This window comes from Lepisma saccharinum, chromosome 10, assembly GCF_977018435.1.
Source record: "Lepisma saccharinum chromosome 10, izLepSacc3.1, whole genome shotgun sequence".
Taxonomy (NCBI): domain Eukaryota; kingdom Metazoa; phylum Arthropoda; class Insecta; order Zygentoma; family Lepismatidae; genus Lepisma; species Lepisma saccharinum.
This window is the reverse complement of record NC_139238.1, coordinates 77,365,575-77,625,500: the sequence shown is the minus strand read 5'-3', so window position 1 is coordinate 77,625,500 and position 259,926 is coordinate 77,365,575. Positions and strand designations below refer to the sequence as shown.

The 259,926-nt window shown below is 38.1% G+C and overlaps 4 protein-coding genes across 8 annotated transcripts; 2 read left to right on the top strand and 2 right to left on the bottom strand.

Annotated features, from left to right (window-relative positions):
- The first annotated feature begins 18,341 nt into the window (after positions 1-18,341).
- On the top strand, positions 18,342-55,700 carry LOC145994392 (dynein regulatory complex protein 9-like). Its single transcript, XM_083130510.1, has 7 exons — positions 18,342-18,361; positions 19,761-19,942; positions 24,554-24,640; positions 33,015-33,255; positions 38,354-38,560; positions 48,369-48,500; positions 55,016-55,700. Exons 2-7 carry the CDS (start codon positions 19,767-19,769, stop codon positions 55,223-55,225), a joined length of 1,053 nt encoding a protein of 350 aa, XP_082986636.1. The 5' UTR covers positions 18,342-18,361; positions 19,761-19,766; the 3' UTR covers positions 55,226-55,700.
- A 2,513-nt stretch (positions 55,701-58,213) lies between these two features.
- On the bottom strand, positions 58,214-80,585 carry Bcs1 (mitochondrial chaperone BCS1). 4 transcript variants are annotated; one of them, XM_083130506.1, is made up of 7 exons: positions 80,212-80,585; positions 73,051-73,477; positions 71,638-71,777; positions 65,657-65,851; positions 64,723-64,956; positions 59,889-60,006; positions 58,214-58,556 (listed from the first exon to the last, which is right to left on the bottom strand). In XM_083130506.1, the coding sequence occupies exons 2-7, from the start codon at positions 73,371-73,373 to the stop codon at positions 58,298-58,300; spliced, it is 1,269 nt and encodes a 422-aa protein (XP_082986632.1). In that variant the 5' UTR covers positions 73,374-73,477; positions 80,212-80,585; the 3' UTR covers positions 58,214-58,297. The 4 variants fall into 4 exon arrangements, with proteins under 4 accessions (XP_082986632.1, XP_082986633.1, XP_082986634.1 ...); XM_083130507.1 differs by having other exon boundaries at positions 80,340-80,585; XM_083130508.1 differs by lacking the exon at positions 80,212-80,585 and adding an exon at positions 78,825-78,873.
- Positions 80,586-81,576: 991 nt separating this feature from the next.
- LOC145993958 (uncharacterized) lies at positions 81,577-142,365 on the top strand. The gene is made up of 5 exons (XM_083129953.1): positions 81,577-82,710; positions 85,426-85,978; positions 90,485-90,652; positions 94,559-94,711; positions 125,651-142,365. The coding sequence occupies exons 1-5, from the start codon at positions 81,704-81,706 to the stop codon at positions 125,804-125,806; spliced, it is 2,037 nt and encodes a 678-aa protein (XP_082986079.1). The 5' UTR covers positions 81,577-81,703; the 3' UTR covers positions 125,807-142,365.
- On the bottom strand, positions 142,266-214,494 carry LOC145993957 (coiled-coil domain-containing protein 39-like). Of its 2 annotated transcripts, none has more exons than XM_083129952.1 (18): positions 214,472-214,494; positions 209,422-209,585; positions 205,983-206,102; positions 203,531-203,677; positions 199,128-199,286; positions 188,204-188,425; positions 181,903-182,094; positions 178,325-178,540; positions 174,921-175,136; positions 170,171-170,335; positions 168,719-168,973; positions 164,798-164,937; positions 160,945-161,020; positions 158,172-158,331; positions 153,218-153,324; positions 152,452-152,652; positions 145,973-146,282; positions 142,266-143,040 (listed from the first exon to the last, which is right to left on the bottom strand). In XM_083129952.1, the coding sequence occupies exons 2-18, from the start codon at positions 209,521-209,523 to the stop codon at positions 142,961-142,963; spliced, it is 2,868 nt and encodes a 955-aa protein (XP_082986078.1). In that variant the 5' UTR covers positions 209,524-209,585; positions 214,472-214,494; the 3' UTR covers positions 142,266-142,960. The 2 variants fall into 2 exon arrangements, with proteins under 2 accessions (XP_082986078.1, XP_082986077.1); XM_083129951.1 differs by having other exon boundaries at positions 214,346-214,477.
- Positions 214,495-259,926: the final 45,432 nt, after the last annotated feature.

The following is a 259,926-nucleotide window of genomic DNA, read 5'->3' as shown; positions in this document are numbered from 1 at the left end:
AGGTAGGGTATTGGGCAGAGCTTCCCCAGTAGAGTTTAATGAACTGTACCTCATCAAAGCATTATTATCATTGGCAGCTCTTCTAAATGTAATTCTTAAACCACACTTCCACATAATATCTTTGTAATCTGAGAAGAATCCTGGCAACAGGCGCATGGGGAACAGCACTGTGTGGCTTTTAGATATAATTTTATCACCAGCCTCAAATCCACCTATTTTGTAGTATGAGGACTCGGTCTTGGATAATTTTAGTGTGGCCAAAGCTGTAGAGGTAATGCCAGGGTAATCTACTCTGTTTATAACAACACCATGTTTTCTGATCTCAATTTCAGAGAACAGATGTGGCACAAAATTGTCTACCAATCTTATATTTAAATTTGCAGGATAATCTGTACCATCGAGCTTTACAACATCAAACTTGATGTATAGATCTGCTCTGTGGGGGTGTATAAAGCCATCTCCTACATCAAGATCAACCTCAATCTCTGTGTTGGGTTGATTTAAATTTGCAAAGGTCCTCCGGTTTGGGGGGAATGATTGTAGCTCATAACTCTCAATATTTTCCATTTTTTGTATGTATTTTTATTTAAATATTAATTTCTATGATTGCAGTTGTTGTGGCTCCAGCAAAATCAACTAATTCTTCTTTTTCATTAGTGACCATCAACTCAATGTTATCTATTCTATTATGGCACACAGGAAAATATAATGTTGGTGATGGAGTGTAGATGATCGGCTCCATGAATTCAGAGTTAGGTTTGAATGTTGCAATAATGCCAGTTTGTTTGTGAGTGCCTATGCCATTTGATTTGGTGATCATACCCTCGGCCACATTACAGTGAATATTCAGAGTTTCTATGGCTAAGAATTTAGGTATATTAATAGCAGTGTGTTTGATGGCTGGTTCAAGTTTTGTGTTGTTCTCAAAGCCTAACAGCTCTCCTATAGTACCCAGATCCACTGTTTCTGTAGCAGACACAATTTCCACTCTGTGAGTGACAGAATTTTGAGTTAATACTATACCTCTGGGTAACTGAGCATTTAAAGTAGACAGATTATACTGCCCTGGAGTGATGACAATTTTTTGATCACCAACTGCAATTGTGTTGTTGTGGTGTGTAATATTGGGAATCAAGTACATGCCATAAAATGCTCTGAGAGCTATTGTTTTGAGATACACTATATCATCATGTAATCTAAGTTTCAATATTGAATTTTGACTGGTGAGATGGAATACTCCCATGATGCTTCAGATACCACAGGGCCTTTTGAAAATCTTCAATTGATGGTTTATTTATTTGAGACAGATATCTAAGAACAGATAAACACAGATGTCCACAATTAACATCTTTGAAATTTTGAACACGGGCATTATTGTAATAAAGATTAGTTGATTTTAGATATTTTACTAAATTTTCAGGTGGAACACCTCCAAATGAATCAAACACAAATGCCTCATCTTTTAAATATTTAAGATAACAGATCCAGTGAGTGCCCTGATTCTTGTACTTATCCAAATTAACTATGCCACACTCTTTGTTGAGTGGTTGTTCTGGTAAAGAATCAGACATGTACACACCTCTAAAATTTTTGATGCCCAGTGGCTTGATTAAAGCTTCAATATCTTGGTTTGTAAGCGGCTCTTGTTTTTTTAAACTTATTCATGGCTCTCTTAAGACCTTTGCCTTGTTTTTCCATAGCCAGATTATGGCGCTTCAATTCATCTAATTCTGCCTTATTCTTCTTGGCATCTATTACTGTTTTTGCTATGGCAGCTGATCCCCCAGCCAAGCTCCCCACAGCCCCCAAAGCTGCTAAAATAGCTGGGATACTAAATATAAAGCCACCTACATGTGATTTTTTCATGGAATGCTGTAATTTTTTTAATTGAGGGGTACTAAGTAATAATTTCATACCATGGCCCTTGGCAAGACAAGAATTTTTTTTTCTTGCGCTGCTTTTTGGTTGAAAGACTATCAATAGTTTTAAGAGATTTAAGGCCTGCATAAGGTATCTGATACATAACACCCTTGGCCTTCATCCTAGGTTTATTATATATATATATTCTGGGTTTACATAGCTTAATTTAGAGGCTTACATTTATTTAATTTATCACAACCCCCACCCCAGTTTTTGTTTGGTGTTCATAGCTATGGTGGTCCCCAATGCTGCTATTTTTTCACTTAAAGAAGCATCTTTGCTTACAAATCTACCAAATGCAGCCTCTTCTAATTTCTTGTCTGCAACATGTCACCTATCAAGATCAGAATGTGTGTTGTATGCTATGTCATGGTCTCTACAAGCAGCATCTAGAGAATTAACACCAGGGTCACCTCTGTTTATTCTCTGGTCCAATTTTGTACCGGGACCTCAATACTGATAGCCTGGTATGTGTAGTTCAAATGGCAGCTTGTTTATGATGTCATTAACCAGCCCCCGACCCTCAGAGATATTCCAAAATTTGGAAGGTAGAGTATTAATAATTTTTATGAGATATCCAATGCCCTTAGTGTCATTCACTATAAAATTAGACAATTTGGTGCTTATCATGTCCATAATTCCAACTTTTTCATTGTAAAAATTGTGGTTCCCAGCATTTTCCTCCCCAGCTATGACCAGCAACCTATCTACAAGTTTCCTGACATCATCAACCCACACAAATTCTTTAGGCAGGGTGTTGTAATGTTTGATTCCACTATCTGTCTTGATCTGTGACCATATGGGCTTGATTAAGTTGTTGTATTTTGCTCCACTGCTAGACTTGACTCTTTTTTGTGTGGGATTATTGTTCTGGTATAGAGCATCTGATTTTATTAATATTTCTTTGTAGTGCTCATAATCTTGATCTGTATAGCTGCCAGGTCTCTTCCTAGTCATCAGTTCCCACAATCCAGGTGTGCCAGGGTACTTAACAAAACCACCTTTTTCTCCAAGATGAGATTCTGAATATACAATTAGATCATCTCCCATAAATGTTACTCTAAAATTGCCAATTCTATGTATGATGCTACCATCATGCTCTGTGTCAGCATATAAACCAAACACCTCATCTTTGTTGTCTTTAGGTGTGCTTAAATATTTTTGAGCAAGAAGACCCAATTCAATAGGATCCTGAGTAGCTTCAATTCTTCGAGGAGGAACAGGAATAGGTGTATGAATACTAGAAAGTGGGGTGATTGGATAATCTAATATGTTCCTAGCAGCTACAGATACAAGCTCTGTGATCAAATTTTGATTTTGCTCTGTAACAGTTCTGATATTTTTACCTAATTCACTAATAGCATCAATAATAGGCTGTTCTGTTTGCTTGTGATGTTCATAGATTCCTCGGTTCTCTGATTTCCATCCCTTAAATCTTTTTACAAGATAATCTCTTAATTTAAGATCATCAATGATTGGCCTTTTCATGGTTATTTATATATGTTTCAATGTCTAGAAAATTGTTGATTTTATTTCTGTATTTGCCACTATTGGGTTTCCTTGTCATATCAATTGTGACAAACCCATAGCTGTCCTGGTTCCAGCACCTACTGCAAAACTTGGAAAAATCATTGCAGCTCAAGTCCCCACCTACATATTCATCATGTATGTGTTTGAGGTTCGTATGATCTTGATGAAACACACATATAAAATTGCTGTTGTCTCGGATCAGCTGCTTCGGTATTTTAGAAAAAGTCTGTGCCAGGTAGAAGCAATCTATGTTTTTGTGCCGCCCCTGTGTAAAAAAATTTCTAACCTTGTTTTGATTATCCAGTATAATGTCATCAAACACAACAACAGAATTATCGAGACATTCATGGAGTGGCTTAACATCTGGTTCAAAAGTGTGGGATCAGCTGCTGATATTTTAATTGTTCCAAGCTCTTAGAGAAGACATACAAATGCCTGTTTTTCCAGTCTAACCAGTTGGGTGCCAATAAAAAATTATCAATGATTAGTGTAGTTTTACCACAAGTCGATGGTCCAACAATAAGACATCTAATATTATCAGGCAGCAGCTTGCCATTTCTCTTAATCTGCTGTTCAGGCTCTGGCAGTCTCTTTATAACATCCCAGGTGTTCATAGTATCACTTTGTCTGCCTCGATCCAGCTGTGTTCTGGGAGTCCTAGCCATTTCACCAGTATCTTGTTGCCTTTTCTGCGGATGATTTTTTCTATAAGATATGTGTCAGGCTGTTTAGTTTTGTTGAGTTCTTCTTCGAAGAACCTGCCTTTTAGAATTTCTCCTCGATGGTCTTTTATTATATATGTGTATTGGGTCCCAGGTTTAACTTGGACCACTGTAAATAATTCAGTGCTCCAGTTTCTGGTAAAGCCTCTTTTGAATAAGTGCTTATATTTGCTGATTCTTACTTGATCACCAACTTTGTATTTGGCTTTTCTTGTTGTTGGCTGGTATCTAGGATAATAAACAGTACTGATCAATTTTTGCTCATCAGATGAAGTTACCTCAGAGGGTTTCATGTTGATTGTAAAATGGACCGAGTTGTTATATCTATCTAAAAGTTCTGGTAGGATACTGAGGCATTTATAATTACCTTGAAGTGTAAATTGTTTATACATATGATTTTTTAGGGTTTTGTTGAATCTTTCAACAATAGAGGCCTTGAGATCACTGTAACTCGAGTAATGTTGTATTGACTGGCTTTTAATAAATTGTTGGAACACCGAATTATAGAATTCTTTGCCATTATCTGTTTGCAAATAGCGCGGTGATCTTCCACTCTGATTGATGATTGTCCTGAAGGCTTCTGTAACACATTTTCCAGTTTTGGATTTGAGTGGCACAGCCCAGGCATATTTTGAAAATGTATCTATGACAGTGAGTAAATACTTGTAGCCCTTGTTGATCTTGTCTAATTTTTTCAGCTGTCCACTTGCCATCTCAACCAAGTCACACTGCCATAAATCATCTATGCCTTTTGTAACCACTGGCAGTCTCTTATAATTATGCCTGGCTTGTCTGTGTAATTCATCAACAATAATTTGTCTAGACATAGTATGTAAACAAGAATATTGCAACTATAGGGTGTTCAGCAGCTGATACTACAGGATTTTCTAAATACAGTTTGTCTCCTATTTGTATATTAAATTCCAGAGAACCATCATCTTCAGCATAAGATGTCTCTAATGTATTGGGGTCTGTAAAATCCTCTAACTCTACACTGGAGATTTTTGCTTTGTTATCAGCATTTGTTATTGATAAGGTAGGGTAGTGGTGTGCCTGTGGTTGTAGCCAATATTTGATCTTGATTGGTCTAAGTGTGCCTCCAACAAAAAACTGGTAATAAAATTGTGCAGGGGACAGCATATATATTTTGCCACCTGGTGTAAATGGTGAATCATATTCTTTGTTGGGGATACTGTACAATTCAAGAATTACTGTATGTTTAGGATTCTCGATTAGGCCAGTTATTTCTTTTTCTGCTGTAAGCAATCTACTTGTTACAGATTCAAGGTGCTCATTGATAGTCCTAACAATCTCATCGTGGCCTGGCTTGATTCTTATGTCCACAGCAAGTTTCTTGTATTGTTGTACAATCTCTTGAAGCTGGGTGGCAAAAACAGACAGAGCATTTGCTTGGTTGGATTCCATGCTTCCTAGCTGTTGCTTGATGTTGGTTACAATTTGCTGTAGATTTTCAACAACTGCCAATTTTGAATTTTGAGCAGTAAGATCATGGACTTGTCTTCTGATATCCTCAAACAGGGCATGCAGTTCATTAATATGTTGATTAGTTGGTAGAGTGGCCACTGTCTGAGTAAGTTGTTTGATCTCTGTCTGGATATTCTTGATATCTTCTGATTTCAATATGCGATTCACAGCTCTCTTAATATTTTTAAGTTCCTGTGATGTAGGCAGATTTGCTACTGTATTTTGCAAAGATTCAAGTGCCAATTTCACATCATTTAATTCAGAAGCATAAGCCACACTACGCATAGCATCTTGGAGCAGGGTTATGTCTGCCTGAGTAGGTGTTGGTTGTTGTAAAATTTCAAGTTTTGTTTGGATATCATCGATCAAATGATGAAAATGAGATAGCTCAGATTCAGTGTTGAGGTTTTCAAGTTTGGTGATTTGTTACTGGACACTGACAAGGGTATCTACAATACCAGGCAGGCGAGATTCTAGAGTTTCTTGTACATTTGTCAGATCACTTTGCACTGCTGCTATTGTACCCTCAAGATGGCTTATGGTACTCTGAATTTTTCCAAAATCTTCATATGTTTCAAGTTGCAGCTTGATGTTGGCAACTCTACGAGTTATAGCACTCAAAGCATCAGAAGATGGCAAGTTGTTCATAAAATTTTCAAGTGTCTCAATTTTTTCTTTAACCTCAGCTATGGCATTGTTCAAGGGGTCCAGATTAGGTATCTGTAGTGATTGAATCTGTTCCTTTAGAGTGGAAATTACTAGATCAAAATCTTCTTGTGATTTTATGCTTTTGACAATTGTTTGGAGCTGTGTCTGGACATTATTAATCTGTTCTTCTAATTGTTGTTTCAATTGCTCAGAGTTGGTGGCCTGAGTCTTAAATTTGGCTTGAAGAGCTGCTACAGCTTCCTCTAAATTTTGAAAATTATCTAATGTAGCCAAGTCAGAATATTTTTTAAGCAGCAATTTGAGTTCTGAGTCAATTTTAAGAAGAGGGTTCATGCATTGTGATTGTAAATTTGTAATTTCTAGTTGAAGACTGGCATTGAGTGTGGTTTGTAAAGCTTGTAAATCACTTCTTAATTTTTTGACTCTGACATCAAGCATCAGAATCTCATCACTGTGATCTTCATGTCTTGTATGGCCAAATATATCATTAGGCATTTTGTTTTAGTGGTTATTTATTATAAAATATCTAATTCTTAATTCTATAAAAAAGGTATAAGCTTGTCATAGGATCCTGGGACCTCAATATATAAGCAGTCACCAGCAGAAACAGTATATACAGTGCCAGAAACCATGTTTGAGTGCTTAATTCTATAAATATTCCTCCCTACTGAAACCTTGACTTCACCCTCGGGGGTTGTAATAAATTGTAATTGACCACCTACAGGTAACTGGTAGTGATTTAAATTATTGTTAAATATGTATAATGTTTTCCCTGTTTTATCATCAACATCTGTAAGTATGCTGTTCAGATGAATAATTAACAAAGCACTTAGTTTAGATATCATAGATTGTATATCAGAAGAGAGTGCTGGTGTTGGCAGGTCCATAATAGCCTGTTTTTTGAACCCAAATAAGTTCATAGGCATGTTTATTTATTTCAAATCATGCTCTGTAATTGGGCATTGATGACCACTTTTCAAATCACAATGACCACATGGTAGAGTATGTATGCCACATGATAAAATGCATCTCTTATCATCATGTGGGTCCAGAGCCACTTTTCTTACAACATTTGTAGTCAACAAGTGATCCACACTCTGAATTCTGCATTCTGATGTTCTGATTAAACTCTGGGTTATGAGACAATTTTTGTAATCTTCAAATTCAAGCTCTTTGTCCACAGTTACTCTGCCGATGCCCTTGGCCTTTTTGGCAACAACACCACTACATGTTTCAAAGCTGTACATCTTGGCCCTTAACCCAGCAAATGCCACAATAACATCACCAAGTGTCTCATCTTTTAACTTGCCAGGCACCTTTTTGTTGTGGGGTTGAATCTTTGTATGTTCACTGGTATCAAAATATTCAAGCAATGCAGGCTGTGACATATCTTGATAAACATCTTCTGTCTGAATATCAAGAATAAAGCTATCTGTGTCCATGTACATCAGTTTTACACAATCACCATAAAAAGGCTTCAACACATCATAATAGAGCTCCAGCATGTGTAATTTGGCCAATTCTAATATCACAGCCCCTACATAAATAGGCTTATCAAACTTAATCTTTGTTTTTTTCATGTTGAATAGTGCCATATTTTCATCATAAATTCTTCTATAATTGGAAATTAGGCTTTGCAATCAATTTTTTGCTTCGGCTGGGGTCAGTAATTAATTTAACATCAACATGTTTTCTGACATTTTCTATGGTTTTGCCATACACTGAATTTACCATCAATTTAAACAAGGTCTTATCAAATTGGCTCATTGCAGATGTTCGAAGCTCTGTGTTTGTATCAATATATGGCTTCAACCATCTTGAGTGCCTGAACCTCAAAACTTTGCCAACTTTGGTCACTTGAACACCATGATTCATTAGGAACTGGAGGTTTTTGTAATATATGACATAATACTGTTTTGGCTCTAGAGTCATCATTAGCTTCTTCTGTTTAGAGCCAGGTGAACACTTAACCTCAGGAATTGGGGGCAGATCAGAAAATTTGTTGTGTAAATCATCAGGAATTGTCAGATCAACTTCTAAGAACAGGCCATAGTCACTGTCATCAAAATCCTGAAGATCTTCAATTTTGAAATCTTCAACCCACTCAAGCCCTGCATATGGCAGTTTATCCATCATAGCATAACCATACAGGCTGTTGGCATCCACATACAGTATATAATTTGATGGCAGTGCTGGATCATAATTGGGAATATACTTGTTATTTGCTCTGGCATATCTCTGAGAACATTGCACCATGCCTCCTCTTATACATTGTTCCATAAACAGATACATATCTTGATCTTGGATCAGATCCAATTGTATTTTAGTGTTCAAAAACATTGCAGACCATGCTAGGCGTGGAGCACTGTAGAAATACATTGGACCCAGAGTAGTGTAATTGATGATAATATAAACCCGAGAAATGATGAACCCCCCTCAGGCAGATTTGGCTACACTTAAAACTTGCTCAACATGCCCATATGAGCTTTTTGCTCAAGTGTGGTACTCCGTCTAATCCAAGATTTTTGTAAAAATGCCCTCGGGAAGTTCCTGTACAGAATAGTGAAAGCCTAGATATAAATATAACCCATAGATATTCTGTTGCCCACACTTGCAAGATGTCTGAAGATTATATTGTAAAATATATAAACAATCAGTATCTTGTCTACAGTATATATGAAACAAATGCAAAAGATTTTTCAGATAATTTTAATCACAGAACTGTTTGTTTTGAAGAGAACGAACCCATATGTCCCCACACAAATTATGCAAGTGAGCATCATAGATGCATTGAATACAAATCAACAACTTGTCAGCATCCTGGGGAATTATGTCACAGAGATAAGCCTTGTAGATTTCAAAATTGTTGTTAAAATTTCAAATAAAGGCGCAAAATGTTTTGTCAACAAGATTTTCTGACCTGAGCTAAGCACATCCCTGAGCAGTGATGGGATCCTCAGGTTCTGTGACAACATTGTGAGCCCCCCTGAAAATAAGACCAATCTGTTCAAGCTCAATACCCACAAATACAATCAGTTGCTCAGGTATGTATACTCTGAGGTTGGGTACTATGATGATTTTTATGTTATGACCCTTGTAGGAACAACAAAAATATATTTTGTAGAATTTCAGGACAAAGCACCTGATAATATCATCACATATGAATACATAGAGAATATAGGATATGCATTCATCAAAAATTCCAAGACCTCAGCAGAAAAATCTAATTATATGAGCTCTATCAACTATGTTGATTGTGTCTCTACAAAAATTATATACAATTCAGAATCTGTAAATGCCATTGTTTCATGCTACCTCCTTTTCAGAACAGCAAAAAATAACATCGAGAGGGTTCTTGCAGTTGAGTGCTTCATGCAACTTGACAGATTGGAATATATTAAATTGAAAAAATTACCCCATCTCATATACAATATTGTTTTGGATGAAACAAGTGACACTGTAATTGTTCACTGTGTAATATCTTTGATGGGCCTTGAATCACATAAAAACAGTTTCATCTCAAAATTTGCAACAATCATAAACAATGAGGCTGTATCGGAATGCATTGAGTAATGGGTTTTCATGATTCTGTTCCTTGCATATTCATGCCAGTGTGTAATTATTAAATATGCAGAATTTTTTTGACAGAAGAGCAATTTCAAAATACATCAAATCACAATCACTTATTGGGGATTTCAGGCTTAGGTTCTTGAATCTGTCCGAGCATGACCTGTTCTCTGTTGGGAATGAAACTGAAATGCAATAGGTGCTTTCAAGTGATTTTGCCTTTCACTACCTGTCCCTGAAATCCCTAATAAGATTTGAAATATCCATGTTCAATACATGAAAAAGAATTGTTGGATTTTTTGTGCATTATTCTGTAGAGTATTATTATTGGCATTGTGGATTTGCAATGTATGATGATTACTGGTACAACAATTGCAATGAGAATTGTTTTGTGTACAGAATGGACATAATTATGCCACAGAGTCTAAACTGGATCCACTATAATATCACCAACAGAATTTCTGTACCTTTACCCCTGAATCATATTGAATATGTCACCACAGATGAGGGCAATTTGTATCGACTTGAAGATTTTAAGCCAGGCATGAACAAATTTTCAAAATATACAAATTTCAGTGAGATTTTAATGTATATGTTTAGGCAAAAATTTAAAAATTGTGAGCATGAATGCATATGCCTGTCACTTGAAGCGCACAACATACAAAATACATGCCAATGTGACAGGGAATTGTTCACATTACCACTAAGCTTGTCATAATGCAGAATTTTTGACAGAAGGGGAATTTCAAAATACATAAAATCCGAATCACTTGTTCAAGATTTTAGGCTTAGGTTCCTGAACCTGTCCGAGTATAATTTGTTTGCAGTTCAGAATGAGACTGAAATGCACTGGGTTCTTAACAGTGACAAGAATTTTCAATACTTGTCACTGAATGATGTAAGCAAGTTTGAAAAATTTATGTACAACAAGTTTAAGAGAATTTTTGGATTGTTTGTGCATCACCACACTGGGAGTTATTATTATTTCTGCAGGTTGAAATTGTTGTGATGGGTATGAAGATTATGATTTAGAGCTCATGGCTGATCAGAGCTTAAATTTGGTGCATTTTAAATTTTTGAACAGAATAATTTCCAATCCCAATCTGTTTAATAGGAATATTGAATTTGTGACCACAGATGATGGGCACTTGTTCAGTGCAGATGATTTCTACCTGGATCTTGTTGGGTATATAAAGCACAAATGCCTGAATAAGCTTGTTCTGTATTTTCTGAGGCAAAAATTCAGAAATTGCAGCAGTAAGTGCCTTGCACTGTGCCTAGACAAAACCTCTTGGAATGAAACATGCAGGTGTGGAGAACAATTATCTAAGCTCCCAATAATACATACATAGTTGCTACAGTTCCAATTTTGCAATATTGTTCAGCAAACATGTATCCCGGGCAGTGTGATTTGGAAATAAATCGGGATTATCAGCAACAAAGGAACAATATTATTAAGCATAGTGTTGGGCATGCTCTTAAAAAATTACAGCATTGCATTTTTGAATGTGTCATTGTTTTAGAAGGATAACACACAGCACTTGTTGCAATGTTTTTTGAGAGAAGGAATTTGTCACAATATATACAATCGGAATCACTGTTGGAAAGGTTCAAGCTTGCATTTTCCGATTTATGTGAATATGATGTGTTTGCAGTTAGAAATGAGACAGAATTTAGGTGGGTGCTTGACAGTGACCATGAATTTGGATGCATACATCTGGGATTGTTGGGCAAGAAGGAAAAATACATATATCTGTTGCACAGGAGAATTGTTGGGCTGTTTGTAGGTTTTTATGATTGTTACAGAAAAAATTATTGGTTCACAACAAAATATTTTGAATCAATGTATTGTTTTCATATCCCATTTGACATATCTGAGAACTGGAAACATTTAAATTATGATACTTATTTGAAATCCTATGATGATTTTGAATTTGTAACCACAGATACAGGCTTGGTGTTTTCTGGTGCGGATTTTGTTAGAAGGGAAAAATATATCTCAGGGGTCATAAATGCAAATGAGATTATTCTGTATTTGCTGAGTTTGAAGATAAAATTTCATGATTTGAGATATTTTGAACCTTTAAACTGCAATTTTTTGCAATCTTCAAATCTCAACCTCAAATTCTGATCGGGAGGTACACAGAGCCATGTACAATTTCTGTTTATATCTACATGATTGCTCGCCACAATTGTGTAGGTGCACAATAGGATCAATGCTCATGTCATTTTTTGACAGAAGAGATGTTGCAAAATATATTAGATCTGAATCTCTTCTTCCTGATTTCAAAATTAGATTCTCAACACTCTCAGAGTATGATTTATTTTCAATCAATAATGAAACAGAGTTCCGCTGGGCCCTGAACAGCACACAAAAATTCAATTATCTAAACTTGAAATACATCACTGATTTTGAGTGCCACAAGTATAATTCTTGAAGGAGAATTGTGGGACAGTTTGTTGTTTTTTTATTATTATATTGATTTTTCCTATTATGGAGGATGGTTTTCAAATCATGCAAGTGTGGGAGATTCTATGATTTTAAGATTCTTCCCAATCAGAGCTCAAACTGGAAACATTTTAGATTTTTGATGATGCATCTGGATAGATTCCAAAAGGCAGAATTTGTTACAACAGATAGTGGAATGTTGTATAGTGGTGCAGATTTCAATCATCACCTGCAATATGTTGATGCATACAATTCTCAGATGTTGAACATGACTGAGATAATCATGTATCTTCTTCAGCAAAAATTTAAAAATTGCAGCATTGGGTGCTTTAATAGGATAATAAAATCATGGAATGTATTTACAGAGTGTGAGTGCGGGAAACCACTAAGCTGCATGCCTCTGCTGTTGAGATAGCCCAGCCTAACATGTAATATTGTTTGCAGGTTGATTCAAGATGCAAACATTTTTTGAAAAAAGGGATATTTCCAGATACATCAAATCCAAATCTCTTGTTCCTGAATTTAAATTGAGATTCTCAAAATTGTAAAGTGTATTGTGTGCTCCATGATGCTCACATAATTTGTGGAGAGGCATTTTATGGCCTGTTTCTGGTGCATAGGGTCTAGCTCCTGGTCTAGAAAATTACAAAATATGGCCTTGCAATCTAAATTATAGAGGGCAATCACACAAATATTTCCAATCAATTTTGTTTGGAAATGTTGATGACTGTGCAGAACAAGTATAAGTGAAATATTTCATGTTATATTTTCAATAGCATTTTGGGCATATTTTTGTGAGAATTCTGCTTTTATCTGGATTACAATTCTTTTGATGCTTAGCCCAATTGGGGCTGGATATATTTTTATTGCATTGATTACAATATTTTTGATTAGGCATTTTTTATTGTTGGTTTATTATATAAAATTTCTTGGGGTTCAAATCAAAATTCTATGCTTAATAAAAAAATATCAGTTGGGTTCAGCAGTGTGTTTTGTATATTTAGTGTGTGTGTGTATGTGTGTGAATATTTTTGGCTTTGGTATTTATATAAAATTTCTTGGGGTTCAAATCAAAACTCTATACTTAATAAAAAATACCAGTTGGGTTCAACAATGTGCTTTGTTTTGTGTGTGTGTGTGTGTGTGTGTGTGTGTGTGTGTGTGTGTGTGTGTGTGTGTGTGTGTGTGTGTGTGTGTGTGTGTGTGGGTGTGTAGGTGGGTGTGTGTGTGTATCTTGGCTTAGTTTTAAGTGTATCCAAAAAAATAACAAGAGGGGCATATTTTTAACAAATTTATGGACAACAATCTGACAGAAGTGCCTTTTGTAAGTGTGGACAAATCAATCTGAGGGGGCTCATCATTTCACAGGAACTTCCCGAGGGCATTTTTACAAAAATCTTGGATTAGACGGAGTACCACACTTGAGCAAAAAGCTCATATGGGCATGTTGAGCAAGTTTTAAGTGTAGCCAAATCTGCCTGAGGGGGGGGTTCATCATTTATCGCGCCAATAGTATATACTTTTATACTACTACCCAGCTTATAATTTTCCATCGATGATTTTCTAAATGCCTGAAGTATATCAGCTAAGAGAGTCACATCAAGTTTTAAATATGCCTTATGATAATCACCAAATGTCTGGCATTTTAAATTGTTCCACATCAACTGGGCATGGTGATAATCATCAGTAATTCCAGATGCCCTGAGTTTGCTGTAGAATGCTTCTTTTGGTGGCAGAGCACACTCATCAAATTTAGAAAAATCTGTAACATAGTTATATGGATATACACCCTTCCGCCTAATTAATTTCAGGTCCTGATTTGGAAACAAAGCACATGTGATTTTGAATTGATCATCAGATAATTGACTGGCCAGTGTAGCCAAGCTAGCGGACAGAATTCTGTAGGAATCAAGAAATCTTAAGTGAATGGGAGCACCATTAACTTTAATTATCTTGCTAATAGCAATATATTTCTCATTATTTTCTGCTAAAATATTTAAATTCTGCTTGTCAAACCCCTCGTACCTGATCAGATGATGAAAATCATAATTAGATGCACCATGGCAAAATATTGGGACAAATTTTGGTCTCTGGATCTTAATATTACAGCTATTACACAGGGCCATTTTCAATTTACCATCTGTATGACAATGGTGATGCACCTTGATATTTGTATCTGAAAATTCAGAATCACATACCGGGCATTTTTCTGCATTGTTGAAATCTTCAATCTGATCCTCTGTTAAAGGCATCATGGGTTTTGATTTTAATAAGACATTAGATGCTATGTCATGGCACTCATTTTCTATTCTATGTGCAAATTCTTTCATGGCATCTGGTCCCATGTATAAATATTCTTCACTAACAACACCATCCTGTACAACAACGTAATAAAAACTAGAAGGCTCATGTAACTGGTATGATGTAATTGAAGATTCATCAGGATCTGGGCTGCATAATGCAAGGGGTTTGAGGTTTGATTCAAAATCACAGACTATATATGCTGGGTGTTCCAACAAGGCTTCAAATTTTTTGAATTTGGCATTTTCACTTGGACTAGGCATCACCATATGAACAGGTTTATGGTTGCCACAGTAAATCAAACAAACCTATAATTCAATTTATACAAATCTGCTATATTTTTGTGTTTTTTAAAAAATATGGGGAGCACTGCAACAACATACCCTTACTCCTCAGCCACTCTCACAATACTAGCTGATATGTAATGCAAAATCTCTTTATATAGCCTAAGCACGGACCGCATTGAAAACATCTGAAACAATAAGCCAATCAGAATATACCACATATTTTTAACAAGCTTATGGACAACAACAACATGTAGCTTTTGTAAGTGTAGGCAAATCAATCTGAGGGGGGTCATACTTTCACGGGAAATTCCCGAGGGCATTTTTACAAAAATCTTGGGTTAGACAGAGTACCACACTTGAGCAATAAGCTCATATGCACATCTTGAGCTAGTTTTAAGTGTAGCCAAATCTGCCTGAAGGGGGCTCATACTTTCTCGGGTTTATAATATATACTTTTACACTACTCGAAGGTCTCTAAAGTAAATATTTCAGCAGTAACGGGCATTGGAGCATCATTTAAAAAAAAATAAAAAAAAAGGAAATAAGCTGCACAGATCGACTGAAAATCTAAGTTTTGAGTGACGATTTATTAGTGGCCGGACAAAGTTTCCTGTATGCGGTCCGAGAGTTTCGTGGGTTAAAAAAGGACTTTTAAGTCAACTGTTTCGGAAAAACACTCAAACACTAACTACCACAAAGGGGAAGCCATGAAGGCCGAAAATTTTATGAACGTCGAGAAGAGAAAGCAAGAAGATGTTGCATATGTAGAAATTTTAACGGAAAAAGCAAGCTGGACTATGACTCCAAAACCAGGGTCTCTGGCATATACCGTGCCATTCTTTGTTCTACTAAGTGAGCTACCGAGTCACCCTTGGCTTCGCTAGATCTTTTGCTGTCGCTGTAGAGCAATGGCACGGTATGCCTGGTGGAGTCAGCATTTTCCGCTAAAATTTCTGGATGGCACATCTCTTGTGTATGCGCAACCGTAAGATGTTGCCAGTTTAATTAACAAGCACAGAAAAAGGCGATAGAATAAAACTAAGGGACATTCCCACCGGTTGACAAGATATTTTTCTTCTGTGGTCAACACGAGATGTTGTTTGAAGGTGACAATGAGATTGACCCACCACGTTTCACACCGAAGCTACAAGCTATACGTGTCGCTTGAGGATTTCACAAATCGAACACAGGCTTGTGCAGCCTGTCGTGCTGCTACGGTATGAAAAGTTTCTGTTGATTGGGTCACTCATTGCAAACGACGTGTGTGTGCCTTCAGACTGAATTCTTCCTAAATCTTGAAGATCGAAGTCACAAGGATGGAAAATTAGGATTTTTGTCAAGGTTACGTTTCGAAGGCAGGCGACAACACCATAAAGGATCATATTCAAACCTGGAAGACACATTCGAATGGGCCCCTGTGGCTGAGTGGTTAGCACATCGCGCTGCGACGCCAAGGGTCCCGGGTTCGAATCCCGCTCGGGCATGGTTGTTTGTGAATGTCCATTCATCAATTTCATCACTCATCCCCATCTTCGCAAATTAACCAAGAGGCACAAAACGCGAAGTAAAATAAAATAAATCAAATCAAAATATTCGAATGGATTGTCCATTGCATAACAGCTTCGTGAAACGAACACATACATATACTGAGACCTTTTCGGCTAAAACACAACGTTCGTACATTGCAACAGAGGAGTCGAGTGATAAAAAATGTCCCGATATCACGTTCTAAAAAAAAACAAAAAACAGCACGTTAAACAGTGGCAGATTTAGGAGACAGTTGCTCTCCGCACTATGGCTTTTTAATGCTAACCTTTGTCTACCAAGAGAAAGTAAAATTTTCTTGCCCCCCCCCCCCCCCCCGTTTTAGAACTGAATCGCCACCATCGATCTTAAACCTTGCGATGTTCTATCTATACCCCTGTAAAAAAATATATGTTTAGCCCCCCCCCGAAAAGAATTTCTGGATACGTGCCTGCTCTGCTCAATCTGCTGCTATGCGCGATATTGCTCCAGAGATAAACGGGACAGAGTATAGATATCAACCTTTCTTCTACGTTACACTGTGGATCGTATTTTGCAGACTGATGGCCGTGTGCACGAACGAAGATCAAATTTTAATCTCGGATCGGGAAAGGATCACTGGAAAATTCCATTGCACGAAGACGGTTCAACACTTGATCGCGATCTAGGAACATCAAAACGAGTTCATCTTCTGAACGGCCATTCGCCACCGTTTTGGTGGCCGATCCTGGTTCACGATACTGACGCTTCGACTGCAGGCAGTTGTTTTTGAATATAAAAAGAGCGGAAAGTTATATCGAGGGTGTGCAAACACTAGAGATGTTGGATGTACAATGCTGATAATTCGAGAGTTGTGTAAAGTAAACTAAAAACTGCCAAAATAATAATAATAATTTGTGGTTCTGTGGTGCAAAGTCGAAATGTTTCTAAATACTGTACTTTCTATCCCAGAACACAAAACATGTGCAAGTGCAAGGTAAATTAGAACAGAGCAATGTTACGATATTGCTACATGCTGTTGCTACACGACATGACAATATAAATATATAAGAATTAAGAAATGAAAAATTCAAATACTTACCACAATACAGTAATAATAATAATAAAATATCTTTATTGAGCGGGCGAGTTTCAGCGTACGCTGTTCTCTCGCGAATGCATTTCGTAAGGCATTGAAGTCCCGTAGAAGAAGGTTCCATGCTTTCTCCTTATTCTTTTGTCTTATGCCGTCAGTTCTTTTTTAAGATTATTATTTCTTTACACCCTACTACATCCTTGTACTCGTCGACATGGTTGATCAGTACATTTCTCAAATTCAGATAAGTTTGCGGCCCGAATTACTTTCTTCTCCTACACGTTGATACTTTAACACATCACACTATTCGGTGGGGTTCTTGATTGTCATTTGTTTTAGCCAACCAATCAGGTATATCCTTACAAATTAATCTCGGATCATTTGAACGGAATCTCTTGAACGTCGTTTTTCGTTGGTGCAATGCAAATCTTTAAACCACGTTCATTTAGAGTGGATCAAAATTGATCCCGCTCATCTGAACTTCGAAATAATCGGCGTTGGTGCACTCGGCCATGACGAGGCTCCCCGTGAGCCTTGTTCTGTGATCTGCCCATGTGTGTTTGTGACTGTCCTTTCATCTATCTCATCTTAGCACAATTGATTTTCATCTTCGCGATTAGCCAAATGTGGAAGCAACTGCCCCCAACGTCTTCCTAATCATCGTCATGCAAATTGATCCGGATGTGGTGCCAAGTAGAAGCTAACTAATTTATGAAATGTCCATATACAATTTGTGTACTGGCAACATTGGCTCGTTGCTAGGTAGCGAGATGATCAAACAGCGGTAAATGTGGCTGATTTTGTTGAGGATGATGTTCATTATCTTGTTGGGGTAAATACTGAGAGGTAAACTTCTTAAAGTTAAAATGGAATTGGGGTACTATTATCGTATGGGTGAAACACCTACGAATCATATATTTCGGACTTCTTTACATTGCTAACGTGTTGCGGAACATTTCTTAAGGCGAAATAATGCATTTCTAACTAAGATAATGTTTATTTTCTCTATTTACGAGTACTTACTGTTACTTGTTGTTTCGAATCTGTAACACATTATGGCCGTCATAGCATACAGGTTTAGGGGGCGTTCTGAGAGTGTTTTGTCGATTTATGCAGTGGTGCAACCTCGTTCACCGGAAAATATCTACTTTCGTGCCCCTATTTGAAATTATGCTAGTACGTCGCATTTACGTGTAGAACTTGTAAAATAACCTTGCGATTTACCACGTTCATTGTCCGTACACAGCAATTCGGAACCATCTTTATTTCGCAATTCGGAACCATCTTTCTTTCGCAATTCGTTAATTTTCTTCCTTTACGCACAACACTCTTGCAACCTTGAATATTGACGTCAGACGAGGAATGCCTACTTGGTTAGGTTAGGCCTGTTAGGTTAGGTTCCATTAGCATAAATACAAAGAAAAAATAATATTTTCGCTAAGAGACGCGTTACATTTGTATTGCCTAACATGAAAAAGGTTTCTCCTGTGACGTCAGAACACAATGTTGCTAGAGTGTTGTGCGATAAGTGACACCCATTCGGGTCGGAACCATCTTTCTTTCGAAATTTGTTAATGCTCTTGCTTTACGCACAACCATCTTGCAACCTTGAATATTGACGTCAGACGAGGAATGCCTACGTGGTTAGGTTAGGCCTGTTGGGTTAGATTCCATTAGCATAGATACAAAGAAAAATTATTATTTTCTTTCGAAATTTGTTAATGCTCTTCCTTTACGCACAACACTCTTGCAACCTTGAATATTGACGTCAGACGAGGAATGTCTACGTGATTAGGTTAGGCCTGTTGGGTTAGGTTCCATTAGCATAGATACAAGAAAAAATATTATTTTCGCTAAGAGACGCGTTAGCTTGTATTGCCTAACATGAAAAAGATCTTTCGGTAACATTATAGTATAGGGGTGACGGATTTCTTCAAATTTACAGGAGAAAGTACTTACGGAAATAATTTACTGTAGCGTTGTGGAAGTTCGTGCATGTAGTTTTGATCCATTTTAATGCGAAGATATGTTGTTTTCTGCTGCCGGGGAACACGAAGTACATCTGCAAAATTTTGAGGGTATTGGTTATAATAACCCCAACATCCTACACGGTTACATAAGAGTTACATAAAATGTCCTGTTGTAAGAGAATCAACATTGTTCAGTATTTAATTTGCCTGTGCTTGTTTTAGAATAATCTTCCATTTTGTTTGTTTCAATATCTCTTCCAGATTATCATGGAATTGCCAACACGTGAATGGTCTTTTGTTGATGCTCATTGTAAATTTGGACCCTTGGAACGACCTGCCCTCATTGCAGTTATAGAAGATGCTTTGGATCAGGTCACCATAATGGGTAATGTACTTCCTGTACCAGAGACTGAGTTAAAAACTGATAAAACAGCAGAAGAAAGGTACCATTGCAGAATATATGAATTTTATTTTGTATTGTAGTGATATGGCTAAACAAACCTCTGGAATCAAAGTTTTGATCCACAGTTATGCCTATAGACATGACATTACAAATAGGCACCACATAAACTTTCAGCATGAATATTGGAAAAAAAAATGTGGTACCAGTTAGATATGCCGGAAACACATTTAACTCATTTATTTCCAAATACAATTCATTTCTACTTACCTCATATGCATAGCTGAACATTTTTCAACTTTGGATCACTTTTTTTCCCATGAAAAAAGCGTTATTTTTAACATTATAATTATTTATTGGTCGTTGCTAATTCGGCGGGCAAATCTTGACTCATGTCGTCTATCGTCAGCTGATGTGCAGTGTTTCCAAACTTATGAACCGATAAATGCCACACAAACTATTCACAAAAGGTTTTTAAGCTAAAATTGATCCACAAACCATTCACGGAAGGTTAGGTTAGGCAAACAGAAAATTGAATTGGTACGAAAAACCGCTCACGTCATCTTGTAAAACTACCGCGTGGTTGTTACACTAACACTTATTAACCGAAAAATGATTGTTTTTAATCCACAAACCATTCACGGAAGGTTAGGTTAGGCAAACAGAAAATTAAATTGGAAAAAAAATCCCGCTCCCACGTCATCTTGTAAAACTACCGCGTGGTTGCTACACTGACAGGGGGTTTGATTTGATTAATTTGATTCACGTAGTCGACTGTAATGGTGGCGCGAGCTATCGTGCAACGGAGATACATGAATGTCGAAAAATACCTTATTTACAGGCCGAATAACTTGCACAATTCGAAAAAAACACTTTCCCCAACTTCAGAAAGTCCACAAGAACTAAATTCCATAAGTACTTTCTCGTCTTTTCTCCTGTAAATTTCAAGAAATGTGTTTCCGGTTTATCTAATCGTTACCAAAAATGTAGTTTTTCATAAACAGTGGCTCTATTCGTAATGCTGTATTTCAACGCATCCTGTTTTTTTTGTTTTGTTTTGTTTTTCAGTCCAAAAATTGGTTTGTAACTTTTTATCACACAATTGCCACATCAGCGTGTTAGATAACAAAACCAATGATAGCGGCGTAGACTCTTCGGACACAGAAAATTAAATTTTGTTAATCCAAACTTTGCAACATTCTTTCAGACAGGGAAAAAATTTGCTAAACTGTCACAAAGAAATTATGTTGTGTTGTTTTGCACTATATTAAATTTTAACGTATATCCAAGAATATTCTCTGCATCCCAAGAAAGCATCCCACCAAAGACTGCTGGCATAATTTTTTTTAAACCTTTTCATAATGGTCGCACACTACTTTTTTGAAAAAAAAAATATTAAAATTACGATTATGCAGTGAAATACAGTAATTCACTGATATAATTTGCATTGTTATTGCATGTAAATAATGGAATGCAAGTCAAGTCAGTATCTTGGCAGGTTGTTATCTATGTCCTTGTAATAGGCAAATTTTACCCCCAATAATTAACACTCTGTACCAACTGATGCTATATTTCTACTGAAAAAAAGTGCATGTTCGTACTGATGTTAATTATTTAGTATTATATAACATTAATTGTGCATTGAAATACCATATCCATAGTTTTAATTACTGAAACAGATCTTTGTGCAGAATTTCTGGCAACACCTGCTTTTTATAGTGAATGGTGAACCAAACACTTTCTGTTGAAATTTAATTACTGATACTAGCCATTTTTCTTCTCTTATACTGGCATTTCTATCGAGTCTGAATGTAATGTAATGTTTCATAAGCAAATCGTTTAATATTTTAAGGCAAAATGGTAAGTGGATATAGCATAGGAGTTGCTCTGCATCTCTAAGATAAAATCATCAATTTTGAAAAGTGGTAACAAATGCACAAGCATTTACATGCATATTTCTGAACTGGAACACATCTGATGTGTGAGTAGCAGCTCCCCACAACGAGTAATATATTTATTGATATCACAAGATGAATGCCTTTCAAATACTTAAAGTTTGTGTACTTACTATAGGTGTCCTAGTTCCTTTAGACAGATAGTATATTTAATCACATGCAAAATTACCTACGGAATTCTTCTGGGGGTACATGATGAATCTGATTTTTCTTAGATTCAACCTATTTCCATGACAACATAGCAATTGTTAACAGGTTTTGTTGTCTTAAATAAAATATTAATGAATCAAGTTGTATCATTCCATTTTCTTTGCAAACACATATATTTATCACCTTCAGCAATGACTGTGAAAGATGCCAAAATCAATGTGAATAATATATTTATTGGCAAGTAATGCAGAATTGCTATTGTTCACACCGAAGTGACAAGTGAAGTGTGTCACATGTCATTTAAATATTTCACAAATTAAATGCAGGTTTGTTTGGCCTCATGCAACTACATTGGGAAACATTTGCTGTTGATTGGTTCATGCCCAAGTGACATATTCCGAGCAATGACCTCCATGGTAGAGTGGTTATCACAGCATTCTAAGATGCCAAAGGTCCCAGGTTTGAATCCCAGCCTGGAGATGTATGTTCTGTTAAATGTTGTGAATGCATTTAATTTGCATATTTCACCCACAACAATTATATTAGCATCTGTACCCTATATGCTTCACAGACAAATGAAGTCAAACTTCGCTACATTTTTAAAGCGTCAAACATATTTTCATTAATTTTTCATGTTCAGGTTATCAGCATTATTTTCAAGTCTTTTTACTTTGTTAGCAGACACCACAAAGTACTTCGTAATCCTATGAAATCAGTTCATTATGAATATTTTAATTCAATCTCATGTCTAGACTCTTACATTTTATGTCTGAAATGTCACATTCGTAACGCATTAGCTAAAATTGGCAGAAAAGCAACATTAAATTTAAAAAAATCAAACCAAACCAAGTGACATAAATATCACTTTCATGTGAAATCTTCCCAACTGCGGAACCCCAGTTTTATCATTTTACATCTTCCAGCTTCAGGAGCGGCACACCAGCTTCCGAGGAAAATCAGTTAGCACAGCACTCTGGGGGTCTTGGGTTTGATTCCTGGCCGGACATGGTTGTTTGTGAGTGCCCCTTCATCAATTTCATCATATCATCACTCATCCTCATCTTTTGATTAGCCCAGGTGGCAGAAATGTGAAGTAAAATAAACCAAAGCAATCAGTCAATCAATTCAGGAGCAGCTTAAAGTAAAATTCTCACCTGCGCCTGGTAGGTTTTGGTGCTCCCTACTTCCCATTTTCTTCCAATTGAAACATGACCATGTTATTATATATTTAAGGTTTTAATAGGGAAAAATAATAGACTTATTTTTTAAATATAAGGTATGCCCAAATGAAAAGGAGACTACTGTTATATGTAAAGAGTATTATATTACAGAATATTTTTATTAAATAATATGTGAATTACAATTAATGTATAACATGATACCTACACATAATTACCAATGATATTGATGCACTGATCCTAGCGCGTAGGAAGAGAGTGGATGGCTTCAGTGTAGAAACTCCTTGGTTGCTTACGGATCCAGTTTTCCATCAACGGTGTTCTGCCTTCCTTGTCACAGGTGAACCGTTGACATTTCAGTGATTGTTTTAAGGGCCGAAGATATGGGAGTCACATGGGGAAATATCGGGGCTGTATGGAGGATGTGTGAAGAATTTTCATTGAAATGTTCTCAGCAGGTCGAGGGTCTTCTTGGCCACATGTGGCCTAGCGTTGTCCTGGAACAGCACTATCCCCTTCGAGAGCTTACCTCTGCGCTTGTTTTTGCGCCTGTTTAAACCTCAGCAACGTGTTGCAGTACCGCCAGCCGATGAGTAGAGGTCCTTCATCCTGCAATAAATTTGTGAAGCATGCTCGCCTTCTGCGCGAAGAAATTGGATTACAGCTCTCTGCGCTGATCTGGAGGAATCCATAATGCACCCGTCCACGCAAAACCACTCTCGCCAACTGAGGAAACAGCTGGCGAAGCAATTTGCTACACCTGCAAACTGGGACAAACACCGTGCTATCTATCGGCAAACATGTTTACCTTCTTCGATTAGATACAACGCCGCTACAGCAAAGGTCTCCTTTTCATTTGGGCATACCTTATAACATAGTGGCATCAAAATAACAGTAATTTCTTAGCTTAAACTGCTACATGATTTTTGCAATATACTTATGATATGGAGCAGTAACTTCAATTTATTCTTGTCTACACAAATCCAACTCTTTTTAAAACAAATAGCCATGCTTATGTATTCAGAAATTAAAGTTTTGGTGGTACTCAAGGGGACGACTCAGTTTGGAGCCTCCGAAGACTGTGCTCCAGGCAGTTGCTCGGCGCTTAAGCTGCCCCTGTCCAGATTTATAAATTTTGCTTTTCTGGTAAACAAAAAGCTATAAGATTTTCAGAAATTATACATTCTCTTGCATTTGTTCCATGAATATCAATCTTTTCATCTTATGTCCCCAATGAGAAACTTATGTTTTAACTTGTCAATGTAAAAGGCATTAAAGATTGGCATGAGTTAACAGTTTTAATGCATGTCATGTATTAATGCCTAACTGGAAGTCAAGTTGTGCTAAAATGTTCATTTTATTTGTTTCCAGTTCAACATCTGTGTTATTTCATACAGATGGCGAAGGCACTGACATTGTTTCATGTTCTTTTGAAATGGATAAACTACAGAAAGACCGGTAAGTTCTACTTGAAAAACTTGTCTGTTAATTATTATAATCAAACTACCTATTCATCATCTACCCTCTCATCACAAGCACCACAGAATTGCAGAAAAGCGATGTAAAATCAAAATTATAATATCAATAACCTCATTCAATTGTCAACCTGTCAATTGGTTATGAGAGTAGAGCCCGGGACTTTATGTCCTATAAAACTATAAAACATGTATGTAATTATGTCATAAAAAAATTAAAAATATGTCACAAAAATGAAAAATTATCACAAAAATTGAAAAATATGTCAAAAAATGCAGAAATATTTCCAGGAAAGCCAAAAATATACACAACAGTACTTTCGAATTTATGATTGTATGAGAAGTCAGTATCTTCCAAGGAAGATCGACTAGGGTGGGGGTGGGGTATTAAATGAAGTAGGAATCCCTTTAACCGAAGAATGTAATGGGAAAATACTGAAAATATCGTGAGGTTTACTGCAATTATCCTAAGTTTCATTTACAATTATGTCAGATTTACACCTTTGTGGAAACTGTGTAATGGAGCCTTCTCGCATCACTACTTATGCAGACTTGTTTTCGTTCGCCTGCTCCAGAGATAATTTGAACAGAGTATACACATTGGTACGTGCGAGGCTCAAATGACAAGTGATCTTGAAACTTCTGTACTCGATTGTCGATAGAATAGAGGGCTGTAGTATACACCAAATGTTATTTTTCCTTTTGACATTGTTGTCAGAAGTGAGAGAAAAAAATAGGTAAAGAAATTAGAACAATTTAAACTTCTTTATGGTGATTCTGGTGCCCTCACAACAATGACAGAGAACATTTTTACTCAATAATGTTCGCACAGATATCAATTGTCGGCTTGATAAAAAAAGGGGGGTATTATTGTTTTGTACTAGTTGGTAAGAAGAGACAGAATCTGTTTTTTGAGTTCTTTGTCCGTAATTTCCTTATCCTGCCATCGATAATATAAACTATCCGTGGCTCTAAAGGTACAAAGAATAAATTATAAAATAACCGATTATACAGGGTGATTCTTTATGTAGTTTACAACTTCAATAAATTATAATTATTTATCGGAACCCCATACAGACGTGGTTTATATGTCATTATGCAGCAAAACACTTCACGTTTTGACTCTCGTAGTGTGTAGTTGCGGAGTTGATCACATGCGGCGCCACCGGTCTATCCCAGACAAGTGGATAGGTCATGGTGGACCAATTGCCTGGCCGCCACGGTCTCCAGATTACACTCCACTCGACTTTTTTTGTGGGGGTTTGTGAAAGATAGGGTGTACACCCCTCCCCTACCTCATAATCTTCATGAACTTCAAGATCGCATCACAAGAGCCATTGCTAATGTTACCCCTGAAATGTTGGTTAATGTTTGGCAGGAAATTGACATTCGTTGGGATGTGTCCAGATGACCAACGGTGCACACATTGAACAATAACAGATTTATAATAAAAAAACTTGAAATGTTTTGCTGCATAATGACATATAAACCAAGTCTGTATGTGGTTCCAATAAATAATTATAAATTATTGAAATTGTAAACTACATAAAGAATCACCCTGTATGCGAGGCAATTACAAAATTATACAGAAATATGTCTTATTACGAGAAAATTGAAGAAATATGTTGTAAAAATGCTGCATTGGTAAAATATGCCCTATCAAGTTCATCTATTTCGGCTGATTTTAATCAGATACGTAAAGATCTCACTCCCAGTATTCGATCCAATGTCAAATAAAAAATATATTATAACATAAAGTCCCAAAAATATGGTATAACATGAAGTCCCAGGCCCTAGTTATGAGTAAGCCTTTGTATGGCTTGCTAGTAATTGGACTCCTACGTCACTTTATATGCTGTATTTATTCTTGTAGAAATTTTAAAGCATTATATATTTGTTTATACTGTTTGCTTCTTTATATAATAATGAAGTCACAGGGAAAACTGGTACTATAACTCTGATCAAGTTTGTGTTTTTTTTAAAAAAAGAAACAAATAATACAGTTTTTAAAAAATTTAAACCTGTTTTAAATGTTATAGACATTTCTTTACAGAAGAACAAATAAAACATTCAAAACATAATGCCAGGAAGACTTATTTCCTAATAATAATGGTTGATAAGGAATATCTGAATCAACTGTTGTTTCTAGTTATAAAGTAAACACTTGGCTACTTCTTAAAATACCTATTTATGTTACTTGTAAATCTCGCAAGTGGCCTGTTCAAGAAGGTTCCACAGTTGCCAGACCCCATTCTATCCCCGTTGTAGCAACTCTGTTTTCTGAAATATCACATTTTATTGTGAATGTAACAATATACATTCACATTAACAATGTATGTTAAGTGCGGGACAAAACTGATTCATCCATATGCTATTCAATTATAAAAGTGTTTTAAACTCTTGTAAAAAAACATAGGTATGTGTTTTAAACATGCCAACCCTGGATCAAACCTGTGTTTGAACATTTTTCATGGAATGGTAACTGTAAAAAGTTACTTTTGAACTGTGTAACTGTAACTCGGTTATTTTTTGAGCTAATAAGTAACACAAACATTTATTTTTAACAATAATTTTGTTGTATATTTCACTATATTTAGGGTTACCAGATCGCTATGAGGGAAATGTAGGACATAATGTCCAAAAATGTAAGACTTTAAGTCAAAATGTAGGACACACAACATTCACAATAAATAATACACATTCCCAGAACATATTAAAAAGTAATTTAAGTTTCCAGTTTTCAAAAAAAAAAAAAAATTCTTAATGATCTTAAATGCAAATTTCCAAACTTGCAATCAATACTACATAATACACTTCTTACTACTTGATTTAACTGACACTTTTCAAACGAGCCGATTTTTACGAAATTTAGTCAAAATATATTTATTAGTTATGATAGACTGAACAGTCAAACTCTTTGAAATTATGCTGAACCCCAGTACTTTTTACAGACTTTTTGAAAATATTATTTCTCTCATGACTCCTTTGTGCTGATGGTAATGGTAATGAAAGTACTCCCTCATTATGAGGAGAAATTTCAAACGAATATTCAGCAATTACCATAACTTGAAATGGTCCCATAAATTTCTTCTAGGGTATCTTTTAGTTCAATAACTTCGTTCTCTATAACCCCTGCTTCACAATCAAAGCAATGAATAGAAATGGGAAACACCTTGTTCCATCAGCAATAAACCCCAAGGCAAGAAATTCCACTCACGCACTGAACAGTGACATCATCAGAATATGGCCCAGTGTTCTAGCAGAAACCTTTATTTTCTTTTTGGATAATGATTGAATCAAAATAAATTTCACTATTGAGTTTGGGAGTGCAGTCAATAGACCTGTAACTCTTTGTTCAACTGAAACACGCATTTTCCTAATTAATATTATGTAACGCCCAAAATGTAGGACATTTGTGATATTTTTCAAATTCCTCCCGGACGTCGGGCATAAGGCTAAAATGTAGGACATGTCCGAAAAAACCCGGACGTCTGGTAACCGTAACTACATTGAACACAATTATAGTTCACGAAAATGATTCTTTATCTTCATGTCTACATTTGTTACAAGCAAATGCTTAGCATGACATAATTTTTCAAGCATGAGGGTTTACTTCGAATTTTTTTCTCTATATTTCCATATCTAATATACTATAATTTAACGAAAACTAGGGTTAATTTTAAACAAAATACCACCAGTGCGCACTTCACACACATGAAATAAGTTCTAAAAGTTGTTCTGGAATAATGTAACTGTAAAAACAACTTAATTAATATTTGAAGCAAGCTAGTTTATATCCCACATTACTTTTAGGTTGTCATTATGTTTTTAGTCAACATAATTTCAATTATTACGCATTCTAAATAATAGTTAGGGCTGAGCCAATACTGATTCTGATGTATTGGTATCGAGAAGTATTGTTTGGGTTTTATTTAACAATACTGGTTGTTACTTCTCCAGCATTCTGGTATTTTGCAGAGTCTGGAAAAATGCTGCATGGCACTTTTGCAGGACCTAATTATCCTGGAAGTAATGCAAAATTTGAAGTTTCCGTTAATTTCGCCCCAATATTGAGAGAGAAACTGTATTTTGTGATTCATAACAGGTAGGGATGGGCAGAAATGAAAATTTAGCCGATGTAAAATTTACCCTACTGATAACTAGACCCCAGATTTTTATGTAATACGAGGGCAATTCGGAAAAAAACCTCCGTTTGGTTATCAATGACATACATTCGTAGATACAGAACTTGTATTATATACATTTGAAACTTAGAACATGACATTACTTTTCAACATAATCACCATTCAAATTGAGGCACTTGTCGTAACGTTTTACAAGGTTTGAAATTCCTTCTGCAAAAAAATCTGCTGCCTGGGAATGAAGCCACCTGCTAACAGCATTGTGAAGCACATTGTCATTGTCGAAGCGGTGCGATGCAAGCCACTGTTTCATGTGCCTGAAGAGGTGGTAGTCGCTCAGTGCCAAATCTGGGCTATAGGGAGGATGACCAAAAACATCCCAGTGGAACTGCTCCAAAAGTTCTTGAGTACGTCCAGCAGTGTGCGGGCGAGCGTTATCGTGAACCAACACCACACCGGAAGTCAGCATGCCCCGACGCTTGTTCTGGATGGCTCGTCTGAGTTGTCGTAATGTTTCACAGTAGACTTCTGAAGTGATGGTCGATCCACGCTCCATGAACTTCACTAACAGTACACCTTTCACATCCCAGAAGACTGTTGCCATAACCTTTCTGGCAGACAATGTTCGCCGAGCCTTTTTGGGTTTCTTTGGTGAGTGCGTATGTCCCCACTCCATTGATTGCTGTTTGGTTTCAGAGTTCACGTACGACACCCAGGTCTCATCGCCAGTCACAATTGTGTTAAGGAATTGTTCTCCTTCTTCGGCATAACGCGACAGAAAGTCCAAAGCAGAGCCCATTCTGGTTTTTTTGTGCTCCTCCGAAAGGAGTTTTGGAACCCAACGAGCACAGAACTTGTGGTACCCCAACTTTTCTGTCACCACCTCGTACAAAACAGTCCGAGAAAGTTGGGGAAAGCGCAGAGAAAGTTCCGATATCATGAACCGACGGGTTTCACGGACAGTTTTGTCAATTTCCTGCATGAGTTTGTTGCTGACTACAGATAGGCGCCCACTTCTTGCCGCATCGTGCACGTCGGTTCGTCCATCTTTAAACATGCGACACCATTCACGTACGACACTGTCACTCATCACGTTTGGTCCGTAAACATCACACAGTTCGCGATGAATCGCAGCCGCCGAAAGATTTTTCGCACACAGAAATCGAATTACGGCACGCACTTCACATTTGGCGGGCTTTGCTATTGGAACGTTCATTTTCAATTGTTGTAACGGACGAGTGAACTGCAACACAACCTTCTCCTTCCACTGCTCACTGTCTACTGGACTACTGCACATACTGCCACAGGACTGACGTCGCTCTTCCCGGACATTTCTCGCGCATGCGCAAACGGAGGTTTTTTCCGAATTGCCCTCGTATCAAAGTACAAAATATGTATCTAAATATCAAAAGGATATGTAGCTAAATATGTAGTATCAAAGAATATGTAATATTAATAACGATCGAGTATCCAAGCAATTTCAAGAATTCTGATAGATATTTATTTTATTTGAACATATTCAACATAATTTTAAGGACATAAGTTGTTCAAATTTAAACTCAAAAAAGCACAGCAACATGTACATATTTAAGAAACAATTTTGTCAACTTTGTTAATCACTTTTTACATCGCAAATTATTGTATAATATGTAAATATGTAAGATAGCTCTTCGTAACTTTTGAAACAAATTGTAAAGAGAAGCATGTACAGAAAGAACAATCGAATACAAATACGTAGCTACTTTTGTACTTTTTGCACAAGAGAACATATTGTGTTACTTGCTACGTACAGGAAAGTAGCTTTCTTGTCCACCGTCACCAAGTTTCTAGGTGCTTTGCCTGAACCTAAAAGCGAAACGAAAATATGCAAATCAGAAAGGGGTGGGGGGAACTCCAGCATCTTTCGATAAATAACAGTTCTACCTTCTTTTTTCTTTCATCAACCTATCTTTCGAGTTGGTAGTCAATTTTAGGTGACCGTAAGCACTAAGCATCTTATTGATTAGAAAATATGACATCACATGAGCTACAAAGTTTCTTCATCGTGTTTCAGAGATCGAAAAGATAGGAAAAAATACTGAAATATTTTGTTTTATGTAAAGTAAATTAGGAAATATGTAAAATACAGTAACCCCCCCGAGTTACGTAAGTAATGGTTCCATAAACCTTTACGTGACTTGAATTTCACGTAAGTCGAATTTGTAAATTGCTTAAGTGTAATTTTGTAAGAAACTGCAATATTTATTATTATCATATGTATGTATTGTACATGTATATTATTTACACAGTATTATTTTATAAATGAAACACAGCAGCATTTACTAGGATATAAACTATAAAAGTATGAAAAATATATAAAAGAATATAAAAACAAACTGACATCCATTGGAGTATGTCGTTACATACTGCAATGGATGTCAAAGACGCAAAAGCTGCAAACATGTTCATATGCGCTAGTAGTTGTAATTTTCGAGATTTATTACATAACTGTGAATTTGTGTAAGTCACGTAAGTTTGGGGGGGGGGGGTCACTGTATGTATGTAATGTGCTGGCAAATATGTAACATAAAACTTATGCATATTCATGTCAGTTATATAATTCGTTGACATTTTCCTGTTCAAGGTATGTATCTAGAAAGGAATAGAATATGTAATTACATACAAATACAGGCTATACTGATAACTAGGACTCGGAAGTTGAAGACCTATAAATTGCCAAAAAAAAAGACCTTTGAAAAGACCTAAAAATATTTTAAAAAAGGAGCTAAAATGGAAAAAAGGACATATAAATGTGATACAAATTAATTAATAACTTCAGTTTTAATTACAAATATTTATTGAATAAAAAATAAAAAAAATTCTGGTGGTATGGAACACACAGTGCGAAAAAACTGAAAGCTTCAAAGCAAGAGAAAGTTGCCACTTACAGTGCGACCTTCCAGACAAGTTACGGTTAAAGGACCTTGTACCGTACCTGCTTCAGTCGTCCAAAATGATTTTCTCTAGTTTCAGGGATGGTTCAAATATATTTATTTATTTATTTATTCTTATTTCTTTACTACAGACAGGATGTTTAAGAGGTGATGAACTGATGATGATTCGAATTGAGAATTGGCAGTAAAAACGTAGTCGAAAGAAGGAGAAGTTGCAAAAAAAAGCCGTTAAGACCTAAAAAAAAAGGCTAAAAAAGGACCAATAAGCCAAAAAAGGCAAAAAAGAACAAATAAAACCCACATTTTTCTGGCCTACAATGACCCAAAATGAACATATATTATGTTGGGCCTCGTCTTCGGACTCTAGGAAAAAAAAATAGGATTTTTCCTCAACTTCGAAGCCCTACTGATAACCAATATTCTACCTATCCGTAATAAAATTCCAATTGGTTCATTGACCTCCTTAATAAATGTGTGTTACCAGATGACTGCATGCAAAAGAAGCTGCACATTAAGACATTTAATTATTACAAAAGTACACAACGGATATTATATGTTTATGTTCATGAAAATTATAACAAAATGGCACAATATTGCACAAAATTGTAAGATATTTATAGATATATCAGATCGGTAAAATTACCAATGCACTGATATACCTATATCAGCCAATACCAATAGAGTACCGCCGGCCCCATGGTGGAGTGGTTAGCACATTGTTCTACAATGCCAGGGATCCCAGGTTCGAATCCCGGTCTGGACATATATGTTTGTAGGTGTCCATTCATCACTTATCCCCACCTTTGTAATTAGTCAAAAGTGGCACAAAAGCGAAGTAAAAGCAAATTAACGATAGAGTACCGATTAATCAGTCCTATCCCTAATAGCAGGTATTTTAATATTCTGGTGTAATTCTTGAATATTTTGAAGCATAGCTCTCGTAAATTGATGCTTATAATTTCAGTGCAATACTCACCCTATTTGGAACAACTATTAATTGTTACAGTTTTCAAGCATCGGTATCAGTGGGAATGGGTAAAAGTTTTAGTATCAATATGGGTTTCAAAGTGGTATCAGCTCAGCTCTAATAATAATTAATAATAATAATAATTCTGCAAAACTATGCTGACCATTAGCTACTCATGCAAATTAACTAATATTATTGTCCTCTTAAGATACACAGTTGAGATGCACAATTTTTATATCATGTTGACATTTTGGTGTGTTTTCCAATTGCCTTCCATGCACAGAAGGAAATAGCTTTACCTCTGTGTATTTTCAGGGCAATTTTGGAGTCGATCCTCTCAAAGTTATTGTCGGAAATGAAGATGAGAAATACTTATAAATCATTGATAGAGGCATTGCGTCAGGAGAGCGAGCAGTCTGTTGAAGAGGATGGATTTCTGAAGGAGGAAGACGATACTGGTACAAAAGTGAAGGAGCTGCGGGAACAACTGGCTGCGGAAATTGGACAAGGAGACGACGTCATTGAGCAAAGGAATGAGATGATAGCGCATATTAAGGTAGCACTCATGACCACACTCTTTTTAATATTTTTTTATTGTATGTGGATATTACTTGCATTGTAGAATTATTCCTGTAAGGAAGATTTCACACCAAAGCAACAAGCAACACGTGACACATGTTTGGTTGGGAATGAGCGAATCAGCAGCAACCTTTGGCGTGACAAGCCACACAAGCCTACATTTGATTGGTGAAATCCTCAAGCGACATATGTCACATAGCGGTTGTGAATTCTCCCTTATACTAGGTCTTTCAAATATGACAGAGACTGATTTTTTTTTTACCAAATCCTTTATTGTCAAATATTTATTTGCACATGTCACCCTTCAAAGTACTCCCCTCCAGAGTCCGTATATTTTTTTCCAACATTCTGGAAGCATCTTAATGCCTTTTTCATAAAAGTTTTTCAGTTGGCTGCGTATGCACTCCCAAACACTGTCGATGACGGCGTCGTTATCCGCAAACCGCATGTCTTCCAAGTCTGATTTAAGCCTTCCAAACAGGTAGAAATCACTTGGGGCCAAATCGGGACTGAATGGCGGGTGTAGCAGAAGGTCCCATTTCAATTTGCTGAGGATTGCCATAGTTGTTTTGGCTGTATGAGGCCGTGCATTGTCTTGAAGGAAGGCTACCTGCTTTCCACCTCTTTTCCACTTGGATCGGATCTTTTCTTTCACTTCTGTTGTCAGGAGTTCTGAGTAATAAGCTGCAGTGACTGTTTTGGCATCTGTAAGGAAGTCTACATGGATAACCTCCTGAGAGTTCCAAAAAAAGTTGCCATCACTTTTCGTACCGAACGGGTCTTCCGCACATTCTTTGCACTGGGAGAACTGGTATGCCGCCACTCACGTGATGATCATGCGGTTCATTATCCACGCCCTCTCTTCCCTCTCTGAAGTACTTACACCACTCAATCACATGGGTTCATGAGAGACACTCGTCCCCATATTGTTGTCTGAGTCTGCAAAATTTCAGGTGACTGGATGTTTTCTCCAATGAGAAATTTGATCACAGTGTGTTATTCTACACTCCGCAGCACCTTCTGTTCGCTCATCACTCTAGCAACACTCAGACACGACTGAGCAGGTTCTAACCTGCGCGGGAGGGAGGGTGGGGGTTGTGGCTCTATTCTCCCAAGGACGCACAACTGCTGCGCATGGCAGGTTGTTTGAAAAAAAAATCAGTCCCGGTCTTATTTGAATGACCTAGTAGTTTACAGTTGTTACAATCATTTAAATACATTTAGTGTACATTTAATGAACATAAAATGGGAAAGCCAGTGCCACATGTAGAATCCAAAGGCATATACACGTGTATAATATAATTTCTTCAGTGTTTGTTTTTTAATATCACTTTATAAACAGAGGCTAATCGAGACTGGGCCTGCAGTTAAAGTGGGTTGTGAACTACTATGTGCCTCCACCATTCGTCAAACTGGGGATCAATTGATTACCTTATACTTTAACGATGTTACCACTGTGCCATTGGGGAGGCCATGTAATTTGTTCCTGTTCAAAAGATCGTGTAGAGCAAACATCAAGAAAAATAGGGAGAAGATGGGATGAACATGATTTAGACATCACATTATGGAGGAGATACATACATATGATTTAAAAGAGTAACAGAACACACAGGTTTAAATGTGTGGGAGGCTTCGTTCATTCACATGAGAATGGCAATATGGACTCACTATTCAGTTCTCTTTTTCAAAAGTGGGGTAAGCCTCCACCTTTGAAATTTAATCCAACAGAAGAGATGAGTGAGTAAGATTTTGAATTGCCTGATGACTTTTGGGATCCATAATTGGAATTTGATGATCTTTCACAGTTAAGTTGTTAGGTTCAAACAATGTAATATTATTAACAAGATTCACTGAATAACTGCTTCTTTTTGTTTTGTTTTAAAGTTATCCCATTGTTATAACCGCAACATTTTTCAAAATAAAAATAAATGTCAGACGTGTGTTCTCCCGAAACTATACATCAAAATGTGTGTTCAAATGCTTGTAACAACCATAATTCACACTATTTCTCTCTTATTTTGAATTTCCAGTCTAATACAGGGTGATTCAAAATAATTGTGATTTTTATTTCACATGAATGTGCAAGGAAATCCAAAAAGTTTTATCACCTACAGAAGCAACACTGTTATTAAGGAAAGTAAATATGTATGCCTTTTGAGGTCCATGTGAAAATCAGTTTTCCTGTAAGTATTCCCTGACATTTGTAGTGCCGACCTCCATGGTGGAGTAGTTAGCACAGGGGTCCCAGGTTCGAAACAGGGATCCTTGTTATCCCATTTTAGGATATTCTAGTAAAAAGCACTGATCCCAGTCCTATCCGATGGATTTGGACTCTTGTAACGATGTCTGAAACATCGTCGTCCATGCACTCTTCGCGGTCTTTGGAAAGCCTTCAGAGAGGAATGGGATAGGATTTCCATGTCAGTTCTCCAACTTAGTTTGCTACAATGGAATCTCTGATTTAACCTCTTAACTGGGTATGACGTAATACTCCGTTCTGGCTCTACTGATTTATAATGGGCATGACGGGATACTACATTCTCATGTTCTTACTGCTGATATCTGTTGTGTATGACGAGATACTTCGTAAAATTACTTTCTTCTTTGTTTCACCAGATGGCTCTGACTTCCAGACTGTTGTAACCGTTAGAGCTGGCGGGAAGCAACGAACACAGCCCGACGTTCAGTTCTATCACGTATGCAATAATGGCTCAGGCAAATCGGAAGCGACGGCGTGTTTTTCCTGCTGAGGAAATCTGAGATATATTGGATTGTGACGATGAATCGGAAGAGTTTTCGGGTGAATCTAGTAATGATGGCTGGTGCAGTTCAGATAACGATTATTCCAGCAGTGAGGCGCATCCTGAAAGTGGGACAGACATTGAAGAAGAGGAAGAATTGGAACCTGCATCAAAGAGTTTCGTAAGTAACGGAGGAGTTAGACCAAAGTTTCCATTTGTTGCAGTAAGTGGTTTGCATGCTCAATTTGATGATGAAAAAGACGTTGTAGAGTACTTTGACACATTTATAGGCAGTGATATGTGTCAGTTGATTGCCGAGCAAACAAATACGTATGCGAGTCAGTTTTTGTTGGCGCATCCCAACTTGAAGGCTCGGTCTCGAGCATGAGACTGGGTTGATACAAATAAAGATGAAATAAGAACTCTGATTGGTTTGTTGCTATTGCAAGGAATTGTTCACAAACCAGAGAATGGCATGTATTTTTCTAAACGTGTTTCTATTATTACACCATACTTTCTAGAAATTATAAGTGAAAAGAGATTTCATTTGCTTCTGAAGTTCCTCCATTTTGCTGATAATTCTAAATTTGATCCCCCTATGCACAACAAAATGCTGTACAAGATTCATCCTATTCTTGACCATGTAAAGACAAAATTTTCATCTGTATACACTCCTGAACAAAACATATGTGTCGATGAATCGCTTCTTCTCTGGAAAGGGCGACTGGGATGGAAGCAATACATCCCTTCAAAAAGAAGTCGCTTTGGAATGAAAGTGTACAAGCTCTGTGAAAGCAACTCAGGATATGTGTGGAATTTCGTAGTGTACACTGGAAAGGACACTGATTATGGACAAAGACATCCTGGTGAACAAACTTCTTCACGAATTGTGTTGGAACTTGCCAATAACTTGCTTGACAAGGGATATTGCCTGTACCTGGACAACTGGTACACCAGTCCCAAACTAATTGATACATTATGTGCTCGAAACACTGATGTTGTTGGGACAATGAGAATCAACAGAAAGGAGTTCCCTCTGTCAGTGAGGAGTGCCAGATTGAAAAAAGGAGAAACAGAGGCAGCATTTCGAGGTAAACAGATGATCATGAAATGGAAAGACAAGCGGGATATTACACTGGTCAGCACATTTCATGATGACAGCATGGAAAATGTAACATCAAGAAAAGGAATTGTACAGAAACCATCTGTTGAACTTGATTATAACAAAAACATGGGAGGCGTAGATAAAAATGATGGTCAAATTGGCATCTACACAATGGCTAGAGAGCGTTTGAAGAAATATTATCAGAAGATGTTCCGCTATTTACTTGATCTTGTGTGCCTGAATGCCTTTATATTATACAAGAAAAATGGTGGACAATTGTGTAGGCTTGATTTTCTCATGGTATTAGCTGAAAACTTATCCTCATCTGGTGGGGTACAGAAGTCTGCCAGCAGGGGCCGTCCGTCTAGAAGTCCAGCACCAAGTCGACTCATGCGACGATGTTTTCCAGACACGCTGCCTGCAACTTCTAAAAAGTACCCTACAAGAAGATGTGTTGTATGTTGGAGCAATGGAAAAAGAAAGGAAACATCGTATTGGTGCCCTGACTGTGAAAAAGCTCTGTGCGTTGTGCCATGTTTTCGTGCATATCACACTGACAAAAGTTTAAAACTATGAACTATTTTAGGTGTAACTATTGTATTTGAAAGCATTGTAATTGTAAACATTGTAGTTGTAAACATTGTAACTTTATAATTGTAAACAATATATTTGTGAACATTTCATTTGAAATCTCGACATTGTAAAAACATAGATGATTTTAAACCGAACTAAATATAAACATTCCTTTTATAACCATTGCAATTGTAAACATTGTAATTGTAATCATTGTAGTTGTAAATCTCGCATATTGTAAAAAGTACAACAAGGACCAATAAAAGAATAAACAATACCTAAATGGTATGCCATGGAGCACAGAAATATTAACTAAAATATTGGTTTACGAAATTCATCAATTTATCAACAAAAAATTCCCAGGGCAGATTGGGCTTTCGACGAGGAAATTACCCAGTTAAGAGGTTAAGGCAATGCTGGTGATCTGATAGAACACAACCGGTAGTAGCGACATGGCATTTCATGAGGTCAGTACACCTTGAAAGTCATTCGGATATATACCAAACTACCTTCTGTGCATACCAGTCTCCGAAAGTTTGAATCTACTAAAGTATCAGCCAATGTAAGTGATTGATGCTTTCTGATACAAATATCTGCTTAACCATACTATTTAAATAAATATTGGATTAGTATCAGTGGATTTATTGTGGTTTCAGGATGAACTTCAAGATGCGAGACTGCATGGTGGATTGGAAATGAGGTACATAAAGAAGTGGGAAGCAGCACGTAACAAGCAGCACAATTACATGCTTCGTACGCAGGAGGAAACAACTGAAGAGAACCTAGCCAAGCTGCAGAATGACCTTGACTCTGAGCGGCGAGTAAATACTGAAATAGAAGCCTACCTTCGAAATGCAATAGCAGTAGGTATCTTTCTAACTTATCATACCTTAAAATAGGTTTGAAATGTATTTCTTTGCCATAATCCATAAGTGAGTAGCTAGTGTAACAAGGTACAATGCCAGATATTTAGATTTTAATCCTGACAATCTGAACTTGTTCCATCATCAGCTTCACCAGTTCATCGTATATATCATCATTGCCACAATTAACCCAAGAAGTGAAAAAGTGAGGTTATATTAGGGATGGACCGATATAACATTTTTGTCATTAGCAATAAACGACCAATATAAAATTTACTAATACCCAATGCTCGAAGTGAGGAGGCTTTCCCGATGGCGCAGTGGTAGCATTGTCACCTTGTAATCAAGTTGTCCCAGGTTCGATACCTGGTGGAGGCATATAGTGGTTCGGATCCCACTTTAAACTGTAGATCCAGTCCCGATTAGCCTTACTGTGCATAAAGTGGACTTAAAACACTAACTCAATCAAAGTGAGAGGGATTGGGTGGATACCATCCCCTCAGCTGTCTTATTGTCACAGCCGACCTCCATAGTGAAGTGAGTGTCCATCAATTCCATCATATCATCATTCATCCTCATTGTTGCAAAAAGTCAAAAGTTGCTGGAAAGTGACACTAAGTAACAAAAAGTCAAACGCAGTTGTCCCCATGTTTTGCTAACTAACTCTCCAGCCTTCTTAAACCTGAAGGTTTATGGCTGCAGCAACACAATCCTTCCATCTGTCCATATTCTGGGCAAGATCAATCCAATCTTTTCCATCGTTACCAATTTTCTTTAGGCCCGTCTCAACGTTATACCTCCATCTTCATCTTGGCCTTCCTCCAGGTGTCTTACCATCAGGTTTCCCAACAAGAATCCTGTAAATTCTTCTTTCCCAATGTTAAAACACAGGAGAATCCCTCTAGCTAACTAACTAACTAACTAACTCTCTAGCCTTCTTAAACCCGAAGGTTCATGGCTGCAGCAACACAGGCCTTCCATCTGTCCCTGTCTTGAGCAAGATCTAAATACTCTTTTCCATCCCTACAGATTTCCTTTAGGTCCATCTCAACGTTGTCCCTCCATCTTTGTCTTGGCCTTCCTACAGGTCTCTTACCATCAGGTTTCCCAACAAGAATCCTGTAAACTCCTCTTTCCTCTCCCATTCGTGCCACGTGGCCTGCCCACCTAAGTCTTATTGATTTAATCATTCTAATAATATCTGGACATGAATACAAATTATGTAGTTCTAAATTATGTAACCTTCTCCACTCACCTGACTCCTCATCCCTTTTAGGTCCAAATATTTTCCTAAGGATCTTATTTTCAAATACTCTCAATTTATGTTCCTCTTTCAATGCAAGGGACCAAGTTTCACACCCATATAATACTACAGGCAAAATTACTGTTTTGTATATTTTAACTTTTAGTTTCTTAGATATTAAATGAGAAGACAAAAGTTTATGAAGAGAGAAGTAACATGCATTTTCTGAATTAAGCCTACTTTTTATTTCCTCTTTAATATAATTTTAATTTGTTAATATTACTCCTAAGTATTTGAATTTGGAAACTGATTCAAACGAGTTGTTATCAATAATTAGATTTTGATTATTACCTAACACTTGGTTTCGGCCTGTAAGCATATATTTAGTTTTCTCTTTGTTAACTTCCAAACCTATCTCTTTAGCATTATTCTTAATTGTATTTATATCATCCCCTAATAAGTCTACATCATCTGCATATGCTAACAACTGAGTCACACCATTTAATTTTAGTCCTTCTTTAGTTTCTTTTACCTTCCTAACAGCATATTCTAAGGCAAAATTAAAGAGCAATGGAGATAATGCATCTCCTTGTTTTAACCCATCATGAATTGTAAATTTGTCAGACACATTAATACCCACACGAATTTTACTTTCTGTTTCACTGGTGCATACTTTTATCATACTAACAAGCTTCTTAGGTATTCCAAACTCGACTAATATATTATATAATTTCTCTCTTTTGACCGAATCATATGCTTTTTTGAAATCAATGAATAGCTGATGGACATTTTGATTATATTCCCAATTTTTTTTTAAAGTGTCTGTCTGATGTGAAAAATTTGATCTGTAGTTGATCTGTTACGTTTAAATCCACATTGATAATCACCTATAATTTCATTAGCATATGGGGTTAGTCTTGTTAAAAGAATGTTAGATAATATTTTATACAGGGTGATTCTATAGGTATAGTACAAACGAAAACCACAGATACCTCCCATGAAATAGAGACGAAAGTTCCCCTTCCACTTTGCCGAGAGATGCCTCCGTGAGGAGCTAGACAACGCCGAAAACGTGTGAAAATGAACTTAACACCTCTGTACAGCCAGTACCAGTGAAGATAGAAAGGCGGAACAAACGAAGTCAAAAGGAACACCAAAGTCGCCCATCCGAAAAACACTAGGTGGCAGCTGCGCAACGCATGCGCATGGGGTTCCGCAAAGGAAATAGGAGTGTCCCGCAAGACAAGTGAAGGGAAAGGGTAGCGACCGACAACGGTAGGGAGAAAAGAAGCTATGAAGCATGAAGTAACAATTGCACAGCGGGAAACAAACACCATGACTGAAGCAGTGCAGTCGAGAAAAGTAGTGCGGGGTTGCAGAACCACGGGAGGACGACGTAGGATGTAAAAACACACCGAGAATGCAAGCAAAGTGGTCCGTGACACTCGACAGGCAACAGACGCGTACATGGTTCGGGGCAGAAATGGCGGCGCTGGCGGTGCAGCGCAAGGGGAGTCCCCAAAACACAGTGGGGAGACACCGCAGCAAGAACAAAGCACGGTGCAACAAAAGAGAAAGAGGACCGGACGGGGAATGGTACCTGCCAAGGAGACAACAAATGCGGGACGAGGGATTCCCCATAGCAGCACCAAGGGGATGTCACACAGAGGTCGTGCGCCAGCAGGACAAACACAGCAACTACGGGCACAGGAGGTTATTGCTAATGAAAGGTGCACGTACAGATAGGACCATGTACCCCGTACTGACGTTGTAACAAACGTCGTGATGGGGCCCAATCAGCCTCTTAGAAATGAAGCCGGAGGCACATCGCTGGGTGGGAGCGGGCGAAAGGCTGCTGGAGTGTCGTACGGACCCCACCACTCCGTACGATGGACGACACTAATGGACGAGGTCGGAATGTTTCCATCCCGATCACGAGGTCCACCGTTCCCAGACCTGACGCGGCTGCTTGCTTCCGAGCGCAACCCCAGCCGAACAACTCGAGTCCCTCCTCGGCCACAGCCTTCCGCTCCGAAACCAAGTGTGGCCTCACACCACCGCAGCCGCACACTGCCGCGTGGGTGTGAGACTGGGCCGAGCAAGGCTGGACAGATAAACTGCGTGGGACAATCGTGTAATGAAGCTACGTGGGGGTATGCACGTCTGTTCAACTGCTGGGTTACCCCACATTGGTGTACACAAACACCACACGATCGTACGTAGTGCTCCCCGTCGGCTCGAGCAAGAGGGACGAAGTACGTGTTGTGGGTGAATGGGGCAAGAATGAAGGACGCTACATGTGTTCCACGATGACAAGGCCCCAGAGTACATGGCCCCACCTGACAGCAGTGGTCAGGTAGTGAAGAGCACAGGCACGGGTGGCTCAGGAACGTCAGCTGATTGTACCACAGCGCCGTGTGGACGTGTGGGCTGATTGAAAGTGCAGCGTCAGGGAGCGTGTCAGTGAAAGAGCCGGTGCAGTGGTGGTGTGCTTGACGTACGACAATTGAGTACGTTGTTTCGAAGCCATTGTGACCAGTGTGTGTGTGCCACCTGTGCACTGCAGTACAGTATTCCATAATTGGCACTATCCTCACCGTATTATGGAACGCTACATATTTGTAGAACTGAGGGACATGCATTTTGTCTACGGCCTTGCAGATGGCAATGGCCGAGCAGCTGCACGCCTTTATCGCGGACGGTATCCGGAGAGGCGACAACCCGACAGCAGGTTGTTTTCGAACGTGCACCGTACCCTTGGTGAATCGGGTGTGTTACGTGCAGGCCATCATGTCGGTCACCCAAGACATGTGCGCACCGCAGCGGTCGAGGAGGACGTACTTGCTCGGGTGGACGACACACCGTCCACTAGCACCCGTAGCATTGCACGTGCAGTGGGAGTATCACAGTCGACAGTGTGGCGTGTCCTTCATGATGATCTGCTGTATCCCTATCATCCACAGCGAGTCCACGCGTTGCAGGCTGGGGATTACCCACGACGTGTAGAATTCTGTCAACGACTGTTGCAGTTTTGTACAGACGATCCCCATTTTTTGCGCCATGTGCTTTTCACGGACGAGGCAACATTCACCAGTGAGGGCATCTTCAATTGCCGAAACAGCCATGTGTGGGATTATGAAAATCCACATGCAGCAGTCGAGGTGCACCATCAGACCCAGTTTGCAGTGAATATCTGGGCAGGTATCATTGATGAACAGATTATCGGTCCATACCTGCTGCCACCACGTTTAAATGGCCACCTCTATCGCACCTTTCTTGCATCAGTCCTTCCAGAGCTGCTAGAAGATGTACCCCTCAACGTGCGACATCGTATGTGGTTTCAATTGGATGGAGCACCTGCACATTTTGATGGCACAGTGCGAACCCTTTTGCACCATACCTACCCACAGCGCTGGATCGGCAGAGAGGGCCCCGTCCCCTGGCCCGCCCGTTCGCCTGACCTCACACCAATGGATTTCTTCTTGTAGGGCCATGTGAAAACACTCGTCTACGAGACCCCGGTGCCTGACAAGGAAACATTGGTAGCGCGGATACTTGCAGCATCGGCCGAGGTGTGTACCATGCCAGGGATTTTTGATAGGGTTTGCCAGAATTTCCTGCGACGCTGCAATGCCTGCATTGAATGTGGTGGTCGTCAATTTGAGCAACTTTTGTAACAACGTCAGTCCGGGGTACGACTACGTACTACGTACTATTCCTATCTGTAAGTGCACCTTTGCGTGGCAATAAACCTCCTGTGCCCGTAGTTGCTGTGTTTGTCCTGCTGGCGCACGACCTCTGTGTGACATCCCCTCGGTGCTGCTACGGGGAATCCCTCGTCCCGCATTTGTTGTCTCCTTGACAGGTACCATTCCCCATCCGGTCCTCTTTCTCTTTTGTTGAACCTTGCTTTGTTCTTGCTGCGGTGTCTCCCCACTGTGTTTGGGGACTCCCCACGCGCGCATGTGTTTGTTTCCAGCTGTGCAATTGTTACTTCATGCTTCATTGCTTCTTTTCTCCCTACCGCTGTCGATCGCTACCCTTTCCCTTCACTTGTCTTGCAGGACACATGCGCATGCGTTGCGCAGCTGCCACCTAGTGTTTTTCGGATGGGCGACTTTGGTGTTCCTTTTGACTTCGTTTGTTCTGCCTTTCTATCTTCACTGGTACTAACTGTACAGAGGTGTGAAGTTCATTTTCACACGTTTTCGGCGTTGTCTAGTTCCTCACGGAGGCATCTCTCGGCAAAGTGGAAGGGGAACTTTCGTCTCTATTTCATGGGAGGTATCTGTGGTTTTCGTTTGTACTATACCTTTAGAATCACCCTGTATGTTGTTGAGAGTAGAGAAATTCCACGGTAATTATTGCAGTTCATTTTATCACCTTTTTTAAACACAGGAACAATTATGGATTCTTTCCACTGTTGAGGGATTTCTTCTTTATTCCATATTAAACAAATTAATTTATGAATTTGACATATTAATGAATTCCCCCCATATTTAATTAACTCAGCTGGTATTAAATCAATGCCAGGTGCTTTGTTATTCTTTAGCTTTTTAATAGCATCTTTAACTTCAGTCAAGTTAGGTTCTGGAACTAAAGGTTCTGCTGTGTGTACTTCATTTACTTCTGATTTGTCTCCTACATGGACATTTAAAAGGTCATTAAAGTAGTTCTTCCATCTATTTCGAATATCGCTTGGGTCAGCAAGAAAATCACCGTCTTTATCTTTTATCAAGTTTACTTTAGGTTGCCACCCCTTTCTAAATTCATTTGCACCTTTATATAAATCTCTGATATTTTTGTTTTTGCTGTTTGTTTCAATTTCGTTAATTTTGCTTTTCAAGTAATATCTTTTTTTACTTCTAAACGTGCGGTTAACTTCTCACTTTATTCTATTATAATTGCTTAGATTTGTATCTTCAGAGTTACTTAACCACCTAAGTCTAGCCTGATTTCTTATTTCTATTAGATTATGACATTCATTATCAAACCATGACTTACTTTTTCTTGGTTTATGGTATCCTATACTTTCTTTAGCTGCTGATTCTATTGCATTATGTATGTGCTCCCAATTCTTATTTATGTCTCTTTAATTTATATTTTCATCATCATTTAAATCCTGCAAAACATCAAATCTATTTGACAGTTTAATTTGGTAATCTTTCTTAATTCTTTCATCAGCAAATTTTCCTGTATTAAATTTTAGAACTTTTAGATTTTGTTGCTTATGATTTATCACTGCGAGTCTTTCTCTTAATTTAGCAATTACTAAATAATGGTCACTGGCACAGTCAGCACCTCTATGTGTACGAACGTCAATTATACTAGTATGCCTTCTCTTATCAATGAGAATATGATCTATGTGATTATGGGTTTTACCATCTGGAGAAGACCAGGTATATTTATGGATATCTTTATGTTTAAAAGTGGTACTTTTCACAATTAAATTATTTGAGGTTGCAAAAGTAATCAATCTTATACCATTATCATTACTTAATTCATGAAGACTTTCTTTACCAATCGTGGGTTTAAATGTCTCTTCTTTGCCAATCTGTGCATTACAGTCACCTAACAGAATTTTCATATCATACTGAGAAAATTTATCAAAGACCTGTTCTAACTGCATAAAAATCATCTTTAGTATTATCATCTTTATTTTCCGTTCCCCTAGCTAACCCCAAGATAAACATCCCTCCCTCCCTGTCGTGTATGCACAGGCTAATATTCACACATGTTACACATACCTTTGCTTGAAACATAAAAGGACCACTATATAATATGAGATAATGACTTTATTGTCAAACTTCAGCTTCCCCCACCCACCAATTTTCACTTCGAGTACTGCTGATGCCAGCAACTGAAATTCTACTGATCCATTATGGAATTGCAAATGTTCCTTAAGAATATGAATGGTTCGTTCACTTTCTTATTTAATTGTAAATATGTGATTGCAATGGATTTTGTCTTTTAAAAAGAAACCACATATGTAGAAATTTATTTCAGGAAGCCATGACACATAAATTATATCTTTATAGTTATGAAAATACCAATAAAATAGGAGATTTTGCACTTAATTAAAGCTTTTGTGTTTTTTTTATACATGCATCAGATCCAATAAAAGATTATAACACCATTAAGCCTTGTTTCCATGATATAAAAAACTCAATATGCTGACCAAGGCAGTAATTTATTTTATTATAAAACATAAAATAAACGTAACGTTTCAACCTTCTATCAAGGTCTTCTTCAGACTCTGCACCAAGTACAAATGTAACAAGATACAAAAACAGGATGATATATATACACAAACATTGCTCCCCTCCAGACTATTAGAAAGTTGTTCTGGAACATTCTAGCAGGTGGCTTTCCCTTGTCAACTGTACTTTCACCTAAAAGGCTAAACATATTTACTTCCATAATAGAATGTGGTTGGACTCTTTATCTCACACTCTTTTTCCTTCATTCTTCTTCCTTCTTCTCTCCTCTTTCCTTCTTGTCCTTTCCACTCTTTCTAACACCTTCTTCCATTCTTTGTTTAACTTCAGTCCCCCATTCCAGTTCATTGTGTCTTCTTCACCTTTCTTCTCTATTTCCTTGGCCTCCTTCCATTTTCTCACTAGTATTCTTCCTAGATATATTGATGAAAAGGAAGAGAAGACAAGAAATTGAAACTGCTTGGCATCAGAAGAAGTGTGCAGCAGGGGTATTCTGACACAAAAGAAGTGATGTAAGTGAGGTGACAAAAATAAATTTTATAAAGAATATGGAGGACAGAATCAAGAAAATATGCACGACAGAATGTGAAAAAGAAGGCAAAATAAATAGCCTATGGAAACAGCTGGAAAAAAATGGCTATGAGAAGGAGGATAGACTGGACATAAACAGAAGAAAGAAGAAAAGTGGCAGGGGAGAATTGCAAGAGAAAGAAAAAGAGAGGAGGTTTGGAATAAGGAGTATGGGGAAAACCACAGAAAAAATATGCAAAGTGCTTAGGAAAGCGGGCATTAAACCTTACAGGAAGGGAGGGAGAAGCATCTTAAGAATAGTGAAGAATGCAAACAAGAAAAAGGAAAACAGAGAAGAGGAAGAGGAAGGGATTATCTACGAAGTGAAATGTAAAGAATGTCAGAGTGTGTACATAAGGAGAAACGAAAAAGATGCTGAAAGACAGGTTGAAACAACATAGGGATGATGTACGACTTAAGAGAGAGAGAGAAATGCGATATTTAAACACACGAGAGAAACAGGACATGACATAGAGTTGGATGAGGCTAAGCAAATAGGAAGGGAGAAGAGAGTACTAGTGAGAAAATGGAAGGAGGCCAAGGAAATAGAGAAGAAAGGTGAAGAAGACACAATGAACTGGAATGGAGGACTGAAGTTAAACAAAGAATGGAAGAAGGTGTTAGAAAGAGTGGAAAGGACAAGAGAGAAAGAGGAGAAAAGAAGGAAGAAGAATGAAGGAAAAAGAGCGTGAGATAAAGAGTCCAACCACATTCTATATGGAAGTCAATATGTTTAGCCTTTTAGGTGAAAGTACAGTTGACAAGGGAAAGCCACCTGCTAGAATGTTCCAGAACAACTTTCTAATAGTCTGGAGGAGAGCAATGTTTGTGTATATATATCGTCCTGTTTTTGTATCTTGTTACATTTGTACTTGGTGCAGAGTCTGAAGAAGACCTTGATAGAAGGTTGAAACGTTACGTTTAGTTTATGTTTTATAATAAAATAAATTACTGCCTTGGTCAGTATATTGAGTTTTTTCAATAAAAGCTATGTTTTCACTGGATAACAACAACTGGTCCATTGTCAATTGGCATTGTTAATTTCAAATTAGAGAATAACCAAAAACTTATTTTGATAGTTCATATGTGGAATAAAGTTTGATGAATTAGTATTTCAGTAGAATAACCAAAGTAAAGTGAGCTATATAGAAAAATATAGTGTAAAATGCAGGAACCATGTCGAAACTTAAAAATTTTGATATTCTGTCGCTTAATCCGAGAAATAAATGGTTCCATGTGGTTTTGAAATTCCAAAAATAGTATTTTTGTAAGAGTTCACATAATTTAAATTATAATCTCTAAAATAAGAAAAGGACAAATGACTAAAATTTCCTCATAACTTTCAAACATTTTTCTTGATTGGTGTGTAAAAGTTAATAAACAAATAGAATGACTATTAATTTCAGGATGATAACAGTATAAAATGTGAAAACAAAGAAAAACAATTGTACCAAATAGTTGCTTATCTGTTGGAAGCCTCCCAAGGATATAATAATAATAAACAAATTGGTAATAATATAATAGTTTTTATTAGTTTATATTAATAATAATCTCATTATTATTATTATTATTATTATCATTATTTTATATCAGTGGAACCCATTGGAAAATTTTCTAGTGAAGACTTGTGCATGTTATATGGACCAAAACAACAAATATGTGACAGTTAAGGTAAATTATTTCTTATCTTATAATAACAAGACAATTAGTCAGTGGGATATATTAAGTCATAACAAGCTTCAAGTATTTGATTACAAGCATTTTGGTTCTGTTGTAGGTATTAGAAGACAATGTACGAACATGGTTGATAAAATACGATGAAGATATTGAAAAAAAGGACCGTGAAGTTAATCTAATGAAAGCTACATTTCAAGCAACGCAGAAGAAACTGGAAGACCTCATTCAAGTGGTAAGTATTTGCGTGAGAGTGCAAATTAAATATTAGAGACAGAGTCACTTAATCATCTCATATTAACTCTCATCCAACAATGCATATTGCATTATCAACAAGCTTAGAAATTTTCAGGCCTCCCCAGTGACGCAATGGTAACAGTGTTGTCTTATAATCAAGGGGTCCCAGGTTCAATATCCAGTGGAGGCTGTAACGAACCTGGATCGTCACAAGTAAAGATGGATCCACCTCTAAGTTTATTAGCTTCTATAATAAATGTATAATCAACTTTTGTAACTGTTTAATGTTAATATTGGTAGTTCCAGATTTTCCCTCTCGCTTACGCTAGCATCACTGACCGTATATAAAGGCGAAGGCCTGGCTGGCAAGTTAGTTCTACTCCGCCCTCGGGCGATAGAAGGTGTGCTCTGTTACTGCGAGAGACCAAACACCTAAAGGAGAGAAGGTGCCATCCGCTTATGCGAGAGTCCGAGCACCGAGGAGAAGTTCTGCTCTGTCTTCGGGTGAGAGAAGGTGCTCTCCGCTAAGGCGAGAGACCAAGCATGCAACGTGCCACCACTCGTAACTCCAGGGTATGGAGATCCGAATTGGCAACACACCGCTCCTTGCTCCGGCTGGTCAGTTGGGAGCACCAGTTCTCACCCAGGGATCGGGATTAAGACTATCCACCCTTCCTCCAGGAAGGAAACCACCGAATTGCGACATGTGACAGTAAATAAAATTCCAAATACTTTATAATTAAAATGTCCAAAATCTTTAATCACGAATCGCACGCGTACATACTGATTCGCACAAGTTAAAAGTTATAATTTGTTGGGTCATGCACGCTCGCAGGCGGTGATAAGCAATTTATATAACACGAGAGTCCGCGCACTGCCTTCACAGTTAATAGCAAGACCTCAACTGCTACCTCAAGCGCGAGGCGCAGCATAACAGATTGTTCTACGTATCTTACAATGCTACAAACTCATAACATGAAATAACACAAGAAAAACTGATAATTTATATAACAGATCAATGTTAATTAGCGATAGTAAGCTAAAGTTTAGGTTGGCAACAATTAAAAATGCCAACGTGGAAGTTTTTACATCGACAAAAACACATAGCGTGGTTCCCCCACTCCTAACATAAACAGCCAATAGGAAAACGATATTTTATTGAAAACGAGGGAGAAATACTTTGCTATAATATTACAATATTAAACTATATAGAAATAACTAAACTGATTTTATCAAATAAATCATATTTGCCCTTGCACATAAAAAAAATGATTAAATAAAGATTTAGTTTATAATGAAGACAAATTACTTCAATCTTGTACATTGTTGAACAAAAATCGATATTAAGAAGAAATGTATTTAACTTGTGCTTGAAAAACAATGAAAACGTTGCATATATTATTTGGAATAATTATTAGCCTATAAATTCTGAATAAATGTTGCAAAAATACGCAAATAATATTATAACATAAGATAAAATGTAAATATATACATGAATTATAAAAACAATTAAGTATAAATAATTTAATCCAAGTTCTTAACTTGAAAGTATACGAATAAGATAATGCCAATATACAACTGAATCTGCCTAACATGGCGGTCGTTACAAGCACTATAGAGAAGTTAAACTTCACCTTCTGATGAAAGAGATAAAAGGCCCTTATAATATTTAGTTTCAGCTTAATCCCACCTAATAATGGGAAAGTATCTCGGTTGCTTTGTAAGAAACCGGTTGAAGTAAAAAATGTGTTTTTCCGTTTCCCTACTTGTATATATGTATAGGATAATTTTAGTAAGATTAATGAGTAAGCTTCTCAAGGTACTTATTACTGTTAACACTAGAAGCGCCAAGCCGGTCATTTCAAATTGCAGTTTCTGCATTGTACAGAAACCTTTTTCTTCGTGCGTTGAAATTTTGTGACTTTTCCTAAAATTTGCAGTACATTATTACTGCTATGCGTTATTTACAAAAAAATAATACTAATGGAAATATTTGTGTTTCTACCTAGAAGCGCCATTGCCGGTCATTTTGACCGCTAATGTATTTCAATGGAAAACCACTTCTCGATTGGAACGTTGCACTTACAGTTTCCACCCCTATTCTTCCTTCCTCTTTTGGACTCGCCCATATATGTTGGTGTATTGTCGAAGCTGATAAGAATGAGAAAGTGAAGACTCAGTTTCGTTTGAACACTGCAGTTTGTAAGCATGTTTTCTAGACAATGTGTCCTCAGTCCAGAGGAATATTTGAAAGTATTACAGAAGATTAGTAAAACTGAATCCGATGTCGAGGACCCAGATTTTACTGATGATGATATGGACTACATTCCTACAATGGATGTTGATGATGTAACTGATTCTGTGGATTCCGAAGACGATGAAGTATTGAATGAATCTTCAAATAATGAAGCAGGTGTTGTGCAATTACATCCTTTGTGTGTGTGTGTCTGTGTGAGTGTGCAAGCATACATGGATATAAGTGAATGTACTGTTCATGTTCGCGTGTATGATATTTGTGTGTGTGTACTGTGTGAGTGAGTGAGTGAGTGAGAGAGAGAGAGAGAGAGTGAGTGAGTGAGAGAGAGAGAGAGTGAGTGAGTGAGAGAGAGAGAGAGAGAGAGAGAGAGAAATATATCATCCAGATCTGAACGATTACAAACTGATAAATTTGCAATGTGCTCTGACATTTGGGACAAATTTATAGCTAATTGTAGGAGTTGCTACACTCCAGGGGAAAATCTGACAGTTGACGAACAATTGTTTCCTTCGAAAGCGAGGTGTAGATTTACACAGTACATGCCAAACAAACCAGACAAATTTGGTATAAAATTTTGGATGCTAGTGGACGTACATTCCAAATACATGTGCAATGCCTTTACATACCTTGGGAAAGATGAATCAAGGAATGATAATATTACTGTACCTGAAAATGTTGTATTGAGAATTACTTCACCTTATCTAAATGCGGGTAGAAATGTAACTTCTGACAATTATTTCACATCGCTAAAACTTGCTGAGAAGCTAAAGGAGAAGAAGACAAGCCTAATTGGCACTATGAAGAAAAATAGAAAGGAGATTCCTAATGAAATTGTGAACATTACAACACAAGTGTATGAAACATGTTTGCTAAAAAAGGGGGACATTACATTGTGTGCATACAACGCTAAACCAAACAAAAATGTTCTACTCCTAAGCTCCGTGCATTCAGATGTAGAAGTAGATTTGCAAAGCCAGAAGAAACTCCCAGAAACAATCAAGTATTTCAACAAAACTAAATGCGGTGTTGATGTTGTTGATCAAATGGCACGCAAATATTCAGTCCGTGCTTCATCACGTAGATGGCCGGTACATGTGTTTTACAATATCTTAGATCTGGCAGCAATAAATGCATGGGTAGTTTACAAGGCAGTCACGGGAAGGAACGTTATGAGACATAACTTTTTGATAGAATTAGCTGAGGAACTGAGAGAAGGACATTTGAATGCAAAACCCAATAAAATATTGTCAACATCAATATCACATACACGGAATGTAAGTGGCTCTGTTTCCAGAAAGAGGCGCCAATGCCAGGTGGCATTGTGCAATGAAAACAAAACAAGCGACATTTGTTCAATGTGCAACAAATATGTTTGTGGAAAATGTGTTTCTGGTGTAGAAAAGCAACTGAAATGCAAAAAATGTAATATGTGAAATTTCATGACGGAAACTTATTTCCTTGAAGAAAATGAATATTTATTGTTGTAATTAGTGCATGGAAAATAAAAATTGCTGGGTTTCATGATATTTTTGTTTTATTATTAATAAGATGATTATTGGCAATATCCATTTTGAGAAATGGTCAAATTTTAAATACCGGTCATTTTGACCGGAGGTGGCGCTTCTAGGGAGTAAAAAATCCTGGCGCTTCTAGTGTTAAACCTGGGTAGTTTTGTTTTTAAAACGTGTATATTTATTATTATTTTGTTAAGGAAATAAACTGGAATATAAACTTTCATCACCTGTTGTTCTGTTGAGGTAAAAGCTATTGGTCCCATTTCATCTGAAATCTTTGGAGAAGCACTTTTAACACCCGATCCCTGAGAACTATGGAGTCTCATCTCTCCGCTGAAGAGACAGTTAGCATTATGTGTAAATTTATGCACATTACGAAATGTTGTCGTTCTCTGCAACCCGCTCGCCGTGCTGGTGCATGTCTACGTCGACGATGGTGGAGTGGAGGCCATCCTAAGCAGAGGATGTTGCAAGGCACATAGTGATTTGGCTCCCACTTTAAACAATAGGTCAACAATTTTGCCATTTTGTTATTTTCCGTGTCAACATGAAAGCAGAAATTTTGCATTTATCAATTTGATTTTTTTTTCTTCTAGGAAACGTAAAAATTATTATCATGTACATTTAAGAAAAAGGTAGATGTATCATTTAGGTTAAGTAAATGTTGTCTACCATCTTCATTCAGAATTTAAAACACGGATTCTGTATGGGTAGTAATAAAATATCTTATGTTTAGTTCACATCATGTTAGTCTCCCATAAAAAAAATGCAACACTTTCTTAGCTCATGTAGGTTTAATCGTAAGGAGAGAAGCTAAAAAACTATTTATTCATAAATTTTGATTTTAAATTTGTCTTGAGAATAAGAAAACAACATACACTGCTCAAAAGGGGAAAAGTAAAGAACCCTAAAAGGCCAATCTAAAATTGCCACCCCTCCCACATGTCTGTCTGAAGATGTGATTATTTATTAATATTAATTCTCCTATAATTTATAGTTGGTTTGATTGATTTAGTTTATTTTACTTTGCTTTTCTGCCATTTTTGGCTAATCATGAAGATGGGGATGAGTGATGATATGAAATTGATGAAGGAACACTCCCAAAGTGTCTATGCCCATGCTGGGATTCGAACCTGGGACCCAGGCACCATGCTAACCATTCTGCAAAGGAGGCCAGCAATTTGTAGTTGGTATTATTTGTTCTAAAATACATGTCATTTTAGTTTGTGTGCCCAATCTTTGTTGTGATTCACAGCTGGTTGAAAGGGCATGAAACATGAATACAGTACAAATCAGTCGTAAATTATTATTATTTTTTTTTGTTGTTGTATTGAAAAGTAAGTGAAGGGAAATATCAGGATTGCATTATGATGAGGCAATTTTGTCACCCCCAAATGATTCATGTTGCATCATATGAAGAGTGCTACAATGAGCATTTTTCGCTCGAGCAGCAAATAGTTTGCATGGGCAATATTAGATGGCATGCAGAATTGATAAGTCTTACGCTCGAGCGAAAAACGCTTGATTGAGCGGAATACACTCGTACCCTATTAGTACATGTATTTCCGTTATTTGTCTATCGTAGTGGTTTCTCCAATATGGATCGTGAAGTAAAAGACGAAGTGAAATTGAAAAATAAGTGAACATAGTCATCATCTACATGTTAAAATGCAGGTTTGTATATCTTACCGAGATATGTGAAAATCAAATTGATGATTATGGGCTGAAACTACCAAGGCTGACATTTTATGTTTCTATGATTATTGTCACATTAAAAGGATGTTCTTTTGAATGCTATAACTGCATTTTATTATTTCGCAGAATATGATTATCCTTTTCGGTAAGTGAACAATGATGTACACGTATTTGTTGCACTGTGATACAATATTTGTAATTGCTTGGTCAGGTCTGTCAGCATGTGTATGTATTTTACATTTCAGTCTATAGATATTGCATACTTTCATACATATTGTATTTGAGCCTTACATAATAATAAACAGAATTATTATTTAGAATTGTCATTGCATAGAGTGGTTTCCTTCCATGTATGGGTTTTAGGTTGAATGTGCTGATTATTAGGCTCTGAAATACGGGACATTGTCGATCATTCCACTACGAGTTCGGTACGATCGAGTATTTTCGAGCGAAAGTGGTCCGTCCAATGCAGTACTCTAGTGTATACATAGTCCATGAAACATTTCAAATAGCTGGCTATATTTTTTTTTCAGTGAAACACACGCATATGCTCAAATGCTGACAAAAGGAAAGAGACACTCATCAAATTATGATTTTATATATTACAAATGTTCAGTGTGTCCACCTTTGGTCATAGAGTGCACATCTATCCTATAGTCCATTTCACTCCATACCCAACGTAGCACATCATCTGTGATCCTGCTTCATAGATCCTGTGGTTGGGGTGTTATGTTGACCCTTTCCTTCACATGTAGAAGTTACATTGGATCACAACAAGCGAATTCAAGAACACAAAATGCTTTCTCAGGCTGTCAATGCCATTTTGGACTTGTATGAATACGGCGCTGCTGGTGGCAACCAGCGGGACTACAACAGCAAATGGAATTACAAATCATAATTCGGTTAGTGCATCTTTCATTTTGTACGCATTTGAGCACATTTTTGTCTCGCTGTGAAAATACAGCTGTTTGTTTTGTTTCACGGACTTTGTGATCACCCTGTACATAATAAGAACAAGAGTCTCGGCATGTATTTTTTTTTCCCCAGTATGAAGAACACAAACAGGCAATTGAAGACTATAAAAACTTCCGAGAGCAGAAACGCTTGGAAAAGGAGTACAGGGACCGAATGAACGATACAGCTCTTAAGATCCAGTCGTGGTGGAGAGGAATGATGGTCCGTCACTACCTCGGTCCTTACAAAAACATCAAGAGTATGCTCAAGGCCAAGAAGGGGAAGAAAGGGAAAAAGAAGTAACTATAGAAGTATGTTTATTATGTATGCAAGTTTCGTGTTTCAAATTGCAACACTTTTCTTCATACTCTAATATGAATTGTAGTATAAAGCTTTAAAAACCAATTACTCAAATAACAAATGCACTTTAACGAAAGGTAAATTGTGTAAAAAAAAAAAAAAAGCGAGAGAGAGAGAGATCAGTTGTTCAGATGTATTATATACATAAGAAAAACTCAGTTTAGAAAATTCAAGGAGAAAGAAAGAAAGGTTAAAAAAAGTTAAACAGTAATATAGGTTAAGAACAAAAAGAAAACATGCATGTAGAAAAATTTATAGAAGTAAACACAGTGCCAGGAAAAGGCACTCACAGGAAGAAAAAGTGCACTGTACATATTTGTGGATAAATATGAAGATGTTTATGTAAATATTTTCTTCTGTGCTGGTAATTTGAAAATGATGCATATTTTTGTGTATTTATATAATGAATAAGGGGAAATCAAGAAGTCTTTCATAAATTATTGTTTTTATTTTTATTGATCACCTCCTTATATATAATATTTTCTATATTATTGAAGTTTACACAGATTAATAGAGAAATTGCTTATTCATTCCAAGGATGAAAATATCATTTTCCCCTGAAATTTTTGTTTCTGTAATTCTCACTCGTACTTAAAAGTTATTTATAGGGACCTTTCATCAGCTTTGACCTTCCTGAAAATTTTGTCTTGAAAACAAAATGTCGCCAGAAGAAATTGGAAAACCACTCGTATTTTTTAGTGGCCGCGTTGGCTCAGTCGGTAACGCGTCCGACTACCATGCTAAAGGTCCCGGGTTCGATCCCCGGCCGGTTCAAATCCGGGAACTTTTCTAACGATGGAAGCGACCCCGGCGCCCACCCAGCGTCGAATAACATGGGTACCTGGGGGGTAAAGGCGGTCAGGGGCGTGATGCTGATCACATCACCCCCACTCACGACCGGATCAAGAAAGTGTGGGGCGTTACCCCCACACCCCCTATACGCCTTCATGGCGTGGTGCTAAGCACAGGGGAACACTTTACTTTTTTTTTACTTTACTTTACTCGTATTTTTTATTTTTTTTTATTTTTGGCATTCAACAATAATTAAGGAAAACTTTACCTGTGCTGAACTGAAGCCCTTATTCACGCACGTGTGTGTCTGAACTAATTGATCTTGATTGCATTTATATCTGTAAAGTAGGCATATGGTACCTCAACGTCATGAAAGTTGTATTCCTGTATTTGTAATGACATAATCTTCTCTTGGTTCTTCTTCAGCATAGTCTTGCTTTCAACATAACCAGTTTAATGTTAACTGTGGGGAGGGGCTAATATGAAATTTTGGCCGATACCCATAAAGTACCGATATAAAATTTACTGATACTAATAACCAATATTCTACCAATGCAATATAAAATTCCAAATGATCCTTGGAGAACTTGAATAGTTGACCTTAATAAATCTTCCATTTCCAGGTGACTGCAGTGCAAAAGAAGTTGCATATTTACACACACACACTTTTTTTTAAAAAAAAAAAGTGGGGCATGGAGATTATCCATAAAAATTGTAACAAAATGGCAGAATTTTGCTCTAAATTATAAGATATTTATAGATATATCAGATCAGTAATTCTACCGATAAATCGATATGCCTATATCGGCCGATACTCATTAACCTGTCCCATTCCTAGTTAATAGGGGTATACAAATACCGCTGCAATCACAGCGCAGAACGGTTATTTTGACAAAATCCTGTTTTCCTGTTGGCTACTTTGGGGAGGAGGGATTGTAATGTTGTCACTTCTTGCTCAAATGGTAGGTCTAATTGGCTGTTGGGCCCGAAGTTCCTTCACAGGTAAACACGGCAACAGAGGGTCACTACCATAAAGGTGACTGCACCGGATATAAGGGCGGAGGGACTGTAAGTAGCATTCGAACAGAGTTTCAAACCAAGATATTTACAAAACTATGGCATGTGGATTGTGTGCTTAGAAAAATAACAAAATGGAAGTCTTATACTAAATTACAGGTCTCAGCTGTAGGGATACTAATTTTATCCCCAAAATTCAGGTTTTTATTTTAGCAGACTTTTCTGCTAAATATTCCTAAAATTATAACTTCATTCTGCTTTTAAATCCTTATTTTAATTTGTATGTCACATAGTCCACTCCCAGTTCATGATGGTGTCATATGTTGGATATGATTTATGAGGAAGTTATTTAACATCATTTCTTGTGTGACAAATACCGATATTACTACTCCTATGTGATGGCAGGTGCACATTGACCTCTGCCAGAACCATGCTCGGTAATGTAATTAAAATGTTTCCAGTGGGACATATAGTGATATTTCATGTAAAAATTTAGGAAAAAGTGCACGTTATGCATACACTCATAAATATAGTACATTTTATTACCTAAGTGAAGTTTCTTGTTTCAGTGTTGCACAATTGAATAGTTTTTCAGTAATACTTAAACTGCGTTTAATGCATCCATCATGAATAGTACATTTTATTCTTTAAGCCTAAAACACAAGTATGTTGGATTTTTGTTTCATTTTTCAAGTTCAAAATGTGTTGAAATTCATGAAAAAGGCCACTATTTGCATTATTTTGTGATTTCATGTTGAATGCATGAAAAATGTGTTTAGAACTTGTCACTGCACATTTTTTTTTTTGCAGTAATTTAGGTGGCAGAACAGCTCCAGGCTGAACCTCGCCTTTCAATAAAGAATAATTGAATTGAATTTTTTGGTGATATTGCTACTAAAATCAAGGTCCCTACTGATAAAAGTCTGATTCCTACGAAGACATTGTGTATTATCATCCATCCTCATAATCACGATTACCCCAAGAAGTAGAAAAGCAATATAAAACTAAAAATACAAAGAGAGAAAATGGCACTTATAGAGACTCTGAATACAGTGTTTGCATTAATATTAACAGTTATTCTGTAACAAGGATCTTCTACAAAAATGTAAATTTATACACGGAAAACATTTATTCATCCTCAATGAACATACTTGTACAAATTAAATATGCATATCACAATAGTATTTTCTACGCAGACACTTATTTCTACAATATTGCCCACATTGTACTAACATTATTTATAGCTTCCTTTTGGCAGTTTTTATGAAACAGGAAATAACCTTGCACTAATGCTGGACTTGCTTGTTGGTCATGCTCTAGCACTCCCTTTGCAAATGTCCTCGATTCCTCATGTGTTGCAGATGGATAGAAGCGTAGGAACATCTGTTGAAGTTGGTGTTGCGAACAGTGTCCAATAAATTCTTTAACATCAACCCTTCCCGGTCGGATTAAGGCAGGATCTAGCCTGTAAAGGAATAATAAAATAAAAACAGCATGTTAGTTTTAGGCATCTTTAGACCCCAAAGTTGACACAATGCTGAGAAATTAGTCCTTAGATAAAATTACTGATCGAAAGTTTGCAGCTCGGCAAGGGTTTTTACCACGAACCTTGATAAGTATTCAGTATAGAACCTGAATTATATATATATTTGCCTGCTTAATCAATTACATCCAAGTGGTCCTGGATTTCATCCCAAACATTGCACATGGTTTGGATACACTTTCAATTGTAGGCACAGACTCAATTAGCGTATCTGAGCATAACGTGAATTTCAAATATACTTTGCCAAAAATAAACTCTTCTGGGGCAGTGCAGTAAACGTGGTTTAAATATTGTACAAGTGTGTTTTTTGTGTTTCCAAATTGAATTGTTTTCAGATTATTTTCGAAGGGCCACTGCCTTTATTAACAGAGATTATGGTGTTGCGACGGAGACTTGAAGCAAACAGATAGGCAGTTCAGTCATGTGTGTGGTTCAGTGGCATACTCTTTCCCTCTAAGATGATTAAGGTGCACAAGATAGCAAAAAGACGTGATTTGTCACCAAGTGATATTGAAGTGGAATTGCATGCATTCAGAAGATTGTGCCCTCACAAATATATTTTTGTGTACCTGTGATTTTTTTTGCTCCATTGAAGTACCAGCAGCAAGTGCACAATTTTTGCCACATATCAGGCAATATGCAGGTATCGCTTTGAACCCTCATGTCCTGACGTTGCCTACGTAGGAGTTTTAAATTTTGTAAAAAATATGTTTGTTTTTTTACTTTCATCTTCTTCTACTTGATGAAGGAAACTTTGTTTTTTTACCACACACTGATAGCCTACTCTGTACTGAACAAAACAAGGTATAATTTGTAACCGTAGGTACAGACATAATTTTTTATATTAAACCTTGCAGAATTTTCTGCTGAAAACACACTAGGTGTTTGTGCAAACACTGGGAAAATCAGCATTGGCATTTAAAGGCCAATAACACTTCTTAAAAACAAGTTTTGCAGATTAGGGAGTACTTCATTTCAGTATATTAATTTGCCACTGCATCTTTCTTGCCTTGAAACATGGTATTTGATCTTTTAATTATATTTAAAAATTATAAACAAATAGAATCAATAGAGGGACTTAATTTTGTCTCATCTTATATTAAAGTAATACTTCAGCAAGGTTCATATTAATTCAGTCCCATAAACTTTTCTCTTTTTCTTTGAACTTCACCATTTCTTCTTTCCTTTTACTTTCCATTAAGGCTATTCTATATCCATACTATTTCCATTAGAACTAAAATGAATTGTGCTAACCTGTCAATATAATTAGTTGTCATGAAGACAATACGAGCTTCCGTAGACACTACACCATCAAGGCAATTTAATAAGCCACTGAACGTCACCCTATTCAATCCATCATAGGCAGCTTGAACTGTAATGAGAATAAAAGGTTTACATGGATCTGTGACTAAAAAAAATATTAAAAATGCTCATAATGCAGAAAATGGAAAATGTGAAGAGAAAAATTCATGCACCATTGTATACATTACCTATCAGGATTCGAACATCCATAACTATCAATATGATTAATTAATAAATTAATTAATTATACATCAGATCAGCGGCGGCTCAAGGGGTAGAGCCCCGTGCCATGGCACTACCCTCAGAAGAAATTCATACGTCGCCAAGTAAAGTTAAATGAATACATTGATAGTTTACAGACAAGGAGATTCGAATCTTGCAATCGGTCAAGCTGACGTGACGACCGCCCCAACCTCCTCACTGCATCGCCAGCTGTTTCGTTCGTACCCTCGCGAGGCAACGGTCCGAGCCGCTGAAGATCTGGCCTAACCAAGTTGACACACGTGCAGAGGGTTGAAGAAGTCTCAGCGAGGAACATTTCCACCATGAGCCGAGAACAAAGTGGCAGGGGGCGGGGTTAACCCATAAGAAACCGTGCCAGTCTTAGCCTGGCCTGGCGAGGGAACTTTCGCAGTGTTGACGCGACACAGTTTCCACCTTCCGAAAAAATCACTAAATACGACTGGTTTGTAACACCCGTTGGGGAAGTAATTTCTGCCTACTTTTGGAGAAACTAACCTAATATTTTTCCAAAGTTAAATGAACATTTTTGATAATAGATAGATGCACCAAGAGGGCCATCCAGACTTTTTTAAAAATATCCTATGATGATGCGAGTTTCCTTTGGCATTTCGACAATTTATTTTCATAACAAAGATATTTTCGACATCCAGTTAGAATACGTGTGCATGGGGGAGAAGAAGGTGATAGGATTTGTTTTTCCTTTCCTCTTGTAATTGTTATATTTTTTGGGAAGTTTCCTATAGTGTATAAAGAAAGGTTAGTGAGTGAAGATGAATCGGATTAGTACGTTATTACTTAAACACATGTTGTTTTCCACGTTACCAAACGAGGACAAACATCTTGGCTAGTGGCACAACCTCAAGGAGAGGGTGGGGGGGGGGCATTGCGGAGGTTTTTTTTTTCTATTTACTTGATCACGTTGGCACTACCCATCATAGTTGCCGCCGGCCGCCACTGCATCAGATAACAACATACATTCAAGAAAGCCCAAAACTACTTTTTTCATAAGTTTGATCAACTGAATCTATGAAATAATACTGCATGCAAATATTGATTTAATTACTAACATCAAGTAGAAAATAATTACATGATGCATAGTGGCCGCGGTGGCTCAGTCGGTAACGCGTCTGACTACCATGCTAAAGGTCCCGGGTTCGATCCCCGGCCGGTTCAAATCCGGGAACTTTTCTAACGGTGGAAGCGGCCCCGGCGCCTACCCAGCGTCGAATAACATGGGTACCTAGGGGAAACCCTGGGGGGTAAAGGTGGTCAGGGGCATGATGCTGATCACATCACCCCCCCTCACGACCGGATCAAGAAAGTGTGGGGTGTTACCCCCACACCCCCTATACGCCTTCATGGCATGGTGCTATGCACAGGGGAACACTTTACCTTTACCTTTATAATGGTGCTGCTTTCATAATAAGGAATAAATATACATATGGGCAATAGGTGTAACTAAGCTACAGGGATGAAAAATAACAATAACATAATTAGTAATTTTTATCATATTTTTGGGTTCCAATAAACAATCCTTATAGCAAAACTATAATAAATCATTAGTTTTCACATTGAGTGATGAGGTGGAAAATTGTGGACTTATAAAGTTTTTTTATTCTAAGCAAATCCTAACCTTCTTGGATTTAAGGCACTGCTGTTTCTTTGCACCGATTCTCGCAAATATTAAAACCAATTCACCATCCATCCTCACCATAAAATAACTACAATAGACTGATACGGGCATTGCCAGAAATTTTTGCAGAGAAATAACAATAATGATAACTAGGGAATGGATTTCTAGGTCCTACTTATTGTTTGCTATGTCCTAGACATATGCTATTTAGAGATCTTTACGTTTCATGTACACAGCACCCTTCTACTGAAATTCAATAGGATCTAAAAATGCCTAAATGAACTATAAATGCCTAAAAGCCCTATTTTGACTTGAAAAAACTCCTTTTAAATAATTCGCTTAACTTTAAAAATAACTTTTATTAAGAACGACCCTTAATTTCCACCACAAAGGTTTGAGACCCTTGAACGAATCCGAGCGGCAAAAGAAGCAATGCAACAGTAAGGAGTGTCAACGTCTGTGCAAATTTCCACCATCTTCCAGCTTGCAGCCCGAAATTGGAAACATGTGGAGTGAACTGACTGAATGAGGCATTCTCCATTGTCAAATGCTGTATTTCCCAGGTGATTAAAGGGATTGTAGCTGTATTATTAAAAAAGAAAAAAAATACAGGCTTTTTTGGGATGGAATCCTAGCTACAAAATCATTCAGTTGTTAAAACATCACAGGAATTATTCCCGGCCTCAGACAGTGCAAGAGCGTGGGAAGATTCCAAAATTACCTCAGTCTGATTGGCTGTTTCGAGTACCTGCTGTGACGAGTAGGAAAGGCAACCCTGCAAGTGACCAATCACATCGTCTGTTTCCCCCATTGACACAACAGTTAGGTGAAAGGGGAGGGTTTGTGCCAGAAACTATAACTGCCCTAGTGTAGAGGCTGTTCATCAAGGAGAGAAGACCACTGCGAACCTGCCTGTGGTTTGAGTTTGAGTTTTTTTAGCACACTTTATCTTAGATAGATTAATCGGAACTTGACCTACAGTCCGAACCACTATGTGCCTCCAATGGATATCAAACTTACGATCGCTTCGTTACAAGGTGACGGCCTTACCACTACGCCTCGGGGAGAACCAAACCTAGCTTGGGAATCAGGAGCAGTTTCGTTTATGAAGTTTGCACCAATAAACTCCAACCAATAACTTCATGTGACATAGAGCGAAGGTTCTCCATGGACCCTTCTGGGTTGTAACGATCACAATCACATTCAAAGTTAATGCGATTGTTACAATCCAGAAATGTTCGTGACTACCAGGAATGGATCCACGGGGAGGGTGATAGGGGCCCTCCCAACTATGCCAGGTTTTCGTATATGTTATTATGCCAAATATTTTTGAAGACTCCACTGTTCTGTCTTTCATCACCAAGTTTAATAGGCTCGAGAATATTTTTTAAAGTTTGATTTAACTTAGCTTTATGCTCAGATTGGGTAATCAGAACTGTGCCTACAGTTTAAATTTGATCCGAACCACTGTGCAATGTGCCTCAAAAGGGACTCAAACCCGAAACCCTTTGATAGAATAGGTTTTAGTTTCCTTTGTTGATTCACTTTACTCCTCATCGGATCGTTCGGTTTACCGTGGCAATGGAAGAAGTTATGACAACATACAATAATAACAATCTATTCCTGCCCTGAGCTCAATTTTTGCAATCTGAAGAACGTGGAAGTCAACTTGCTTCCTTTTTACAGTGCAACTATAGGTTAGAATTTATTCAGACTGGAATTCACCCCTCCCAACTTTAACTTCTGGATCCACCACTGGACTGTACAAGCACCTATACTCATGGACGACTGGAAGAACTTCACCACGGAGAACTTTGAAAAGCACATGCTGGAGAAGTACTTCAAATTATGATAAAGTTTTTACATTTGACAAATCGTACATTTATTTAAAATCAAAGAATAGTAATCATTGCACTAAAAATTGTAACTTTTGTGTACAAATTGCATCTAAAACCAGTTATTTCATAAAATTGTTATTAATTAATAATTATGCCTTTTAAATTTTTTATAAGCACCTAAGTCTTAAAATGGAGTTTATAAAGTCCTAAATCCCACTTTTTTAGCACCTAAAAATCCATTCCCTAATGATAACAGATGAGTGAATATTCAACACAACTGTTTTTCATTATATTTTTATATTGCATGCAGTTTGTGTACTGAAATGCATAGTTATTCTGTTCACTAACTTTTACACTCCTTGTTCGAGAAAAAGGTTTAAAAGTTATGGGGGGAAACTGTCAAACTATTTATTTTTTGTATTAAGTATTAGAGTATGAAAATACCATATTTGTCGGGTTATAAGATGCACTTTTTCCCTTTAAAAATAGGTCCGAAAAACAGGGTGTCTTATATGCCGATATTCAGTATTTCATTACCTCCATTTCTGGATTTTTTTTCTGTTCTGAGTTAGACGATTATTTTAAGAAGTGTGGCATTGCACTGGATGGTACAGAGGAACATTTGTTGTCTGAGAACTCAGATTCTGATTTAGAAGAGGTTTTCATAGCTCTTCATTTAGCTCTGGAGATGTATTAAATTAATAATATTAAAATGTATTCTTTCCTACTTAGATCAGGTAAGTTATTTGTATAAAGTAGACCTACTTATTAATTTATATTTGAAACACTGTAAATTATTTTAATAATCAGTGATGAAGCTTTTTCCCCAAAAATGTGTACAAAAAAGGTCAGCAAATAAGACATATCCTGGTTCCTGTATTTTACATTCAATTTTTTCAATCTAATGTAGTTTTGGCTATGGTTATTCTGTTAGAATTCTAACTAAATCATGTTATTAACAATAAACATAAGCTTTCTGATCTTTTGTAACTTTTAACTTTAAACAATTCCCGGGAGAGGTGACAGACTGGATCTTACCCCCCCATTCCTCCTGACACCCATGTATACTAACCCTTTGGGTTATCTTCCCTGCTGCAGAATGCCGCATCTATGTCTTCTAAGAGTATTATACTTTTTTGTGGTGCAACATTTAGGAGATGATTAAGCCTATCATCGGATAATCCACGTTCGCTTAGATTCATCACACATATTCCATACTCCAGCTCTCCAGCCAGGGCCGTAATGAAAGATGATTTCCCACAACCTGGTGGTCCATGCAAGAGGTAGCCTCTTCTGTAAGGAATACCTATAAATAATAACAACATATTATAGAGGGTGTCTGAAAAAAATGAGGAGAACCACAAGTTTTAAGTAGTCAGTATTTTGTTACAGATTATCTGTACAAATTTATTCACTTTATGGAATGTGGGATAAGGACTATTACAGCCCTGGCTAAATTGCGTAAAAACTGAAAAAGAGAAAACATCAGCACTGAGAAAAGTTTGATTAATTATCTGATTATTTTGATTAATATGTATTGTGGTTGAAAATTGTTAGGACTAGGGCTGATACCAGTGGTACTGGTATTGGTAAGTATCACTTGGATTTTATTAACGATAATGGCTGATTCTTCTGGTACTTTGATCGTTCACGGTGTCTGCAAAAATGCTGCATAATACTTTTGCAGTCTAGTTATCCAGGAAGTTATGCAAAATTTGAAGTTTTCATTGATTTGGTAATAATATTATGCGAAAGAAACTATTTTGTGATTACAAAACATGTATTTTTATATTCTCGTGTATTTTTTGAATATTTTAAAGCAAGACTCTGGAAAAATTGATGCTTACAATTGGAGTGGAATATTCATCCACTAATATTAAACAATATTTTGAACAACTTTTAATTGCTACAATTTTCAAGCATAGGTATCGATGACAATCTGTAAGACTATTAGGACAATTTAGCTAATTGCTATGGAAGCATATAAAATGGTGGAATATACGTACCTCTTTCGCTGTACCATCCAGGATTTCCGATGAATTCTTTAATATCTGCTATTAACCGCTCGGCAATCCCGGTATCCAGCACGACTGACTGAAGAGGCCGTCTCCGTCGGGGGTGTCCAAACTGCCTCCAGTCAGATCCAATCGCAGTGTACATAATGGTCTTGCCTTCCTGTTCCTTCATCGCCAATTGCCTGGCTAAACAAAACTGTGTCACTACTTTGATGCTTCATCCACTCTCGCACGTTAACAAACACAAAAGGTCTACTATCTTTGTGTACTTGTGACTTGTCCTCTACACAAATAGCAAATATTTATTTCATGTATCTTGTACATACGTTTATAAATTAATAAGACTCCCGGAGATCAAGAATGTTGTATTAATGCCAATGTTTTAAAAGTTGTTGATATAGATTTGTTTTTGTTTGGTATAATTGGTCTTTTGTTTTCAAAAATCCAACAGTTTGTAGCAGATTATTTAAAGTGAAACAATAAATATCAATGTGTTTTTAAATTCTTGCAACTTATATAATATTATGGAAAATCCAGTTTGCATATTGTATGAACTATATACTCAGTGTAATGGGACAGTCAGATTTGTCTTTATTTTTAAATATATTCTTCAGAACTTAAGTCATAATGGTTCATGTATCAGTACAAGTAATTGTGGATGTGATGATGCACAAATTATTTATTTATTTGATCTAAACATACCTTCTATTTCAGTTATGCTTTAGTAACCTTCTGTTCAGGGGTGGCTGAGGGGCCTCAGAGGTGTCAAACTGAGGGATCCTCCCTTTAGTTGCACCGTTCGGTTCAGACGTGTTATCTCGAGCTCCCGTGCTCAGTGAAGCGTGAAGTGTGCGAAGATGGGAAATTCCTTAGAGCAGTGGCGTTGTGCGATCGGTGCTTGGAATGCATCGGCCAGGAAGTTGCCAGTGACAAAAGTGGAAGCAAAAACTGTTCTCAATCTAAGCGGCTTGTTCTTCCTGGGATTGGTGATCATAATGACATTGATTATTTCGGGTGTGGAACAGAATCCCGGTCCATACACTACTGACGATATTATCCAAAAGTTGCAATCGATTGACGGAAAACTTGACAATATGGCTCGAACAACATCAAACGTCCAAGATGACGTAAGGTCGTTAACAATGGAACTACGAGAATTAAAGGTAGAAAACGCCATGTTAAAGGAAAAACTTCAGTTTTGTGAGTACAAATTAGACGATCTCGAAAACCGATCGAGGAGAGATAATTTGATATTTAGAGGGTTCAACGAAATGCAAGGTGAAACGTGGGAATGCTCGGAACGTCTAGTGCGGGATGCTTTGTGGGACCTATTGGAAATAGACACCGGTGATTTCGATATAGATAGAGCTCACAGGCTAGGGACTGGGTCTAAGAGACCAATAATAGTTAAATTTTCTAACTATAAACTCAAGCAGTCGATTCTTGCAAGGGCTCGCTTATTTAGAGGAACAGGAATTAGTGTGCATGAGGATTTTTCAAGGGGCGTGCGTGAAACCCGGAGGGAATTGGCAAACTATTTGCAACAGGCAAGAGAACAGAACCTATATGCAGTCATGAGGTTTGATAAGTTGGTGATAGAAGGCAGATCGTACACTTTAAGTTATTTGAGTGAAAATGGACTTCCTTGTGCAGCGTGTGACGTAATAAGTGAAAGTGTTGCCAATTCTCAAACTTCAAATCATTTAGTTAATGACAAGTGTGTCGTCTCTCCTAGTGCCGGTCGAGAAACTGAACATCTCCGCACCCAGCCCCTTCTCCCCGTTGAATCACCTACAGAACCAGCATCATCATCGTCACAGAACTTTGCTGATCAGCATCCACCCCCTTCCCCCAAAATAGCTCAAACCAAGAATAGGAAATCATACAGTGAAGCAACAAGGAAACTAGACGCACCACAATCAGCGATGCAGAACGGCGCCCGCAGGTATGCAGCAGGAATCGAGGACAGAAGAGTGTTCAATCCTCCCCCTCCCTCAACGAGTCACAATAACTTACCCCCGAGGCACAATAGAAGATTTCCATCCACCTACCAGGCTAGAGGTCAGCAAACCCGGTGACAAAAGAGATCTCACCAAAAATAACGGCCAAGTAAGTACAGGCAACTCCAAATGTATTTCAGAAGAACTTGACACTTCGTTGTTTCAATTATGTTACCAAAATGTTAGGGGTCTCCGAACCAAAACAAGAGAATTTTACACGAATGTCCTTTGTAATAACTTTAGTGCAATAATGATAACTGAAAGTTGGTTAGCAGATTCCCACGAGAATAGTGAACTTTTCGATGAAAGATATGTTGTATATAGGGGGGACCGAAGCAAAAAAGTGTCTGGTAAAACAATGGGTGGTGGTGTAATCATTGCAGTGAAATCAAATGTTAAGAGTGCATTAATAGATTCGCCGTGTTTACATCCGAATATAGACTGCATTTTGATTAAACTATGGTTAAACGGATTAGGAACTGTATATGTTTGCGTTGTGTACATAGCACCTGGTAGTAACAAAGACACATACACTTTATTCTTTAGGTTCATAGAAAAGCACTGTCAACCTGGTGATGCTAAACTCCTGATAGGTGGGGACTTTAATCTGACAGATATAACTGGTAGCAATTACAATCTAACTAGTTCATCAGCAACAACGTATTTCGATTTAAACAACTTTATTAATGTATATCAACTAAAAAGCTTGAACGACATTAAAAATAGCAATGGGAAAACACTCGATTTGTTTTTGATAAATGGGCAGGGAATAACAGTAACACGAAACACACAGCCGCTAGTTCCTGAAGACACACACCATCCCTCGCTGCTAGTAGATATTAATTATGTCAAAGAAACCCGCGACAAAACTCGTCATAAGCTACAGTACAACTTTAGTAAAGCCGACTTTCCATCAATCTATCACAAGCTGCTTAACACGAACTGGGATGTATTGAAAACAAAGAATGACGTTGATCAAGCTACAGACGTGTTTTATGAAATTATATATAAAATATTCGATGAATGTATCCCCTTAAAGAAAAGCCGCAAAAGACAATACCCGTGTTGGTTTACGAGCAGCATTATTAAAAATATAAATAGGAAACATTATCACCACAAGAAGTGGAAAAAACAGGCGGGAGACTTTCGATACCACTATAATAAATTTAGCGAATTTCGAACAATAGTGAGGAAAGAAATTATTGATGCATACAACAGTTATGTTGCCAATTCGGAAATAAATATTGCAAAAGATAGCACCCAGTTTTGGTCGTTTGTTACAAATAAACGCAGGAAAAGTAACAAAGATCCTGTACTTTTCAAAGATAAAGTGTTGTCAGACCGACTATCAGTAGTCGAAGCTTTTGCACAGCATTTTCAGTCGGTGTATAAAAAAGATCCCCCTAGATATGACATGAAAGTATTGCCTAACCATAAACAATATGAAACTTTGGATAATCTTAATATTACAGAGATACAAATTGAAGACGTAGAAAAAGCAATTAAAAACTTAAAACCTAAGAAATCAGCCGGACCGGACAAGATACCGCCCTATGTAGTTAAAGGTTGCAGTAATATATTGAAATACCCGTTATATCTCATTTTCAATTTAATTCTTGCAAAACACAAATTTCCTGAAAAATGGAAAGCCACGGCAATTTGTCCACTTCCCAAAAGCAATAACACTAATGACGTACAAAACTACCGACCAATAAGTATATTATCAGCCCCAGCAAAAATATTCGAAAAAATCATGCACCGTTACATATTTACCCACGTAAAACCTGTAATATCATCGTTTCAGCATGGCTTTGTACCACGTAGATCGGTGTTGACCAATCTCTCCGATATTACCAATTTTATTAGTTCAACATTGGACGAAGGAGGTCAGGTTGACGTAATATATACCGACTTTTGCAAAGCGTTCGACCTGGTTAACCACGATATTCTATTAAGTAAATTAGCATGCTTCAATATTTCTGAACCACTGCGTCAACTGTTCGCTTCCTATTTGCAGAACCGTAAGCAGTACGTAACGTATAAAGGCCACACATCCGACGAGATAAGAGTCACCTCAGGAGTACCTCAGGGGTCTAACCTTGGGCCACTTCTTTTCACATTACTTATTAACAATTTGCCGGATTCATTTGAAAACTCACACAAATTGCTGTTTGCAGATGACCTGAAATTTTACAGGAAAATAAGCAAACAAGATGACAGTGTGCAACTTCAAAATGATGTTACAAAGTTAGAAACGTGGACAAAAATCAATGATTTAACACTAAATATCAGTAAATGTCATTATGTAATATATACTCGAAAGAAAAACCCAGTTGAATTTCAGTATCAAATATACAACAATACTCTAGCAAGAAATTTTACAGTCAAGGATTTAGGGGTTATTTTTGATTCAAATCTTACTTTTAATAAACATGTAGAACAAATAATTAGTGGAGCGTTCAAGAACCTTGGGTTTATTCTTAGAATGGGGAGGGATTTCAAGAGTAGAGAGACACTAAAAGTTTTGTATTATTCACATGTAAGACCCAAACTCGAATATGCATCTGTTATATGGAATACAGACACAGCAAAGTACAGTGTAGCAATTGAAAGAGTCCAATCGAGATTCCTTAGATTTTTAAAATACAAATTTCAAAAAGTTTACCCCACATTTGAACACTACGACAACCTAATATATGAATGTCGGTTTACAAAGCTGTGTCACAGAAGAAGGTTGCATGAAATAGTATTCTTGTGGAAATTGTTAAATCACGAAATAGATGCTGAACATCTACTCTGCCTGATTAATTTTCGAATCCCGTCGTCGAAAACTAGACTAAAGAATGAAGTTTTTCTTATAAAGAAGGCTAGATCCGAAATTAAAAAGAAATCTCCATTGTGGAGAATGTGCACCAGTTACAATAACTTGCTAATCAAGAATAACACCATTGACATCTTTTCTATGAACCTAAGGGACTTCAGTAAAGCCAGTATTAACACAATGGCCTAAGCTTAAACACATACGTTCGTATTTAAATTGTGTGATAAAGTGTATATATATAAAAATATTTTTAATATTTATTTATATATATATATATATATATATATATATATATATATATAATTTCTATCTCTATATTACAGAAATATATGTAATTGTAATGACTATGTATCCTTCATATGGGCTCTGTAATTAGGTATGTACCTGTTGAGTTCAATAAATAAATAAATAAATAAATAAATAAATTTCTAATTATATAAACGTGGCTATTTATTTTAAAAGAATTGGATTTGTGTAGGCAAAAATTAATTGAAGTTACTGCTGCAAAACATAATAAGTATACTACAAAAGTACGAAGCACTGTAAGCTAAGAGATTACCATTATTTTGATATCATCATGTAGGTATTACATAAATATATCCCCACAGTAAACAGTACACTTAAGGTGTTTCATTAAGACAGTAAATACATAACATGGTAAGGTTTTTTTTTATTTCTTCTTTTTTAGGGTTGTTGCCCGACCCTGTGGCCGAGTTGTTAGCACATCGCGCTGCGATGCCAAGGGTCCCGGGTTCGAATCCCGGTCGGGCTTGGTTGTTTGTGAATGTCCATTCATCAATTTCATCATTTCATCACTCATCCCCATCTTCGCAAATTAGCCAAGAGGCACAAAACGCGAAGTAAAATAAACTAAATCAATCAATCAATCAATTTTTTAGGGTTGGTAGAAAGTATGGAGACCAGGTGAAAAGATAAGAGGAGGAACAGGATAGAAATTACGGTGTACCAAAAATTCACCTTGCTGCATCAAAATTTTAGCTTGAGCCACCCCTGCTTGTGTTAAGAATATATTTTAGTTTCAGAGAAATCACAGATATGCATCTTAAAAAGGTCAAAGCAGATGACCCTGAATAAAGTTTTATTCTAAATAGTGATGTGATACATCATTGAAAAACTTATTTAATACAAACCTTCTTCCAATATGGAATAAAACATTTCCTTGTTTCTTCCAAAAGCTGTTAATGTGACAGTCTCCCACGGGACTCCTGTGCTAAGATCTAGCGTATGCTGTTCCCTTGACCTCTCTACTCTAATCCACGAGCCATTGTAACTAGGGGGAAAATACGCTAAATGAATACATTTTCGTACATAATGCAATTAACGGGACAGTCACTGTGGAAAAAAGAATTTTACAGATGCAGAAAAACTAATACATTATAATGAAATCTGTAAAATTAGTTTCATAAGTAACAAATCATGATATCCTACATTCAATGTAGAAAATATAAAGCCTGTGGCATAGCACTCATCTCTGGTCTACACACAGCATTTTCACAGAGTATAAGTGAAGTATTTATCACCAATATTGTGTAAAATACATTTTGTGACTACATAACAGCTATTTTAATATTCTGTTGTAATTCTTGAATATTTTGTAGCAAAACTGTGGATGCTTATAATTGGAATGGAATATTCACTCAATAATATTAATAAATATTTTGAGTGATTTGTAACTCAATTTTCAAGCACCAGTATTGGTGGGAATTCGTACGAGTTTCACCATCAGTTATTAACATGTTAGGAAAAATTGCACCCAAAATGTGATAAAAATAACAAAAAAAATCACAAACTGCAGTCATGAACTTCAGAAATGCTGAATTTACTGAGCAATTCGATTTTTTTATTTAAATCCACTTTATGAACAGGGAGGCTAATTGCAACTGGACCTACAGTTTAAAGTGGGATCCAAACCATTGTGCAATGTGCATCCACTGGCAATCGAACTGGCATTAAAAGGCAATTACATTATCACTATGCCATCATAGGGAAGGTCTCACTGACCAATTTGAAAGAACTACTTGACTGACTGAAACTGATCATTTCACATTTTCTCACATTTCAAGTGTTTCATTTTTCTTGTATGTACGTATTGCTTGCATTATAGAATTATTTCTTTTGTAGGTTACAGTTCTTACAATCACACAAACACAATTTTCTACGTAACGTTTCGGAAAAACACACACTCCCATCATCAGACATTTATTCTTGTTTGATTCATGTTACAGTTGTAACATTGTAGTAAAAAAACAGTTGTACAATGAAAATTGTGTTTATGTGCTTGTAAGAACTTACACTAAAGTTGCTGAACAAAGCAGTTTTATTAAAAATCAAAAACACTTTACACATTATGTTTCTACCCTATATTCCTCAGACTGAGAACTAAGTTAAAAATCTAATGCCTTGGTCAGCAACTTTAGTGTATTTAATATGGAAACATAGTTTAATTATGTTCCCATTGTAAGAACTGTAAAGTACAAGAAAAACAATTCCAGTTTTTAATCTGGGACCCTCAAAAATGTAAATTCAAAGTTCAATAGACTAACTTGAAAAGATGAGTTCCAAGACTAGGAATAAAACTAAATCGGGTGGAAACACTTCCTGTAGCATGCTGTTGGTAGACTGTTTCCACACTCAGATGCTGAGTCTGCTGGGCCCCTTTCAATGTCATCCAATACAGAAGCCAGTAATAGCTCTTGTCCTTGCATGGCACCTCCAACGTCATCATGTAGTGGCGTCGAAACATGATCATCCCAAACTGAAAGCCTTTCCTCAGCAAGGCTGCTCCAGCACCCACGCCGAACAAACCGAAGCCTGCTCCGAAGTATGGATTGTCAGTCAACGTAGACAAATAGTCTGTCAACGTCATTTTGATTTATACTGAAGCTTTTCACACTATACTCGAAGAACACATCCGTGATTTGGAAAAAAGCTGTCCATATTCACGTTGCCAAGCCAAGTTTCACATAACAACTGTAATACAGAATATGAAGATTATACTTTACTGCATAAAACAATTAAGGTATTTTAACAAATCATGAAATTTTGGAAGCAGAGTCAAACATAAACAATCATCCTGCATCCTTCAGCATCAACATAATATTGGAGATGGAGGTCCACAATCGAAAAGTTTGTCCTTAAATGTGATGCACTGACATCATTCCTTTACATGCAGGGTTGTTAAAGGTTTAGAAATTGTAAATAATTTCAATTCCAGTCCGGGAGAGAAAATAATAAATGGCAGTGGCGGCTCATGGTTTGGAATGTTGGTGGTTGAAGTGAATGAAAAATATATACATTACAAACATTGGTCTATCGCAGGATTTGCAAAAATGCCTCATGACACTTTTGCGGAGTACAATTATCATGGACATTACACAAAATTTGAAGTTTCAATTTCAGGCTGCCAACAAAATTTGTGAAGTTAAATTTCCTGACTTTTCCTGAGCAGATTTAAAAAAAATTCCTGACTCACACACTATCCAATTTCTTACTTTTGCAAAATATTTTGTTTTATTTTACATGCAGCCTCCATCCTCCCCATAGCTGCCCAACTCTCACCTGAGTAGCAATTTTTTTATTACTTCATTACAATTCAAAATACAATAAAATTACATGAAAAAAGTTTTTACTAAAATATTTTGCAAAGGTACTGATTAAAATAACCCAAACTTACATTTTTTCCATCACGAACATGTTATATGAACAACTACAACACACTTATATGAATAAATTCTATGTATATATGCAATGAATATGAGACTATTACAAAAATTGAACAATATCACCAGAATGAAAACAGAAGTTTTAACAATGTCCACAGATGTTAATTTTGCAACTTCTGCAAAAGTTTGATTTTGTGAGAAAGTTCTTGCTCCATTTCAGATTTTTGTCTCAACTTCTTTTGATATCTTCCATTCATGACCTTCCTTTTTTTGGCAGAATTATTCTCTTCTGTTTTCTTAGTGTTACGCTCGTTCCAAATAATCTTCATATCGCCTCCGAGCAGATCTGGCATATGTAAGCATTTTCTGTGTGATAACAATTGCAAAGGAATCCATAGTTAGGGTGACCAGACGTCCTCTTTTATCCGGACATGTCCTCCTTTTTAGGTGTCTGTCCGGCGTCCGGGCGGATTTCTTAGAAATAGGTAAATGTCCTCCTTTTGGGGGGAGAGTATAGCATCGACCGTAGCAAATATGCTGCATAGAGAATGCTTCCACACATAAGGATCATCATATCACTTGGGGCACGTTAAGTATCCAACCAATGCTCACCTAGCATCTGGGAGCTGAAGAAGATCACTTTCCTGACTGTCATCAGTAGATAGGGGTGTGAGGGACATTTTTTTTTTTTTTGTAGGGACGGGATCTGGACTGGAAATTTTTCAAATCCCGACATTCGAGACGGGAGAAACTCGCAATTTCTCGGAAATTTTCGGGACGGATAATGTTTGAAATTTCCCAAAGTTCTGGAAATCTCGAATTCTACACGTCGTTTTCACCTTAAGTGATTGTTTTCGCATTTCTGGAATAAAAACTAACATTTTCCGAGAAGTTCCAGACATTTACAATTAACGACTTTTTAAAATGGCCATTCGGTATTTTCAGAGTGTTCGGGAACCCGAAAAGTCGGGAACTTCCAAATGGTTAATTCTTGATGTTTTTTTGATTGTCTCGACACTTCTCAGAAATTGTTAGCTTTTGTTTAAGAAATTTCAGAAAAAAACCTTAAGTGTAAAATTCGTGATTTCCCCAGCATCGGGAAATTTTTAACATTTCCCGTGCCGAAAATTTCCCAGCTTGATCGGAAAATTGTTGAATTTTCCCGTGCCGAAGGTCGGGATTTAAAAAAAATTCCCGTCCCAACCAAAAAATGTTCTGTCCCGCACACCCCTAGTCATTAGGTAGTATGTATTATTTGAACTTATATGAGACTTGCAAAACACATATAGTCTGAGCAGTTCTTTTTGATTGATTGATATGGTTTATTTTAATTCACTTTTCTGCCACTTTTGTCTAATCGCGAAGATGAGGATGATTGATGATATGATGATTTTGATGAAGGGATACTCACAAAGAACACACATGCCCAGTCTGGGATTCCAACTCGGGACCTCTGGCGTTCTGGCTAGGTGTGCTAACCATTCCGTCACAGATGTCGCCAGTTCAATTTCGAGTCATACATAGGCGTTAGAGAAACGTGTAGTGAGAATTTTGACTATTAAGTTTACTTTTATGAAATAACAAAGCGAAAGTGTAAATTCATCAATGATCTTGCAAGAAAATATCCAGTTTTTAACCCTCCCGTTGCCAAGTTTTTCGACACCTTTATTTTACCAAACCGGGTATTTTGACTACCCCAATACAATTTTGTGATTTAGTGTACTATTTGTTTTTAGATTCTGTTATTTTCAATGAATAGCTTGATTTAGATTTGAAATACAGTTTTTCAAATAATTAAAAGTATTTATACTGAACATAAACACCGTATGGTGACACTAGTGCAGCGTTGCAATGTATACGCACTCTAATTCAACTCAACAATAGTAACCTGAAACAATAGAGAACAATATGTTATTTGAACTAAACAATGGATGTATGAGAAAACTCAACAATGGAAAAATTAAATAATGAAGATGAATCAGAGACATATTTATAAAACCTTCATTTTTGACAAATATGAAGGTAAGACATTTCATACCAAGCAGGGTAGTCTCACTACCCCACCAATATATCCCGTCAATAATAACTATAAAAACAAAAAAAATGGGTCAGTCACGAGTGTAAATACAATTTCAATCAATTTAGGACAAAGTCATGAAACCACAAGTATGTATGTCTTCAGATAAAATTATTATTGGGAAAAATTATCCTGAGGTAGTCAGAATACCCCGCTTGGTAATGCGAAGGTTTTAAAGGATGGAAGAAACGAATATGAGGTAAATTGCAAGAGCGCTGTCAATTTCTCCTGCTGTTGAAAGAGTGATACAGGTAGAAATGTTCGTGGCACTAAAATCATATTTCTTGACCCAATCTAAACTATCTAAACTTTAAATTCGGTTTTGGAAATAAGTGAAAGCGAAGATTACTCTTACATTTGCTTTCACTTATGGGGATATCTAATACCCAAGAATTGGAAAAATATTAAAATTCTGTGCTTCAAAATACAGATATTCTTAGTTATGATTGTCATGTGTTAATTAGTAGATTAGGAGATTGCTTTCGTTGCTTAAAGGTAAGAAGAAATCATTGAAAAAATCATCAGAATTATATGTGAGCAAAGTGTTGGTAGTTTTTCTTTACATTGATTACATTTTGAGTAATGGCAAAATGAGTTGCCATTATTTTTTGGTGTCTTCTTTTTTATGACTTTGTCCTCCTTTTTCACCATGCACTGTCCTCTTTTTTGAATATATATGTCTGGTCACTCTATCCATAGTATTGTCAACAGAATCATGCACTCTCCTCAGTGCTATGATTGTATGTTCGCACTGGTTTTCAATAAGGGCAGACTTGTTGATTGAGAAACCACCCTGCATTGTAGCATTTCCGTGGGAAAATATCAGACTCAACTTTTTATCACTCTCCACAATGATGAGTATTTTTAGTTGTTTGGAAGAAGGGAAGCATAGAAATCATCGAGTCTGGCAATTCCTTGCTTGTCTTGTAGATATGTTTCAAAGCTTTGTGAAGAGTACGTTCTGACATCTTCACACAGTAGTGAGTACTCTTTTCTTGCATTTTCTGCGATGTCCTCTGGTACTCCGTTAGCTTCGAACAAACAGTGAAGGAGGCATTTGAACCTAGTTCAACCAACCTGTGATTGGTTTAATATTACAGAAGGATCATAGGGAAGACAATACTCTGACTACCTTATATCTCAAGGGACTTCTTTCCTTTAACTTCTAAACCGTAGTTCTCAAAAATGTCTGGCATTCCTTTCGGAATTGCAACAATTCAAGTTCAGTTGCCTGTACTTCCTTTAGGAACTGCTAAATTTTGGTGGCTGTAATTGTTTTGTTTTTTCGGTTAAGGAAGTGCAGACATCCTACAGTAATAATATTAACACAAGAATGGCAGGAGGGGTCAAAATGACCCCTACCTTTACTGTTTTTTTATAACTATCCTGTTTTCTTCTTATTTTTTCCTTGAAATTTTGTGACTTAGGGTATACTGGTGTAATTTGAGTATAAGTGCTATTTATTTTAATATATTTAATACTAAATTGAGTATCAATGCCAATTTCATATATATTATTTGTGACAGTATTTTGTATGATATGTGAAAAATTTGAGTTGGCAACACTGATATCTACATAAAAAAAATATAAACAAGATTCAGTCAACATTTTGATCAGCTGATTTACCATTTTTAACAGTTTGCAGTTCACAAAAAAGCAATCGAACAGCTCCCAAATTAAGGTAGGCTATGTGTACATTACATAATTCAGGAACATATTTTAAAGAAGTTTATTGATGTATCAAAAAGGGTTTTTAAATAGATTACAATGAAGTGATGTGGGGTAATTTGGGTGCAACAATTGGTTATCTGAAAACTAATCTCAATGTTCTTTTTTAGATCATGCCACGTACATGCATAAAGAATATTAGGAATAATAAAGCTTATTAGAATGTAATATCATAACAGGTTCATGTGTGGCTGTAAACTACCAAACTGAATGTGGACAGGTTGTAAAACAATACAGGGGGCAGGTCACAGCCAAAGATGCTCGGAGCAGAAATCGCTACTCTGTCCAGTTACTTACGAAATGTAAAGGAGAAGGTCACCTCTATGTCTTCCCAGAAAAATATCATATTGGGTGGGTGGATGAAGGACAAATCTGTCAAGTGTTTTCTGTCCCTGATTTTAATGGGAGGTATTTTAAATTTAACAAGCACTAATATTCTATTGTAGGCTACACGTTTTATCTATTTTTCATCTTTTCATTCATGTTATCTAATTTGATAAATAAATAATATTCTTCGCACGATAGTATATTCTTTCTTTCCTAGGTTACTTGCATTTACCTGTGGATGGGGTAATTTTGTTATATAATGTCTTCAAAGTAAGTTTAGAATGTATGCTTCATATTATACCCACTTTCCCCCGTCTCTGGGGAAAATTGGGTATACATAAACAAAGTATTACTATGGCAACAATAAAAGGTTAATTTTTATAAAAGTGACATTAAACCACTGGGGAAAGTCAGATTGCTAACATATACCAAGATCATTTAAAAAATTTATCATGGGTACTAACTAGAAGGCTTTAATTTTGAAAAATACGCTAAATTATATACCCACATTACCCCAACCTACCTTATCATAATTCTTTGTCCTCTTTAAGATGGTATATTGAAATCTACAAAATAAAATTTGTTTCTGTGAAATTTCATGTTATACCTCTAAAACAGCAGGAGGGGTCCGGTAAATGTTTACTATCCTTCGGACACCTATAACTTCTGAGTTTTGTCAATTTTTGACGTTTGTACTTACCTATCTGCTTTTGCGGATCATTTTTTAACGTGTATTCACGTTTTTTTGATCAATTTTTTTTTAAAAAAAGTGTTTTTGTAACTGAAGAGCGTACGTTTCCGCAACTGGTTTGTGGGGCTATGTGTCAATGGTTCGTGGGGCTATGCGAGAATGGTGTGTGGGGCTACGCATATTCTTTTCGAAACCAATTTTTAACTATTGTATCCTATTGTGACCCTACCTAACCTAACCTTACCGGAAATGGTTCATGGGGCTATGTGTCAATGGTTGAATTTCCGCTATGAAACATTCCCACATCACACAAAACACCTTCCAGATGTTAGACAATACTACTGGAACTTATTACGGTAAGTAGTTTCTTCTGTAGAAATGAAGAAATCTGTCCGAAGGATAGTAAACTAGTACCGAAACTACTTACCGTAATAAGTTCCTGTAGTATTGTCTAACATCTGGAAGGTGTTTCGTGTGATGTGGGAATGTTTCATAGCGGAAATTCAACCATTGACGCATAGCTCCACGAACCATTCATACATAGCCCCACGAACCATTTCCGGTAAGGTTAGGTTAGGTAGGGTCACAATAGGTTACAATAGTTAAAAATTGGTTTCGAAAAAAATATGCGTAGCCCCACACACCATTCTCGCATAGCCCCACACACTATTCTCGCATAGCCCCACGAACCATTGACACATAGCCCCACAAACCATTTGCGGAAACGTACGTTCTTCAGTTACAAAAACACTTTTTTTTAATTGATCAAAAAAACGTGAATACACGTTAAAAAATGATCCGCGAAGCAGATAGGTAAGTACAAATGTCAAAAATTGACGAAACTCATAAGTTATAGGTGTCCGAAGGATAGTAAACATTTACCAAAAAATTATATATTGAGTTTTTATTCTTATGATTAATAAGTAGAATCCATTAAACACTGGCGAGACCGCGTGACTTTTGACGCTCGCGCCATCTGTAGGTACATAATGGAAACAACGTCATAATGTTGTCATTTTACAGAAAATGCAAGTTCCTTATATAAAAAGTGATTATTTCTTGTTCTTCAGCATTCTATGGTGAAGTTTTCAGTTTCCGCGAAAGAAAATACCTCGAGGAACTTAGACAATGCTACAGAAAAATGAAGAAATCCGTTGACCGGAGATCGAACAGTTACCCTTATATTGTAGGTGCTTACTAAATTAATGGCATAACATACCTTCAAATATGGGCTGTATTTCAATTGCAAGAGTATATATTTTCATAAAATGCACTAAAAAATACATTAGTTATTAAAAATTACGTGTCTTTACTGCCGAGATTACTTATTCTACTGGGCTTCATTACATTGGAACTGCCAAGATGTAGGGTTTGTCTAAATTCAATGTTCTGTGATGTTCAGCCACATCCATAGGTTTCTCACTTATCGCACTACCTTACGTTCTGACGTGACGAGAAATGCCTATGTTGTTAGGTTAGGTTCTTAGCATTAATACACTGCAAATGTATCATTTATGTTAAGGAAATTAAACATCTCTAGCCTAACCTAACGATTTAGGCATTTTTAGCCTAACAATGAAAGTATTCTAGGTGACGTCAGAACGAAAGTGTGTTCCAGCGTTATGCGATAAGGGAGACCCGTGTTCCTTTTTAAATAATTAGACAATACAACTTGTCCCTATGAAGAAAAATCACGAATATAGCAACTACACAATTTTCATACCTACAGATTACATGTAATTTGCTCTTATTTAGAATTTATATTTATTGATACAAATTACTATCTGAATAAGAATAAAATATATATAGACAAGTTTATATACAAGTTTTCATTTGAACGTGAAGTATATAACCATGATAAAACATGTATACAAAAGGAAAAAAAATGACCGGTGTTGATGCAATTTATTAAGTAATTAGTAATAATCAATAAATGTGAATACTAAATAGGGAAGGGATACAAGGGAAGTGCGAGAAGTCGAGAACCCGAAAAGTGGGTGCCACGATGAGAAAAATTCCCGACTATTGGAAATGATTTCCCAACTTTTCAGGATCCCGAACGGTTGGGCGTCCGGGACAAACATTATTTTCGTCGTGGCTAAAAAAAAAATCTTCGTTTCCTGACTAAAAGAAATTTTCTAATGACTTCCCGACTTTTCTGGATCACGATCAGTTGGGAAATACCGAATGGTCATTTTAAAAAATTGTTAATTCTCGACGTTTTCTGCATTGCAAGTGTCTGGAACTTATCGAAAATTGTCGGGAAATGGCGAATCTCCAATTCCCCACCCAGCCCATCACTACTTGACAATTTGAGTTACACATGTTTCCTTTTTTGTACATAATATATACATCATCTTGTTCTTTGCCGAAACTAGAGAGTATGTGCAATTCGTGGAGTACGAACGTGAGTATATTCATTTATTTCAGGTTATGATGATATTCACATGTCTGTTCCTGTAATTTTTGTTTCAAATAAACATTTGTTACACTTTCAAATAAGTTAACAAACGTGTTTCTTTATCTATAAAACACGTGTCAGTGGGCGAGTGATGAAAACACGATGTACTCTGAGTATCGACCCCAAACCAGACCGTGTTGTGTGTGTTTGTTCGTTAGGTAACAATTTGCAACGTGGTGGTGACAATTTTATAATTTTGGTTATAGGTACATTCAAATATTACACTTGTTGCAGTGTATATTTATTGAGTATGGCAAATATCACAGAAAATGACGCAAGTAGAAAACCTGGCACGTCTGTATACGATAGAATTCTATCGCAATTTCCCAAGGATTATGATTTTTGTCTAGCCTATGGTTCAGCAGTTTTCAAGCAGCGTGATTCGGATATTAAGAAAAATATGATAGACCTAATATTTGCCGTCAGAGACCCAAGGAAATGGCACGAAGAGAACTTAAAACGGAATGAGAGTCATTATTCAGGTTTATTTCAACGGCTTGGAAGCCATGCTGTTGCAAAGGTGCAAGAAAATTGGGGAGCTAGGGTATATTTCAATACCTTAGTTCCGTTCGACCAAGGATTGATAAAATATGGTGTGGTTTCCAACAGTGCTCTCGTAACAGATCTTTTAGACTGGAATACTTTGTACTTAGCTGGTAGACTACACAAACCTGTGAAAGTTTTGCATGAAGTCTCTAATGCAGAGCTGAAGAGTGCATTGCAAATTAATCTTCACAGCGCTGTTCATGCGTCTCTCCTTATTCTTCCAGACACTTTTACAGAGGTTGAACTTTATCAGACTATTGCAGGACTGTCATACTCTGGTGATTTCAGAATGATATTTGGTGAAGATAAAAACAAGATAAGCAACATTGTGACTCCTCAAGTAGAAAACTTCAGGGAATTATATTCTCCCATTTTAAAAACACAAGAACAGTGGATTTCATTTATTCCTAATGGCGATTCTTGGCAAGATACGAGTCCAAATGCACGTTTATATCATTTAAGTCAGTTACCAAGAACACCACAGTTATGTTTATTTCATAACTGGAGAAAACGAAACATTCGACAGGATATAGAAGACACAAACAGAGCATTAGCCAATGATCCTGATTGTGGAGAAGAATTGGAAAAGTGCATTAAAAGCATTGTTTGGACTTCAAGTGTGAATCAAAGCTTGAAAGGAATATTAACTGCTGGTATCATGAAGTCAGTTCGCTACAGTGGCAGGAAAATAATGAAGATGATGAAGTTAAGGTTATGATGTAGCAGATACTTAATTTGTACTAATACTTATGTAGGAAGACAAGAAGTTTTATACATTGAGAATACAGTAGAGTTAGAGTGGCCAACACTTTAAATGCACTTTATTACATTGTGCTCATTTTCTAAGAAGGTAAGTTTTGTTGTAGTTAGTTAGTATATGTTACAAATTTATTAGACTCAGGCTCCGGTACCCCTTTCTACACCCACGATTTCGGGCACATTTCAAATATTTTCATGAAAATATTTAGTTCGTCATAACAAATTGTGTTTGCAAATAGTGCGGAAGTTAATTTTTTAGATCTACGTGCTACGATTTATAAAATTAAAATTCCTTGCGTAATATCAAAAAGGTTTTTCAGAACTATGATGATGGCAGATGATGGATTCTTGTCACAGGCGCAAGTCTGAAGATTTCGGATCATGGATTCATATCACAGGCGCAAGTATGATTTTTTCTTTTTCTTATGATTGACTTGTGCAATGGGAACATTTGCGATTGTGATATGTTATTTGTGTGATTTCTTGTGGGATGGGATAATTTTGCTACATCTTATTTTAATGATGGGAAGGGAGTGGAGGGTGGTATTCTGTGGAAAAGGACAACAAGGACTTTCAACGTAGGAGTTACTTCATTTTTGGACTTACAAATTTAACTTCGACCCGCAATTCAGTGCCTGGCCTTGGTAATGAGAGGTAAGTTAACTTCTTAGGGATAATTTTAGCCTTCATTTTTAGTATCTTCATGTGTCAATGCGGAAAAAGTGTTGGGGGCAGGTGACTCCGGCCAATTTCTAACATACCTTTAAAAGGGACTCTATAGATAAAAACGAGTAGCCAGAGTGTAGCGGAGTGGAGGCGGGGCTGCGGTAGCGGGCGGTAAGTACCCCAGGGGCAGAGCCCGGAATCGGTGGGAAATTTGGACTCAACAATTTCAAACGACAAAATCTTTACTTTAAACGGCTGTACAGTCGTAAATACTTCTTACCATGCTCCAATTTTTGGTAAATTTCTCGTATCGGACAAACGGATTTCTTCAAATTTACAGGAGAAATTACTTACCAAATGCAGTTTCTTTATACTTGTGGAAGTTCGGAGAAGTGTTTTCTCGGATTGTTCATTGAATTTTGCCGGTAAATCATCTATTTTTCAATATAAATGTGTGACCGATGCACGGAAGCTCTTGCATCCATTTAATTCCAGGTGGATGTAGCCTGTGTGTGATGACTTAATCCCGGTCAGTGTTTCCAAACACGTGTTTTTGTAACTGAAGAAGGTACATTTCCGCAAATGGTTTGTGGGGCTATGCATATTTTTTTCGAAACCAATTTTTAACTATTGTAACCTAGACGTGACCCTACCTAACCTAACTTTACCGGAAATAGTTCGTGGGGCTATGTATGAATGGTTCATGGGGATATGCATCAATGGTTTGTGGGGCTACGTAGTTATTTTTGGGTGCAGTTGGGTGGAAACACTGCATGCCAAGAACGGTAGTGAAACTGTGACCGCCATTTTGCGTGTTACCGAAGGCAAAAAGAAACGAAGAAAACTTACTCGATATGTCGCAAATAGAGCTTATTTACGTGAAATAAGCGAAATGCCACCCACCTTCAGCAATGTTTCTCAATGCAGAATAGGTAAGTACCAATATTCAAATTAAATGAACTAACGAATTTCAGCCGTTTGTCCGATACAAGAAATTTACCCATTTTTTTTATATTCACAATTAGGATCACATAATCTTCATAAAGAAAAAAAATTGAAAATTCGAGGGTGTAGGATAGGGTACCAGACCCCAGACTCAAATGAGCTGATTGCAAATCTTAGCATTATTTAAAGGATACACAAAACGAGCCATGTTTTGATAAATTATATCTGTGACAGAGATCGTAGACAATTCTGTTGGTTACAGTACCGATTGTTTTAAGATTTTTTTTTCAAATTCTCCTAGCAGGAAGACTAATTAATCATAGAATTTTGGCAATCATTGTCGCACGACAATGGTGCTAAGAGAGCCAAACCTGGCCTTCCTAACCTAACTATGAAAGCATACATTGAACCAAATCTTAAGTAATCACTAAAACTCCACAGTATGTGTTAACAGAAGTAAATTGAAATCAAACCATTTTTAAAATTGCATTCGTAGAATGATAAAATCACAATAAAACAAAAGGAACTTGGCCATTATGTTTAATCTTTGAGTTGGGTTGTAATCCTATTGTCTAGGATTTTTGTGTTGAAGAATAGTCTTGTTACCAGTGATATGAAAGTGTTTTGTAGGCAACCGGGAATGCTTCATGTTGGAACAAACCATGGTTTCTAGGTTTTGCATGTTTTATGGCATTTCCTGGATGCTGAGTTGAGTAGAAGGGAACAACAGCTGATAACCAAGCGGGGTTGGTGGGGGTTATAACCACCCCCCCCCCCTTGGCCATTGTTCCTAAAAGAGAGAACGTCAAAGGTAGAAAAGTTGGTAAAATAAGGGCTGACTACCAGAAAAAAGTGTAGATAACCCCTCCCTTTCGAAAATCCTGGGCAAGACGCTGGTAGTGATGATGTTGTGGTGAGATATGGTAACAATTGATGCACCCATATCAATCGACAATTTAGGGATTTCTTGTAACGAGAAATTTATTTGTTTAGAGGCTGTAGTCAATACCTCATGATATTTCATATTTATGTATATTTTCTTCATTATTTCTTTAGGTTTTGTGAAACCATGTCATTTATTGGCCCTGCGTTACCACCACATTTGCAAAAATGCCAAGAAAATGATACTTCGGATGAAGACTCAGATGGGAAATCAACCAAGAGAGATGATCGTTCCAGTACAAGTGCTTGTAATAAAGCAAAAGGGATTGGTCCAGTGTTGCCGCTCCATTTGAGAAACACTCAAAACAGTGATTCCGAAGAAGAAACTGACACCTCTAATGCATCGAAGGAGCATGTCGAACAAAATCAGGATGAAGACTCTTTTGGCCCAACTCTTCCACCTGGGCTTCGGGTGAAAACCAGTGAGCAAGTCAGTACAAGTAAAGGTGTGATTGGACCTGCCATTCCTGACAGTATACGATTGAAATTATGTGATCCCGGTGCTTTCGGTGCTTCTACAACTGCAGATTCAGAGGGCTCTGGGTCAGATATAGAGGGAAATGTGATTGGACCGATGCCATCAGGCGTTGAAGCTGATTATGGGGCATACGTGAGACATCAGTTTGAAGAAAGAGCACTGAACATGAAGAAGCAACTCACACACCAAGTAAGTTTTGATTTACTTCTGTAATTAATATCTATTAAGTTTTACAGTAATGTACTTTGTGTCAGAATTATTCTTTTCGGTAAGAATTTGCAATACCGGACCCTTCCGAAATTTCTATCGTAGTGCCTATACTCACAAAATACGTAGTCCCGATGAAGTATCTGAGGTTAACATGTAGGGGTGACGTGTTGAAATTGTTCATTGACGTGTAGAAGTTGTAAAATAAGCTTTTCAATTACTGCTATCGTTCTCCGTATAAAAGCATGGAAAGCATGTTTGTTCAACGTAGCATTCACTTGTAGGTAGGAAATGAAGTTTTTTCTTTCGTAAGTTTTTTTAGTTACTTTTAGTTGGGTACATATTAATAATACAGGGCATTCGTTCATATTTCGCATAGTCAATAATTTAGGCACTTGATCGATTGTGTAGTTAAAATTTGTCTGCTCAAGCGCTACGAAACTGACATTTTTTTACGTTGCCCCACAAACCATTCTCGCATAGCCCCACAAACCATTCACGGTAAGGTTAGGTTAGGCAAACATAGTTAAAATTTCATTCTTAAACGTAAAATATTGAAATAACCATTGTTTTCGTGGAGAAATCCAAAGAATCTGTTCCGATTGCAGACCACTCAATTTCGCTTATTTTGCAATTTCTACGCGTGACTCCCAAATTTTAACTTCAAATTCGTGATTAGGAGGCCTCAATTAGTGAGTATGCGAAATATTACAAAAATCGGGGAGGGGTCGGTATTGTACATTTGCTCCCTCTTTTAATCACATCGTTGTTTGGATGTAACTGTGCCAGCCTTCATGTCAGAATTGTTAGCACAGCATGCTGTGATGCCAGAGGTCCCAGGTTTGAATCCCAGTCCTGGATATGGGTGTTCTTTGGGACTGTTTCTCCATCAGTTTCATCATATCATGACTCAGCCAAAAGTGGCAGAGAAGCGAACTAAAATAAAACAAGTCAATCAACTTGTAACAGCATTACAAGTAACAGTTACTTTTTATTTTGAGGAATTCTAACTAACTATCCATGCCCGAGTTACTTTTTTGCAATAGGAGTAATGTTGTCAACAGTTACTTTATGACACTTAATGTATAACTTGAAACTTTGTAACACAGGAAAAGAGCTAAATTTGGAAACTCTTGTTCAAAGTATGTGTCTTCTGTGGATGCTAAGGTGAAAGCAGTACGGGTAATTGCCGCTAACATCCACACATCATTGCAATTCTTCATTTGTTGTTTTTGTTGTATTTACTGAATTCATTTGGAATGTGGTAGAGATATTCTCGCTGGGTTTTCTACACTATGAAGCCTGAAGCCAAATCTCTCAACACATTTTAAAATATTAAAACATATTTCTATACAATATTGTGGGTCTCCTTCTTTGAAACTGCTACGTTTTGGAGGTACAACTGCCTCCTTTAGGCAATTTTCGACACGTGTCACTACCATGCCATGTCAAGTTATCATTCCATGCATTCCTCATGGGAGAATCAGCTGATGAAAGCACGTTTGGCAGGGGGTTTTGATTTTATAGTTTTAACCTGTTTTTGTAAAATTTTAGAGAAAAATGACAAGGGGTAAGGATATATTTTTTAATATTCTATCAAATTTTCTACCATCATTCCAACCTGCAAAACCTTTTCCCTGAAAGGTAAATTGAATCAGCATGGTAGTGACACATGTCTAAAATTGCATGAAGAAAAAGGCGGTTGTACCTCCGAAACTTCGCAGTTTCAAAGAGGAATACTCACAATATCGTAAGTAGTGACCTTTTATTTGATATTTTTATTGTGTTTTCGTAATATAAATATTTTTTTTATATTTGTCAACTGTGAGTAATTCGCACAAAACCAATTATGGATAAATTATAATATTCTTTTGATTTCCAGTTCATTCCACAGAAGTATTTTTTTACCAAAATGCCAATGAAGAAATCATAAAAAATTAGTCAGGGTGATAATTTACACTTTTGAGATTGACATCATGCTAATGTATGATTTGCAGCCAGCATGGGACACTTGATGGTTTTGGAAATAGTGGTGTTATGTTCAAAGTGAAAACTGGCTTTGCTTACAATCTTGGTTGGCAACACTAGCAGTTAGAATTTGGTCAGTAGAAGAAGTCATGTACCCAAGTACAGACCATACAACAGAATGGAAAATCATATTTCCAACCATGGGATCATTTTATACATTTTTTGTCTAATTGTGGTTATAAGGGTTAAGTGTCAAATCTTCGTAGAAATCATGCGAAAAAAATGCATGTTCGACCAGGACTCGAACCTGCATCCCTAGTAAACCTTGCCACTGCTATTCAACCAGTACTAATTCAATCTAGTTCCCTTTCAAAACTGAGTCTGTGGACACACATTACATTTAGATGCAAGAAGGCCTACCAGTATAAATTTATGCAAAAATGTAGGCTCTGTAGCTCAGTTGGTAGAGAAATGGCAGCCATGCCAGTGGCCTAGGTTTGAGTTTCGTCGATCATGCATTTTCGGCTTAAATTTATATGTGGTACATGTCCCGTGTGCCTGTATGCTAAGATGCAAAATCTTGGAATATGAAATTGAGATTTCATGTAATTATACATGATGGACTCCAGTCGCCAAGGCATCTGATCACCACATGGAAATCGTGATCTCGGGCATGATTTTTTTTCTGCGTTCACTTGCTATGTTAACATTCTTGCTCAGCATCAGCAAAAATGTTCACGCAAGTAACGTGATTAAATAAAATTTGACTTAGAGTGCATGTCTTGCATGATTTATCACAATTTAAGTTTGGTAACACTGTGAAGCCTTGTTTCCATGTTTAGTAAAACATTCAAAAGCTGACCAAGGCAAAATTTATTGTATAAAGATTTAAGTTTCTTCAGGGTGTCCAAAAATTCACGCAATCAAGACTTATCGTACATAAGTTTTTTATAAAGAGCGATAGAAACATGAAACTTTCACTGGGTATTAACTTTGTCCATGTGGATATTTTTTAAACATTGAACAAAAAAATCATGCTCTTCACAAATGCTCCGTGTGCAGAAGTTACTAAGGTGTAAACAATTTTTTGTACGAAGGAAGAAAATACATGGACAATAGGACAGCTGTGGAGTCTCTTGCAATAATTTTTTATGTGCATCGATGGTCTCCATGGGCATGTATCGAATTGAAAAGAGAACAATAATTTGTTATGCATTTTATGTTTTATAGATGATTTATGGAGTTAGTTATGATGTACCTTAGAAAGGATTTTTTTTTAAAAAATTACGATGTGTAATGGCAACATTGCTTGCATCAGAGGGCAGTACCAGGTGTGCGTGACATCTGGCTATTCTAGTCAATCAACTCCCAGATGAAATAAAATGGTAGAGATTTATTGTAAAAACACTAACCTACCTTAACCTACAATTGTGTGATCTTTTGGGCAATCTGTGATATAACGCCACCATTCCAACGCATGTTTTTAATATTAGGGCTAATTTTTTTTTCAACCTCCGTTGGCACCGCCAGGTGGCTTGTGAAGTGCTAGGAAGCGGGGCATCACACAGCGTGATTGGCGTCCCCCTTGCCACTTCCACCACTACCACTGCCAAGGCCAACGCTTCAGTTGAAGCTGAGTGACCGGCACGTAGAAGTGTCTGCTACAATCGACTCTACCGCCAAGTGCGAGGTGTGTTGACTAAGGAGCCTGGGGTCACAATCATTGCAGCTGCATACTGTGAGACATTGCGCAGACTACGCAGAGCCATCCGGAACAAACATCCAGGCATACAGTCTTCAGGAATTCTCTTGCTTCATGAAAAAGCCCGACCACATATAGCTGCGTCAAACTGAAGACCTTCTTCGACAATTCCACTGGGAAGTGTTTAATCACCGTCTCTACATCCCAAACCTGGCACCAAGTGACTTCCACTTTTTTCCGGTGATGAAGAAGTGATTGAGAGGATGGTACTTCCACACCAATGAGGAGCTTCGGGACACGGTGCAGACCTGGCTCAACAGACAGGCAGCACCTTTTCTTGCAGAGGGTATTGAAAAGCGGTTTGATAAATGTCTAAATCTTCTTGGTGATTATGTTGAAAAGTAAATTATACGTGTTCGTAACTTTTGACAATAAACCCATTTTGCTATTCACTGTGGTTTTGATTGTATGCCATATCGGAAGTTGAAAAAAAAAAGCCCTCGTATAAACAACTGTGTGCACACAAAATAGTTCAAATAATTTTGAGGTGTATGTGCTGCTCTCTCACCCACCCAACCTTCAATAAACACCCCAGGGAAGAGTTTAAAAGTGGCTGAAGGCTGTGCTGATTATGTTGTGGCACTGTACAGTCATGGACTCTTCTGGGTTGTGTAATGATTCCATTAACAGTTAATGGGATTGTTACAATCCAGAAGTGTCTTTGACTGTACAATGCACATCGGAAAATTTGAACAAACTGTATACATTTTCAATTGTTATTCATATATGGTTTTGTTAATATGCTTCTTTTCCAACAGGGAGAGGAGGAAGGTGTGAAGCGTGAGAGCTGGATGCTTGAGCTGCCTGATAATAAAGCACGACACATAGGCCTTGGGCCTCGCAGTTTTAAGATGAAGCCAGCACCAGAGAACAAGGACAGGTCTGTGTGGACAGACACCCCAGCAGATAAAGAAAGAAAAGCAAAGGTAAATACATTTTTGTGTGTGGAATACAGCACTGCACTGAATACTGTATTCTGTACCAAAAAATAATTATAAGTTGGCTTGCCATAGAAAATTATGATTCAACATTACATAAGGTCACTAGGAATTCCATTAGGACTTATGCTCCAACATGTTTTGGTCCAGGAAAATAAATGTTTGAAGTGTTCTCAAGGTTCCCACTGACCTGGAAAGCCTGCAAATGTCATATGTCCACAATATGGAAAAATCAGAAGATCATGTAGTTTTTTCTTGCAACAATTTCTGAATGAAAATAAATTCCACTTTCCTCTTGTAGCAGCTTCCCGATGGTACCATGATAAAAAACTGTTTTTTTTAAATAGTATATACGTGTTTCTTTATTTTAAACAACATTGGACAAACTTTTATTCTCTTTGTTTCCATGTTAAAAAATGCAAAAAATTGAGTGGAAAACTTGTAGTAGTCAAGGAATTTGTTTTGCAGCAATGAGTGGGAATTCTCTTTATATCTTCCAAAATCTACGAGGCACATGCCAAAAATAAGGGCCGATAATTTTTTACTTGGGACTGGTAACACTGAAGAAGCTGCGCGTGCACGGAACCATGCTTTAGTATTCTGTGCCTGCAACAGAGGTATATTTCTCAGTTTGGAGGTGCATATGTGCGAGTAGCAGGTAGTTGAAATGGCTTCTGTAATAGAAAATCCCGCCAAATGCGAGGTGAGGTCGGTGATTAGATTTCTCAACGCGAAAGGGCTGAGTGCAGATTCATCGGGAATTGTGTACCATTTACTTAAGCAACAGTAATGTGTGAAGGAAAGGTAAGATAATGGTGCCGTGCTTTTCGGGAAGGACGTTCAAATGTCCGTGATGACAAGCAGAGCGGCAGGCTTAGTGTTCAGACGGACGACCTTGTGCAACGTGTTGATGCTAAAGTGCGATCCAATTGCCATTTTCACCATTACTTATTTTGGAGTTTCCTGAAGTGTCTGATAAAACATTGCACCGAATTGTAGTGGACAATCTGGGTTATCGCAAACTGTGTGGGTGGGTGCCAAAAATGTTGACAAACACTCACAAAGATGAAAGAATGAAATCAGCAAGTGATCTTTTGGCCCGCTAGGAGACGGATGGGGATGACTTGTTTTCTCACATAGTGACTGGAGACGAAACCTGGATATCGTACGTCACTGGTGAGTCGAAGCAGCAATCCATGCAATGGTGACACTCTGGTTCACCGAAACCGTAAGTTGGGAATGTCTGTGTCAACAGTGAACACCATAATCAAGAAGGACATGCAACTAGAAATGCGGCATAAGCGGCGAGTTCACAAGCTGTTGCCTCGTCACATTGCGGAACGTCACACGAACGCTAGAAAGCTCTATGAGACCTATCTTGCAGAGTAGAGATGGAAAAATGTGGTGACATTGGACGAAGCATATGTCTACCTTAGTGACTGTCACAAACCCCGCGCGATTTGCTACCGCCCTCGCGACAAAAACAATTATCAAACATTGTATCGAGAATGCCAGGAAAGTTTTCCACGGGGTTTCATGACCATCGCTGGATACTGCTATAATGGCAAGCTAGCAATTCGCCGTGTAGCTAATAATGTGAAGGTGAACTCCACGTACTATCAGGATGAGGTTTTAACACTCATTTGTAACATAGATATCCCGGCACTGTACGTGGGGGGCAAAAACCAGGTCTGGGTGCACCAAGATAAAGCATCCAGCCATACCTCCCTTTCGACTCGTCTGTTCTTACAGCGAATGGAGGTGGAAACTGGCATCCATGCAATTCCTTACAGCGACATTTCGGTCAAGGCGCCAGATTGATCACCCATGGACTTCTGTGCATTTGGACTCCTAAAACGGGCCTTAGGAAAGAGACGTCCACGCACTCTCAATGGCCTCTGGAAAGCCTGTCAGGAGGAGTGGGAAACGTTGGACATGATAACTCTTTGGAAAAGTCTGTTGCAATGGAAATTACGTTGTCGGGCTATAGCGTGGAATGCTGGTTTTCCAATTGAGCATGATCGTTGGTGGCGACAATGGTTTTCATGAACTTATCACACTTCCAACATTGTCAAGCCTGTATTCGATTCTGAAAAGAAATTAAGTTTCTCAATCTTATCAATTCAAGTCGTAGAAGCAAAACTGAATAAGGTGTTGAGCACATGCGATGAACGTTTAAAATATATATATATAATCAATTGAATGAAGTTTTTGACATCAGAAAAGAAAATGGTGAATGACAGAAGGTTATATCATCTTCAGATCGAAAGCAATGGACATGTTGGTTTTACAACTTGGAAGACTGCGAATTTCAAAACTATCCATCCAAAATAAGAAAAATGCCCTTGCAGCTCACTTCAACAACTACTACTACGTCAACTTCCGAAACATCAGACAGAGAGTGAATATGAAGAGTCCGAAAATGCAGATGAATATGCTACAAGGACAAGGAAGAAGTATAACAAAACCAAATCTGCAATCAAATTAGTAACATCTTCAATGTTATCAACCAGCAAAGTAGCAACCATTTGCCGACAGTTATCTCAAGATGGGATCGATATTGAGACATCTTCACAATCTGGTATTTACAGGTCCACCATTAAAGAAGCTGTTAAATTTAAAGAAGAAATGAAGAAAACAGTACACTTAGAAAATTGGTCGTTGCATTTTGACGTAAACGTATTGACACCAAGTGCTAGTGTTGAAGAATGAACAAAGAAGAAGCTAAGTTAGAAGCACTAGATCTACCAGACGGAAAAGCGGATACTGTTGTTAAAGGAATAACAGCTGTTCTCGAAGAATGCAATTTATGGAAGAGTATAAATATGATTGTTGTGGTCGCTACGAATGTGAACACTGGAAGAATGAATGGGATTGTAATTCAGTTACAAAGACTGTTTGCTCAAAAGAAACTGGAAGAACCACAATTCATTGGTTGTCAACATCATGTTCTTGACAGGGTGCTTCCATAATAATGGGTGACAAACTTGGAGAAAACAACACCGCCCAATATCAAATATCCATTTATCCTGGAACTTGTAAAGAACCATGAGCAGCTCAAGATTAATTTCGAGAATGGTAAAGAAGATTTTACTGAAACAGCAGGATGGCGAGATGATATGAAATTTCAATTTCATTAAACTCGGGGATGGGGGGGGGGTCTGCTTTTCTGAAGAAACTGGAGGATTTCCTGAAGTGAAGTTTCAGAAAATACAAGTAATGCAAGATGGAATTCCCGAGCATTACTACCTTGGCATTTATTCTTCTACCAGAGAGATGAGACTCAAAATTTGTAGATTCATATCTTAACAGATGGGCTGACCATTGGTGTACTGACCAAATGTACAATGCAGATGATTATCAGAAGCTATGTAGCAATTAAACTGTGTGAAAATTTTTTGGAATCAAGAACCATCAAGGCTGAGAATTCCCAGAACAAATCAGTGAGCAGAACAGACAATCAAGTGTCTTCAAGATCTTATTAACATCTGTAAAATGAAGGAGAAACTTCAGCTCAGATTTATTGTGTCTAACAAGACATGATATTTATGTGTTTGTTTTAATTTTGTATCTTATGTTATAACAATAAACTGCATATATGCCTATGCGTAGATGGTAAAATCGATTTTTCAGTTTGGGGGTGACCTTTTCCAAGAGTAAATCAAATTATTTCATTTTTCATTAGCTTTGAACAAAGTTCATCGATTTATGACAGGAACATGGGGTTACAAAAAAGTCGTAACCCTAATGTTCACGTAATTAATTTGTACTGGAAGTTTTATAAAATAAAATTTTACAATGCATATTGGCCTTTTTATCTTTACTTTCTGGACATCTCATATTTAAAAATGGCAGTACCTAGAAAGTTTTCCATTTTGAATTAATTTTCTGCAGATGCAGCAAGAAGGCCGAAAGAGACCTGATGCAGTTGAGAGCAGAGCAACCCACAGACGGGACTTGGAGATGGACGAGGTTGCAAAGAAGCATAGTCATGGTAGACAAGAATCACTCCTGGAAATGCATCAGAAGAAAAGGAAGAAGCAGCAGGTAAATAGAGTGCTGTCATATTGTACAGTGGAACCCCAATTTTACGTTCCTCGATTTTACATTTTACCACATTATACATTCTAATCTTGATGGTCCAAACATAGCAGAATGTTAGAGATTCCTTGATTTTACATTTTCCTGCATTTTAAGTTTTTTTCAGATTGGTCACCTGAAAAATGTAACATCGAGGTTCCAGTGTAATAGAAAATTTCTTTCTGATTGTGCAAAATCTTATTTTATACCTAATACAGGAAAACCTTGTTAATACGATATTGGTTAATACGAAGTACCCTTTAATCCGAAGTTCTTCCCATTCCCCAGCCGATAAGATAGGATTTTCAATGTATTTCTGTATGGATAATTTTTAACATGAAGTTGTTTACAAAATGCTTTGGCAAAACTGGTTTAGCTTAATTCGAAGTAGACACCTGCATAAGTCGACAAGAGAATACTGAATGTGGAGAGAGCTTTGATGTTAATTTAACTTGACCTTGACATGTTTCCCTGTCCCAAGAGCAAATGACAACTTGGGGGGAGCAGCCCAAATTGCCCACTGGACTTGCATTCTTTGTCAATGTGAATGGCAGGTCAAGCTCTTTCACCACTGAATGCAGCACCTTGGAAATATTCACCAGTGTCAGATGAGAAATGCAAGATAAGATTGCAGGAATGTTCCAAAATACAAGGTGTATGGCCCCTGGAAGTCTTGTCCATCTGTCTAGCTCTGAGCTCTAGATTCAGCAGTTTCCCGTGAGCGAGCAACTCTTGGCCTGGTAGCCGACAACTTCCGGTAACCACTATAATTCAAAACGTGTTCTTTGTTCCCTGTAGCATTTCATAAAAAAGGGAAATTGGTGAAAGCCACATAGGTCAACTAAAGATCGTCAACCTGCTCAATGCGTTGTCATCTAGGTGTACGCAATAGTTTACCTTGATCTTACATACGAGTATGTCATAACGCCAGTTTCCCGCGTTTCCCAACAGTGTCATAACTCCTGCTTCCCACCTCATACCTTTCCCAACTGTGCCATGTCATAAAAGTTACCAAAAAGAGTGTTCCGTTGGCTGAGAGCCTTCTCCCTCTTTTCCTGTCAGCAAACTGGAGAGGGGTCGATGCTAATTGTTTCAGCCACGATTTTCTTGCTCTTGTGCACACACGGGCAAGGGTGGAAGTGCATCCCTCCTCTTTTCCTTTGCCATCTAAAGTGAAGGAACCAGTTCTGAATATGATCTTCAAAACGAACAAGAACCGTAGAATGAGAAAAAGGTGACCCTGCCCCCCTCTCTTCCCCTACAACAGCTCATTCTTGCCACTGGTGTGCATGGCAATGCGATAATTGCCAAATTTAGGCATCTCTTGTTTGAATGCTGCTGTCTGCATAGCAAATATTGCCCGTATTATTGTCTGTTACATGGTAAAACATAAACCAAACATCATTTCTTTCTTTTTCACACTGCTGATAAAAGTTCGGTGTTATCTTTTGAATGCCAAGGATTTTCCGTTCTGCCACCTGTTGCTCTAACTTCCAGACGGTCTCATTGTGTTTATGCTGCAGCTTGCACCAGTGTTTTGTCTTGGGTCTGCAAAGCTGTCACTTGCCCATAACAGCAATGACTCATCCAGAGCCAAGGAAAAAGTCATTGTTTTGAATCTTGCAAAGCTGTTTTGATTTGATGATGATGAAATTAGATCTCCAGAAAGAAAAACAAGAGTTAAAACAACTTCATGATGCACACAAAGTTCAATATAATATAATCGCCGCTTTTCTTCAGAAACATTCGTGTGCTATAAAAAAATAATCCGACAATGCTCAATGTAGAAATGGAAGCTTGAGTCCGATAAAAAAAAAAGTTATTGAAGAGGTAAAGTTTTCGCGGATCGAGGATTGACCTCCAGAATACTCCTAAATCCAACAATTCGATTAACGTGAGAGTAAATTACAATCTCCCATTATGATATCTGCACAAGTTTCATAATGCTTGTCTTGAGTTCATTTTATGCTGATGGATTAATCGGGACTAAGTATAGAGTTTAAAGTGGAATCCAAACCCGAGCGATTATAGATTGCTGCGCTGTTTAATGTGTTCTCGGATCCACATTCCGTTCAAGTTCCTTTTGCAGGACACATCACAATGCAAGTCTAGGAAGAGTTTGGACTGCTCACTGGAAAGGTTAAGGAGAGTGAATATGAAGTGGGCTGAAGCAAAGAAAACATGATTTTTTTTTGCAATGCATCTTTAGACAGCCGAATCAGAACTAAATGTACAGCTTTTTTTTTTCCTGGGTGCCGAGAAAGGTTTTGTTGTGTCTCCCAAGAGATATTATCTCGCCACTTAATCCTGTAACAGACAATGCTCTAGTAAGTCCATATAAAATCCAACATTCATTGTGTTCGATTATCTCCAGACTTTTGCTGGTGCCAGGGTGACTGCTGTCAAGATTCTACGAGTTTCCCCTGTCAATAAACGAGAGATTGTTTCCTTTCCATAGGTCTCGGTGCAATCTGGTTTCTCATGAAGTAGAATTGTAAGAATGTCGGGGAAGAGCAACGATACCATTTTTTAAAAGACTTTTGGTGAAAAATTTTCATGTTCTATTTTCCTTCCCACAACATGCATCCTGTGCATAACAGGTTGTATAACTGTGTTACTGTCTCCTAGGAATCTTTGTGTCCACGTAAGCTGCATGCCCTTATTTTGAGTAACATTTTTTATAGTTTATTTAAAACTTCGTAGATATAAAGCTTATTTTGTGAGCTATTACATAGTATAAAACATCCATTATGAAGGTAATTTCAGGATGGCTACTCACCGGGAATTCCTTGAATTCTGGTAATTCTGCATGAATTATTGGCTCCGTGAGTTCTGCTTGAATTTTTCTCCGTAGACGTGAAAAATTGCAACCTTTATTAATCCAAATTTTATTGAATTTATGCATATTGATAAATGCCCTGAAGCAAGATGTTCACAGTTGTTTTTATTTTTATCGAAGAAGGAAAATAATGTTGTGTGAAGAATTAAACAGAATTCTCTCGATCTGTTTACTTTGTTGAGCAATCTGACAGACTGAAGATTATTGAAAGATAAGATTTCTTAAAGATGATTAGGTAGATTTGAGTTTGAAATTCTTACACAATTAACAATTTTTTGCAGGTTAGAATATATACCATAACATTTGTGTTACTTGTGTTTGTAGATGTATTTCGAGTCTGAGTATGTGAAATGGCAAATGTAAACTAAGGAACTCAAAATAAATGTTTTTAAATATACCGTTTAATTAAATTAAATTAGAATTTTTGGATACATTGGAATCACACAGACACTTCATATTGTCACTATATTTGTGTGTGCATATCAGTGGCGCAACCACACTGAGGCAGGGGTCATTGCAACCCCCTCCCCCCAAACTTGAATGCAAATCAATTCTAAGGAGGGCAAGAGTACAAACGTTGATGGCCAAGGGCACCTGCAGAGGGCACAGAGGAGCAATTATCACCTTCGATTTCAAATTTCAAGCAAATAATAAAAAAAAAATCTTAAAATTTTCTTAGTCTTGTCAAATTCAGAGTTGTAGCTAGGGAGCTGCAGGAGTCGGCCCTGGCCACCGAACAATCTAAATGATAAAAGTTTTAAAAGAGAGAATGCCATGGCGCCTTGTGAAATTATTTGCACCCTATTATATCAATATTGTTGCCAGTTATTTTACTTCACTCCATTTTGAATATGTGTAAAACATATGTTGGACATGAAAGTTATACATGTCATATGTACAAAGAGAATAATATTCGGAATGCATTTTCTGCCATTCAAAAATACAGTTTGTGTACTTGTTTTCCATTATTAATGAATGTGAAATTGAACGTTTTTTTTTTTAAAGTTTAAAATCGTTGGTTCCAACACAAATTCTTTATCACTGACTTTTACCCCCTTTTTGCGTAATTTATAAGGATAATGACATCTTTGACACTACTACTACTAGTACTAATAATAATAATAGTCATAATAATGCCATTATTATTATTGGTACATCTATCCTGATACTTGCCCCCCCCCCCCCCCCCCGACAAAAGTTCGTGGTGTCACCTCTGTTGTATGTGTGTGGGTGTTCAGAGGCAGTAATACACAAGATTGAAATAGAGAAAACATCTGCTTGTGGCCTTGAATTTTTTTGAAAATTTGCCATGAAAACCGGGCATTGTACTTGAATTTTATCATGGTCCTAGAGTAGCCACCCTGACTTTATACTGTAATTTATTTACACCTGAAAAACAGGAGCTATCTTGAAAAGTTTGGATAACTCGAAGTTGACATTTTTTGGTCCCTTGAACTTCGTATTAATGACATTTTCCTGTACTGATTTCCCACATAAATGAGATGTCATTTCTGAACTTCCTTGTTTGGAGCCAGCATGGGCATGAATGTTTTTTTTTATTTATTTTTTTATGATTATTCCTTTTAAAATGTCATTGAGTCATTCCTTATTCTCATTAGAAAAAGTAGCAGAATGGTGATTCAAACAAACAAATACCATGACGTCAATGTATCCAGTTTCCTTCCTGGTTTATGTAGCCTCTAATGCCATATCATCCTCGGTGCATGATGTTACTGTAGAATGTTTGTATGCTGTAAGATGCATTATTGCAGTAGTGTGTTAATGAAGGTAGATGTAAAGGGAGTGGCTCCTCCTGCTTTGGAGGTAGCTGCTGGGATGATTCTCCCATATGAAGCTGAGACAAGGAATCCCCTTACTTGTTACATTTCTACACAGAGAACTCATTTTTTTTTTCCAATTTAAACAAATTATATCATTCTTGTTTTATTCTGCAACACATTAAAGTTCATGAAATACCAGATGTTACAAATCTCAAAGTGCCTTGATGATTTGGGAAAATAATTTTGGTTTGTTGGAAATAATCCTGTCTGATTTGTTCAGTGTATGCATCATTAATAGGGAAAGGAACTTTAGGTAATTAAATGTTTTTTCTGCGATAAGATACAGACCCTCATTTTTGCCAAAATTCTGATTATAGCCTTATATGTCAACACAGCAAATTTTATTTTACATAAAAACACATATTTTCCAGTTTTCCGTATGTAAATACATATTTTGCGAATTTTCATTTTAAATACATAAAATCGCTCATTGACTTGATCCACCTCGAAATCCTCGAAGGAAAAATGTTTATAGGCTACTCTGCACCTCTTTCATATCGAGAGTGCTAGGTTTGTTTTGTCTTTGAACACCCTCGCTGGCAGACTTCTGGCACCTCGCCTACAATCCTATTGGGAGAAAATAGCTGTAAGTAGTAGCTGGGGCTGGCTACACGTAATGATAGCAAGGCTTTTTAATGAAGCAATGCAGCTATTGTGGCCGGAAGGCATAACATTTGACAATGTTCTTCTCCTCGTGACAGATGCTGCAGCTTACATGAAAAAAGCTGCAGTAGGCCTTGCCGTTAGCTACCCCAAAATGGTGCACGTTAAATGTGTGGCCCATGCGTTGCATAGAATATGTGAAAAGATAAGAGCTCTTTATCCCAATGTCGATAAACTGGTTTCAAATGGCAAGAAAGTTTTTATCAAGTTGGCTAGAAGAATAGACAATTTTAAACAAAAATGTCCTGAGGTTCCCCTTTCCCCTACACCTGTAGTTACGCGATGGGGCACTTGGTTGGATGCAGATGTTATGCCCAGAAGTTTGAAAAAATTGTATCTGTTGTAAATGATCTCGACAAAGAAGAATTCTGCAAGAACTGTTGATGGAGCCCTCCGTAAAAGTCGAATTGGCATACATCTCAACAAACCTGTCCATTCTCTCTAATTCCATATGAAAGCTTGAATCGTCCGCGAACACTTTGGCAGCTTCCATTGTTAAAGTCCGTATAGTAGAATCGAAACTGCAAGAACTCACTGGATCTAAGTGTCTAAATGTACAGAATTTTTTGGGAAAAAACAAGGTTTTCAAACTTTGTGCCAAATTGCATGTGTTTTGGAAAGTGAAGTAGAGGAAGAGGAAGCTTTGGAAAACTTAAGCGTTAGTGACATTTCGTGATTCAAATATGCAAGAATTGTTTCTTGTGACGTGGAGCGATCTTTCTCACAATATAAGATGCTTTTTAGAGATAATCGTCACAGATTTACAATGGAGAATTTGGAAAAAACTATGGTGATCCACTGCAACTCTTCCAACTCTTCCTACCTCGCTAAGAGGTAATCATTTAGAAACTAATTTCAGGTGTTTAAAATGCATGTTATAGTTTGTTTTTGTTACCAAATGTTTTTATTTTTGTCACATATTTTCCTGTTTTTATCACATATTTTCAACATTTATGACACAAAAAATAAATATTTCTGTGTTTTTTAGCACATAAAGTTCCGTTCCCTAATCATTAATATTGCATTCACTTTAAGATGTTACTGTAGTCAAAAAAAAGATAGAGACAAATTTTTGTTGGTTGACAACCTTTGTACTCTATGCAAATATAGTATGCCTCAAAGTTTCTTCTGTCAAGTTTTGAACAGCTAATAACTCATGTAATTTGCTAAGGCCCATGTTACTTGCTACCCTTGCAGACAGGTGAACGAACCTCTTGTGTCACTCTTATTGTCTCAATTACATGGACTCCTTAGTGTTTCAATAGACACAGATAGGTTCATTTCTTTTTTTGTTCCTGCAACTTTTTAAACTGCATTTTTCATGCCAGGTTTTGTTATACACAGAACACAAAATGCATTAAATCATGGTTGATGATTTATTATTATTATTTTTTTCATCTTTTGACTCGGTTACATGTATAATTGAGTTTTGTTTGAAATGATCATGTCTCACCTATTCAGTTGATGCATTATCGTCAGTCTATCATTTCGTGTAACTCAGTAAATAAAACTCGCACATTTCTCAACATTCGTGCTGTAGTTATTTGCAAGTTAAAAATTGACCTCTTTCTTCGCATTTTCACACATCATGAAACTTCAGTGTCCCTATAAATGATGCATTTTTGCTGCACAACTGCGTTAAAGACGAAATGTAAAGGGAGTGCCTCCTGCATTATGAAGATGAGACTAAGATTAGCCTCACCTGCTACATTTGCAGGCAAGGTAAACCTCTTGTCTTACAAACACGAGCTTCACATGAAGAGTTACCATTCAATTAAGTGAACACCTGAAAGTAAGTTAGCTTCCTGAGTGGCACCTAGGGTCGTTTGTATGATGCATTATTGCAGGAGTGGTTAATGTAAAGGAGATGTAAAGGAAGTGGTTCTTCCTGCTTTGGACGTAGCTGCTGGGATGATTCTCCCATATAAAGCTCAGACAAAGATTCCCCTTATTTGCTACATTTGAAAGTAAGGTAAACCAGTTGTCTCACATGTACATGCTGTAACTACACAGAGAACTCAAATTATTTCAATTAAAAGAAATTATATCATTCTTGTTTTATTCTACAACACCTTAAAGTTCATAAAGTGCCACATGTTGTTACAAATCTCAAAAGTGCATGAAGTCACTGTTGATGATTTGGGTAAACAATTTTGGTTTGCTTGAAATGATCCTGTCTCATTTGTTCAGTGGATGCATAATTAATATTGCATTCACTTTAAGATGTTACTGTAGCGAAAAGAAGATAGAGACAAATTTTTGTGCTGTATGAAATTATGCCTGAAAGTTGTTTGTGTCAAGTTTCGAACAGATCGGTATATGAAAGAATTGGTTGGAATTTATCTACCGATACCAGCTGATACTTTTATGGCATATTGGTCTTTTGCAGGTCTCGCAAATATGTCACGCGACACTTTCGCAGAATTACTTATCCTGGAATTTATGCAAAATTCAAACTGTCTGTTTATTATTTTCCTGTATTTTACGATTATTACAAGCATAAGAAAACTGTTTTTCTTTGTGACCTTTCAGGAGAACACACACTCCTTTCATCAGACATTTATTTTTATTTTGACTAAAGATACAGTTATATAACAAAGAAAAACTGTTTTCTTATGCTTGTAATAACCGTAAACTACAGGAAAATAATTCTAAAATGCTTCTTTCTTTTCATACAAGAAAAACTGTCTGTTTTTTTTGGACGAAAACTTTATTTTGTGATTACATAATATCTATTTTAATACGTATCCTGATATAATTCTTAAATATTCTAAAACAAATTTCTTGGTAAATTAATGCATATAATTGGAGAAGAATATTTACACCAATATTGATCAATATTTTGAACAAATATTAGTTTTTGCATTTTCCAAGTATCAGTATCAGTGGGAATCTGTAAGAGTATCAACATCGGTGTCGGTTCAAAGTGGTATCTGCTCAGCCCTAGTAATAAGTCATGTAATTTGCGCTTACTTGTTGTGGCCCTAGGGTCGTTTGTGTGCTGTTAGATGCATTATTGAAGGAGCATGTTAATGACGGGAGATGTAAAGGGACAGGCTCCTTCCTGCTTTGGAGGTGGCTGCTGGGATGATTCTCCCATATGAAGTTGAGACTAAGATCAGCCTCACCTGCTTCATTTGCAGACGAGGTAAACCTCTTGTCTTACAAATACGCAACTCAAATGAAAAGTAACCAATCAACTAAAGGAACCCCTGAAAGTAAATTAGTTGCCTTAGTGGCCCGAGGGTCATTTGTGTGCTGTATGATGCATTATTGCAGGAGTGTGTTAATGACGGGAGATGTAAAGGGACAGGCTCCTTCCTGCTTTGGAGGTGGCTGCTGGGATGATTCACCCATATGAAGTTGAAAATAAGATCAGCCTCACCGGCTTCATTTGCAGACGAGGTAAACCTCTTGTCTTACAAATACGCAACTCAAATGAAAAGTAACCAATCAACTAAAGGAACCCCTGAAAGTAAATTAGTTGCCTTAGTGGCCCGAGGTTTTACGCTTTACTGGTTTACGCTTTGGAGGTAGCTGCTGGGATGATTCTCCCATATGAAGCTGAGATAAAGATTCCCCTTACTTGCTACATTTGGAAGTTAGGTAAACCAGTTGTCTCACATGTACGTGCTGTAACTACACAGAGAACTCAAATTAATTAAAATGAAAGATAAATTATATCATTCTTGTTTTATTCTGCACCACATTAAAGTTCATAAAGTGCCAGATGTTGTTACAAATCCCAAAAGTGCATGAAGTCACTGTTGAGAATTTGGGTGAACAATTTTGTTTTTTTTAATACGATCCTGTCTGAGTTTTTTAGTGGATGCATCATTAATACTGCATTCACTTTAAGATGTTACTGTAGTCAAAAGAAGATAGAGACACTCTGCAAATATTCCTGAAAGTTGCTTCTTTCAAGTTTCGAACAGATCGGTATCGGAAAGACTTGATTGGAATTCATCTACCGATACTAGCCTATACTTTTACGGCAAATTGGCCTTTAATAGGTCTCGCAAATATGTCATGCAACATTTCTGCAGAATCTACTTATCCTGGAATTTATGCAAAATTCAAACTGTCTGTTTATTTTGCACGAAAAACTCTATTTTGTGCTTACATAATATCAATTTTAGTATGTATCTTGATATGATTCTTAAATATTCTAAAACAAATTTCTTGGTAAATTAATGCATATAATTGGAGAAGAATACTGACACACCAATATTGATCAATGTTTTGAACACATTTTAATTTTAATTTTTTCCAAGTGGATATCTGTAAGAGTATCGGCATTGGTGTGAATTCAAAGTGAAATCTCCTCAGCCCTAGTAATAAGTCATGTAATTTGTGCTTGCTTGTTGTGGCCCTAGGGTCATTTGTGTGCTGTTAGATGCCTAATTGTAGGAGTGTGCTAATGACGGGAGATGTAAAGGGACAGGTTCCTTCCTGCTTTGGAGGTGGCTGCTGGGATGATTCTCCCATATGAAGTTGAGACTAAGATCAGCCTCACCTGCTTCATTTGCAGACGAGGTAAACCTCTTGTCTTACAAGTACACAACTCAAATGAAAAGTAACCAATCAATTAAAGGAACCCGTGAAAGTAAATTAGTTGCCTTAGTGGCACTAAGGTCGTTTGTGTGATGTATGATGCATTAATGGTGGGAGATGTAAAGGGAGTGGCTCCTCCTGCTTTGGAGGTAGCTGCTGGGATGATTCTCCCATATGAAGCTGAGACAAAGAATCCCCTTACTTGCTACATTTGGAAGTGAGGAAAACCACTCGTCTCACATGTACATGCTGTAACTAGACAGAAAACTCAAATTATTGCAATTTAATGATAAATTGTGTTATTCTTGTTTTATTCTGCAGCACATTAATGTTCAAGAAGTGCCTGATGTTACAAATCTCAAAAGTGCATGAAGTCACTGTTGATGATTTGGGTAAACAATTTTGTTTTTTCTTGGTATGATCCTGTCTGATTTGTTCAGTGGATGCATAATTAATATTGCATTCACTTTAAGATGTTATTGTAGTGAAAAGAAGATACAGACAATTTTTGTTGATTGACAATCTTTGTGCTGTATGCAAATATGCCTGAAAGTTCTGCTTTGAAATTTTGAACAGAATAGTATCAAAGAGAATTGGTTGGAATTCATGTAACAATACTTTTACGGCAAATTGACCTTTCACGGGTCTCGCAAATATGTCATGGGACATTTGCATGGAATCTACTTATCCCGGAATTTATGCAAAATTCAAACTGTGTTTATTTTGCACATAATTTATTACATATCCTGATATAATTCTTAAATATTCTAAAACAAATTTCTTGGTAAATTAATGCATATAATTTGAGAAGAATATCTAGACCAATATTGATCAATATTTTGAACAAATTTTAGTTTTTGCATTTTCCAAGTATCAGTATCAGTGGGAATCTGTAAGAGTATCAACATCGGTGTCAGTTCAAAGTGGTATCTTCTAAGCCCTAGTAATAAGTCATGTAATTTGCGCTTACTTGTTGTGGCCCTAGGGTCGTTTGTGTGCTGTTAGATGCATTATTGAAGGAGTGTGTTAATGACGGGAGATGTAAAGGGAGTGGCTCCTCCTGCTTTGGAGGTAGCTGCTGGGATGATTCTCCCATATGAAGCTGAGATAAAGATTCCCCTTACTTGCTACATTTGGAAGTGAGGTAAACCAGTTGTCTCACATGTACGTGCTGTAACTACACAGAGAACTCAAATTAATTAAAATGAAAGATAAATTATATCATTCTTGTTTTATTCTGCACCACATTAAAGTTCATAAAGTGCCAGATGTTGTTACAAATCCCAAAAGTGCATGAAGTCACTGTTGAGGATTTGGGTGAACAATTTTGTTTTTTTTTAATACGATCCTGTCTGAATTTTTTAGTGGATGCATCATTAATACTGCATTCACTTTAAGATGTTACTGTAGTCAAAAGAAGATAGAGACACTCTGCAAATATACTGAAAGTTGCTTCTTTCAAGTTTCGAACAGATCGGTATCGGAAAGACTTGATTGGAATTCATCTACCGATACTAGCCTATACTTTTACGGCAAATTGGCCTTTAATATGTCATGCAACATTTCTGCAGAATCTACTTATCCTGGAATTTATGCAAAATTCAAACTGTCTGTTTATTTTGCACGAAAAACTTTATTTTGTGCTTACATAATATCTATTTTAGTATGTATCGTGATATAATTCTTAAATATTCTAAAACAAATTTCTTGGTAAATTAATGCATATAATTGGAGAAGAATACTGACACACCAATATTGATCAATGTTTTGAAGAAATTTTAATTTTTGCATTTTCCAAGTACCAGTACCAGTGGATATCTGTAAGAGTATCGGCATCGGTGTGAATTCAAAGTGAAATCTCCTCAGCCCCAGTAATAAGTCATGTAATTTGTGCTTGCTTGTTGTGGCCCTAGGGTCATTTGTGTGCTGTTAGATGCCTAATTGTATGAGTGTGCTAATGACGGGAGATGTAAAGGGACAGGTTCCTTCCTGCTTTGGAGGTGGCTGCTGGGATGATTCTCCCATATGAAGTTGAGACTAAGATCAGCCTCACCTGCTTCATTTGCAGACGAGGTAAACCTCTTGTCTTACAAATACGCAACTCAAATGAAAAGTAACCAATCAACTAAAGGAACCCCTGAAAGTAAATTAGTTGCCTTAGTGGCCCGAGGGTCATTTGTGTGCTGTATGATGCATTATTGCAGGAGTGTGTTAATGACGGGAGATGTAAAGGGACAGGCTCCTTCCTGCTTTGGAGGTGGCTGCTGGGATGATTCTCCCATAAGAAGTTGAGACTAAGATCAGCCTCACCTGCTTCATTTGCAGACGAGGTAAACCTCTTGTCTTACAAATACGCAACTCAAATGAAAAGTAACCAATCAACTAAAGGAACCCCTGAAAGTAAATTAGTTGCCTTAGTGGTCCGAGGGTCATTTGTGTGCTGTATGATGCATTATTGCAGGAGTGTGTTAATGACGGGAGATGTAAAGGGACAGGCTCCTTCCTGCTTTGGAGGTGGCTGCTGGGATGATTCACCCATATGAAGTTGAAACTAAGATCAGCCTCACCTGCTTCATTTGCAGACGAGGTAAACCTCTTGTCTTACAAATACGCAACTCAAATGAAAAGTAACCAATCAACTAAAGGAACCCCTGAAAGTAAATTAGTTACCTTAGTGGCCCGAGGGTCATTTGTGTGCTGTACGATGCATTATTGCAGGAGTGTGTTAATGACGGGAGATGTAAAGGGAGTGGCTCCTCCTGCTTTGGAGGTAGCTGCTGGGATGATTCTCCCATATGAAGCTGAGATAAAGATTCCCCTTACTTGCTACATTTGGAAGTGAGGTAAACCAGTTGTCTCACATATACGTGCTGTGACTACACAGAGAACTCAAATTAATTAAAATGAAAGATAAATTATATCATTCTTGTTTTATTCTGCACCACATTAAAGTTCATAAAGTGCCAGATGTTGTTACAAATCCCAAAAGTGCATGAAGTCACTGTTGAGAATTTGGGTGAACAATTTTGTTTTTTTTAATACGATCCTGTCTGAGTTTTTTAGTGGATGCATCATTAATACTGCATTCACTTTAAGATGTTACTGTAGTCAAAAGAAGATAGAGACACTCTGCAAATATTCCTGAAAGTTGCTTCTTTCAAGTTTCGAACAGATCAGTATCGGAAAGACTTGATTGGAATTCATCTACCGATACTAGCCTATACTTTTACGGCAAATTTGCCTTTCATAGGTCTCGCAAATATGTCATGCAACATTTCTGCAGAATCTACTTATCCTGGAATTTATGCAAAATTCAAACTGTCTGTTTATTTTGCACGAAAAACTCTATTTTGTGCTTACATAATATCAATTTTAGTATGTATCTTGATATGATTCTTAAATATTCTAAAACAAATTTCTTGGTAAATTAATGCATATAATTGGAGAAGAATACTGACACACCAATATTGATCAATGTTTTGAACAAATTTTAATTTTTTCCAAGTGGATATCTGTAAGAGTATCGGCATTGGTGTGAATTCAAAGTGAAATCTCCTCAGCCCTAGTAATAAGTCATGTAATTTGTGCTTGCTTGTTGTGGCCCTAGGGTCATTTGTGTGCTGTTAGATGCCTAATTGTAGGAGTGTGCTAATGACGGGAGATGTAAAGGGACAGGTTCCTTCCTGCTTTGGAGGTGGCTGCTGGGATGATTCTCCCATATGAAGTTGAGACTAAGATCAGCCTCACCTGCTTGATTTGCAGACGAGGTAAACCTCTTGTCTTACAAGTACACAACTCAAATGAAAAGTAACCAATCAATTAAAGGAACCCGTGAAAGTAAATTAGTTGCCTTAGTGGCACTAAGGTCGTTTGTGTGATGTATGATGCATTAATGGTGGGAGATGTAAAGGGAGTGGCTCCTCCTGCTTTGGAGGTAGCTGCTGGGATGATTCTCCCATATGAAGCTGAGATAAAGATTCCCCTTACTTGCTACATTTGGAAGTTAGGTAAACCAGTTGTCTCACATGTACGTGCTGTAACTACACAGAGAACTCAAATTAATTAAAATGAAAGATAAATTATATCATTCTTGTTTTATTCTGCACCACATTAAAGTTCATAAAGTGCCAGATGTTGTTACAAATCCCAAAAGTGCATGAAGTCACTGTTGAGAATTTGGGTGAACAATTTTGTTTTTTTTAATACGATCCTGTCTGAGTTTTTTAGTGGATGCATCATTAATACTGCATTCACTTTAAGATGTTACTGTAGTCAAAAGAAGATAGAGACACTCTGCAAATATTCCTGAAAGTTGCTTCTTTCAAGTTTCGAACAGATCGGTATCGGAAAGACTTGATTGGAATTCATCTACCGATACTAGCCTATACTTTTACGGCAAATTGGCCTTTAATAGGTCTCGCAAATATGTCATGCAACATTTCTGCAGAATCTACTTATCCTGGAATTTATGCAAAATTCAAACTGTCTGTTTATTTTGCACGAAAAACTCTATTTTGTGCTTACATAATATCAATTTTAGTATGTATCTTGATATGATTCTTAAATATTCTAAAACAAATTTCTTGGTAAATTAATGCATATAATTGGAGAAGAATACTGACACACCAATATTGATCAATGTTTTGAACACATTTTAATTTTAATTTTTTCCAAGTGGATATCTGTAAGAGTATCGGCATTGGTGTGAATTCAAAGTGAAATCTCCTCAGCCCTAGTAATAAGTCATGTAATTTGTGCTTGCTTGTTGTGGCCCTAGGGTCATTTGTGTGCTGTTAGATGCCTAATTGTAGGAGTGTGCTAATGACGGGAGATGTAAAGGGACAGGTTCCTTCCTGCTTTGGAGGTGGCTGCTGGGATGATTCTCCCATATGAAGTTGAGACTAAGATCAGCCTCACCTGCTTCATTTGCAGACGAGGTAAACCTCTTGTCTTACAAGTACACAACTCAAATGAAAAGTAACCAATCAATTAAAGGAACCCGTGAAAGTAAATTAGTTGCCTTAGTGGCACTAAGGTCGTTTGTGTGATGTATGATGCATTAATGGTGGGAGATGTAAAGGGAGTGGCTCCTCCTGCTTTGGAGGTAGCTGCTGGGATGATTCTCCCATATGAAGCTGAGACAAAGAATCCCCTTACTTGCTACATTTGGAAGTGAGGAAAACCACTCGTCTCACATGTACATGCTGTAACTAGACAGAAAACTCAAATTATTGCAATTTAATGATAAATTGTGTTATTCTTGTTTTATTCTGCAGCACATTAATGTTCAAGAAGTGCCTGATGTTACAAATCTCAAAAGTGCATGAAGTCACTGTTGATGATTTGGGTAAACAATTTTGTTTTTTCTTGGTATGATCCTGTCTGATTTGTTCAGTGGATGCATAATTAATATTGCATTCACTTTAAGATGTTATTGTAGTGAAAAGAAGATACAGACAATTTTTGTTGATTGACAATCTTTGTGCTGTATGCAAATATGCCTGAAAGTTCTGCTTTGAAATTTTGAACAGAATAGTATCAAAGAGAATTGGTTGGAATTCATGTAACAATACTTTTACGGCAAATTGACCTTTCACGGGTCTCGCAAATATGTCATGGGACATTTGCATGGAATCTACTTATCCCGGAATTTATGCAAAATTCAAACTGTGTTTATTTTGCACATAATTTATTACATATCCTGATATAATTCTTAAATATTCTAAAACAAATTTCTTGGTAAATTAATGCATATAATTTGAGAAGAATATCTAGACCAATATTGATCAATATTTTGAACAAATTTTAGTTTTTGCATTTTCCAAGTATCAGTATCAGTGGGAATCTGTAAGAGTATCAACATCGGTGTCAGTTCAAAGTGGTATCTTCTAAGCCCTAGTAATAAGTCATGTAATTTGCGCTTACTTGTTGTGGCCCTAGGGTCGTTTGTGTGCTGTTAGATGCATTATTGAAGGAGTGTGTTAATGACGGGAGATGTAAAGGGAGTGGCTCCTCCTGCTTTGGAGGTAGCTGCTGGGATGATTCTCCCATATGAAGCTGAGATAAAGATTCCCCTTACTTGCTACATTTGGAAGTGAGGTAAACCAGTTGTCTCACATGTACGTGCTGTAACTACACAGAGAACTCAAATTAATTAAAATGAAAGATAAATTATATCATTCTTGTTTTATTCTGCACCACATTAAAGTTCATAAAGTGCCAGATGTTGTTACAAATCCCAAAAGTGCATGAAGTCACTGTTGAGGATTTGGGTGAACAATTTTGTTTTTTTTTAATACGATCCTGTCTGAATTTTTTAGTGGATGCATCATTAATACTGCATTCACTTTAAGATGTTACTGTAGTCAAAAGAAGATAGAGACACTCTGCAAATATACTGAAAGTTGCTTCTTTCAAGTTTCGAACAGATCGGTATCGGAAAGACTTGATTGGAATTCATCTACCGATACTAGCCTATACTTTTACGGCAAATTGGCCTTTAATATGTCATGCAACATTTCTGCAGAATCTACTTATCCTGGAATTTATGCAAAATTCAAACTGTCTGTTTATTTTGCACGAAAAACTTTATTTTGTGCTTACATAATATCTATTTTAGTATGTATCGTGATATAATTCTTAAATATTCTAAAACAAATTTCTTGGTAAATTAATGCATATAATTGGAGAAGAATACTGACACACCAATATTGATCAATGTTTTGAAGAAATTTTAATTTTTGCATTTTCCAAGTACCAGTACCAGTGGATATCTGTAAGAGTATCGGCATCGGTGTGAATTCAAAGTGAAATCTCCTCAGCCCCAGTAATAAGTCATGTAATTTGTGCTTGCTTGTTGTGGCCCTAGGGTCATTTGTGTGCTGTTAGATGCCTAATTGTATGAGTGTGCTAATGACGGGAGATGTAAAGGGACAGGTTCCTTCCTGCTTTGGAGGTGGCTGCTGGGATGATTCTCCCATATGAAGTTGAGACTAAGATCAGCCTCACCTGCTTCATTTGCAGACGAGGTAAACCTCTTGTCTTACAAATACGCAACTCAAATGAAAAGTAACCAATCAACTAAAGGAACCCCTGAAAGTAAATTAGTTGCCTTAGTGGCCCGAGGGTCATTTGTGTGCTGTATGATGCATTATTGCAGGAGTGTGTTAATGACGGGAGATGTAAAGGGACAGGCTCCTTCCTGCTTTGGAGGTGGCTGCTGGGATGATTCTCCCATAAGAAGTTGAGACTAAGATCAGCCTCACCTGCTTCATTTGCAGACGAGGTAAACCTCTTGTCTTACAAATACGCAACTCAAATGAAAAGTAACCAATCAACTAAAGGAACCCCTGAAAGTAAATTAGTTACCTTAGTGGCCCGAGGGTCATTTGTGTGCTGTATGATGCATTATTGCAGGAGTGTGTTAATGACGGGAGATGTAAAGGGACAGGCTCCTTCCTGCTTTGGAGGTGGCTGCTGGGATGATTCACCCATATGAAGTTGAAACTAAGATCAGCCTCACCTGCTTCATTTGCAGACGAGGTAAACCTCTTGTCTTACAAATACGCAACTCAAATGAAAAGTAACCAATCAACTAAAGGAACCCCTGAAAGTAAATTAGTTACCTTAGTGGCCCGAGGGTCATTTGTGTGCTGTACGATGCATTATTGCAGGAGTGTGTTAATGACGGGAGATGTAAAGGGAGTGGTTCCTCCTGCTTTGGAGGTAGCTGCTGGGATGATTCTCCCATATGAAGCTGAGATAAAGATTCCCCTTACTTGCTACATTTGGAAGTGAGGTAAACCAGTTGTCTCACATATACGTGCTGTGACTACACAGAGAACTCAAATTAATTAAAATGAAAGATAAATTATATCATTCTTGTTTTATTCTGCACCACATTAAAGTTCATAAAGTGCCAGATGTTGTTACAAATCCCAAAAGTGCATGAAGTCACTGTTGAGAATTTGGGTGAACAATTTTGTTTTTTTTAATACGATCCTGTCTGAGTTTTTTAGTGGATGCATCATTAATACTGCATTCACTTTAAGATGTTACTGTAGTCAAAAGAAGATAGAGACACTCTGCAAATATTCCTGAAAGTTGCTTCTTTCAAGTTTCGAACAGATCAGTATCGGAAAGACTTGATTGGAATTCATCTACCGATACTAGCCTATACTTTTACGGCAAATTTGCCTTTCATAGGTCTCGCAAATATGTCATGCAACAATTCTGCAGAATCTACTTATCCTGGAATTTATGCAAAATTCAAACTGTCTGTTTATTTTGCACGAAAAACTCTATTTTGTGCTTACATAATATCAATTTTAGTATGTATCTTGATATGATTCTTAAATATTCTAAAACAAATTTCTTGGTAAATTAATGCATATAATTGGAGAAGAATACTGACACACCAATATTGATCAATGTTTTGAACAAATTTTAATTTTTTCCAAGTGGATATCTGTAAGAGTATCGGCATTGGTGTGAATTCAAAGTGAAATCTCCTCAGCCCTAGTAATAAGTCATGTAATTTGTGCTTGCTTGTTGTGGCCCTAGGGTCATTTGTGTGCTGTTAGATGCCTAATTGTAGGAGTGTGCTAATGACGGGAGATGTAAAGGGACAGGTTCCTTCCTGCTTTGGAGGTGGCTGCTGGGATGATTCTCCCATATGAAGTTGAGACTAAGATCAGCCTCACCTGCTTGATTTGCAGACGAGGTAAACCTCTTGTCTTACAAGTACACAACTCAAATGAAAAGTAACCAATCAATTAAAGGAACCCGTGAAAGTAAATTAGTTGCCTTAGTGGCACTAAGGTCGTTTGTGTGATGTATGATGCATTAATGGTGGGAGATGTAAAGGGAGTGGCTCCTCCTGCTTTGGAGGTAGCTGCTGGGATGATTCTCCCATATGAAGCTGAGATAAAGATTCCCCTTACTTGCTACATTTGGAAGTTAGGTAAACCAGTTGTCTCACATGTACGTGCTGTAACTACACAGAGAACTCAAATTAATTAAAATGAAAGATAAATTATATCATTCTTGTTTTATTCTGCACCACATTAAAGTTCATAAAGTGCCAGATGTTGTTACAAATCCCAAAAGTGCATGAAGTCACTGTTGAGAATTTGGGTGAACAATTTTGTTTTTTTTAATACGATCCTGTCTGAGTTTTTTAGTGGATGCATCATTAATACTGCATTCACTTTAAGATGTTACTGTAGTCAAAAGAAGATAGAGACACTCTGCAAATATACTGAAAGTTGCTTCTTTCAAGTTTCGAACAGATCGGTATCGGAAAGACTTGATTGGAATTCATCTACCGATACTAGCCTATACTTTTACGGCAAATTGGCCTTTAATATGTCATGCAACATTTCTGCAGAATCTACTTATCCTGGAATTTATGCAAAATTCAAACTGTCTGTTTATTTTGCACGAAAAACTTTATTTTGTGCTTACATAATATCTATTTTAGTATGTATCGTGATATAATTCTTAAATATTCTAAAACAAATTTCTTGGTAAATTAATGCATATAATTGGAGAAGAATACTGACACACCAATATTGATCAATGTTTTGAACAAATTTTAATTTTTGCATTTTCCAAGTACCAGTACCAGTGGATATCTGTAAGAGTATCGGCATCGGTGTGAATTCAAAGTGAAATCTCCTCAGCCCCAGTAATAAGTCATGTAATTTGTGCTTGCTTGTTGTGGCCCTAGGGTCATTTGTGTGCTGTTAGATGCCTAATTGTATGAGTGTGCTAATGACGGGAGATGTAAAGGGACAGGTTCCTTCCTGCTTTGGAGGTGGCTGCTGGGATGATTCTCCCATATGAAGTTGAGACTAAGATCAGCCTCACCTGCTTCATTTGCAGACGAGGTAAACCTCTTGTCTTACAAATACGCAACTCAAATGAAAAGTAACCAATCAACTAAAGGAACCCCTGAAAGTAAATTAGTTGCCTTAGTGGCCCGAGGGTCATTTGTGTGCTGTATGATGCATTATTGCAGGAGTGTGTTAATGACGGGAGATGTAAAGGGACAGGCTCCTTCCTGCTTTGGAGGTGGCTGCTGGGATGATTCTCCCATAAGAAGTTGAGACTAAGATCAGCCTCACCTGCTTCATTTGCAGACGAGGTAAACCTCTTGTCTTAGAAATACGCAACTCAAATGAAAAGTAACCAATCAACTAAAGGAACCCCTGAAAGTAAATTAGTTGCCTTAGTGGCCCGAGGGTCATTTGTGTGCTGTATGATGCATTATTGCAGGAGTGTGTTAATGACGGGAGATGTAAAGGGACAGGCTCCTTCCTGCTTTGGAGGTGGCTGCTGGGATGATTCACCCATATGAAGTTGAAACTAAGATCAGCCTCACCTGCTTCATTTGCAGACGAGGTAAACCTCTTGTCTTACAAATACGCAACTCAAATGAAAAGTAACCAATCAACTAAAGGAACCCCTGAAAGTAAATTAGTTACCTTAGTGGCCCGAGGGTCATTTGTGTGCTGTACGATGCATTATTGCAGGAGTGTGTTAATGACGGGAGATGTAAAGGGAGTGGCTCCTCCTGCTTTGGAGGTAGCTGCTGGGATGATTCTCCCATATGAAGCTGAGATAAAGATTCCCCTTACTTGCTACATTTGGAAGTGAGGTAAACCAGTTGTCTCACATATACGTGCTGTGACTACACAGAGAACTCAAATTAATTAAAATGAAAGATAAATTATATCATTCTTGTTTTATTCTGCACCACATTAAAGTTCATAAAGTGCCAGATGTTGTTACAAATCCCAAAAGTGCATGAAGTCACTGTTGAGAATTTGGGTGAACAATTTTGTTTTTTTTAATACGATCCTGTCTGAGTTTTTTAGTGGATGCATCATTAATACTGCATTCACTTTAAGATGTTACTGTAGTCAAAAGAAGATAGAGACACTCTGCAAATATTCCTGAAAGTTGCTTCTTTCAAGTTTCGAACAGATCAGTATCGGAAAGACTTGATTGGAATTCATCTACCGATACTAGCCTATACTTTTACGGCAAATTTGCCTTTCATAGGTCTCGCAAATATGTCATGCAACATTTCTGCAGAATCTACTTATCCTGGAATTTATGCAAAATTCAAACTGTCTGTTTATTTTGCACGAAAAACTCTATTTTGTGCTTACATAATATCAATTTTAGTATGTATCTTGATATGATTCTTAAATATTCTAAAACAAATTTCTTGGTAAATTAATGCATATAATTGGAGAAGAATACTGACACACCAATATTGATCAATGTTTTGAACAAATTTTAATTTTTTCCAAGTGGATATCTGTAAGAGTATCGGCATTGGTGTGAATTCAAAGTGAAATCTCCTCAGCCCTAGTAATAAGTCATGTAATTTGTGCTTGCTTGTTGTGGCCCTAGGGTCATTTGTGTGCTGTTAGATGCCTAATTGTAGGAGTGTGCTAATGACGGGAGATGTAAAGGGACAGGTTCCTTCCTGCTTTGGAGGTGGCTGCTGGGATGATTCTCCCATATGAAGTTGAGACTAAGATCAGCCTCACCTGCTTCATTTGCAGACGAGGTAAACCTCTTGTCTTACAAGTACACAACTCAAATGAAAAGTAACCAATCAATTAAAGGAACCCGTGAAAGTAAATTAGTTGCCTTAGTGGCACTAAGGTCGTTTGTGTGATGTATGATGCATTAATGGTGGGAGATGTAAAGGGAGTGGCTCCTCCTGCTTTGGAGGTAGCTGCTGGGATGATTCTCCCATATGAAGCTGAGACAAAGAATCCCCTTACTTGCTACATTTGGAAGTGAGGAAAACCACTCGTCTCACATGTACATGCTGTAACTAGACAGAAAACTCAAATTATTGCAATTTAATGATAAATTGTGTTATTCTTGTTTTATTCTGCAGCACATTAATGTTCAAGAAGTGCCTGATGTTACAAATCTCAAAAGTGCATGAAGTCACTGTTGATGATTTGGGTAAACAATTTTGTTTTTTCTTGGTATGATCCTGTCTGATTTGTTCAGTGGATGCATAATTAATATTGCATTCACTTTAAGATGTTATTGTAGTGAAAAGAAGATACAGACAATTTTTGTTGATTGACAATCTTTGTGCTGTATGCAAATATGCCTGAAAGTTGCTGCTTTGAAATTTTGAACAGAATAGTATCAAAGAGAATTGGTTGGAATTCATGTACCAATACTTTTACGGCAAATTGACCTTTCATGGGTCTTGCAGATATGTCATGGGACATTTGCATGGAATCTACTTATCCTGGAATTTATGCAAAATTCAAACTGTTTTTATTTTGCACATAATTTATTAGGTATCCTGATATAATTCTTAAATATTCTAAAACAAATTTCTTGGTAAATTAATGCATATAATTTGAGACGAATATTTAGACCAATATTGATCAATATTTTGAACAAATTTTAGTTTTTGCATTTTCCAAGTATCAGTATCAGTGGGAATCTGTAAGAGTATCAACATCGGTGTCAGTTCAAAGTGGTATCTTCTAAGCCCTAGTAATAAGTCATGTAATTTGCGCTTACTTGTTGTGGCCCTAGGGTCGTTTGTGTGCTGTTAGATGCATTATTGAAGGAGTGTGTTAATGACGGGAGATGTAAAGGGAGTGGCTCCTCCTGCTTTGGAGGTAGCTGCTGGGATGATTCTCCCATATGAAGTTGAGACTAAGATCAGCCTCACCTGCTTCATTTGCAGACGAGGTAAACCTCTTGTCTTACAAATACGCAACTCAAATGAAAAGTAACCAATCAACTAAAGGAACCCCTGAAAGTAAATTAGTTACCTTAGTGGCCCGAGGGTCATTTGTGTGCTGTATGATGCATTATTGCAGGAGTGTGTTAATGACGGGAGATGTAAAGGGAGTGGCTCCTCCTGCTTTGGAGGTAGCTGCTGGGATGATTCTCCCATATGAAGCTGAGATAAAGATTCCCCTTACTTGCTACATTTGGAAGTGAGGTAAACCAGTTGTCTCACATGTACGTGCTGTGACTACACAGAGAACTCAAATTAATTAAAATGAAAGATAAATTATATCATTCTTGTTTTATTCTGCACCACATTAAAGTTCATAAAGTGCCAGATGATGTTACAAATCCCAAAACTGCATGAAGTCACTTGAGGTTTTGGGTAAACAATTTTGTTTTTTTTTAATACGATCCTGTCTGAATTTTTTAGTGGATGCATCATTAATACTGCATTCACTTTAAGATGTTACTGTAGTCAAAAGAAGATAGAGACACTCTGCAAATATTCCTGAAAGTTGCTTCTTTCAAGTTTCGAACAGGTCGGTATCGGAAAGACTTGATTGGAATTCATCTACCGATACTAGCCTATACTTTTACGGCAAATTGGCCTTTAATAGGTCTCGCAAATATGTCATGCAACATTTCTGCAGAATCTACTTATCCTGGAATTTATGCAAAATTCAAACTGTCTGTTTATTTTGCACGAAAAACTTTATTTTGTGCTTACATAATATCTATTTTAGTATGTATCTTGATATAATTCTTAAATATTCTAAAACAAATTTCTTGGTAAATTAATGCATATAATTGGAGAAGAATACTGACACACCAATATTGATCAATGTTTTGAACACATTTTAATTTTAATTTTTTCCAAGTGGATATCTGTAAGAGTATCGGCATCGGTGTGAATTCAAAGTGAAATCTCCTCAGCCCTAGTAATAAGTCATGTAATTTGTGCTTGCTTGTTGTGGCCCTAGGGTCATTTGTGTGCTGTTAGATGCCTAATTGTATGAGTGTGCTAATGACGGGAGATGTAAAGGGACAGGTTCCTTCCTGCTTTGGAGGTGGCTGCTGGGATGATTCTCCCATATGAAGTTGAGACTAAGATCAGCCTCACCTGCTTCATTTGCAGACGAGGTAAACCTCTTGTCTTACAAGTACACAACTCAAATGAAAAGTAACCAATCAATTAAAGGAACCCGTGAAAGTAAATTAGTTGCCTTAGTGGCCCTAAGGTCGTTTGTGTGATGTATGATGCATTAATGGTGGGAGATGTAAAGGGAGTGGCTCCTCCTGCTTTGGAGGTAGCTGCTGGGATGATTCTCCCATATGAAGCTGAGACAAAGAATCCCCTTACTTGCTACATTGGAAGTGAGGAAAACCACTCGTCTCACATGTACATGCTGTAACTAGACAGAAAACTCAAATTATTGCAATTAAATGATAAATTGTGTTATTCTTGTTTTATTCTGCAGCACATTAATGTTCAAGAAGTGCCTGATGTTACAAATCTCAAAAGTGCATGAAGTCACTGTTGATGATTTGGGTAAACAATTTTGTTTTTTCTTGGTATGATCCTGTCTGATTTGTTCAGTGGATGCATAATTAATATTGCATTCACTTTAAGATGTTATTGTAGTGAAAAGAAGATACAGACAATTTTTGTTGATTGACAATCTTTGTGCTGTATGCAAATATGCCTGAAAGTTGCTGCTTTGAAATTTTGAACAGAATAGTATCAAAGAGAATTGGTTGGAATTTATGTACCAATACTTTTACGGCAAATTGACCTTTCACGGTTCTCGCAAATATGTCATGGGACATTTGCATGGAATCTACTTATCCTGGAATTTATGCAAAATTCAAACTGTGTTTATTTTGCACATAATTTATTAGGTATCCTGATATAATTCTTAAATATTCTAAAACAAATTTCTTGGTAAATTAATGCATATAATTTGAGAAGAATATCTAGACCAATATTGATCAATATTTTGAACAAATTTTAGTTTTTGCATTTTCCAAGTATCAGTATCAGTGGGAATCTGTAAGAGTATCAACATCGGTGTCAGTTCAAAGTGGTATCTGCTAAGCCCTAGTAATAAGTCATGTAATTTGCGCTTACTTGTTGTGGCCCTAGGGTCGTTTGTGTGCTGTTAGATGCATTATTGAAGGAGTGTGTTAATGACGGGAGATGTAAAGGGAGTGGCTCCTCCTGCTTTGGAGGTGGCTGCTGGGATGATTCTCCCATATGAAGTTGAGACTAAGATCAGCCTCACCTGCTTCATTTGCAGACGAGGTAAACCTCTTGTCTTACAAATACGCAACTCAAATGAAAAGTAACCAATCAACTAAAGGAACCCCTGAAAGTAAATTAGTTACCTTAGTGGCCCGAGGGTCATTTGTGTGCTGTATGATGCATTATTGCAGGAGTGTGTTAATGACGGGAGATGTAAAGGGAGTGGCTCATCCTGCTTTGGATGTAGCTGCTGGGATGATTCTCCCATATGAAGCTGAGATAAAGATTCCCCTTACTTGCTAATTTTGGAAGTGAGGTAAACCAGTTGTCTCACCTGTACGTGCTGTAACTACACTGAGAACTCAAATTATTTCAATTTAAACAGAAATTATATCATTGTTTTATTCTGCAACACATTAAAGTTCATGAAATACCAGATGTTGTTACAATTCTCAAAAGTGCATGAAATCACAGTAGATGACTTGAGTAAACAATTTTAGTTTGTTTGAAATGATCCTGTCTGATTTGTTCAGTGGATGCATAATTAATATTGCATTCACTTTAAAATGTTACTGTAGTGAAAAAAAGGATAGAGACAAATTTTTGTTGGTTGACAACAAACATGCCTCAAAAGTTGCTTGTGTCAAGTTTTGAACAGGTAATAACTAGGGAGCGGAAGTTGATGAATGTCATCTTTTTCTGACATCTCGGACACGATGCCCATTAAATATACACAATATTACGCTTCGTCTAGAACCCAAATAAGGTAATTTTAAAGTGCTTTTTTTTTTTTTGCATTTTTGCCAATTTTCAAGTTTTAGGTCATTTTCGGCATTTTTGGCAATATTCGGTGTATTTTTTCATCATATTTTGCCACTTCTGTCATTTTGGTAATATTCTTGAGTCCTTTCACCAAGGTGAACATAGGCCTATGTATATATATATATATATATATATATATATATATATATATATATATATATATATATATATATATATATATATATAAAACACAGGAATAGGTTCAGAAATGGTGCCAGAAGGGCGGATAAATACAAATTATGAAGGAGACAGTAAACACTTAGCACACGAATAGAAATAATTCTATATTTCGCGATCTAAGTCGCATTTTCAAGAAGGAAGATAAAAGAATACTGTGCCTCTACTCAAAGTGTCGTCGATCTTTTATCTTCCTTCTTGAAAATGCGACTTAGATCGCGAAATATAGAATTATTTCTATTTGTGTGGTAAGTGTTTACGGTCTCCTTCATAATTTGTATATATATACAGATGGGGGACAAAATAATACGAACACCTGTGAATGTAGAGAAAATCTTTATTAATAGGGGGTTGGATCACCCTGTGACTGAAGTACACTTTGTATGCGACCTGGGATGGACGCATAGAGGTCATGCACACTTTGTATGCGACCTGGGATGGACGCATAGAGGTCATGCACAATGTTTAAGGGAATATTCTTCCTCCAGAGCAGTCTCCAATTCCGAAAGTGTGGCTGGAGGCGGACTTCGAGCACGAAGTTTGGACTCCAAATATCCCCACAAATGTTCTATAATGTTCAGGTCAGGAGACTGTGGGGGCCATTTAAGATGTCCTACTTCGTCATGTTCTTCAAACCATGTTTGGACAGACCCAGCAGTGTGGATAGGAGCGTTGTCGTCTTGAAAAAGCGGTCGGTCCCCAGGAAATAAAGTCTGGACAAAAGGATGGAGATGATCCCCCAGAATGCTGCGATAGTGACTGGCATTGATCTTCCCATGCAGAAAAACAAGTGGTCCCACACCATGCCAAGATATTGCGCCCCATACCATAATGGACCCACCTCCATGCTTCACAGTCGGCAAGAGGCAGTCAGGATGAAATGCATCTCGAGGCGTTCTCCACACATAAACGTGCCCCGTGGTCTGAAATAACGTGAATGTTGATTCATCAGACCAGATGACTTGTTACCACTGCTGTGGGGACCAACTTCTGTGAGCTCTGCACCATTGGCGTCGCTTGACAGCATTACGTGATGTCACCAATGGCTTACGAATTGCCACTCGGCCATGAATGTTTGCAGCATGGAGTTCCCTTTTGACAGTTTTGGTTGAAATGGGGTCCTGGAGATGCCTGTTCATTTCAGATGTTATCTCGGATAACGATTGCTTGTGCTTTCGGGCCACTATGCGCTTCAACACCCTCCTATCCCGAGCAGCAAGCTTTGTCTTTCGTCCACTGTTGTGCTTTGAAGACACCATCTTACCTTGTGTTGTGTACGCTGTCATAACGGCTGATACTGTGCACCTTGCACACCCAACAAGCTTTGAGGTTTCAGTCACCGTGGCTCCAGCTGAACGGGCTCCAACAATCATGCCTCTTTGGAACTCTGTCAGGTCTGACATTGCAGTGTCTCTTGAGAGCGTATGATAGACGAATGCACCACCAATGACTGCTGTTGGCAAACTAATACCTTCCCCTTCACAGCCACTAGGTGGCAGACTTCAGTGCCAGGTGGTGCTGCTGTACTGCAGGTGTGAAATGTGGCATACTTTTTCACAGGTGTTCGTATTATTTTGTCCCCCATCTGTGTGTGTGTGTGTATATATATATATATATATATATATATATATATATATATATATATAGGATAAAAGGAAGGAGGGCCACAAGGGCTAAATAAAAGGTGAAAGAGGAGAGAGGAAACACTCACCGGACAAAGAAAATATTCAAATTTTCGTGATGGTATGTCACATCTTCAGGAGTAGAGAGACCTTGTAGTACTTGGTGACAAGAAGGAAGAGTAAGCATGACCTGCAGTGTTGCCAGGTCCCGGAAAAAAAAGTGTTGACAGTGCCACAAAAAGATATATAGATGGTTATTTTGCCAGGCTTGTCGAAAACTGAGAGTTGGTGGAGGGGGGGGGGGGGTTGGTTGGGGAAAGGTGGTGGTGAGGGTGAGGATAGGGGATGAGGGGCGTTACTGGGTGGCCTTGTTCAGGCCTGGGGGTGTGGTTGCATTCATGGTCGATATGTAGGCCATCTCCCATCTTCTATGTATTGAGGTGTTGGTGGATTGGGGCAAGGAGTGGACGATCGCTACCTGGAAGCAGTCATTAAAAGGAATATTGTGGTGATTGGTGTGAATGGCAACAGCAAAGTCCAGGTTTTGGGTAGAGGAGCTGTGATTGTTGATACGGAGGTTCAGGGCTGTGTATGTTCCCCCCCCCCCCCCCCCGTAGAAGCTCCCACAGATGTTGCAGGTGAGGATATAAATTAGGTTGGAGCTGTAGCAGGTTCCTTTGGGATAAAGGGTGAATTTGCCGGTGGCAGTGTGGATTTGGAGGGTGCGGGAAGTGACAAATATGGGGCAGGTTTTGCACCTTGGGCGGTTGCATTTGTGGGCAGGTGCGAGTTGATTGTGGTTGACCAGGATGTTTTGGAGATTGGGAGGGTGTTTGAAAACAACTCTGGGCTTGTCAGGGAAGATATTTCTGGTGTCAGGATCACTGTGCAGGATGGGAAGGAGGGAATGTAGAGTGTGTCTGATTTTGTTGAGGTGGGGGTGATATTGGGTGACAAGTTCAGGGGGATTGGTGGCAGGTTTCTTGGTGGGAATGTATGAAGCAGCTCGGGATATTTGTTTAGTGACCAGGGTGGAAGGATATCCACGGTTGGTCAAGGCTTGGTGTAACCGGATGTTATAGTTCTGTCAGGAGGTGGGTGAGGTGTTGAGGCGTTGACCTCTGAGGCCAGGGAGAATGGGATGGCTTTCTTGGTGTGGAACGGATGGGAGCTGGAGAAGTGTAGGCATTGCATATGATTGGTAGGTTTGATGTGGATGGAGGTTTCCAAATGTCCTTCCTTCATGTGCACATCCACATCCAGGAAGGTTATTTGGTTGGAGGAGTGAGTCCAGGTGAAATTGATGGAGCTTTAGTGGTTAAGTTTGTCAAATGCCCTCCCAATCTCCAAAACATCCTGGTCCACCACAATCCACCTACTCACAATCAACTCGCACCTGCCCACAAATGCAACCGCCCAAGGTGCAAAACCTGCCCCATATTTGTCACTTCCCGCACCCTCCAGATCCACACTGCCACCGGCAAATTCACCCTCTACCCCAAAGGAAAACATCCACAGCCCTGAACCTCCGTATCAACAATCACAGCTCCTCTACCCAAAACCTGGACTTTGCTGTTGCCATTCACACCAATCACCACAATATTCATTTTAATGACTGCTTCCAGGTAGAGATCGTCCACTCCTTGCCCCAATCCACCAACACCTCAATACGTAGAAGATGGTCATGCTTACTCTTCCTTTTTGTCACCAAGTACTACAAGGTCTCTCTACTCCTGAAGATGTGACATACAATCACGAAAATTTGAATTTTTTCTGTCCGGTGAGTGTTTCCTCTCTCCTCTTTCACTTTTTATATATATATCGCAGGATTGCAATTTACGAGCAAGAGAAATGCTGAACTGGTGACAGTCTTTATTGTGTGGGGAAACCACCAGGTGTCCGTCTGGGGCAAATTCAGATTTAAGATCAAATAATGAGAGGCTGGAAATACCCAGGCCAGACGTTGAAATTTTTTGAAAGCAAAATTGCATTTTGTTTAATTTTCTTTTCATTTCAATTTTTAACCTGAAACTAACAAATTTATTGGTCATTTTTTGCATTTTTTACATAATTTTTTCCCATTTTTTAGGACATTCTATAGGTCATATATCTATATTTTTTAGGTCAACAACTTCCACTCCCTAGTAATAACTCATGTAATTTGCTAAGGCCCATGTTACTTGCTACTCTTGCAGACAGTTGGACGTCTTATGTTGCTCTTAATTTCTCTGGTGAGAAAATTAGGTCACCTTTTTTTTCTTTTTGTGTGTTCCTGATTTGAAGTGCAAAAAAACAGATGTAATATTTCTGTGTTGATAAATGTCCACACCCTCTTCTTTTCACATAGTTCCCCAACTGCCAAAGTCCTGAAATTATGGAGATCTCTCTTTGCATCTGGGTGGTGGTAGCACCAAATATGAGATTGTTGCCAGGTGAACGAACACCTGAAACTGAGTTTGCTACCTCAGTGGCCATAGGCTTGTGTGTGTGCTGCAAGATACATCAATACACTACTGTGCCAAGGTTCATTGAGTGATTGACTCATGATGTGGTTACGAAAGGTATCCAGTTCGAGTATTTCATCGACCAACATACAAACAAACAATTTCCATGGCTAACACTGTTAACTAGAAATAAGCTATGTGTAATCCATTCTTGTAATTTGCTACATGCACAATCATTCAACCTATTTATGTAAAAATAATAATTTACAGCATTAGTCTTACTATTTAATAGTAATATAAGTCTTCTCTTGAAAAAATGTATTATTCTTATTACATTTGAGATGCTTGAGTAGCATGCAATGACTTCTGTGTTGCACTGGTCTCAATAATGGAGTATGTCACCTGGATTGTAAGTTGCTTTTAGCCAAAGGTATAAGGGTCAGGTCAGTCAGTGGAAAACGGCCACCTCGTATATCTCGACCTGTAGATTGCTGTGGCTCCATGAAACTCCTGCCAGTGGAAGGGGATTCCTGCCGCAGTTGTGTTGCAGGCTTGTGTAAAGCAGTGCGAGTGTGAGCCGTGTGAAGTGAAGACGTGCAGGGACTTGCCGTCCGGCATATCATGGAGGCCAGTAAGGAAGAGCAGCGAGCAGTCGTGCGTTTCCTGGTAGCGGAAGGCGTTAGTATGCAAGACACCATCGAATGACAGCAGTGCATGGGGAACAGTTTATCTCAGTCGCGTCGGAGGATTCGCGACGTTGAGATATACGACTGACTGACCTTTATATAATAGAAGTGCTACTGTATTAGTTCATTTTAAGCTAATTTCATCCTAACCGTAATCCTCTCGTAAATGGTATGGTCAATTTCTCTTACGTTTCCTAATTGTCAATTATTTTGATATTTTCCAGAAAGAGGAAGCTAGTAAACCAACGGAAAGGCGACCATTTGATAGAGACGTAGACCTACAAGTAAACAGGTTTGATGAAGCTCAGAAACAAGCAGTTATCAAGAAATCCAGGCTGTTGAATGACAGATTCTCTTCTGGTGTCCAAAAGTTCCTGTAAGTGTGCAAAGACTCGAAAAGTGTATTTGTGGATATTTTTCACTACCGCCACAAGTAAAATATATTACACATTGTGATTTTGAGTACTCAGTAGACTACCCATCTCTGGGAACGTATCAGCTTGCATTGGTGTTGACTCAGCCCTAAGTTTTAATTACTACGAGGGCTAGTCCGAAAATAAGTTTCAAGGTTGTGTTAGAAGGAATGTTCATTTATGGACAAGAATATAAAGACTGGCTTCTCTTTTAATGTAGTCCCCACTGACATTAAGGCACTTGCTGTATCACTTTGAAGACAACCCTGTTGTAAAAGTTTTTGCTCTGGTGTGAACTGCATGTTTCACATCATTGAGAAATAGAACATCAGAACGGTAAAGCCTGACCACTTTATTGACTGGTGCCTTTCACTGTGTCGGTGTGTCACAGTGCACAGAAACATTCACAGGGTGCCTACTTGCTGAGAATTACTTGAATTGCAGGAAATACACATGCATTTTCTTCATAGACATGAAAAATGATCATATTTAATTCGAAATGTACTTTTGCATTTCTTTTGGTTCTTTTTTTTATTTAGGTATTTCCTCTTAAGATTTATAGTTTTATTATGAGATGTAGACTAGTGGGAGAAAATGATCACTTATTTATTTTCCCCTTAAAGACGATTTATTATTACATGAATGAATTGGGAGTAACGTGTTATTTTTAGATATCAAGGGGGGAATAAACTTTAAAACTGGTGATCAACATTAACACTTTCCACTCGTAGATTGGACCTCATCCATCTCTAAAGCTTGTTTGTTGGACTATGTGCAACTTCCAAGACACTCAGCAAAACTAAATTCATATTTGGCAGCATTTGAAATAGCCACCAGCTGTTTAAATATGTAATGTTTGGATTATTGTTCTATTATCAATTTGGTTTAATTGTGAGAAATTAGGACTGTGCTGTTTGTAGTAACAGAAATTTGCCTGGCCAACAGCGACCACTTGCTAGAAAAATCCCAGACTACATCTTGCTCGGTGTTTTGAAAGATACCATACCATGGTAAAATAGACAATATATTGAAGTTGAATGCATTTTTATGTGTCAGAACTTCATGGAATGGGAATAGATTAGTATCTCCCTGATAGGGCTGTGCGATATTTTGAGTCTATATTTTTAAAATATCCAAGCGTCGATACTGTATCGATGTCAATATGGTTTTATTGACTTTGATATGTCGGTATCGCCATTCTTAAATTTGTCTGTATTAAAACACATGCTGGTCTGTGCATGCATCCTGTTGCGCTTGACAGTACTTAGCAACAGCAAACAGTACAAAATAAACAAAACACTACAGGGTTTATATTTGCCACTGTTCAGTTTCACCATTACCTCACAATTCTGTAGGTCTGAACTTCTCTTTACTCACATTGAAGCACGATGGAAATTATGGAAAGAACGTTCAATACACAGCAGGTGGAATTCTTTTCAGAAATCTGTACGAAAGCCACTTATTGGTGGTGTATTTCAATTTGAAAGAGATTACTTTATCCTGGTTTCTTAGGACTTGAGCGTGGGAAATTCTTATTAACATCATAAATAAGAATATGCAACGTCCTTCCCACGTGTTCCGCACTACACTAACAACACAGTGCAGGAGTACTGGCACGGGCTGCGTTTTACACACTAAACCTTGCAATTAGGTGGACGGCAAAAGTCTACCCATATGCACTAACTTTTTGTCAGCCGTAGAACATGGACTCAGAATTATCTCAGGGCTTGCTGGGTGTAAGGAAAGACTATACCAGCTTAATATATATATTTATATATGTTTATTATATTCTCAACACAAGGGTGTCCGTTTGCACACTTACACACGTGTCTTTACCTGAAACCCTTACTACGCGCGTGCATTTACTTGTACCACACACGTGCTTTTACCTGTACCACGCACGTTCTTTTACCTGTACCACCTTTGGTCTCGAAGAGATAAGGGGGGGGCAGGGAACATCCAATTTATTCCTCGCTGTGAGGCGCCAGGGGGAGTAGGGGGACCTAATTTTATTTAGGGCCTTGGTCGCCGCTGACGTCACGGGTTGCCCTGTAAAAGAGAGTAGGTTGTGCGTAGTACCCCAACCACAGCCGGGAATTGGCCGAAACCAATCTGTACTCCCGAATAACGGGCGCAGGGTAAAGGATTAAAGGATGCCGCGACACCCCCGGCGTTAGCTGGGAATTGGCAAGCCAACCGGTGTCTCCTATGCAGGGACGGCAGGTTAGAAAGGAAGGTCCGGGTGCTCCCAGACAAGCCGGGCAGGTAGAACCTGGGCACCTATCAGCCTAAGCGAGCGGACCAGGTAGGTAGGTTGCTGCTAGGCTCTTCTTCTTCTTTCTCCGTCCTTCCTTCTGGGATGGCTTCTAGTTCTCAGGCTGGGAGGCCAGTTAACCCTGGATGTTTGCCTGTTGACATCAGGGAGCCAACTGAGCTCCGGGCCTGGCTGCGCTGGCTTTATACTCGCGGGGGCGGCGCATTGGTGGTGAAAATTTTAACTACAGGTACGCGTTGCTAACTCATTTTTTTACATATAGCAACCTTCGTACTGAGAAACTTCCAAGAAGTAACATTAAGAAAACACTAGTGGGAAAATCACTAGATGCACGCGTTAATATAAAGTAAAACTGTGTGCATTCAGACAATACAATTAATAATGAGCCTCGCAGGACTCTGCAATTCTAAACAACGAGTTGAACAGTGTAAATGACAATAATTAATAACATTTACTGAATACAGCAACCACGCAGGGTCTAATAATAAGCGAAACTAATAAACATATAGGTGGATCCGTTAGCGTTTACAGAATACAGCGACCACGCAGGGTCAAATAATAAGCGAAACTAATTATCGTAGAGGTGGATCCGTTAACACATTTAAACTAAAAACGTACGCCTCGCAGGGACATTTAGCATACATTCTTTATCCAAATCTTCTTAATAAAATATAATATGGCGAACACACAGGATCGTTAAATGTGGCGACCACGCAGGGTCGTTACATACGCCCCTTCCTCAGGCAAAAATTTTGTAGAAATTTAAAACGTACAATTTGTGGAAAATTTTTCTGGAAATATTAACAAACTGGTAAGAGTCTCTGTCTCTTCTACGCTTCAGTCACTTGGGCCTCTTCTTCCCCTACTACTTCTCTTCTTCGCTCCGGAGAACATCTGTAGAGTCGAAGGTTGTCGAAGTTGACTCGGTCGACTGGGTTCTTGGTCGTCGGGTTCAACAGCTGGGCAGTGTTGCTTCGAACTTCCGTGGCGACATAGGGGCCAATAAACACCTCAAATAGCTTGGCGATTGTTTTATTCTTTCTGGAACTCAGCTTATGGTTCCTGACAAGAACCAAGTCACCCTCTTGCAACTGGAATGCGTTTCCTTTTACTTTAAACTTTCTTTTCTCACTTTTGGAGCGTTCCCTAGTTCTTGCCATGAATAACTTTTGATCCCAGTTCTCTATTTGGGAATCGGCTTCGTCGATGGGCCAGTTGAAGTGGTCCAGAACTTCATTAGGCAAAGGCCTGTTAAAGAATAACTCTGAAGGTGCGTATCCTGTAATGTCTGAAACAGAGTTGTTTAGGAGCCATGAAATTTCGGTTAGATACTTTGACCAAGACTGGTGCTCACGATGACAGAACAATCTGAGTAACCGCACTATTTCTTGGTTCATTCGTTCGATGGTATTACTGCTGGGGTGATAAGTGGTGGTGAAGTAATACTTAATCCCTTTCTTATCTAAATACTCCTTCCACAATCCAGAAGTAAACTGTGTTCCTCTATCAGATAGAATTGCTCTCACCTTTGGAAAATGGGAGAAATATCCTCTTTCCATTACATTAAGGATTTCCCTGGCCGTTCCTCGTCTCAGAGGGTAAGTGGAGACAAATTTGGTCCCTACATCTACCATGGTTAAAATATACTGGTACCCATGAGACATAGGCAACTTTCCGATTAGGTCAACCGATAAAAGTTCATGAGGACTTTTCTGATTAATGTGTAGCTTATCCTTCAAAATATCTAATTTGTCCATTTTTGTTTTAGCGCAGGTGAGACAATCCCTAACATGTTTGGTTATATCCATCTTCAATTTAGGCCAAAAATATCTACTCTTAATTCTCTTAAGGGTTTTAGCCATGCCGAAGTGACCTAGCTCGTCGTGGTTCTCCTTTAGGACCCTCTCTTTCAGATTCTCGGGGACACACAATTTCCAGGAGACTTCATCTCCAGATGTTTTCCTAAATAAGAGGTTTCCATACACTTGATACAATCTTTTCATCCTGGATTCAACTGGGGAGTCATTAACTTCCTCTTGCCTCAGAACCTTTAAAACCGACTTGCAGAAATCATCCTTTTCTTGGGCCTGGATCCAATTCTCTACATCCTCCACTTCTCCCCTTTCTTGCCAAACGTAGTTCACATGGAAAAATTTGGTGTCCTCATCCTTCATGCTCTCTTCGGCTGGATAACGGCTGAGTATATCGGGAACCGTGTTTTCTTTTCCTTGTATATAAATAATTTCAAAAGAGAAAGATTGTAGTTTCAGGGACCATCTGGTGAGTCGACAGTTCCAGTTCCTGGAATTTTGGAGCCAAACTAACCCTCTGTGATCAGTGTAGATTTTGAAATGTCTCCCGCGAAGATAAATCTCAAACTTGCTTACTCCAAAAAGTATGGCCAGGCATTCCAATTCGTGAATGGAGTAGTGTACTTCATTGTTCTTTAACTTCCTGCTAGCATACTGGATTACAGCTTTCTCTCCGTTCTGCTCCTGAAATAAGACACATCCTAAGCCTTTGGTCGAAGCGTCACATTGTATGCAGAACTCCTGGTCTAAATCAGGTTGAGCGAGGGCAGGAGCGGTTACCAGTTCTTGTTTAAGCTGGTAGAAGGTGGATTGCTGCATTGAACCCCAATTCCATCTAGCGGTTTTAGAGAGTAACTTCAGCAATGGTTCTGTCTTAACCGAAAAATCTTTTATGAATTTCCGTCTCCAATTTGCGAGTCCCAAAAATTTCCTGACATCTTTCTTAGTTTTAGGTTGTGGAAAGTTCAGGATGGCTTCGTTCTTTTTCGGGTCTATTTTAATCTTATCTCCCGAAATTAAATGGCCTAAATAAACCAATTCACCTTTTGCAAAGTTACATTTTCGAAGTTTCACCTTAAGTCCAACCTCTTCTAATCTGTGGAGCACCTCTTCTATATGTTGGATATGGCTGTCGAAATCCGCATCGAAGATCAGAAGATCGTCTATGTACACAGTCAGATAACTTTCAGTTTCAGGTCCAAAAACTGTATGCATAACCGACACAAAGGTAGACACAGCATTAGATAAGCCGTAAGGCATCTTCAAAAATTCGTACTGGCGACCTTTGTACGAAAAAGCAGTGTATTTTCGGCATTCTGGTTTCAAAGGAATCTGTAAATAGCCTGAAGCTAGATCTAAACTTGAAAAATACTGGGCTTGTTTAAATCTCTGCAATGACTCATCAATAGGTGGCACTGAGCTTTTAGGAACTATCATAATAGCATTTAATTGTCGAAAATCCAGGCATGGTCTTACACTACCATCGGGTTTGTCTAGTACTAGTAATGGATTTAGATAGGGTGATACCGATGGTTGAATAATGTTCCAGCTTTTCCACAGGCTAAGTTCCTTTTCTAGAGCGGCCCTTTTCGAAAGCGGCACTGGATATGGCGGGCGATGAACTGGTTCGGTACTTTTTAAAAGGATCTCACATTCTGCACTTTCCATGGTACCGGGCTTCTCTGAGAACACAGGTATATATCGATTCAGCACTTGCAGCAACTCCTGTTTCTGGGAATCATTCAGAATGTCTATAGTTTCGACCTTCTCTTTGAGGTTTGCCGGTTTATACATCCACACTTCGTCTCTTTCTTGGACCTTTTGGATGTACCGCACAATTTCAACATCCAGTGGATTCCCTACATCTTGATCTGGAGTTTTTCCAAAATACAATTTTACCGAGTCTCTTCTGAAATTTATCTCGGCCTCGTGCTGCTTTAAGAATGGCATGCCCAAAAGAAGATCTGTACCAAAACCTCTCAATATAAAAACTTCAGTACTGAAAACCATACCTTCAATCTCCAGTTCCACACGTCTGCTGCCAAAGACACGCTTCCTATGGCTTCCTGAAAAATCCACCAATCTTATCTCTGGAACCTTCTGTACTTGAATACCTGGTATTTGTTCCTTTAATTTTGTCCAAATTTCATAACTCAAAATAGAGCATTCGCTCCCAGTATCTATTACACAAGTCACTGGTATATCTATTAACTTTGCCGCCACTGCTGGTGATTTGTATCTAGTCCTTGATTCCCTTGCGGATTTCAGTTCACTCTGTAATTTTATTTCTTCTGTTTCAGATAGTTGAAAGTTAACCTTCAGTTCTTGGATAGCTGTATCAGGTCGCTCCTCAGAGGCCCCTTGCCTAAATGGGAACGAAGCACCTAGACAAGGATCTAGTTTGTTTGGCAGGATTGAGACCTTTGATTACGCAGGAAGTCTCGGGTTGTTTCTAGGGCTTCCTCCTGCTCAGAGGTCATAACTTCTCTGGAGGGTGACTGCCTTCCACTTGGTCCCGTGTCTCTAGGTGAAGGTCGCCTAGGTGAATTAGGATCACTGCATTCTCGATTGTTTCTCCTCCTATCGGGAAATCTACGATCTGGCCCTAGATTTGGTCGATAAGGTTCCCATCGGCCATCCTGGTTTCGGTTCTGTCCTCTGTTACCTCCACCCCTATTAAAATTTCGAGTTCTCTGGTTTTCTGGTCTAGTGTTACTCCTAGTCTCAATGCTTCGCACTTTGAAATTCTTATTGGGAAGTTCTTTACCTTTGAAGTCCTCTTTATTTCTCCAGAAGTCGGGGTCATCATATATTTCAAAGTCCTTGAGGAAGCTGGTCAATTCGTCAACTGATCTGGGAGCGTGCGCAAGGCAGAGATTTCGGGTTCTATAAGGTAACTGACCTATAATCAAATTCAGCACCTCACTCTCGCTGAAGTTGTCGCTTAAATTCCTATAGGCGGAGTAAATGCTCCAAGCGAAGCTCTCCATATTTTCATGTACCGGACGGGAATATCTTCTATTTCTTACTGCCGTTAATTGTCTCTGCTTAGCCTTCTCGGAGGCAAACTCTTCTTTAAACTTTATGCAGAAATCAGCATAGCTAACAAAACTGTCTATGTTACCTGCCAGCCAATGTTCAGCTTTACCTGTGAATACTCTAGGTAGCAATTCGAGTCTGTAATTGTCAGGTACTTGCATGAGCTCGAAGCTTACATTGAGCTCACGAAGATATTTCTCTGCTGACTGAGCTTCGATGTCACCCTTGAACTTGGGGATGTGTGCGATGTCAGCCATTCTAGGCATCTTAAATCAGGGTTGCTACGCGACTGGAAAACCTGGAAAACAGGGAAAAGTCAGGGAATTTTGCATATTTTCTGGAATTTATGCGCATTTTGGAGTTTCAGGAGAACCAGTTACAAAATGAACGAATGATTCATTTCCACTTCCGAATTCGGTTCTTGCGATTCCAGTCCCCCCAAAAGATTCAGTTCAGAAACTTGTTCCTCTCATCATTATGACTTCTAGTCTGTTACGTACAAAATTATGGTTCCTTCGCATTTCAATTCTATTTTATTCACTCTCGAATCTAGGTTCTTGGATCCGTTCATTTTGCGACTCGTTCTTGTGAACCTGTTCAAAGACTGGAATTTGGAGAGGCGTGAGATTTTTCCTTAGAGAACAAGCTACTCAAGACGAAACCTACGCACCAGCCATCCTCAGAATTTCTTGCGGAAAAAATGTTGCTTTATCTTCGTGTGTGGTGAGGAAATTTTCTTTCTTCAAGAACACACCCGTTCGGAACCGTTCTCTTTTGATACGTGAAGCAGAGCAGGTTGGTGTTCAGACAGTTCATTAGTTTTGGATCTGCAATAAAGCTTGAAGAGCAGAATTTCACGTAACTGGCTGTAGTTGATGTCACACTGGACAGGTGCAGACGCCGAGTAAAAACAAAGGGACTCACTACTTCGTTCCCCCCGTGAACCCGTTCTGTGAATTTGAGTCCTTCGTTTGCGACCCGTTCAGAAGCAACCTGATCAACTAGTTCATTTGCTCGTTGTCGTAGTTTTTACATTGCAGAGATGTGTTACACCCAAGAAATTAGTGATTTTATGCAGTATCAGTGACGTCATTATTCGAATATGCACGTGTTTTGTGCATGTAGAACGAATTTATTTTTTAAAAACTGGTGTGAAATAGAGGAATTAAACGTACGCTGGTCACATATCATTGTTAGGTTAGGAATGTTGGTTTCATGCCGATAGTAATTTTACGTATTGTTTGCGTGTAGAATGAAATTATGCTGAAAAGTGGTGAAGCCCAAGTTCCTTTTGTTTTATTACGATGTCGTCAATCTACAAATGCAACTTTTACATGGTTCGATTTCGATTTATGTCTGTTAACACATACTGCAGAGTTTTAGCGATTACTTAAGATTTTGTGAATATATGCTTTTGTGGTTAGGTTAGGAATGTCAGGTTTGGTTGTCTTAGAATAAAAATAAAGACCCTGAATGCACTCTACTAAGGTTCCGATTTATTTCTACATTCATTCCCACTAGTTTACGATACTTACTGTCGCTTGTCAACCGGAGAATACCTTGTCCGTGGAAAGCGTGTATGATTGAGTAAGGTTATTTTGAAGGTTTTTTTTCAAATCCAAATAGTGCTCATTATTTTAAGGAAGGTTCAAATTTCGTGTCACAATGATTGCCAAAATTCTATGATAATTAGTCTTCCTGCTAGGAAAATTTGAAAAAAAATCATAAAACATTCGGAACTGTTACCTTTTAAAAGACAGATTTTGATGTTTTCCATAATATAAACCATGTTTGTTACAACTTGTCCCCTTTCCCGCGCTAGGGAGCGCTCGACAGTTTCTGTGCCAATGAGAAACGAGGAAAAAATCGTCTGCTGGGCAGCGAGGAGCGAATGGAAGCCAGAAGAGAGGCGCTTACGTAGACGCTGTTGCGACGTTGCGTATTTTAATTGGCTGCCTGGCTTTGACTTTCCCCAGCACCGAGAAAAGCCAGGGAGCAACTAGCGCGGGAACCGGGGCAGGTTGTAACAAACGTGGTATAAAATTGGTTCCAGCATGTGGAAAACTCAAATAATGGAGATATTTGATTCCAAAGCATGGCCCGCGTATATATTTTTTTTAGGTGTATGGTTGGTCACCGGCCCCATTCAAGTTCTGAATTTCCGTAATATGTACTATTTTCAATAAATTAAAAAATATAATCATTAAACTTATTGCATATTTTCTAAAGGTACATGACCTAATTTTCTGTTGTTTCTCATTTGTATTGATATAGGCTAATTGAGGTTGTATACAGGTTACATTGTAAAGCTTTGATATATGGCACATTTTTTTATTGATTTTTGTACACCACCTTAATTGTAATGACTTAGTGAAAATGGGGAGGGAAAATAGTTATTTATTTTTTCATTGAATAGCATTATATTAATCACTTGGTAAATTTTCAGCTAATAACTGTGTATATTCATATTCATAATAATTAACGTGCCTGCATATTTCATTGAAAAACATGAGGTTCAAAAGCAAAAATCATGACGACAAACATGTCTGGAAAAAAAATATTTCTGGTCTGGAAAACCTGGAAAAGTCAGGGAATTTCATAATCAAAAAATCGTAGCTACCCTGTAAATCCGGTTCTTTGCCGAGGAGATGTCCCGTCGAAACTATCTGCTTCTCTAGGCCGCTTACGCTTATCTGATTGAAGGGTTCCCAGATAGAAAGGATTCTGCACCACTCTAGGAGGTTCATAAGAAGCTGCTTCAGGATTCAAATTTCTATCTCGTTCAATGGAATCTGGAAGAACATCAGAATGGACCCCCGGTTGTATCTGTAACCGTTCAATCTTGCAGTTCGCCTACTCTTATGACTACAGACCCAGTCTGCTCATGAATTTCTTGCTGAAGAGATACTTCCAGTTTCTGTGTCTCTCCGCGAAGAGAGTTCACCTTTTCGCCGGTTGCTTTAGCCATCGTTTCTGCAGCTACTTTGTGTTCTTGGACCGCCTTCTCCATAACTACGGCCTGCTCACTCAGAGTCTTTACTGCTGAACTTATGCTTTCTACCGATGCCTCTATCTGCTTAACTCTCTCTGGTTCTTCACTTCCAATTTCCGTCGTAGACTGCGCTACTAATTGTAGACAGACATCTAAATTTTTCTTCATTTCTTCCTGCTCTTGCTCCATTTCACCACGCCAGACAGCTAAAGGTTGTAATTGTTCCTCTACTATTCTCACTACTTCCTGCTGACAAGAGATTCTAATTTTATCTAATTCCTCCCTAAGACTTTCTAACTGGTCTGTCTTATGTTGGGAGAAGAGTGTTCGCATCTCTGTTCTGCTTCTTTCAGCTTCTTTCTGTCTCGTCTCTTCTTGACCTTGAACTAAGACATGGAGAGTTTCTAATTCTCTTTCTCTCTTCTCTTCAGCTTCTCGTTTTTCCATTTCTCTCCTCTCTTCTGCTTCTCGTTTATCCATTTCTCTTTTCTCTTCTAGAGACTCTATTAGCGTCCTAAGTCCTTGTGTCTCGAGTTTTCTTTTAGCTTCTTCTTCTGCTTTTTCATGAAGCCTTCTCTCCTCCATGGACTCCACTACTTGTCTTAGCTCCATTACCTCTTTCTTTCTAACTCTCTCTAATTGGGCCATATCTTTCTTTCTCTGTTTCTCTTCCATAAGTCTACGCTCTTCCTCCTCTCTAGTTCTCCTTTCGGCTTCTTCCGCTTTCTCTTTCTTCCTCTCCTCTTTATCTCTCATCAGCCATTCTAATAACCAATGGTCTGATGGGGTCGTACTAGGAGCACTTGGTTCTTGCCCGGAAGCCATCAAGGGTACTGATGAGCAAGTCTTGCATCTTGATTCTGCAGTGGACACTGAGGTCTCTTCTTGCCCCTCACATCTCCAATGGAACTTCTGGAGACATTGGCAACACTTGAAATACTCCATCTCTCCTCCGGTATCCTCACAGCATCCGAACCCAGTCTCTTCATCTACGGTTTTCCTCCCTCTGCTTCTTAAGTTCATACTTGACACGTCCTTTTCCATTTTGGCACACCGTCTATGGTTTCTTCCCCAACACTATATCTTCTCCTTAGTGAATTCTTTGGACGAACACTAACACTGACACTTACGAGCCCCTTCTAGTCCTTGCAGCTAATAGGCCCCCACTGGCTTGCTGGTTTCAGTCTTTACAATCGGGCCCCACGTTGGGCGCCAAAAACTTTATGCAACGTCCTCCCCACGTGTTCCGCACTACACTAACAACACAGCGCAGGAGTACTGGCACGGGCTGCATTTTACACACTAAACCTTGCAATTAGGTGGACGGCAAAAGTCTACCCATATGCACTAACTTTTTGTCAGCCGTAGAACATGGACTCAGAATTATCTCAGGGCTTGCTGGGTGTAAGGAAAGACTATACCAGCTTAATATATATATTTATATATGTTTATTATATTCTCAACACAAGGGTGTCCGTTTGCACACTTACACACGTGTCTTTACCTGAAACCCTTACTACGCGCGTGCATTTACTTGTACCACGCACGTTCTTTTACCTGTACCACCTTTGGTCTCGAAGAGATAAGGGGGGGCAGGGAACATCCAATTTATTCCTCGCTGTGAGGCGCCAGGGGGAGTAGGGGGACCTAATTTTATTTAGGGCCTTGGTCGCCGCTGACGTCACGGGTTGCCCTGTAAAAGAGAGTAGGTTGTGCGTAGTACCCCAACCACAGCCGGGAATTGGCCGAAACCAATCTGTACTCCCGAATAACGGGCGCAGGGTAAAGGATTAAAGGATGCCGCGACACCCCCAGCGTTAGCTGGTAATTGGCAAGCCAACCGGTGTCTCCTATGCAGGGACGGCAGGTTAGAAAGGAAGGTCCGGGTGCTCCCAGACAAGCCGGGCAGGTAGAACCTGGGCACCTATCAGCCTAAGCGAGCTGACCAGGTAGGTAGGTTGCTGCTAGGCTCTTCTTCTTCTTTCTCCGTCCTTCCTTCTGGGATGGCTTCTAGTTCTCAGGCTGGGAGGCCAGTTAACCCTGGATGTTTGCCTGTTGACATCAGGGAGCCAACTGAGCTCCGGGCCTGGCTGCGCTGGCTTTATACTCGCGGGGGCGGCGCATTGGTGGTGAAAATTTTAACTACAAGTACACGTTGCTAACTCATTTTTTTACATATAGCAACCTTCGTACTGAGAAACTTCCAAGAAGTGACATTAAGAAAACACTAGTGGGAAAATCACTAGATGCACGCGTTAATATAAAGTAAAACTGTGTGCATTCAGACAATACAATTAATAATGAGCCTCGCAGGACTCTGCAATTCTAAACAACGAGTTGAACAGTGTAAATGACAATAATTAATAACATTTACTGAATACAGCAACCACGCAGGGTGTAATAATAAGCGAAACTAATAAACATATAGGTGGATCCGTTAGCGTTTACAGAATACAGCGACCACGCAGGGTCAAATAATAAGCGAAACTAATTATCGTAGAGGTGGATCCGTTAACACATTTAAACTAAAAGCGTACGCCTCGCAGGGACATTTAGCATACATTCTTTATCCAAATCTTCTTAATAAAATATAATATGGCGACCACACAGGATCGTTAAATGTGGCGACCACGCAGGGTCGTTACAAATATTTAGGGTACAGTTATTTTTCAAGGGTTCGTAGACAGTGGCCAAGCCAGAATAACGAGTAGGGAAGCATAGCGGCAGGAATGTTTTTGGGAAATGGGGGTGGGTGGATTACATTTATCAAACTTCTAAACCAGTTATTTATCTAGTTTCTCAATTTTGCTTGGGGGAGGGGGAGACTGACCGACTGGAGGTTGTTCACCGCTGCCCTCTGCCTGTAGCATTGAAACTATGCATCGAACAGAAAAAATGTTGTTATATTTAATAAACAACCTCACTTCTACAAACTAAAAAGTATTAATAAAAAAATATGGATTTTTTTTAGTTCTAGTGAATGAAAAAATATGACACACACTCATGCAATAATTGGTTATTATTTTTTATCAATGATAGTAATTTTTGTAATTATTATAATTAATAAATAACTGCACATATATAATCAGCAAAGGAAGCAGTGATTCAATAATAAAATGGTTTATTGAATTTTAGTGATAAAAAAGTGTGGGTCTGTTAGCCGTCCCCCGGTATGTAACTTTCTTGTACAGCACGAGTAAGCTACGGTTAGAGTGCTGCATCGAGGCTTTATTGCTCGATCGTCTACTAGTTCGTGCTAGATGGCTTACGGAATCAATTGTTTCTTCGCTCAAGCGAGTAACACTCGAATAGGCAAACGATCGGTATACGCTAGAAGTACAGTAGTACACACATAAACGTAATTTGTCTGTGGTAGTGGGCCTTCAAATATGCTTCGTGAAGTGAAAGACGCAGTGAAAATTGAAACTAAAGTGAACATAGTCATCATCTCCATGTTAAAATGTAATTTAGTAAATATGAAATATATGAAAATGAATAGATGATTATGGGCTGAAAGTACCAGCACGAATTTTACACATATATTTGTACGATTATTGTCACATTGAAATGATATATGACATTCTATATATTCGAGCGTGGGAGATTTGATCGAGTTTGAGGGAGCGAAAGTGGTGCAATGCAGTACTCTAGCTATGGTTAAAACTAAACGTGTAGTCCTGATGAACACATGTGACCATGAAATGGACTTAAAACAAGCTTTTACATGTTTGTGTCTCAATTTAAATGTTGATGTCATAAAATATGAAACAAATGTTAGTATCAAAATATTCGATGTTTCGGGACAATTAAAAATCTTTCCTGTTCACAACACACATGCAGAAGTATATGTATTACGTGAATTTGCATATATATCCTGTTTAACAGAGCTTTGAGATGGAAGCGACACGTGGCTCTTGGAAACAACGTTTAGAAGTAAATCAGGGTGGCTACTCACTGGGAATTCCTTGAATTTCAGGAATTATGCGTAAATTCTGCTTGCATTTTTCTGCGTAGTCATGAAAAATTGAAACTTTTATTAATCCAAATCCCATTGAATTTATTTATATTTATCAATGTTCTGAGGCAAGTTTTTTACATTTTAGCTATTATTTTTATCGAGGAAGAGTAAGAAAAGAAAGCTGCGTGGAAAATAAAACAGAATTCTCTCAATCCCTTTGATTTGCTAGTGTCCTTTTCAGAACAATCTATCTCATATAAGAAATATTATTGCAAGATAAGATATTTCGTTAGGTAAATCTGAAATCCTTGTACAATGAACAATTTTTCGTAGAATATCCCTAACATTTGTGACTTGTGTTTGTAGATGTATTTCCAGTCTTAGTATGCGAAATGGCAAATGTAAACTCCGCTCTTTAAATTATATACATATATAATATGTTTGTCCTACATTGGAATCGCACAGAACATTTATATTGTTAATATAATTGTGTGTGCGGTGAGAGGCTGAAACAGAGAAAACATCTGCTTGTATCCTTGAATTTTTGTAAAGTTTGCCTTGAAAACCGGGAATTATACTTGAATTTTATGACGATCCTATAGTCACCCTGTAAATGCAACCTTTCGAACCGAAGCAACATAAGCTGCAAGTGTCACTTGTCATGTACCGTTTTCTCAGGGAACTTTCACACCGAAGCAACAACCTTAGTAATTCATTCAACCTTTTGATCCGAAATGTGACAACGAGCTAAACATGTCACTTGCATGTTGCTCGGACTACATTGTTTTTTGAATGGCATGCATCGTGCAGCTTTGGTCTGTTGTTCTTGCATGCACAGTGAACGTTTTGCTTTATACTGAAGGAGACTGTGTCGCTTGTCATCTGTGACTTCAGTCTGAAAGCTCCTTCATTGGCACGCATCATGTAGCCTTGGTCTTTGTGCATGCTTGGTGGATGCTTGCTTACAGACTGAAGGGGCATGTGTTGCTTCGGTCTGAATGTTCTCTCTACTTGACAAGATACATGTTCGTATAACAAATATATCTGTTTGGCAGTTACACGGAGATAGGTAATTAACTCTGATAAACTTACTTTTCATTTTTCCACGTAAATTTCTTTCGAGATCGATTTAGTTTTCAAAGGAAATTTAAGCAATAGTGACCATGCCCGCTGACCTCAACACTGACCCCAGAGCACTCAATAAAACCTGGCTTCTTGCTATCAGGAATATGCACCCTCAGCCAACCTGCTCCTTCCCCATGACAAGAAACCAAGCACAGACCTCAAGCGTTCGCAAAAAAGCTTGTGTCGTTCCACGAAAGTAGATGACGAGAGCGGGAACCGCCACTTACAGCACCAAAACCCCGTTGCACGGTAAAACAAGGAAGCACTATGCCCGCACGGGAATGGCAGAAAGTGAAAGGACTGCGTCAACTAGCGCTGCCACGAGCACAAGCAGAAGAAGGAACCATGCCGCCCACAGCAAGACAGTACACGCCTGACAAAGCCACCAGATGGGTGGCGAAGTCAATCGCAAAAGAAATTTACGTGGAAAAATGAAAAGTAAGTTTATCAGAGTTAATTACTCTAGTTATGTGAATATGTTTATACTACATAGATATATCTAATAAGCCTTCCGTAATATGAAGATAGCACTCGGAAAGAACTGCCCATTCAAAAAAAGCACTGTTTGTCTAGCTATGAATTTTATATTGTAAATTGTATTTTATATTTAGAAATTAGTGTCTATTTTACAGTAGGGAGATAAACAAAAACCATGGAACAGGAAAAATACTGCCAACTCTTGTATTTTCATTGATTTGACACTTTTGTGAAAAACGCCCAATGAAAAAAGCAGTGGTTTTTTTTTCCCGACCACTTCCAACTCTATTTTACCATTATTTATTCCAGTCATCATCTGAAAGTAATCTTTGTACAAAAATTCCATCCAAAGATTAGAAACATATGTGCTGAAAAGAACAACACCCCTCTTCACATAAACCAACACACTCTTTAACCCTATTAAGTGTGCAACTTTATCTGAACTGGGAAGTACAGTGAGATCCATAAATACTACCAAGTAAATTGTTCATTCATTTTCCTGTACATAATGAAAAATACAAGAATTGAATCAAATGATCTAACAATTCAGTCCATGTTAGTATAGGATGTAAAAGAGCAGTGAGTAATTCTGCAAAGGATTACATATCAATTTTGAATATCACTGGTATTAATTGCTGTTCATAATACTGTAAATAGTAGTGTGTTATCCTTTCAAATGTGTGAAGTAAGCATTTTAACATTGTGTTTGTTGTAACATAATCTTGTGTTAAGCAAAATATAACAGTATCTAAAAAAAGTGAGCATTTATTTATTTTAAGTAAATACATAAAATTACACATTTCATGCCATGTGGTAAATTTTATATAAAAATTATTAACTTGATATAATGTAATGTCTTCTTTTGAATAAATGCATGTGATTTATGGAAAAAATATAAAACAAGGACTAGCATGTGCTAAAGCCAAAATGACTAGACGTAAGACTATATCTATCACAGACAAAACTTGTTGCAAATAAACTTAATGAGAGTGCCCTCAGGCATTAGAAAGCTAAAAGTCTCCCTTTAAAATATTTTGCAAATATTGAACACTTTTAATCTAGTTTTGAGAAATGCATACAAAATGATGTGCAAAAAAGGTAAAAAAAAAGTTACAATAAACTAATTATTAAAAAAACATTTCTTTTTAACACTTATGTGCACATACTCTTAAAAAATATATTTTCGTCGCAGCTGACAAAATTATTTCAGAATTCTCATTTAGATCAGAAAACCATTTTAAAAGCTGCTGTACATGTAAATATACCTGTCATATGCAAGGTTTATACATGAATAGACACATTTGATTATGAATTTGTTCCTTCAATAGCACTTTTACTGACAATTTTTGCCTAAGGCAATCAATCTTATTTGCTTAGATTTTTCACTATCCATAATGTGTGTGAATTATTACACCCCCCTCCTCCCATAAAAATGACCCTTCTGTCAGCCTTCATCAATGGATTTTCTCTTCTCCTTAAATGATCCACCAGATGACCTCCGTTGGGCACTTCCAGAAAATTCACCTGGAAAAATTGTGTTACAATTCTATCATATAGTGATCTTAAAATAGTTAACTTAAGCTTGCACCTAATCTGCCACTCTGAGGTAAGGTTGTGTATAAACTTGAAAAAGTTTTGGGAACTGGGATGAAACGCAGGAGTGGAAACTAAGTGCTATACTCAACTGGTTAAAATTACTGATTTTACTGACCTATTTATTAAAACATACCAACATGGCCTCCCCGATGGCTCAGTGGTAGCATCGTCGCCTTGTAATCAAGGGGTCCTGGGCTTGATACCCGGTGGAGGCACATAGTGGTTCGGATCCCACTTTAAACTGTAGGTCTAGTCCCAATTAGCCTTACTGTGCATAAAGTGGACTTAAAACACCCAAATCAATCAACCAACCAACATACTAACAAATCGTAATCCTAAAAAAAAATTAAAATCGAGCATTTTCAATGAGCTTAAACTAGAAGAAACCAGTAGCAGAGCTCAAATAATTTCTGCCAAAACTTGGATGCATATGTTTTATGTAATAAAAAAAAATATATATAGCTCTTATTATATTATATTACTTCCCTACTAAAAATAATCCTAAACTTTGACTTTTGTTCAAAATTGGATATATTTTCATTAGAGATGGTGCAAAAAGGCACAGAACAAAAAATAATGCTTGAAATCTACTGAAAATAATGTTTACCACAGCTTTCCATCATTTTCCTTAGCTGAGCTATCATAATTATCGCAACTGTCTGCAAAAGCTAAAAAAAAACCAATGTCATGAAACAAAAAAAAAAATGGCCAGCATTTTAAAACAAAGTCAAGTTTTAGAAAAATAATGTCTGCTTTGAACTAACCCTGCATATGTGTTGAAAACAACAAAAATATTGAAAATTTTAAAAGTGGTCAAGCAACCAGTGCTGGAACATTCGGTATGGCCTGACCAACATGCATTCTGGACAAAAATTCTGGTCTTAGTACAATTTATATGAACTAAAAGTGGATGAACATCATAGTAATGCTTCTCTCAATTATTCAACATTTCTAATAATATTATGTGTACTCATATTGGTAATTTGTGTGTGATTTAGGGTCATTTGTCAAAAATATAGCTGTATGTCAGTGGAAATTGGTTCATACACCCCATATTGAAACCTGTGATATTTTTACTATGAAAAATATTACCTTTCTGATTTTTTAATATTGTGTTGAACATGTATTGATTATGCTATGTAACAATTTTTATTGTGGTAAAACCTGGGACTCCCTATCAAACAATTACCTAAAGTGGAGTCTTTTTATCACAACATATTACTTTATTTAAAGATTTTTTCTACTTTCTGAGTAGGTAAGAGTGGTAATATAGTCATTTCCTGTTAGGACTGTCCTTCTCCTCTCCATCAATACCTAAATCATCAAAATACTCCACACAGTTTCTGAAAATTTCAAATTTTCAAAAATTCGTAACTTTCAAAATATTTGTTGGACAAGTTCTCCCGGCGGGGGAGAACCGGGACTTTTTCAATCTGTTCAAGCTGCTCCGGTGCCCACCCAGCATTGTATAAAGTGGGTACCTGGAGGAAACTCTGGGGGGGGGTATAGGCAGCCAGGGACGTGGTGCTGATCACATCACCCCCAGCTCGGCCGAGATCAACAAAGAGTGGGACCCTGACCCCACACCCACTATACATCTTCATGGCATGGTGCAAAGCAAAGGGGAGCACTTTACCATTTTTTACAAGTGTAATATTACCTTTTTTTTAAAAAAAAAAAAATACATACTGGGTGATGCACGAAAAAGTAGCCTGAGTCAGTGACATATGCAGTGGCATATGCTGCTGACTCAGGCTACTTTTTAATGCACAACCTTGTAGTTTTTCTAGGGCAACACCTATTACAGTCACCTGTCCACATCTATGAATTCAATGGGCGAATGAACCATTAGTTTCTTTGTGTAGTCCCCATGTACATATAGATTTAAGCACTGTTTTTTCATTTCATCTGCTGCATTCTTTTTCTGCCCAAAAACTTTCAATTTTGGAAAAACATGGAAGGCAGGTGGTTCAAGATCAAGACTGTAAGGTGGATGAATGAGGGCATCAACCTTATTTGACAAGTTGCCAGTTATGGGATGGTTGTCAGTCTCTCACTTCTATCATGCACATCTGTTCTTCCCACATTAAACACTCGACAACACTTCTTCATTTTTCCATCAGTTGTAATACTTTCACCTTACATTTTGACCAATTGATGATGGATTTCAGGGTGAATATTTTTAGCTTTAAAAAACTGAATGCACCTCACTATCAGCAGGATTACTAATAAACATGCTTCTGTAAAAACCACTACAATTAAATCAACCCAAGCACTCAACAACTCGGAAAGCACTGTAGGCTGTTGGCATGGTGCCTGCACATAACATTGAGATACTCCAGTCAATGACCTACACAGAATATGTGTACGAACAGTACTTACTTTAAAAATGACTCATATATTGCATTTGTAGAATACCAGTTCTTGGTATCTGTACATTTTATATTCATATTTTATCCATATTGTCAAATAATTACGTATTGGTGCATGTAAAATTTATTGGTTTTTTGCGTGCCCTAAGTAATTTCATAAAGCTAGTTCAGCTGAATTAAGGGTAGACAAACTCAAGTTTTGTTTAATTCCACTTTATGCACAGAAAAGCTAATTGAGACTGGACCTACAGTTGAAAGTGGGATCCGAAATACTTGTGCCTCCACCAGGTATCAAACCCGGAATTAAGGTTACAGTTCAACATATTGAGAAAAAATCCATTTATAGTAGACGTATGTTCACAGAAAGTGGTACATACTTCAACTGTTCAATCTTATAAAATGCACCGCTTTATGTGAACAGGAGTGTACAAGGGCATGTAACAATGATGGATTAGTAGCAAATTGAAACTTATGATTGAAAAGCTTACCTTCAAACTGCGATGCATCCAGAGTAACCACTGCAGGACTTCGGACACTGGACTGAGAACCTGTTCTCAAGGACCCTCCCGGTGACAGACTTGCAGGTGATTTGGGTGTGGAGACATTGCTTCCCCTAGAACTGGCAGACAGCCTGATGCATGACCCTGAACCCGGATGCAGTCTCGGGGGCTCCAGGTTCTTCTCTTCCAAGTAGCAGGTAACCACGGGCATAGCTTCTGCATTTTTCTCCACCAAGTCGCCCAGCTGCTTCAATGCAAGGCGATTCCTTTCTCTGAGATCTCTCAGTTCAAAGTCTTGCTAGAGAATAAAAAAAATAAATTGCTATTTATGCTGCAAGTTCTGGGGATCACCGACATGAATATTGTTATTTTGATTATACTTACTGCTTAACATACTGATAACATTACTTTTACCAATTACCACTAACAATAATACTTGAACATTGTAACAATTCAAATTGAGTGATTGATCAGGGTGGCTACTCGTGAATTATTGGCTCTGGGAATTATGTGTGAATTCTACATGAATTTTTCTACGTAGACGTGAACTTTTATTAATCCAAATCCCATTGAATATATAAATACTCTGAGGTAAAATTTTCAGTTTCGCTTTCACTTTTATCAAGGAAAGAAAAGATAGCTGTGTGGAAAATAAAACAGAATTATCTCAATCTGTTTGCTTTGTTAGTGTCCTTTGCAGAACAATCTCTCTGACAGACAAAGATTATTGCAATAACAGGTATCTTGAAGTTGATCAGTTAAATTTGAGTTTGTAATTCTTATTCCATTAACAATTTTTCATAGATTAGTATACCCCGTAACATTTGTGACTTGTGTTTGCAGATGTATTTCGAGTCTGAGTATGTGAAATGGTAAATGTAAATTCTGCACCTTAAATATTTTAAATATATAGGCATATACTGTTTAATTGAATGTAATTATATTTTTTTGATACTTTGGAATCAACAGACCCTTTTATTGTTAATTTGTGTGTGTATATATGTGTGTAGGTGGTGAGAGGCGGTAATACGTAAGGTTGAAATAGATAACACATGTGCTTGTACCTTTGAATTTTTGGCAAGTTCGCCTTGAAAACTGGGAATTATACAAGGCACGTACTGAAAGTTGTGAGCCTTGTTCCATTACTCTCAGGCTTTGACCATATCGGTTCAACCACATGTATGGCAGGTACAACCACATGTATGGCAGGTACAGCTATCTGTTGTGCACTGCATGAACCACATGCTGGTGCATGCGCACTTTCGCTGTCAGTGCTGTCGGTAGGAGAAAAATGGCATCTGCAGAGTTCGTTTCGTCAACATGCTGTTGTGGAATTTGTTGCCAGTAAAAACGTTCAGGAGCTGCAGACATTCATCAGCCTTTACAGAGCTTCTATGGAGATGCTTGCATGGGCTACAGTACAGTGAAAAGGTGGGTGAAACATTTTACAGATGGTAACACAGACATTGCTCGTAGTGCTAGACCTAAAACAACACAGACCGAATCCAAAGTAAAAGAAGGATAACTTTACGAGAAACAATCTGAACATTGGACACAGTGCTATACAGGACATCATAAAGACTCTTGGTTATCACAAGATTTATTCAAGATGGGTGCGAAGGCTTCTGACAAGTGACCATAAACAAACACGTTCGACCATCTGCCCCCCTTACAACTGGGTGCACAGTACAGTAATTTTTTAAAAAAAATGAGCTTGGAGCTAATGTCTCACCCTCTATACAGACCAGACCTATTCCCCTCTGACTTTAACTTGTTTGCTTCGTTGAAGAACTGCATTCGGGGTACCAAATGTGACAACGATGACAAGGTGAATGATGAAGTTTGCTGGTGGTTACGTTGTGCCGAAAAGGACGTCTACAAGAGTGGCATTTTTTAGCTGCCACTACGGTGGAGCAAATGTGTTGACCGATCTGGATGTTATGTGGGAAAGTAACAATAAGGTCCAAATTATGTATTACCTCAGGTAGAAGAAAAATAGTGGTTTCTGACATTGAGTAATAACACTTGGCTCATTATTTTCAGTACATACCTTGTACTTGAATTTTATTATGGTTCTAGAGTGGCCACCCTGTTGATTGATTTGGTTTATTCTACATCGCTTTTCTGCCGCTTTTGGCTAATCACGAAGATGAGAATGAATGAGTGATGATATGAAATTCTCAAAGAATACCCCTGGCATCGTAGCATAATGTGCTAACCACTCCACCATGGAGGTTTGCTGTAACAATTTAAAGTAATTCAGAATATTTGTAAGTACAGTAAAACCTCATTAATATGGACTCCAATAAGCCAGACTTCGATTAATCCGGACAGGCAAAATGAAAAAAAAAACAATGCAAGGTTTTAAATGTGGCTAGAAGTCAACAAGAGAACTTCTTAAAGAAAAGACAGTCAACCAGTGATGAAAGTCTGTTTCCCGCAGACTGTACTGTACTGTACAGGGTGGGAAATAACCTTTTGCTAGGGGTCTGCAGGAAAAAGTAACAACAATTAAGAAATTATGGTAATACCAAATGTTTACTACGACAATTGTGGTTACAAAAACAAAATTAAAAGTTAGTTCACGACAAAGCCCCTTGCTTCAAGGCAAATGCTAAAACCAAGACCTTCTTTGGCAGTTCTGAGTGGCCGGGTGCATCACCGGACCTGAATGCAGCGGAGCATTTTGGGTCTATTCTGAAGGACGCAGTTGAGTCCTTGATGATAGTGGAACGCGAACCGGACTGCTATTCCCGGCCAACACTCCTTGCACATCTGGAACAAGTCCTCCGTGAATGGAATACAGACTGTTTGCGAATCTTCTGAGCTCCTACCCTGATCGTCTTCATGCTGTGAGAGAAGCAAACGGCGGACATACTAACTTTTAATTTTGTTTTTGTAACCACAATTGTCGTAGTAAACATTTGGTATTACCATAATTTCTTAATTGTTGTTACTTTTTACTGTGGACCCCTAGCAAAAGGTTATTTCCCACCCTGTATAGTGTATTTAGGCCTATGCCCTTTAAATACACCACAATAAACGTGTTTTGTTGCTATGAACAGAGTTTTAATGCACTTTCTACTATTCTTTTAGATTATTTCAGTTAATCCGGACTTTCGTTAAACCAGTCAACTTATCCCCCCCCCCCATTAGTCCGGATTAACAAGGTTTTACTGTATTCCATTGGTCAGTTTTATTAATGCTTAAATGACAACTGTATTAACATTCTGATTAACTCCATTTGACCACACAATATTGGTGCAAAATTAATAAATTATGCATAACTTTGAGGAATATTTAGACTACAAAAGTGTTGTACAGCCCCAGAAGCTGGTGTTGATCAAATGTGAGGCACTAATTAGTGTGTAATTATGCAGTATCACTGACAGAGACAGCAAGAGTAAAAAATGAGGTAAAATAGCTCAGTTGGTAGAGCAATGGCACGGTATGCCAGAGATCCGGATTTTAGTCCTACTCAATCCTGCATATTTCGCTGAAATTTCTACTTGTAATGGAGTACATCTTCTGTGTGACGGTAAGAATTGAGATTTATTCAGACATGAAGAACTTGTGAATTTGTAACCAATAATGGTAAATTCCAATATAATTTATGTAGCCAGGGATTGCAAAGGATTTTGTCTCAGAAAAAGAAGAAGTCCTGGGTTTATTTCCAGTGGAGGCACATTGCACAGTGATTCTGATTCCACTTCAAACTGTAGGTCCAGACCTGATTAGTCTATCTGACGATAAAGTGACTTCAAAACCAACTTCTGGCAGAAAAAGAAACTGCATATTCAGAATTTTACTTCACAAGCACAAGGTACATGAATTATGTGTTATATACAGTGCGATTGAAAAGTCCCCAAACCCAAACTTCAAAAAAAAATTTCGCCAGTCGTTATGATGATAATGTAATAATTTCTGTGGAAGCTGGTTTGTGAGGGTCTTGGCTGTACACGACACAAGAGATGGCGCTGGGAGTGGCGCTAGCAGTCGTGGCGAGGAAATGAACTACGAGCAGTGCTGGTAACAAAATAATCACGTCAGTTGCAGGGATGAGTTTGTTGGTGGAGGAGCGTGTGTTTGTGTTAGAGGAGTATTTGAAAACGACATCATACAGTGCTGCGAACAAGAAATTTGAGAGGCGTTTCGGGCGTTCTGTGAGTAAATCAACTCTTCGTACATTAATCAAGAGATTTTGTGAACATGGCAGTGTGCACGATAAGCCACGTAGTGGGCACCCTTTAGTTGTGAAGAATGATGTTTTGGAAGACGTCGCCACACGATTACAACAATCACCGCAGAAAGGACTGCGGTGGTTATCACAACAGGTGGGCGTATCATATGGCTCAGTACACAAGGCAACAAAACAGTTAAAATTACGGCCATACCACATGAAAGTGGTTCAGGAACTGCGACCAGGTGACAATGGTGATCAAATTAAGTACTGTCGGTGGTTTCAACAATTCACTCGCAACAATATTGCTGTCCTTGATAAGGTATACTTCACGGACGAGGCCTGGTTCCATTTGTCAGGTCATGTTAATGCACAGAACACTCACTACTGGTCCACAGAAAATCCACAAATCTTACACGAGGTCCCCCTCCACTCGCAGAAAATTGGTGTCTGATGTGCCGTGTCCAGATCACAAATTATTGGACAGATTTTTTTCGAAAACCGAGTGAACTCTATTGTGTACCAGGACATTATACAGCAGTTTATCGTGCTTTTGGACACCGACGAACGAGATGTGTGGTTACAACAAGACGGGGCAACATGCCATACGTCCAATGCCACCATGGCATTTCTGCGTGAATTTTTTGATGACCGCCTGATTTCATCAGGGCTTTGGCTGGCAAGATCACCTGATTTAACCTCACCCGATTGGGGTTATTTGAAGGGGAAAGTGTACGAAAATAATCCCCACGATTTAGATACCCTGAAAACCAACATTGCCCAGTGCATTACTGCAATTAATGTGCCTATTCTGCATCGCGTAGCACGAAACATGTGCCGTCGCATACGTTTATGCATGCTGCAGCATGGGGGACACTTTCAACATCTCTTGTGATGTGCCTACATCCACCCAGATATCCAATGAGAAAGATCTATATGATCACGCAGGTAATGTCCACTTGTTCCTTGCTTTCACAGTTTAGGTTAACTGTTGGTTTGGTTTACCTGATTATTTTGTTACCAGGACTGCTCGTAGTTCATTTCCTTGCCACGACTGCTAGTGCCACTCCCCAGCGCCATCTCTTGTGTCGTGTACAGCCAAGACCCTCGCAAACCAGCTTCCACAGAAATTTTGACATTATCATAATAACGACCGGCGAAAAAATAATTTGAAGTTTGGGTTCGGGAACTTTTCGATCACCCTTTATTATAAGTAGGGAACGGATTTTTAGATGCTAAAAAAGAGAGATTTAGGACTTTATAAACTTCATTTTAGGACCTTTAGGTGCTTATAATAAATTAATAATTATTTTATGAAATAACTGGTTAGATGCAATTTGCAGACAAAAGTTACTATTTTAGAGTTCAGTGAATACTATTGATTACAAAAATATAGAAATTGTCCAATGTAAAAACTTTTATCATATTTTCAAGTACTGCACCACCATATGCTTTTGAAGTTCTTCCAATCGTCCATGAGTAGCTGCTGGTACAGCCCCGGACACATCTTTGTTGTAAGATTGATTGATTGATTGATTTGGTGTTTTAAGTCCACTTTATGCACAGTAAGGCTAATCAGGACTGGGCCTACAGTTTAGAGTGGGATCTGAACCACTATGTGCCTCCACCGGGTATTGAACCTGGGACCCCTTGATTACAAGGCGACGTCTTCGGTTGTAAGAATCCCATTAACTTTCAACCCAGAAGTGTCCATGATTGTACATGGATAACCTTGTCTCCACGCTGCAGGAAGTTATTGGTGCAAACTTCATAAATGTTCAAAGCTTTGTGGTGGAAACTAAGGATCATTCTTAATAAAAGTTATTTTTAAAGTTACGCAAAAGATTTAAAATGCATTTTTCAGGTCAAAAGTGTTTTAGGCATTTATTGGAATTTATATTTCATTTATTCATTTTTAGGTCCCATAGAATTTCAGTAGAGGGGTGCTGTGTACATGAAATGCAAAGGTCTCTAAATAGCATACGTCTAGGACGTAGCAAAAAAAAAAAGGTATGGACCTAAAAATCCGTTCCTTAAGTGTAACAACAATACCAAAATTGTAGACCCATGCACTGATTAGCAGTTGGATAAAATTACCAGCAATTTTGCCAATATAGTAGCAATTCTCTCTCTCCGAGAAGAAAGAAAGAAGAGTGGGAAGTTTCTTCCTCTTTGTCTCTCCCTCCTCCTCTCTCTCTACATGCGGAGACAAACGCAACTTACCACAATGTGTAGTATATCAAGTTTGGTAGTGCGACAGAAATCTGAAGAACTGAGTAAGACATACCTCTTCAAATGTTAACGGTGCACTGTCGCTGCGGCGAAGTTCCCTGGCATGCCTCTTCACCAAGTTATCGGCCCTCGACAACTTCGCCTGCTGCTCCTTAACCTGCTGATTTAAGTTCATGGCTTCCAGCTCTCTCTCCTTCCAAGCATTCTGCACTTCTTGCTTTGCAGTGTTCAGTTCGTGCAGTGTTCCTTCCATCACCTGCACACATTCACAACAGAAACGTAAATTATACTTTGTAACAACGTGATTAAGTAAAAAGAAATGGCATTATAATTTTTTATATTACATTTTCTGCTTTTTAAAGTTTTCACTCTAATGAGGATGAAAGATTATTACGTAGAAGTGATTTGACGGAATACAAAGAACACTAACATGCAACTGTTATGCAAGCAACTTTATACTTCCCATAGTGTAATAAGTAACTTGTTACCACAGTTGTAACAAGTTGCTTGTTACACCACTGAAAGTAATAAATTATTTCGATCCTATTTTATGGGATGGAAAACTTTTCAATCCTGCCCCCCCCCCCCCCCTTACCCAAAGTTAGGTCCCATGTTACTTGTTGTACTATTACAATTAACGTTATTTGTTACATTATTGAATGTAAAAATAGTCCTGGATGCATTTTTTTGGATTCTGCGCGATCCGAAGAAGTTACTTTCATGGTTACAAATAGCTTGTTACTTCCAAATTTTGGAACACAGTGTCTACATGTAAAGTTAATTTGCATTAACTGTACTAAGAAAGTTTTGAATGTACTCACTTCCAAATCTTGCTCCAGCTCCTTCACCTGGGATTTCCTGAGCCTCAGTTTGTCTAGGGTAACACCATACTGGGATTCTAGGCTTTTCTTTTCCTCAAATTCAGGACCTAAAAATAAATAAAATAATAATAAAAATTAGAGATGGGACAGTTTAATCGGTCGATATGTGCATATCGGTGTTATCAGTTTCTCAGTAAAATTATCGATCTGATATATCTATAAATATCTTACAATTTAGTGCAATATCGTGCAATTTTGTTATAATTTTTATCAACATAAACAAATAATCTCCATGCTATAATTTTTTATAAAGTAAAAGGCTAAACATGGAGAACTGGTAACAAACAGTTCATGCAGGGTTGCTACGATTTTTTTCATTATGAAATTCCCTGACATTTCCAGGTTTTCCAGTCCAAAAATGAAATTTTTCCAGACATGTTAATCATCATAATTTTTGCTTTTGAACCTTGTGTTTTTCAATTAAATATATAGATCCATTAATTATTATGAATATTTATTTTCACATTTTTTTAAAAAGCAAATTTCACTCTACATGCACAAGAACACCTGAAAATTCGAAGAATAGTGTAAAATTACAATCGGCATCAAATGTGTCGGGTGCTATAATCACTTGCATCTAGCCTTCACGTTAAGGTAACAGAGGTACATTATGTCATCATAACACATCGCCAGGATCTAAAAACAACAGAAAAAGTTCGTGAACAACATCATCTTTATAAACCATACACAATTTTTCACTTTTCTAGCAGATTATAGTGTTGTAAAGGATGCTGCTTTTTTTTACATTTATCAGTACACAGCATCTGGAGAATTTTTTTTTTTTTGCATATAGAAATTCCATAGCAAATGCCAACAAGACTAAGATCTATAAAATAATGACGAAAACCTCATCTTCACCAACCTTTCGAATAATTATGATCATATTGTCAACGTACTTTAGTTACCAATCAGATATCTGGACTACAAGTTTTACTTTTATATTCTTTCTAAAATATAGTATGAAAGTAAAAATCTATTACCGAAATTCGAAGGAAACATAATTTTGCACAAGATTGAGAATCGTAAGAATGAAAGGAACAAGTTTCTGAACTGAGTCTTTTTAGGGAGTGGAATCTCAAGAACCGAATCCAAAAGTGGAAATTCATTTTGCAACTTTTTCTCGTGCAGACTCCAACATGCATGTAAATTCCAGCCGATCTGCAAAATTCCCTGTTTTTTCCCCTTACAAGCCAAATTCCCTGACATTTCCCTGTTTTCCAGATGCATAGCAACCCTGATAATTTGGAATTTTATATCAAATTGGTAAAATATTGGTTATTGGTATCGGTAAATTTTATATTGGCCCAGACTTCATATCAGCCCATCCCTAATAATAATAATGTAGAAACAAATTACAGTAAGGGGCCCCCCTCATGGCGCAGTGGTAGCGCCGCCACCTTGTAATCAAGGGGTCCTGCGTTCGATACCTGGTGGAGGCAAATAGTGGTTCGGATCCCACTTTAAACTGTAGGTCCAGTCCCGATTAGCCTTACAGTGTATAAAGTGGACTTAAAACACCAAATCAATCAATCAATTACAGTAAGGGACTGAAATTAAGTGAAGTACTAAGTTAGGTCATGTAAAAAAAAATGTATTGCAAGCTGGATGTGGCCCACAGCCACAGGCTGTAGTTTTGGTAGCTCTGAATTACACTACTCCATTTGCAGTGGAAACCTTACAAGTTAATAAACAAAGAAAACCCATGGAGAAACATTTCACTACATACTGCTTTATTTGATACGTGACTGCCGAGTGTGCAATGTAGAAGTTGTAAAATGGGTTCCACTATATTTGTACCGATGAGTCATTACATTATGACCACCCTGACCCAGGAACATTTAACGTGCATGAAGAACAAAGAGTCATGTGTGACATGCTGGCAACTTGGTATATGTTGGACAGGTCTACAGGATCGCTGTTAGTGTCTCCGGCGTCAGAATGGGAAAAGAGGCAGATCTCTCCCAGTTAGAGGTCAAATTGTGATGGCACGGTGCCTTGGTACCAGCATCTCTGAAAAGGCGAGGCTTGTTGGCTGGTCTCGTGCTGCTGTTGTGAGCACGTATCGAAAGTGGTGCAACCAGTGGCGGTCCCTCCATGGAACAGAGGGAACAGGCTGTTCCCTCCTACTTATCGCACATTGAAGCTATTTAAATTATCTATATAACATAATAAGAACACTTCTTTTTCCCGAAATCAACATTTCCAAAAGTAACGCCGAAGAAAAACTTTCACCGAGACTGGGCGTTTGTTTACTTCACCTACCCTCATCATTCCACCCCGTAGCCGATGAGTTGGCTACGTTCCACCCTTTACGGCCTAATGTCGAGTATTTCCGACCACGCGTGAAGGTAAACGATCCTCACCATGGAAGCTGAACACTCTAGCTGTTCCCTGCGAGAGACATAGCGAATTCCTTTTCCTTCGAATTATTGCTATGTGCTAAAGTTTAATTGCATCGTAGTGATAGTTTTGAGTGTAGTAAGTCCATATTTTCCTAATTTCATTGCAAAATTGCGCCTGTCATTCGTAACGAACTGGAAAAATATTCTAGAGTCTAAGCATCTGCTAAATGCCTTGGCTAAACGCTGCGAAATAGCTTCCGAGGGAACAGCTTCGCATCCACCTGTTCCACCAGCCCCAAGCCAAGATGCACGCAGTGGCAGGACAAGAAAGCGAATGTTGCGAGCGTATGGTTGCGAATGTTGTATGATCGACCGGCTGATGACAAAGACGAAAGCTTTTAGTTCATTGAACTTTACAGAAAAGACAGCAAACCAATACCTATCCTAACTGGATTAAAGACTGAAACAAAATCATACACAAGGCATTTTCAAACAAGTTGCTACAACTCTATAAAATGATTAACTGGATACTCTTCCAGCGGCAAATTATTGTTGCCCTTGTTTGTTCCTGAGAAGGGAGTTTGGAACAGTTCGGGTTTTGTCACAATTTCTACAAATCTAGCGGACGTCATGAAAAAAACTTGGCCATCTGAATATAATTATTGCATGGAGGACGTTTGAATTACAAGAATACTCAACTCTACAAAAAAATGCCAATGTAATTTACAAATAGAGATGAAACAGGTTTCAACCAAACATTTATTTCCTCTGATCACTCATAAATTGCTTTCATTATTTTTTTTCTTTGTTGTGCATCAACAATTTTGTTTTTGTTTTCCTTACATTATATCATATTTGCATTAACAATGTTATTGTCATAATTTTAACGTGCTTCATGTATGTCACTTCTGACAATTTGTAACATATGTATCATATATTTATTTGGATCATTTCAGTAAAGGTTGAATTTTACTTGGTCTACTGCCTCATATTACGACAGGTATGGGAGGTGAGGGGAAGGGGGGGGGGGCAAGTGCAGGTCACCTGTTCCCCTGCCTAATATAGCACCGCACGCCACTGGGTGCAACGATGGGCAAACAACAACATGTCCTTGTGTTGACAGCTGTTCATTGATGCCATAAGCCAGCGGAGGCTGTCACACATTGTTCGGAGCAACTGCACGGCCACAGTGCGAGAAATCGCCCAAGGGTATAACAGTAGTGACCAGGACAATGTTTCACAGCACACGGATCACCGAACACTGCTGCGCATGGGACTGCGGACATAATGTAATGGCTCATCGGTGTATATATTCCACAAATTTCCAATTACTTTTTACAGCACTGCATTATGGAAAAAAAAATTGGATGATTTCAAATCAATAGGTGAGTCTGGAAGTATTTTGAAAGCTGATCACAGAAAAAAAAAACATCCATTTTTTACCATCATGTCAGGATTTTTCACAATTTCACAATCAAAATTCTCATATTCACCATTCCATTACACCTACCCCCATCATGTCAAGATATTTCACAATTAAAATTCTCATATTCACCATTCCATTACACCTATTACAGAATGCAACAAAATAAATTTAAGCAAGGGAAATTTCGTTGTTTACAAACCAATAGGTGATTCTAGAAGTATTTTGAATGCTGATCATGCACATGATATCCATTTGTCCCCATCACGTCAGGATTTTTGACAATCAAAATTATCATATTTGCCATTGCGTTACACTTATTACAGAATGCAATAAAATAAATTTAAACAAGGAAAATTTCGGTTGTTTACAAACCAATAGATCATTCTGGAAATATTTTGAATGCTGATGATGGAACGTCGGGATTTTTCTCCATGTCATTAAGTTCAATCAACCCACCACATAATAGCATTGAGTTTTGGAGAATTTGTGAAGGAAATTTTTATGAGGGATTTCGAAAATGCAACTTACGGAATCAAAGTTTATAATTTTCATGCCAATGTGTCTTGTAAAGATAGAAGGTGGATTAAATGTTAACATTCTACAATTGGAGGATTTGTATTGTAAAAAAACAATATTTTACCATCATCTAAACAGAGCCATCTATTGAGAAAATGATGGAACTACACATTTTATTGTGAAATTAAGGCAGTTAATATATTGCTGCTTTCTTAAAAAACTAAACATAATGGGTAAAAATGAATTTCATTTTTGGAATCAGCATGCTGAAATTATTCAGAAACAACAGTCATCTGTGAGTGATCCAAATCCATGCTGGCCTTAGTAAAAGTATCTCCTGTGTATACTGGAGGTGACATAATCCAAATTATGTTCACACCAAGATACCCACTGGTAAGAGGCTGGGTGAACCCCAGAGCCAGTCTATGCTGGGAAGTTGTCAGGAAATTTTCCTCCTTAGAACACTCCACAATATTTCTGAATTTCCATATTGTTTTCTGCGGATGAAGATTTTCTTGAATTTCCCATGATTTCGAAACTGCGGCATAAATTAATTTTCTCCTCAAATATCCAAAAAAATTGGAATTCGTGAGCTAAATGTTGTACTTACTATGTTCATCCACCACAGCCAGATTCCTCTTGTATGTGTCATTAGTGGTGTTAATAAGCCTCAATGTATTCTCCAAAGCTTGAATTTCTTTCTCTGCTTTCTTAATCTGAGCATCAAGGGAATCCCCCTTTTCTTGAAGGGCGTATTTCTCTTGAGCTGCCTGTGGAAGTAATGGAAGAAACACTATCAAATTGAAACCTTAGTACAGCCTGGAAGTTTGGCTTTTTTTCCCCTACTGCATTTTATTTTAATAAAATTTTTCTTCATGTACATTTTTTATGTTGTTGCTAATGTTCTAGAAGCTCTTCCATTTTGCCTATTTCTAATTTTAATGCCTTTTTTGCCATTTTAAATGAAAGTTTAGAATGCTTTTTAAAAAATTGTACATAACTTATTATTCTTTCAAAAACGTTATTTATTAGCACTAGGGATGTGACGAAGCTGAAAATTTACTGATGCCGATGTACTCACCGATAATTTTTGGAACCGATGCCGATATTTAACCGATTCCGATACATAAGATTATTAAACAGAAATGGGATGTTATTTTCTGCATGACAAAAATAAATTTGGTATGTACATTTCTATTGCATATCATATGTATATACATACATATTCTCAAGAGATGTGAATGTACATTTGCATCTACAAAAGGTTATGTGAACCTAGAGATTTAACATTAGTTAGTACACAAGCAGTTCTTTGAAATGCAAAATGAATTCCTGTTCTGCCATATTCAACTTCAGAAACACGAGATTTGGAAGCACTTCAGAAAGTAACCTACTTCTTCTCTTATTGCAAATCTGTTCAGCAACACTGAACACTCAATCACTGAATACTGATGCAGCAGGTATGCCCAAGTATTTTCTCAGAACTTGCTTCAGGTTTGAATACTCATTTTTGAATTTCCAATCCAACAGCAGATCCTGGTTCAGCAATGTACTGTTTTATTTTTGATTTATAGTTATGTTGATCCTCTGAATGAGAGTTTGCAATAATTTTATTACAAAAACTCTACAATAATGATGAATCATAACAAAATTTTCAATAAATCTATACAACTAGAATATAAAACTTATTAGAAGGTAAAACTCTAGTATAATCTGTACCGGTTTAAATATCGGATTTTTGCTCATTCCGATATGTCAATTTCTGCCAATTTTCATACATCTGTAATCGGCTTCGGTACATCCCTAATTAGCACATTATCTTGTTGCCAGACACAATTACAAAGCTGGAAAAAAGGGGGGAACGTCTTATAGCAGCCTTGAAAGTCTTCGAGGAATTGGTGCACCAGCTGACTAAAGTGCCAGGAGAAAAAGGCTGTTGCAGAAAAGTGCAAATGTGGAATTGATAAAATTGAAAAGAATTTGTGATATTCTTAAAGGTAAAAATTCTTTTCTTGACGATATGAATCTTGATATGTATGCTCCAATTATTTCTGTCTTAGAGAGATCATTTTCTGCTATGAAAAAGCATTCTTTCTGACTATCTATGAATGTCTAAACTAAAGAAAACACCTAGTGGTTATGTGTAATCAAGACAAGAAAAAAAGTAAAAATGTTATTTCCATGTAGATTTTAACTTTTTGAATGAAATTACAGATATAAGTGACTTGGAATTTGCCACTTTTTTTAGGTTTATTGTGCTTATTTTTTGCCTTTGGTGCCTATTTCTCACATTATAAATGCTTTTGGCCTGCCTATTTTAACCAAAATAAATGCCTGAACTTATGGGCCCTAGTCATTAGTTCATGCACAACAGTTCTTGAAAGTAAATGCTTAGAAAACCATTTGGACATAAATCCAAATGAATGAACGTGTGAGAAGGTAACAAACTGCATAAACTATCTTTATGTAATTTTATTAGAGTAATTAAATCAAAAGTGCTTCAATGGGTGAGGGTCCTGGGTTTGAAACCTGGTGGAGGCACATTGCACAGTGATTCAGATCCCACTTTAAACTGCAGGTCCATACCCAATTAGTCTATCTGCGCATAAACGTACACTTAAAACAAATTCAACAACGTCAATGGGTGAGTCATGTGGTGTGCATAGGAGAGAAAAGATTCTTTCAAGGCCCTTGATGAGAAACCTGACAGTATAATGTTTCAGATTCTGGAAAAGTATCGGGTATTAGTATTGATATTTGAACTGGTACTTCCTGATACCAATGCCAACAGTGTTGCCCAATACTATTACATCAGTATCAGCCGAGCCTTAAAAAGAACACATACAAGATACCACTGTTTGGTAGACAATGAGCGAGAATGGGAGAAAACAAATTGAAATGAACCTATGTGCAGCATCTTTCTGATTTGATTTCTAGCATGTAGACATACTCCATTTGTAACTTATAATAGCTTTTCCTACCTTGAAAACTGCTTTAAAAAAATTAAAAAATCATCACCAAGATGTTTGATTTGCTTAATACCATTTTTCAAGATTAATATTAAAAGTATGATAAAATTGATGAAGGAACTGTCACAATGAACACCCATGCCCAGGCTGGGATTCAAACCCGGGACCCCTAGCATTATAGTGCAGTGTGATAACCACTCTGCCATGGAGCTAGGCTGGTCAAGAGAAGATTGATCTTTCACTGTACAGAGAGAGATAGAAGACTTATATTGTGTTTAGGAATGCCGTACGCAAATTCTTCATGACAGCAAATTTACTATAGTTAAATATTATCTCACTATGATCTGCAACTTTCATATTTTCATGTTATATTCTAATATTAATTTTTTTTTCCTACTGTGAGCCTCACCTTACCTTTATCTTGATTTCAGTCACACTCAGTTCTTCTCCATCGTCACCCTTTCCAATGGACTTCACAACAATTTCATACCTGGGAAGAAAAGAGAACGAGATTAATTGAGAAACATCCCTCAGGTATAAAAGTTAATTACAATCTTCTTAGAATTCAGCAATTCTAAGTTGATTGATTGGTTTGCTTTATTTTACTGCCACTTTTGGCTGATCATGAAGATGAGGATGGGTGATGATGTAATGAAAAGAAAACTCATGCTCAGATTTGAACCCCTGGCATTATAGCATGCTGTGTTGATTCAAAGTGTAGATCATCATTCCCCCATGACTGAGTTAAGTAAATGGACACTTACATCAAAAATAGGTACTAACAATGCAAAATACAAGATGCATTTAAATATGAAGGACACTAATTATCCTGTAAACTGTGTGGCAAAAGTGAACTTCATAATCAAATATAGCTATTTTACTATTCCAATTATCTCTTATGTATTCATTGTTTGGGGTTAATCTTACCTATACAAACTCTTATGTAATTCATTGAATATTTTAAAGTCCAACCCTTGGTAGATTGGTGCATAATTGCAATGGAGTACTTAATATACACTGCCTTCCAAAAGTTAAGCATGCAATGAAAATTTTCGAAAGCGTATTTGAATTTGAGTGGCTGAAAATCGCTACGGATGTAGATGTCAGTTGTTATGTGTAGCTTCCTTTTTGTAAGAAGAGTGTGTATCATCTGTACCTAGGTGCTTAATCTGTGCTCTTGAAATAGCATAAAAGCGAGGATTTTGTGCAAGACTTGTCACACTTTCGTTGAAGACGCCAACATTCTGAAGGGTTTGAGGTGCATTTAAAAGCTGATACGATGTGTTTATAACTTTTGTAGGATTATTTTTTATAATATTTGTGTTTCTATGGCTGAAAAAAGACTTGCTTGATTGATTGATTTGATGTTTTAAGTCCACTTTATGCACAGTAAGGTTAATCGGGACTGGACCTACGGTTTAAAGTGGGATCCGAACCACTGTGCCATGTTCCTCCACCGGGTATCGAACCTGGGACCCCTGGTTGAAAGAAGACAAATGACAGATAGTGAGCGCTGGCGTGCTGTTGGGGTGCATTGAAGCAGGACAGTCAACAAAGATGTTGCTATTTTCTTTCGCGTTGATAATTCGGTAATTTCTCGATTATGGAAACAATTCCAAACAAGTCAAACGGTTGTCCGGAGGCCTGTGCCTGGTCGTCCAAGGGTTACCGCCCCCTCTGATGATCGATATATTGCTATAGTAGCCGAGCTGAATGGACGAGCGACCTCCACAACTGTAACATCCATGGTTGCAGCGGCACTTGGTAAGACAATATCTGCCAGTACTGTGTGCCGAAGGCTCCACACGAAGGGATTGTATGCCCGAGTACCACGTGTTTGTGTTCCACTAACCGTTCAAGCCAGAGGGGCAAGATTAAAGTGGTGTCGTCAACGTTTCAATGGGACTGTCTCAGATTCGTGTAATGCCCTGTTCACGGACGAGTTCAGATTTGCCCTGGAATCAGACGATAAGCGTGTAAGGATCTGAAGAGAACGAGGCACACACAATCAGGCCAAGAACATCATCGAACATCACACATTCAGAGGTGGCAGCATCATGGTGTGGATCGCACCAAGCTGCACATCTTTAAAAGCGATTCTGTGACGGCTGCACAGTATTGGGATAAAGTCCTAGACCCCATTGTGAGACTCTACGCTGCAGTAGTTGATCCCGATTTCCTCCTTATGGACGATAATGCCCGCCCCCATCGAGCCAACATCGTTGACGAGTACCTGGCAAGTGAGGGCATTTCTTGTATGGAGTGGCTGGCGTATTTCCCTGACCTTAATCTCATTGAAAACCTTTGGGATGCCCTCGGGTGTGCTGTCTATACACGTTTACTTCCTCCAGCCAGTCTCAGAGAGTTGGAACTGCCCTAATGGAGGGATGACCATTGCTTGCATCTGCGATGGTTAATCACTTCATTGAAAGCATGGAAAATCGTTGTAAAGTTTGTATGAACGTCCGGGGCTTTCTTTAATGCATAAACACATTTGCTACCCTCATGTGCAATTTTGTGTTAATCAAAGCTTTACTTTTCCATTTTTCTAGATTTTACCATCGCTTGCTTAACTTTTGGAAGTGTGTTTATTAAGATTTATAAATATTCTGAACACAACTATTAATTCTTACAATGTTCAAACATCTGTATATGCATTAGTTCAAAGTGGTATGGTCTCAGACACACAAAAATATACGAGGGCTATTCAAAAAATAATGAGAATGAATTTTTTACTTACAAAATACATTAGTCAGGGTCCAGGTTGATATGATCTTTTTCAAAGTAGTCCCCATCGAGTTGTATACACTTGGCTCAATGTGTCTGCCAGTCCTGGAGGACGTGCTGGAACCAGTCTTTTGATATTGTCTTCAGAATCGCCTATGCTTTTGATGAGTCGAAACGTTTGCCCCATTGCTCCGATTTCAGACGAGGGAACAAAAAATAAAGTCACATGGATCAAGATTCAGGTTGTATGGAGGGTGCAGGACACATTCAATGTTTTGTCGTGCCAGATATTGGGCAACAACGTTGGAAACGTGAGGGCGTGCATTATCTTGGTGTAGGCGCCAACCAGATGGATGCAGCTCACGGCATTTTCAACGGATGTGTTCAGCCATGGTTTTCAAAACTGTCACGTAATACTGCCCAGTAACAGTGGTATGCGGGGGCACTTCATGTTGGTAGACCTTTCCACAGTAGACCAAGAAGGAAATCACCATTACCTTATTCGCCGACAAAACAGCTTTGGCTTTCTTTGGCATCGGAGAACTGGGTGATTTCCAGACTGTGCTCGCCTGTTTGCTTTCGGGATCGTAGTGGTGAAGCTAACTCTCGTCACCAGTTATGATGGAATTCAGGTAGGCCTTGCCATGCTCCGCTACCAGGCGCTGAAGCTCCCGACATACATCCACTCTCACCTGCTTTTGTTCAGGCGTTAGCAATCTTGGCACCCATCTTGCACAGACGCGTCTCATGTGCAAGCGATCGTGCAGAATGGTGAACACACTACCATGGGAAATGTGTAACACGTCCACCAGTTCATCTATTGTTATTCAGCGATTTTCCAGAACAATGACGGCAGCTGTATTAACCATGATCTCGTTCACTGCGGTGGCTGGAGCACCCTGCTTTGTGGTCGAAACACGGCTCTCCTTGAACAGTTTGAACCACCAAAATGCAGTTGTTTGTGGAAGGACATCTTCGCCGTATGTCTGCTTCAACATTTCGTATGCTTCCGTGGCGGATTTCTGCAGACGGATGCAAAATTTCAAAGCTGCGTACTGCTCTTCACGAACAGACTCCATTTTCCGTATGCGACTTCTGACCATTCGTGTTTTGTTTGCGCAGTGTTGCCAGATGCATTCACATACGCGCTTGCAATTTTATCTGCCGATTCCACAAGACACATTCTTCTCAAGCAAATTTGTTTCACCGCTGCATGTTCAGTGTGTGATATAAAAAAATGCATTCTCACTTTTGTTTGACTAGCCCTCATATTTTCCATCCATTTGTTTTAGACATGCCTGGAAGCATATTCCAATGCCCCTCGTACATAATGCAGTGATTCAGATGTACTTGCAAATGATTTACTGAAATCATTTTGATGTTAATATTTAATATATTCCAAGATTCTTTTATGCATTTAAGAAACTTCAATTTCAGTAATTTCCACACAGTCAACACATTATCACTGCATGCACACACACACACACACACACTCGCACTTCATTAAATATGGAAATATAGGTTATCAAACTGCACTGACCTATTCTTGAGCTTCTCTATTCTTGACTCTCGTCCCTGTATATCAGCTTTCACCTGAGCTCTCTGTTCACAAAGAACCCTCTTCTGAGTTTCAAATATTTCTTTGTGAGACTCTATTTCAACACTGCGCTCCTTCATTGCCTGCGACATATACAAATAAAATAAAACAGAAAATCAGAATTATATGCTAAAATATTAATTACTAGGACTAGAATTTTTCTGACCAAAAAATATGAAAATACCCAAGATAAAAATGTACCTTATTACCTACAATTACCCCCTTCCCAAACTAAATTTCCAATTAATAAATTGTTATTCTTCACAGAGTGAACTATTTATGTAACAGTAAAAAACAGAAGAGAAAACAAATAAAAGTAATGACATGAAAGTATGTATAACTATTTACAATATTCCAATAACAGTACCACATTTTGACCTCCCAATGGCGTAATGGCAACTTTTGTCACCTTGTAATCAAGGGGTGCCAGGCTCGATACCTACCTGGTGGAGGCACATAGTGGTTCGGATCCAACTGTAATATACAGGGTGTCTCAAAAGTAATAGCACAAACTGCCACAGGTAAAAGTACACAATAATAGAAGCAAAAAAGTCTCTCAGTAAACATGGGTCTGCAAAAGAGCCGTTTTCGAGATAATCGTGAATGTGTGATTACAAGCTACCACAGACTTCATTGTTTGTAGACGTCATCCCAGTTGATAAAATACCAATAATACAGTATCAAAAATCAAGAGATCTCATTGCCTTTATTGAACATTCTACTTACTTTAACAAGGAATACAGCACTACTTTAATAGTACGTATGTTCAACGTTACAATTACTGTACACTCATACTCGTTAAAGGTGGTGTTCAAAGTGTCATGCTACCATCTGGATGCAATACTGTATGTGATTCTGCATTGAGTTTCGAATTATTTCGAACACCCCTGGATCATTTCGGAATTGGTCACAAGCATGTACAATTCTCTTTTCCAGTTCTTCAGCCATGTCAATGGGAGTGTTGTACACTACGCTTTTGAGGTGACCCCAGACAAAAAAAATCTGAAAGATTTAGATCCGGTGACCTTGGAGGCCACGGTACAAGCCCCCCTCGACCTATCCATCTTTGATTATATCTGCATGTTAGATATTAGCAGCAGCAAAATGTGCCGGTGCTCCATCATGCATGTACCACATACTCTGACGTGGATCAAGGGGAACATCCTCAAGCAATCCTGGAAGATCATGCCGCAAAAACCGAAGGTACCTTGGTCCATTGAGTCTTCTTGGAAGAATGTGTGGTCCAATGAGATGATCACCTAGTACCCCTAACCACACATTCGATGAGAAACGTTGCTGATGTGGTGCCTCATGAACAGCATGTGGGTTTATTACACTCCAAACATGAGAATTATGAAAATTAAAAATACCATCGCGTGTGAACCCCACTTCATCTGTAAATAAAATGTCACTTGCAAAACAAGGGTTGAGTACAACCTGTTGTTGCATCCACTGCCAAAATGTCACTCTAGGAACACAATCTGTATCACTGAGACACTGAACTTGTTGAGTGAATTGCGATGTAAAATTCTCCATACACTACTGCGGCAATTCTCCTTGTCGAGGTTCCTGGAGAGTGTTCTACTGCGCTATTACTTATGAGCAGGACCCGGATTTTGATGACCTAAAAATCTTCGAAAAATGACCTAAAAATTCCTACAAAACTCAATCTGCTTATTGAAAATAGTATATATATTCCAAGACAAACAATTTAACAATTGCTTCTTCATCTTGCTGTGTTGTACGGACTGTGAATAAGAAACTCGACAATGTTGCACTTTGCGATTTTCAGACAGGCTTTGTTGCGCTGGTAGTTCAACACAGAGCATCGCAAGATAACATTCAGACAAAAAAAAAATTGTTGAATTTCTTATGTTTCATCATGCAATGACACAAAAGGTTTTTAAAAAATGACCTAAAAATGATGCAATTTTTTTAAAAAAATTACCTACAAATGACAAAAAATTTAAATGACCAAAAATAAAAAATGGTAAAAAATATGACCAAAAAAATTACATTTCTTCAACCTGAGGAGGGTGTTCAGGATTTCTGTACTAGTTAGCAATGTCTATGTTGCACCAGTTAAAATATGAAATGTCATCAAAATCCGGGCCCTGCTTATGTGCATAAATTGGATTTGAAAACAAACTCATAGTTAAACAACCTTAATAGTTTACATTATGAACCTGATTTGCAATATATAAAGGCTTGACCAGTACTCGAACCCAGGTCCCTTGCATACTATGTCATTTCTCTACAAATTGGGCTTATGAGGGTAGTTTGTAATGAAAAAGTAAACGAAGCAGAGATGGCCGCACCACAATCAAAATTGATGCATGGTTGATAAGTTTGATTCTTCAAATCAGCCCTTGCAGAGTTTCAGCCACAAATCTTTTCAATCAAACTACCCTCGTATCAAACAATCCTTGCGTTTTTGCTTCTACTGTTGTTGTTTTTTTTTTTTTGGTTTTTTTTTTTGTCTGGAGTTGCCTTGCTTAACAATGGCACGATATGCCAGGGGCATAGGTGCAAATCCTGATCAAGCTTAACTTTTTTGCTTAAATTTCTACATAATACATGTCCTGTATGTGCTAAATTAAAAGGTATACACACACTAGCTTGTGTCAATGTTCAACTGTAATACCAGCCTACTATTGTTATCTTGCAGTTTCTTTTTCAAAGCAAAAACCATTACAGTCACCTGTTTGCACACATACACATCGAAGAAGGTAATGAACCATTAATGTTCTTCAAGGAAGGTTTATAGATTAATACTAGATTGGTTTATGGTCTTTGTGAATTTTATATCAGTATCTCCCTTGGGAGAATACAAATTGATAAGAATATTTCAAGATGATATGAAATTAATAATAAATACATAGGTTGTTTCTGATCTATGGTGACGATTTCAAACTGCACCTACTTTAAGAGAAACCATGTCGCCACCATCAAGAGTGCTCTGTTTGGTGTCCCTGCATCTTGGCAATTGCCTGACAGCAAATTTTCCACTGTAGGAGACTGGCACGAAGTGTAGTATGCCCAGACTCAATGACTCCTCCTGACAGGCTTTCCATAGTCCTTCAATGGTGCGGGGTCTCCTGTGAGACAAGGCTCGTTTCAGTAGGCTGAAGGTGCAAAAGTCCATCGGTGAGGCATCAGGCGACTTCACTGGAATGTGTGTGAAACGAATGGCACGAATTCCAGTTTCATCTGCAATTTTTTGGAGGAAGAGGCGGGTTGAGCGAGATGTGTGACTTGACACCTTGTTTTGAGCTTACGAACATACCCTTTGCGTCGCTTTTCCAAACCCAAATCGCGGTGAATGATGGTGTGCACTGTCTTCAGTGACGTTTGTAGCCGGTTCGCGATACTTCTCTGTGTGGCTGGATTCTTCCTGATGACCAGCGACCGGTCGTCCCGAATTGTAGCTGGTGTGCTGCTAGTGGCAGGCCGGGGGTTGGCCTGTTTCTGCCCCATAGGAATCATCCCACGCCTCGTCTTACCTGCCCCTTTCAACACCCGTGATATGCCATTTTTGGACACAGTGAATCCACGCTCCTTGCACAGTTTTATAATGGCACTATCACTGTAGTTTACGTCGGAAAGTGCAGATATGTAACCCTCCCAATATGCACTGATTTTCGACGGCATTCTTCTTGATACGCACTGACCACACCTGTCACGCACAGTCAACGGTCCAACGTGCCCACACGACTGGCAGCTTCGTTCTCTTCCCGCTTGGTGGTGCTGCAAAAGGTGTGCAATTTCGTCACCATAGATCAGAAACAACCTCGGTACAAGCACAAAAAAAAAAATGGTCTCAACTTAAAAATGTACCAATTACCACATTTAGAACAACTTTACCGCTTCAAGTTCCAATCTCTGCTTCTCAAGCGAATACAGCTTTCCACCAACTTTCTCAATAGTCTTCTTGGCTTGCGTCAGACGTAAGCGCAGTAGATTCTCTTCAACAAGCTTCTCCTGCTTGCGATCTATTGTTAGCTTCAAGTCCTTCTCCCCACCTTCGCACACTATGGATATGTTGTGGACTTTGTCACGGAGATCCTTTTCTTCGCTAGCATCATTCAACAATGCCAAACGAAGTCTGCGTATGTCTTCCTGCAAGAACAAGTAAAGTTAAGTTACCAGGACACATGCAAAAATACAGATAAATTTTTCATGATCACATTTTATTGTGGATGGAATGCCTTAAATCATCATGAGAGTACCACGGGAACGGAACTCCCAAAATGTTGTATTTGTATTTTTAAAATGTATCTACTCGCTTTGAAGGGCTTTATTTGGATTCTCCAAAAAATCATTAAAATTGAAATACATGACTCCACTTTACATTAATAATAATAATAATAATAATAAAACTTCATTTTTTAGTTCTATTGCTCAGTTTCTCACACGACAAAATGAAATATTCTATTGTGACAGGCTGATAATTATAATTTTCCCAATCCACTATTTCTATAAATAACATGTAGATTGGTATACAATCTAATCATGAGCATCGTCACTAATTTTTTTTTTATTTGATTTTAAAATTTTGGGTGCATCAGCACTTAGGTTATTTTGCACCAGTCACGTTATACGGGGTCCAGCCCCTTATCTTTACAAAGAACAACTCTAACGTTGCATAAGTAAAATCTTAAAAGCTTAAAATGTTCTGACTTTCGTTAAAAGCTGAGGCTGTAAAGGGGCACTCAGCACACACAAGGACAAAAAACAGGACAACACACACAAAATTATACTGGCCAGAGTGCCAGTCGCCAGAGCCTCGTTCGTCTGCAAAACGCAGTCCAGGGTGTACTAATGTGGAAGTGAGTTTGACAGTTGGGTGTACTACGTGGAAAATCACCCCTTACACCCCACTATTTTTTTTTTTTTTGTAAAAACAATCAATAATACTTATTATCAACTGACATTATTTTAACTTAAATACTTGCATATTGTTCACATACAGTGGAATCTCAATTTTACTATTCTCAGGGGATCAAGTTAGAAAAACATATAATATATAGGATAATGCAAAATTCGGGAAAAGTTGCAACCGTTAAGATTGAATGTATAATGTGGGGAAATGTAAAATCGGGGATCCACTGTATTCACATTCATATTGCACTAATTACATTTTTTTCTTTGTACTGACTAAATTTTTTTATTACTCAATGTCTCGACACAATTTCACGTGTTTTTTTTTTCAAGTTTCAACTTTGTTTTTTTGTAAATAACGAAACATATGCATGCATTATTATAGAAAGTTCATGTAAACATTACAGAAACTGAAAATGTCTTAGTAACACTTACCTGGAGTTTTTTAACTTGTTGGCTTAACATGTTCCTGGTGGAGGTTTTCTTAGAAAGAGTTGACTCCAAGTCCGTAATCATTCGTTCTAATTCACCTTGTTCATCCTTTGCTTGTTCACCAGCCACCATAGTCATTCGTGCTTCTAAAGATTGTATTTTCACTTCCTGCATAAAAAAGCAGAATGGTCTTTATTTTATGGGCACGTTTTTTTGCCTGGGCTGCTCTTTTAACAAATCTTTCTCACAGAAATAAAAAATGAAATAATAATGATACAATGAAAATATTAAATGTAAAATAATGCAAATAAAAAGACAACACAATATGATAAAGCTGGAAGTATATCCTGAAAACATATCATTATATGCATGAGTTTGAGTTTTAAGTCCACTATATGCACAGAAAGGCTAATCAGTACTGGACCTACAGTTTAAAGTGGGATCCAACCTACTCTATGCATCCACTGGGTATCGAACCTGGAACACCTTAATCACAAGGCGCCGTATATGCAAGAACTACACATTTTAAGACTATTATATTGATTCAATTTATTTTACTTGGCTTTTTTGCCACTCTTGACTAATCACAATGATAAGGATGAGTGATGACATGTTGAAGGAACACTCACAAAGAACACCATGCCCGGGATGCTTGGGATAAAAGTGCAATGTGTTAACCACTCCACAATGGAGGTCGGCCAGGTGGCCTTACAATAACGTTTAGCATGGCTTCTGATATTTGCTAGCCTCGGGACAGGAGGCATTCAAGCACATGTTTTCAAATGTACACTGCTGCACAAAAAGAGGACAAAGATTGATTGAGTTGGTGTTTTAAGTCCACTTTAAGCACAGTAAGGCTAATTGGGACTGGACCTAAAGTTTAAAGTGAGATTCGAACCACTATGTACCTCCACCGGGTATCGAACCTGGGACCCCTTGATTACAAGGTGACGATGATACCACTGCACCATCGGGGAGGCCAAAAGGAGAAATAAAAACATACAAGGAGAAGTAATTGTCATTGAGGGATGAAGTTAGTTCTATTTATTTATTTATTTGAAAAGTCCTGAATACAGAAAAATCCATTTTACATCAGGATATCAACCGGAAAAGAAATAAACAAAATAATAAGATGGACACATACACACACATATACATATATAACAAGAATAATAACAACTAGGGCAAAAATAATATTATTTACTCTTCAGCTGCTTTATGCACGCCGCTCTGTAAGTCTGCTTTGAAAAATGGAAGCCCGGAGCGTCATTTAATGAGTTGTAAATGGTTTGTAGCCTGTAGAGAAGTGATCTTTGTTCTAAAGATAGCCTTGAAGATTTAATGTAAAAGAAGTTGTTGCATTTACTGTTGGGACGTGGGATTCTGATATTAAGAAGTGGCAAGAGTTCGCTGGTGAAAAGTTGTCCATTAATGATTCTGTAGAGTAGGGTTAAATCTGAGAGTTGACGGCGAAGAGAAAGGTCATGAATTTGTAGAGTGGATAGAATTTCTTGTTTGGAGAAGTTTGCAAGGGCTGGGCATCTGTGTTTGACTATTCTGGCGAAGAAACTTACTACTTTGTTTGTTTTCTTTAAATTGCTTTCACATGCCATTGACCAAATACAGGAGCCATATTCAAGAATAGGAACAACACACATTGTAAAGTAGGTTTTGAGGGCAGAAATGTGTGTTACGTCTGTAAATCTGTAAATTAGTCCAAGTGTTTTCATCGCTTTCGAAGTTATGTAGTCTATGTGATGGTTGAAAGTCAGTTTGCTATCAAAAATGACACCACGATCCTTGTGCTGTCGTACGAACGGAATAACCTGGTTGCATAACTTGTAGGATGGCACTGTGTTATTGGATTTTAGGGTAAACCTCATGACAACAGATTTATCCGGATTTAATTTGAGATTCCAGTCTTGACACCAGCGTTCAATGTGTTTGAGATTGTCTTGGATATAGCATGTGTCCTGAAGTGAGGTAATGTTTCGGAATAATTTGCAGTCATCAGCATACAATAATACTGAACATTCGGAAGAAATATATTCGTGAATGTCATCCATGAAGAGAGAGAAACACAGGGGCCCCAGAGAACTTCCTTGGGGCACACCGGAAACTACAGGGAGCCACGACGAAGAGCAACCAGATACGATAACCTTTTGCCTTCTATTGTGCAAGTTAAGATGAAAGTAGTTTAAGAAGAACTCCGTGAATATTGAATCTATTCGATAATTAGTGGATGAGTTGCGTGTGAGAGATAGAGTCAAAGGCTTTGGAAAAGTCTAAGTATACGACATCCATGTCTTGCTTGGCATTCAGGCAGTTAACTGCTTTGGTAAGCAAGCAAGCAAGGTTTGTGTCACAGGAAGCATGAGGGAGAAAACCATGTTGAGTGGGAGAGAGAAACGGAGAAACATGTGCAAGGATACGATTAGAAATGATTTTTTCAGCTAGCAGTGCAAGTGCAGGAAGTAAGGAAATCGGCCGATAGGAAGTGACAGGAGTTTTGTTTCCGTGTTTGAGGATAGGGACTATATTTGCTTGCTTCCATGTACAAGGAAACACACCTTCGGAAAAGCATTTATTAAAGATTGTGCTTATTGGTTTGGATAAGATATGGGCTAAATGTTTCAGAAATATCGCAGGAATATCATTAGGAGTGGTAGCTTTGGAACTTGAAACAGATTTTAATAATTCTTGAACTTCATTGCAGTTAGTTGAGATTTGAAAGTGTGTGTAAGGAATAATGGACCTGACTTCCGGTAGTGTGGTAGCAGCGTTCTCCGGTAGTGTGGTAGCAGCGTTCTTTGTAAAGTTACTATGGAAGTACGAGTTAAAAAGCGATGATCGCTCATCCTTTGTAGCAGACTTACCGTTCCAGGAGACTTGAGGGGGAATACGGTCATGTTGCCGGCGTGAGTTAATTAGCGTCCAGAATGTTTTAGGATTTTTTGCTATACTTCCTTAAGTAAGTAAAAGTGTTCAGTGTATGAACGTTCGGAATTTGTTTCCACAGGATCCACGCATTCTTTTTGTTCTTCAGCGTAAGCTTAGTCTCTTCAGTATACCACACAGGGAATCGGGATGTTCTTGTTTTCCTTAGGGGCACGTGATCTTTAATTACAGCCTGCACACAGTCCACGAGGAAATCCACTGCTTCTTCCGCGGGGAGGGGATCCATCATTGTCCAAGGAATGAGGCTGGTGAAAAGGGAAAGTTCCTCCCAGTTGACTCTTTTCCAGTTGTAGACAGGTCTGGAGGAGGGAGAGGGCCTGGGGGCTTTTCCAGGGACTTGGATTTCGGTATGCACGGGGGTGTGGTCCGAGGCGATGAATTGCTCACCGGGAGTGGCATTGACCTTTGTGTGCGAGGACAGCAACAGGTCGAGAGTTTCTGTGCGTCTTGTGGGAAAATCTACAAATTGTTGAAGTCCAATCGCCTTGATGTAATGGTCGAAAAACCACCTGTCATCATTGTCTGTGCAGAGGCCAGAGTTCGATGATGACCATTTTATATGAAGGTTAAAATCACCCATAAGAATGATGTCAGTTTCCTCCATAGCATTTAGCACAGAGTCCAATAATGTTGACAAGGTTGCAGTGCCAGATTTAGGGGCTCTATAAAAACAACCGATTAAAAGTTTATTTGAGCCTATATTTACTTGAGTCCATATTAACTCGCATGATGTTTCAAGGTCCAGGCATCTGATGCAGGGCCACTTGTTGTTTACGAGTAACATAACTCCGCCTCCACGTGAACCTCTATCGTTACGGAATACCTGAAATTCCGTCAGGATCACAGGGCTCTCAGCAGGAGTAAAATTTAAACATTTTCAACTTCCAAAAATGAAAGTTTAACAAAAAAAGTTAAATTTTAAATTTTACAAAAATAAAACTAATCCGGAATGTTGCTATGTTCACCACAATAAACCACATTGAATGAAAAAATCTTGTATGTAGCAGTGTTATAATCGTATAAAGTCATGTTTAAAATAGTTCAATACTTTGGAAGAAAAAAATTACAAACAAATAATGCACCTATGAAAAAGCATTGCGTCAAATTTTCTGGGAAATTCATTTTTTGTGTTGGCCCTAAGGATGTTAATCACTTGAGAGTTGATTTTTATTGTTTATCATAACTTTTCTTCCACTTTTGACTAATTCCGAAGATGAGGATGAGTGAAGTTATGAAAAAAACCCTACCACAAGGCTGGTTAAGATGAAAACTGAAGCTGTACTTAAACAAGAGATTTAGACTTGTTATTAGTGCATCTAAAAATTAATTCTTCAGACTTTATCCTAGGTGGGGAATGGCCACATTACTTTAATTAATATTTTTACAAAACTTCACACAAGCAAAAATGCAATTCTTAAGAAACAGTGAACAAATCCTAACCACAACTCAATACAATTTTAGATTTCATAACAATGCAAGTTCACTATACTGTAAAAAAATAGCGAAAATTCTTGACCATAAGCATAATTTCTTGACTTTCTTGACCTACCCGTTAATTTCTTGAATATTTCTTGATTTCTTGATATTCTTAACTGGTAGACACCCTGCAATTAAATTCAAACCGATTCTGTCACTCATTTCCAATACTGACATACTGTATCACATTGACCTCATTTAAAATAGAAAAATAAACACAAACTCATAAAATTTCAATTTTCAGATTTCTGAAGGGAATAAATCTGCCACTAAAAAAATCTAATGTTTACCATCTTGAGTAACATCGCACATGCCTTACCAGATTATACATCAATTCCTTCTGAGCTCTATTCTCTCTCTCAATCATACTGGCACTGTGGTTAATTCGGCGTTTTGAAGATTTGCATCCTTTAATTTCTGAAGTAAGCAGCACTTCATCATTCTTTAGCATCTTCAGCTCGAAGTTCTTGCGAAATAATAATTCTGACAATCTTGAACTGTCTTCCGAACGGATATCAATGCACTTCTCCTCATTCTGAAATATTGAAGAGTTTGAAACAGAACTAAACATAAATTTGATTCTTGTTACAACACTTTTATTCATACAATAGTATTCAAACTTCTTTCACTGTGAAGTAATTTAAATTAAATTTCGGACAATGGTACACATGTACATTATACATAAGGTTAGAAATGTTTATTATTATTAATGTCGCTTCTTATGGAAGAATATGTTAATACATATCAACTTAGCTCAATATGAAGCAATACCTTTTTTATTTATAAATACAGCTTTACAAGCGCGCGCGTGCGCGCGCACACGCACACGCACACGCACACGCACACGCACGCGCACACGCACGCGCACACGCACACACACACACACACACACACATATATATATATAACACAGGAATAGGATCAGAAAAGGTGCACAGCTATGGGTACCCGCATGGCCCAATCTTATGCCAACCTGTTCATGGGCAGGCTGGAACAGGAATTCCTTGACTCCCAGCAACTGAAACCACTCCTCTGGCTAAGATTCATAGATGACATTTTCCTCCTCTGGACACATGGCGAACCCTCCCTCACTACATTCCTAAACCAACTGAACGACTTCACTACCCTCAAATTCACCTGGTTCCACTCCAAAGACCAAGTGACCTTCCTAGATGTGGACATCCACATTGCGGGAGACCACTTGGAAACTTCCATACACATCAAACCGACCAACCACCTCCAGTATCTCCACTACTCCAGCTCACACCCCTACCACACCAAAAAAGCCATCCCATTTTCCCTTGCCCTCAGAGGCCAGCGCCTCAACTCATCCCTCCAAAACTACAACCTACGCCTGCACCAAACCCTAACCAACCGTGGCTACCCCTCCACCCTCATCAACAAACAAATCACTAGAGCCAACTTCCACAACCGCACCAAACAACCCAAAACCAACCCTCCAGCTCTGATCACCCAATACCACCCCCACATTACGAAAATCAGACATACCCTCCACTCCCTTCTCCCCATCCTGCACAGTGATCCTGATACCAGGGACATCTTTCGGGATAAACCAAGGGTCGTCTTCCACCGCCCCCCCCCCCCCCCACCTCCAAAACATCTTGGTCCGAAACACTTTTACCCTCTCCACCCACTCCCCCCAGCTCATAGGTGCAACAAAGCCAGATGCAAGACCTGCCCCATACTCATAACCTCCCCAACCCTCATGATCCCCACAGCGGCACATGAATTCACCCTTCACCCTAAGGGCACCTGCCACTCATCCAACCTAATTTACACCCTCATCTGCCAAATCTGCGGCAACTTCTACTTAGGCGAAACCTCCACCCCCTTGAATCTAAGGATCAATAATCACCGTTCTTCCACCCAAAACTCCGATTTCACAGTTGCCATCCACACCAACAGCCATACCACCACCTTCAATAACTGCTTCCGTGTTGCCATCATCCAGCTTTTAGCCCCCTCCCCACTCTGACACATCTTTCCGCAGGCTATGGAAAAGGGCCTATATAGCAGGCATGCACGCCACTATACCCCCCCCCCCCCCGACTCAACCTAGCCAACCAGTAACCCTTTCATCTCCTCCCCGAAACTACCCATCCACCTTACAGTAAACACTGGTTAAAGTACTTTTCGTTATCTATCAACTGTTTCTGGCAACACTGATCACAGAGACGCTACGGTCAATATTCTGTGCCTCTTCTCCAAGTGACGCCGATCTTTTTTCCTTCTACCTTGAAAATGCGACTCAGATCGCGAAATATAGAATTATTTCTCTACGTGGTTATGATTCAGGAGATAACATGCTGCATTCTTCAGAACTTTAAATTCAAAATTAGGTCTTTAAATTAAAGCTTGGCTCATGCCACGCTTCCATAGGAACCACACCTTTTAACTTTTTCCATACTTTGATAAAAATGAAAAACGAACATTATCGAAGAGCTAAAACTAAAAGGGGAAAGCAGTAACAAGAGTTGAAATATTTTCTGCTAAAACTTTGGATGTGTATCTTTCCTCTAAAAAAAATATATCTCTGATATTACATTACTTCCCTGCAAAAAGAAATCTTAAACTTGGATTCTTTTATCAAAAGCAAATAGCAGTTTTCAGCCAATTGCATTAGATGTGGCAAAAACAGGTACAATCATAAAATGTAGCTTGAAATGTACTGAAAAACAATGTTTTTTACCCCAGCTTTCTATCGAGCTGAGTTATCAAACTTATTGTAAATGTCTGCAAAGGCCAAATATGCCAGACGCCACAAAACAAAAATGGTTGCCCCTTTATAAGAAAATCAAATTCAAAGTTTTGAACTATTCTTGCATAGTGGTTACAACAACAAAAAATGATTCTCTTTTAGAAATGGTCAACCAACCAGTGATGGACCATTTGGTATGGATTGACTCATGTAGTACTGTAACCATTCTAACGTTCCTATGGATACTTATGTTTATATTTTTATTGCCACAGTCTCCAATGTCGTTCTGTTTTGGAATTTAACCCTGAAGAAACCAGTCAACTTGGCTAATGAGATTGCTATATTTTATATTTTCACAAATCAGATATAAAGATGGTCTTTCCTGGTGACGAATGATGAATACATTTTCTCGGGCTATCGACCAGGTCAATTCTTAATTTATTAATAAAAATGGTGTATAGATCAGTACTAATACTAAAGTGGACCATGTTAACTTTTTGAAATACATATCTGTTTATGAACAAATTTCATGTATGATGAATATATTATTAAAAGCAATCAATTTGCTATGAATGGCAAATGGCATTATATGAACGAGAAAATTGTGTAAATACAAATTATGTACAGGCTTTGAAATAATTTTTGATTTTCGAGCAGCACAACTTAAGCCTTATTTGCCCCCCACACACAAATAAGAGACACGTTAAATTTTTTTTTGGTGCACTTTATTCACAGTTAGTTGTATCCAAACCACCCATTGATTACAAGGCAACTACATTAACCACTTCACTAATAACAACCTGGAAAAAATCATGAATTACATATAACTTTCCTAGAATGTGATTCAAAGATTCTTCCTCAGGTCACCAGCATAGTTAAGTCAGTATTTGCTTCAAACATACTGCATCATCAGAGATGAAAAGAGCTTTGGAAGTATATACCGACATAACCTAGCTGGTACCCCAAAAGACACCTGGCAGAAGTGTTTACGAGGGGTAACTTACCTCCACCATTTCCTCCATCCTCTTTGCTTTCTCTGCAGCTGTTAGGGTGACATTAGCGATTTCTTCAAACTTCACTTTCAGCGCTGCATTAGTTTTCATCATTTCTTCACATTTATTTTTCAGCTTTTTTAATTCCTCCACCATCTGCTTGTTTCGAGATCTCTGATGGTCAAGCTTCATGCCAACATTCGACAAGATGGACTTCAAACTGGCCACCTACGAAAAAGAAAAACAGAACTATTGATGAGATCATCTCTTCTCATTCTTGGCAAGAATGTCCTACGTACATACATTCCCTACTAGGTATGGGACAGATTAATCAATCCTCTATCAGAATTGGCTAATATAGGCATAACAGCTATCGGTATCATAGTTGGAATTCATTCAGTGATACCGACCAATATTTATCCGGAGTTTCCGTATTCCTCAGGGTTCACACAAATGAAACACGTAATTTTAATGAGTCTAAATTATCCCATAAATTATGTAAAATTCAAAGTTTTCATTTATTGTGCACCAGTAATGTGCGAAAAAATGTGATTAATATTTGTAATTAATACAGTATATCTTTGAATACTTTAGAACAAAACTGATAACTTGATACAAATAATTACATATTAATATTAATCATTATCTTGAAAACTTTTAAATTTTTGCAATTTTTAAACATTGGTATCGGTTTCAGTTTAAAGTGTTTTTGGCTCAGCCGTAACATGATATTCTTTAGCCCAAACACCAAACCTCATATTTCTGTATGCAGTTCACAATGTGCAAAGTGGCTCTATTCTAAATCTCCTCTTCAAGCATAGGCTTTGCTTGTGTATGCAAAGTACTGCTTTATTCATAGTTCTGCACAGAATTTTGTACTTGCACCTTCATCCAATGATTCGTCACACATACCACAAATATCCACTCGCTGTCATGAACATTTTCCTTTTAACTTTCCATGACCTCAGAATATACAAGTGTACTGTCACCCACACCGACGGTACTCTTGTAGGGACATTTTACTTCCAGGTCCACTTAAGACTGGACCGACAGTTAAAGTGGGTTCTGCATGCTTCCAGCAGGGATCAATCCTGGGACCTCTTCATTACAAGGTCACAGCATTATCATTATGGATATCTGGTACTGTCTTGATATCAGCTGATGTAGGCGTATTTATTTATTTATTCTTTATATAACACTTGAAAAAAAAAACACATGTGAAATTGTGATGAAAGATCCAAGTAATAAAAAGAAGTTTATTCACTTCAAAAAAAGTAGTTTGGTGCAAATATCTATCTATGTAGTTTTTACTAAGCTGAAACATTTTAATCTAGTATATTTTGTTACAAAATTAATGGATAACAAATTTCACACACTCCTTTGCATGCTCTTAAAAAAAAATAACTTCATGGTTTTGTGAGAAACATTTAATCTCTGAATTCAACAACAGTTACTTTGACTAAGTAGCTGAAGTTAAAAAAAATCCAGTTTTGGTATGTACTAACTTGTTCTGTTGAAGCTTTCGGCACATCATGTAGCTTCTTCAGGAGTTAGGACAAGAATCAACATGGCTGCCTGGCTGAACAAGGAGTAAAGATGGCTGGACTTTCTGTTGGTCGTTTGTTTATCTGAATTCCACACAGAAACACTGTATTTTTTGTTGGTAGATCTTTCCAATAATAATTGCCATCCTTTATCTGAAAGTCCTGCATGTTCATTTAAGTTTTCTGATGTTTTCAAGATGGCTAATGACTCTCTTACATTGATTTCAATTGGTCGTTTAGCACTTTTAACAAATGTGGTTTCTTTCAATCTGCTTTCGTATTCAAGTAAATATTTTGATAAACCTGATTTTAGTTTGATTTCCTTAATATCTGGTTTATGTTCATGAATTCTTGTTCAGATGTTCCTCTTGGCTTGTCCTATGTATTATTTGCCACAGATGCATGTATTTGGTATGGTTAATAAATAGCCGGATTAATGCCGTGAAAAAGCTAAATAAAATGACAGAGCGATGAATCTTACGGGATATGTAGGCCAGGCCTGCGAGACGAGTTCCAGACTGCATCGCTAGGTGGCAGCACTGGCAGGGAAGGAAGGTTGTGTATGTGCATTGTGCCTCCAAGACCAGCCAATCATTCAGTGAGGTGAGTCATGGCGTTCACAGTGTCAGGTGTCACAAAGGAGGCTCAGCGATCAGTGATACAGTTTTTGACGGCAGAGGAAAACACACCAGGGAACATTTACGAGTGTACGACTGCTGTGTATGGTGGTGAGTGCATGTCCCGAACACAGGTATATGAGTGGGTGGATCGGTTTCGAGCAGGACACACAACAGTGTCTGATGCGGCACGTAGTGGGCACCCTAAATGTGCATTACGGATGAGTCCATTTCTGCTGTTGATGACCTCATACGGGAATGTCGGGGGATTAGTCTGAACCAGATTGCAACCGAACTCGGCATTAGTCATGGTACAGCATACACTATTGTTCATGAACACCTTCAATACCAGGTGTGTGCAGCCTGGGAGCAAAAGGCTACACAGATGGGGAAGAGTCTCACGCATCTCCTGGGAGAAGGATTCCTGGAGCTCACTGTGGCAATGGACGAGATCTTGTTCAGCCGGTATACGCCAAAGAGTAAATACGACAGCAAGGACTGGAAATACCCAAGAAAAGCAGACAAGTCAAGTCGACTTTGTTAGCAAGGTGATGTTCGTGTTTTTCTTTGACCATCGTGGTTCACTTCTCAGTCGCTTCCTTCAGCAGGGTGAGAAAATGAACACTGCTCTGTGCTCTGACATCTTGCGAAACGAGGTGAGGCCTGCAATCACACGCAAGCCAAGCTTCTTGTCACGAGGTGTCATCCTACTGCAAGACAATGCACGTCCCCACGTTGTTGGACACACTATGGACATGATCACACAAATGGGTTGGGAATGCTTAGATCATCCCCCCTACAGACTTGACCTATCCCTGTGTGGCTTTCATGTGTTTAGCCTACTGAAAGGCACCCTAGGTGGAATACACTTTGCCTCGGATGCACAACTGCAGGAGGTGGTCTTCCATTAGTGCTCACGGCAGCCACAGGACTTCTGGGACGGGGGCATCAAAAATCTGGTGAAGAGGTGGGATGCCTGACTCAACAACGCAGGGGATATGCTGACTAGTATTAAAAGGTTAATCCGTACAATATTCAATCCGGTTATTTATTGACCATACCAAATATAAGAGTGAAATGATAGCACGCAGTTTAAGTAACGCTTATCTAAACAGTTACTTTGTTTAAATCAAGTTTCAATTTCAAGGACATACCATCTTACACCATAATGACAACCAAGCTAACAAATGGTATCTTTCCTACACCATTTCAGTAACTTTGTTTATGAGCAATGTATATTTTAGATTCATAGTTTTTCTTGGGATTGGACTGATATTTTTATAGATAATTTTAATCTGCTCATAATAACATACCATAATATCATTTCATTGACAAAATTTCCAATAATTTTTCCCAAGCTGATATACTTACGCAAACGTGTTACCACAAATCTATCTATAGCAACAACAATAATAAATATTATACCTACATTGCTCTTCAACTGTTCCAACTCCTGAACAGCAATCTGGTATTCACCACGAAGTTTGGCCACCAATCTATCATTTGCATCAATTTTCCTCTGAACTTCTAAATTGTTATTAACTTCATTCTGATAAAATCGTTTCTGATCATCCAACTCCTCTTGCTTTTGCCTGTAAAGCTTCTTAAGCGCTGCTATGTCCTGCGAAATAAACAAAAGTTATTTGTTAATGCACTTTGAACTGATTTCATACTTCAATACATTCTACGTGTGTACTAAGGACTATATTGGGACAATAAAATATGGGGGTGTTGACAAATAGAGCAATAATCATAGATCCAGGGTGTCACAGTGCTTGAAGAGCCTTTAACTCCTTGGTAGATTTGATTTGATTTTTAGAATTTAGTATGGGTGTGCAGGATCCTGAAAAGTCAGTACTGGGATCGGTGAAAAAAATTTCCGTCCCGATCCCAACTTTGGGAAATGACTTCCTGATTTTTTGGGATCCTGATAGTCGGAAAATTCAAAATAGTCATTTTTAAAAGTTGTTAAATCTCAATGTTTTCTGCATTGTAAGTGTCCGGAACTTCTCGAAAATTGTTAGTTTTTATTCCAGAAATGAAAAAACAATCACTTGAGATGAAAATGTCGTGTAGAATTCGAGATTTCCAGAGGATCATGAAATTTCGAACATTTCCCGTAATGAAAATTTCCTGACTTAGTATGGAAATTGCTCATTTTTCCAATCCCTAAAGTTTGGATTTAAAAAATTTCCTGTCCCAATCAAAAATATTGTCTTGCACACCCCTATTATTTAGCATGGCTTTTCTGCCACTATTGTCTAATTGCGACAATGGGGATGAGTGAAGGTGTGATATGAAACTGAATCGATCATTTGAACAACATTGTAACCAACAGTTTTGCCGACAGAGACATGAAATTGGAGAAATTTTGTGTTTTTGATTCTAGGATATAATAGTGACACATTTTATGAACAGATTGAAGAGTTTTCTGCACCGTTGAACTTCCTGTTTGAGGAAAAACGTACAACAGGAAGCAACATGGCTGACTGTTTGAATTGATTGAATTGTTGTTTTAAGTCAACTTTATGCACAGAAAGGCTAATCGGGACCAGATCAACAGTTTAAAGTGGGATCCAAACCACTGTGCCATGTGCCTCCATCGGATATCAAACCTGGGACCCCTTGATTACAAGGCAACGACATTACCACGTCATCAGGGACACACTCCTTGGTCCTTGGTGATCACTGGTATCATTAGCAGGTGTGACATCCCCCACCCCTCCAACTCCAACAACACTAGGAATGTACGAGTAACATTCTAATCTATCATACTCAGGATGGTATTTGAATGGGGATGAGGGGGTCCAGCCTCTGGTTGCTGCATCCTCCTATTGCTAATTTTTGGCCCTTCGGGGAAACTACATATACTGTATGCAATTTAGATGTAATCCAAATGCATCGAGAGTAGTTACTGGAATCCCCCTGCCCTCCCTCGCCCCATGGAATTTTTCAAAATCTGTAATATATAATCATACTTATGCACCCACAGATGACTCATAGGTAACAATGCTTATGTTGATAATCATAGATCATTCTTCTCAGGGCTGTCCAAACTGTATTTCTGTGATGGCACCAAAAAAAAGGAATGGGGTGGCATATTTGATATACCCTCAGCTACCATAATTTTTTTTTTTTTACCTAGCTTTTCTTTTTTACTGGGGAGCGGTATGGGAGGACAGACTCGTGGATTGGGGGTGTCCCCCTTCCTCTCCTGTGCCACCAGTGCCACCACAAGCAATTGGTCATAGGTCATATTACATTACATCTACACTGAAGATAATGATTTGAAATAAAAGTAGAGACTTTATATGTACTGAGGCTTGCCACATCAAAAGCCATGGAGGGCTGGATTTTATCACCATTCCACAATGTCATTGGCGCCTATGTAGAAAAAGAGCTCAAAACTAAATGTTTCATTCTTTTTTATACCAAACAGATACTACTTTCTGGATGTGCCTCATATCAAAAATGTTGCTTGGATATGTCGTTACTTGTATATAAATTGGTACATTGTCAACATCTACCAATATAAACATATCTGTGTGTATGTAATCTATCAACAGACTTTAACTTAGTCCAAACTTCTGCAGTTTTGTTGTTGTAATGAATATTGATTGATTGATTGCTTTATTTTACTTCGCTTCTTGTGCCACTTTTGGTTAATTTGCGAAGTATATTGAGAAATTTTCACACCGAAAGTACCCCTGAGGGGCATTGGTGCATGTACATTACAAAATACAACATGTTGACATCACACATAATATATATCTATACATCAATTGGGCAGTATTTTTTATAATAGTATAACATAATATAATAGTAAAATCATCCAATGACAAATAAAATTAATACTTTAAGTGAACTAGTGCTGTAAAAGTACAATATTATATAGTATACAATCTTGCTTAATGTAAGTGTGTTTGGCTCTAGATACACCAAATTTTATTATATTAGTTTTTTCGTTGCTCATAGAAAGTTTGTTTGCTGAAAACCAGCTTTCTAGTTCAGTAAGAGCTTTTTCCATTTTTTGAATTAAAGTTGCATCGTTAACAGAATCTACTAAAGATGTAGTATTGTCAGCGGAAAGAGTAACTTGGGCAGTTTCAATGTTTGCAGGAAGGTCATTTATGAACCACAAAAACAATAGGGGTCCTAGTATCGATCCTTAGGGGATTCCAATAACCACATCTTTCAATTCGGAGTAAGTAATATGTTGTTTGTGTCCCATTATTGGATAAGCTATTTATTGCAACGCTCTGTTATCCATTCGATAAATATGATTGCATTAATTTGTTTGATAGACCGCGGATTCCGTAGTATTTTAATTTCCCTAGTAGTATGTGATTCACACAGTCAAACGCTTTTGATAAACCACAAAAAATTCCAACAACAGAATACATTTTGTTTATGGTGGAAATAATAATATCAATTACATCAAAAATGGCATTTTTTGTTGTTTTCGATTTCACAAACCCATTTTGTTGCTTTATGAGTATCTTCTTATCTTCTACATACTTTATTATCCTATTATAAATTATTTTTTCGAAAATTTTTGAAAAATTGGCAATAAGGAAATTGGTCTGTAGTTTTCAATTTTTGTTTTATTTCCTTTCTTATATAAGGGTATTACTTTTGATATTTTTAGACAGTCTGGAAAGCTGTCATTTTTCATACACTTGTTAATTAATTTAGTCAAAGACTCGTTAATGTACGTGCAAATCTCTTTGATCACGTTAATCGGCATTGAATCTAGTCCTGTTGACTTTTTGTTTTTCATATTGCGAATTATGTTGGAAATCTCTTCATCTGTAGTAGGGGTCATATATAAAGAATGTGTGAAGGATCTCTTCACGTTATTTAACTTATCTCTGTATGTGCCGTCACGCTGATGTTACGTTGCAGGTTTAGTGCTACATTAACAAAATAATTATTAAAAGTATTAGCTATTTTTTGTGGATCTGTCTCTATTACATTACCTAATTCTAATATGATATCTTGATTCGTATCCGTCTTTTTACCTGTTATATGATTAACTATTTTCCAGAGTTCTGCAGTTTTAGTTTCTGCACTATTCAACTTTTTATCTATATACGAGTGTTTGCAATGTTTTAGTGTTTTCTTGTAATTTTTGTTGAACTGTTTGTAATGATCTGTAAGGGTAGGGCTGTTTGCATATTTACACTGTTTATGCAATGATCGTTTTAATTTGCTAGAGATTTTTAATTTCCTTGGTTATTCATAGGCAATTGGTTTTGTTGTGAACTCATGCTTTTTTATTGGGAAAATATTTATTAAAATCGTATCTTATAGTATCAAGAATTTTTTTGAATTTCTCGTTTACGTGTACAGCCATATTGTTTATAAAATCCCATTTTTCTGATTTTAGGGAGTTTCCGAATTTTGAAATATTTTTATCATTGTTTCTGGGTCTAAGAAATCTGAATTTTACGCGTGGTTTATGTTTTCGCTTGTCTTCTATTACGTTTACCTTAATAAGCTGAGAATCATGGTCAGAAAAGCCTATGCAAGTTTCTACTGAATATTTAACAAGGTTTATATTGGTGAAAATGTTATCTATTGTACTTTTTGTTTTGCTGGTGATTCTAGTTGGAGTTGTAATTGTATGAAATAGACCAAAAGAGTTCATTACATCCAGAAAGTTATTTTTTTCCACTGTGTCTTTAGATACATCGATGTTAAAATCTCCACAATGAACAATATTCCTTTTGGAACTTTTTGTTACGAGATCTAGTACTATTGTTAACTTGTTTAAGAAAACATTCATATTTCTATTAGGCGTTCTATATATTGATATTATGCATAAGTTCCAATTAGCTATTTCAATCGCTGCGCATTCGAAGTCTTGTTCTACAGACAACTCAACAGCTTCCTTTATTTCAACTACGTTACTTTTAAGTTTATTCTGAATGAAAATTAAAGACCCGCCTCTTATTATACTTGACCTACTGTAACTAGATGCAATACATAAATTATCAATTTAATTCAACTTTGTTTCATCTTTTAGTAGCCAGTGTACAGTGCAACATAAAATACTAATTTCATTGTTTTTTTTTCTTTTTTTTCCTCGAAAAATATATCTATCTCTGACGCTTTTGATATCAACCCTTGAACGTTGCTATGAAATATAGTGATAGTTTCTAATGTAAGGTCACTGCTCGATGGATTCTTACCTCCCCTCCCTTGGTCCCGATCTCCCACTCCACAAAACTCACTTGTTTCAGTTCCTCAGCTGCATCCTGGAATCCTCAGAGTTCGATAGTCGGGGGTGACGTGGGATGGGGTGGGGGTAGCAGTAGACACTTGTGATTCACGTTCGACACTAACATTCTCATTCACAGCTGTATTTCTAGGAATTTCCTGCGTTGCCATATTTCTTTGCACGGAACATGATCTTGCATATTCTTCACACTGTTGCAAGGAATAACGCACACCGTTAACAACAAGATGATCGTAACGAATGAACACATTGTCACCGCACTTCCTGACTTCTTAAAGATAAGGTTTTAGCTCGTTTCTAATCTGACGCACATGATCAGAGTAATGCTCCGAAACCGCTACACCCCACTGTTTGAAACTTTTGGCCTTCATCAGTATTTTCGTCCTGTCTTTGAACGAGAGAAACTCTTTCTTGAGCCAAAGCGATGGACCCTCTCGAAGGAATCTCCTCCTAGCGCAATGCCTGTATTCTTTTCTATGGCCTGGCGTAGTATTTCCTCTGTCCCATTTTACATTTCCCGGTCTTCTTCCTGGACGTTGTAAAAAACGAGGTTGTTTCATTTAATTGGGACTCTAGGTAGGATACTTGCTCATTTAATCGGGCATTCTCTTCTTTTAAGAAGTCCATTTCTTGCTTAATGGTCTTCACATCTTTCTTGAGAGATGACAGTTCTTCCCGGAAACACAGCACGTTCTTATTTATCTCGTTCACTTGGGACGATAACTGGTCGTGACCTTCCTTCAGTAACTTGTAAATATTCTCGATGGTCATCTTCTCGGAGTCTGGACCCGGGTTTTGCTCTATTCCTCCAATGATTAGCAGCATGCAGAGAACTCCGAGACACAAAACACTTTGGCCAAGCCTTTGCCCTTTCCCAGCCCCTTTCCTGTGATTCTCTTCCATTTAGAACCATTGAAAAGTCCTATGTGGGCTCTGTAGGATTCCACACTTATCCCCATGATGAAAGTGGGTCATCCAGGAGCGTCTTCGAAACATGTCTGTGCGCGTCAACTGACAACTACGGAATGATATGATGATATTGATAAATGGACACTCACAAACATCCATGACCAGGCCAGGATTCGAACCCGGGATCCCTAGCTTCATAGCACGATGTGCTAACCACTCTGCCATGGGGGCCACCTTGTAATGAATATGAAGGAATAATTCATGTACTCTGGTTTTGTAAACTAGTTCCATTTTCCAAGCAAAATCTGGTTACACATATTAAATAAAGGATCAGTGATCATAAATTTTGTGACAAATTGTGAGAATAGCTGAATCAGTCAATTTTACATTGGAAAAAATTGGACATTGGTCCGTTCCCTGAACAAATACTTCCCAATCACGCTAAAGGTTCTGATAAGTAAGTCAGCCCAATAACACAGTAAGAAACATTACCTTAACATTGTCAATGGTGAACAATCGATGCTATTACCAAAAACACATCCATCCTGAAATGTTCGCTGCAATGACTGCAGGCCCTTACCTTGAGAACACGATGAATGTCGTTGTCTCTTGTCTGCAGCATCCGTACTGCCGCCTCCCATCTCTGGAGCAGGTTCTGTCTTTCCACGTGATGCATCCGAAACATTTCCGCTGTCTTCTCCAACTCTTGCTCCAGGCCAATCACTTCGTTCAACGTTTTATCGAACTCTTTCTTCTTCTCCGAGAGAACAAGCTGCAGCTTCTCCAGTTCCAGTGCTGTGTCCTACAATTACACAAGCATAAAAGTGAAACCAATAGTTCAATTACAATAGAGATAAGATGCAAAAAGATGATGACTAGGAACTACTAGTAAAAAAGTCTACATTTAGATTCATTACGATACCTTCGATAGTTAGATAAAGAGGATTTGTACTGCATGATGAAGTTTTAACTTGGACTGAACTATTACTGATATAGCAGTATCTGAAAGTAGGTTCAAATTTAATTCATACTGGTAGAAACTTTTCCAGAGTTAAGATCTTGCACTGGTCACGAAAGCATGATACAACACTTTCATGGAGTTTATTATCTTATCATTATCAAAATTTTTATTTATTTCCACTAGTATTGTGTAAATGAATTTCATGATACATTCTTTTAATATTTTAAAGCAGAACCTTAAGATACTGATGTTGCATAATTACAATACAACTTTTAATTCTTTCGATCAGTATTAGTGAAAGGTGGTACTGGTAACAGTCAGTGGTGTAGCATGGACATTTCGGGTGGGAACGCCAAGTCCGAAGGAAGGGTCGGCCCTTTCTTGCTTAATAATTTACTTATGGTATTAGTCGCCACAGGTATTGTTTATTTGCCTGAAGTCAGCTGGGTTTTCAATAAAACATCATGCATGCATGTTTTAGCTAGAAAATGAGATGTCTCAGTATGCAACAAATGTTTTGAATTCTGGTGTTTTATATCCTTTTTTTTTACCTTTCGGCATGACGCAAGTCATTAAAAAACCTACCTGAATCACAAGCGCCTCTGCACAACAGTATGTTGTGGATGATCCAACTACCGATTGATTTGATTTATTTTACTTCGCTTTTCTACCACTTTTGGTTAATCGCGAATATGAATATGACTGATGAAGTTGATGGAGGGACACTGACAAAGAACACCCGTGATCACGCTGGGATTTGAATCAGGGACCTCTGTCGTCTTGGCACACTGTGCAAAACACTCTGATACGGAGGTGGGTGGATGATCCAACTATCATACATCTTGAGAATGCTGATAAACATTTTAAAATAATTTTACCAAGAGACCATTCAATGTTACGAGTTTTCAAATAAATGCTAAACATTTCCATTGACACAATATTAAGCAGTTAGATAATAATGAAAAATAATAATAATAAAAAAAATAATATTTTTTGGGTTAAGTGGTAGAGCAGCCACAGGCTGAATTTCTACCACGAGGACTTCACCAACTTATTTGACAAAACCTGCATTCATCTTTTAGTTTTTAATGCACATCGCTGTTCGTGCGATAAATTATACAATGCAGTGGCCATTAAGAAGTGGTATATTTGAGATTGGTAAAGTTACGTCAGTCAATATTGCATAATGTAGCATCACATAGCATGAGTGTCATGAGCGCGAAGAACCGGGTAGGAATTCTAGCGCTGTCGTCTGCTTCAGAAGGCAGGAAGGGTCACATGAACCAATCACGTAGTCCTCTGCTCCGTACGCTGGCATACGTGCTGTAGAGATCCAAGCCTGTCCAAGCTTTCCCTCCAGATAGACAGCAAGGAATATAGAGTCCTTTACGCCTAACCTGCCCAGCATCCGGCCAGGAAAGGCATTGAAAAAGAATGCTAGAACCGAGTGTTGCTAGTGGAGTGTTGCAAGCGGATTGCGAAAAATAGCTATTTTAATGCCATGAAGGTCAAACATTTAGAGCATTTATGCATTTTTAAATTTTAAATTGCGGAACGCTGGGCATACGGGCATACTATAATGCTACACCACTGGTAACAGTTCACAGTCATATTGTCTCAGGACAATTTTTGACCACTGCTGTAGTTTTACGCTGATGCTTTGAAGAATTGTTTTGTTTCCATCTTGAGGTATTCAGTGTTTATGTATGCAGTCATATACATATTATACAGACAACTACCAAGTCTCCACTATGTCCAGTTTGAGTTGGAAATTCTTTTAACATCTGCAGTGATACACAATGTACAAACTGGTTTGTGTAATATTGGATGGAGTCATGAGTTGAAGGCTCAACTATAAAGAGTAGACAACCAAAAAAAAGAAGAGTATTTTAGTGAGTTCCCTCCTTCAGCGCTGTTTATTTGCCACTGACAAACCCTGAATGGTTGTAAACATATAATGATTGATTGGTTTAGTTTATTTGACTTTGCTTTTCTGCCACTTTTGGCTAATCGCTAAGATGAGGATGAGGGATGATATGATGAAATTGATGAAGGGACACTCACAAAGAACACCCACGTCCAGGCTGAGATTCAAACCTGGGACCTCTGGCATTGTAGAGTACTGTGTTAACCACTACGCTACGGAGGCTGGTTTCTGGACATACAAATACTCCAGTGCACTTTTCTCGGTTGAATCCTAACAGGACAAATTGATTGGTTTGTTCCATTTTACTTCACTTTTCTGCCACTTTTGGCTAATCACAAAGATGAGGAGGAAATGTTGTAGATGAAATGGACGAAAGTTCAATTATAAACACACATGAACAGGACACAACACAAATCAACAGAGGAATATAAAGGCTGTGAGTCTAAATGCCAGAGCCTCAATAGTCTACAAAATGCAGTCCAGGGAGTACTATATGAAACACAGGTTGACATTTGGCTGTCTTCAGAAAAAGTCACCTTTTACACTCTGCTAATAGGACAAAGTATCGTTGGAGAGTTCACAAAAAAATATGATTGTATGCAACACAGCACAGTGTTGCATTGTACCCTTCTGGAAGAAACTTGAGAAATCTGGTTTGTTTTTCGTAATAGTTTCTAATCTCACACAACCTGTACTTTCTTGCATACATAATTAACTGATTCTAGTAAGATTTATATCATAATGCACAAATATCAAATTTATAGCACGTTTATAGTTGGCATCAACCACAGTTGGCCAATCAATTGACTGATTGAGTTGAGTTTTAAGTCCACTTTATGCACACTAAGGTTAATCGGGAAAGGGCCTACAGTTTAAAGTGGGATCTGAACCACTATGTGCCTCCACCAGGCATTGATCCTGGGACCACTTGATTACAAACCAGTCGATTGGCCATCTATCTGCCACGTGGGTTAGGCAGGTTCAATTTCTAAGGTGAGTGATGGATCTTGGACAGGTATTTACTAAATATTCATACACAACCTACTCTGGGGCTCACTCAGCATCTCACTACCTGGTGTCAATCCTGCATGGATAAAGGCAGCAAGAGCATGGTGCTGATCATCACTTTCACCTTGGCTGAGATAGAGATTGTGTGGAGTCTCACTTCCACATACTCTGTATCTTTACAGCACGGTCTAATGTTGAGTTCTTAAGTCCAAGTTATGCACAGAAAGGCTATCCTGGACTGGACCTACACTTTAAAGTGGGATCCGAACCACTATTTGCCTCAACCGAGTATGGAACCTGGGACCACCTGATTACAAGACCCACAATCAATTGTGCGGGGGACAACATGGAAATAATGTTGAGTGCAATCACTTAAAAAAAATGATCACTGAGTACATAGTATGTAAACTTGCTATTCAGGAAATCTAGTCCGACAAACCAATGTGTACAGACACTAAAGATTGTGAATGAATTACAAGACATGTAAGCTGTTCCAGGCATTGACTTCGTTGGCCTGGTTGAGAATAAAAAGAGGGTGGCCAACTCCATCAGCAGGAAGCTAAATATGCTAGCGAAGCTGAATATGACTTGAAACGAGTCTCTTATTCCTGTTGTTAGGACTTGCAATTTTTACTGTAGAGCTTGAAAAATTACTATAAGCTCATCTAATAGCATACACAACATGTAAAGCAAAAAACTCCTCAACATCTGCATGTTTACTTTCATGTAACCTTTGTTTAATCCTAAGATTCTGTAGTTCAAATGCTGTTATGCTCTTTAGAGTCCAATGCACAAATGTTTTTAGACACCTGAGTAATTAAATCTGCATGTCAGAAGGGTATTTCTTTGACTGGAGCCATGTAAATGAAGATGAAAACATATTGATGACACTGACCATTAATTTCGCAGCACAGACAGCTATAATAATTTTAAAGTTTAGACTTGATAGTAATGTTGACTTAAGCCTTTGCCAGACTATGGCTTAACCTAAATTTCCAGCTTTCTTGAAATGTTACTATCTTGAAGCAACAAAATAAAATTCCAGGCTTTTACTCATAGACACAATTCATAAAAATGCCAATCCAGTAAAAAGAATGCTAAGCTATTCACTGTTTATTGTACCATGTGACAAGTGCACAGAGTTAGGGTTCCACACATTCTTGATCTTGGCCATTCAATTCCTGCTTCCATCTCTTCCCCGTAAACTGAGTCCCTTTGTCTGTGAGGAACATCTTTGCATTCGGACAAAGTACTAAAAAGTCATTCACAATCTTATTTAGGACTGCGTTTGTTGTGGCTTTCTTCAACGGATAAACCATCACAAACTTGGAGAAGACGCACAGAACTACCAGGCAGTACTGGAGACCGTATCTCGCCTTCGGTAGTGGACCGTATAGATCAGCTGATATAATTTCGCCAACGTTACTTGCCACCACTGGGTGCATCGGTCCTTTCATCTCCTGGTTAGAATATTTCGTCCGCAGGCAGAGATCACATGCATTCACGTGCTTCTTGATGCTTGCTCTCATCTTCTTCCAAGTGAAGAATTCGGAGATTGGAACGTGAGTTTTCTGTTGTCCGTAGTGGCCTCTCTTGTGATAAAAATCCATTATGCCATCCGTTAGGCACTTCGGAATGTAAATCTTGAACACTCCGTTTTCCTTTTTGCACAAGATGTCATCTTTTATCACATAACGAGAATTTTTTTCTCTCTCCTCTTCTTGGTGTCCCTCTAGGGATCGAACTATTGGCCCTAGCACTTCGTCTTCTCGTTGCAGCTTCGGAAGGTCCTGCATCGACGATCTTGTCTCCTGCCCTTTTGCTTTCTTCTCGTAGGCTCTGGCAACACTGCGATTCTTTTCTCTGGCTTCTACAACTTGTGCCGCTGCGACCATCGTAGCCGGGGGGGGGGGGGGGGGGGGGGGTTGGTTGACAGCTGTCCCCCGTCACAACAAACGGATTCGCTACCTTGATGCGAAAACTGCATTCCGGCTCACGACATTCCTCTCCACATGGTTCCAATTGTTTTAATGGAAGGAGTGGTGCCATTACATCACCATCGCACCGACATATGGGTCCTTCGCACTCGTAGCCAACAGTAACGTGGTTCGCTTCTTGTTCAATACTTTCGCACTCGGCGGAGACAAATTTTATTTCTGTGTATAGGCCACTGCATCTCAATCTCATCGTCTTGTTGTGGAAGTCCAGGTGGGTGTGGTTGTCTTCTAAAAAGTCGTTCCCCAGAATTACAGGTTTAACCAGGTTCCGAACAACAAGAAAATTGACGTCTACCATCACACCTCCAAACGATACAGGCAGATAAGTCTGCGTGACAATCTTTGAGGTCCTGGAACCGAACGCTGAAATGATTTTCAAACATCCAACGCTTAATTGTGGCAGGTTGGCGTTTTCCTCCAATAGGGATAGCCATATCTCCGGAATCTAATAGCGCTTCACACGTTTTTTCTCTCTAAGAGGACATTTACAAGGGACAAGGGGCGCGGCTTGTTAAGAGCATCTTGATTATTCTCATCAAACACCTTATCAAATAACGTATTTACGTGTGCATTTTCTTCCACGAAACTCTTCACATGTGTTTCACACTCTCCTTCGTCACTGTGGTCACCTTGGTAATCAAAATTCCTGTTTTCGTTGCCTATGTCGTTTTCCCGGGGCCGGGGAGATGACATCATACTTTCACTCCTTTCTCCCCTTTCCCGTTCTGGCTGTCAATCGCTGCTTCGCCTTCGATCCACGTCGTCTTGCCTTGCTTCCATTATTGAATTGACGTTCATTTGTTGCCTTTCTTCCGCATCATCCCTGGTCGGTCCATCATTGTAAGAGTAATTATAACCTTGCTGCCGTCTGTCGACTCTGTCCCGACGGGGGGCGTTGCCTCGAGGTGGCTGTCGGCCATGTGGTTAAGGGTCGAACCTGAGTGACCGCGAAGGGTTGTCATCCGATCTGAATCCCCTGCTGCTTGCACCAGCGCGAGAGGACCGACCGCGAGTCTCAAAAGTATTTACTTGCCTGCGGTTGCGATTCTGCACAGAAGCCAAGTTTTGCGTCGACGTGTAAGTTGTTTCTTGCACCTCCCTAAGCACGTTAAGTAGCTCGTTACACGTTGTAATTTTGAGTCCTATAACTGCTCTCCTAACATACGCTGGGTACTGCTTCAGAGCCACTTGCACCAATGTTTGTTCAGAAAGAGGATCTGGCAACACCGCATTTCGCTGCACCAGGTCCATGAAATATTCTGCAAGGGTCTTCCCGTCTCCCGGCGCGTACCTGCTTGTGTAAAGTTCGGCCTTCATTTTTATGAGTTTCTCTTCACCCAAAAACTGTGCCATAAAACGGTCTTTAAAAACCTGAAAATCCGTGAAATTGCGCTTATCGATGTTGAACCACGCGAGCGCACTTCCTCGAAGGGACAACCCGACGACTTTGATCTTCTGGTTCTCCGGAATCTGCGCGAGATCCATATAAGTTTCCATCTCTTGGATATAGGTGCAAGCTTTTAATTCATCCTGATTTTTGGCGTCGAACTTGGGTAGCAACAGGTCCCTCTGCAGATACACATTTGCCGCTGCTATCCCAGCACCACACACTGAAGCGGGGGAAGGGTTGTCGCGTCGGTCGCCGTTGCTTTCCAGCGCATCGACTCTGCGTGTCTCTGACGAGGCTGTGCTTGAGATCTGCGCTCTGAGAGCTTGAATCTCCTCATTGATGGTCTCCCGCACTCTCCTATCTCTTCGTTCGATTGTGGCTTCAAGATGCTGAGACAGGGTGTCTCGCAAGTTCTCGGATATTTCTTGCATCCGGGTCTCCTGGACCTGATCCCTGGATTCCGCAAACTCAGCCCTGATGTTATGCAGGCTCTCTTCAACAGTTTCCGTCCGCTGCTCTAATGATTCGGTTCTATCTACCACTTCATCGATCGCCTTCCCTAGTACGGTATTCACCCTTTTGAGGTCCCTCTGCATCTCTCGTTTTAGATCCTCGTTCGACCTCTGCATCTTGCGTTCAAGTTCTTCGAATCTTCGGTCCATTTTTTCATCCTGTCTTCTTTCCAGGTCTCGAATATCTGTCTGAAGGACATCTAGCTTCCCCATGATGGGACTGTAGCATCGCAAACATCTGAGCGTTGCCGACCGTTGTCATCTCACCCGCGATGGTTGTCATATTAGCTTCGCTTCTTCCCTGCATCTCTGGAGTCTCAGTGACGTCCCCACGATCGGCGAGCTCTCGCCTTTCACCTTCTCGATCGCCCGACTCTTCAACAGAACCAATGAAGCTAGCCAGCCTAGTATGCTCGCGAAAATTATACCTCGAATTCATGGTCGGTTATGACAAAAACGCTCAATTGCAACAACAAACAAACACTACTACTACTAAATATGGGAGGCCAATATATGAAAGAGAAGGAGAAGAAGAAAAAAAAAAAGTGAACGGCACAAGTATATCAAGATATAACACTTTGAGAGGGGGAGGGGGGAGAGTGGCGTATCAAAAAAGATGTAGAAAAATTACTGCATGAAATGTAAAGGATGACGCAAAAGAAAACAATCGACGCTAACAGATAACATAGCTTAAAGGGCAGAAAGAGAAAAGAAATAACAGAGAAACGAGAAAAACGCTGCTAGCGGCTAGCCCTGTCACCATCTCAAAACCAATCTCACGTGCGCAATAATCTCCGTTTTCAAAAATATATTCTACGGGCATGTTTCAAGCCTTTGCATCTCGATTTCCTTTTATTGCTGATATTACTTCCATGATAATTTAAATAATTAGTTGAAAAAATGAATCAATGATTACAATTACTAATATATGACAGATATCCAAATTCAATAAACAGGGTTTCTTAGCTGATTTAACAGATATTGCCCATTAGTTGGGGGCCACGCTGTAAGGACTGCCTACCGGTAGAAATAGGGAGCCACACATCAGGGAGGCAACAGTGCCTCCGGAAACCAGTTGGGCAACAATAAAACAAAAACAAAAGAATTAAATCCACGGCTAGCTACACATACAACCTCAACTGGCTCCTTGTAACACAACATATGTAGGTGAAACTTAACATGAGCAGGTAAATCGAGATGCAAACACAATCATTATTATTTCCATAATTTTAATTTCTATTAGTTTGGCTAACTATGCAAGGTGACCAAAACTGATCCAAGAATCAAGACCTATAAACATATTGATAAAATTTACACACACTGTCACAAACTAAATTAGCAATAAAGAGTTGAAATTATTTGGCCAATTACATAATGCATGCAGTACGCGTACTACACTACAGTTTGCACATTACCTTGTCTGCCGATGCACATTAGAAAGAAAAATATATATAAGCGCGCACTGAGTTCATCGTTGGGGCCCAGTCTTCTAATATGGTCCTAACGTCACGTTTGAAGAGATATGGAATGGGGGGGGGGGGGGTAATAGATGAAATGATGGCGGTTCTTCAGTAGAGCAGCTACAACCACTGGTGGGTTCCTTGGTCGTCTCCGGTTCAGTCCATTTCAGCACGCGTGATTACTGTATAAGCTGTTCTGCAGGCATCTTAACGTTGGACTCGCCGTACTTTGACGGTGCTTCACACTTGCCCGTTCACACGTCCGAGCGTCAACAAATCAGCACTGCACACATACGTAGTTCGTACGTGGCGCTGCTTTAACACTTGCACGTTCACACTCACGAGCGTCAACAGATCCGCACTGCTCTCGTATGCGTACAAGGCAAAGAATCAAAGAACTTTTCGAGAGCGACCACTTTGTCTCCTTACTTCTTCACCGTTAAAACTTAGACTGTCTGTCCCAGGACTCTCCACACTCCTGGAAAGACTATTTTGCACTATTGTGCTCCCCTGACCAATCAGGAGCTTGCACTTTCTTCTCCATTATGCACTACTGACGCACCATTGACAATGAACATGGAATGGAGGGTGTGTGACATCGCAAGTTTACAACGTTATATATAACTCACCCTTTTACTAAAGTCGACAGAAACATGCCTAGGTTCGAAATTTATGAAGGTAAATAGTTCTCCATTGAGCTTAATTCTGAAATTTACGCAAGGGATGTTTTCGAAATGGTGACAGGCTTGTAAATATTCGAGAGACAAATATATGATCGCACAGATGGACAGAGAAAAGGCTTGACGTGAGAATGTCTGAAAATATGGTGCGACTCGAATCGGAAGAGACCCCCCCTAGAATGGAGGGTGTGGAGCCATCTAGCATGGAAGAAAATCACTAGATTTAGAAAGTTGAAAGAGGAAAAGACAAAGTGATACCTTTACATACTTATGCCGGTGAAATTTTGACATGCCTGGCAACACTGACGTCCAGGCGCGCATTTCGTTGGGGAGACCTAGCTCTATTGTTACATTTTTTTTCAGCTCTCTAGACTGGCTGCTGCATTCTGTCCCTCGGCCGTGAAAGTCGCATGGTGGTAAATTCACATAACTGTGACAGCACCATGCTGTGCGAAGGAGGTGGTCAAACATAGGGGTGACGTCCATGAGAGTTCCCACGACCCACGCTAACTTTCGAAAATAAGAAAAAAAAATAAACAAAAAAAATAAACCTTGGGGTGCACGCTGGGAAAAGTCCATCACAGCCATGCTGGATTTGTTTGAGTTTGTTTCTAAGTCCACTTTAATGCACAAAAAAGCTAATCTGAACTGGGATCCAAATCACTATGTGCCTCCACCGGGTACCAAACCCAGGACCCCTTGATTACAAGTTGATGACTAGGGAAGGGATTTATATGTAAATACATATTTATGTATGAAGCTGAAATCAGTTATATTTTATATTATCTTGGTGCATCATGGCATGTAGACTCAAAATATTCATCTTTTACTTTCCATATTTGTACATATATTAGTTTTAGGCTCATATTTTACATATTTTAGTTATTTTTACATATGAATTTCTATATTTCATATCATTTCTCAACATATACTCCAAATTCGCGCAATAACTACATGTCCCCGTGTTACCAAAAGAATTGGGTGAATTTCTTGTGAATAACTGACAAACTTGAAATACACTCTCAGAACTTCTTGCAATACTGACTGCAGTTTTAGTCAATGTAAATCCATCTTAAGAGATAACAGAAGTAAATTCACATTCGAACACTTACAACAAAATTATTTTATTCATTGTTTTGCAAACAGAAAATGAAAACACATTTTGTGTTGTTTTACAATTAATGTCAATGTAAACATACTGTATTTTATGTAGCTTGTGTAGTGTCTTGGATTATTAAAAATATAATTTTAAATATGTATTTACATATTTAGCACATTCTTACTACATATAAATTCATTCCCTGGTGATGACATTTCCACTATGCCCTAGGGAAGGCGTTGGCCACACTGGAGATGGCATGATCAGCATCATGCTCTGGTTGCCTTTACACCACAGCTTCACTCTCCCCTGGTGAGCCCCAGAGCCGCTCTAAGCAGGAACAGTGTCACAAAAATGAAAACCTCAGATCACTCATCCTGGGAATCAAGCTCAGGTGGAAATGACTTCCTAAATACTGAAACTAAAAAAAAAAAAAAAAGTTCACAAAATAGCTGGGCAAAGAAACTTACATTCGTCTTGATCTCATCTTCCCTCATGTATTCCAAGAGCATTTCAACATCGTCCACTTCTGGGGACATCCCTTTCTCCCACTCATCTATGGCCTCTTTATTCCACCGAATCTTACTCTTGTGCAGCTCAAGCTTCTCTGTCACCCGGAAGATGTCAGTCTACAATGAAGAAGAGACAAAGTATAACTATCATCAAAATGTAGGGATGAGGTGATACCGATGTATCACCTATATTGATATCAGGCAATACAAGTGACACTTTGAATTTAACTTTAGAAGATAGATAGTTTCAAATGAAACCACCCAAATTATGCACTTCCAGACAGCCAGTTTCAAACAAAACCACTACATGTGAAAGCAATTAACTAGTGATTTCTTGAAAACTAAAAATGATATTTCCGTTCTGTCTGTTTTTGTTCATTTATATACATATGAAGGTATGGCATACAGGAATGAGAAAACAATATACCCATTATTACTATTATTAACTAACTCAATTTGAAAATGTTCATTTTTCCCACTACCAACATTATGGGATATAACTTATAAATGAGGTATTATCTTTCAACCACTGCTTTTATATTATTACTTTTATAATCCAAAAATTGCATATTTTCAATTTTTCCCTCAAAATTGGTTTATGCAGCATCCACAGGGCTGGCGCTAGAAGCGATTTTATGGAAAGTTCTTCCGTAAGGTGGCAACACTGCTTTTCTTATACAATGTTATATTTTTTTCCCCAGAGAAATATTGACCTATTTTTAACACAACTTTGCATGGTTGTAGGAATGTACCACTGCTACATACTACATTTTTCGTTCACTTTGGTTTATTGTGGTGGCCACAAGGGTGTGCCGAATACCAATTTCTGTGTAAAATTTTGAATTTCTCTTTCTTCTTCTCCCCTAAACTTTCCTTTTTGAGAAGTACAATGTATAAGTTACACCTTTGTTACAAACCCAGCCATTCCGAAAGAAAACAAAACCGATTTCATCTCTCTATGATAATTTAGTTCTTGAGCTATGATTTATTTTGTACATTGCGGCTTGTTTAAAAAAGCACACACTTCGAAAGTCCCGGCCAGAGAGGCCTCCTGTCTGCAAAAGGTTAATCACTAACACTGGTCAATACTTTTTCTGGAGACCAAGTGTTTGCAGAGTACACAAATATGTGACACTTTTGGGACACTAAATATGCTGGAAATTATGCATTGTGCATAATATTTTCTTTATTGCAGCCATATTGTGGGAAGAAATAGATTATATATATTACATTATAATTTAGCCCCAAGCTGGGACATTCTAGGCACTGCCTGCTTTATCAGTCTTTCAAAGACAACAGACCCTCTTGCACTATCGCTGACATAGACAATTCCACACAAGTAAAAGATAGAGGAAGTATAAAATTAGGTGGATCCGGGGTTTGCTTCGTATCTCAGTTTGGAGAGCAATGGTATGGCATGCCAGAGGCCCAGGATGAAATCTTGCTCGAGCCTACATTTCTCAGTTAATTTCTACATAATGAAAAATTATACATTTGTGTCAAAGTGTGAATATTGTCAACATTGTCTTTGATCTTGTGCAGAGACAAATAAATAAAAATGCCTTCTTCTTCTTGTAGAGGCACTACAGCTTCATATATTGAATGTTTTGGCTTTCTCAAAAACAACTCTCAATTTCTATTTTTCTCTCCTGGATGCTCTTCGTCGATTTTTTTTTACTTTCATGACTTTCAAATCTTTTACTATTTCATCTTCCCAATGTTTATTTATCTTGGCTCTTTCATCAGTCATTCTATTTACGTACCCAAACTTCCTGCATCTTTGATTTATTTAAATTTATGATGTTTTCATTCTGTACTATTTTATTACATTCGTTAGCTCACATCAATCAGGTATAACTGAAAAATGTACATTTTTTTACATTATTGTTTAACACCAAACTATTGAGTGATTGCCAAACTTATCTTAGTGTAAGTACTAGATATGTTAGCAATTCAATCCTTTTCTGTAAAGCTGTTTGTACACAATTATATGAATCATGGACAAGTTGTTGAATTAAACGCTAAAATCAAGAATTGAAAGCCGTTGAACAGAAAATCTTGAACGGTATGAAATTGCACATGTACACGACCAAAGAAAAATTGGACAAATTCACATTACCAAAAGGTGGAAGTGTGTACAACACGAAAAGAAATAAACAGACTAGCGATTAGCCGTAACAACGATAATTTCTCTTTCCAAAGGTAGATGTAGGGCATATTAGGAACTCGAAAGAATGTTCATATATTTCCTCGGTATTAATAATCTAAACGTAATCTGAGATACAAGAAAAACAAAATAATTTAATAAAAATCTCATTTCCACAGATATACAGATAGTTGATTTTCATTGTGTTTATCTAAACTTCAATTTAAGATCAACATAAAATATTATGTTTTATGGTCGATTGTCGAATATACACTGGTGTACAAAATTAAGAGAACAAACACATGTTTTCGAATTTCTTCAAAACTAATGGACAGAAAGTAATGCAATTTGGTATGGATACAGAGTAATAGCTTACAGCAATACACACCATACAACAGTGAACGTACCCACACATGACCGTGAGTAATGCCGATGAGAGCAGGAATATCCAACTGCCCTCACAAGATGGTGCCGAAAGTGAGGCTAATAGGGGATATGGTCACCTCCAACAGACACAGTTGGCACAGCAAGTCGGCATACTGTTCACGAGATTGGTGGGACGTGCCTGTGGCATCTGCATCTACTCCTGCCCCAAAGCAGTTCGAATCTTATGGATGGTCCTCGGAAGCAGTCGCCGCCCTGCAATTGCCCTCCAAAGTGCATCCCAGACATGTTCAATCAGGTTCAGGTCTGGAGATCGGGCTAGCCAATTCATCCACCGAATCTATTCACTTTCCAGAAAATCGCAGACCAGGAGAGACCTATGTGGATGTGCATTGTCCCCCCAAAAAATGAACTGAGAGACAATTGCACCCCTGAAAAGTCGCACATAGGGCTCTACGATGTCCTCTCGATACCTCTGCGCAGTAAGAGTGCCTCTGTCAAAACACATGGAGTGGTGTGCGGACATCCAACATGTAGCCGGCCCATACCATGACGACTCCGCTGCCATAGTAATCCCTTTCCCTGATGATGGTTGCATGGTATCGGGTCCCAGGTTCTCTCCAGATCAAGGTCCGTCGCGAATCAGCATCAAGGACTGACGTTGGTTCCACGGCTGCTGTTCTCTGCACCATGCCAGATGTACTCTCCTGTGGGCAGGGGTGAGTGGGACACAAACAACGGGTCCACTGGCATATAGCCCTTGCTCATGGAGCCTTAGGGAAACAGTATCACTGGAAACGGAGGTCCCAGTCGCAGCACAGAGCTTACACGTGAGCTATGCAGCTGTTGCTGTCCTCCAGCACCTGGTGGAGAGTGCCAAATACCAATCCTCATTGGCCGTCGTGGCTTTTGGATGCCCTTGGTTAGGCCGTAGGGATATGGATCAGGTCTCCTGATACGGTTTCCACAAATTGCAGATGACACTAGGCGTACACTGAACTCACGTGCAACCTGAATTTGAGATTACCCTGCCTTTAATCGCCCAACGATTCTCCATCTCATGCCGTACTCTAAACGTTCGTAGGTACTCATTCTACAGTACTGCTTCTCCACCGGTACCAAATTTGACCACTACCGCTCTGCTTCTGCTTCTCACCAATGTGTACCAACGAAGTTGAACGACGTATACACAGAACACCAACCGACCGCTTGTTCTTCCTACCGCTGTCGCAGTGCCACCTCCACATTTGCATACGATGCCGTAGTCGACAACAGTGCTGGTACATGCTTTGGTGAACTCAAGACTTTTCAGTTTTGGGAGATTTTTGCAAACAGGTGTTTATTCTCTTAATTTTGTACACCAGTGTATTTTATCACATTACTCACTGCTGTAAAAATATACACAGTTCTTTCTATGCTCTATAATTGTGATTAAATAAATACAGACGAGAATGTTCCACCGCTCCACCTTTCCTTTCTCACGAGTCACAAACACGTGAATTTCCACGTGATCATATCTTATTTAACCACAGAATAGAAATAAATAGCATTATGTACTTCTATGCTTCTTTTCAATAATCAATTTCAATAGCATGTGATCTGATTGGTTGACAGTTAAGCTTGGATGACATTATTTAGAATTGTTCCTATTTAGAAATTCTTGGACAGTAACCACGAATGCAAAAAGGACTCTGACGACACTTCCCTTAAAAACTGGCATTCAATGACTTGTTCGCATTTTATTTGATCATGTACAAGGCACTTAAGATAAATTACTATTTATAATATTTGAAATGTGTCTAGTTTATAGATTTATTGAAATATGGCTCACCTGCAGTCTCTTTTGGGTCTCCTGTGTATCACGGAAGTTCTTTTCGAGTTGACTGATTTCCTGTGTCAGCCTGTCACACTCTCGTTTCGCCAGATGGTACATGTTTTCCTCAGCTTGTATTTCGCTCATGTGAGCTGTGATGAGACCCTACGAATATTACATGAGAATAAACACTAGGAAACAGGTTTACAATCAATTTCATGGAAATGAGTCAGGATGGAAACTGCACTATCCTGCGTTAATCTAGGCTCACTAAAATTTTAGATGGTGAAAAAAACATCAAGATTTCATTTTAAAAATGGACATAATTTGGGCTCAAAAGTATTTGGCATTTTGGTCCTAAAATTCCAAATTCCATTTATAAACTATATTTAATACTACACTGTACTTATAGACAATTTTAAAAGCTCCATTCTAGTAGCATATTTATGTAGTTTTTGGAGTATCATCAACTTTATTCTTGTGTATAAGGACATTTCCATCCCAAATTTTGCAGCAGAATTAATCAATGTTCCAGGATTTTGCATATCTCAGACTGTGGAAAGAGGACCTCCCCATTTGTGTAATGTCAATGTTTTTGACTAGTAATCAGGGAGCCCCAGGTTCTATACCAGGTGAAAACACATGATGATTTGGTTCCAACTTTAAGCTGTAGATGCAGTCCCAATTAGCCTATATGGGCTTAACATAAACTTAAAACAAAAATTCATACTGAATGTGGAAAGTGTTACACCAGTATATAAACTCAAAATGTCATGTTTAAGAGTTCTGCAGCATTTTGTGGTGCAATATGGTGGAAAATTATGTAGCACCCTGTAAAACATACAAAACAAACATTGCAGTGTGCAATTTCTCATTTTGTGTCTGCATCAAAAACAAAATTTGCCATGCTCTTAACAGGGATGTATTTAGAGTGGTCCAGGGGTTCCACACCCCCACCCTGAAAGACTTACCAAGAACTAAAATTAAGTAATGAAAATATACTTATCTTACATTTGTTATACAATCAATAAGTTTATTTCCATCAAACTTATTGGAAGGCAAGGATTAGATTGGGATCATACAGCTTTGGGGATACATGAAGGATACTAAAGAAGGTTTGTACACACTACTACTTATAATAATAATAATATGCATATAACATTAATCAGAAACTTTACTTTTTGTCAACTGGATCTCGCATACTATTGTGTTATTCAATAAATATTCAATTCTTTATCTTTGACATAAATTTCCTTGACAGTACAGTTATTTTTGTACAAATGTTGGTGATTTTTAACTATATGTAAACTAGATAATGAACATGTGTTGTTATATTTCTATTCTTATACCATCCTTTTACCTACTCATGTAATAACAACAATACATGTATTAATTTAAATAGTTATACCCAGAAGTCTTTCCCTGATTACAAACTTTATTCATATCCGCTATATGCAATGTAGAGATGTGAAAATGGTGCCAAAATGTTGGAAAACTAACCAAGTTTATTTGTTGCAGGTTTCGGTAATGTGGCTGTAGTGTAGCAGTGTCAGTGCCAAGGAATCCGGAATTAACGCTCTTGACATCGGGTGGCATCCCTCCATACAATGTTTCTTGGACTTGACAGGATTTGAGAATGAAGATAAATTCCATTTTTTAAATACCAACTTATTGATGGCAGATATTCTAGACGAAATAATTCTGTACATTTGAAAGTTCCTCTGCACTGTTATTGGTGACCAGGTCTTGTGATACCAGAGGACATGCTGAGCTTTTTCCTGATTTGTAAACATTTCCAGTTTTCTGGGCACTGACACTGCTACACTACAGGCATGTTCCTCAAACCTGCAACAAAAAAAAACTTTGTTAGTTTTCCACCATTTTGGCACCACTTTCACATCTTTACCTTGGATATAGCAGATATGAATAAAGTTTGTAATCAGGGAAAGACTTCTGGGACACCCAGTATTATTATTATGAATGGACCTATACATTATAGTAGGACGACTTTTCCTCGAAAATATGTCTAGAAATGAACGTCGTAGGAATGTCACCGCCACAAGTGGCAACACTATTTTTCTGAATGACACCAGTTTTGCAAGTCTGTGTAGCAGAGTAAAGTTTCTATCATGAGAACCAGCATGCTAAGTGTATTTAACCTGCCGTTAGTTTCAATCCAATATGGCGGCCACTGTAATAGGTTGCGAAGTTGGCAACATCACTTTTTTTATCTGACCATGATGACCTCTTTCAGAAAAAATAGTGTTGCCACTTGTGGCGGTGACGTTCCCACGAAGTGACCAGTTTTGGCCAGTTTGCCACCCTACTATTACATTAATGTATTAATTTAATTATTTACATTACTATTATTATTGTTTCTGAGATGCTTTGTTCAGATCCATCCCCCCAAAATATATTTTATCACACATGCGTGGCCCCTAATTATAATGTAAACAGTAAACTGTTCTACCTGGTTTTGTTGATGTTCTGTTGTCACATTTTGCTTGTGTTTTGTTAAATTATCCACGCGATCATTTATCTCCTCCACCTCTGTAATAAGTTTTGCTTTCGTTTTTGTCTTTCCCTCGACCTGGAAAAGAAAAGAAAAAAATGCCACACTTAACAAACTGCCTAAATGCTCGTATTCTGAGTCACTTGTACTTCAGGTTCAAATTAGGTTTGGATCTTATCTTAAGGCAAGGAGATACAGCTACACACCATGTGTGCATTTATTTGAATATCGTCGGAATGGGCAACCTACTGAAGAAAAACATGGGGGTGCAAGAGAGTATGAATTTCTGCACATGTGGCAGGTCGAAGCGTTTTTCAAAGTTGACTATTAAGCTACATATGACCTGCAAAAAATATGACAAATAAGATTTTTCGGAATCCCATATATTCCTTATGGGGAATGAACTTCAACATCAAGTTATGGCTAATCAAAGTGGAGTTTCGACTTTTCTGCTGGGCAATCACTTCTTCAAACTGCCCTCTTCCCATTGATATCATTTTTTATTCCATCGGAAGTATGAGATTAACAAATCAAAAAAATACTCCCATATGCCTCATGCATGTCTCCTTGCCTCCTGGCAGTGTTGCCAAACCTGGTGTGTATAAAAGAGGTAAATTTCACCTTAAATGGAGTTAAAACTGACTTTCAAGGAGCTAGATTTACCAAGTGTTTCCTAGAGTAATGTTAGTTGTCAAAGGGATGGGGTGCGTTAACTCTAAATTGATGAAAATTTATTCTTAGTTTTCACCATCTAGATCCGGCAGCATCATGCTCATACGAAATAAAAAATAAAGGATTCCCTGATAACAATAATATGCCAATTTCATGTCAACACGGTGCTATAAAGAAAAGTACCTGGGGATATAAGAGGGGATGGGGCGATGCAGCCAATATAACAATATCACATCATGTGCAAAATGTATAATCATGGCAAAAGTTGGTCTATGTGGGCCGGAACCAGTGACAGTATGAGGCATGGAGGCGGTAGCCCCAGTTCACAGGCAAACAATTGCATGAAACAGCCAGATCTGGCACCAAGAGAGCTAAGTTGGCAACACTGACTCGGAGGGAAAAGCCGGACGGAGACTGTCTCACATGCCCTTAATCATTATCATTTAACTTTCAATTGAAATACATACTATTAATGATGAAACTTTTGTTTACTTCTTCCTATCAGAGCTCACCATGTCCTTTGATCTGTCGACCTTTTCTTGTTGTTGTCTTTTAGTCTCACTTTTCTGCCACTTTTGGCTAATCACTATGATGAGGATGAGTGATGATATGATGGAAACTGATAAGGGGACTCTCATGTCCAGGTCAAGGATTCGAACCTGGGACCCCTGGTATCACGGCACACTGTGCTAACCACTTCATGCTTAGATAAGACTAATTGGAGCAAGACCTACAGTTTAATGAGGGAAATGAGCCATGCAATTGTGCTTCCAGCAGGGATCGAACCTTGATTAAAAGGTGACAGCGTTTACTTGACGCTCAGTCTCATTTTTACTATGCACACATGCATAGTGCAAACTGGGTAAATTGCGATTTTGTTTAACTTATCTGCATTACATGAATGGTGCACTTACTAGCTGTCTAATAATTTTGGCTCCCTTATTTCAGGCAATGAAGCTCATGGAACCTTCATTACATCACACAAGAGCATGCACAGAGCAAGGCATTTTGAAAACCAGTCAGATTATTGTCTTGTTTATGTTGTGTTACTTGTTTTAACATGAAAATTAATTAAAATTAGAAACAAGTGGAAAGATGTGACAGCCTTCCACTGCAACTTTTTGTGTGTAACACACATCAGATTTTTTAAAGCTAAAGTAAGAATATATTTTCTGAAAAATTACGAGGCGTATTCGCAAAGTAAGTACCGTTTGCAAATATTGCCGCTGTAGCACTGCAGTTGCGACCGTGTGAGTTCTCGCTGACGTCCTTCATCCGTTAGTAAGCCACAGGCAGTCGTGGGAGCAGGTCATGCTTTTTCTTCATAGGTTTATGAAGGTTTGAAATGTTCAAGAAAATCAATCAGCCCGTCGACTTTGAAGTCTGGTCTGTGATTAGTTTTCTCAATGCAAGAAACGTGAAACCAGTAGACATCCACCGTCAACTGTGACAGGTCTTTATTTTTGATGTTTAAAGAAGGTCGTGAGACAGTTCACGATGAGCCAAGGAGTGGTCGGCCATCTGTTATGACCGAGGATTTGCTGCATGCGGTTGACACGGAAATTCGTGAAAACAGACGCTGCTTCACAACATCGTCGCTTTCCATGGAATTTCCACAAATTTCAAGAAAACAGTCCTCTACGAAATTGTGACAAATCGCCTGGAATATCAAAAATTGTGATCAGCGTTTCAACGAGGATAATGACGTCGAAGCAGGAGTGCATGGATGGCTTTCATCACAGGCGGGAACATTCTATGACGATGGGATACAAAAACCAGTGCCACGCTATGACAAATGCTTGAAAAATGGTGGAAAATACGTAGAAAAGTAGTTTAAGGTCTGTAGAATGCAATGCAAATAAAAAAGGTACTAAACTATTTCACTTTATTTTTTACACCCTTTCGGTACTTACTTTCGGCGGGACTAACAATCCTATCTATATTTGAATTATGTCCTTCTTCACGTGTCTCTATGTGTGCCGAGCACTTTCTCATAGCCTCAGCTATTATTTTAGACCTCCACGAGATAAAGTTTAATCCAGATATGTTTCTCACTCCACAAGACCTGTACTGGCTGTTATGGATTAGGGGGTAACACATGTGATGAACTTGAGTCTGTGAAGACCTCTCTCAATATACAGGGTGTCAAAAAAGTTCAGAGACTTGTTTTGAGCTATTTTTCTAGCGTTATTTATGTTTTTAAATCTTCATTTAATATTAGACTGGAAAGTATCATCACATTTATTTCCTCATCAATGAAACAGTTGGAAAAAGCACGTCATTTGCTTCGGTTGGGTTTGAATGCGATGGACTACTCCCAAGTGGTTGGTTTTTGGAGGAGACATTTCTCGTGTTCCGTACAACTCAGTGGCCACACTCAAAATAGCTCTAGGGTGCGTCGGATGAAATTACTGAATTACTGTTAAAGCGAGTGCAACCATTGTCAATAATTTTCTGAGACAACTTTACACATGTATTGAGGCAAAAGGAAGCAACTTTGAGCATTTGTTGGAATTTGTTATTACTAGTCCAATAAAAGTTTTTGAAGTAAATCAAATTATAGAGTAGTTTTATGCTGTTGAAATGTTTAAAAAGTATCCAAACTTTTTCAGCACCCTGTATAATGTCTCTGGCTATGAAATAAAACAAACTAAGGGCGTACCCAATAATCATTTCCTAAAATGACCACTGTTATGTAATCGACAACATATCAACAATTACTTACTTCATCTTCCAGTGCCTTATTCTCTTCATTTGCAACCGGAATGCGGAAACCATCGGTCCACCCTAACTCTTTCAACAACTGGTCAATCTGTTGCACCACCATTATGTCCCTTTAGTATTGCAATTATATTGACTAGCCCTTGCTCGCCTCCAAAGCACATTGTCCTGTAATATTTTCAATAATTAGATATATTTAAACAAATAAAAACAGAAATCCAACAAAGAGTATATGTACTTTATTTTTCATATTTCTAGGTTAATTGCAAAATTGAGAGTGGCATCTGAAAAAATACATGAAATACAAAGGAATATACAAGTTTTACTTCTAAGTGTAGTGACGTAGTAATAAAATAACAGAGTATTCAGATGAAGTGGAAGCAACATGTGACAACTGACACGCCTCTTGAAAACGAACCTTCAGAAATAAATTAAACCTTTCATATTGGGTGGACTAGCTGAACTTGTCATATGCCATGTGCGTGTCCCTCATCAGACTGGGCCACTTTTCCTGTAGTGTGAATCCTGTCACCGCGATCTGTTGTTTGCTCAAACCATTTGACATTTGATGTGATATCACCCTATTGCATTTCACTTGCTGCTAGTTACCTTTTGCGTCTGTCTGAAAGGTGCCTACAATATGATAGTGCCAGACCAGGACTGCTGGAAAATTGAACGATGACAAAGCGGAAGATGATATTTGATACTGTGTTAGGGCATATAGGGATACAGAAAAGGTTAAAGCCGGATGTAGGTCACAAATAGCAGTAAGCATATTCTCCAATGTTATCTGGTTTACTGCCAGTAAATCAATTCTTTTTATATATATAGAAATTACTGGGAACTTTGAAGTTGTTGGCCTTCTGTTTTACTTACATGCCTGCATGGGTGTTTTATTTATAATTAACATATAATAAATTTATAAAATAAATTAGAAATATTGCGGTAAACCAGGTCAAATTTTCAGAATACACCAGATGACAAGAGAAATGAACAATATAGGCTGTTTCCTATTCAAACTGGACCTACAATTTAAAATGGGATCCAAACCATTTTGCACTGTGCCTCAACCAAGTCGAACCTGATCCCTTGATTGCAAGACAACAACATCACCACTACACCAACAGGGAGGCCCTAAGAGGAAGATGAAGAAAACACGGCACCAGTTTCATAGATCAGAGACACATTCAAATTGCATATTTTGTGTTTCGCATGGTTCGTACTTACCAATTGTGTATTGCTGAACATAGTTCAAGATAGCACCATGAACCATGCACGGATAACCCCAGAAACCATTCAAGGATAGCCCCACGAACCATTTCCGATAAGGTTAGGTTAGGTTTGGTTACGTTAGGCAAGCATAGTAAAAAAAAAAGGGGGAGGTTGAAACACTGACAGGGGCTTATGTCATCAAACGTACGCAGCATCCGGTTGTCGTAGAGCAAGCAAATGAAAGCAATGGCAATTGTGCGTCGGTGAGATATTTCTCTTGAAAAATACATGATTTCCCGGTCAAATATATTCAACGATGAAAGAAAATACCTGGACGAACGTTGTAAACCTTGGAGAAACTCATTTCCGTAAGTAGTTTCTTGTGTAAAATTGAAGAAATGTGTCTCCGATGTATGAAACTGTTCCCAAAAACACTTATATCTGAAATTGGATAAGCTCTTTATCCCAGAAAAAAACTGAAGCAATAATATGCTCAGCACAAAAAAGTTTCCAACAGAAAGAAAATTAGTCAACAAATAAAGAAAATGTTGTCACTATTTGAATTTCAATTACATTTTAACTCAATGTACTGATTTGCAATTGAAGTTATTCAGAAGAAAGTTATAAAACAGTTGATATATGGGTAACGATTAGATACGCCGGAAATACATTTCCTGAAATTTACAGGAGAAAAGACGAGAAAGTACTTACGGAATTGCGTTCTTGAGGACTTTCTAAAGCCGGGGAAATTGTTTTTTCGAATCGTGCAACTTATTTGGCCTATAAGTAAGGTATTTTTCGTCATTCATGCATCTCCGTTGTACGATAGCTCGTGCCACCATTGCCGTCGACTACGTGAATCAAATGTTCCGTGCGTTCGGTTATGTAACCCCCTGTCAGTGTAGCAACCACGCGGTAGTTTGACAGGATGACGTGTCAAGGTTGTGTTGTGAAAATGTTTCCAGATATTGAAGACCCACGAGATTTTTTAATTTAACATGGAATCGTGAAGGAAGAAATGGAATGTCCTAAATGTTCTAGTATATGTAAGCTACACATTGCATGGGATGGGAAGTGGTTCTATATGTGTACGAAAGTGATTTTTTTTGTTTAAATTTATTTTTCTAAATTTTCCAAACCTAACTGAACCTAACCTAACATTCCGTGAATGGTTTGTGGAACAATTTTAGATTAAAAACGTTTTGTGAATAGCTTGTGTGACATTTATAGGTTCATAGCATGCAATACATTTAAGTGTAGTGAAAGTTAATGTGTTTTTTTTTGTTTAAATTTATTTTTCTAAATTTTCCTAACCTAACTGAACCTAACCTAACCTTCCGTCAATGGTTTGTGGAACAATTTTCGATTCAAAACGTTTTGTGAATAGCTTGTGAGGCATTTATAGGTTCATAGGCTTGGAAACACTGCACATCAGCTGACGATACTGCATTTCAGCTGACGACAGACAACGTGAGTCAAGATTTGGCCGCCAAATTAGCAACGACAAATAAATAATTATAATGTTAAAAATAACGCTTTTTTCATGGAAAAAAAAAGTGATCCCAACTTGAAAAATGTTCCGCTATGCATATGAGGTAAGTAAAAATTATTTTTATTTGAAAATAAACGAGTTAAATGTGTCTCCGGCATATCTAACTGGTACCGATATATGCATGCGAAAAAGGTAGTGCTTAGAATGAATAGTAATATATTTTGTTTTTATGTAATTACTTGTTTTTGTTTTATTCTACTTCTTGAGGATAATTGCAATAAGATCAACAATGATAGATGAAATTCATGAAGGGACACTAACGAACAAACTTCAATGTCCATGAATCTGGGACCATTGGAAGTACGTTTGTAAGTACAGTACTCAATGTGCTTAGGCAATGAGGTGGATATACTATTATTTTTTCAAGTTGTATACAATAAAGAAGAAAGCAGCAGTGTGATGAATAAATAAAGCATGCCCCAGCTATTCCCAAAGCTCGGGCACTTCAAGTAATGGCCTGACCGTAATCCCACTTCTATAATTTCATGTAATTGCGTGAAGTATGTCAGGCTTTGGGCTAAAGCATTACGATTAACAGCTAGACTCTACTTTACGTCCTTATTGCATTTTGGTGGTAACCGATGGGAGTTAACAACACTGCCAGCTCGCCTTTGTGTCCACGTTGTGAATGAGCGTGCTTTGCTCATTTGCGTTCTGCGTGGTGATTGCTTCTTTGCGTTTGCAGTGCGTTGTGCGTATGCATGGTGCATGAAGAAGAACAGGTTCCAAAAACTTGTAGATAGTGTAAAATACGTTTATCCCCTGTAATAATTTAGTGCATCGTTCAGAACCGTGCTTGCAGACAGCCGGCATCTCTTCGGGTAAGTACGTTTTTCGGTACTATTATCGTATGAGGGAAACACCTACGAATCATATATTTCAGACTTCTTTACATCGCTAACGTGTTATTTTCGAATGTGGAACATTTCCTAAAGTGAAATAATGCATATCAATGTCTATTTCTTAGATTTACGAGTAATTACTGTTACTTGTTGTTTCGAATCTAACACATTATGGCCGTGATAGCGTACTGGTTTAGGGCACGTTTTGAGTGTGTTTTGTCGATTTATGCAGTGTTGCAACCTCATTCACCAGAAAATATCTACTTTTGTGCCCAGATTTGAAATTATGCTAATACGTCGCAAACCCTTGACGTTAGCCCCACAAACCATTGACGTTAGCCCCAAAAACCATTGACGTTAGCCCCAAAAACCATTTTCCGTAAGGTTAGGTTAGGTTAAGTTAGGTTAGGCAAGCAAAGTTAAAAAAAAATTAAAAATACTCGACACATCATGTTCTAGTGAAAACATGGCAAGGCTGAAACACTGGCTATGGGGATGCATCATCTTAACACACGGAACATTGCACTCTGGTGCAGAAAGCAAATGGCGGGAGCAGAAACAGCGTGTCGGACAGAGATTTTCGCAGAAAACAACATGCATTCACATTAAAATGGATCAAATCTACATTCAGGAACTTCCACAACGCTAAAGAAAATTATTTCTGTAAGTACTTTCTCCTGTAGATTTGAAGGAATCCGTTTCCCTCATATGATAATGTTACCCGTTTTTCTTTTTACACTTTCTGTTCACGTTAGCCCCAAAAACCATGCACGGGTAGCCCCACAAACCATTCACGTTAACTCCAAAAACCATGGACGGGTAGCCCACGAACCATTCACGGGGACGAGGTATGCCTACGAGGTTAGGTTAGGTTCCAATAGAACTCATTTCACCCCTAAATATGTACTTCATAATCGAAAAATTTCCTCAGTACGTTCAATTACGTATATCCGGACAACATCGGTTTTTATCGATTTCCTCCTCCAGATAATTTTTCCTCGCTTTGGGATTTACGTTGTTGAATTCCATATACAATAACCTTTCCAACGATATATGAATGTAGAGAAAATAAGCAATCACGTATTAGTTGATACAGACCTACAGACAATGGTTCCTCGTTAGGTAACTCGGTGAAAGTAGACTGGTCAATACCGTTAAAGTAGTGCAAAAATATACTGGATAAGTAGGCATTACCTTAAATATGTTCTTTTAAACCAAATAATTATGAATAATATGAATATGTAACAGCTTTACAGACTAAAATAAATACTTCATTCCCAAACTTTCGCTCGCTGCAATAACATTTTACAAAAATAACTTACTCTATTACATTATGGTAGTTAAGATGTATGCAGTTTGGTACAATTTTTTAAAAAAAAAACTTCAAATGTCATATTTTATTGCTAAAAATCATAGTTTTCCACTACAAGCGACCAAAGTGACATTACCAACTCAAAACGGCGACTTCATGTTGTAAACAATTAGAGAACAATGTTGCCAACCAGCGTTGCCAGGTCAGATTTTCAAAAATCGGGAGATCGTCCCCTGAAAAATCAGGAGATCTGCTTAAAAAATCAGGAGATCTGCTTAAAAAATCAGAAGAACTAATAATAGCGGATTATCAACGTTCTGGGGAAGGGGGGTAGAGTGGGAAAAGCTTTCCACTATCATTATTGAACGTTAATTATTAATTTTAGATGTCAAAAGATAAATTTATTACTGTTATGTCAATAGAAATTTTATTATGAATTTGCACTTCAAAGGTAAAGGTACAGTTTCCCCCAACCAGTGGCGACGATCGGGTGCCAAAACTGAGGTGGGGTGCAAGGATTGCCCCCCCCCCCTAATCGCCGGCATTGCCCCAACACTTTGCAAAAAGCTGTGACATTACTGGGAAAAATCCGACCTCCATTTTCTGTTCATTTCTCAGAAATATTCGAAAATAAATGGTTTTGACTGTGCGTGGATTTATGTACTTGGCGTTTAAAACTTTATGGAAACATTTCGTGATTTTAGTGTTAACTAAGATTTAGGGCTTCAGCCACTACGCATTCGCGGATACATATTTTCAAATACTCTACCTGATAACACCTTAGATTGCTTATATTTAAAACTAGCCAAAGTTACAGGATGTAATTTTTTTAACAACACATTCAAAGCATACTCACATTAATGGTAATGGAGGAGGGCTATCAATTAAAACTTTTATTTGAATCACGGAAGGTAACCAACCAGTATTGGACAGATTGGTTGATTGATTTGGTTCTATTTTACTTCGCATCTGCCACTTTCGTCTAATCTTCAAGATGTGAAATCGATGAAGGGACACTCACAAAGAGCTCCCATGCCCAGTCCGGGATTCGAACCCGTGTCCCAGTATTAGACAAGTCGCAGGTTTTTCTTCAACTTTTTCCCCAGTTACTCCAGACAATGTAAATTTTAATTAAATTAACTTTTTGCATTCGAGGATTACCTAGTATATAATCGGGATAGAGAATTTCTACCGTCACAGTATTGATTGTGTATAAAGGGACATAAGAGCAATTGTAGTGGTAGTTACGCTCAGAAATAGCTTACAAAAACAACGCTCTAAAAACATGAACTATTATTTCTAAGTTAAGAGATGATTAAGAAGAAATAAAACTGCGACGTATAAGTTTTGCAACAGCAGTTTACTAAGCCGACCTCCGTGGCTGATTGGTTAGCACAATGCTATGACATCAGGGATCCCGTCTCGGGATCGAATCTCGGCCTGGGCATGGTTGTCCCTTCATTAATTTCATCTTATCATCAGTCATCCTTGTCTTTGCGATTAGCCAAAAGTGGAAGAAATGCGCAGAAAAATAAACCAAATCAATCAATCGACAGTTTACTAAGAGCTCTTATAACCATAAACTTTGGCTGCATTTGTAATGTGGACTCCCTTTTTTATCAGAGTTAAAATCCTGAACCTGTATGTAGCATTTGCTTGCAATAAACACTACTATAAAACTGAATACTTGTTCGTATGTGTGGGTGGCAACATTGGCATTTAGTTACAATCAGTTTTCAGTTGCCTCCCCTTTGACAAAAACCGCACCAGGGGGAAAGTTTGGACACCGTCTTCTTGGAGTCCCAATGCACAAAGGGCTTAAGAAGCCGTGCGTCTTTCCCAATATCATCAAGCCTGCCCAACCTCTCTTCCTCTCTCTCTCTCTCTCTCTCTCTCTGCGGAATATTCATGGGTCTTTGCATTCCACCAGCTGAATATGCAAATTTTTAATCAACTTTCGATTTTTTTAATAATTGTTCATTACAAATATTTAAGAAAGCAAAAAATCAGGAGATTTCCACATTTTCTTGAAACTTGTCAGGTGATCAGTAGATCATGCTGAAAATCAGGAAATCTCCTGCGAAATCAGTAGACCTGGCAACACTGGTTGCCAACTATTCCTTAATCTTGGGTTTCCCTTATCACACAACCATAGAGGAGTTAAGGAGTAGAGGATTACCCCACATTTAAACCTCGCTGCGCTTTGAAATTGCATTTCCATCGGTGGCCAGTAGATGGCGCGGCCGTCTTCTTTTGCTGCTCGCAGTAAATAGGGGGGGAGATTCATTGTCCCACTGGAGTGTCCTTCACCACAGAAAGGACAGGGGTGGGTTGTGAAACAGGTTTTCTCAAAACGAGGGGGGAATATGTCTTTTTCTGATTTCATGCAGTTCGTGAATTTACGGAATGAGGACTTTGCCAGGCAGCTACATACCCTACCAGGGCGCGAAATCATTGAAGATTGATTTTTTTTTGGGGGGGGGGAAGAAGATTGTGGTCTACACAGACATACACAAACTATACATATATATTATGTATGTGCATGAAACTTTTCAAATTTTCTACCAAGCAACTGACAAGAAAGAGCCTATATGATTAATATTTATAATGTTATTAAATATAAAAGTAAATTACTAAACATGTAAAAATACATTAGTATTTAATACATATAAGGGAATTTATTTGATATTTTTTATGTATCAGATATTTATAACTGCCCTTCTCGATTGCGCCGTGAATAAGTTTTCGCCTTACAATCAAGGAGTCCCGGGTTCGATACCTGGTGGAGGCACATAGTGGTTCGGATCCCACTTTAAACTATCGTTTGATTGACTTGTTATTGATTTTTAGTTTTGGTTATTATGTATAGGTTTTCTACCTACCTGTGGGTGATCGCGGTGATAGGGTTGAAGTAAAACATTATCTCTTATGCCTTTAGAATCGGTTTGGATGGAAGGGGGAAGGGTGCGTGGTATTCGCATTAACACAAGGTTAGTCGAGCAACTGTGCAGATTAAGGTTGACTAACAATGGCAGTGAGCCTAAAGTATCCAAAGTAAACATATATTGCTTAAATACAGGGTGCTCGGAAATTCCCCTTACAAACTCCTAGGGCTAGTAGAGGGGACTGAGTAGACAATATTTGGAATAGGAACCCAGGTCCGGAAACGTACCGTTTCTGTGCTACAACCATGACAATGTAGACAATGACGTCTACAAATTGTTGCGTTCCACTGTCGACACAGGTGTTGATTAATGAATAGTAAGTTTCTTTTTTGTTCCCTTGGCATTGTTACCAAATAAATGTGTTTGTATTATGGACTGAGTCACACGTCATTCACTTCCGTACCTTACGTAACACCTCATTTGACATGGTTGTAATAAATGATTACACTTTAGGTCATCAGGTGATCTTCTGACGTCATATACTGCCTACCCGGTTGCATACCAACACAGGCACATCCGACACATTGTCATGGTTGTAGCACGGAAACGGTACGTTTCCGGACATGGGTTCCTATTCCAAATATTGTCTACTCAGTCCCCTCTACTAGCCCTAGGAGTTTGTAAGGGGAATTTCCGAGCACCCTGTATGTCTGCATTATACAGTGACTCAACTACAGGGGGGACAGGGGCTAATGCGAGCAATTACCCCTTCGATTTCAAATTTTATGCAAATAAAAATTCATTTTGTAAAATTTTATTGCTTGTTTCGCTCGCATTATCTGCTATTCTTTTTTTAATCAAGTTCAGAGGGGCGGCGGGAGCCAGCTATTGGGCACGAATGATCTAAAAAAAAGTTGTAAAAGAGAGAATGCCATGGCGTCCAGGGAAATTAATTGCGCACTAATAAATCAATATTGTTTTCAATTGCACAAATTGGATCTAAAAATTTTTGAGGTATCTATGTGCATTTTTCCGGACCTTCTCATCGGACTAAAATGTATGATATAAAGTAATCCCCTCACATTAGCCTTCTAATACTAATAGTAACTAATGTATTCAACAATGTGCTCATTTCTGTTTTGGGGGTTGAACTGGACCTCTAGATTTCCAGTGTTAACCCAGCATCACAAGTTCAATTGGAATCTAGTAGACGGAAATATGGAGGACTCCAGCTTTGAAAGACGGGTAATAGGGCGGTGCTGGGACTTCATTCACTGAAAATTCGTCACTCAATGAAAGTCGATCGGAAAGACTGAATTCCGAAAAGGATTTCAATTTTAATAATAGTGGACATTATTAATAATAATTTCAACAATAGCATTTCTTTTCGATATATTTCATGAAACAAGACCTTTTTATATTAATAATAGATCGTCAGTGCTGGAGTTGTGGGTGTGGAGAAGGAGTGCAGAGGGGTGCTTTTCCCCCAGTTATGTACATTTCCATTAACCATCCCCTCCTGCTAGGATAATTTGCATAAGCATCCCCCACTTCTTCATTGTCTCCATGCTGATCTACACAAAGACCCTCCTCGACCAAGAGGCCTCCCCGATGGCGCAGTGGTAGCGTCGTCGCCTTGTAATCAAGGGGTCCCGGTTTCGATACCCGGTGGAGGCACAAGTGGTTCGGATCCCACTTTAAACTGTAGGTCCAGTCCCGATTAGCCTTACTGTGCATAAAGTGGACTTAAAACACCAAATCAATCCAATCCTCCTCGACCAAGCATACCAGCTATAGGAGTATCCACTTCGAGCACTGTAGATCATAAAATAAAAACACACTGGAAAGAAGGAAATGTCCACAGAATTTCAATATGGAAGAAAAATGAACTTCACAAAATGCCCCCAAATAATGGTAACATTTAACCCATACGCTGTGAACCCTTAGGGCAAAGGGATAATTCGACTCCACATCAAACTGAGTTTTGGGACCACTTTGAAGTAACATGGAACAGGTGTAAACTATTTTAGAGTTTTTTTCAGCTCTTATTTGAATATAAAAAGGCTTAGAGCCATCTTGAAAATATTTGATGTGAAGTTACATTTAAATACCACACATAAAATTAAAATTAGTGATAAAAGTTCATGATTTATCAAATTTAATTCTTTATATTGTGCAGCAACAAAGCAACGACTGGTTGAGTAACTGGATCTTTCTATACTGGATTAATGCAAGAAATAATAAGTTATGTCAGCGTTTCGTTAAAAAACGCAACAAAAGTTTTTTAGTGCCTAAAAACCTATTTTGCTTGTTAGAACCTATTTTAGGTTCCACTGTTACCTGTGCAATACAAAGTGGTCTGATCTGTGTGGTCTTGCTCACTTTCGCGTCACTTCCATGCTTTGTGGCATTCACGCCTTGCAAACGAACATTTCAGCATTGAAGTTTGCACCACTCACTATATTTTTGTTGTAAGATTTTCAGAATATAAGATGATCCTCACAGACAAAATTGCGGAGTTTTACTGTGGATAACATGAAAACAGATTGGTGCCTAAACTATACGGCGATGAGTGGAATTTGATAGCAAATTTCCAATGTTGAGTTCTGCCATCGCCGTAGGGTTAGGCAACACACATAACGTTATGCAAGATAGTGCATATTTCAGGATATATGTGTCTCATTTTCATTGCCGGTGACTATACCTAATCAGCAGTATTCAGAAATTTTGAACTATTTTAAGTTTTTTTTAACCTACTTCAGGATTTTTCGAGTCTAACTTAAGATTTTTAGGACCTATTTCAGGATTTTTAGAACCTATTTTAGGGTTTTTCGAACCTATTTTAGGATTTTTCGAGCCTAACTTAAGATTTTTAGGACCTATTTCAGGATTTTTAGCATCTAAAAATCCGAGGTCTAGTTATGAGATATGGGATTTTTCCTATAGATGTCCACCTGCGAGCAAGGAAGTTAATTCTGCATTTCGGAGGGGACACATATGTTAAGGTAGCCGGGCCCCTCTGGCCGAACCAGAACGCCCCTGCTTATTATCGAAGATGTCGTATCATATGTTACTGGAAACCAGATTTCTGTCTTGTAAATTAAATTATTTCATAAGCGACACTTCCTGTTGAATTTTTGAGCTATATAAAATTTCAGAAGCAGAGAGAGAGAAAGAATATTGCGGGGCTGGTTCTACACCTCGCCACACCCTGCATTGCCGGGCGGCCACTACGCCACTGTCTCTAATTATCATGATCAATTGAGCTTTCGTGGCTCCCTTCAGTAGCTGTTATGTCAATCTTCGCAGGTTTCAGATTCAAATCTTCTGTGGAAAAATAGCGACGCATTGGCTTCGAGGAGGAGGGGGGGGGGGGATAACCTTGAGTTAGGACTCACTCACTGTCGTAATGTTCCCAAGTTTACGACCGCAACCATTACCCCGATGCCCAAACTGCTCGCGGATCTGATTCAGGTTTGGCCCGCTTTTGAAGGTCCTACAGGCATTTTCTTCCCCCAACTCTCGTGTTTACAATCCCGCCAGAGCCAGTTTCTCTGTGACGCAGGCCCGTAGCCAGAATTTTTAGTAGGGGGGCGAAGTCAATCCTAGAGGGGGCAAATTTTTAATATATTGTGTTGCATTGGAAGATGCCCCTCCCCCTCCTCCAAAAGTGATAAGTAACAGGAAAGGGATGATATCTTGAAACTCCAACGAACAAAAAAAGTTCGAGCAACATCATATAACAATATTTCGATAATGACATTTTCGGACTACCAAAGAATACAAAGATAAAGTTTAACATATATAGGCTAATCGGGACTGTATCTACGTTATATTTACAGGTCAATAATGTTAATAGACGATTAATATGTACCAACAGCTTTGAGCTTCTCTGCAGAACTGATTAAGGAAGACGTTTATAAATCGTGCTTCATAATGTTTTCCTCTAGTTTCCAGTATGCAAGATTTTTACGCACAAAGGAATCTAACGAGAATCCAAGAACACCATTGTGTTGTGTTAGGCAAGAAAAATAGAATTAATTAAATAATAATGGTTACATATTATCTACACTTTGATGAATTGTGTAAACATTTACATTTTTTTAGGCCTACTTGCTAAAACATTAAAATGGGTCCCTTACTCCACCATGGATTCTATTTGCTTCAAATGAAAGACTCTTGCATCACTTCAGACAATCTTTGCCTACGTTAACCATTTTGCAAAATATTGTGTTGACACCTTACAAACAAATAGGAATCCCTTGATTGATCAGCGACTTCTTGGATTACACTGTCATCATTAATATTTCATGTTTTATCAAGTTTTATCGAGGGAAATGCTGTATCCTCTTTACATTTTGAAAAATACCTTCCTTAATTACTATGGTACGAAACCGAAAGATATAAGGGGCCACCTTCGCTTTACCCCATTTCCGCGGCACGAAGTCTCTGAGCAGCTTATCGTCACCACTTTTTGAGCAGAAGAGTACAAACCCCAAATATCAGGGATTTTTATTCTGATACTAATTTTTACCAGTCACACAAAGGCTTAAGATATATGAATAAAATTAGGAGAATCCACTACATAGCAGAAGAGTTGACATAATTATTTGTCAAAAAATTAGGTTGTGCCTGAGGTAGGTTTAACAGACAACTTCTGCTACAGACACAATTTATTATTATAAATATAAGAAAATAAATAGAATGTAATTTGAGAGATTTTCAATCGTATTTATTTCACTGCAGCTTTTTTCTACTTGTCATTTTCTTGAACCTATATTCATAAGGTGCCGCCTGATAACATTGACAACTTTTACAGTGTGTGCAGGACATCAAGGCAAGCAACTTTTCTCAGTCACTATTTGCGCCTCTAATTCATCTTTCGATGTTACAAGCAATCAAAATAGGCATCTTCTGTCCTTAATGGATGCAATCCCATTGTAAGCTTCGTAGTTGCAAATGTCATTTATTTTTACTGCCGATTAAAATTCTGAGAGCAATATATAACATGCTATTGAAACGATATCATGCAAACAGTCAGGGTTAAAACTTAACTTTTCCTTTATAAAATGGATATCATAACACACACCTATGTTGCTTACCATATTTGATGCGTTTGCATAGAGAAATGATTCATAAGATTTGAAATTGATATTTACACTCCATAAGATGCTTAGTGTAACCCTATGGAACTACAAATTTTATCGCTTTCTAACCGAAATAATAATTGTGAAACACTATCACATTTTCATCGTGTTTGATATTTGAGCCAGTAAGCTGTCCTACATCTTTCACTAGCCGACCTACATGGTAGGATGGTTACATAACACACTGCGAAGCCAGGGGTTCCAGGTTCGAGCCTGGGCATGAGTCTTCTTTGTGAGCAGAGGCGAAACCACAATTTTTTATCTGGAGAGGGGGTCAAGTACCAGGACAAACGTGCCAATAATAATAATAGTAATATAGTGCTGGTAATGGTAGTAATAATAGTAGCATTACAAGACGTTATTATCGTCGTAAATCATGCAAAAGGGGATAGAAGTCGGTGCTAAAGCATTTGTGTTTGAACAAATTATTTGAAATATTTTTCCAACACGTTCAATTTCATATTAGCTAATAATGGAAAACAAGCACACAAACCGTATTTTTCAAGGACAGAATAATGACGAACATTATTATTTTGTACATATGACAAGTATAACTTTCATGTATACAACATATATTTTAAACATATGTAACATAGAGCGACATAAAATAGCAAAACACATATGCAACATGTTAACGCTAAATTGTGTACATATTCAAAGTTTCTTTAATATATATATATATATATATATATAATTTAAATACATTACATGGTCAATTCATCCGCCAAATTGTCTCTCAGATGTGAACGCTCCATTTCCTCAAAAGAATTGTTCATGCATTTAAGCAGCAACAGTCTGAAGTATTTATATATCTGGCATTACCTCTCTCTCGGGTAATTTAGAATGCATTACAGAAATAATCATATTGGGATCGAAGCGAGCAGGAAAATCTTTAGTATCAAATGTTTGCAAACTGAAAACAATATTTATTTAATAGGGCGCAACAAATTTCACGGGGAACATGGCATTCTCTTTAACATTTTTTTTTATTTAGATCGTTTTGGCCCCCAGGGCTGACTCCCGCCGCCCCCTAGCTATAGCTCTGAACGTGGGACTATAAGAATATCAGATATTGATCTTGCGAGCGAAGCGAGCAAGAAAATTTTACGAAATGTACTTTTATTTGTAAAAGAAATTGAAATCGAGGGAGCAATTGCCCCTCTTTGTCCCCTGCAAGTGCCCTAAGCCGTCTGGAGGAAAATAGCAAGAAACACTTGAAAACTAATTCCAACTTGAGTAACCATTTTGTTCTACTATTCTTAGATTCTGCTAGTCATGTTTCTTTACTTCAATGTTTGCCCCCTCCCAGATTGGACTTCCGTTCAAGTTTGGGGGGGGGGGACAATGCCCCTACCCCCTGTGGTTGCAGCACAGTTTGTGATTGTCTCTTCATCAATTTCACGTCACTCCCTCTCTCTATCACATGAATCGCTATTACCAAAAGGTAGACTTGGGAAACAAAAAATTATGCTGTTCAAACTTCTTAGCAACACATCCAAGAAAAACATCCAAATACATTAGGCACTTTTAATACAAGACTACTCAAAATATCACAACTGTTCTACATACTGAAAATTGATAAATCATTTCCCGAAGTTTGAATCTGGAAGAGATTTTATTCCCCAAATCCTGATGCGACATTATACGGAATCCCACACACCTTCATAAATCACAAAATCAATAAATGTCTTTGTTATGTTGCTAGAGTAATACAGGATCAAATTGTAAAGATTAGTGAGAATTCCAGGTAGATATGTATTCTGTACTTTTTACAGGGGGGGCAGTTGCCCCTCTGCCCCCTATAGCTACAGGCCTGCTGTGACGTCACCTACGTAGGTGAAACTTCTTCCGAGGGTCGCCATTTCAGCAACGAAAACATGTTGATTTGAAGAAGGGGGGCGTATGTCAGGCTCACACAAAGCATTTGTGGGGGGGGGGGGCAGATTCGAAAGTGTTGAATGCTCAATTGATTGAATTAGGTTATTTACGTCGTTTTCTGCCACTTTGGCTAATCACAGCGATGAGGATGAGTGATGATATGATGAAATTCATATGAGAACATTCACAATGAACATCCATGCCCAGGCCGGGCATCGAAATACACGTAGAACGAAACAATTTAATAATGATTGACTACTATAAATGTGGAGCTGAAAAAAAGGAAGGGGTGGGCTGACATCTGATTGGTGTCGTTCTGTCCGAGTCACTAAATAGCTATCCAGGTTCTTTACTCTGGTGGTGAGAAATTGTAATTTCAATAATATTACATCCTTTGTAATGTGATAACTAGGGCTAGGATTTTGATGCAAATGCATATTTTTTTTGGTAAGGCAGAAACATTGCATAAGTAGATAGGAACGTATTTTACACGTAAGTGAATAAATGGGAATGCCTTTGTTTGGGCATTTTTTTGCAATTCTTTGAACCTTTTTGAAGTAAATGTAAGTTTTTAGACTTTTTAAACCGTTTGTCATTTTTCGGCCATTTTTTAAGTCATTTTATGAATTTTCTACATTTTGGTGAAAGAAGGGACATTTTACATGCAAATGTAACCCTTTGAAGGAGAGAGGTTCCCGACTCTCGTCTCATTGTCTTCAGCGCAGTTCTGAATGACTGTGTTTGAAGAAAAAAAGAAATTCTGTGCATAATTGTTGACACAAGGTGTTGTATAACAATTCAGCTCAAACAATGTGATTTCCCCTATATCAGTAAATATATTGTCGCCAGACGGATTATTGTAAAAAAAAACAAAGGGTACAAAGTTTTGTGTTCTGTATCGGATATTTTGTCAGGGAGCAATTTGCACTCTATGGAATTGAAAGTGACTTAACAGGAAGTGATATTGTTCATTTCAAGTAAGCTACTCTTGTGTAGGTGGAAGTCGAGAAAAAAATTTCCGTGTACAAGGCTCTCTTGTCCAAAAACCGACAATCATTCGTTGTGTACTGCAACTCAGTACTTAAAGTGTAAAAGATGACAAAAAGTGAACTTTCTTACTTGTACAGTGGGATCCATGAGTATTACCGTGCAAATTATCCATCACCATGTTCGTACACTTTATTTGACCCAGTAAGAGCTTTAAGAATTAGAAGAAAACACAAAACAAGCTGTTGACAACTTCTGCACCATCATGCATAAAAATCCATCGCTTAAAAACGCATCGCATGTAAGAGAAAAGTTAATGAAAATAGTCATGGACAATTTGCACGGTAATACTCAAGGATCCCACTGTACTACCATCATACGCAATGAGCATGTGCTAGATACTGTAACGTTGATTTGTAATTTGAATTTCTCTTGGTAGTTTATAAATTTGTTTTAAAAATCTTTCAGAATTTTTAGGTCATTTTTCTAAGTTTATAGGGCATTTTCTTGCATGTATTAGGTCATAAATGCATTTACAATATACTTAAACCTGAGTTGAAGAAATAAAGATGAATAAAAAATAATAGAAAAATTGGTATTCTAGGCAATATTATATAATATGGGCAGGCCCGTACCCAGGGGAGGGGCCAGGGGGGGCATGCCCCTCCTCGAACTATGAAATATTTAAATGTGAACTTACAATAAGCTACGAAAATAACATCGACGATTTTTCAAATTTGTAAAATTCCAATTTTCTTCTTGCAAAAATGAATGTGTTTGTTGTGTAGAGAGGCAGACATCAGAAGTTTGCAGTCTGCAATATTGTGTATTTTTAGTTCTATTTTACAATCATTGATGCAAGGGGGGATTCTCTTCGAGATTCAGACTTCGGGAAATGATTTCGCAATTTTCAATATCTAGAACAGTTGTGGCATTTTGAGTAGTGTTGTATTAAAGTTCCCTAATGTGTTCGGATGTTTTTCTTTGATGTGTTGGTATGAACTTCGAACTGCTTAAATTTTTGATTCCCAAGTCTACCTTTTGGTAATATTGATTCATATCATATGAATCATATGGTAGAGAGAGGGAGTGGATATTTAATTTTTGTTACTTAGCTTTGCTTTTGTGCAACTTCTAGCTAATCGCAAAAATGAGTGATGACATGAAATTGATAAAGAGACACTCACAAACAGTGCCACAAGTACAGGGGTGAAGGGGGCATTGTCCATCCCCCCTCCCCGACCTTGGATTGAGTTCATTCTAGGGGAAGCAAACATTGAGGAAGAAAGAAAAACAAGGACAAATGGATACTCAAGATGGAATTAGTTTTCACGTGTTCCATGCATTTATCTTTCAGACGGCCGAGGGCACTTGCAGGAGGGCACAGAGTGGAAATTGCCCCCTGGATTTCAAATATAATAAAAATAAGAATACATTTCGTAAAATTTTCTTGATCGCTTCGCTCGCAATATCTTCGCACTTATAGTACAAATTCAGAGCCATACCATGGGGCGGCGGGAGTCGGCCTTGGGAGCCAAATGATCTATGTGGGGGAAAAAATGTTAAAGAGAATGCCATGGAGCCCCGTAAAATTATTTGCACCCTTTTAATTAAATGTCTCTCTATGAAACTTCATATGAAATATTAATGATGCCACTGTAATCCAAGAAGTAACTGATCAATCAAGGGATTCCAATTTGTTTGTTGGGTGTCAAACACATTTATTTCAACAATAAAATAACAAAATTCACACAACATTTTGCAAAATGATTAACGTAACCAGGAGGCAAACATTGTCTGTTGTGATGCAAGAGTCTCTGCCCTTTGAAGGAAATAGAAACCGTGGTGGACTAAGGGACCCATGTTTTAGCAAGTAGAAAAAAAATATTACAAAGTTTTACATAATTTATCATCAAAGTGTAGATAATATGTAACCATTATTATTTAATTAATTCGATTTTTCTTGCATAACACAACACAATGGTGTTGTTGGTTTCTCGTTAGATTCCTTTGTGAGTAAAAATCTTACATACTGGAAACTAGTGGGAAACATTATGAAGCACGATTTATAAAGGACTCCGTTAATCAGCTCTGCAGAGAGGCCCAAAGCTGGTGTTTTTCTGGCTTTGATTCTCGGGATGGGTTATCTAAGGTTGGTACTTTTCCGGCCTTGTGCCTCCAAGGTTCACCCACCCTTATATCAATGGGTACCCGAGAGTAAATCAACGTGGTAAAGGCTGCCGGAGCGTAGTGATCAGATCACCTCCAAAATGGTCGAGATCGAGAATGTGTGGGCCCCACCCTTGCATATGCCATCATGGCACGGTCATAGGAGCCGACTCCATGGGGCTTGGGGGGCTCGAGCCCCCCCCCCCCCAATGTTAATGATATGGGAGAAGAGACCCTCAAATAATTTTGCTTAAGAGAATCTAATGTATTATTTTGCTTCTCTTGTAAAGTTTACTCTGAATTGTGCAACATGAACTTAACTTAAAATACACATTTGAAATGTTCTAGACCATCAAATTTGGGGGCTGAGACCGCTAAACCATCAACTTTTGGGGGGGTGGGCTATGAGCGGAGACAGCAAAACACGTGACTTATTACTATATACTAAGTATATAATTATGAGTATTGATAATATTTTTACTAAAAAGAGTTTCAAAATAACGAGGTGATATGACAATTATACCAGTATGTTGTTTAGTTAAATCGGAACAATTTGAGGTCGTAAACACGACTTTCAGGCAATATTGATATGTACGATATTTAGTTATCCTCGAAATCTCTTCCTCTAGTCCAAAGAATAGGGGGAAAATAATTCTAAAGTCTTTGAGTTTATTTAACACTGGCTTGCAGTAAAGTACGCAAGGAAAGCTTATGAAAAGTCTGTATTGCGAAAGCGGGAAGGGCTATGATCAAAGGCATTATTGCTAAAGCACGGCGTGCTATGTGTTTATTTATTATTGCAAAATTAAATTAAAAAAGTAAAATATTGTAGCAAGAACAAAAAAGTAAAACTATTTGCCTGCGATTTGTGTTAGCATTTATGTAAATAATTAAATAAAACTGTTAAATATTGTAAATATTCGCTATTTTTATGGGTACGTCAACACTAAGGTTCTTTGAACCCGTCACATGTCCTTTCTTTACAAATCTGTTGCGGACATTAAAACACACCCATGCCCTCGCCGGGACTCGAATCCGACACCTCCGGATCAAAGCGAGTTGAGCCGACCACCCAACACGCTCGGCTACCGAGGCCGGCATAAAACTGTTATGTTGGCCTCTTAATGTAAATACATAGCCTACTTTTAAATAAAAATGTTAATTGTTATCTAAAAAACAAATGAGCAGACACACGTTTTTCATGTTACATTTCATTTGCATGAGGAATATAATAGCTGCTTAAATCTGCTATACGAAGACGTAATTTTTATTTTTAAAAAAGGGAGGGAGTGAGTCATTCATTCATTTATTTCAGTGATCAGAGCCACCCCAATAATTTTGACAAGTCGGCGCCCTTGGGCACGGTGTTATATGCACGGGAAAATTTACATTACCTTTACCTATGGAACTCACCAGAATACATGTTGCTAAATTCCACTGAGTCTATTTTTGCGTTCACAAGTAAATTTAAAAAATTGCAACGCATTAATCACTTCTAGGCTATTCAGAAAGCACTTCATCAACATTATTTACTGATGTAGATGTATATTCAGTACCACTTGAGAGTTCACAAGGGGATACGAAATCAATACCGGGAAGAACGTTCGCAATAACGACGACCCAATGCGACGAGGAAAGGAATTTTCACAATTCTGGCAAGAGTCACCGCGTGACTTTTTTTGGGGGACGGGGAGCGGGAATGCAAAATTGAATTTTGCGGTGGCGGTAGCTTACATGGTTTAGACATATCGAAAGTTCTCAAACGACACTGTAAAGATTCGTGATAAACCTCCAATACCGCTCTCCAAATTTTCCATTATATAATCAAAGCTCAAGAATGGGTTTAAACTCGGTACACTCAGTACACTCCACTGATGTTCACTCCACGTGAACACATCACAGGAAGGCAAGTTCTTCGAGCCGATGTGACGATGACGTCACAGAATTTTCAGACCGCGAGGGTTGACAAAATCCCATTCATTCTCTTAGCAAAAGGGGATGAGGCCTTGCTCGAAAAAGGTTTTATATCCCTGCAAAAGGGGACCTTCAGGCAGTGGGCAGAGAACACAACGTAACTTGACTGCGGGACAGAAGGGATGCCTTCTTGCGAGGCATAGAGGACCAGTCGTCCTTGAGCGAGGGAAGGTTTGGGGAGAGACGAATCCATTGACCATAGTTTGATGTCGTGCGTAAACGATTTCTTTAAAAACAACCCGCAAACTCCGTGCTGTGACTTCCTGCGTGATGTAGGCTTTGTCTTGGTTGGGACCAGAGGCGCAAACACGAATTTTTGTCTGGGGGGGGGGAGGCAAGTACCAGGATAATCGTACCAATAATAATAATAATAATGTTAATAATAATAATGTTAATAAAATAATGTTAATAATAATGTTGCTAATAATGTTATTGTAACATTATTATTATTATTGATTTACTTTATTTTACTTCTCTTCTTGTGCCGATCACCACTACTAATTAGCAGTCTTAAAAATATTCCCGAATCAAACGATAGTATTATATATATTGTAATATTGGGCAATGTTTGTTAGAAGTTTTAATTTAAATTTTAGATTAACTGAATACTTAAGAAGAAATGATGCCTCTCGCTCGAGCGCGTTCGTCTCCCGAGTTTTTCCCATTTACTTCTGAAAGAAGTAATCAATTCCACTTCTGCGTAACTATTGGACTTACGACCTTCAAATTTTTATGGGACACTTTTCAAAGGTTTATTTCATAATCTATTCATTCAAATTTTCATTCTCACAAATGGTTTGATATTTGGTTTTATTTACATTAAATTTGGCAATGTTCATTCCAAATGCCATAAACAGGCGAAGTCAAAATCGACCCTTTACACGGAACGGGGTCTTTCCCGGCGGTTGGAGTTTTCCCCCCTCATTTCGGCAGGACCGCGAAGGAAGGGAGGGGTGCTGCTAATGGCCCGCCTGCTTTTGACCACAGAATGCTTGAACCTCCTTTCAGTGTGTTTTACGAAGCAACGGGAGTTTGTGTTATTTGTAACAAGTGCCAAACCTTCGTTGGAAGAGTAAACCTTCAAGAAATGGAAGATCGAAGAGAGAAAAGGCGCAGAACACCATATTCAAAGGTTCCAAAGAATAAATCTCGGCAGGGTGCTCTTCTTCGGAATTAATGGAAAAACCACCATTCATCTCTTTTCATTTAGATCGTTCGGCGCCCAAGGCAGACTCTCGCCACCCCCAGCTACGGTTCGGAACTTGATAATACTAAGAAAATCAGGTACTGCTAGCGAAGCGAGGAAGAAAATTTTACGAAAAGTATTTTTATTTACATAAAATTTCACAATATTTGTTATTAGCTTTATTTTTGCTTCAACTTTTGTTCACTTTTTGGCTAATTTGCGAAGACGGGGATGAGTGATTATATGATGAAATTGATGAATGGACACTCACAAACATCCATGCCCAGGCCGGGAACCCGAGACCCCTGGCGTTGGAGCGCAATGTGCTAACCACTCCGCCACGGGAGCCGGCTGAGTTCACAATGAAAATTGTTTGCATGTCCGGGTAAAAACAAATATTTAATTTCGATTTTGTGGTTCGATTGAATTGGTTTATTTTATTTGCTTTTCTGCCACTTTTAGCTAATCGTGAAGATGAGGATGATTGATGTTCTGATGAACCGACACTCACAAAGAACAACCATGCAAAGCCCTGGCTTCGAACCTTGCATCCCTGGCATTGTTGCGCACAGTGCTAACCACAGCGTCATGTAGGTCGGCGATTTGGTGTATTAAAAATAAACAGAGAATCCTTGTGTATTAAATCATTCTTAAGCGAAGTGATAGCAAGGGACACCAGATCACCAAAAATAAAAAAAAATAAAGACAAAATGAAATAAAAATAAAGAATACTGCTTCGGTAGTCTACTCGGTAGGGCGTCTGACTGCCACGTGGGAGACACAGTTTCGATTCTGGAGGTGGGCCTTGTCCCCTCATAAAGCGGCTCTGAGGCTCACCTAGCCTCTAATCAATGTGTATCTGGGGGCAACCCTTGGGATAAAGGCGGCCGGATCGTGGTGCTGATCACATGACCGAAACCGAGAATGTGTGGGGCCCTACCTCACATCCCCTAAATGTGTGTTATGGCACGGTGCTATATGCACGGGGAACTTTGCTTTACCTTACCTGTGAAAGTAATGACGTCCTATACAGAAATTTATCCACGTACCCCTAACGACTACAAAATTTCTCAACTCTCACCAAAAGTTTTTCACTGAAGTCAAATTTATGATTATTTCGGCTCTAAATTTACCCTTATACTTCTGTAAAATTCTAGGTTGACCCCTGGTCATATAAAATCAGTATCGTTCGGCTTGCAATTGCAAAACAGTGATAGACTTTTTGCTAGCTTCCTAGTAATACAAACTTTCTAGTAGAACCATATCAAATTCTTACTTATTATACTTGGAAAATATTTCTACTTAGTAACAACTTTTCTCCCGAAAATTTTGGCCAGGGTATGAGGTCGTAGGCCACTCACCATCGTGAGCAAATTGGGGAACTACGAACGATTAGTGTAATCAGGTCGTGGAAACCTATAACAACAACTGAGGGTTCGTCGCAGTGGCGCAGGAACGTTTTTCATTTGGGGGGGTACAAAATTCAGCTTCCCATATAGCTATACGTATATACAAACACAAATACTGCTGCACCTAGAAATACATTTCGGGGGTCCAACCAAGTGTTGCAATAATAATAATAATAATAATAAATATAATTATAATAATTATATTTAATTAAATTAAAATATTAATTAAATATGTAAGTTAATTAATATTGAATTGTTGTTTTACATGAATAGGTAAAATATAGTAAAACAATAGATATAAAAGCATATATTCATTATCTAGCTTACGTGTAGTTAAGATCGCCAAGATTTGCATAAAAACAACTGCCCTGGCAAGGAATTTAATGTCAAATAGAAAAATAATTGAATATTTATTGAATAACAAACAAGGAGTTAGATCCAATTAACGAAAAGTAAAGTTTCTGATTAATATTTTATGGATATTATCGTTAGTTGTGTGCATAAATCTTTTGGAACCCTTCAAAGCCGTATGAGCCAAATTCCTTGCCTTTCAATACGTTCAGCGGAAATAACCATCGATTATAGAAATATATATATAACAAATGCTAAACAATTATATTTTGATTATTTACTTTTATTTCTTGGTAAGTCTTTCGGGGGAGTGTCCAGACCCCCTTCTAAATACGTCCTTGATAGTTAGGTATAATGTGAAGGCATGGGAAATATTCTATTTTAGAACAGCACACACGAATGTCCTGTTATTTAATGCAAAATTTGCATAACTATTTTTTCTTTGTTTTTCTTAGATTTTTTTAAACAGATTTTAAAACCAGATAACAATTCTGAAACATATAAAGCTCTGGACTTCGTTCTAGCCTTATTTCAATTTAACGGAACGGAAAATCAGGAGTTCGAAATGTGAAAATTGCGAACAAAGATACATCTATTCATTTTAATGCAGGTTGAGATTAAAGGGGGTGAGAAGGATCTTGAGCCACCCCAACCAGGAATAATCATCTCCCACCCACTGACTATAGAAACCACATTATGAATATATCATACTTATAGAGTTCCACTTCAGTTCAGTTCATTCTAATTTTAAATTCCCATAGCTACGCATAAAAATATCTTTTAACAATTTATGGCAGATGTGTACCACATCCAATGTCTTTTAGAAGCCATGTATTTGGTATTTACTCGGACATCTGTAAGGCGTTGTATTAAAAAAACACCCTGAGTTGAGGTAGTTCCCGATCAACTCGTAAAGAAGTGTAACTTTGAAATATTTGTGAAACATTTGACAAAAAACCGAAATACTTCAGATGTCAGAGGAAGCAAGGAAAGGCTCAAAATGTTTTGTTTTTTTTCGTTTCAATCTTTGGTGGACAATATGAAAAACCGCCCAAGGTTTCCTTTCGTATGTAGTATTATTAAATGCAGATACATGCGTGTGTTTTAGGGTGAGATGTCAATTTTTCGTTTATGTAAAAAGGTAAACTTTAATGTCACAGTTAAAGATTTTCACATCTACAAAGAAAATCCAAAACACATTCCCACCTCGGCGGCCTTCGTGGCGGAGGGGTTGGCATAGGGCGCTTTGATGCCAGAGGTACCAGGTTGGGCATGTGAGTGTTCATCAATTCCATGATATCATCGCCCATCCTCATCTTTGCGATTAGCCAAAAGTGGCAGAAATGCGAAGTAAAATAAACCAAATAAATCAATCAAACATTCTCATCTCACTCAAAGACCTTGCGAATCCATTCCAAAATCTACCAATAGAACCTACAGTGAGTTTCATTTATCTCGTGCATTCATCTGACTAATGTAATTTTCTTACAGATTGACTTTAGGGTTTAACTTAAAATGGCGTTGTGTTTGTGTTGCATTCTAATACATAGGTAAAAAAAAATCCCCCCTCTGATAATATCGCAAATTGCACCTTGTTTAAATGTCTAGGAAAAATTTCATTTCACCTAGGAATGATATCGCGATGCGATGAGTCGAGAATTGTCACAGCCTCATCTCGTCTCCTGTGGCGAGGTCCTTCTCGTTATTGTTTGTGTTAATTTTTGTTTCGGTTTCCATTCGGATGTCATTGAAACTTATTCTAGATTCACTTCATGCTCAGATAGGCTAATCGGGACTCTATTTTCAAAATATCTTAATATATAGGCTTAAGTATAGTTTTCCGAACACCCCCTTACAAAGGTATGAAAAATATGGGTGAGGTACAGCAGTACATTGTACCCACTCCCCCCCCCCCCCCCGCAACTTGGTCTGTAGTATAGTATCTCGTCTCGATCGTGTAAGTATTTCGTTTTGGAAAATTCCATTTTAAATATTCAAAAGAAAATGGGATCAGTCATATACCCTTCGAATCGACGCGACCATTTCTTTAGAAAAGTGTACCGCCCCCTCCCCCCTTACGCAAAGGAGCATTCGTCTGCAGTGTGATTTTCTGAGAGCAAATCTGATTCCATCGCTCCACACACATTTTAAACAATTTTCATCTCCTTAAAGAGGTTTCCAAGAACTTAGGTCAATGAACTAACTAGTAGCAACCACAATGTATAATGGAACTACAAGCAAAACAACCTGAGCACATCCGCGACTCCTGTGCACCGTACTCCCGCGAGGAGGGGAGGAGGAGAGTGGACCATGCTTCCTTAAGCCCGATCTGAACGGAAGAAGGGAAAGCCGCGCGGGAACTTTTCGTTCAAGGTTTTTTCCTTGTGGTCTCTCAATAGTAGAATAAGTTTAGAATGGTTTGAATTTCTGTGGTAAGGAAGATAATGTTTATAAGTTATAAAGAATATACACTTGTTTATTGGGCGAACTGAAAATAGGTTCTTATAACAGTAGCACCTTGCGTCTGCTGTCAAATTACCAAGGGGGGTACAGGGGGTACAACTCGATTTACGGATTTAGGGGGTACAGTACCCCCCTTCAAAAATTTAGGGGGGTACAATGTACCCCTGTACCCCCCCGTTCCTGCGCCACTGGTCGTGCTAATCACACGTCATCCCGTAACTGGTAGCATGACACAGGCGGAACCACGATTTTTTTAAATTTTTGTCTGGGGGCGGGGCAAGTACCATAATAAACGTACCAATAATAATAATAATGTTATTATTATTGATTTTCTTTATTTTACTTTGCTTCTTGTGCCACTTTTGACTTATTTGCGAAGATGGGGATGAATGATATGATGAAATTGATGAATTGACACTCAAGCCGGGATTCGAACCCGGGACCAACATTATTATTATTATTATTATTATTATTGGTAGTAGTAGTAGTAGCGGTAGTAGTAGTAGTATCAAAGACGTTATTACCCTCGTAAATTATGCAAAAAGGGGTAGAAGTTGGTGCTAAAGTATTTGTTTTCGATCAAACGATCTAAATTATTTTTCAACACGTTCAATTTCACATTAATAATGGAAAACAAGTACTCAAACTATTTTTGAAAGATAGTAATGCTTGATAAATGCATTCCAAATATAATTCCCTTTTACATTAACATGTATAACTCATGCATGATATATGTTTCGCACATATGCAACACTAAATTGTGTACGTATTCAAAGTTTCTTTAATGCATACAATATAATATATTATTTAAATACATTACACAATAAATTCATCCATCTCACAATAAACCAACAGCAAAAATTACATAAATTGTGCACGCTCCTTTTCCTCAACAATTGCTCATACATTTAAAACAAAATCAATTAATAAAAGTTTCACTCTCTCTCTCTGGTAATTTACAATGCATTACAGAAAACAACCTGCGAGCAAGAATTTTTTTAGATCCATTTTTTTTTAATTTAATAGGGGGCAAATAATTTCACGGGACGCCAACGCATTCTCTCTTTTACAACTTTTTAGCTTCCCCGATGGCGTAGTGGTAACGTCGTCACCTTTTGATGGAGTCCCGGGCTCGATATCCGGCGGAGGCACATGACAGTGCTTCGGATCCCACTTTAAACTGTATGTCCAGTCCCTATTAGCCTTTCTGTGCATAAAGTGGACTTAAAACCACAATTCATCTCTTTTGATTTAGATCGTTCGGCGCCCAAGGCCGACTTTCGCCATTCCCAGATATGTTTCGGGACTTGATAATACTAACAAAAGCAGGTACTGCAAGCGAAGCGAGGAAGAAAATTTTACGAAAAGCATTTTTATTTACATAAAATTTGAAGTTGTGGGCGGTAATTGCCCCTTGCAGATGCACTTGGCCGTCAATGTTTCATCCCCCCAGAACTCATTTCCGTCCAAGGTTGGGGTGGGGGGCAATGCCCCCCTGTAGTTGCGCCACTGTTGCATGATCTCCCTCTGCTGGGGCATGTGGGAGTGATGCCGGCAGTATCTTGACCTGCTTGGACCTTTGCGCCATGGGTTATAATTATAATTATTGTTTACACGGAGAGAGAAATTGTATTGTATACGCTTCATCATCCTCATAGTCGCGATTAAGCTAAGAATTATAAAAGCAACGAAAATAATAAATACAGTCAGTTTATGTGAATTATAAGACTGTGTTTTCCATAAAGACCTCGTATGCTTTCTTTCAATTTTCTTTATCTTGAAACTTTTTCCCATCAAAGTTGATCTAACGGTGAGGTGAATATAAGTGTAATAAACTTAAATATATTGCTCTTTATATCATTAGATTAAGAAAGACGAGATGGAGGAATAAAAATATGAAACTGGGAGGAAGAGCCTCCATTATGGTTGCATCTTAGAATTTATCCGGAGTGATTAAGTACAAACTGATACACGTACCTATATTTTCTACATTTAATGGACAGCCTCAGTGGCCAAATGATTTGAGTTATCGACTCAAAATCTCACCGCCGAAGATTCCAGGTACGAACTTCGCCCTGGGTAATGTACACGTTTTCTTGAAAATTCTATTAATGTTTGAATTAGTAAGATTTTCGGACAGATTTCATTAGTGTATATCCCACGACATATATTGATCGCTGATCATATAAATTAGAAACTATCTGTTGAAAATATAAATTACAAATTTGCGCTGTCTGGATGTCGTTCAATTTGTCTTTCGAACATGGATTCGTATAAAGTGTACGCAATTGAGGCTTTTCAAATCTCATTTCACAGTGGATGTTTTTTATGTGGAAGCAATTCTGTGAAGACTGAACTAAATATAATCTAAAAACTAATTTCTGACATAAGCACAGAAATAAGCATAATATTTCTAATGACGCCTTCTTTGACGAGATCTCAAGAGAAGAAATGGAGGACCTCTTCAACCTGGACATTAACGATAGGTTAATTATCATCTCTTAAACATGTAATTCAATTTCTGTAACAGTGCATTAATTATTATAATAGGCCCGAACCCGAAGTGACATTGGAACATGCTCTTCACAGGAATATTAGAAAATGGAATCCAAGAATCCATACTAGAACGAAAACGAAACACAGAATATCAGAAACAAAGACAGACTTTATCCAGCAAAGTACAGGCCTCCATGTTCAATTACCTTCACCCACCTCTGCGACAACAGTTCAATCTGATGGCGATACCAGGTGGCAGGTTTAGAATTGAAAACCTCACGACAGGCAGAATTTACCTCATCATATGAACTGAAGTGCCGACCACACAGGAAATGAGAGAGAGCGAAACAAACCGTAATCCGATGGTGCAACTTCCCAACTATAGGCGGGATGAGGTAACAACTCAAATCCGTCAAGCTCAGCTAGTGTGTTGGCCACTCTTCGAGACCGGTGACTGGGAGCATTGTCATTTTGCAGCAGTAACCTCTTCCTCCTCGTTAATGCCGGGTATTTCCCGTCCAGAATGGCATACGCTCGGCGTAATTGTTCAGAATACATTTCACCTGTTACAGCATGGTCTTCTGGAACAAACTCATAATGGACAATCCCGTCAATATTCCACCACACACTCAGCATGAGCTTTTTCCCAAATCTGTCCTGTTTCACATGGGCGATGGCCTCCTGCCTTCTTTTCACCCACTGTTTACGTGTATCGGGGTTTTCAGAAACACATACTTCTCGTCTCCTGTCACAATTCTCCTCCAAAAACGAAGATCATGCGGGTTTTGTAGCAATGTCTGGCAAATTGCAACTCTGCGCTGGGCCTGCACCTCTGTCAGCTCGTGTGGACTTTGTCGAGACTGTGTATTGGTGTAATCCATGTCATGCAAGCGAAGTTTTACTGTCGATTTGGATGCCCCAACCCCTCTGGCTAACACGTGTGCTGGATTGTGGTGTAGCATGCACAGCATCCTGCAGAGACTCGTTAATGTCCATCGGAGGTCACCCCGTGCGGGCCTTGTCCGCGAGGCGTAGTTCACCCGAAGCGAATTTTTTAAACCAACGGGAAGCTGTCCATCGATTCACCACTTCTTCGTTCTCCACACGACAAATTTCCTCCGCTGCCGCTTTTGCTGTTAGACATTTTTTCCATAAAAAAAAGCTAGCACTGCAAGAAGTGCAATTTGGTCCTCACTCATCGTGCCCACTTTAATTTCAAAGGAACACTGGCTACACATGCTGCGCGTGCCTTCACTTGATCCCACGAACCTGTCCTCTATGCCTGCCAACAGCCTTTCACCGGTGGCGCCACCTACCCTCGCAAACTTCATCTCTTGGGGCTCAGTGTGCTGATGGTGCAGGACTTCTGGGACAGCCTGGTATTAGTGTTGAACTAGTGTTTATTGACTAAATTATATATTTTACGCATGTACATATTTGTTGTGTGTATATGATAGGACAGGGTTTCGCCGATAAGCTGTCATTCTTCTGCTGGCTTCCTGCTTAATTGACTTCTATAGTGAGTACAGTTTTAATTAAAATTATTGATTTGATTTGCTTTCTTTTACTTCGCTTTTTGTGCCATTTTTGTCTAATTTGCGAGGATGGTGATGAGGAATGATATGATGAAATTGATAAATGGACACTCACAAACATCCATGCCCAGGCCGGAATTCGAGCCCAGGACCCCTGTCGTCGTAGCGCGAAGTGCTAAGCTCTCCGCCACGGGGGCCGGCAGTTTTAATTACACAATTAAAATCAATCAATTTAATAACACAATAATCAATTTTATACGGAATAATATTATATATTTTTTATCAGAAAGGGGTTTGTCAATAATAATGAACAGAAATTAATTTAATGATGATGGCTTGAGGAACTTATATGCTATAATATTGCATTGCTCCAGTGATTGGTAACTAATTTAAATTTATATTTGTCAGTCTTTATGATTATACCACACTTTCCAATTGTTAGTATAAACTATAAAAAAAATGAAAAGTATTTACGAATAAATTTGTTGGGATTGGGCATCGTCCTATAAAATAAAAAAATACTAGGCCGAGGTCTCGAAAAGGTTGAGAACCACTGGGATAGAGTAACCAACCTACCATCTGCTCTGTGTTCCTATGGACACAAGCAAGTGGAGAATAGAAGCTGCTGCGAATTTTGTCACGCTGCTCCTGCCCATGGCTATAGTAAAAGGCCGAGGCTATTTATTCTGGAGGAGGCAGTTCACTCCCCCCTCCCCTCTCTCTCAATCCCTCCCATCGGGCGAAACACTAGAAACCACTGCCCGCTCGGTCCCGTCGATTCTCGAAACCTGTTTTGTTTACCCTCGGAATCGGAAAGTGAGAAGCCGACCATTTAGTGAGGCAATTGTACGCTGTTACCAAACTCAATATAATTAAAATCAAGTATGAAATCATTATTGCTACAGAGAATTTGAGTGAATAGATTATGAAATAAACCTTTAAAAAGTGTCCCATAAAAATATGAAGGTCGTAAGTCCAATAGTTACCGAGGAGTGGAATTGATTACTTCTTTTACAAATAAACGGGGAAAACTCGTCTTTCTAGGAAAGGGAGGGGCAGACGGTCGCGCTCGGGCAAGGGGCATGATTTCCTCTTAAAATACTATTTTTATATTTATAAAGTTACTGGACAAATGACAGTTATACAAAATTTTATTGCTTGAGACCTCAATTCGAGATGTTGGAATGAGCTCTAATTTATATGACTGAAAATGTAAGAACATAACCATCAACAAAATTTTCAATATGCAGTTATTCTCACAAAATACTTTAAAAATGAGTATTTCACAAAATAATCGTTTATTTTTTAAAAATAGATTTATTGATTTAGTGTGAAAGTTTATACTATTTGGAGCACTTCTGAGAAAACCAGACATTCATAGGCGTCACCGTTCCCGAGAAATATCAAACCAAAATAAATCTAATACGGTGGACTATTTTGAACATGGGAGGCATCGGCACGCACATAGCGATTGGCTCCTCGACTGAAAATTCCTTAAATGGCATAACAATTATACTACCAAGTCTCTTGCTTTTATCAAAAAGTGTAACAATTCGTCAATCATTAGGGACTTAGCCGCTGGACAGTGATCAAGATTGTGGGTACGAGTCCTCTATTTGGAGACACATCTTATGGCGATTCTTTGATTAAATACATTAAAAGTTATATCAGTTTAACGCTTATAAATTAGGCTATAATTTTAATTCCAAATAATATTCTGTCGCATAATTTATCTGATAGTTACAATCGAGAAAATTCTAAAAGTACAGGAAGACTTGTCTCTATTTTACAGGGGAAGACAAGACTTGTCTTTATTTTAAAAGATGATTTCTTACATAACGTGAAAACCACTTACATTCGTATCATTGCCTATTCTTCCAATTTTCATTTATTTCGAATTGAAATAAATGAATATCCCACATCTATCACCACGTGGGATCGTACTACGGGTAATGTAGCTCATTCATCATTCATCACCCCCAACTATTGGCATACTCGCTGTTCATGGCAAACCTGATGGTAAGGTGCAAGTGGTACTGACTAAACACATACGTGTGGCTAGGGTTAGCACTTAGCAGATCGCTGTAAGGGAAATGTAGGACATGCTATCCAAAATGTAGGTAGGACACAAAACATTCTCAATAAATAATAGATATTTCTATAGAACACTTTAGAAAGTAGTTGAAAAGTGACACTTTTCAGTTTTAAAAAAATTAATTCTTAATGAATTTTTAAATGCAAAATTTCAAAACTTGCAATCATACTAATCAATGCACCTCTCACTACATGATTTAAGCGGTACTTCTCAGAGGAGACAATCTTTATCAAAATTTCAGGTTTAGCCAAACTATATTTATGTTAGAGTGGACAGTCAAATTCTTTGAAATTATAGGGACCAGTACCAAACAAACATTTTACAGAATTCATGAAAAAATAATTTCTCTCGTGAGTCTGTTGTGCTGATGGTAATGAAAGTACTCTCTCAACATTTGAATTATGACCTGTAATGGCAAACAAATATTCAGCAGTTACCGTAATTGAAAATGGTTCGAGAAGTTTCATCTTGAGTAGTGTCCACGGTGTCTACCAAAATAACACATCCAGAATTCTTGACTTTTTCTGGACTTTTCTATACCTTTTTCCGTTTTTCTTAATGTCTATTTATTCGACCGCTACTTAGGTAAAGTTGAAAATTAGTAATTAAGAAAATAAATATTTATTTAATGAAAAACCGTACTAAAGAGCCTGAACTGTGTTTGGCAAATAAGCGAGGCTTTGGCGTCTACTCATGTGGGGCTTGTGTCGGTTGTCCCTATATGTTTGTGACTGTCTCTTCATCCATCTTATCTTACCACCATTCATCCTCATCTTCGCGATTAGCCAAAGGGACAGAAAAAAGTGAAGTAAAATAAACTAAATCAACCAATCAGTCATTATGATAGCAAAACTTCTTGACCACAAGAATAATTTATTATTGCCTTTTTATTGACTTCTTGACCTACTTGTTAATATATTTACTTTTTCTTGACTACCATGACTTCCTTGACTGGCAGACACCATGAATAATTTTGTTATCTATACCCCTGCTTTACAATCAAATTGTATTGAATATTGAATCAGAATGGGCAAGACCTTGTTCCATCAGTATAAACCCTAAGGCAAGAAATTCTGCTCAGGCATTGAACAGTGACGTTATCAGAAAGTGGTCCCAAAACTTTGTTCATTAAGTGCTTCCGTTTTCCTGTTTGTTTAATAGCAGGACAAACTTTTGGGAGGGGGGGCAATGACTCATTTCCGCGTTCACCAACTCCGATTATTTCGAAGTTCAGATGAACGAGATCGCCCGACCCTGTGGCCGAGTGGTTAGCACATCGCGCTGCGACGCCAAGGGTCCCGGGTTCGAATCCCGGTCGGGCTTGGTTGTTTGTGAATGTCCATTCATCAATTTCATCAATTTCATCACTCATCCCCATCTTCGCAAATTAGCCAAGAGGCACAAAACGCGAAGTAAAATAAACTAAATCAAAATAAATCAAGATGAACGAGATCAATTTTAATCCACAATAAATGAACTTGGTTTAAGGATTTGCATTGCACCAATGATCAGGAGGTTCCGTTCAACTGATCCGAGATTAATTTGTAAGGCTATACCTGATTGGTTGGCTAACACAAATCACAACCAAGAACTCCATAGAGTAATGTGATGTGGTAAAGTATCAACATGTAGGAGAAGAAGATAATTCGGGCTGCAAACTTCTCTGAATTTGAGAGATGTACTAATCAACCTTGTCAATATGTACAAGGATGTAGTGGAGTGTAAAGAAATAATGATATTAAAAAAGAACTGACGCACAACACAAAAGGAGGAGAAAGCATGGAACCTTCTTCTACGGGACTTTAATGCCTTACGAAATACATTCGATTTTGAGAGAACAGTGTACGCTGAACCTCGCCCGCAATAAAGATATATTATTATTATTATTTCTATTATTACTGTACTGTGGTAACTATTTGAATTTTTCATTTCTTAATTCTTATATATTTATATTGTCGTGTCGTGTAAATAGCCAGTAACATGTATTTTCGTAAATTTATACAATCATATTTCCAACACCATGTAGCAATATCGTAAACATTGCTGTGTTCTAATTTACCTTGCGCGTAATATATGACATTTATATATGTTTTGTGTTCTGGGATAGAAAGTACAGTATTTATAAATATTACAACTTTGCACCACAGAACCACAAATTATTATTATTATTTTAACAGTTTTTAGTTTACATAGTTCTCGAATTATTAGTATTGTACATCCAACATCTCTAGCGTTTGCACGCCCTCGATATCACTTTCCGCTCTTTTTATATTAAAAAACAACTGCCTGCAGTCGAAGCGTCAGTATCGTGAACCAGGATCAGACACCAAAACGGTCGCGAATGGCCGATCAGAAGGTAAACAAGTGTTGAACCGTCTTCGTGCAATGGAATTTTCCAGTGATCCTTTCCCGATCCGAGTTTAAAATTTGATCTTCGTTCGTGCACACGGACATCAATGACTGAAGCAAAATAAATTTCACTATTGAGTTTGGAAGCGTAGTCCATAGACTTGTAACTAGCATGATTTCTTTCTGTTACCTATTTTCCTAATTAATATTTTGTGACGCTCAAAATGTAGAACTTTTATGATATTTTTCAAATTCCTCCCGGACGCCGGACATAAGGCTAAAATGTAGGACATGTCCGGGAAAAACCGGACGTCTGGTAACCCTACGTGTGGCAAGACACACCACTTGAGTTTTAAACCCCCAAAGACTGGATCAACATGGCTTATTGGAAAGGGTATACTTGTCTCTGCACTACTGAAGATATGCGATGAGAGGTTACGCTCGAGACTATACAAAGAGTCTGACTTGCGACTCGTCTCGACACGGTCTTCCCAAGGCGTCCTCTTATCTCTCTTCGTAATCCTCGTACTCGCTCCTCGATTGACTGACTTAGAACTGACCACTGACCCCTCTCCTTCCAGACATTTATTCCAATCGAATTTACTCAGTAATGCCGACTCAGTTATCTGTAGACTCTTACTTGATTGCGATCGTTTACACCTGTTTGCAACGACGGCGATCAAGGAAGCTCGGCAATGTCTAACAAGACATTCCTTAGATGGTTCTAGCAATTTCCTGATTTGGAAAGTGATGGCTAAATGTCTGGGATTTTAGAGTTCGTTGTACGTTACATTTAAAAGATTCTACAGATCGTTACGATGCCCCTCTCCGGAAAATAATTCCTTTGAATTCGTCTTTATATGTGATCCAATCTTATAGGGGTATCGTTCATTACCAAAACATAAAATCCTACAGATCGTTACGCATTATTGAACAACGAAACATTACCTTTTCTTCAGTCTATCTAATGAGGATCAAAAGTTTAATAGAAAAATAACTGCTTAGATATAAGCCAGTAACTAAGAGTCTGTGAATCCGATGCTTGAGGGGAAGCACAGGGGAGAAGGACGTGAACTTTTGAGATTTTTTTCTTCTAGTAGAGGTCTAACAACTGACCAAAATCCATCTTTTACGGAATCATTCCCAACGTTCGTCGTTTTCAACTTAATTTTTTTTTTTGGCTAACACAGAAGTTTTCACAACACTCCCACATCTCGTCCCCATGAACGCGGCTAAAAATATGAAAACAGTAACGTATAAATTAGCAATTACAGCACAAAATAAAGGCTATTATCAAGAGGAATATCATCTGTCCCTGAACAGTACGTATGTATATCCTCTAGCGCGACACAAATGAAAAGTCTCATTATAGCTCAGTTCATTGCTGATGCAGGACAAATTTCAAATTCATTTTTCTCTCTTATATAAAAAAAAAACCTTCATAAAACTTTATTAGTATGAAGAGGAAGGATGGTAGTTAAAAATATTCAAAAATGAGAAAAATCGATGAGGGGATGTTTTGAGCTGTTCAAACTTGAAATTTGAACATTTGAACAGTGTGTTCAAATTTTACAAAGTTTCAACATTTTATCATCTCATAACATGCAACCGTTTTTCCCCTTTACAACGAGCTCAAGAACGCTTCTGTATCTTCGTTCGTTCCCGAGATATACTTAATTGAAAAGAGCATGATGCTCAAAACTGACATTTTGAACAACCCTCATATAATTTGTAATAATCATATTTCAGCAAAATCCTTTCACAGGTTTTGGAGCAAAGCAAAGCTGTGTCCGAAATATCATCAACATCGTGACTATGAGGGTCAACTCCTGCCTGATTTGACATGGAATGAATGACCCGACCCATATTTATATATATAATGTAATTAAATGTCTCAAATTATTTTATAATATATACAATATATTATATCGACTGTCTTTCATTCAAAATGTATAATTGCAAATAGATGAACAATGATGTGCATAAGGGAGGAGGGATAAAAAATAAGATATATTAAGATGATATAGTTTCATGTATAAAATTCACATATAAATGCTATTACGTGTTTTATTAATATATCTATGTACTTCGTGGTTGCTAACGAAAGACGATGAGAAATGGAGAAGAAGTAACAAGTCGGTCCAATTTCTGTGTTCTGGGGATTGCTGGGTTTAGTGTCCTTAGAGGTGAGGCTCTTTGTTGTCCGTTCTTTTTGTATGTTCTCGATATTATTCCAGTCATGTATATTCGAATCTCAAACTAATTGTTTATATTTGTTGTTAAAACAAAAACTCTTCCCCCCTTGGAAGAATTTTTGTGGGGGGAGGGGGGAATTTCAAGACAAGATCGTTGGTGGGAGGAATTCCCCCGTCCCCCCGGGATTCCGCACCTTGGTTTGGAACATTTATGTTACATATTATGCTGTTCATTAAATCACATTTTTGTAATCTGTAATTTTAAGGCAGTATATTGTTTGAAATAAAATATGCCAAACCATTTCAAAGGTAGAATTACAAGTATTGTCAACTGACCCCGAACATATCGTCAACTCACTCCACATACAGGTTGAATTGACAATTGTCACTCTTCAAAAAAAAAAAAAAAAAAAATAACAAAATAAAAAAGCAATAATTTTACAAGTTTTTTGGAGCATGGTGAATTAAAAATTTGTAGTGGTTGAGGAAAATACAAATATTGCTCGTAGGATTTCATCAATAGTATATCTTAATTTTTAAAAGCTGCAAAAATTTAAACATAAAATCATGGTCAAGTACGATTTGATGTTGCTCTTAAAGTAGGGTGACCATAATATTTTGACCCAAAGGTCACTTTACTCCCTCCTGAAAAATTGGTTAGGCCTAATTAGCTATAAAATTATTGTCATTAACGTATTATTATTATTATTTATAGTAACCGCTGTAGCTCAGTCGGTGGTCGGCCTCCGTGGAGGAGTGGTTAGCATAGTGGTCCCGGGTTCGAATCCCGGCTAGGACTTGGATGTTTGTGTTGTCCGTAAATTTAGAAAACCGAGAATATAGAGAAAAACTGATATGTACGAATGTTGAGAAAATGTGTGTGAATGACGGGGGATACCACCGAATAGGGGAATTTCTTTATTTTATATATAAAAAAGTCGGTATGGCGTCTGACTACCATGCGAGAGGCCCGGGTTCGATCCCCGGCTGAGAGAACCGGGACTTTTTCCACCTGTTTATGCGGCTCCGGCGCTCGCCCAGTGTTGTATAAAGTGGATACCTGGAGGAAACTCTGGGAGGTAAATGCGGCCAGGGGCGTGGTGCTGATCATATCACTCCAAGCTTCGGCCGAGATACGCCTTCATGGCGTGGTGCAAAGCACAGGGGAGCACTTTACCTTTTTTATTATTTATTATAGTATGGATCACATAAATGATACATCATGAACAATATCTATGTAAAATATGATCTCTCGTTGTCAAGAGCTATTAATTTTTATAATCTCGGTATGACTACTATGCCAGAAGTATTTTGCAGAAGGACCAATCTTCTTGAGAACAACTTTATTCTTTACTAACCGTTAATAAAGCTCCCCGAAAAAGTTGCATCACATATTAATATCTAACACAAAACGCGGGATTTGACATTTGAATTTCCGCCAAGACACAGAAAGTCATTCTTTTTAAGAATCTCTCAAATTTAGACTTGGTTTTCAAGCTAATTCCTAGACTTTTAAAAAACGGGACAAATAGTGTTTCTTGTATAATATCGACGGGACAACTGGGACACGCCTATGAAACGGGACTCTCCCGGTCAAAACGAGACGAATGGTCACCCTATCTTAAAGAAACGATTTTATTTCGAGCAAAGTGAAACAAAAATTATTTGAATTTCACGCTATTCAGTTCATTTTCATTTCTTGTGCGGCAAGGCCGAGTAAAGATTGTTGCAGTCAAGAAATGATTGTTGCGCGGGTGCATGGAATTCGCCGCCCCCCGTTTGTACTTCAGTTATGAGCTATTATTTTTTTCTTTTTGCTCAGGCCAATCGGGACTAGACCTACAGTTTAAAGTGGGATCCGAACCACTTGTAGCTCCACCGAGTATCGAACCCGGAACCCCTTGATTACAAGGCGACGACGCTACCACTGAGCCATCGGGGAGGCCCACACACTGTACTCGTTATTTCAAAAGTGGTAATGAAAATTTCCACAAGCGAAGTTGAAATATTTTTTAAAAAAAGTTTTTTGAGAACTGAATTTGAAAATTCAGGCGCCATTTGAAAATGCCTACATTTTACATTCCCAATTTCGCCTTCAAATAAACACTCAAAGAATCTGTTAATTGCATAGGAAAGGCAACCTTACTTTCGAGTAAAAGATTCCGAAGAACTTTGCGGTGGCGGAAACGCATCACCCATCCCATCTCTTCACCCCACCCCTAACAGCGGTGCTTGGAAGGGAACCAGCGAAAAAGGAAGCCCTTGCCATTGGTAACAGCCTTGATGGGATACAAGAGATCTGACCAATAAGGACGTTTGAAACCCACGTGACTGTCACCGAAAGAGCTCTCCCCCCAATTTGTGCTGGAAACAGCAAAAGAAGACGGCCGCGCCATCTACTGGCCACCGATGGAAATGCAATTTCAAAGCGCAGCGAGGTTTAAATGTGGGGTAATCCTCTACTCCTTAACTCCTCTATGACACAACACTTGAACAAACTTGCGTTCTGACGTCACCGGAGGTTGCTTTTATTTTTAGTAAAATGCCTAGTGTAAATTGTTACGTTATGCTAGCTATGTTTAGTTTTCTTAGCATAAATAATCAGTGAATTTATGCCAACAGAACCAGTGGCGCCACCACAGGGGGGGATTGCCCCACCAACCTTGGACGAAAGTAATTTCAAGGGGAGCAAACATTGCTATTTTCCATCGGAAGGGTTAGCTTTAATTATTGTGACAGCAGTAATGAAACAAAATTATGGTGCGTATTGTACATCAATGAAAAGATGAGATTTCGGAGAATACGTCTATATATAACATATACATTACAGATGAGAATGTAAAGATAAATGGAGCAGGAAATCGAACAAAGCGAATGTCCCAAAAGAAATCTCAGCCAATGAGTGTCGTCGGTTTAATCGCCTCAGGCAACTGGTTTCCCACGGTTTCCCATCATCCATAGCGACAGCGTAGCCGACGTGAGATCGGGGGAGCTTCGGCTCTACTTCGGCTGTGCTCGGAACTGGAATGTTTTGAAAATGCATGATTTTTCTTACTTATTCTTTACCTTATCCTCTGTAAGATATGTGTAATATACAGGGTGTTTCTAAAGGTCGTTTACAACGCTTGGGAGGTGATTCCTCACACGAAAACAAGCAAAAAGTGTGAGTTCCATTTTTACGACTCGCAATTCGCGATTAAAATTACCACCTGGGCGCTAGTGTCGCTTCCAATATAGCCGCTCTAAGTAGGATAAATCTTTGTTTACATTCAGCAGTAGTACAAAATAGCAGCGTGTTGTCATGGCTGGTATGGTAGAAAACGTTTAAATTACGCATTATTTTTAAATATTGCGAATGCGATGTGAATTCCAGGTACTCTAACCAACGTGAAGCTGTACTGAGAACGAAGCATTTAATTATGATAGGCAAAAATAACACGGAAAATGCAGACGAAACTATGTATACGCACTGGTTGTCCAAAGCAGTGCTGTATCATCTGCACGTCATGTTGTAACTGGGGTTCTCGGAAATTATTTGAAAATAAAATAATTGAAATTGACTTGTACTTGAAAAGCTGGGACAGGAGAAAATTGCGAACATATATATCGTTGCAGTTCTTTCTCGAAAGAGAAAGGCTGGTTTAATACGTAATAATATTCACGATTTCATGACCAGGCTATACTCACTGAAAAAGGACATCGTACTGAATGAAACAGTAACATTAGCATGTCCACTTTTTTTTCGGGTTACATTTGACATTAATTCATTCTCAAACTATTTTCATCTTCTCTCTTAATCGACTTGCACATGTTCCAAATTTCACACATACGTAATACCGGTAATACATGGACGCATTGGGTAAGACGCTTCATTATTTTTCGAAGAAAAAAAAGCAGGCTTTATTTATGGAGTACAATTTAAAACTTTACTTTCATGGTAATATATATTTATCTCTCGAAAAATAATGTAAGCAGACTCGTGCATTCTTCCTAATTTTATTACCGAATTACAGTGTTATATCCCCCATATCAAATCTGTCAATTACGTTTTCCCTGATTTATTAACAAATTTCATTTTGTTGATTCCACGGGGTGGAAACACATGAAAACTTTTAATTTGTTCTGACCCATAAAACGATTTAGAGCACAAAAAAACCTGAATAGTAGACCTTACTCTCTCGCATATTCCCCATGCTGTAAACGACTTCAACACAACGTATCCTACTTAGAGTACTTCGTGAAAATCCCACGAGATGGCATATCGGTTAATTTTAATCGCGAATAGGTGACAAAGTAAACGTCACACCTAATTGGGACGAATACTCTCACAGATAGAGAGCCGGTTCCAAGGAAATCCTCAAGGAATCGTATGTGCTCTGTCCGGAAGTCACTATGAAAAGTTCACTGCACGCATGCACAATGGAGTCCTCAAAGGAATTGGGGATTTCCAGCAAGAACAATGCTTGGAATTGATATGTAACGCAGCAAGAAGGACTGTGACAATGAGAAATGCGTTAAAGACAACACATCCCGACCTCAAACATCAAAACATGAGCACGGAACACAAAATCCGAAAAGTTGAGCATGGTTGCATACCCCAGTTACACGCGAGGAATGAACGAATCATGTCATGTGCCATACGAGAGACACATTACTCCACCAGGAGGAGGGAAAGAAAAACACAATATCAGATGATTGCGACAACGTGTATTTTTACACGCGACAACTATGTAATATCCCCCCCCCCACCACACACACACAGAACAAACAACTAATGCTACAATGTCTTACGCACAGACAGTGCGTGTCACTACACCAACTGAAGATGTCACTTTCGCCACACAAAGGGGGTGGGAGCAATACCAAGAGTGTTCGCATGTGATCACTGTGACGTAAAAGAGACCAGTTCTGGAAGCGCTGCGCAGGCAAGTCTGGCTCTCGTAGTCTACGTTTGACCTTCTTGACTGCTGTACCCGCGAGAGGAGCTCGAAGGGTTGGTTCTCTCCGGTAGTCGTCCCAGTCGTGTTGCAGGTGCTGGGATATGATCAGCAGTTCGCTCTAGGTTGTCATACGCATTGAAGAGTACTAGTATGTTGTATTGAAAGAAGTTGACGTGGTGGAGTGGGCAAGTCAAGTATAGCAACAATTGGTCTGTGGTGTTTGTACGGTGATACGGCCAATTTGTGCAGTGTGCCAGTGTTAAACAAAAATAATACTTTGCAGTTCCAGCTCCCTATTATACAGATGGCTGCATATACGACCCAGCAGCTAGCAGACATGCATCTCATGTATGGGGAGGCACGTGGTGATAGCCGTGAGGCAAGGCGTCTTTATGGAGAACGCTTTCCACATAGACGTTTACCGTCTCACGCCTTCTTCAGGTAGTGGACAGTTGACTGCATGAAACAGGGTCAGTGTTACCGCCGTGGCAAGAAGTTGGAAGACCCCGAAGTGTACGCACACATCAGTTTGCAGAAGATGTGTTAACAGCGGTCGCAGAACATCCTGGCACGAAACACGTCTCATGTGAATGTTTGGCGAGTGTTGTCAGAGGAAGGAATGCACCCTTTTAAACTGCAGAAAGTACTAGAACTGTTACCTCGTGACTTTCGCGCTCGTATGGAGTTTTGCCAATGGTTGTTGCATCAGCTGGACACAAACCCTCACTTCGGGGCAAAGGTGTTGTGGACAGATGAAGCCATTTTCACCAGGATGGATGTCTTCAATAGTAGAAACAGTCATGTCTGGGACTTTGACAACCCACATGCACTTTTTGTGGCCCATCACCAGCACAGGTTTTCAATGAATGTGTGGTGCGGGATAGTACATGATCATTTAATTGGACCATACATTCTCCCTGTTCGCCTGAATGGTCGCACGTATCATGCATTTCTTAGTGAGGTTCTGCCTGAACTGTTGGAGACCATACCTTTGGCACTGCGGCAAGAAATATGGTACCAACACGATGGGTCACCAGCTCATTTCGATCGTAATGTACGACATTTCCTGCATGACGTGTTTCGCAATAGGTTCATTGGTAGGGATGAGCCTGTGCCTGAGCCAAAAGTGGCGGAAAAGCGAAGTAAAATGAACCAGATCAAGCAATCAATCAATTTCACTTGATTTTTGTTATTTAGCGACACTTTTTCTCACATTTGGTTAATTGCGAAGATGATACGATAAATTAATGAAGGGACAAACACAAAGAACACCCATGCCCGGGTCGGAGTTCGAACCCGAAACTCCTGATGTTGTAGCGCGCTGTGATAACCACTCCCCCACGGCTGGTTGATTTGGTGTTTTAAGTCCACTTTATGCACAGAAACAAAACAGGTAACAAAACACACTTTTTTGTAGTTTCTTCAATAATATTCATTTGGCTTCTTGAGTTCTGAGATACATTTTTTATTTCAAATTGTTTCATTATTCACTGCAGAGTACAACACAGGAACAAGAATGCACGCTCATCACGGGTTCGAATCCCGGCCTGGATTGTTGGAGGTTCCTTCATTAATTTCATCACATCATCCTCATTTTCGCAATAACCAAATGTGGCAGAAAAGCGAAGTAAAATAAACCAAACCAACAACAATATGAATGTGCGTTCTCTTGCCCAAATAAATACATTGTTTAGCTTATCCATTTTTTTATTGGAGGCCAAGAGATTAGTATATTTTTTAAAAAAACACTACTAAAACGAGTGCGAGAGAGAGCCTGAGCAAATATTTGTAATTTAATCATTATATATTCCATATTTGAAAAAAAATAAAATAAAATAAAGCATAACATTATTGTCTGCACATAACACGTTCCCATTTCATAAATAATAAAACTACATCCCATATTATACATACATATTGTACAACGTGTAAAATGTTGTGTAAATACAGAGAACATAAGTACTGAGAAAATTTTCCCTTGAGTTCCTTAGAGGATTTACAAAGGAATCGAATGGAAACCAATCCCCTATCTGTCCTATAGGAGATAGACTGAGGGACCTGAAAGCACGGGCTTTCAACCATTGCAGCGGGGCGGGGGGCAAGGGAGGTAGAGGCAGAAATCTTCCCTTTTCCTTCGGAAACCCGTTTCTACCTGGAACTGCTAAGGCGGAAGAAGAGCGAGCTAGGCCAGTTTTGTCCGCAGATCACACCGAGGGACGAGAAGCGAGTGAAAAAGAAAGTGTTGCATATGAACTGTGGTTTCAACAATACAATAAATATTGTGATTTGAAAATAATGAGAGATGTCAGATTGATTGATCTATCTCTGCTAGACTAGCTACTCCTCGGTGAACGTCACTGAAGCTACCCCTTCCGAAGGAAAATAGCATTGAGTTGAATACCAAGAAAACAAGTTCTCTCGTTGCGAGGACTTAGTCCTAGCGCGTCGTCTGCTGTGACGTCACCACTAATGGACTCCATTGAAACATTATTTTCACCGAAAGTAAGATTTTCTTGTATAAACCGATAATAATAATAATGTATTTAGTAAACCTTTAAGATTAGTAGCAAGCCATAAGTTTCCGAGAATTACATTCCCCTGAACCTAAGAATTAATATATTAAAGCGCAACGGCAGGGTAGCTCGAAAGGGATAAATATCACATTTTTGCCTTAGCCTATATCCGGCGTCCGGGAGGAATTTGAAAAATATCATAAATGTCCTACATTTTGAGGGTCACATAATATTAATTAGGAAAATACGTAACAGAAAAAAATCATGCAAGTTACAAGTCTATGGACTGCACTTCCAAACTCAATTTATTTTGATTCAACCATTGCCCAAAAAGGAAAAAAAAAAGTTTGTCCTGCTATTAAACAAAGTGGGAAACAAGCAATTAATGAAGAAAGTTTTGGGACCACTTTCTGATAACGTCACTGTTCAATGCCTGAGCAGAATTTGTTGGCTTAGAGTTTATACTGATAGAACAAGGTGTTGCCCATTCTTATTCAATATAATTTGATTGTAAAGCACAGATATAGAGAACAAAGTTATTCAGGGTGTCTGCCAGTCAAGAAAAAGTAAAGAAATCAACAAGTAGGTCAAGAAGCCAATAAATATAAAGGCAATAAATTGTTCTTGTGGTCATGCAATCATAATGACTGATTGGTTGATTTAGTTTATTTTACTTCACCTTTTTCTGTCCCTTTGGCTAATCGCGAAGATGAGGATGAATGGTGTCACGTCCCTGAGAGGGTGGCACCAGTCCGGCTTAGGCCAGGGTAAAACATGAGATTCTCAGGGCAACTAAAACTGATTGATAACTTATTATAGAAAGAAGGAAAAACAAAGGAAACAACTTGTTTAACCTACTACGGAAGGTACAATGCACCGTATATTCTTAATTTTCATATTACATTAAATTTATATACAGGATTGTATTTAAAGGTGTCCCTTTGTTTCTTGGTCACATATATAGCATATCTATTAAACATGTTTCATCTATTGGAAGGCTTCTTCTTCTTCTTTCTGGATACGTGATGGACTTCTTCTTCTATTTGGCTAACAAGCTTCTTCTTCTGTCTGCTAATAGGCTCCCTCTTCTTCTTTATGGATATGTGAGAGACGTCCTATTCTATCAATTAATCGACTGATTCATCTATTGGTTAAGAGGCTTCTTCTTCTATCAATGGATTAATAGGCTTCTTCTACTAGTCAATAGTCTTCTTCTTCTACTAATCAATATACTTATTCTTCCATTCATTAGTAGACTACTACTTCTATTAATCAATATACTTATTCTTCTATTATTTAATATGCTTCTTCTTCTATTTGTTAATAGGCTTCTTCTTCTATTAATTAATAGAATTCTTCTTATACTTCTTCAATATATTTATTCTCACGTTGATTACTAAACTTCTTCTTCTATTAGTTGATAGACGAAATTTTCTATTGGTTAATAGACTTCTTCTACTAATGAATAGTCTTCTTCTTCTACTAATCAATATACTTATTCTTCTATCAATGAAATCATATGCCTTTCATATATTTATTCTTCTAGTAAATGTATCTCTTATTTACCAAGGTACCTATATCCAAATTCCTTCATCTATTAAACATTGGATTGATTCCCATATCTTCCTTTCTATGTCTCCCTTTTTTTTGAGTTTTATTGAAGATACAACAATAATTCGAATCAATATTTTGCTGCGCAATAGCCTAATACAAGCAGAAAAAAGGGCTTAATCGAAGGGCGCTGCCTGTCTCATGCTCGAACTTGATCCGGGTCAGCAATAGATGTGCCGCAACGGAAGTGCTTGGGGGCCGCCACTGAGTTGGTGCTGCACCAGGGAAAACAACCAAAAAGGTCTAGTGGGAAAACTCCTTCGCACTAAGACAGTAGAGAATATAAAATTGTAATCGCTTTTTAACTTAATTAATCTTTAAATACAATCACATATGCTGCACGTGTCGTTCATTTCTTTATCTCACCTTTATCCATCTCCATTGTTTATCTCAGTTCATAAATTTATGTAAGAACAATTAATTTCAGTTCACTAAACGCTTTCATTCAATTCGCATGTGCATCGTTACTATAATCTGCGATCCTAATATTTCTTCCGCATGCTGCCATCTATGATTCCTTATTTCAATCATTGACCATATGGTTTACATCTAATAACCTTGGGTTTACATGTGCGGGTACGTAACAATAGTGGTAAGATAAGATGGATGAAGGGAGTCACAAACATATAGGGACAACCGACACAAGCCCCACATAACATTATACTGGCTGTAAGTCCAGATGCCAAAGCCTCGCTTGCCTGCCAAACACAGTTCAGGATGCATTAATATGAGAAAGCAGATCTAATTCTCTTATTAATTTCAGCTTCAGTTTTTATCTTAACTGGCCCTTTGGTAGGGGTTATCATTAAATAAATATTCATTTTCTTAATTACTAATTTCCAACTTTACCCAAGTACGGGTCAAATAAATAAACGTTAAGAAAAATGGAAAAAGGTCTAGAAAAGTCAAAACACTGGATGTGCTATTTTGGTAGACACCCTGTTATTGAACTAAAAACTACCCAAGATGAAACATCTGGAACTATTTTAAATTACCGTAAATGCTGAATATTTGTTTGCCATTACAGGTCATAATTCAAATGTTGAGAGAGTACTTTCATTACCATCAGCACAACAGACTCACGAGAGAAATTATTTTTTTCATAAAGTCTGTAAAATGTTTTGGTACTGGTCCCTATAATTTCAAAGAGTTTGACTGTCCACTCTAACATAAATATAGTTTGACTAAACCTGAAATTCTGATAAAAAATTGTCTTCTCTGAGAAGTACCACTTAAATCATGTAGTAAGAGGTGCATTGATTAGTATGATTGCAAGTTTTGAAATTTTTTTAAATCTGAAAAGTGTAATTTTTCAACTACTTTCTAACGAGTTCTATAGAAATATGTATTATTTACTGAGAATGTTTAGTGTCCTACATTTTGACTTAATGTCCTACATTTTAGGACAGCATGTCCTACATTTCCCTTACAGCAGTCTGGTAACCCTAAGCTAGCTACCACGGATCGATAGTATGTACGTAATGTACACATACAGCCAACGGGAAAAATTACAGTAGGCAAATTGTCCATTATTCTCATTATATTTTTTTCTACACCCTATGTTGTTTTGTGGCATGGAATTCTGTTGATGGGAAGTACTACACAGATGGTACTACTGTACATATTCCCCTCTGGTTATTGACGTTTTTATTTCAATTCATGACAGTGGCAACTCGTGGAAATTTTGGGGCGTAGGAAGTTATGGTAAACAGACCGAGGAAAGTTTTCGAAAATGGTTTCAATTACAGTGACATGTATCGCCTGTACCTTGGATTAGCCATTGGATTTGTAATGTTAGCTGCAGGCCCTCCCTGCCTGTCGTGTGTGGGTCTCACTTCTCGCACAACACTTGAGCAACCTTGTGTTCTGACATCACGGGAGAGAGCTTTTTAAGTTTAGTCTAGATGCCTACATTGTCAGGTTAGGCTACCTAGGTTTAGTTCTCTTAGCCTAAATAATAATTTTTCATTGTATTTATGCTAGTGGAACCTAACCTGACCTCGTAGGCATTCCTCGTCTGACGTCAGAACACAAGGTAGCAAAACTGTTGTGCGGAGAGGAAGACCCGTCATATGTGTGGATTAAGAACAGTTTTGCCAATACCAACCTCCTGATAAGAAAAGGTGCTGTTTCAACTCATAAATTACGCTAAATGTGATAAAATTATGCTAGGGTTTATTATTATTATACAATTAATATTACTTTATTATCATAATTTTCTAATGACTGTAGTAGTTTTAAGTTATTTTATTTTGCTATTTTGGAGTTGTGAACTGCGTTATTGATTATTTATTGTAGTTAAGCAACATTAGGAATTTCGACCATTCAATACAATGGGTTTAGCAATTAGCATAGTGCTTGAAAAAAGTTGAAGAAAATTCCATGACTAGTAACGGCGTCCGTTTATTTTATTTGTGACCTCCAAATCTTTCTACCGATTTCCTTTTATGAAATGTTCCTCCCTTGTTAAATCGGGGAGGATAAAGAAAAGATTAAAACAAGAGGATGGAGATGATGGCTTGTCCCTTGTCGGCATACTTCCTTTTGTTTGAAACAAGTCCGCTAGAGAAGTACAAACAAGATCTGGAGATTTTCTTAAAAATATATATTTCCTCAAAATATCTTCATTAGAATTAAATTTCTCTTTTTCCCAGGGACGCCTGTTTTTTTGAGATGATGCTGGATTTTCCATTATGCCAAACACAGAGTGCTAGGTGCCAACGAAGTTCAAATTTGCTAGGTTTAGAACCATTATGCTAGAGTTGGCATCACTGTTGAGGAACCCACAGGATCTTCCTCGCGAACCGTATAACTGGGCAACCCCCCCACGTACCCTCACCCTCCCTTGCACTGCCCCTCAACCATCTACCTGTAGGATGACGAGAAAGGTTCCTCAGCAGCAGGCAAAGACGGTCGGTCATCTTTTGCAACAGATCTGGAACGAGCAGGTGATAGCTAGCACATGGACTCTTGACAGTCGAGTAGCGAACCGTGATTGCGCTCATTAAACTCTTAAAAAGTAGAAAACTGGAAATAAGTATAAATGAAACTGTAGGAAGTTCCTCACTTTCTACATGAGGAATCGCCACTGATTCATGATCATCACGTTGTGGAAGAAACTGGTGATGAACAATTCACCTTCTATTTCTTTTGCCATTGTGTGTACATACATTTGAAGGATTTTGATTAATTTCCCCTGTTGTAATTTTGTTATCCAATGAATATCAATCTCGACTTATCAGAGTATACTTTATGCAGTAAATACGTATAATTTTTTATATATATTCAGAGATATAGGGGCTGATTATTTTTATAAAAATTAAAATGGAGCATTTTCAAAGAGCTTTAACTAGAAGAAGAAACCAGTAGCAGAGCTCAAATATTTTCTGCCTAAACTTTGGATGCATATGTTTTATCTAAAAAAAAAAAAAAATATTATCCCTACTAAAAAATCCTAAATTTTTATTTTTATTCAAAATTGCAATTTTGGCCTTAAATTTCAACCATTTTCATTAGAGATGGTGCAAAAAGACACAGAACATAAAATAATGCTTGAAATGTACTGAAAAGAAACTGAAATGTTGTTTAAAACAGCTTTATTATTTTTCTTAGCCGAGTAATCATAATTATCGCAACAGTCTGCAAAGACCAAAAATACCTGGTTTTAGCGTTAATGGTTAGTGGTAATATAGTCATTTTCTGTTAGGACTGTCCTTCTCCTCTCCATCGATACTGAAATCACCGCAATACTCCACATCGTTTCCGAGATGTGACATGTTTTGTGTCGCATGGTGTGTTCGATCGTCCACTCCATTTCTGAAAATTTTCAAATTTTCAAAAAATTGTAACTTTCAAAATATTTGTTAGACACGTCTAATATTACATATTTGTCATATTGGACCAAGTATCTTATTAGAAAAAAAAAAAAGAAGCAAATCCATGACTATGAAGCAACCTGCTCTGGGTGATTTTGTGTGGAATGACCCTATACTTTTAATGTGCATAGGATAAAAATCTGCTCATTATAGTTCGAAAAACATCTAAAATCAAACATTCAAGCACAAGTTCAGCCTTGCGGCAAGTAATAAATAATAATGTGCAGAATCCCTATGTAGGCTAAATACACCATGATTCAAAAGTTACTGAAACTTTTTAGAAACTCATCACAGATAGTGGTAATTCTGATGCTGATAGAATAACGAGTCTGCTGACTGTGCAGTGATGATTTCAATCAACATTTCAGGTCTTTGAACTCCCCATTAATCTAGAGGAACTTCACAACCATATCACTGCAGCTGTAATTTGCGAGGTAAGCATGAAAAAAAAAACAAAAAAAAACTGAGAGTTAGTCATTCTATCCACATCAGAATTATCACTGTCAATTTATCATTTATCTGTAGTAAATTTCTAAAAAAAATTGCAGACTTATGATCATTCTACATGAATGGCAGTGTTATTGTTGATGAAATAAACAGCTCAGTACCCCTTAGTTTCTACATATCTTGGTGACACCTATGAATACATTTACTAATAAAGAAATGATACTTTCAATGTTTTATAGAAACCACAGTATTATTGAAATATTCAAAATACTTTCGGTATGTCAAAATTTGTATGATTTAACTTACAGATGTTCTGTGTGCAAGCCCTTTACCACACAACAGAAATCAATATGATAATCCAACTTCTTACAAACACACCAAAGCATGTTTTCATCAACACTTGTAATGCATTGTTTTAGATTGTTTACACTTACAGGAAGCGGAGGAACAAAAACTCTATTCTTGATATAACCCCACAAGAAAAAATCACAAGGCATTAGATCAGGAGTTGGTCTGTTGAGTGGCCTATCCAAAGCCACGAGAGATTTTGGTCCAGGTAATTTCAAACCTTCTTATCCAGTATGACAGAGCTCCATCTTGGATGAAAATTAAGTTTTGCATGTTTTTTTTTTTAGTTGAAGCAGCCACCCACTAAGCATGTCGAGGTAAATTCTTTGTTACCATGTGCTCATGAAAAAAGAATGACCCTTCACCTTTGTTTGTATGAGATATATCACAAAATACAATAACCATTTTAGGAGAATTCCACACACACACGACAATTTATCTGGTTTTCCGTTCCCCATATATACACATGTGCCTGTTCACTTTTCCACCAATGTGGAGACTCAACTCAGTCACAGAAAGCATCCACTTTGCTCCACTGCTGCTTGTCCATGCAGAAAGACTTATGTATGAATTTCTCATAACATTGCATCTTCATAATGTTTAAGAAAATCAAGAAGCATGCAAAATGCGGTCTGTAATCCATTTCCTGAATGCAAGAAACATGAAAGAAGTGATTCAGTGGAATGTGGATGGGTGGGATTCTTCAATGGACATGAAAACATCGATGATGATCCATGG

Bases quoted from the DNA above. Each gene is read 5' to 3' on its own strand.
- LOC145994392 (XM_083130510.1), top strand. From the start codon at position 19,767: ATGGAATTGCCAACACGTGAATGGTCTTTTGTTGATGCTCATTGTAAA. The intron at 33,256-38,353 runs GTAGCACTCATG...TTGTGGTTTCAG, and splicing joins AGATGATAGCGCATATTAAG to GATGAACTTCAAGATGCGAG. The intron at 48,501-55,015 runs GTAAGTATTTGC...TTTTTTCCCCAG, and splicing joins TGGAAGACCTCATTCAAGTG to TATGAAGAACACAAACAGGC.
- Bcs1 (XM_083130506.1), bottom strand. From the start codon at position 73,373: ATGACGTTGACAGACTATTTGTCTACGTTGACTGACAATCCATACTTC. The intron at 71,778-73,050 runs GTTAGTCTATTG...TTTTCCCCCTAG, and splicing joins CTTGGAACTCATCTTTTCAA to TTACAATGGCTCGTGGATTA. The intron at 60,007-64,722 runs GTTAGTATACAT...TTCTCATTACAG, and splicing joins CAGGGAAGATAACCCAAAGG to TTCAAGCTGCCTATGATGGA.
- LOC145993958 (XM_083129953.1), top strand. From the start codon at position 81,704: ATGGCAAATATCACAGAAAATGACGCAAGTAGAAAACCTGGCACGTCT. The intron at 85,979-90,484 runs GTAAGTTTTGAT...CTTTTCCAACAG, and splicing joins AGAAGCAACTCACACACCAA to GGAGAGGAGGAAGGTGTGAA. The intron at 90,653-94,558 runs GTAAATACATTT...AATTTTCTGCAG, and splicing joins ATAAAGAAAGAAAAGCAAAG to ATGCAGCAAGAAGGCCGAAA.
- LOC145993957 (XM_083129952.1), bottom strand. From the start codon at position 209,523: ATGGTGGTGCAACAGATTGACCAGTTGTTGAAAGAGTTAGGGTGGACC. The intron at 164,938-168,718 runs GTAAAGTTGTTC...TATATGTCGCAG, and splicing joins AGAGATTGGAACTTGAAGCG to GCAATGAAGGAGCGCAGTGT. The intron at 143,041-145,972 runs GTAAGCTTTTCA...CAATTTTTCCAG, and splicing joins GGATGCATCGCAGTTTGAAG to GTGAATTTTCTGGAAGTGCC.